This window comes from Narcine bancroftii, chromosome 9 (genome assembly GCF_036971445.1).
Source record: "Narcine bancroftii isolate sNarBan1 chromosome 9, sNarBan1.hap1, whole genome shotgun sequence".
Classification (NCBI taxonomy): domain Eukaryota; kingdom Metazoa; phylum Chordata; class Chondrichthyes; order Torpediniformes; family Narcinidae; genus Narcine; species Narcine bancroftii.
Window position 1 is genome coordinate 47806660 of NC_091477.1, and position 288358 is coordinate 48095017.

Here is a 288358-nt window from a genome sequence, read left to right on the forward strand (position 1 = left end):
CTCACACCAGGTCTTCCCCCTCTTTCTATCTCCCCTTCCCACATTAACCTCGAGATAGGGCCTGCTTCCAAATCAGAGATGGGCTGTTTCTGCCCATGGGCTGCTGAATCCCTCCACCTTCTCAAGATTCCAGCATCTTTCAGTTGTGCTTTTTCCTTCCATTTTATTCTTATCCACTGACGCACCATCAATAATCACAAAAGACTGAAGTTGTGAAATTGATCGGCTTTTATTAACTATAGACTGGAACAGCCATCAAACTCATTGACTGATTAAGGCAGAATGGAGTGGGGAGCAAAGGGTAGGATTGGTCTTGGGAGGCATGTCCAGCCGGCAGCAGCCAATAAAAGTGGTTCACCACATCCATCATCCAAGGAAATTAAGTTCAATGACGTAGAAGAGGAGCAAACATTTTGGGAATATATTTGGTTTGTCTGTCTCGGTAGGCAACATAAACCATGCCCTTGACTCGAGCATTGACTATCTCTGAATGGATCGTGATCTACTGATGATATTACTGAGAACATACAGAGTTCCTTCGTCATCTCTTTTCATGTCACTGTTGCAACTTTGCCACTTGGCAAGATAACTGAAATGGTTTGCCACTTCCTGTGAAACACCCCTTTCTCACAGTAACAGGCCATCTCCAGTGACCTAAGCAAATCTCGGCAACAACATTCCAACAGCAGTGGGACAGCAGTGGTGACCTGAGAGCCAGCAACTTCCCCAGAGTTAAGCACCAATAACACACAAAGGTAGCCAGTGAATCTTTCATTTGGACACAGATAAAAGACAGTCCTAATTTTGGTGGAGCAGTCATTAGAAAAAACTGTTTACAGAATTTTGTTAATTTCTTCCTCACTCCGCTGTGTTTGATGAAAAGTCTTTTGGCTATAAGATGAAATTCTGATTGTGACAAAGTTGTGTTTGATGTCCACAGATGTTCTTAATTTGACTGATTTTTCTCTCTCTGTATGGGGGCGGAGTGGGGGGGCACCCCTCCCAAAACCAAATAATTTTGGAATTGTCTTTTGAAGTTGTGACTTTTTAATGCATCTCATTGAAGAGAATGATACTGTCCTGGGAAAACATCATTTGCATAATTGCCGTTCACCTGAGAAATTTAAAGGGATCAGTTTGAATGACATGCATCAAAGAAATTTAAAGGACATTTACTCTGTGGATCAAAAAGATGCCAAGATATTTAAATGGCATTATCAGATTCCTGAATGAATCTCAAAATAGTAAAATGTTTTTGCTCTGTACTGTACCAACTGATCTCTCTCTCTGTAACTGCATTTCTGATACTGTGTCTTGCTTGTTGTGAGATGTTGGACTGTTCACCGGACAAACTTTATCACTGAATCTTGTTACATGTGACAATAAGCTTTAACTTAAACTTGAACCTGACATGTTTCCCTAGAGAAGAAGGGACCTCGAAAATGTGATGAGGCATTTCCTGCAGAGTCCTAACACAGACACTCTTTACCGAGTGAAGTCCACCAGGTGCCTCATGTGTTTTCTCCCAGGAACTATGTGTGTGTGTGTCGCGGGGGGGGGGGGCAGGTGGGGAGTCTCTTTCGAGGGCCACTGGATGCGTGAGTGAGAATGAAGAGAGGCGAGCGAGGAGAATAAGTTGCAGGGAAAATTAATGGCGGCAGCAGCCGGGTGGGGGTGGGGTGAGATTTCTCTACAAGGCAGAATTGACTCAGTGGGATGAAAGGTCTTCCTCCTAATGCACAAATAAAATGAAAAAAGTTCGACCAGCCGACAGCAGCCAAAGAGAAAACATGCAAAACCATTTCTGAGAGGCAAAAAAGGTGCTGATAAGAACTTTTATCAGCTTCACAAAGAATGTCTTTCAGACAGCATGAAGTAAGGCCTACATAAATGAGTTTAAATATATTCTACATTTCACAGAAAGTTCCAGAAAAATTTCATTTCACGGTGCCAAAGATTTTTTTTATATTTGAAACCAATAAAGTTTCTGCTGCACAGCTGCCAAGCTTTCTATTTAGAATAATTGCACAGCCTTCAAAACTGCATTGGCCTCCCCAATTTTAATCTGATGTGGAGCCCTTGTGGAGCATGGGCTGTAACAGAATTATAGATACTCCAAAGGGAAAATTGGCAGCAAAGGCGAGCCTTACCATGTCTTCATCATTGTGCTAGCAGGCTGTTGGCAGCTCCTGTGGTTTGCACCATGCTTCTGATTTAAAAGCTCTTTCTTTATTTTTGGGGATGTGCGTTTCCCGTTGCAAGGGTAGCAAGGCTTAGAGAATGCAGAAGATACTTTGGGGTGACACGGTTGGGGTTGGGGTAGCGGTTAGCACCACACTATTCCCGGTACCATGGCCTGGGGTTGAATCCACAAGATGCTTGTATGTTCTCCCCATGACTTCAACGGTTTCCTACGGGTGCCTTGGTTTCTTCCCACATTCCAAAGTCATACAGGGGAGAGTAAATTAATTAGTCATGCGGGTGTATTTGGGTGGCATGGCCTCATGGGCAGAAGGGCCTGTTACCGGGCTGCATCTCTATCTTAACAAGTTATGAAATTCACAAATCCTTAGTTAGCATGAGGTGTTGCAACCCCTGACATTTCAGTATTGATTAGATTGATCCTCGCTTATTGAGTTAGTACTGGTCGGTTGCCTCAATTATAATAACCACTAAGGAATATTAACCAGTATCAGACACATCTTCTGTTGTATTTCCTGGTATCATTGGGTGTTTCGGCCTTTTAAATACCTTCTGCCAAGACAGGCTCACCACAGGCTGATCAGACCTGCATGTGTGTGTCCCAAATCTGTTGCAAAGAGAAAAATAAATTATCCCTTATTATCCACTTGTGGTTCATACAAAGTTGTTAAGAAAGTATGGAATGGCAACATAGGAGACATCTAAAATCCAGAAAGCTCCAAAATCCAGCAAGTGGGGACCAGCGGCTGGGGGAGGTGGCCGAGGGACTGACGGTCAAGGGAAGGGGGAGATTGCTGAGCAGCCGTGGGACCACTGGTCAGGGGAGACAGCCGGGCAGTCAGGGGAGGTGGCCTGGTGGCCGAGGGACTGCGATTGGGTGAGGCGGCCAGGTGGATCGAAGGGGGTTGGAGTGGATACGGGAGCACAATCTGGGTGGGCTTTCCAAAATCCGGAAAAATCCAAAATTCAGAACACACTGTCCCCCAAGGGTTCTAGATAAAGGATCATGTACCTGTATTCAGACCAACAACACATATTCTGACAACCATCAACTCCTCTGAACATCTCTTTCCTTGCCCCTCTGTCTCCCTTCCTCCAGCTCCCCACCCCCTTCCCTTCCTTCTATCAGAGAGCTATCCCCTGCCCTCAGCTTCTTTCTCTTTGCCCATCCCTCCTCTTAGGATGTGCTCCTCCTTCATCCCTCCTCTCCTGCGCCCTTCCTCATCCCCCACCTTTTAATTTAAATGCCTGCTGTTTTATCTTGTACCTGACGAACAGCCCAGGCCCGATATGTTGATTACACTTTACATCCTATGGATGCTGCAGGACCTGCTAAGTTTCTCCATTGTTTGTGCATTGTTTCAGAGCACCTCTGCTCAGGAGATGTGGATGATATTGGCAAGGCCAAAATGCACAAATGGCAAAGAGGGATTGTACAAGAGGGAGATAGATCAGGAGTTTGAGTGATGTCACTTCAACTCAAAGTTAGAAAAATCAAGGAGATGATGTGGACTTCAGGAGGGGGTCAGAGGAACATGACCCAGTCCTCATCAAGGGCTCAGTAGTGGAGAGGGTCAAGAACCTCAAATTCCTGGGTGTTAACATCTGTCCTGCTGCCTCCACATTGATGCAATCATGAAGAAGGCCCCCCAACCCACCTTCTCCCCCCCCCCCCCCCCCCCACCCCAGTGGCTTTCTCTGTGAAGTGCTTGAGGAGATTTGGTTTGTCACCAAAGACTCTTGAAAACTTCTATAGGTGTACCGTGGAGAGCATTCTGGCTGGTTGCCTCATTGTCTGGTGTGGAGGAGCCAACTCTCAACGACATCACAGGCACCAGGCTTCATTCCATTGAGGACATCCACATGAGGGTGTCTTAAAAAAAAGCAGCCTCTATCCTCAAAGACCCCCACCACCCCAGACCATGCCCTCTTCACTCTGCTACCATTGGCAAGGAGGTACAGGAACCTCAAGACGAGGACTCAGCAGCACAAGGACAGCTTCTTCCCCACTGCCATCAGATTCCTGAATGATCAATGAACCAAGGACACTGCCTTACTTTTCATGCACTACTGTTTTAATTTTTTTTAATATATATCATTGTTGTAAGATGGTTCATAATGTGAATGTTTGTTCTGTGATGCTGCCTCGAAACATCGAATTTCATGACTTGTTCATGACAATAAATTCTGATTCTGATACATTGGCTCTCTCTAGTGGGTGGGAGCAGAGGCTTTCTCCTTGAACAGCCTCATTCCTTGTCATGGTGGTGCTCCCAGTGGAGAGGGAGATTCTTGGATGTGGACCCAACTATAGTGGAGGCACCACAATGCTTATCCGACAACATTTTATTCAGACGTCTACATGTTTTTTTATATATTTCTGGTGAAGGGATCAGGCCTAAAACGTTGGTTTGCTGTGTGTCCTGCTGGATCTCTCCAGCACTTTTGTGGATTGTACCAGACCCCAGCATCTTCAGATTTTCTTGTTCTACTCCGATACTCATACATCAACTTGGTTAGTCACATGGCTTCCCTTATATATGCAGATGTGCTAGGTCACTGAGCCTGCCTGTTGCTTTTTCTGTCCCTCATTATGACCCTCTGACAATTGACCATAGATGCAGAATCATTTAACAAAGGGAGCGATGGCTGAAAGTGTTTTCTCTAGGAAGGCATTGAAGAACAGGGCCTAGGAGGTGGCGCACATCGAGACGCAGGCAAGCCGGCTCCACTGTTACGGCCGTGGCAGCGGAGCAGCCGTGTCAAGATGGAGCTGCCAGGCGCATCTTCTCCTGCGTTCAAACAGGCTGTGCATGCGCACTCGGCTGAGCTGTGACATCACCGCCCGCACATGGGCAGGACTTATAAGGTGCAGAGTGGACTTTTCAAAAGTAAACCACTGGGAATGCAAGCGATTGCCAGCGTGTAGACTCCTCAGTTCACTTCTCGTCATAGCTCCCGCTACACCTTCAGCCTTTGCGACTGCACTGATCATGATGCTCAATTCAAGCTAAACATCACCTGCTTGCACTTGATACATAACCATCAATCCCCTTCACAATTATCGCAATGCTATTACAGCACCAGTGATCTGGGTTTGAATCTGCCGCTCTCTGTAATATTCTCCCTGCTTCTGTGAGGGAGATACTCTGGTTTCCCCCAGTGTTCCAAAATATACAGGGTTGCTAGGTTAATTGGGCAGTACATTTCGATGAGCCTGAAGGGCTTTCCACTGTGCTCTATCCTTGAAATTTTTAAAAAAATGAATGTGTCCGTGTAGAAGCCTCTTAAAAGGGACTGTTGTATGTCTCCATCACTAACCCTGGCAGCCTGTTCCAGGCACCCACACTCTCTGCGTGAAATACTTGCCATGAACTTCCTCCCTCCCACCTTAAACACGTCCTCTGGTGTGTGCTACCTACTTGCATGGCCATTAGCCTGCCCTTCATCTGTAGGTTTTGTTTTTCACCAGGCCTCCTTCTGTTTCACTGCCCACTAAATTTCAGGTTTTCTAGAGCTGCCATCTTCTAATTGGGAACCAATATCTGAAGGATAAGAGGAGACAAAATAACTGGAGCATTTCCTTTTATGGTTTTTTTTTAAACTTCAAAAATGTTACTATGTTATCAGGAGAAAAATGCCATGGACTGTACCCTCCTTGTAGTGTCGGTTAATGGTATGTCAGGCGATGCCACAAAGTGGAGCTTGGGTGAGGGCTAATTCAACAAAATTGTTATCTTCTGTGCAGATATATTTAGACACTATTAAAATTTCATCTATTCAGCGAGTCAAAACAAATTGAAACATTATGGTCTCTGTAATTAGTACCGTGCACTGGTTTATAATGAACACTGAGTAAGTTATTGATTTATAGGTGTTCAGAATCTGTTTGCCAGGTAGTTTCAAAAGCATGATACAGACCTTCGGGGTGCTGCAGGAGGAGAGGTGTCACTGTCAGAGAATACCGAGATGAACTGTTCTCACAAAGGTACCAAGCAACTTAGAAATTAAGTATGAAGTCATGAACTTTGAAGGGTGTATTGGGAAGGGTTGTGGCTGTCATGTGACAGCACTGCCCCCTACCGAGTTGGAGGACACGCCAGCTGCCAATCAAGGTTTGGTTCCGGCCCACCCATTAGTGCACATCTTGCTGTTGGCAATTATCTGGACTGCACTCTGCAGCCTGCCTGTACTTGGCCTTGGGCTATTGTAATTAGATTAACCCTCTTAACACTGAGCCATTGGCCCCCAAGTAAATGATGTGGGCTTGTCTCTCCAGCAGTATAAAGGTGCTATGTGATCTTCATTCTCTTTCTTTGCCAGCTTGGGACCACCCTGCTTCACTCCAGGCCTAGAAATGTGAAGGATGCTGGAGAAACTGATGGTAAGATGTGCACTGTTAAAAGGGTTGGGAGCATTTAATTAGTGTCCCTTGTAGCAAAGCGTCATGCTTGGACTTCAAGGGGGGGGTGGGGCATCATAGTGATTCTTTCCTGACCATTCTATGTACCAGTTCATTGTGTGTGTGTGTGTGTTCTGCATCAGTTACCATTTTACCACACTTGCCTTCTGTAAATAAAATCCTTCCCTACAATCAAAGTTGTGTTGAGAATCCTACAAAACCTGTTTCCTCAGTATGTGGCAGGATTTTTTTTTAACAGTGTGGAGGAACAGAGGGATCTTGGGGTTTAAGTCCAGAGATCCCTAAAGTTTGTCATGCAAGTTGATAGGGTAGTTAAAAAGGTATGTGGTGTGTTAGCTTACATTAATCAAAGAGTTCAAGAGCCATGAGGTAACTTTGCAGCTCTATAAAACCCTGGTTAGACCACACTTGGAGTATTGTGTTCAGTTCTGGTGTCTTCATTACAAGAAGGATGTAGATCACTGGTTCTCAACCTTTTTCTTTCCACTCACATACCACTTTAAGTAATCCTTAAGCCACCAGTGCTCTGTGATTAGGAAGGGATTGCTTAAGGTGGGATGTGAGTGGGAAGAGAAGGTTGACAAGCACTGCTCTAGACCCAATTGTTACTGAAATATTTTGCATGAGAAAAATTGTAATTGGTCCATTTCCTTTGGAGTTATGAAACCTGTGCACATAACGTATCAATTAGATACGATTAAAACAGTGGTTTCTAAACTTTTTCTTTCCACTCACATCCCACCTTAAGCAATCCCTTACTAATCACAGAGCACCTATGGCATAGGGAATACTTAGTAGTATATGAGTGGAAAGAAAAAGGTTGAGAACCACTGATGTAGATGCTTTGGAGAGGTTGCAGAGGAGATTTAGCAGGATGTTGCTTGGATTGGAGAAATGTCATATGAAGCAAGATTGACAGAGCTGGGGCTTTTCTCTTTGGATAAAGAAAGGATGCGAGGTCCATAAGATTAAAAGGGGCTTAAATAGAGTGGACAGCCAACACCTTTTCCCTGGGGCGACAAGAGCAAATACCAGAGGACATCTGTTTAAGGTGAGTGGAGGAAATTTTAAGTTCAGAGAGGCTGGTTTTATTATACAGAGAGTGGTGGGTGCCTGGAATGCTTTGCTGGGGTTGGTACAATAGGGATATTCAAAAGACTTAGATGAACTCATGGATTAGAGAAAAATCAAGGGTTATGTGTGTGTGAGATAGAGAAGGATTAGATAGCTGTGGAGTATGTTTACATAGGTTGGCACAACATCATGGGTTGAAGGGCCTGCAATGCTGAAATGTTCTATGTTTTTAACTCGCCCAGTATGACAGAGTGGAAACATTTGTGGTGAGTGGTTATATCTAGTTCCTTGCATCCTCTCCTTGTACTTCAGTTGGAAATCTGTTCTTCTTCATGCAGAAGTAGGTGAAGAGATTCAGTGGACTAATTAATTGGGGGTAAGGGTCTTGTCTTCCCATGCTAGTCAGCATTACCCATTCACTAGCTGAGGTCACAGAGCAACAATTCAGAAATGGATCTGTTTGCTTCACTTACACTGGGGCATTGACGCCAAGTGAAAACAATATCTCAACTACCTACTAACTGAAGTTGTTTGGTTTATTATAGGTTGTAACTACTCTTAACAGTCATACCAGAGGTCTTTTTTTATTTATTTATATAGACCCAGTACAGTAACAGAGCCTTCCGACCCCCGAGCACACGCTGTCCAAGTACACCCATGTGCCCAATTAACTTACTAACTCCATACGTCTTTGGGATATGCAAGGAAACCCATGCGTTCATGAGGAGAATGTACAAACTTCTTACTGACAGCGACAGATTGAAGCCCGGGTCACTGGCACTGTTGAAGTATTGGGCTAATGGCTAAACTAATTGTACCATCCATTTTATACAGTTGTTTCCAGAATTACTGGGGGCACTTCACCTCACATCATAATAAAACAGGCTCTTTTATGATTTGAGCATGTGAATTTCTATACTTTAAATCTAAAATCATCATTTGAATAGTATAAACCATCAACAAAACAAGAATCTGTACTGGCAATGACAACTTCACTGACTTCGTCAAACAATGGTTAATATCATGGATTGAGCATCACTAAGCTCTACCAGGTACTGACCTAACATTCCCTGTCGTCTGGATAGTGACTCTACTGCCCAGTACCTAGTTTTAGTGCAGGCAGGAGACACATAGGAAACTGCAGGTGTCCCAAACTGAAGCTTGTATGTCTCCTCAAGACATACAAGAGATGACAAAGGCTGGCATCTGGAGCTATACACAATCTTTCTTGGCCATTCTTTTTTTCCCATTGATGCTGAGTCCCTCCAGCAGACTGGTTTCTTTCCCGCACCAGATTATCTCCTATTGATTTATGTGGAGCTTACGTGTGCACGTTTAACTGGACAGAAACATCTGCACCTTTGCAATGCCTTTATCAGGGTTTTATGTGGGGAGGGGAAGTAGGGCAGCAGTTATACCTGTTGTCTCCCAACTTCAGGCCCCAGGGTTAGTCATTCAACATGGAATCAGGCCCTTCGGTCCAATGCCCATGGCAACCAAAATGTCCCACTCATCCTCGTACCACCTATCTGCACTTGACCAATTTCCCTCTAAAGCAGAGTGGACAAACTGAGGCTCGCGAGCACATGAGGCTCTTTGACCTATAATAGGTGGCTTTCGGAAATATCTTGCCTGAGTCTAAACCCATCCTATCCATGTATCTGCCCAAATATTTCTTAAACATTGCAATAGTATCTGCTTGAACTACCTCCTCCTGTTCCATATGCTCACTGCCCTTGGTATAAAAATAGTTACTCTTCAGGTTCCCTCCCCCTTTCACCTTAAATCTGTGTTCTCTGATTATCAAGTTCCCCTACACTGGGCAAAAAGAAAAATGTTCACCAGACCTTTTCTTCTCATGACTTTGATCTATCTTCTGGTACGGTCTATGTGGTGTTTGCATGTTATCTCCATGACAGTGTGGATTTCCACACCCCTCTGGGGAACTCCAATTCAGGGCACGTCCCAAGAGCTTCTTAGTGCAGGTCAATTGACCATTGCCCCACTGTGACTGTTGAGGGCAAAGGGAACTGATAGGGCTGTTTCTGGGAATGAATGTCAAGAAATAGAAAGAGGCAAAATGCTGCTAATGGGAAGACAGCCCAGTGGCCAGAATAGACCTGATGGACCAAATAGTCTCCATCTGTGTCAGGATGAATATGATAAGTGTGCAACACTGCCACCATCGGCCTTACATAAGCAAATGAGATAAATGTGCTCAACCAAGTCTTGCAAACAGCAGAAATGATAAATTATTGTTCATTGGTTTTCCATGATGCCATCAGAAGGCTGAGTATTGCGAGGCAAGACCAATTCTTTCTCAAATTGGATTGTGGAACTACCACCTTCCCCTTGACATGCAGAGGTAATGCTGGCTTGACATTCCACTTGAAATTAAAGCATTTCTGATGACAAGTCACCACTTCTCAGTTTTGTTCTGAAGTGTCCATTTAAACTGTTCACTCAAGTCTTGGACGAGGGCTTGAACCAAAATCACTGAGTGGTTCTAAATGAGCCAAGTAAATATTAGGAAAACACTGTGGGACTATGAATGCCAATTTCAAGCAGTTCCCAGCTGGATTTCAGGCAGCTTCATGCCCCGTTCTGCTGCGGCAGCTTTTACATGTTAAGCTGAAGGAATTGTGGGCTGTAATAGTTGGAAAATGAATGGAATTTTGAGGCTCGTTGGAATCCATTTTAGGATGAGAACTAGAAAGATAAAAGACTGCCGAGTGTATGCAGATGGTGAAGAAGAACGTAACCTCCACATATGTGGGGAATGGGGCAGAGTATGTGAATCAAAGGATGAAAAAGGGAAAGAAATGATTGCAAGCGTGTGGAAGGACAGGCACACAAAATAAACAGTTGTGGAAAATGTTTCGTACATCTGAGAAATCTTTAACCATTGTCAAGGACTGAAGGAGATCATAGATAGCAGAAACCTACTACTTGTGTCATGCATGGGAATTTCATCCATCTAAAGTTGCTTCCATGGCAGGAGAGTTTGCTATTTTAGAAGCATTGTTCAGACAAAAAAAAATGAAGTAATTCGATTGCAGAGAGAGTACAGCTGGATGCGAGTCTGCAGGGTTGGAACAAATGTTAAACCATTAGTGATATTATCTATCTCACAACAACAATGATTATATTTATACAACAGCTTTAGTGGAGCAAAAGAATGTATAGCGTCCTTGGGTAGAAGACTGACACCAAGGGGCATCATGAGGTATTGAGGCTAGGTGACTAGATGTTTGGTTGCAGACTGAGTGAATAGTTATTTACTTTGATTCAGGGACCAAATTCTAGAGGTCACAAGTATTCAATGAAGGGAAAGAAGATTAATGATAATGAGATCATTGACATGTACATTGTATGTTGTACATAAGCACTGAAATTCATATGGAGTTGGTTGGTTAATTGGGCAGGGTGGACTCATGGGTCGGAAGGGCCTGTCACTGTGCTGTACCTCTAAATTATTATTTTTTAAACTCCTTGATTCTACGAGCAATAAAGAAGGTGAATGAAGCAAAGGGGTTAGGGTGAGATGTTCACACCTCAGAGGCACAGGAGATGAAGAAGATGTGCACCATTGGTATCTGACAGAGGCAGAATCCCAATGTCCTGTCCCAAGATTGGGTTTCAGTATCAAACAGAGAGCAGGATTGAGACAGGTCAATCAGCTTCCCACATGGGTTCTTCAACAGGAGACTCATTTCATTCTGGGGCAACACACACTCAGCTGGAGGAACTCAATAGGTCGAGCCCATCAGTGGGAGAGAATAGTCAATGTTGCAGGCTGGAGTCTTTTATTGGGACTGACAGAGTGGAGCAGTAACACCTGGTGTTATGAGGATAGGGTGAGAATGGTAAGGACTGGGGCCTGTAAGGGAATGATGGACAAGGAGAGGTGACACTACCATGGTTGGCCTGATCAGAGGGGTGATGAGACTGCCTACAGAAGACCAAGGAGATCATTGTAGACCAGGCCTGCTGGAAGCCACACTCATATCCCTATGTACATCACTGGAGTTGTGGTGGAATGTATTTCAAGCTTTAAATTCCTTGGTGTCCACATTTCCGATAATCTTACCTGGTCCCTAAATTCTTCTGATCAAAAAGTAGCAACAGCCCCTTTATTTTCGACAAAACATGAAGTACACCTTTGCCCCAGAATATTGATGGATTTTTACCGCTGTACTATTGAGAGCACACTACCTATGGCATCTCAATGTGGTTTGGCAATTGTCTCATATCAGATTGTAAAGCACTTCAGGGGGTAGTGAAAATTGCCCAGCGGATTATTGAAATTTAATTGGCCACCATTGAGGAATGCTGTCTGGGCAAGGCAAAGAGCAACATTAAGGCTGCATCACACCCAACTGTGGACTTTTTACTCTTCTCCCACCTGGTAGGCGCTACAGAAGCCTTCGCTCTCGAACCATCAGGCTCAAGAAGAGCTTTTTTCCCCGAGTGTGTGACCCTGCTGACCCTTAAATCACAGTGGCGAGTGGTCCTGCACTCACATTGTACTGTCACTACTTTTATAATTGTTTGCTTGCTGAATGCACTTGTTTTTATTTTCACGTAGTTATTTGTATATCGCACTTTTTAAACTTCTGTTTGGATGCTGATTGTATTTCATTGGCTTTGTATTTTACTTGGCACAATGAAAATAAAGTTAAATCTATTCTAATCTAATGCACGGTTGGCACAACGCCTTTACAGCTCCAGCGATCAGGACTGGGTTCGAATCCCACACTGTCTGTAAGGAGTTTGTACGTTCTCCCCATGTCTGCGTGGCTTTTCCCCGGGGGCTCTGGTGTCCTCCCACCAATCAAAATGTACCAGGGATATAGTTTAATTGGGTGTAATTGAGCAACATGGACTTGTGGGCCAAAATGGCCTGTTACTGGGCTCTGTGTGTGTGATTTATATATTTTTCTCTCTCTCTCTCTCTCTCTTTCCCCCCCACCCCCCAACTGGTGTCTGCTGGTCAACTGCCTCTATCAATCACGTTTCACCTCTCCTTGTTCACCAGTCCCCTACAGGTCCTAATGTGTTGAAGAAGGATTCCTGACACAGTGTGTAGATTGGCTGATGAGAAGAGAGGCCAGACTGGATCTGTTTCTGGGGAATGAACCTGGTCAGGTGGCGGACATCTCTGGGGGTGCATTTTGGTGAGAGTGGCCACAACTCCCTTAACTTCAACATAGCTGTGAAAAAGAATAAAAACAGTCAAAATGGGAAAGTTCTTAACTAGGGTAGGGCTAATTATGATGGGATGAGGCAGGAACTAGCAAGAGTAAATTGGAAACAGATATTTCAGGGTGTAAGCACAGAAGTAACGTGGAGGAAGTTTAGGGACTACTTGTTCTGGGTTCAAGATAAGCTTGTTCCACTGGGACAAGGAAAAGGGAACCATGGCTGACCAATCAGGTCAGGCAATTAGTCAAGAGGAAGAAGGAAGTATACATTAGATATAGGAAGCCAGAAACCGGAAGGGCTCATGAGAAGTATGTGGTAGCCAGAAAGGATCTTAAGAAAGGAATGAGGAAAACTCAAAGTAGGCATGAGAAAGCCTTGGCATGTAGAATTAAGGATAACCCCCAAGGCATTCTATACATATGTGAAAAACAGAAGGATGACGAGAATGAAAATGGGTCAACTGAGGTAAATATTCAGAAAATCTATTCGCTAACACTTTCGTTATAATTTTATCTTTGGCTTGGCTTCGCGGACGAAGATTTATGGAGGGGGTAAAAAGTCCACGTCAGCTGCAGGCTCGTTTGTGGCTGACAAGTCCGATGCGGGACAGGCAGACACGATTGCAGCGGTTGCAAGGGAAAATTGGTTGGTTGGGGTTGGGTGTTGGGTTTTTCCTCCTTTGCCTTTTGTCAGTGAGGTGGGCTCTGCGGTCTTCTTCAAAGGAGGTTGCTGCCCGCCAAACTGTGAGGCGCCAAGATGCACGGTTTGAGGCGTTATCAGCCCACTGGCGGTGGTCAATGTAATCTACATTTAATAAAGCAATACGTTTATATGAAAATACTTTCAATGGATCCTTGTCTTTCTTTGGAATCATAGTATTTATAGCACTCAAGCAAGATTCTGGTAATAACTGATCCTCAGTTATTTGCTGCAATACATCTCCAAATGCAGAAGATAAATCTTCATAAAATACTTTATAAAATTCAGCTGAAAATCCATCATCCCCTGGCGAATTTCCATTCAGCATCTCCTGTAAAGCTTCTTTAATCTCAAAATCTGTAAATGGAGCTTCCAATTCCTTAACCTCCTCCTCCCCTAAAACAGGTAATTTCAAGGCCACTGTACAGGTTGATAGGATAGTTAAGAAGGCCTATGGGATGCTAGGCTTTATTAGTAAGAGGACTGAGTTCAAGAGTAGAGAGGTCATGTTGCAGCTTGACAAATCTCTGGTCACATCATTATAAGAAGGATGTGGAAGCTATGGAGATGGTGCAGAAGAGATTTACCAGGATGTTGCTTGGATTGGGAAACAAGTTTTATGAGGCAAGGTTAGCAGAGCTGGGACTTTTCTCTTTGGAGGGTAGAAGGATGAGAGGAGACTTGATAGAGGTCTACAAGATTATGAGAGGCATAAATAGGGTGGACAGCCAGTACCTGTTTCCCAGGTCAGGATCAGAAAAGACCAGAGGACATATGTACAGTTAATGGGGTGGGGGTGGGTGGGTTAGGGAAGACATCAGGAGTAAGGGGTTTTTTTACACAGAGAATTGTGGGTGTCTGAAATGCCTTGCCAGAGATGGTGGTGGAGGCTGGAACATTGAGGGCATTTAAGAGACTCTGACAGACACATGGATGAAAGAAAAATAAGGGAGGGTTTAGAACTTTTATTTGGAAGGAATATATGGGTTGCCACAACATCAAGGACTGAAATTTCTGTACTGAGCTGTAGTGTTCTATGTTTTATATATACATAGAGAGAATGAGGTAGAGAGAGAGAGACAGTGGAGGATTAACTACCACCTGGGTCTTCAGGCTGGGGTTTAGTAAGGACCCCACCTCCCCCAACCTTGCACCCCTGCCCCACAGCCTCCACACTTTGTTGAATGGAATAAAGTGGAATTGTTTCATTTATTAGCCCTTGGGTGCGATGCCCTCATATATTCTAAATGTATCTGCTGAGTATATGCTGGGAATACACCAGTTGGTGTTTAGTTGAAGGAGGGTAGGAAAAACATCATTCAAATCAATCAAAACTTCATGTTACAGAAGCCCCGAATAATCCACTAGCCCCGAATAATTTGAAAAGTCTGTTAGTTACAGAAGGATTTAAAAAATCAGTTCTTTAAAAAAAAAATCTCGATACGAAATAATGTGGGAGAAGGGAGAGTCATTTAAAAAAAAAAGTAAACCTCCTATGATGTTGCCTGAGCCGAGCTCTGCTGCAGGGGGCCGTCCTCAGACTCAGGTGCACATCCAAACGTGAGCATTGATTGACATGTAGCATTGGGACTGCAGAACATGAATTGATGAATGGGACAAAGACCCTGCCACGGAGAAGTGAATGTGGCATTTTAACGAGTCTTGAATGATGGGTTGATAGGCATTACCAGTAACCACAGAGACTTGATTGAGGGAACGATAGGCTTTAATAAACAGAAGAACCTTGCTGGCCTGGATCCAGGTATAGGAAGGGAGGGAAGGGAAAGTTGGCTCAACCTTTATGGCCCAGGGCCATGGGGAAGGAGTCATAGGGTATGAGTCATCAGTGGGCAGGCCAGCCCCATATATACAGTAGTCAACAATAACTATATAGAATGGAGGAAACATATCACTACATGGGTGGACCCAGAACTAACATGAGCCTATATGGACAAGTGGTTACATTGGTGTACCAGAGGTTGTGACAGGCCCCCTTAACTACTGGGGAAGGAGAAGAGGGGAATCGGGGAAGGAGAAGAGGGGAAGAGTTCAAAAGAGGAAGTAGGGCTGGAAGAGGAAAGATCTAGAGAGTAGAAGGTTTGGCACAGAGATTGTGGAGTTGGTGGTTTAGGTAACGATTGAGCCCACCCATTTCATTGCCAAGAATTAATGAATAGTGATGGATTCTTCTGTGCCACTGCCTTTCTCTCTTACAAGTGCTATGATGCCTTCCTTTGTTGGATATTGCTTAATGATAATATGAAAGCAGGTCTAATTTACAGATAAAATTAATGTTGTAGAATGATACAGCAATGAAACAGGCTCTTCATTGGAGCTGCCACCTCAAAGCGCTAGTGATCTGAGTTCAAACCTGCTCTATGGTGCTGTCTGTGTGAAGTTTGCATATTGTCCCCGTAACTCCATGTGTTTCCTCCGGGTGCTCCAGTTTCCTCCCACATTCCAAAGATGTGCTGGAAGAATAATTGGTAACTTTAAATTAGCCCTGGTGTCTCCAGTGTGGAATAGACACTGGGAGGAAGTTGATTAGAAGGTGAAAAGTATAAAAGGGATGATGTGGGATTGGTGTAACAGTAAGTGTTCATGGCCAGCGAGCTGGGGAGTGTTTATCTCTCTGTGACTCAATGAAAATTGCCTCATTAAACAAGTGAAAAACACAAGAACTGCAGATGATGGAATCCTAGGCAAACAATAAGAAACTGGAGAGACTCAACAGGACAAAACATCATTTCAGAGAAAGGGTGATGGCCTGAAATGTTGACCATCCCTCTCTCTCATGAAACGTAGAATAGTATAGCACAGGAACAGGAGGCCGGCTACAAGAGTGGATCAAAAACTTAAAACTTGCCTTCCAGCATTGCATTCCTATCGAGAGACACTCTCGTAACTCCCTCTGGATTCGACGGAGCCAGGGCGACTGGTGCCGTAGTGCCACCCATCATAAATACACAGCAGAGCAATGACTGTCTTCCCTACCCATAATCCCTCATGCAGCTGGGATGGCTCTGTGGTTCAAAGACTGGCATTGACCTGCTGCAGAGAGTGGCCCCGGAAGTCGAAGCGGCCCACTGTGGCTGTAACAGCCTGCACTGGCCGTCCCCTGACAGCCCCCACCCACTGCCCCTGCCTTGTGGGGGTCATGGAGGGAGAGGGCTGAGTGGGGATATGCAGTGGCTGCACATTCAGGTCAAGTGGCAGAGCACAGCACTCCGTTTATTATCCTTCCCCGAGAAGGGTTGGAATCAGCACTTCGGAGCCAACCAGGACACATTCAAAATGGTACTTCTTTTGACATAAGATCGAAGAACCTCCACCTTTACAGAAGGGTGTTTTCCCTGCTTGAAAGTGCCTAATGTCTGCCACAGACATATGTGCAATAAAAGCAGTGGTTCTCACCCTTTTTCTTCCTACTCACGTACCACTTTAAGTAATCCCTATGCCATCAGTGCTCTGTGATTAGTAAGGGATTACTTAAGGTGGTACGTGAGTGGGAAAGTAAAGTTGAGAATCACTGCTCTAGACCTAATTGTTACTGAAATATTTCGTTTGAGAAAAATTGTCATTAGCCCATTTCCTTTGGAGTTATGAAACCCTACACATAACGAGTCAATTAGGTACGATTAAAACAGCGGTTTTCAAAATTTTTCTTTCTACTCTCATCCCACCCTAAGCAATCCCTTACTAATTACAGAGCACTGATGGCATAGGGATTACTTAAATTGGTACATAAGTGGGAAGAAAAGGTTGAGAACCACTGAATTAAAGTAAATCTCTGCTGCTGCACTTGACCCACACTCCTCCACACGGTCCCTGCATGTTCATATGTCTATCGAAAAGCCTCTTCAATCCAACTATTGTTTCTGCTTCCACCACAGCCCCCAGCCGCCTGTTCCATTTGTCTGAAACATGTCTTTTAATATGAGACATTTTTGGAAAACAATTCTGACTGTCAAATCTATCAATGTCTCTCATAATATTATAAATTACAATCGGGTCTCCCCTCAGCTTTCGATGCTTTGAATGGAAGGTTTAATTTAATTTTCTTTAAATTTGGAGATACAGCATAACAGGCCCTTCCGACCTCCAAGTCTACACCACCCAATTACACCCGTGTGACCAATTAACCTACTAACCCTGTATATCTTTGGAATGTGGGGAGAAACTGGCGCATCCAGCGGAAACCCACGTGGACACAGGGAGAAGGTAAAAACTTCTGATAGCCAGCGGTGGATTCACCCTCGTGTTGCTGAAGCTGAAATTTTTTCTTTCTTTCTTTGGCTTGGCTTCGCGGACGAAGATTTATGGAGGGGGTAAAAAAGTCCACGTCAGCTGCAGGCTCGTTTGTGGCTGACCAGTCCGATGCGGGACAGGCAGACACGATTGCAGCGGTTGCAAGGGAAAATTGGTTGGTTGGGGTTGGGTGTTGGGTTTTTCCTCCTTTGCCTTTTGTCAGTGAGGTGGGCTCTGCGGTCTTCTTCAAAGGAGGCTGCTGCCCGCCAAACTGTGAGGCGCCAAGATGCACGGTTTGAGGCGTTATCAGCCCACTGGCGGTGGTCAATGTGGCAGGCACCAAGAGATTTCTTTAGGCAGTCCTTGTACCTTTTCTTTGGTGCACCTCTGTCACGGTGGCCAGTGGAGAGCTCGCCATATAATACGATCTTGGGAAGGCGATGGTCCTCCATTCTGGAGACGTGACCCATCCAGCGCAGCTGGATCTTCAGCAGCGTGGACTCGATGCTGTCGACCTCTGCCATCTCGAGTACCTCGACGTTAGGGGTGTGAGCGCTCCAATGGATGTTGAGGATGGAGCGGAGACAACGCTGGTGGAAGCGTTCTAGGAGCCGTAGGTGGTGCCGGTAGAGGACCCATGATTCGGAGCCGAACAGGAGTGTGGGTATGACAACTGCTCTGTATACGCTTATCTTTGTGAGGTTTTTCAGTTGGTTGTTTTTCCAGACTCTATTGTATAGTCTTCCAAAGGCGCTATTTGCCTTGGCGAGTCTGTTGTCTATCTCATTGTCGATCCTTGCATCTGATGAAATTGTGCAGCCGAGATAGGTAAACTGGTTGACCGTTTTGAGTTTTGTGTGCCCGATGGAGATGTGGGGGGGCTGGTAGTCATGGTGGGGAGCTGGCTGATGGAGGACCTCAGTTTTCTTCAGGCTGACTTCCAGGCCAAACATTTTGGCAGTTTCCGCAAAGCAGGACGTCAAGCGCTGAAGAGCTGGCTCTGAATGGGCAACTAAAGCGGCATCATCTGCAAAGAGTAGTTCACGGACAAGTTTCTCTTGTGTCTTGGTGTGAGCTTGCAGGCGCCTCAGATTGAAGAGACTGCCATCCGTGCGGTACCGGATGTAAACAGCGTCTTCATTGTTGGGGTCTTTCATGGCTTGGTTCAGCATCATGCTGAAGAAGATTGAAAAGAGGGTTGGTGCGAGAACACAGCCTTGCTTCACGCCATTGTTAATGGAGAAGGGTTCAGAGAGCTCATTGCTGTATCTGACCCGACCTTGTTGGTTTTCGTGCAGTTGGATAATCATGTTGAGGAACTTTGGGGGACATCCGATGCGCTCTAGTATTTGCCAAAGCCCTTTCCTGCTCACGGTGTCGAAGGCTTTGGTGAGGTCAACAAAGGTGATGTAGAGTCCTTTGTTTTGTTCTCTGCACTTTTCTTGGAGCTGTCTGAGGGCAAAGACCATGTCAGTGGTTCCTCTGTTTGCGCGAAAGCCGCACTGTGATTCTGGGAGAATATTCTCAGCGACACTAGGTATTATTCTATTTAGTAGAATCCTAGCGAAGATTTTGCCTGCAATGGAGAGCAACGTGATTCCCCTGTAGTTTGAGCAGTCTGATTTCTCGCCTTTGTTTTTGTACAGGGTGATGATGGTGGCATCACGAAGATCCTGAGGCAGTTTACCTTGGTCCCAACAAAGCTTGAAAAACTCATGCAGTTTGGCATGCAGAGTTTTGCCGCCAGCCTTCCAGACTTCTGGGGGGATTCCATCCATACCTGCTGCTTTGCCACTTTTCAGTTGTTCGATTGCCTTATATGTCTCATCCAGGGTGGGAACCTCATCCAGCTCTAGCCTTAGGGGCTGTTGAGGGAGCTGGAGCAGGGCGGAATCTTGGACTGAGCGGTTGGTACTGAAAAGAGATTGGAAGTGTTCTGACCATCGGTTGAGGATGGAGATCTTGTCGCTGAGGAGGACTTTGCCGTCTGAGCTGCGCAGCGGGCTTTGGACTTGGGGTGAGGGGCCGTACACAGCCTTTAGAGCCTCGTAGAAACCCCTGAAGTCGCCAATGTCCGCGCTGAGCTGTGTTCGTTTGGCGAGGCTAGTCCACCACTCATTTTGGATCTCCCGGAGTTTGCGCTGAAGATGGCTGCATGCGCGACGGAAGGCTTGTTTCTTCTCTGGACAGGACGGCTTTGTAAGGTGAGCCTGGTGGGCAGCTCGCTTCTTTGCCAGCAGCTCCTGGATTTCCTGGCTGAAATAGCATTGCGATAACTGCTAAATGAACCGAGCCACCCCTATTGGCTTCCCTTTTGTGCTCATCAGACAAGTGATGGGTCCCTGTTCACTAAACTATGACTTGATGACATTTTTTTTCTTGTTAATGTTCCCATGAATGGCAATTGGGATGTTTTAAAGAAAGTTCGGAATGCTGGATGTGGGGTTTAAAAAAATGGTATTGTCCATGACAGTGGGGAGCTGGTCTGTGGTTTATGCTGATAGACATTACTGTGGAAAGCCATCAGCCAGTGTATTTAACCAGAATGGATCTTTCTTCAGGATACTTGTGCAGACACCAAAGTGTCCGGTGTAATAGATAATGAAGATGGTTGCCAAAGATTGTGGCAGGATCTTGATTGGTTGGGTAGGTTGGCAGAGGAATGATTGATGGAACTTAATACAGAGAAATGTGAGGAGTTGCACTTTGGGAAGCATAACATGGATCGGACCTACACAGTGAATGGAAATGGTCTGGGGACTGTTGTGGAGCTGAGGGGTCTAGGAGTACAGGTGTAACAGGTAGATAAGCCGGTCAAAAAGACTTTTGTCACATTAGCCTTCACCATTCGGAGTACTGAGTATAGAAGTTAGGAGGTCATGTTGCAGTTGTACAAGACGTTGATGAGGCCCCATTTGGAGTATTGTGTTCAGTTTTGGTCACCGTGCTGTCAGAAGGATGATAGGGAGGGAGTAGAGAAGACATGAGGATGTTGCCATGACTTGGATGCTGAGTGCCAGTGAGAAGTTGAGTAGGCTAGGGCTTTATTCTTTGGAGTGCTGGAAGATGAGGGGCGATCTCAAAGAGGTGTACAAAATAATGATAGGAATTGATTCGGTGAACACATTAATTCTTTTGCCCAGAGCAGCGGAATCGGTATCCAGAGGGCAGAGGGTTAAGGTGAGGGATGAAACATTTAACAAGAACCTGAAGGGTAACGTTTCTTTTTACACAGAGGTTGGTGGGTGTATGGAACAGGTTGCTAGAGGAGGTGGTTGAGACAGGTCCTATTGCAATATTTAAGAAAAAAATTGCAGATACATAGGGCAGGATAAGTTTAGATGGATATGCGCCAAACACAGACATGTGGGTCTAGTGTGGGTGGAACATTTCGATCAGCGTGGGCCAAAGGTCCTGTTTCCACACTGTATGATTCTATGATGCTATGACTCATAGATGTGGTGGGGCGGAAATGCAAACCGTTCTCTCCCCTGGCACTGACTTCATTCACCTTGATGAGCAGGAAGAGGGAATAGTGGAAGGAAATAATGAATAAAAAAACTCCACACACAATTCTAACATTTTAAACGAGAGGGCCACGGACCTTTCTGTAATTGCACCAGTCTCGTGTTCTTTCTTTGAACCCTGTCATGTCTCCATTCGCTCCCTCGTGCCTGAGTGTGCATGCCCCTTTGCTGCCGTGATTTATGAGGCAGCACGGATACATCAGTGGTAGTAAACAGCATGCCACTGTGATTAACGATGTCCAAGGTGATCCCAGTGGATCAGGAGAACAGCATTCTTATCACCAAACAGCTGCTGCCACTGGAGCAGGCCAGGGTCCTGCACAATGAGGGTTCAGGTCTCTCTCACTATACCCCATGCGAAGCAGGCTACTAGGCTAGAACATCATTGGTCTCATTGACGATGATGAGTTTACTGTCATGCACATAAGTACAATGTACACATGCAGTGAAGTTCTTGCTTGCTACAGCCACACGGGTATACAAGATGCCTCAATTACAATAGTGTACATTAAATTACCACAACATGTCAAGAAAGAAAAAGAGATAATAAATATAAAAGGATAAATGGTTAAGTATTCACAATTGCAGTCAGAGCAAGAAAAAAAATCGATCGTAGTCCCAGAATAGTTTATGTTTAGGCTAGGACCGGGAGACTCAAGAACCTGGTTCATTCGTTCAGGTTCCTTGCTGTTTGGTGTGGGCGATCATGCCTCTCCATCCATCACGATCCCTGACCTTTCAAATTGCTGCCTCCCCTCTTTCTAACTGTGATGCTAATTGATCGATCCTTTTCATTCTCAGCCTCTACTTCTTTTTCCTTCCAGCTTTCCAGTTGTTGCACCAGAATCTGGTAACTGGTGAATCAAACTATTCTTGAACCAAGAGGTGCTCAACCTTCGGATTCTGCTCTTTCTGCCTGTTATTCAGCCAACGACAATATTCGGAATTAATGAATTGCTTTATTTTCATGTGCCACTAAATACAGTAAAAAGCCTTGTTTTACTTGCGATCCCAACAAGCCAACTTGCATAGTAGGTAGTGCAATCAAAACAAATAAACTTCACTGCAGGGAGTTGTGTTCCTATAGTCAAGTAGTACAGGGGATAGACAGAAGAAAAACCATGCAGGGATCAAAGAAAAGAATAATTATAAAGGAGTGCAAGGGCGTTATCTTTTGCCAGTGTTTTAACCATTCAAAAGCCTATTAATAGGAGTAAATCAATTGTCCTTGAATCAAGCTCACAAATGTGCCAAGTGGAACAAGGGGCGTTGTGGAGAAGAAAGTGTATCTGGGGTGGGATGGATGCTTTAATATTTCCCCCAAGACTGCAGGTGGTCTAGGCAGCATCGAGGGAGGGACCTGAGCTGCATTTACCATGCTGCAGTTTCTTGCTGCCTCAGGCAGAGTAGTTCTCGGCCCAAGCTGTGATATTCTGGGGGGATTTGAGGCAGCTGATCATGTGAATATGGGTGTTGCTAGTTGGTGTTGGCTTCCTGTTTTAGTTATGCATAGACATGTACTAACTTCCAGAAGATGTCACAGCTTGGCTGATACAGTTGTGGTTCCAACTCCATCATTTCTTTCCTATTTGCTGTAGTCAGATTTGTTCTCCCACTACCTCCATCACTCCTTTTCTAGGACTGCTAAGCCCTCGTTCTTACTCTGCACCTTTTGGCATAGCAGAGCATATCGACTATTGGAACCCTCGCTTAGCGATCCCATTCCTGTAGGAGAACCTTGAGAGAAGTGATACGATACGAGTACTGACAAACTCAGGTTAATATCAGCATCCTACCAAGCCATAGAGCAGGAAATAAAAACCTGGGCTCTGTGCATTCATGGAGAGTACTGGGAAATGCTGTAATCCACAGAGCCAACAAGGGAGATGCAGATTACACTGACACACACTGTTGAATTTTCCACTCCTCCCATCCTCGAAACCTCCCAAAATGTTTCACAGCCCCCCAAAAACATTAGTTTTGAAGTGCAGTCACTTTTAGTGGAAGCTGAAATCCACATGTCAAGGACCTGTTAAGTATTGATTAATTCAATATTTTTTGAAATTGGTTGAGTGCTTGTAAATGTTTATAATTGTTTTAAGTGCTTTTTAACTGTTTTGGAATTCTTTGGATTTTTTTTCCCAAGATTTAAAAAAAAAAATGGTAATGGTAGCTCGAGAGCATTTTCAAATGTCAGAAGCATTCAAAGCATTTGACAGATTTGACAGTTCCGGCTCAGCTGAAGATCATAATTTGACCATCTGATAAAGCCTCTTCCAATTTTTGCATGGTTGGTTGATCCTCTGCCATAATCCCACCACATCCTGGAGAACTCCCACTGTAATGGATTCAACTGATCATTGTCTCCAGTTGCATCTGGCCCAGAAGAGATAAATTTGCACATTCTGGAAGTCAGTGGCGAACTTTCTGCTGGCTCCAAATTCTAGACCAATGATGCAGATTAATATCAAACAAGGGAAACAGATAGCTCTCCTTCCCAATCTCCTCCTTGGAAATGTTAAACGCATTTGGGAATTAGCAGCGCTGAGTCTTGGGAGCTTGTAAATGACAGTGCTTGTGAATTTCTTTGCCGATGAATCAAAGGTTGAAGATGTTGTGGATAGTGTGGAAGATTGTTGGAGGTTATAACAGGATGAAATGTTGGGCAGAGACATGGCAGATGGCGTTTAATCCAGGTAAGTGTCAAGTGATGGAAGGTCAAACTTGGAGGCAGAATATATGGTTAAGGGCAGGTTTCTTCACAGTGTGGAGGAACAGAGAGACTTTAGGGTGCAGGTTCATCAATCCTTCAAGATTGCTGCTCAAATTAATAGATTAATTAAGAAAACATATGGTGTGTTGGCTTTCATTGATCCGGGAATTGAGTTCAAGACCCATGAGGTAATATTGCAGCATGAAAAAACTCTGGTGAGACAACACCTGAATTACAGGAAGGGGATAGATGCTTTGGAGAGGGTGAAGAGAAGATTTACCAGGATGTTCCCTGGTTTGGAGAACATATCATGTAAAGCAAGTTTTACAGACCTAGGGCTTTTCTCCTTTGGAGCAACAAAGGATGAGGTAGCTTAATCGAGGTATATAAGATTACGAGGGGCTTAGATAAAGTGAACAGCCAAAACCTTTTTTCCTGGTGTGACAAAAGTAAATACTAAAGGACATCTGTTTAAGGTGAATGATGAACAGAGCTAAGTTTTGGGGTGATGTCAGAGGTAATTGCTTATTCAAAGAGTGGTGGAAGCCTGGAATGCATTGCTGGGGTGATGGTGAAGGCTGGCACAATTGAAATATTCAAAAGACTCTTGGATAGGTGCATAGAAATAAGAGTATGAGATAGGGAAGGATTAGATTGTTGTGTAAGAGATTTGCATCAGTTGGCAGAACCTCATGCATGAAGAGCCCGTTCAGTGCTGCAATGTTCTATGTTCAATGTTCTAAGGCCTCATTTTAACATCTCGCCCGACAGAGGGTGTGGCATTACCTTGTTACATCATCACTGAACATTGAACTTACAACCTCCTGATTCAGAGGATCTATTGCTAGAGCTGGGCACTAATGCTAACATAGAAACAAACTGCCCAATTAGATCTCTGTCAGTTGAATGTAGAGCTTGCACCTCCACCTGAAGACTCCAAGCCAATAGCCAACAGCATCCATCTGTTCAGTTGAGTGGAGGAAGTAGAACCTTTGAAGAAATAACCTCACACGATGCTGTTTTTATCAGAAATACAGAGAGAATTATGGACAAATTCAATCTCCAGCTCTTACAGGCATGACTGACAGGGAAATTATCATTAGGAATAGTACTGTCATAACATGCAAGCAAAGAGAAATGATTGGAAAGTATCACTGGCCAACTCCCAGTAACAATAAGCAATTTGACTCATTGAATCCTTTATTCCCTCATCAAAGATCACAAAAGACATATCCCAGTCCTATTTTAGTTCTCACCCCAGTTCCTTGTGCCTCCACTATCTTATCCCTTCATTGATACAATCGATAATGAGTTTATTTTCATATATATTCTACACAAAATTCTTAATCGCTGCTGCCGAGCAGATACTCTATATAACAAAACAACTACACAAAAATAAACTTAAGTTAAAAAGAAAATAAATGGATAATAAATATTTACAGTTATCCAAGTGCAATAATGTGGTCTTGGAACAGTGCAGACAGCCCTCTTGTGGTGTCAGAGTGGTTTATGATTAGTGTAACAAGGGGAGGTTCAAAAGCCTGTTACCTGTTACAAAAAAAGTATTCTTCAGGCTTCTGCACCTTCTGACTGAAGGTAGCAGTGAGAAGAAATTGTGACCAGGGTGAAGGGGGTCCTTTATGACAGCACCTCTGCCTTTTTGAGGCAGTGCTTCACGTAGATGCCTTCAATGGATGGGAGCCTGTGATGGATTTGGGTGTGCTTGTTACATTCCGCTGCCTTCTGCATTCCTGGGCAATCGAACTCCCAAATCAGGCTGTATTGCAACCAGTCAGCGTACTTTCCACCAGGCTCCTGCAGAAGTTTGCGAGACAATCAGCCCACATACCAAATCTCCTCAGACTCCCAAGAAAGTAAAGGCTTTGGGGATCCTTTCTTCATGGTTGTTTCCCACAACTGCCATGAGGTGCTCTGCATTTCACTACCCAACCTATGCTGGGTTCAAAGTCAGCCATCTCCTGAGCAAAGGCTTTGTTCCACATCCGTGAAGTGAGCAGAGTTTGTTTGCATTCAAAATGATGCTGAAAGGCTGGCATGGCGGGTGTAGCAGTTATCGCAATCCTATTATAGCACCAGCGACCAGGGTTGGAGTACACTGCTGTCTTTAAGGAGTTTGTATGTTCTCCTCACGGCCCGTGTGGGTTTTCTCTGGATACTCCAGTTTCCTTCAACCTTCCAATAAAATGCCAAGGGAACACAGGTTAATAGTGAGTAATGGGACAGCACGGGTTTCTTGGGCCATAAGGGCCTTCTACCATGCTGTATCTTTAAAATTAAATGAAGTGCCAACAATTGAACAACCTGTTGCACACGTTCTCATTGATGCACCAATCAGGCAGGTCCAGAGTAATGCTGAACATTATAATGGGCAGCTAGTAAAAGGAAAGGCTGATCAATTCTCATCCCACCCCAGTGGTTTAGGCTGTGGAAAGAAACATTTGTAACAGCGAGCAATCCGCTCTCATCAGGATTTTTCACAGTGCTTGCAAGCTTGTTTTTGATGAGTCATTTTGAATTTAAACTCTCTAGCTGCCTGATACCACACTTCTTCAATATGGTGACAAGATTCAATATCAGTCAACGCATATCACAAAATAATCCAAGAAGCACAAGAAATACAGATGATCAAATCTTGAGGATCAGGAAGGATCCGTTGAGAGAATTGATCAGTCAGCGTTTCAAGCTGGAACCTATTATTGATCTTTTCTTGCCTTTGCCTGTTATTTGTTCCAAAAAGAATGAACTTGTAATGTGAGGAGATATTCTTCTGCCCCATGAAACCCACGCCACCCAATTACATCTAATTAATTTACCAATCCCATACGTTTTGGAGGGTGTGGGGAGAACCAGAGGACCCAGAGAACAGCGTACTCTTTGTTTTACCAGGTATGAACTACAATTTCTGCACGATTCCAAGAAAGCAACGTTGTGGGTTTAATCATCTCCTCATTCACAGCAATTGGCTTTATAATGTGTTACCTTGGTGACCAGTTAATTAACTAACAGTCCAACAAAATCTCTCTCTCTCTCTCTCTCTCTCTCTCTCTCTCTCTCTCTCTCTCTCTCGATGTTCTCTGTGCAACTTTGTTAACCACAACACAATTGCCAGATTTTCCACACCTAAAACATAAAAATTTACTTAATGTGCTGCCCTTTACAGTGTACTGGGGATTCTAAATATTTCCAAGCTTGATTTGTAACCATTGGGCCAACAACGTGAACAATGATAGGAATCTCAGAAGGGCTAACTTTGTTATTTCTTTCATGTTTCCTGCACTTTTTTTTGTTGACTTCCCCCTTTCCCCTCCCTTCCATTTGCCCACTTCATGTCCTCTTCTCCCTTCAAGCCTTGCCCACCTCTAGACACAGACCATGAAATTCCCCCTGGCCTGCTCCTCGTCAGCTGCACAAATGGGGCAGTACAATCTGCATTTGGGGGAACGGGAGCAATGCAAGGCCACTTCTGGTGATGAAGACCCTTGGCCCACTGTTTGTCATGCCATTTTGAGTCATAAAGTAGCAGATATGAGTCACATTCTACAACCGAAAGCAAAGCATATTGATCATTTGATTCTTTATATAGCTGGAGAAGAGTTGAATTATTGGAGAACAGTGATCCCTCAGAGGATATTTTGAAAAAAAGTGTTCAATGGAGGCCTTTACAGATGTGCTGGAGTAACTTGGCAGATCACACAGCATTCACAGGAAGTAAAGGGTAACCAGCAATGACCTCCCAGTGGCTAAGCATTTCAAAGAACACCATTTCCACACTGGCATGTATGATCCATGACTTCGTGCATGGCCAAGCTGAGACTAACCACACATTGGAGGAAAAATATCTTGTATTCCTTTTGGGCTCTCTCCAATCACATGGCATTAAAATCGACTCCTCCAATTTCCATGAACCCCCTCCACCAGTCTCTCTATTCCTCTTTTCCTCCAACTCCTACTCCCTTCCCTTCCCCCCTCCTATCAGAAAGCTATGCTCGACCCGCCACCCATCACTTCTCAGCTTTTTTCTCACCTCTATCCATCTATGACCTCTGACTTGTTAGCCTCTTCCCCTTCCTCCTTCCCCCCTCCCCTCCCCCCCTTCCCCCATCTTTTAATTCAGGCACCTGACTGTTTTTCCTTATATCTCACAAAAGGCCAAGCCTGAATCATTGGTCAACCTTTACTTCCTATGGACACTGCGTGACCTACTGCATGCCATCAGCATGTTTCTGTATTGTACTTGTCTCCAGTCTCTGCGGACTCTTCTCTAGATGGACATGGGAACACTGGAATGCTTTGTGGGAACTGGCCAACAAAGACTTCTCAATTGGCATCACCAAACATATCCATCCCAGGCATCATCTTATTTGTGTGGATGGAATCCTTCTAGATATGAAGTTTTCACAAGTATTCCAGCTGTGCACCTAACTTCAAGACCATGAAGATGTTTATGAGGTCCTGATGATAATATTTATGATATTAAATTTGTTGTATGAAAGCAAAATTCTTTCTATGACATTAACTGATCTCAGGAAGTAATAATTGCTCATATGTAAAAATCATACGTAAAAATATCATGGGTGCTTATTAAATCTTTGGGAGATTGATGATAAGAGTAAGGAAGTCATGTGGTAGGTCTGCATAGCTTTGCTTAGGCCACAATGTGCAATTCTGGTTGTTTCATTATGTGAAGGATGTGGAGGCTTTGGAAAGGGGCAGGAGAAATTTACTAGGATGTTGCCTGGACTAGAGGGTATGAGCTTTTGGGAGAGATTGGACAAACCTGAGTTGCTTTGTCTGGAGTGTTGAAGCTTGAATGGAGACACGATTCATAAAATTACGAGAGGTGTAAGCGGATGGACAGTCAGAATATCTTTCTCAGAGGGAAAAATAGCACATGCATTCTAACATGAGCGGCAAGGGTGTGGGGAAGTTTAAAGGATATAGAGTCAGAGGCATAAAGCATTGAAACAGGTCTTTAAACCAACTTGCCTGCCTGTGTTTGGCCCATATCCCTCCAAATCCATCCTATCTATGAATTAGTCAAATTTTCTCTTACACGTTGTATCTGTTTCAATCATCTCCTTCAACAGCTTGTTCCATGCATCCACCATTCCCTGTGGGTTTTTAAAAAAAAAGTTACCTCTCAGGTTCTTGTTAAATCTCTCCCTCCTCACCTTAAGCCATGTCCTCTGGTTACCAGTTCCCTGCTGTGGCTAAAAGACTCACCCAATCTATTCTTCTCATGCGATGCACAGGGCAAGTTTTTTAAAACAGACAGTGGTAGGTGCCTGGAATGGGGTGTGAGTGGTAGTGGTGGGATCATATATGATAGTATCATTTAAGAGGCTTCTACAGTTCTTTCCATTATGCTTGGAATAAAGACAATTTTTTTCTTTATTTGCCCCTGTCCTCCACAGATTTAAATTTATAATCAAACAATTCACATGTCATGAAAGTGCACGTTCCAGATTTTATTCAAGGTTATTTGTATACATTTTGGTTTGACCATGTCTAAATTACAGCACTTTTTATGCATAGTCCTTTCATTTCAGGGCACCATAATGTTTGGGACATTTGACTTCACATACCTGAGTAATTCCTTCATTAGTGCAGCTATAAGAGAGTTAGGATTTCTTGTAAGCTTTTGATCAACTTTGGAGCCTGTAGTTTCCATTTTTCAACATGACGACCAGAGTTGTGCTAATGAAACTAAAAGAAGCCATTATGAGGCTGTAAAACAAAAATAAGAGAGTAAGAAACATCACCCAAACCTTAGGATTACCAAAATCAACTGTTTGGAACATCATAAAGAAAGGGCGTATTGGTAAGCTCAGAAATCGCAAAAGGACTGGTATTCCAAGGAAGACCTCCATTGTTGATGACAGAAGAATTTGCATGATAATGAAGAAAAAAAATCCCCAAATGTAGTCCCGAAAGATCAGCAACGTTCTTCAGGAGGCAGGTGTGGATTTTCAATGACTACTGTCTGCAGAAGACTCCACGAATATCTTCACTGCAAGATGCAAATCGTGACAAAGATGGTATGTTTTGGATCTTGGCCAATTCCTAAATGCCTCCATACTTTGCTCTTGTCATTACTCTGATCTGTCTCATCTGTCCATAAGATCTTTCTCCAGAATTCTGCGGGCTCTTTTAAGTACTTCTTGGCAAACTGTAATCTGGCCATCCATCCTGTGGCTAACTAGTGGCTTGCATCTTGTAGTGTAGCCTCTATTTCTGTTCGTGAAGTCCTCTGTGGAGAGTAGTCAATGACATATCCACAACTGAGGAGTGTTTCTCTTCTGTCGGACATGCATTTTGGAACTTTTCTTTATTGTGATGAGAAGTCTTCTGTCATCAGTAGTGGGGGTCTTTCTTGGCCTACCAGCCCCTTTGTGATTACTGAGCTCACCGGTACACTGTTTCTTCTTAACGATGTTCCAAACAGTTGAATTTTTAATCCTGAGGTTTGGGCGATGTCTCTTACTGTTTTATTTTTGTTTTAAAGCCTCATAATGGCTTCTTTGCCTTCCATTGGTACAACTCTGGTCCTCATGTTGAAAAATGGCAATTACAGACTCCAAAGGTGATCAAAAGCTTAGAACCAAGCCTGGCTCTCTATTAACTGCACCAATGAAGCAATTTAACACACCTTAGCCCTCACAAACACCTGTGAAGCCAAATGTCCCAAACAATGTGGTGCCCTGAAATGAGGAGACTATGTATAAAAAGTCCTGTAATTTCTACAGGATCAAACCAAAATGCATACAAGTAATTTTGAATATAATCTGGAACGTGCAGTTTAATTGCATGCAAATTGACTGATTACAAATTTAAAACTCTGGAGCACAGTGGCAAATCAGGGGAAAAAAGTGTCTTTGTCCCAAAGATTATAGAGGCCACTGTTGATAGACTCATGAATAGACAGGGATTAGAGGATCATCTGGGAACAGCAGAGGTTTAGTTTAATTTGACATCATGTTCGGCACAGACATTGCGGATCGACGGGCTTGTTCCTATACTGTACTGTTCTATGTTCCGTGGAGAAAATCTAAGGATAACCCATTTCTTATCCTTATCAGGAAATGATATGCAACAGGCATTTAGTGAGAGTTGGAGGGCTTAGCTGTCATGACACACCATAATGGAATAATTGGCTTACAATGGCTGGATGCTCACATGAAAGGCAAACATTTGTGTTGGGTCTTGGGCAGCAGAGTGGTTGGTCCCACCCATAAAACCATCCCCTCACCAAGTGGTCTGAAATATTAACCTTGGGTGCCTGATCTCCTCACTTCATTACCATCCTGAAGCCAATTCCCAGAGCTGGCTCACGATTCCACAGTAACAGGGAAGTCCTTGCCTTCGAAATGCTCTAACCTCTGACTGAACCCTGGCCCTAGCTTATTGCCAGCCAGCAACATTAAAGGAATGGAAACGCCAAGTGACACTGACTTTGCCTGTTTTCAATCATTTAATAAAAATAAGAATTTGAACAGCAATTAAAGTTAATAGTAAGTTTATTGTCATGTACATTTCACCAAAATAAAAGTCTGACCATGGTATACATTAAATTAAATTAAAAAGAGAGAATAAATACAAACGATAAATAGTTAATACATATTCATATTTACCATTGTGCAAGAAAAAAAGAAGTGGGTTAAAATAGCACAGACAGTCCTTTTGTGGTGTTGGATCAATCCCTGATTCGTGTAACAAGGGGAAGTTTAAAAGCATGAAAGAGATGGTAAAATATTACAATACAAAAGCACCAGAAAAGACATGAAAATAATCAAATAGCTTTTAAGTTCATTCAATTAATTGCATGAAACCAATCTGCATCACAGCCATTGCTCACTGTTGAAGTGAATTGAAGTGGCAGAGATAAATGCTGGGAAACTGCAGGAGGCTCCGACTCTCCCTGGACCCTTTCAGAGGGACCATTATTGGAATGTTGTGAATCCGGGGCTTTTCCATGTTTACTGTGAGCACCTCTCAAGAGTGATTTGGATTGCCAAGCTGGCTCTGCCCTGCAAATAGAGCTGTCAACCTCTGACCCAGCATGTGCTAACATGCCCACACGGATGTAATTAAAAGACAACTGGTAATTCAACCTGTGACTGCTGCAGTATTGTATACAGCCTACTGAGTAAATTAAAAAAAAACATAGACAGCAAGACTAGAGTTCCCAACTCTGCTCTCTCATTTCTGATGTAAAATTATTTTCTAGAGCATAGAATATGACACCTTACTTATTCTAGGAATATTACCCATAACCCTCTTTTGCATCCATTTCTTATTTCTCTTCTATCTTTTGAACTCCTCGACTAAGACTCCCTCAGTCACTACCCCACCTCTCTAGTCTTTGCATGTGACTGAAGACCTTAAGTCTGTCGGATCTCCCCAGAACCATCTCTCCACCCGAGGTGCACTTCCTCAGGGGAGCTGGCCTCCAGATTCTATCTGCAAGCCTGCCAGAGAATTATAAGTTTTTGCTCTTCACTTTTTCTTAACGAAGCCCATTTCTTTTTAATGAAGGGCCAGGATGAGTTTTGTTTAAACAACTTCCTCCAATCCTCTGCCATCTTCAAAGACTTCAAAACATGTGACAACTTTCCCTGACTTTTAATATTCATAGGTCAAAAATAGTGAGAAGTAAACATATTCTGTTGAATAAGGGACCTCTATGTTTCTCCCAGATTGCTCACAGTTGTGCACTGGAGACCAACTGTTCATCCCACAGATTCCAGGATACTGTAAATAAAGGCCGTAAACAAGAAAATCTGCAGATGCTGGGGTCTAGTGGAGTTCACAAAAGTGCAGCAGAAACTCAGGTCACGCAGTAAAAAGCAGTCGACGTTTTGGGCTTGAGTCCTTCATCAGAAGTGTTGATTATCAGGTAGAAGCCTGAATGAAAAGCTGGGGCAAGATGGGGATGGGGAAGGGTGAGGAGCATAGACTAACAGCTTTAACATGGTCCAAGAGGGTGGGGGCAGTGAGAGACTCTCTCAAGATTGAGGTTGCACCATTGAAGTGCAACAGCAGATTGATTTGGCTCAGCAAAACTTGAACACATTCATGAACAGTATGGAAGAAGGGAAAAAGCCATCTTTTGAGAATAAGAAGGGGGAGGGAGGTAACCAAACCCTGATCAAAGTTATTCTAGTGCAGGTGAAGTATCTGCAGAAATACTTCCAGCCTTTATCTTTTTTTCTCTCTCTCTGTCATTCTCATGGAAGTTTATCTTGCAAAACTTGGGTGCAAGAACTGGTATGCCAATGAAGCCCTGGAATAAGTCCTCGACACTGCCTGTTAACAGGAATGTAAATGTGCAAAGGTAATGCTCGTCAGCTGCTGACAGGTCTTAATGGCCCTTTTTAGCTCACTGTGAGAAACTGTCATAAGGAAACATTAAAATGCAGACGCAGACAGCTGAAACTGCCATGAACATCATTATCAGTAAATGGTGTAGGAATCATAGACATGACTCCACCAGCTTAGTAAATGCATTCAATGTTTTTTTTTTCTGTTGCCAACAGCCTTGAGATGAAGTGCTGTCAAAAAAAAAACAACAGAGGATTTCTGTTGCCAGATCCCAGCTGCTTGGAGACTTTCCGCATTTGCTACTCGAGATCCTCCAGCTGTAGGAAATCATTCTGACTGATCTCTTCTTGTTTCAGTAACATGTCTTGGTTTTGAGCAGAAAGTTCAGAAGCCTGAAGATGGTTCAAGAACAGTTTCTTTCCAACAGCTATCAGGCTCCTGAACCTCCCCTTGGTACACTGACTATGGAGGCAAATGAGACAACCTGCAGATGCTGGGGTCGAGTGCAGAGCACAGAAGTGCTGGACAAGACTCAACAGGTCGCGCAGCAGTCATAGGAAGTAAAAGGCAGTGTACATTTTGGACCTGAGCCCTTCTTCAGGAGTGATGAAGGGCTCAAGCCCGAAACATCTACTGCCTTGTACTTCCCCTGGTTGCTGCGTGACCTGCTGAATTTCTCCAGCACTGATCAAAGCAGTCTGGACTATTGCCAGTCACTTTTGCACTAGAATTACTGTGAATATTTATTAGGTCCCTTATGTACTTCTTGTCCCTTTTTCTTGCTATTACAGCAGGCAGAAGTTGAAGTATTTTTATGTATATTCCATTTTTTGCATTATTTACACGTCAATAAAAAGAAACTTCTGAGCCTTTGAATTTCTTTTAATTTATTCCAATTTGTTCTCTCCTATAGTTTTTCTTTATATTCCTAGAATCGACACCATAAATGGTAGGGATCCGGAGAGTATGGTGAAGCAGAGTGATCCAGGAATACTGGTACATAGTACCATGAAGGTACCATCGTAGGTAGATAGTGTGGTCAAAAAGGCTTTCAGCACATTTGACTTCATCAGTCAGAGTATTGTGAATCGAAGTTCGGAGGTCATGTTGCAGTTGTATATACGATGTTGGTGAGGCCCCATTTGGCGTATTGTCTTCACTTTTGGTCACCGTGCTGTAGGAAAGACGTTGTCAAGCTGGAGAGGGTGCGGAGAAGATTTACAAGGATGTTGCCAGGCCTCGAGGGCCTGAGCTATAGGGAGAGGTTGAGCCCAACTTGCTCACGCCAACCAAAATGTCCCATGCACCATAGTCCCACCTGCCTACATTTGGCTCAAATCCATCTAAATCCATCCTATCCATAAATCAGTCCATTTTTTTCCTTAAGTGTTGCAGTAGTACTTGCCTCAGCCACCTCCTCTGGGATCCCATTCCATACATACCCCATACTCTGTCTAAAAAAAAATGTTACCCTCAGGTCCCTGTTAAATTTCTCCCCCTCAGCATAAACTTGCGTTCTTTAGTTCCTGATTCCTCTACTCCGGACAAAAGACTTTGTGTGCTCACCTGATCTTTTCTTCTCCTGATTTCCTCTCTAAGTTCTCCCCTTATTCTCATGCTCACCTGCTCTGGAGCTCGGCCACCTGAGTTCTGGCAGCATCCACGTTTATGTTATCTGCTCCCTCTCCAGCCTGACCACATCTTTCCTATAGTATACGGCTCTTGCTTTAACCAACACAATGCAAGTAGGTTTGTGAGTGACCTCATGCATTGAGGAAGCCTTGTCAGAGACAGCAAAGGACATTGGAGCGATGATCATGTAATGCTTGGTGCCACAGGATTTTCCAAGGTAGAAGCAGGCTTCAATTCAAGGTTTCTTAGGCAGGCAGCAGCATGAATTTTCCCCAGACGTGTTAAGCAGATAACCCTCCAAAAATGTTGTAGTGTCAAATTATCTGTTCATTACCAAACACTCTATTGCTGCATGGGAATGAGTCACTAATGTTTAATTTTTAATGTTTAATTGGCCGTATGTTGCAGTATGGAGTCCTGAGTCTGTGGAAGGTCTGAAAGAGATGAAGATTCTAGCAAAGCCTTTTGCTGTAGTAAGCGACCAGCTCACCCTGCCTTCTCACTCAGTTCCATCTCCTTGGGGATGAGTATTGGCCTCAATGGTCATCTTGCTATACCCTCCAAACTTCCCATACTGCAGTGGAGCATCGTTAGCACAGAGGTTAGCATGTCGCCATTGTGATACCTGTACCCAGGTTCAAATCCACATTTGTCTCTAAGGAGTCTGTAAATTCTCCCCATGTTTGCACAGGTTTTCTTCAAGTGCTCCAGTTTCCTTCCACATTCCAAATACTAATGGAGTTGGTAGGTTAATTAAAATCTAATACTTTCCTCTTGACTCAAGCTTAGCACAGAGTGGAGCTGTTTCAGGGACGTGGCCACCTGCAATGGTCATGTAAACATAGTGGAGTAAACGAGCACAGTGACTGGCGACATCAGCAAGTGCATTGAGGATGTCACCAAGATCAAAGGCTTCACAACCAGGGCTAACCAGAATCCATGGTTGGATGAAGAGGTCCGGGCTCTTCTCAGAGCTCGTGATGTTGCCTTCAGGACAGGGGATAAGATGGCACTAAGTTCAGCCAGGGCTGAACTCTTCCATGGAATCCACAAGGCAAAGCGAGGGAATGCACAAAAGATTCACAAACAGCCGTGTGACACCAGCGACACAAGGCGTATGTGGCATTGGATCAAGACTATAATGGATCACACATCAACCTTGCAACTTAAAGACAATGACATCTCGCTTCCGAACATACTGAATATCTATGAATGGTTAGATGAGAAGAGCAGGATGATGCTGAAGAAAGCTCTGTGTCCTCCTGATGAATGGGCTCCTTACATAGCCATGGTCGAGGTGAGGTAAACCCTACCTAATGTGAACCCACACAAGATGGCAGGACCAGACAACATACTTGTGCACAGATCAATCAATAGAGGGCTTTACAGACATCTTCAACACCTCACTGCAGCAGTCCATCATCCCCACAGGGTTTAAGACAGACACTAATCCCAAGAGGGTGACAAATCAGGTCTCAATGACTACTGCCTTGTGGCACTGACCTCCACCATTATGAAATGCTTCATGCATCTGGTGATGGAACACAACCCATTTCAATTCACCTAGAGAAAAAAACTGTTCCACAGATGATGCTACAGGCTTGTCGCTTCACTCTGTCCTGACCCACCTGGAGAACAACGTCTCATTCATCAGGCTGTTCATTGACTTCAGCTCAGCATTTAATGCGATCATTCCCCAGAGGCTGGTGGAGAACCTGTCCACACTGGGACTCACCATCCCTCTTTGTAACTTCCTTGGTAGTCCCTCTGGACTTCCTTGTGACCTATCGTGGACACACAATATCTCCTCTTTTGTCTGGAATGCGCAACAGCCACTGCACTTCCCGAGAAGACTGAAGGCGGAAAAGCTACCATCCACCACTATGTCAACCTTCTACAGGAGCTCTATTGAGAACATCCTGGCCAGCTGCATCACAGTGTGGTATGGCTCCTGCAGAGAAATGTATCAGGTCAATCCAAAGGACTATAAGAGCAGGAGAGAGGATCACTGGAGTCTCCCTCCACCCTATCATCGATGTGATCTACCGAGATTAGTGTCTGAAGTGGGTGCGTAAAATCATTAAGGACGGCTTCCACCCCGCACACAGCATCTTTCAATGGTTCCTGTTGGAAAAAAGATATAGGTGAATCAGAACCAGTACCACCAGGGTGACTAACAGTTTCTTCCTACGGGCAGTGAGAATGCTGGACGACCAAAGGAACTGGTCACATTAACCATCTGAGACTTTCATTTATACGAAACAAAATGTGTTTTTTTATTTGTATATATGAAGACTTGTCCTGCATGTATATTGTTTGTCTGAATGTGTGCTATGTCTGGTTATGAGTCTGCCTGTTTTACATCAAAGACGAAGAATGTTGTTTTGTTGGGTTGTACTTGTGCCATTAGATGGCAATAAACTTGACTTAAAACCCTTAACAATACATCATAGTATAAATCAACTCTGACCCATGAAACCCTTGCCACCAAATTATACCCCATTAACCTATCAACCCTGTACTTTTTTGAGGGCAGGGGGAAACCAGAGCACCTGGAAAGAACATAAAATTCCATACAGACAGCACTGGATTCAAGCCTGGGTCGCTGGTACTGTAATAGGGTTGTGCTAACCATTATGTTAACCATCGTTGAGTCACACAGGGTGGAAAAAGACCATTCAGCCCAACATTGATGGGTCAAATGGCCTACTTTTGTTCCTTTATCTTATGATCTTGTGAACTTAGGGTGGCATGGTTGGTGTAGGAGTTCGCGCAACACCTTTACAGCATCAGCGGTTGGGACTGGGGTTCAAATCCTGTGCTGTCTCTAAGGATGTTCTCCTCGTGTCCACGTGGGTTTTCCCCAGCGGCTCTGGTTTACTCCTACCGTTTGAAACTTACCAAGATATTGGTTAATTGGGTGTATGCATGTCTAAACTTGCCCTCACCAACCAAAGTGCCCCATCCACGCTAGTCCAACCTGTCTGCATTGGCCCAGACCCCGCTCAACACGTACCATCCATATATCTTGTCACAGGGGAAATACTACAAAGTATTCCTGATGTCTGATCAGGCATCCATTGGTTGTCAATCATCTATGTGCCCTCAGCTCTTTCTTAGCCACAATATCTACAAACGTGTCTTGTGAGGAAAAGATGATTGAGCCAAGGCTTTTCTCTTTGGAGTGACAGAGGGCACAGAATGAATTAATAGAAATATATAAGATTATGAGAGTTAGAAGTGGACAGTCAGCACCTTTTTCCCAGGATGGAAATGTAAATACCAGAGGACATCAGTTTAAGATGAGTGGAGGAAAGTTTAGGGGAGACATCAGACTTTTTTACACCGAGAAAGGTGGATGCCTGGAATGCGTTGCCTGGGATAGTGGTGGAGGTTGGTGTAATAGGAACAATAGGCACATGGATGTAAGAGAAATAGACAGTTATGTGTATGATCTTTTCCATCTGAATGCAATAACTGGAAAAACTCCCATTTTAAACCCATTAACTCCTGTCACCCTCCCATTCTCCCAATCGATGCTGTCCTACTGCTGGCCACAACCGTGGAGGAGGCAGTTACCCCTGCCGGAACTTGGATCAACAATTAAGTGGGAGATCTCACAGGTGAAGGAGTAATTATGAGATCACCCAGTTCATTGTTGCTGGAAATTCCAACATGGACAGTCTCCCCTTGCCACAGCCAACAGCAAAGCAGCATCAAACAAGGGAATGGGAGGCTGTCTGTCAGGTGGTGGAGGGAAAGATTAAATTGTTGTGAACTTGGTTTGCATACAGTATATTGGAACAATATCGTGGCCCAAAGGCTCCATTTTGTGCTTTAATGTTCTATGTTTGATATTCTAACTTCACTCAGGCATAACTTGCATAGTCTATCCCATGGTTTGGATCATGAAGGCAGTGCATGGTTCTGTTAGCAAATGAGCAACACGTACAATCTGAGGAACTTCAGAAAACTCAGGACTCGTGCCATCAATTTTCCTTTCACTCTTTCTCTCCCCACGTGGAAGAATTGCAACACACACCTAATGACCTCTGATTAAGGTGTTCCATTCCAGAGTTCGAGATTTATGCAGCACAGAAACAGGCCTTTAGACCCAACTCATCCCTGCCAACCAAAAGAAAATCCACTGGAGGAACTCAGCCAGTTAAGCAGGGTCAGTGGGAAATAAAGAGTCGTTAATATTTCGGGTAAGAACCCTTCATCTTCTACAGATCGCTTTTGCCCCAGATTCTGCTTCTTTTTCAATCTTTTTATTGGTTTTAACATATGAAAAATATATAGGTTCTAATATTTCCCAATTTCAAAATGTTTCATCTTCAAGGAAATGGGAGGGACGATATTTCGAATTTCTACCTTATTAATCTGATAAATCAAACTTTGTAATTGCAGCTGTGAGTAGCTTTAATTCATCGATAAAATGGATAAACATTTGTATAACTTCACATTGAGATTTTCATAACTGAGTAAACAAAGCATACTGTATAATGATATTCCACTTTAAACAGATATAAGAATAAATAGACAAAATAGGATGAATTAAGATGAATTCAAAGAAAAGCATCTCAAGTATCTTTCATGCTTTGTCAGAGAATGTAATGCAAGCTCTCGCTCCACTTGGATATTACCACATGATGTTATAGTCACTATGGTAACACTACAAACAATAATTTCTTAAAGGGTTTTTACAATAATTTCTTAAAGGGTTTTAACCTTTACAATGGGTACATCTGGTAATAATAATAATAATAATAACAAAGTGAATTAATATCAAGTTTCAAGTATCAAGTAATGATAAACAAGGTACATATGAACCCACGTTATTAAATGGAAAAAAAGTTAAGAAAAAAACATGAGGGTTACCGGCCAAGTTAAGGAGTCCACTTCTACTACTAATAATAACTATGGGGTCATTAAAAATGAAGAGATAATGAACCTATTAATTTAGATAGTAATTGAGAAAAGGACCTCAAAGAGAAATTGTTAAGATCCATTGCAGCCATAGTACACCTAATTTTTTCTAGAGACAGACGTGCCATCACATCTGACAGCCTTTGAGTCTGAGTGGGAGGGACAGCATTTTTCCATCTCAGTGAAAGGGCCCTCCTAGCATTGAGGGAAGCAAAAGCTACTACATGGAATTGTGAAGAAGTCAATATTAAATCCACTGGCCCCACTCACTCCAAAGATAGCAATGAAAGGGCTAGGAGTCAAATTAACAGTAAGGACTAATGATATGAATATTAAGAACTAATGATAAAGTACAAAGTACCCCTTGCCAAAAATTAAAAAGAGGACATAGCCAAAACATATGATACAACAAACCTTCCTCAGTTATGCATTTATCACATATAGAGGAAATATTAGAATAACATTTAGCTAACTTACTAACCTTAGAAAAGTTTGTTCAATGGATAGATTAATTTAAATTGAATGAATGAATGCCTAACCCAAAGAGAAGATGAGACAGATTCTAATATCTGTCGAGTCTTCTCTCTCCATTGTATCCAGTCAGTCCCAGTTGCCTGCATTTGGCCCATATCCCTCTCAAGTTTTCCTGATTGTGCATCTGTCTAAATGTCAATGTCCCCACCTCTACCACTTTTTCCCGTAGCTCATTTCACACGCCCTTCACCCTCTGTGCTTAAAAGTTACCTCTCAGGTCCCTTTTCTATCTTTATCCTTAAGCTCAAATATAGGATTGAAGACTATTAGACATAGGAGCAGAGTTAGGCCATTTGGCCCACTGAGTCTGTCGTACAATTCTATCCTTTTCAACTCTGTTCTCCTGCCTTCTCCCCTTCAACTCTTTCTTCCCTTTCTATTCAAGAACCTATCTACTTTTATCTTAAATATACCCAATGATTTGGCATCCACAGGCATTAATGAAAACAAAATTCACAGATTCATTGCCCTATGGGTAAAGAAATGCCTCCTCATCTCTGTACTAAAGGGACATTTTTGTCTTCTGAAGTTGTGCCCACTGGTCCCAGACACCCCCACCACAGGAAACATCCTCTCTACGTCCTCTCTATCAAGGCAACTTCTGGCTCCTTTTTAAAAATAAGCTATACTAGCCGTTCCCAAAATATTCTGTGTCCTTCATTCAACATGTATTAGCACAGGCACATCCAGGCTGGCAGGGAAACAAAAAAGCTGTCTTCAGTTGGGTAAGGGTGAGATCAAGAGAACATTTGCTGATTTAGATGACACACATTTCCTCAGAGGTTTGAGAGTGAATATTTTAGCCAAATTGTGACAGATGCAAATAATTCTGGAGTTCAGTTAAATTTTTAAATTTAAAAATACCAGCTCAGTAATAGGCCAGCTCACAAACACAAGCCACCCAATTCCATTCATGGACTAAACAACCCACTAACACCTGTACATCTTTGGAGTGTGAGATGAAAAGGGAGCATCCATGAAAAGGAAACCCACAGGGTCATGGGGAGGGTGAAGGGTGTGTGAAATGAGCTACGGGAGGAAGTGGTAGAGGTGGGGACATTGATATTTAAACAGATGCATAATCAGGAAAACTTGAGAGGGATATGGGCCAAATGCAGGCAACTGGGACTGACTGTACACAATGGAGAGAGAAGACTCGACAGATATTAGAATCTGTCTCATCTTCTCTTTGGGCTAGGCATTCATTCATTCAATTTAAATTAATCTATCCATCGAACACACTTTTCTAAGGTTAGTAAGTTAGCTAAATGTTATTCTAATATTTCCTCTATATATGATAAATGAAAAACTGAGGAAGGTACGTTGTATCATACGTTCTGGCTATGTCCTTCTCTTTTTAATTTTTGGCAAGGGTACTTTGTACTTTATCATTAGTTCTTAATATTAATATTAATACCCACAGGGTCACGGGGAGAATGTACAATCCCTTTACAGACGGAGGTGGATTCAAATCCAGGTTGCTCACCCTGTAAAGTTGAGGAAATTTGACTAAGTCACACAAGCAGAAATCTAACAACGATGTGGCCATCAGCTGTTCCTTAATCAATGTTCTTTACATTTAAAAGAGAGGGTGAAGGGAGCTTCAGCACAGTGTCTCAGTCAAGTGATGACACATCCTCCCTTGTGACTGTCAGATGGTTATTTTAACCTAGGAATTACACGGAAGCAAGAATGTTAAAGAATTTTGTGGCAATGTGATCTCACCTCCCATATTCATTTTCCAAATCTTTCATGTGTATTATAAACAACAAATGTTGTGGGACACCACTCCTCACAGGCATCCAATCACAAACACATCCCTCTCCCAACACTCCCTGCCTCCTATTGCCAAAACAATTTTGGAACCAGTCTGTCAATTTGCTCTGTATCCCATGGGGCCTAATATTTTGAACCAATATCAAAAGCCTTACTAAAGTAAAGTGGGGCCATAACATACAGAACATTATCTTTTGTAATCTCTATATCATGCAGAAATGTGGAGAAGGGACTGCACCATTTGGCCTTTTGATTCTTTTGCCTTAACTTCAAAGAACAGTGTTTCATAATTCACAAGAATGTATTGATACGGTTAGCTAAGGATGATTGGATGAATCTTTTCCAGATGAAGACCTAGGAGAAAATAATTTATTGGAGTCAAAGCTTAGGAGATATCCCAATCAGATCTTCATTGAAGATGGATGTCTGGCCAATAATTGTTAACTTTTGGGTAAATTGAGAGCAAACAATTTAATGGTAGGATCCAAAAATAATTCAAAAGTTATTAGTGACCATATAATGGAAGTTGTTTCTTCTTCTCAAGTTCTTGGTCTAGTTTATTGACATTCCCTTTTATAGCACTCTTTGAGGTGTTGCCATATACTTATTCTCTGTGTTCCAACACTTGGTGGACTTTAAATACAGTTTAATATTTAGATGTATTTTTAGGACCATAAAATTGGGATATTCAGCTCCTAATCCATTGTCTTGACCAATACTGCTCTGGATTTCAATCCATTTTAACCCTAGTTCTGTCTTCCTTAACAAAAACCCATCAATCTCACCTCCCCCATCCTTTACATTCTTTAAAAATTTAGACGTACGGCATGGTAACACACCATTTCGGCCCATGAGTCCATGCTGACCAATTTGCACTCAATTAACCTACAGGTCCAGCATGTTTTGAAGAGTGAGAGGAAACTGGAAACTCCAGGGAAAACACATGCAGACACAGGCAGAGCGTACAACCTCCTTACAGACAATGTGGGAGTCGATCCCCACTGTTGCTGTAAAGGCTTTGCACTAACCACTATGCCAACCATGCCACTCTTTTTTTATTCAGACATCTATCTGTTTTTCCAGATTCCCTAGGCAAGGATTGCCTTCCACTTCCTATGGATGTTGTGTGATCTGCTGAGTTTCTCCAGCACCTTTGTGTATTGCACTGGAACCTTCTTAATGAAGTCTGTCATACTCCGTTTTAGTATACTAAGTTGCACTCAAGGCTCAACAGCTCTCAGGCGAAAAAGTGGGGGATGGGGGCTGGGGTGATTCCAAACTTCAACTGCCCTTTGTGTGACCAAGTTCTTCCTGGCATCAGTCCTTTACAGCTTAGTTTTAATGTTAATGTTATGTCCCCTTGAGTTGGGCATTCCAACTAGAGGAAATCGTTTCATGCTATCTACTCCACTAAATGCTTTAATCATTTAAAACCCTTCAATTACACAAGTCCTTAATCTTCCATAGTCACGGGATTGTAAACCTAGCCCATGCGATGTCTGAGGTTTAACTCTTTAATCCCTGGTCTTTTTTTAAAATTTCTCTGCATCCATTCTCAGTCTAATATTTTACTGAGGGATAGTGCCCAGAGTGAACATTTTACCTTATGTGGGAACTGATCTTTAACATGTAAGGGTCAGAGAGTCATAGAGTTTTATGGTATGGGAACAGGTCCTTCAGCCCAACTTGTTTGTGCCAACCCAGGTGTCATCCCAAACCTGTCCCATTTGCCAAACATGGTGCTATGTTCGATGATACCTTCATTGAGTAGACGTTGCATCTCAGACTTTTTGAAGTCTCAGTCTGCTGTGTTGTACCTCCTGCTCTTGGTAGCAATACGTTTGCAGTCTGGGGACATATTCGGGAAGAGAGGTGGAAGGAGGGGGGTCGATATTCAGTGTGGAGAGGCTGCATGTGGGTTCTGATTTTAGAGGCCTTCCATTCTGAACCGTTACAGGGGGAAGGAGACCAGAATACTCCAAAGTCACACTTTTAAGGTGACACAGGAATCCAGCAAGCATCGGAGCACACAATTCATCAAGTACATACAGGTATATCTTACAAAATTCCCTCCCTCGAATCAAATGACAAATGTACTATACAACGTTTTTGAATATTTGTAGAGTGCAAATGAGATGCAAGGAATATATGATAATTGGAAGGATACATCTTTAGCTTGTACACAGTCTGTGAGTCTATGAATCTTTAAGTAGAGCCCGTGTCTATTAGACATTTAGTGGAATGTCTGTTTACCTTCACGATCACTATGGAGTTGCTGAGCTGGTGAGGTCTGTCCTGATCTAGAACCATCGAGGTGAAGACCCCGGAAACTTGATACTCCTCACTCAAGTGGACCCCACCTGGGTTGCCCACAGGTAAGATGGCGTCGACCTTGTGGCACGGCATGATGGCCACCTTCCTTCCTCTAATGATGAAGACGGCGAGTCTGAATGTGAGCCGTGGCAAGATGGCCGCCGAGCCTTTTCAGGCCATTTCCTCACAGCCACCCACCTTCGGCGTGCAGTAAGTGGGTTCAGAGCAGACGGCTTGGGGCGGAAATCAGATCTGGGAGTGGTGTAGGCTGTGGACTTCCCTGGGCTTCCCCTTGTGTGGCAAACCCTCGCCCAATGCCCTTTCTTGACACAGTTGGAGCACACTGAGTCTTTAGCCAGGCAACGAGATCAGGGGTGCTGTCTTTTGCCTCAGAAAAAGCACTCACTAACATGGGAGTGCTCCCTAGCATGGGAAGCGGCAGCCGTTAGGGCAGGGGTAATGGGAGCAGCTGGTCCTTGGAAGGGATTACCTGGTTGAGCGAGCTCACTACTTTCGAGGTCGTCATTCTTGAGCTTGGCCTGTTCCAGTGACTTGGTCAGTTCAACGTGGCTAGCCAGGTCCTTCTTACCCAACTCAAGTAGTCACTGCCTCATGTACCTCGAGCAGACTCCCGCGACTAGAGTGTCCCGGATCTGTTCTTCCTCATGAGCACAGCCCGTAGCTGCTTCATACCTGCACGGCACTTCTTAGCAAGCATCCACAGATCCAGCAGGTAATCGTGGATGGTCTCTCCTGGCCGTTGGTGATGTAGAGCGAGTCACTGCCTTGCTAGAACCTTGTTTTCCAACTTCGGGAACCAAACCCTTAAAGCCTCGATGGCAGTGTCATATGTAGTGCAGTCCCTGATGACTGCATACCCTTTTGTTCCTACCTGGAAATGAGCGCAGATCTCCTGAGTTCATCGGTCTGGAGGACATCTCTGGTCACATTCAGGTAGGCCTGGAAGTAGTCTAGCCAGTAAGCGAATCCTTAGCCATGTCGGGGGACAGAGGGTCTATCAGCAGCGTACCTGGCTTGAGCAGCGCTTCCACCTTCTAGGGCATAAGCTAATAAAATTGTAGCATGAATAAAAGCTCTTTCGACTGGAAGGAGAACAAACACTTTTATTAGCTTATAACTGAGGGTAGGGTCTTATAGTGGACTTCCGAGGGTTTACGCGGGTGACCAGGGTTATATATGGGTAGATGGGGGTGGAGCCATCAGTATAACACACCACCAGTGAATCTCAGTTCACTGCAGTCAGTATGTTTAACAATATGATCAGGCAGATGTGAGCATCTTTAGCAAACCCATGCCCAGCTAACCCTGAGAATGCACCTGTGGCCCACCTTCTGGATATGTTACATCCATTGTACCTTAATTTGGGATCTGGGCAGAGCATTGATCAAAGGGCAACTATATGATCTTCAGGAATCTGCCCCCTCTCAATAAAGGACTGGTAAGTTGTAACAACATATCTTCCAGGCTGTTATTTCCTGCTCCCATTGTACACTGGAGGTGGGGGGGGGGGGGGGGGGGGGGCGTGGGTATGGAGGGAATAGAATGTTTGACTTAAGCATCCATGTGGGCTGCTTGAATTGCACATGCCTTGACTTTGCAAATTGGAGAAGCTCTGACAGAGTGAACCACTGCCTGGAGAATATCCAGTCTCTGCAATGAGATGGCATTTCTCAGGATGAATTCCTATCCTTCTGGGGAGGGTAGTGGCACATTGAGCAATGTGACTGCTGTTGTATGTTAAGGAAAGTGGCTCTCTCTTTTGGAGGTGGCACCTATTACTTCAGCCCAAGGGAAAATGATGTTCTAAATCATGTCCTGCCTGCAACACTGTGAATGGAGTTGAACAATGTGCACCCATGTACCGATGTGCACCCATCGGTAAACAAGCTTTCTTCTGAGGTTATGATACAGGGAAGTGATTAAGTGGCTTAATGCACATGGGCAGTGTACTTTAAAATTCAGCGTGTATCAGTATTTAGAGTCGTTTATTGGCATCTGTAATGAGTAGCATCGAAGTATGGTTCAGATCATGGAATTGATCCTTCCTGGAATCTTGAGTATGATTGCCTGATACTGAACCCCAATAAAAGCTTCCTAAACTTTATTCAAGTTACCTGAGTCTCACAAAGAACACTATGTCTGTTCCACAATTTTTCTGTCTATTTTCCTGCACCAGGAACCGGTTATTGAAGGATGCTGGCGCCATCACCAGCGTTAGTAACATCTTACTCCTGAATCCACTTTCAGCTTTTTCATCTTGTGATGACCCTTTTCTGCTCGTTATATTTTCCCAATTGTTTCCCTTTTTTTGCTTGCAGAGACCCGTTAAAGCTGGTCTCATTGTACCTCATTTGTTATTGAACCACTCCCCCACTTATTGTTATATTTTTATTGCTGTATAAAAGAGCAGGTGGGCAGACCAACTCCTTTAGGTTCATTGTGCACCTTGAAGATCACGATTTAGTGAGCTGTTTATGGCAAGAGTATCATCACGTTGGATGCAATAGGAGCATTGATTTGAGACTCACCCACACACAGGGGCGTAATTTACATAGAACAATATAAATGTCTTAGGTGTGAGGGAGTAAATGCAATGAATTGGTGAACATTCATCACTCTTTCCTTCACAGTCTGAAGACAATTTATCAGCCCTCATTGAAACAGTGCTTTAGAAATTGGGTTTGCCAAAGGAAAGGAGTCATGGTGGATAATTGTCAGTCTGGAGTCCGGTGAAAGCAGTGTGCCTCAGAGATCAGTGTAGGGTCATTTACATTAATGATTTGGATGACGGTGTGGTAAATTGGGTCAGTAAATATGTGAATGATACAAAAATAGGGGGTTCTGTGGATAGTGAAGATGGTTTTCGGGGACTGCAGAATGATTTGGACTGCTTAGATGAGTGGGCTGAAAGATGGCAGATGGAATTTAATATCAATAAGTGTGAGGTGCTTCATTTTGGGAAAAATAAACCAAATAAAACAACATATGCAGTGAAGGGGAGGGCATTGAGGAATGCAGAGGGATCTTGGAATAATAGTTCATTGTTCTTTGAAAGAGGATTCTCATGTAGATAGGGAGGTAAAGAAGGCTTTTGGTATGGTGGCCTTTATAAATCAAAGCATAGAATATAGGAGCTGGGAGGTGATGTTGAGACTGTTCAAGGCATTGGTAAGGCCAAGTTTGGAATATTGTGGGCAGTTCTGGTCCCCAAATTATAGGAAGGATATCAATAAGGTAGAGAGGGTGCAGAGGAAATTTATTAAAATGTTGCCGGGATTGCAGTATCTAGAATACAAGAAAGACTGAGTAGACAGGGTCTTTATTCATTGGAGTGTAGAAGGTTGAGGGGGGATTTGATAGAGGTATATAAAATTGAGGGGGATAGACAGAGTAGATGTGAATAGGCTCTTGTCCTTGAGAGTAGGTGAGATTGGAACGTGGGGGTCATAAGTTAAGAGTTAGGAGACAAAAGTCCAGAAGTAACATGAGGGGAAACTTCTTCATGGTGGCTGAGTGGAATGACCTTCCGGAAGAGGTGGTTGAAGCAGGGTCAATTTTGTCATTTAAGAGTAGGTTGGATGAGTGCATGGATGTGAGGGATTGGAGCGTTATGGACTGGGAGCAGGGGACTAGAGGAGATCACTTAAATCTGTGCAGACTAGAGGGGCCAAGATGGCCTGTTTCCATACTGTAATTGTTATATGGTTATATGGATATTTAATTATTCACCTTTTGTATAACAAATCGAGTCCAAGTATACTGTACACTCCAATGGGCATTTTATATAGCTGGAATATGTGGATAATGGTAGTAATGCCAGCATGTTAATACCGAGTAGGTAGTAGCAAGTTGCTTTTTTTATTTGTTGCATCCCACCTGGTGAATTTAATCCCACTATACTGTTCAGTAGGGAGTCCCCAACTCCAATTAATAAATCCTAACCATCATCATAAAACTAGCCTGAGACCTCTACAAGGGCAGCACAGTTAGCATTTGTGGTTTGCGTGACCCTATTGCAGCGTCAGTGTCCCAGGTCGAATCTGCCACTGTCTGCACTGTTCTCCCCACGACCTGCATAGGTTTCCTCTTGGTGCTCCGGTTTCCTCCCACATTCCAAAGATGTAAGGGGTTGGTTAGTTAATTAAGGTTTCATGGGCCAGAATATGTTAAAACCTTAAAAATGCTTAAAAAAATTTAAAATTAAAATAGCCATTTGTATTTGCATTTGGAAACACCAATATCCCTGAGTGTAAAGCCCTCCAAAAGGTAATGGATGCAGCCCAGGACATCACAGACAAAACCCTCCCCACTACTGAGTGTATCCAGAGGGAGCGCTGCCATCGGAGGCAGCAGCAATTATTAAAGACCCTCACCACCCAGCACACGCTCTGTTCTCACTGCTGCCATCAGGAAAGAGGTATAGGTGGCATAAGACTCACACCACCAGGTTCAGGAACAGCTGCTACCCCTCCACCATCAGACTCAACGGCAAACTCAATCAGAGACGCATTTAAGAACTCCTATTTCTGCCCTTCATTGATTTTCTTTGTTCTCTCTGTTTTGCACAATCATTTTGGTTACATTCTTATCTGTTTACAGTTCTTTGTTTACATGGTTATGTTGTGTACAATTTTTTTTGCACTACCAATTAGTGGTAATTCTGCCGCACCTGCAGGTAAAAGGAATCCCAGGGCTGTATGTGATGTGTATGTATTCTGACTATAAATCTGAAATCTGAACCTTGAAACATAATTTTTCATCAAATAATTGCAATTGTAAAAATTTATGTATCTGTCATTTTGTATCTATTATTTCTTTTTCTGTCTTGGCATATGGTAGTTATTTAATGCACAATACTACAGTTGATTGTTTAGTTTCAGTAAGTAAGAATTTTGGTGCATCTGTACTTTGTACATGACAATAAACTCATTCCTTTATTACTCATTGCTCAGTGATCTATTTCCAGAGAAATGGATCTAAACACATAAATATTGGAAACCCCTCTTGTACAGTGAAAGATGAACATTTTAGAGGAGGGTTTGAATGAAATATTTGGGAAATGCTGCAATCTAACTTCCAGTTGTTGGGCATTGCAGCCATAGAGCACAAGTGGTGAAGGTGGTTAACATTTAGGGCAGTGGATGAAGGACCAGTGAATCTGCCAGCTTTTTATTTGGGTGTTGCCAAGACTTTTGGAAGTTGTTGAAAGAGAAAGTACTCCAGACGGCGTGAAGCTTTTGTTGAGTCATAAAGCAAGCGGCTGCCTGTATCCTCCTCTTGATGCTACTGCAATTATGTTGCTGGTGTGCAGATTCCTGGAAAATGCCGATGCCCCAAATGCTGGAGGTGGAAGACCTTAACAATGGAGATGGTTTGAATATGGAAGGAGATATCCATACTCTCACTCATTTCCTGGCCATTGCCACTTCTCAAATAAAGGTAAACAAGAAAGACTCCAGATTCTGGAACACCCGCATAATGCACAAAATGATGGAGGAACTCAACGGGTCAAGCAGCATCCATGGAAGGCAATGTTTCACGTCTAAACTCTTCATCAAAAAACTCATATCAGTCAGTGTTTTGCTGCTTTAAAGGACAGAACCCACCATGATTAGGACTGAAACTTGTGCCATTCCTAGTGACTGTCCTGATCTTTAAGCTTGTGGTGCTGAGAGAGGTGCCACAATCCTCTGGAGGAGGTTGATATAGAGAGACCTGACTGAAGCCTCTAGGTTTGGAGATCCAAAATGTGTCATTTATGCATCTGCATTTTGCTGCAGTCTCCTCAACCTGTCAGATGTCAATGGCAATCTTGTCAAATTGAGTCCCAGTATACAGTCAGTATATGCTCACATACGCATATCCCTAACAGACACATGATTCAATGATAGAATCACAAGAACATTGACAGGACTGGTGGGCTTGGGATCTAAGGAGAATCTTGGATAGACTGTGTGATAGTACAGATTCTATCACCAATGTGTAAATGTACATATGTACAGATGGTAGTGTAGAATGACTGTGATTGGCTGAGAGTATAGCCACACCTACTGGCAGGTCTTAAAGGATTGCTCCTAGCCAGACCAGGTCATTCTGGACTGGTCAACCTACTTGTGATGTGCTCCAGTCTTTTAGTTAATAAAAGCCTTGGTTTGGATCAACAAGTCTTTGGTTCTTTCGACGCGCACTACAGACTGGGTCAACCCGGCTTAAAAATATAGGAGGCTGAGGGTAATGTTATAGTGGTTTATAACATCATGAGAGGTATAGACAAGGCAAATAGTCATAATACATTTATACAGCATGGGAACAGGCCCTTTGGCTCAATGTGACCAAAATATCAAACCCGCACTAGCCTCATCTGCCTGTTTTTGGTCTATTTCTCTCCAAACCCATCCACATATCCATTTAAATGTTTCTTAAATGTCTTAGTAGTACCTTTACCCCTCAGGATCCTATTAAATCTCTCCCCCCTCACTTCTTTAAACTAATGGTTTTCAATCTTTTTCTTTCCACTCACAGACCACCTTAAGTAATCCCTATATCATCGGTGCTCTGTGGTTAGTAAGGGATTGCTTAAGGTGGTCTGTGAGTGGGAAGGGAAGGTTGAGAATCGCTGCTCCAGACCCAATTGTTTCTGAAATATTTTGCTTGAGCAAAATTGTCATTGGCCCATTTCCTTTGGAGTTCTGAAACCGTGGACATAACGAGCCAATTAGATATGATTAAAACAGTGGTTTTCAAACTTTTTCTTCCCACCCACATGCCACCTTAAGCAATCCCTTACTAATCACAGAGCACCCAAGTCATAGGGATTACTTAAAGTGGTATGTGAGTGGGAAGAAAAAGTTTGAAAATCACTACCTTAAACCTATGTCCTCTGGTTACCAATTCCCCTAGTCTGGGTAAAATACTCTGTATGTTCAGCGATCTGTTCCTTCCATGATCTAATGTGTAAATAGTTTACTGGGTTCAATTGGTTGCTTCCTGTGTTCATAATTTATGTTAGAGCAGCCACTGCTGATTAACAACAGGAAGAAGGGAACTGAGTCACTATGGACATTCGTCTTCCTTTCCTTTTGTAACCACCTGTGGGTGTTAACTGTGCCTTAGATGAAGAGCACCTCATACTCCACTTGGGTGGGAGGCAAGAGTGCACTGATAATTGCTAACTACTGCTGAAAACAGTGATGATCTGCCATCCGGGTGGTGCTATACCACCCATGGGTGCAAAGCTTCAACACAGTAAATGAGTGATCCCGCATGGATGCCAAGGCTCACTGCTCTGGAGCGCACATTTCAAAGGTTCGAATGCCCAAGAACTGGCTGTATTTGCCATTCCAGTTGATGCAGATTAAACCATTCTGTGAGCTGGTGCTGATGAGATGCTGGCATTCCATTTTGCTGCAGGAATACTGCAACCAAGTGAATGGTGCTTGATGGGGGTGGCATTGGAGTGAGGTGACCCTCCCCATAGATCCAGAGTCAATATACAAACATGCTGAAGAAACTCAACAGGTCACACAGCATCCACAGGAAGTAAAATGCAGGCAATGTTTTGAACCTAAGCCCTTTGTCAGGAATAATAGAAGACACAGGCCTAAAATGTTGGTTACCCTTTATTTCCCAAGGATGCTGCGTAACCTGCTGAGTTTCTCCAGCACGTTTGTGCATTTTTACTCGACCCTAGCATCTGCAGACTTTCCCATTTAACAACATATATCCTGAGTTGATAATCCTTACAAAAGAAAACAAACCACTTGCCAAAGTGACCAAACTATTATCCCACAAAATACACAAGTAAGGATTACGTAAACATTTTCTGGGACCATGAATTCCGTCTTGGGGTCCTAAAATGTAGAAAGGATGAAATTAGTTAGTACAGGAACATGCCCCGGAAGGGTCTTTTTTTTTTTTACTGTGCTGATTCTCTAAATTTAAAAACTAATGTCAGATTATAACTGGTACAATGATTTTACAGGGGATCAACAAGTTGATGGAAGGAAGGCAGATACGTGTGATGTTCTGAGCTGTGTTCACCACCTTCTGCAGCTTCTTCTGATCTTGTGCTGATCTTGGGATGAAACATCCTTTCAGATGATGCACTGAGCTTTATTTATAAGGGAGCTTCAATTATAAGGAAGAACTTAAGACACAAGGATTCTCTCCTCAGAGCAGAGTCGTCAAAGGAAAATGTAGCAGAGGTTCTTAGAAGCAAGGGGAGACCACCTCTAATAGCTGGATGGTTGGTAATAAGGTGGGCATAATTGGGAAAAGAGTACAATATATAATGATGGCCTGAATAGCTTTGCTCATTTATGTAGTCATTGAGACCTTCATTGGCATTTTTATTACCAAAAATTCTCAAGTTCCAGACAAAGCTGTGCAGACAAGTGTGTTCACTTTCTCAAAGAAACTACATGAGAGGGAGGAATTGCATGGATATGGATATGGACAAGTGGGACTAAAACAGGAGGTCACACCCAATCGGAATGCTATGACACTTGGCTGTGTGGTGCATATAATCACCCTTGAAGGGAGATATCCCACTTGGATGTGGAGCCAGGGAATTCCTTCAGGTACAGAGGAAGAAACATTTGAGAAAGGATGAAAAGACGCTCCAATCCTGCAGCCCCGGTAATCAACATCACTGTGCACTGGATAGAACACTACAGCAGAGTACAGGCCATTTGGCCCTCAATGTTGTGCCAACCCATATATTCTTTCCTTAAAAATTACTAAACTACCTCTACCCTATAACCCTATATTTTTCTTTCATTCATGTCTCTGTCCAAGAGTCCCTTAAATGCCCCTAATGTTTCAGCTTCCACCACCATCCCCGGCAAGGCATTCCAGGCTCCCACAACTCTCTGTGTTTTTAAAAAAAAAAAACAAATACTTACCTCTGATGTCTCCCCTAAACTTCCCTCCCTTCTCTTTGTACATATGTCCTCTGGTGTTTGCTGATCCTGCCCTGGGAAACAGATGCTGGCTGTCCACCCTATCTATGCCTCTCATAACCTTGTAGACCTCTATCAAGTCCCCTCTCATTCTTCTACACTCCAAAAAGAAAGTTCCAGCTCTGCTAACCTTGCCTCATAAGACTTATTTTCCATTCCAGGTAACATCCTGGTAAATCTCCTCTGCATCTTCTCCATAGCTTCCACATCCTTCCTATAATGAGGTGACCAAGAATGAATAAAATGCTCTGTGTGATCTGCTTTTATCCTTTTCCATGGGTATGCTAAAGCTCAGCGAGTTGTGGTCACTCTCACCAAAATGCTCATCCACCAAAATGCTCATTCACCGAGAGGTCCACCACCTGACGAGGTTCATTACCCAGAATTAGATCCAGTATGGTCTCTCCTCTCATCGGCTGGGCCACATACTGTGTCAGGAATCTACCTTGGACACACATGACAAATTCAACCCTAACTATCCCTCTTGCAGTAAGGAGGTGCCAGTCAATATTAGGGAAGTTGCCCATAACTACAAACCTGTATTTCCAAACTTTGCCTGCTTATCTGCTCCTTGATGTCTCAAGGGCTATTTCTGGACCTATAGGCTACTCCCAGCACAATAATTGTTCCCTTCCTATTTCTAACTTCCACTCACATGACTTGGTGGATACTCCTTCAGCAACGTCCACCCTTTCTATAGCCGTGATACTATCCCTGACCAGTAATGCTACTCCCCCCCTCCTTTTCTACCTTCCATCCTATTCCTTTCAAAACACCTAAATCCCAGTACCTACATCAGTCGATCCTGCCCTTCCTCCATCCAAGTCTCTGCATTGGCCCCATCATAGTTTCACATATTGATCCATGTTCTAATATCATCCCCTTTATTCCTAATACTCCTAGATTTGAGATAGGCACATTTCAAACCCTCTAACTGGCTACCTGTATGTTTTGTCCCCTGTGTGTCCTTCCTCACAAACTCAGAGCACATCGCATCATGCTTTTTACCTTCTGCCCTATTCTCTGCACTCATATTCTGATTCCTAACCCCCTGCCAATCAAGTTTCAACCCTCCCCAACAGCTCGAGCAAACCTGGCTGCAAGGATATTGGTCCCTTTGCAGTTCAGGTGCAGTGTGTCTTTTATGTACAGGTCAGATCTTCCCCAAAAGAGAACCCAATGATCCACAAATCTGAACTCCTGACCCCTGCACCAACTCTTCATCCACACATTCATCTGCCACAACTTCCTATTTCCACCTTCTCTGGCGCGTGGCACAGGCAGAAATCCTTTGAGGTCCTGCTTTTTAACTTCTTACCTAACCCCTATATTCCCTCTTCAGGACCTCATTGATACTCCTATTTATGTCATTGGTCCCCACATGGACCATAACATTTGGCTGCTCCCCGTCCCCCTCCAGAATGTTATGAATTTGATCAGAGATGTCCCTGACTATGGCACCTGGGAGGCAATGTACCATCCAGGAGCCTCGATCTCATTCACAGAACTTCTTATCCATTCGTCTAACCAATGAGTCCCAAATCACCATAGCTTTCCTTTCCTTCTGAGCCAAGTGGCAAGCCTCTGTGACAGATACACGACCACCACAAATTCTCCCTGGTAGGTGGTCCACACCAATAATATCCAACTAATTGTTGAGGAGAACAGCCACAGGGATGCTCTACGCTGTCTACTTATTCTCCTTCCCTCTCCTAACAGTCACCCAGTTTCCTGCCTCATGACTTTTGGGGATGACTGTTTCCTTATAACTCCTCTCTATCACTGCCTCTGCCTCCCAAATTTTTCAGAGTTCATCCAGCTCCAGTTCCCTAACTCGGTCTCCCAGGAGCTGCAGCTGGATGCACCTCTTGCAGGTTTGGTCATCACTGATAAATGTTCTGTTCTAGATTTCCAACACCCTGCAAACAGAGCATTCCACTGCCCCAGCTGTCTCAATTAAACTCTTGCTAATTTACATACAAATTAGCCTAACTTTACTGGAATCAAGCTCATCCTCAGCCCCTGCTCACCAAAGCCTTGTGAGCCAAAACTTCTAAGTCCCACTCTTACACTAGGCCACACACTGACTGCTCTCCACTCATTGTTGGACTGTTCTGTAACCATTCAACACAGTTGGACATGTGTATGTACCAACCAGTTAAAAACAACAAGGCTTTTAAGTGAAAAACAAAGCTTGGGATTTTTACTTATAGGGCTTATGGTGTTGTAATTAAGCGATGATGCTTCTCAACTAAACATGAAGAAGCAACTAAAACCTCTTCGGTGGGAAATAACATGGTCTCTAGTACAATAAAACAATGGAACTATAGAAGACTATAGCACAGAAACAAGCCCTTCAACCCATCTAGTTCATGTGAATGTCTGCCTAGTTACATTGACCTGCACCTGGACCAGAACCCACCACACCCCTCCCAAGCATGTACATATCCAAATTTTTTTTACATGTTGAAATCGAGCCTGCAGTCACTACGTCAGCTGGAAGCTCATTCCACACTCTCACATCTCTCTGCCTGTTCACCCTAATATTCCTTTTAAACATTTCACCTTTAACCCTTAACCAATGTCCTTGAGTTCTTGTCTCACCTAATGTCAGTGGAAAAAGCCTGCTTGGTCTTATTCTATTTATATCCCTCTTAATTTTGTATACCTGTACCTCTATCAAATCTCTACTCATTCTCTGACACTCCAGGGAATAAAGTCCCAACTTACTCAACCTTTGTAACTGAATTCCTCGAGTCCTCAAAGCTTAAGTGCTAAGACCTTCAGCTTCCTGGTAGGGCAGTGGCCAAGTGTACCCAGAGGGCACCCAGCCATGAGTTTGCAGAGAGCTCATGTAGAAGAGTCAGTCTGGCCCAGCTTAGTGTTGGTGTTTGGACTGCAGCCAACCTCATTATGCAAGGGGAAGGAGTGCTAAAGGTCTCAGTGCTGATTGTTATGGGAACGCAAATGTCAGATGAAGACACATTAAGCTCGGATGAAATTAGGTACCAAGACACTCCAATGGAGATGAGCAGCTTGTCTCAGGTGTCTGTCAGGCTGCTGGGAACAGTGGTAGAAGGGCCTCTACACCAGGCAGACCAGAAACAGAGCTACCTTTCGTGAAAAGAATAAAATATATTTTCTCTTACATGATCACTTTTGAAGAGAGTTGCTCTGGTTCTCAAAGAGATCAGAACAAAATGCATGGAAATGTGCAGCCACTGTATATTCACCTCTTCCTTTTAATTCTATTTTCTGCCCAGGAAACAAGGTATAAAAGATTAGATTAACCCAAAATCTACCAGTCTTTAATGCTCTCTCTCTCTCTCTCTCTCTCTCTCTCTCTCTCTCTTCTCTCTCTCTCTCTCTCTCTCTCACTCACACTGTATATTTTCTTGCAGGAAGAAGCTATTTCCCAGCCCAGCGATCGCTGACAATTCTTTGAGCCCGATTTAAGCAACATTCCTGATGAATGTGGTCAATCGAGGAAAGAGAGACAACAGTGATCTTTTTGACCATTTTGAAGATCCTCTGCATTGACTAGGTCCGTTGCTTGGCAGCTACCATACCCCACAATGAGAGAACCAGACAGGACACTCTCCATGGACCAAGATGGGGGCCAGTCAATTAAAAGTTGGTTAGACAGGGAAGTAAAATAGAGGTCAACACTTTAGATAACTCAGGATCAGCTTGTCGTCTTGTCAGCTCTAATGCTGTCCTATTCTGTCAACTTCGGCTTCTCACTTGGTTTGTCAATGTTCAGAAGGATAAAATTTTAAACAGTACTGGAAAACTCATTTTCTCCTCTCTTCATTAGCTGCCTGTGGTGGAGTTGAGCATGCATCCTTTTTTGCTGGCTTCCTGTTGTGTAACGAGCCTGATATATATTATTTACTGCTCCCAGAGTATTGTTACAGGGACACTGTCATGTGGAAAAGTGTTGTGCTGAGCTTGGGAGCAGAGGGAGAGTGCAATGAGGTGGAAGGTGATGCTATATTAAGATTGTTTTTTTAAAAATCTCCTCTAACCAAACTTCTGATGATAAATTTTAAAAGTCCTTTGCCTCTCTTCATGCACAACAAAATTCTGTGAATGATATCCACATCAGCATCATGTTATTGGGTCGGATGGTGGCACGAATCTTTTGACTCCGATCTCCTGCTTCCATTTCCCATGACCCTTCTTGTGGTCATTATTCCCTTCTTTAGGTTTTAAAAGCTCAATAACAATTATCCCAAAATGTTCCATCTTTTCCTCCTCAATGTTTGTAGTTAGGCTTTGTTGTTTCACTGATGCACAGATTGCTGGTGGCAGGGGGTGGGGGGCGGGGGGGGGGGGGGAGGCAAAATTTACTGAGGTTTATAAAATTGTGAGATCAGGTAAATGTTCCAAGGATCTTTCCCAAGATGGGCAATCGAAAACCAGAGGCCGTAGATTTAAGGTGTGTGGAAAGAACTGAAGGGATCTGGGGAGGGGGAGTGGGCTCTTTCACACTGAAGGTAGTGGATATATGGAATAAGCTGCTAGAGGAAGTGGGAGAGGCAGGGATAATTGTAACATTTGAAAAGACAGGTAAATAAATAGGAAAGATCTAAAGGGATAATGGTGGAACACCGGCAAATTGGACTAGCTTGGTCAGTATGGACAAGATGGGTTGAAGAGTCTGCTTCAGTGTTGTAGATCTCTACGATTGTAGATAAAAAGGAATCATCCACCAACTGAAATGGGAATGAGTCTGGAAGTGAATTGTTACCATTGCCACGAGAGTGTGTAAACATTGGGACTGTGGATTGGAAGCTGACAAGGTCAGTCAAGTAGTTTCTATGATGTCCATCCAATTTTAAACTATAGCAGTGTGGAAAATTATCCCTGGGTATCCTTGACTTCAAAGAGACCTTATAGCAATCTCTATTAAGCTGATTAATGACATCGAAAAAATAAGCCCAACACAGCAGTTTTAGGTAGTTTGTTGCAGCAGGGAAGTCTGTTACAAGTTCAGAGGGGGGATCATTGACATCGTGGAACTAGATTAAGCAATTTTCAGACCATTTGGCCATTGAATTAATTTAAGAAAAGCATCACTGCCAGATTGAGGCCACATGCTAATTTTAGGAACACCTTGTACTCCATCCCGCAGTCTCCAACCAGACTGCATGAATATTAACCTCCATTTTCCATAATGTCCTCCTCCAGTTCTCACTTTTACTCTCATTCCTCTATCTCCCCACCCCTTTCCCTTCTTCCCCCCTCATTACAGTGCATCATTCTTAGCCTTCTTCCTCCTCCCTGTCGCCTCTCACATCTTCCCACCTGTATCCACCTATCACCTGCTAGTCTGTGCTCCCCCCTCCCCCCCCCCACCTTTTTATTCCACTGGTTACCTGATCACTAGCACCCCCTGTAGAAAGGCTCAGGCCTGGAAGGTTGACTGCCTTTTACTTTCCATGGAAGCTGCGTGACCTACTGAGTTCCTTCAGCACTTCTGTGTATTCCATTAGTTCCTCTGCATCTGCAGGCTTCTTGGAACAAAACAGGAACATCTGCAGACACCGTAATTGAAGTAAAAACACAACACTGGTGAAACTCAGTGTATTTTATAAAGCAAAGATAAAAACACAAAACCAATGTTTTGGTCTTGAGCCCTTCATTGAGGTATGATGAAGGGCTCAAGGCCAAAATGTTGCCTATGTATCTTTATCTTTGCGATATAAGGACCACTGTTTGACCTGCTGAATTTCTCCAGCATTGTGTTTTTTTCTGTAGACTTCTTGTTTAGCATCATTGCTTGCTAGAACATGCATTTTAGAAAGAAAGCAGAGGGCTTCATCCAAACAGAAATATGATGCTTTGATTTTATGGATGGAGTGTACATTTACAATGTTCATGTGGTAGTGATCAGGCATACTTTACAGATCCTCCTGACTTTTCTATCAGACCTGGAGTTTTACACTGGACAGTGATTTTAAACAGGGAATGGGTAATTGTGGCCACGGTTCCATTGCATGGAAGCTTGAAGACTGGATGTGTCTTCAGTGGATGGGGGCACACATTCCAGGGCACTGTGGTGGCTGTTATTCTTCCCTAGGCAGAGTTTTGACAGTGAGAAGGTTCTGCAGTGGGAAGGGATTGAGGAAACCATTGTGACACAGAACACAGGGGACAACAGTGGGCAAGCATCAACACCTGCGAGTGCGCTAAAATTTGTTCAGGGTGGTATCCCAAACTGGACAGCTTCTGCAAAGGACAGTTGACACTAGGAAGCTTCTACAGTGCACTGCTCCTATCGAGGGCAGACTCAACAATGAATAAGGAACATTTTGGGCTGATAGATAGAATATGTTCAGAGAGACATGGGTCAAATATGGGCAAGTGGGCCAAGTGTTAGAGGGACATTTTGATCAGCAGGGTCAAGTAGCACTGAATGGCCTGTTTCCAGATTGTATGACTCTAGTGGGAAGGTTTTACAATGCACTGGTTCTATTGCAGGCAGACTCTACAGTGGGAAAGTACCACAGTGCATTGGTTCTGTCATGGACAGGTCTGCAATTGGCAGAGAATACAGTGCACTGGGTAGACTCCTCATTGGGGACAGTTCTACAGTTCACTGGTTCTAACATGCACAAACTCTGCAATGGGAGGGTCCTCCAATGCATTGGTTCTATCATGGGCATACTTATAATGTTGCCATGGCTTGAGGACCTGAGATTTATAGAGAGGTTGGGCAGGTAAGGGCTTTATTCCTTGGATTTTAGGATGATGAGAGGTAATTTCATAGAGGTGTTAAAGTCAGGAGAGGAATAAAGGTGGTCCCCTATTTATGACTATGCGGCTAATGACCATCTGGGCATATGTCTGAAAAAAACTGTATAAACTTTTAAAATTAAAGAAAAAATATGTAAATATAACATTTATGTGTCAGGTCCCCTTTATTTTGATGGACCAACATGGCAGTGGCCATGGGCTGGGAAGGGGCTGAGACTCCACTGTGGCTGAATGTGTTCGATTTTCGGGACACAAAGGCAGTGGCAGTCCCAGTGTTTGAGGTGGGGTAGGTGAGCATAGGCCAGGTGCCAGTGGTGGTGGACAACAGGTCTTTCCAGTGCCGAGTGGGTTGGGCTCTGGGCAAAGTGATCCAGTTTAAGAATGTGTCGGCCCACAGCAACATATGTCCGACTTGTGTCCATTTCGAGGTTGGACCGATCAGTCAGAACAGAACTCAGATGCATGTCGGGGACCATCTGTAGATCAAGTGATCACAGAGAGATTTTTGCCCAGAGTAACGTTATTAGTGACCAGAGGAAATAGGTTTAAAGTGGAGGGAGAGATTTAACAGGAACCTGAGGGGTATCTTTTTCACACAGAGGGTGGTGGGTGTATGGAACTGGTTGATGGAGGAGGCAGTTCAATCAAGCATTATTGCAACATTTAAGAAAGAATTTGGGCAGATACATGGACAGGATGACTTGAGAGGATGAAGGACAAATACATGCAGGTAGAACTAGTGTGAATGGGAAATTTTGTTTTGCATGGGTCAAAGGGCCTGTTTCCTCCCTGCATGACTCAATAACTTTATGAAAGAACCTACTCAGGTGAAAAATCTCCATTCAGAGCAACACTAGAAGGATATGTGTGGACTTGCACTTTGTTCTCCTTTAACATATTTCAAATAATCATATAAGCAAATATGTATTTTTCTGTTCAAGCCCAAAATATACCTGACAATGCAAGGTCTTTCAACTGGCAAAGTAATCAAATTGTTTACAGAACCATCCTTACAAGCATGGCATTAAGTAAACATCACAGTGATTTTACTTTATTGCTGTACTGAGTTTCATTATCAATTCCCTTGGGAAAAGCCCCCCCCCCCCCCCCCACCTCTCTCTCTCTCTCTCTCTCTCTCACTCACTTTTCCTCCAGATATCTCCCTAGCCCTATCTATTTTTTACATCTATTTCTTTTTTCTCTCTTTCACGTTCTCTCTCTCTCTCTCTCTCCCCCCTTTCTCTCATACATATGCTCTCTCTCACTTTCTCCATTGCAGAGTGAAATGTTTTTAAAATTTTATTTAAGTATTTAAATAAAACACATTCATGTATACATAATAAATAAAACTGAAAAATAAGTACAAATGTGGTGAAATATTGTTAATGAGGCCTTGTGTCAGCTGTGTTTCAGTTGGTAGCTTGGTGGTTATAGATTCAAGTCCCACTCAAGGTATTTGAGGCCAAGGTAGAACGCAGCAATGAATCAATGTAACATTTCTAGTGCGGCAACACACAAAAGTGCTGAAGGAACTCAACAGGTCATGCAGCATCCGGAGGAAGCAAAAGGCAACTGTCGTTTTGGGCTTCCGCACTCAGTCAGGAATCTGGAAAAATAAAACAGGTAGATGCCTTAATAAAAAGGTGGGGTGAGTGGGGGGTGGGGGGGGGGAGTAAGAGAGCATGCAGGAATTGGGAGGAGCGCAGGCTTACAGGTAAGAGGTAATAGGTGGATACAGGTGGGAGGAGAGAAGCGAAGTGATAGAGGGGAGCGTAGCTCTCTAATAGGAGAAGAAAGGGAAGGGAGTGAGGAGCTGGAGGAGAGAGATGAGGGAAAGAGAAAGACCAAGGAAAGTGCCAGCGGAAAGTGAAGTCACGAATGATATCATCTGACTGGAGACTGCCAAGATGGAATATAAGGTGCCAATATTGCCTTTTAGATACAATATTAAACCAAGGCCTCTTCTACCCTCTCAGATGGGCTTGGCACTGAGCAAGACAATTCTCATAATGTCCTGGCTTTTATTTATCCCTCAATTAATGGTTAAAACAGATTGTATAGTCATTTATTTTATTGCTCTTTGGGGAGTTCTAATAATATTGCTGCATTATTTTCTACCCAATATTAGTGCACAGAGAGAAGAAAGTAGTTTACTGGTTGCAAAACCTTTTGGGCAGGTTGTGTAGGATGCTGCACATATTGCTATTTGCCCTCTACTCTCCTGCTAGCAGACAATGAGGGTGGAAGGTGGCACCTCATGGGGAACTACCAAGCTGTTTCCATGTTCACCAGACAACCATGCCCCCACACTGGGACCCAGCTCCCTTTCACACCTCATCGTCCTGCTCTCTGCACTCCCCTTAAACTCACCGGGGCCCTGATTAATTTAATTGTTTAAATTTTAAATTAAAAAAAATTTTTAAATTAAATTGAGACATACAACACAGTAACAGGCTATTCCGGCCCACGAGTCTGTGCCACCCAATTAACCTACATCACCGGTATGCTTTGAAGGGTGGGAGGAAACCAGACACCCCCCCTTCAAGGAAAATCCATGCAGGCACAGGGAGAACATACAACTCCTTACAGACGGCATGGGATTCAAACCCTGGTCCCGATCGCGGGCACTGTAACGACGTTGCGCTAACTGCGATGCCAAACGTGCTGCCCTTAATTATTTATTGTGTAGCATCTAAAACAGCATGTGTATTGAAAAGTTTGTTGGATTCTTAGTCCTGCACCAAAAAAAGAACCAACCATGCCAGATGAATGCTCTTTACTGTATTTGCAGCGATAGTTTATTTTCACTCAGTGAAGCGACTGCCTGATCTGTTATTCCCTCAGTTTAGAACTGCCAAGTCTGTACCATGGGAGCACAAAAGCTAGGACTGTCTTCCTCCGTGTGCAGAATACAAGTCGGCACCCTGCCATTTCAAGCCTTCCTTCGCATAACAATATGTTTATCCAGCTACTGTCAAAATTAAATTTGACCTAACATGCATGTATATTTACCTCAGTATAAAGGAAGAAAGTAATTTGGCCATGGGTGTTTCAGGCTTGACGTTTTAACCATAAACAGGAAATATGTTTGGGTGTGTTGTGCTCCAAGCTATTGAACCATACAACCAAAGTACCTTTGAACAGGGTGTAATTGGGGTCATTTGGATATGCAAATGTAATACTAAACATAATACTGCTTACAAGCGGGAGCTATTATTAGAATTTGAATGCACTGCAGTTCTGGTGAGTGTGTTCTTTCTCAAGTAAAATGCTTTATGGCTTTCATTTCTTCCTCCTCCTCCTGTCATTTCTCATCAGCGCGCCCTTCGTTGACCTCTGCTCTTGAGCAGAACACAAAAATCTGACTGGAGCAACAGATCTGTGGTACGTCAGAGGGTCAGAACCTGGGGGTCATTGTCCTGATTGGTTGCCTTGGCTCAGGAGGTATAACCCTCTCCTCAGGGTCAAGAAGGTCAAGGGTTCACAACCAACCTCGGTTCACCTGTTGATAAAACCTTCACCTCATCCTTACCCAAAATATCTTTCAGCGGAAGCAAGTAAGAATTTTGGCGCCTTTGTACATTGTAAAATGTGTCAGATATTAAACCCGTCATCCCCTCTACTTCTGTTGTCTTCAGGCTCCAATATCCCTCTGCTCTTCCCTTCATTTGATAGATATGAGGGAAATACTTGGGTTTTACACCAGCCCCTCACAAGTGACCAGGATCGTATATCTGATACCAGCCCAACCAAGGCCAGCGGACCAATGACTTTTACATTCTGATCACCAACCCTAAGTCAAACCCATCGGATTGACAAATCACACAGAAAAAACAAGTCTGAAAGGAATTTCCTATCAAATTTCTATGTATGAGTTTTTAAATTGCTTCCTTTTTATGCTGCTTTGAAGCCAATATTCCAGGCCTAAGTTCTCCCAGAATCATTCAGGGTGCCTCATGGTGATCCTCGATCTGTTGTTGAGCCCTGTTCTCATGTGTATTGTCAATAGTTTAGTCAATGGATGGGCATATTTCTACATTTCATGAGGATCTACCTTTCTCCCACCCCCAGAAAGCCAATGGCCATTGAACACATTTGTCCTCACCGATAATACCTTCTCTCATCTGAATGTGACACATAGGACACACTGACTTCCCTTGCTGGTTCCCACGCCAATCTCCATCTCTGCAGGGATTGTACCTTGGATTCCTCCTCTGCTGGATCCCACTCCTTGCACTTCCCTATCCCCTCACACCTCTCCCTGCCCACCCTCCTTTGAGCTCTGTCTTTCTTCCCATCCTCCTGGCCTTCGGAGCCTCTCATTCCCCCTCCCCCCACCCATCTCCTCTGAACTCCCTTGCCTGCCACCACTGCCCTCTGACCTCCCCTGCCAGCCATCTCCACCTTTAGGCCTCACCAGTCTTCACCCTGCCTCCTTTCCCCATCTGGGCTCCCTAGCCCCCCAGTTTTTCCTCCCCGTCCCTCCCAACACCCCCCCCCCCCATCCCTCACATATCCACCTATGTCCTCGTGTCTGTGGACCTGTGCTCCTCCCCTCATCATTTTATTCAGGCACCTGCCTACATGCCTTGATGAAGGGCTCAAGCCAGAAATGCCCATTATGTATCTTCATTTTTACTATATAAAGTGCGCTGTGTGACCTGCTGCATTACTTCTGCAGCTCCCTTCATCATTTTACCCTTCTTTTACAATCAATATATTTTTCTTCCTTTGCTGTGTTCTAGTCAACCGCCACTCACACAATGTGGACTTGGATTGGCTGCATGAAGTGACATTGCCATTGCATTCTTACCTGGTAATGATGTGGTAATTCAAGAATTGATGCACTTAATTCATATATAAATTTCCTCCTTCCCTGCTTTTTTATCAAAAATGATTTGCTTAGACTGGGAGACAATGCTTTGGTTTTTTATCGAAATTATTTTTTTCAAGAGAATGTTACTGGGACTGGTGGGTTTAAATTATACAGAGAGACTGATAGGCTGGGACGTGTCTCCCAGGAGTATAGGAGGCTGAGGGGGTGACCTTATAGAGATTTATAAAATCAGGAGTGGGATCGAAAAGTCATTGGCTTTTTCCCAGGCTAGGGAAATATAAAGGGCATAGATTTAAGGTGAGTGGGGCAGGGGTGCGGTGCTGCCGGAGCTCACCAGAGCGCTGCCCTAGGCACCTCATGGGGCAGCTCCGGCACCTCCTTGTTGCCATTTTTGGTGAGTTCCGGCACCTAAAAAAATTAGCATTGCACCCCTGATGGGAGGGAAAGATAAATCCTGAGAGACATCTTCATCACCTAAAGGACAGGCGGTATGAGTTGCCAGAGGAAGTGGGAGAAGTGGGGACAATTGTAATGCTCCAACTTAATTTAAACAGGTACATGGACAGGGAATGTTTCAGGTGTACTGGGTCAATACAGCATGGTCTAGTTGGGCCAAAGGGCCTGTTTCCATGCCATAGAACTCTTAACTCTATGACGCTAAAGTATTTTCTGAAAGTATTCATGCTGTTACTGGTAACAATTTTCATCGATACAAAATCAGACACACTCCAAACCCCACTGAACAAACCAATACCTTATACAGTCACCAACAGTGAGTCTGTTCTTTGTTGGATGTTGTTCCAGGAGTTTCAACACAAGATTTATTACCTCACCTAATACTGACCCTACACTCCCTCAGCCAACCTACAGTCAAAATGCATTGGCTTTCTCATCCAAACCCAAAATGGAAATTAGAAATTTCTGGCCTAACCTGTCAGTGAAACAGGCTTCATCTTCAATTTCTGCTAATAATTTTAGTAATTTTTGAAATAAGGAGTTCAAAGGAAATAAATGAAATATTTTTTAAATCCCTCAATAATTCATGCTCTGCAACACAGCCAGAAGTAACGATTAGTATATTCTTCAAGCGTTGGAGATCTGGGGCTATGTGGGAAGCTGAAGTCAGTTCCTTGCATTGGTATCTTCGTGATCCTGATGTCCAGTCTGCAGGCAGACTTAATCAGGCTCCAAATCTGAGTGCCCTGTGAACAGAGCCTGCAGATGCCGGAACCTAGATCAAGCAGCAAACTGCTGGAGGAACTTAGAGGATCGAGCAGTGTCTGTGGAGTTGTTTCAGTGCAGGTCAAGGGTCTTGAGCCAAAATCTTGACAGTCGATTTCCCTCTACAGATGCTGCCTGACCTGCTGAGCTCTTGCAACAGCTTGTTTTATGAACAATGGAAAGTCTTGTTTAAGAGCACTAATGTGACATGGAGTGTGAAAGACTCCATACAGATGCAAAGCACATTTGTTTATGCTTGACAAGATAAACACAGAACAATACAGAACAGGACCTTCAGCCCATGATGTTGTACTGACCTAATTCACAACTATCTAATCCTTCACAACTTCACACACATAACCCTTCATTTTTCTATTTTTCTTGCATTCATGTTTTTTTTAATTTAAATATAACATGATAACAATTGATTCTGGCTATTGACATCCAATTTACACTTAATTAATCCACCAACCCCACACGTTTTGGAGGGCGGGAGGAAACTGGAGCACCCGGAGAAACCATGGGGAGAACGTGCAAACTCCTTGTGGACGGCGGCCAGATTCAAACTCAGGTCTCTGGTGCTAACCGTCCTGCTCCAAAAGGGCCTCTATTTTTTATTGTTCTGTAGATGAACATCATAGAGCATTCAAAATGTTTGAAATGGGGTCACAGCTGTAGTTGGCTGAAGCAACAGCTTATTTACATTCAGTAAAAATATATTTTACAAGTGTGAGGCATCACACTTTGGGAGATAAAATATAAGAGGGATGCAAAGAGGAAATGGCAGGAACCTCCGGAGCAGAGAGATGCACACCACTCTCTCTAAGTGGCAACACGTGGAGATGGGGGGGGGTGATGGGCCATTGAGTACAGAAGTCAGAAAGCTACGTTGCAGCAGTGTCAAACCTATTTAAAATATTGCATGCAGATCTTGTCACTATTTGACAAGAAGGATTTGGAGAGGGTGCAAAAGTTCACCAAAATGTTAAATGTTGGTGGGGGGGCCTCAGAATCAGTGACAGAAAAAGAACGGGCAAAGTTCATAATCTAGCATCTGCCGGCTTCTGTGCATCGCATGTTTACCAAGACTTTGTCTGGATTAGTTTCGAGGAGAACTAGTTTCTTGGATTTGTCTTCTCTGCGGGATCAGAGGTTGAGAAGCAACCTGAGAGAACTTGATATAAAATTATGAGAAGTTTAGCTGGGCTAGATAATCAATATCTTTTTCCAAGGATGAAAAGGTCAAATGCTCGAGGGCATAGATTTAAGGTGAGAGGAAAGTTTACAGGAGATTTACAGGGCAACTTAACCCATGTCTCAGCGTTGTGGGATGTACCCAGAGGAAACCCGCACTGTCGTAGGAAGGATGTGCCAACTCCACACAGACAGTACCTGAGGTCAGAATTGAACCCATGTCTCTGGAACTGTGATGTGGGGGGAAGCTCCACCAGGTGCGTCACTGAAGGCTACAAGTGTCCCACAACTGGCAGCGGATAACAATCACTTAGTATCATGAAGAAAAAGCAACGGTTTGAACCCTTCAAACATTGCTCATTAGTGGTACTGTTCACAGCCCCTCAAAACCACGCCTTCAACAAATTTAATTAATTTAATTTATTTATATTAATTCAGACATGCAGCACAGGCTTATGCCACCATTTGTAATTTACACTAATTAAACCACGTGGGAAGAAACTGGAGGACCCGGGGGAAACTCAGAGCAGATTCAAACCCGGGTCGCTGGCCCTGCAATGGCATTGCATTAAATATTATGTTAACTATGTTGCCCATAATTTTATTTTACATTTTTGTTAACGAATAGCTTTGAGTATGTTGTGAGTTGTTAAACCTGCATGGGCAGAGGTAGTTAAAGATCAGGAACACAATTGCAGGATATGGAGTTACAACGAAACAAGAGCTCAGTTTATGTAAAGCAAGGCCGGCATGAGAGCACTGTTGTGGGGTTCATCCAGGAGCCTGATGGCTGCAGGGTAGAAGAAATTGTCTTAAGCCTATGAGGTGACCTTTCACACTCGTGAACCTTGTCTCTGATGGGAGGAGAGAGAAGAGAATATGTCCAGAGTGTGATTGGTCTTTCAATGTGTCTGTTACCTTTCTGAGGCAGCAGGAAATGCAGTCCATGGAGGGGAGGGAAATTTGCGAGATGTTCTGAGTTGCATTTACGATTGTCTTCCAAACATAGGCAGAGCAGCTCCCTTACCACATTACGATGTATCCAGCAAGTGTGTTTTCAATGGTGTTCTTGTTAACTAAGTGAGCGTCCAGAATGGGTTGAAGATGATGTACGTATTCAGAAGTTGAGATAGAACTGGCTGCTGAAGTGAAGAAACATGTCGATAGCTCACAGTATCAGGACATCACACAATCATCAGACTAAGAAGTAGCTCCAGCCACACCACCCCCCCCCCCCCCAAACTTAGTCAAGAGCATCAAAATGTATGAGAGAGCTAGTTTCCAAGCTGAACTTGTCATCACTGTGTGCAACATGTCACAGAGGAACAGCGATATGAAAGATGTGTGTGTGTAACATGTCATGCGCGGTGTAATGACATCCTTGTGTGACGCAAGCACCTGTGTCAGTTGTTCTTCGCCTACCATAAAGTGGATCCTCTTGTGCTGTAGCTCTTGTTGTCTTGATTTCTTAAGCTGAGACCACCTTTCTGAGGCTTTGTTGAGAAAATCAGCTGGTCACACAGCATCCATAGGGAGTAAAGGACAGTCCATGTGTCGGACCTGAGTCCTTCCTTGGGAATGTGGAAAAACAGGTAGACATCTGAGTAAGATCAGGCAGGAGGAGCTGGAGGAAGGGGGAGGAGAACAGGCTAACAGGAAAAAGGTAACAGGTGGATACAGGTAGGAGGGTTAAAAGAAAAAGAAGGTGAGAAGTGATGGTTATGAATTAAATAAAGGTCAGCTCTCTGAAAGAAGAAGGAATGGAAGGGGTGGGGACCTGAAAGAAGAGGGGTGAGGGAAAATGAGAATCTGGGGAGGGGTTGAACAGAAATGGGAGATGTAATGCTGCCTGGTTGGAGATGGCTGAGATGGAGACATCTACCTATGTTTACACCTTCACAACAAAGGGCTCATAACGTCGACTGCCTTTTACTTCAGAAGTGGAGATGGAGCCAGCTGCTGAAGCAAAGAAACGTGTTGATTTTTCGCTTGTGGATTCTGTGTGACCTGCTGAGCTTCTCCAGCGCCTTTGTGTCTTGCCCTTTACTGCAGATTTTCTTGTTTCCTGCCTTCACTGTGGTACTTTCACCTAAGATTGTGAGCGTGGATTATTGTTTTTGCTCCACCTCCTTTATATCATTTTCTTGTGTGTTGTTTTGTCTTGTGTGTTTGATATATCTGGGAAACTGGTGCATGGAACATGATCAATGTAACTGTTCATTGCACCTCTGTCTGTGACAATAAGACTTTAAAAAAAAAGTCACTTTTTATCCAATGTTCTTTAACTTGAAGTACATTCAACCAGTCTGATCCCTGCTGTTTAATACTCCTTGTAAAATTGCAGCTTCACCCACCCAGCCATATTCCTCCGTTCCCTTCGCTCACACGTCAAGCTTACCCATAAATTTATCTCCACCACCTGCATCATTATGGAGTTCATGTCCTCTGCTAAAACACCCAAAGAATGTTCTCCTGGCTTCCTTTGACTGCTTGTTAGCTAGCTCTATTTACACTCCCTTATTTGGGGACTCATCCACATTGACAGAGTTTATTTAATTTTAAAAAATGTTAAATTTAGACCTACAGCAGGTAATAGGCCATCTCGGTCCTCGAGCCCATGCTGCCCAATTACAGCGAATTAACCTACAACCCGAATGGTGTGAGGAAACCAGAGCAACTTGGGAAACCCTCCAGACACGGGGAGAACGTGCAATCTCCTCACAGACAGTGAGGGGTTTGAACCCTGGTTCCAATCACTGGCACTCTAATGGCACTGCACTAACCTCTGCATCAACCATGCTTATATCATTTTATCCTTCTGAAGCTCTGTATAGTTTCAAATATCTCTCTCTTGTCTAATCACATTTCAGAGTGGAACCCAGCCTGCTCAATCCTCCCTGATAGATAATTTCGTTCATAATCTCTGAAGTTAAATACCGTGATCTTTTCAGAGAAAGCAGTAAATAACTTGTAACTATTTTAAATGCCCTGCCATCAGGAAATGGCCTGTATGTATACACATAAATTCTAGTCCTTCCCACAGCCTTCCGTTTCTAGTTTATTAACTCCTTCCATTCTGGCCAAAGTTGCAACAGATTAACCAACAGAAATTTATGGCTGTCTTCAGAAGATGGTTTCAAATTAAAACAGGCACTGCAGATCAATGTTATACGTAGCTCTGCTCTATCAGTACTCCCTGTAGATCTACGGCTGTGTGGCCAAACAGCTGAAATTCCATCCAGAAAATCATGGATGACACCACCATCAGAGGCAGGATGTCAAACAAGAACTAATCAGAATATAGAAGGGAGATAGAGGGATGAGTGGCTTTGTGTCTGGTCAACAGCCTTTCCTCAAGGTTAACAAGAACTAAGGAGCTGGACATATGCTTTTGAAAAGGAATGGAGCTCACTGCCCAGTTTCCATCAATGGTGCTGAGGTGGTGCTGTGAGCTTCTAGGAGCAAACATCTCCAGTGACCTGGTCCACTTACATTGACACAATGACCAAGAACGTGCTTTACTTCCTCAGAAACCTGAGGACACTTGGCATGTCACCTGCAACCCTTAACACTTCTGCGGGTGCATCATGGGAAGCATCCTATCAGGATTCATCATTGCATGGGACCGTAACTGCTCCAAGAAATTGAAGAGGATTGTGAACACAACTCAGCTCATCACACACAACCCTCCCCCCCCCCCCTTCCCTCCACTGACTCCATCTCTATTCTTGGAACAGCAGCCAAGATATTAACAGACATTGCTCCCTGATCACACTCCCTTCACCCCCATTGGGAAGAAGATTCACAACTGTGAGATCACGCCCCATGAGATTTAGAGACAGTTCTCTTCCTGCTGCTGTCAGATTGAATGATCGACACGATAACATTATGTTTGCCTTTGCAAACTGATCTTCATCTGTGATTCTGCACTTCCATACCTTAGTAGTTGTAGTAAGTGAGGATTGTCCAGTTGGACTGCTTGAAAAACAACCTTTTTGCTATGGTATGTGAAACTTGAAGTTGAACTTGATGGACAGGAGAACTGGGGCAGAATCTAGGTCTGCTTCTTGTTCAGCTATTCAAAAGGCAGTTCTGAATCTCAACATTCATTATGATGTTCCTAAAATAGGAAAGGTTAGCTCTGTCTACTACTCGGGTCATTGAACTACATATGTTGCAGGTCTAATTTCTGTAGGTCGTATAGATTATTGAAGGACACAGGTAGTAGAACAGATGGGAAAAAAAATGAAGTGATTTATATCTAACCTGTTAGCCTGTTCTCCTTCCCCTTCCTGCCCCCTCTCCTCCCTCCCCCCACCTTTTTTTCTTCTTCCTGACGAAGCACCCAGGCCCGAAATGTTGGTTGCTCGGATGCTGGATGCTTGGTGACCTGCTGGGTTTCTCCAGCACATTTGTGTTAAGTAATCAATTTGATCATCAGAGAGCCCTCCTGTATATTGTATGATGTCTCCCTCCGTAATTAGGGGAAATAAATTTCAGCCACATGTTTGATACTTGTGAGCTCTCACGTTAAACAGGTTATGAGGCAGTGGGTGATTGGGTGGGAGGGGGCGGGGGGGGGGGGGGAAATAAGAGTTATGCTCTGTTAACTGTTTGAAATGGCAAGCTGTTTTGGAGTATGGAAGGTGCAGTTGTTTTGCATCATGAGCTGTGGCCACAGGATGATTTTTCGGCCTGTAAGTGCTCTTCCATTCTGGGTACATCAAAATTCACTCTCAACTGTGACAAGAACAGCTTTTAGCTCCCTGGCAGGAGAAAAAAAATTGTTGCCAATTCTGTGGCTTTCATCATAAATGGTTAACTTAAGGTGAAATTAAATGTTTAATTCATGACCAAATTAACAGCATTTGCTGTTGTGACTTCCTCCGCTCACTAAACTTCACCTCGCTGTCTTTGGCAGGGAAAAGAACATTAAAAATATTGTATTTTCTTTGCGACTACTTTTAATTCAAATACAAGTTTGATGACATGCATTGTTTATATTCTTGTCCAACTTCTGAATGTTTACAGATCATAGTTAAGATATTACCAAGCTAATATTCCTTTCTTGCTGGCATTAAAAATTATTAAGGAGATCTACTGAAGTCAAGGCCACTAAACCATTGTACAGTTTGACTAGCATAAGTCAACTGAAATTGGACACTCGTCTTTGCACAGAAATAAATAAATTCACTCCCTGTTATTGTACCAGCAAGTTCAAAGGCTATCAAGGCTCAGTCAAATCCCACAAAGCAGGACAATTTGGCCCATCGAGTCTGCTCCACCATTCAGATCATGGCCAATGCATTTTATTTTTCTTGCTCAACCCCATTCTCCTGAATTCTCCTCATAACCTTTGACACTTCTATTTCCAGTATTCTGCACTCTGGTGCAAGCACACAACCTGCTTGAAGAATTCAGCGGGTTGAACAGCATCAGCGGGAGGAAAAGAATGGTCGCAACCCTTCATGAAGAACTTTGAAGGAGGGATGGGGAGAATTGCCCACTGTCCCTTGGTTAATGTGCAGCTGTACAATTATAAAGGGCAACTCTTCAAACCACAATCCCCCCCGTGTGACATGGAGTTTTGCATTAATTCCACAGTGAACCAACTTTAGGTGAGAGTGCGATTGAATCAAGAGTACTGTAACACATGGAACATCCCTCCCCAAAATACTTCTTAATTGATATCGGGCATTAAATAAATGTATCACATACTGAATCCGAGGCTGAAGTAAAATATGAAAGTCTGCAGACACTGTGTTTTTTACTGAGCACCTCTGGGACTTTAGGCCCATGGTTTGTTGTGGCTCAAAGCTGTTATATTTGTGGTGAACAAAGGATTTTACCTCATTGCTTTGTACCTTGAGACCTTCTTCATCTTACAAGTTCTGTCCTGTTCATAATAGCTTATGTAAAGACGACCATGATTTTGGGAATAAAGTTGAGCAAGAAAGTCTGCAGACCCTGGGGTTGAGTCCAATACACAAATGTGCTGGAAAACCCAGCAGGTCGCACAGCAACCATAGGAAGTAAAAGACATTTGGCGTTTCGGGCCTGTGGCCCTTGCCAGGAATCTAGATAAACAGTTCTGTGAGCACTGCTGTGCCAATCATTCTGACACAAATTCCACAGGCTGTACAACAGGCTTTAATTAGCTTAAACTCGTACACACCAGTCTTAGTATCTTTGCTGGCTTCACGTGTCTGGGGCAGGCACAAGTCTTTAAATAGGCTGGTGATTGACAGCTGGCAGGTGGGGCCAGCCTCTCAGGTTAGCTACCTGTAGGTACAGTGGTTGCCCCCTGCAGTATGCTGGTAGGAGTGCAGCCAGTGTAGTGGATGTCTCACCTCTAGTTCAATGCCTGAATGAAAAGGAGGGGATTGGGGAAAGAGGAGAGGAGGGAGGAATGGGAAGGCGGAGAAGAACAAGCTTGCAGGTAAGAGCTAATTGTAGATGAGAGGATAGGAGAAATAAGCTGAGAAGTGATAGCTGGAGTGGACATCGGAAGGGGTTGGGGGAGCTGGAGGAATCGAGACAGAGAAGGAACGAGATCTGAGATGTTCTCCTCCAAAAAAACACGACTTCCCCTCTACTACTATCAACTCAGCCCTCATCTGCACATCCTCCATTTCCCATACATCTCTCCTGGCACCCTCCGCCCCCTGAAGCAACAAGGACATGATTCCCCTTGACCACACCTTTCACCTCACCAGCTTCTGCATCCAAAATATCATCTGTAATTTCCACCTGTAATTTCCATCCGTAATGATCCAACCACTAGATTATCTCCTCTCCTCCCCTCTGCACCTTCGGCAGGGACCGTTCCCTCTGTGACTCCCTCATCTATATCCCTTCCCACCATTCGCCCCCTTGGCACCTATCCATGTGACCGCAGGAAATGTTTCACTTTCACCCACTTTTCCTCTCTCACTACTATTCAGGGCACCAAACAGTCCTTCAGAGTAGAACAACACTTTACTTGTGACTCTGCAGAGGTCATCTACTGTTTCCAGTACTCCCCTTGGAACTTCCTCTTTATCAGACTGGGCGATCACTTTGTTGAGCACCTTCCCTCTCTCAGCTATAATACCTGGCATCTCTCAGTGGCAAAGCATGGTGGTCTCAAAGCAGTCCTCTAGCACTGCTGTGCATCCCACTCCTCCCGGCTACGTCCTGATCTCCCTGGAGGCTGACTTTGTCTGTTTTGCCAGTGGTCTGCTGGCTGGGTTTAGTAGGACGGTTATATGATCCGAGTAACCATGTTGGGGGGGAGGGTGAGACGTAGCCTTGCACGCACCGAGGGCATTGGTGTACACTTGATCTACGTTCTTTTCTACCCTGGTGAGAAAGTGGACATGATGTTGAAACTGTGGTAGAACAGTTTTCAGGTTGGCATAAATTGAAGTCACCAGCTACAATCAGGCAACCATCAGGGGAGGACATCTTGGCATCACAGATGGCATCAAAAAGCTCCTTCATTGCTTCACCCTCATTTTCCAAAGGCAGAGTGTAAAATGTGGTGATTTAACATAAGAGGGAACATATTAAAAGGGACTTGAGGGCAACTTTTCAGAGGGCAAGCTGCCAGGGTGGGGACATTTGCCACATGGTGGAATAACTTGAACTTAAAAAAAAAATTTAAACAGATACATGAATGGGAAACATTCAGAGGGATATGGGCCACACGCAGGCAAATGGTTTAGATTGTCAATCAAGTTGGGCCAAAGGGACAGATTCCATTCTGCATGTGACTCTATGCCCCCATATAAGAAAACTCTTGGGGTATTTGGAAGTTGTGTTTGGTGTTGGCCACCATGCGATATATATGCTGAGAGGTGATCTCACTGAGGTGTATAAAATCATGAGAGGACTAGACCATGTAACTACAGAGAGTCTTTGCCAAAAGTAGGGGGATCGGTAACCAGAGGACATAGGTTTAAGGGGAAGGGGAGCAATTTAACAGGAACCTGAGGGGCAACAGATTTACACAAGGAGTGGAGGGTATATCAAGTGGCCTGCCAGAGGAGGCAGTCGAGGCAGGTACTATTTTAATGTTTAAGAAAAGAATTGGACAGCTAACTGGACAGGATGGGTTCAGAAGGATTTGGGCCAAACACAGGCAAGTGGGACTAGTGTGAATGGGATATCTTGGTTGGCGTGGGAAAGTTGGGTCAAAGGGGCTGTTCCATACCATATGTCTCAACAACTCAGCTGAAGAATCTTTTTGGAGAGTGGATGAGTCATGAATGTTGGTCAAGTCCCCATTACTTGAAGGAAGCAAGATCAGCACATGGGGAGGAAATTCATTAATGTCATGCTAATCAGCTGAGACTGAGGGAGGTGAGGGGAAGTTTGTGCAGAGAATAAAAGTGGCCTAAACATACACAGCACGTTCTCTGAATCCTTTGTATCAGGTAGCTACTTTACCTTCTTAAATAGACAAGGAGCCTATATGTTCTCAATCTGTGGCTTGGACTGGGCCTATCTCACTTCATACCCTGCTTCCAAAGTTCCCTTGGGTCTCTTTTACTTACTTTTTATGACAGAGCAAGATGCCATTCAGCCCATTTGACCAATATCCCAGCTCTCAGCAGAGCAATCCCATCAGTCTTCCTTCCCTTCTCATTTTCCTGCAAACTTTTCTTTCTCACACATTCATCCCTGATGCTCTTTCATGCATACTCATCCAAAAAAGATAACTTCCAGTGGCCAATAAACCTGCAAGCACATTTTTAGAATGTGGGAGGAAACACAGAGCACCTAGCAAGATTCCCTGATTAAGTTGCCTCTCTGAGCTCATCCTATTTACTTGCATTTTACCCACATCCCTCTCAACTTTTCCTGCCCAAATGTCTTTTAAATTTCATAGCTGCACTTACCTCTATAATTTCCACTGGCAGCTTGTTCCCTATACACACTATCTCTGCATGAAACATTCCAAGTGTTGTCTCACTAAATATCTACGTCCACAACTGTGGATTCTCCCTTGTCTGGAAACTTTATTTCTAAACATACCCGATGAATCCTTTTCAATGTCAAAAACTTCTAGTTACTCATCACCTAACAGCATTAATTAACTCACTCTGACAAATGTAAGCACTCTAGACTGATGGATCTTGAGCACAGAACACAATAGAACAATAAAGGCCCTTCGGCCTATGATATGGTGCCGAACTATGTAAACCTACTCTACGGCAATCTAACCCTTCCCTACCTCACACACGTAACCCTCTATTTTTCTTACATCCATCTGTCTTTTAAATATCCCTTTTGTACCAGCCTTCACCTCACCCCCCAGTAATGCATTTCAGACACCGACTACTCTCTGTTTAAAAGATTGACCTCTGACGCCTCCCCTAAACTTAACTCCACTGATGTCTTCAGGTATTAGACCATAGAAATAAAAATAAGGGAGGAAGTAAATAAGAAAATCCTCAGATGTTGGGGTCTAGTGCAGTATGCAAATGTGCTGGAGAAACTCAGCAGGTCACACAACCATCCATAGGAAGTACAAGCCAATTGATGTTTCGAGCCTAAGCTTTGCATCAGTGCCAGAATCAGGCAGACACCTGAATAAAACGGTGGAGGAGGGGGGAAGGGAAAGGGAGAGAAGCACTGGCCAACAGGTAAGAGGCATTAGGTGTATTCCAAACACCATAGCCACACTGACACATCTTTCTATGGCCTCATGTACTACCAGATTGAGGTCACCTGTAAATTGGAACAACACCTTATATTCTGTCTTGGCAGAGTCCATCCAGATGGCCTTGATTTTGACTTCTCCAATTTGTCTTAAATCTCTCCCCTAGCCTCACTCTTTCCATCATCCTCCATCTCCTTTTCTCCAGATCCCCATTCCCTCCTTTTTTCTCCTATCACAAAGTTCTCTTAGTCCTCTGCCCTCTCCCCTATCACTTCTTGGCTTCATTCTCCTCTACGCTCCCACCTGTACCTGTTAGCCTGTGCACCTCGTTTTCCCTTTCCACCCCTCCCTCCACTCTTCTAATTAGATGTCTGCCTGATTTTCATCACTCCTGAAGGAGGACTCAGGCTTTTTACATCCGCTGGATGCTGAGTGACCAGCTGAGTTTCCCCAGAACAGTAAAACAGAAACACTACATCAAGGCAAGTTAGCAGATCAAGGTAACACATGAACAGGCTATTGGAAACCTGGGCATTCTTGACAATGATTGAAATTTGAAATGATTGAGGGAAAAACTGGAATTATTTAAGAACAATTACATTCTCTGACTGGTAAGACTCTTCTCCATTTTTAACTTCCCATTTAATGATTACCAAAGCCATGAATTCATGAGCCATAACTTTCTGGCACATTAAAATTGCCGAGAGCGCAGTTCAAGGTTAATCACAGAATGAATATGTTTCAGTGGAGAGATGAGTTCCCTTGCCAGCACCTGGTTCATTTTGGAAGAGAGACAGTGGACCTATGCACAGAGACAGGACTTTCCTTCAGTTGCACATGCCCTAATGCATGGATTTGTTTCTGTGAATCAGTTTGAGCCATTAAGAGCCACCCACGCTTTTGTTGGTCTGTGGTCATGTATAGCCATGTTAAGGACTGCAGGTTTTCTTCCCTGAAGGGGATTAGAGGGCTAAATAGGTCCATGTGGTCATTTCATCGTCATCATCCCAGATACCAATCTCCATGGTTTTTATGGCATGTTTAGTATAGGGATTAGTACCACACCATTACAGCACCAAACAATCCAGGTTTGAATCCTGCGCTATCAGTGAGAAGTTGGAAGGTTCTCTCCATGACCACTTTGGTTTCCTCTGGGTGCTCCAGTTTCCTCCCACGTTCCAAAGACCTACGAGTTAGTAGAATAAGTGGTCACATGGATGTAATTGGGTGGCTCATGTGCCAGATGGGCCTGTTACCCTGCTGCATCTCAAAATTAAAATAATTAAAATATTCCAGTTTTGTTTAATTAATGAGTCTAAATTCTCCAGCTGATGAGATTATTAGTCCACCCTTCTGGGTAATGATTGCCACACTGTATCCCTCATGAGGTTAACTTGTAGGAAGGATTTTCATATGTTATCAGATTGCTGGTAAAATATTGCTTGAATATATTTCCCTTTAAAGCAAAACAAGTGTCAACAACAGCAGACTCAGGGACACTTTCATCGCGAATGCTCAGTATATTCATCTCTCAGCATTCTAAATTCAACTAACTAAAACACAGCTTTCACCACCTCAGTTAAGCCTTGTTGCTTCATTTCTATACACAGAGAACAGAGAAGTCTATAGCACAGTACAGGCCCTTCAGTCCACAGAGTGGTGCCGACCTCATAACCTACTCTACCAATAGCCTAGAATTTTTCGAATGCATTACTCTTCATTTTGCTCAGTTCCATGTATTTCTCTAAATGTCTCTTATAAGATACAACCATACCTGGCTCCACCACCATTACTGGCAGCGCATTCCATGCACCAATCATTTTCAGTGTGAAAAACATCCCTCTTACATCTCCCTGTACTTACTTCCAAGCACCTTCAAACTGTACATCTGCCCATCCTCACAATAAATGTCTCTTACCATCTTGTGCCCCCTTATCAGGTCATCTTCCTCCTCTCTAAGGAGAAAAGATCAAGTTTACTCAACGTATACTCATAAGGCTTGCTCTCCAATCCAGGCAACATCCTTGTAAATCTCCTCTGCACCATCTCTATAGTATTCACATCTTTCCTGCAATGAGGTGATCAGAACTGAACACGATATTCCAAGCATGGACTGACTATGGCCTTGTATGTCTGCATCATTACCTCATGGCTCTTGAATTCAATCTCATAGTTAATAAAGGCCAACACTGCTTACTCCTTCTTAACAACCATCAACCTGTCCAAAAGCTTCTAGTGTCCCATGCACATGGACTCCAGTTTGTCCACACTGCTCAGAGTCCTCCCATTAACATTGTATCTGCTTTCAAATTTGACCTACCAAAATGAACCACTTCACACTTTTCTGCATTAAACTCCATCTGCCCCTTCTCAGCCCAGCTCTGCTTTGTATCGATATCCCTTTATAATCTATGGTTACCCTCATCTGTCCAAAACACCACCCACTTTCTTGTCATCCCCGCAAACTTAATAACCTACCCTTCAACTTCCTCATCCACGTCATTTATAAAAATCACAAAAAGGTGGAGTTTCAGAACAGATCCCCACTCACAGTCTTATGGCACATAGTCTTATTCTATCATTGTAAACATTATCATCTATCTGTCTGTCTCTCTCTCTCTCTCTCTCTACCAATTAACCTACCTACCTACTTATCTATGTATCTATCTATATACCTATTTATCTATCTATCTATCTATCTATCTATCTTTATCTATCTTTCTATATATCTACCTACCTACCTACCTATCTACATTTTTGATTTAGTATCTCTTTTAAATTCAAATTTTACATAACTAATGCCATCTTTTTTAATGCTGTATCTGTTTGGCTGCACCAAGTACAAATTTTGGTGCATCTGTACACTGCACAATGCATATGACAATAAACATTCTTGTATTCACTTTCAAACATTTTTTGAAGGTTCACAAGGTTTTGAATCCTCCTTGTAGATTTGAAGGGGGCAATGCCAAATCTCTCTTATGTGATGATAAAAGAAAGAAAGAATTAATGAAGTTTATTGTCATTTGAATAAATACAATGCAGAGATGCAGTTGCTGTGGAGGTGGCATAGTCAATTTCAGACATTCCCACTCTTCCTACAGTTTCATATAAACAATTCTAAAAATAATTCACTCATCCAATCTGAAGTAAACCAAAACTAAATGTCCCAAATCAAGAATATTAAGTGAATGTAAATAGGAGCAAGAATTGACTATCCAACCTGTAAAGCCTGCTCCATCATTTAATAAGACCATGGCTGATCTAGCCATGGACTCAGCTTGATCTTTCTGCCTTTTCTCCATAACCATAATTCCCCTCCTATGCAAAAGTCTATTTAACTCTGTCTAATACATTTATTATATTACATTTAATGAGGCTGCCTCTTTTCCTTCCTTGGGAAGAGAATTCCACAGATTTACAACACTCTGGGAAATGTGGTGGTGGAAGGCAGCTAAGAGCAACACAAGCTAAACAGAAGTGATCTGAAACACCTTTGGACAATCAAAATCTAAGTCGAGTCTGTGGAAATCACTGCCCTTAAATGTCAGTGAAGACAGATGCTGAGGCCAAAATTCACCATTGCCTTCCATGTGCCCAAAGAAACAGGTGCTTGATGATCAAGGCCCTAATCTCATCACGGACTATTGGGCAACAGTCCTGCCTGCTTCTGAGGCTTTGGCTGTTTACAGCAAGCATCTCAAAACACTGATGAGATACCTCTCTACAATATCTTTCAAATCCACGTTAGAGTCCTCTGCCAAGCCCAGCTCTCCAACGCCAAGACCCTGGTTGCACTCAGTCGTCTACACGGAGCCAGTTAATTATTGGCCCTTCCAACACCAAACTCCCATAACAGGGCACTATCTGAGCACTATCGCAGGAAGAGATCACAAGGAAAACAGGGCAAAAAGTTCAAGCCTATTCTTAAAGCTTCTTTGGGGAAAAAAATGCCTCATTCCACTAAGCTCTGAGAATTGTTTGTCTATGACACTTCATAATGGAGAAGGAGCATTTTGGGTGGTATTTCAAGCAGAGTCCAATACATGAAAGAATAGGTTAAATGCCAAAAGGAGCATAAACACTTCAACTGCCCATTCCCTCAACCACCTCCCACCCCACAAACTAGGCCAATTGGCACACCACCCATCTCAGAATTTACAGAAGCAGAGTGGAAGCAAACCACCCCAAAACCACCCCAAAGCTCCCCCAAAACCCACCCCAAAACCCACCCCAAAACCACCCCAAAACCCATAGGATTACCTCAGAAAGGATTCCCACTGTTTAATTCAAACTTTGTACCCATTGCAAGTTGTGTTAATTCAGTGATACTTCAATTTCGAGCCATTGAAATAACATTACGGTAGGGAGAGGGAGGATCAGTTGTGGAGCACTGATTCACCATCTAATCGATGTTTGAGGAATGTCCATTGATTTTGAGAGTTTATTGTCATATACATAAGTATAATGTAGGAATGCACCGCAATTCAGATTTGCTGCAGTCAAAAAATACATGCATCACCTAAATATAGTATAAATTAAATCACAACATGCCAAGACAGAAAAAAGAGATAACATATCTAAAAGGATAGATGGGTAAATGTACTGTTGTAGTTGGAGCTAGTATAAAAACGTGTAATTTCATTAGTGCAGACAGATAGTTTGGTGGTCCTGGACTGATTTATGGTTCAATGAGAGTAATACGGGAGGTTCAAGAGCCTGATAGGTGTCAGATAAATATTGTTCTTGAACCTAGAAGTGCTGGACATCAGGTATCTGTAACCTTCTGCCTCCAAGCATCAATTATTGAGAGAATTTAATTCACAAGACCTCAAGTAAATGATAATAAAGTGACCTACAATTGGAGGCAGGTTATAGAGAATAGAACAGAATATAGATACTTACAGCACAGTACAGGCCCTTTGGCCCATGGTGTTGTGCTGGCCTAATAACCTCCTCTTAACAACTGCCTGGAATTTCCTTTCAGAGATGTAAACTAAAAAGCAACAATCATTTTCCTTCATTGGAAATTATTGTCTTTGAACTCACTGGTCACGTGCACAACCTTTGTCTTTCTCATTCAGGGAACAGGCCTGCTGATCACAATGTCACACACATATTGTAAAGCCTAAATTTTTCCCTCCTCATACTCTGAGGTTTTAAATTTTTTTTTATTTAGACATACAACCATTTCGGCCCATGCGTCCATTTTGCCCAATTGACACCCAATTGACCTACATTCCCCGCCCCCCCCCCCCACCCCACTGATACATTTTGAATGGTGGGAGGAAACCAGAGCCCCAGGTAAAACCCACACAGACACAGAGAGAACATACAAACTCCTTGCAGACAGGGCGGGATTCGAACCCTGGTCCTGATCACTGGCGCTGTAAAGGCATTGCACTGTCTGCTACGCCAACCGTGCTGTCCAGTTCTGTTAGTTGCAATTGTGAATTTGCACTAGCATCGCATTTTGAGATAGGGTTAGATGGAAGTGAGAGATTGGAAGGGTGGGTGCACGTTAATCAACAGAATACAGTGCTCAGGGACACTGTCTGGAGTTAGCATTGCTTCAAAGCTGGCCAACCTCTTAGAGTAAACAGGCCAGACAAAATAACCAGTAACAAAAATAAAATTAAATCCCCCCCCCCCACCCCAAGGGAAAAGGATTCATTTCAAAGAAGGGCTCTGTCCATGACTTAAAAGGCATCACTCCCCACTCTCTTTTCTCCTGTTCTATTAGTGGTGTTGCATTGACAAAAATCTGCAGGCAGCTGACTGCCTTGTCAAGTATCCTAATTTTTTTCCATCGAGCAATTCTCCTTATTGCAACTTTTCTTTTTTCGAAAAAAAAACGTACTGATTGTGAAAGGAGAACAGTCCCAATGACCTCGGGGCGAGAAGCTACACACATGCAGATTTTTTTTTAGGCTAAATTTGAGCACAGCACATCATCTTGCAATGCTTTTTTTATGCAAAGCTAACCCATAACTTATATAAAAAAGAGCTAAAGTAAGACAGGCTTTTCAAATGTTTGTTTTAAGGACATTTTTGATGAGTTTTCACTTCTCTCTCCCACATATGTGCAGATTATTTACATTCTTGCATTGCTTACTGTAGTAAGACACCTTTTTATAACCCACTCGATTTGCAACCTCAATAAGGATAATTTTTCATCATAAATTTAGATTCCGTTAATGACAAAATATTCCTGGACTACCTTTTATAACTTCACATAAAAATAAAAGCATGTTTATATCCTAATTAAAGAAAAAATAAAAAACTCAATACAAGTTTGGGGCAAAGCAATTAGCTTGCAAATTTTGACCAATGCTTAAAATATAGATCCACATCAGCACAAAGAAAATGCTTCCACTGTTACTAAAATAGATGAGTTTATTTCTGTTTCTGTTTACAAATGAAGGACTTCCAGAATGTTAAAGGGACTGCGTTGTACAGCTAAACGATACCTTCACTGAAGCTCAAGCAGAAATGCAGGTTTTTGCTCAGTGATAAATAAAATCTTCAAACCTGGAATGAAACTGCAAATACTCACCAAGTCAATCAGTGACTGAAAGATGAAAATTTATGCACAAGTCTTCCACCATCAGTAATAATAATAGTTTCCATTCATGAATGCATCCAATGGGGCATCATCAATGATGCCAAGTCATTGAATTTTACCTGGAGCCAAGTTTTAAGGTTCACTTCAATGTTAGAAAGAGGGATTGATGGAGATTTAGGAAAGATATTCCAGTGCTTTGGGTCCTGAGATCTGAAGGCTCAGGCGGCAATGGTGAAGAGATTAAAGTTGAGGATGAACAAAAAGTCAGGATTTGAGAAGGGCTCAGAGGGTTGCAGGTCTGCACTACATGGCAGAGAGAAGTGCATTGATAAGTGGAAGATTTTAAAAGGAAACTGAGAGCTTGGTTAGCAAGAGGATGGATGGTGGGGAGCAAAAGAAAGCCCACAATGGGAGGTATGGCTGACATCGACCTTTCAGAGAGTGGCATGAAGAAGTTCATCTAGGTGTGCATTTGATTGGTCCAGAAGGGGAAAATGCATGGGTAATGTCGCACCAGATAAACTGAGGCTCTGGGGAGATTGCGATCCTGAAACCTAATGAATAAAGCCTATAAGAAATAAAGGCATCAGATCACATTTTATTAAATCCTGTTATTCTTTATATAATCCAGAGATTTGGATCAAAAAACAAACTGCAGATGTTAGGAACCTGAAATAAAGTCAGACAATGCTGAAAACACTCAGCGTGCCAGGCAGCATCTGTGGAAGGAGAATCACAGATAATGTTTGTGGTCTGAGAACTGGGAAGAACTGAAAGCAAATTTGATTTCATTTGCAGCAAAGATGTTGATGAAATTAACGCTTCTGACAGGCTGGGCCTGGTTTGGTCAGGAGGTCATTGCTCGACGAGGCAGAATAGCTCTGATAGGGTGATACCAAATAATGAGGGGGCTTGGAAAAGGGAGAAGGTAGGAGAAATAGGGGAACAGAGCACACAAACCCCCTTCTACCTACTCTTCCCACCGAGTTAGTAAAGCAGCTAACACGTGAAAGACTGGTCACACTCCCTTCACCCTTCTCCCATCAGGAAGAAGATTCATAATGGTGAGATCGTGCATCACCCGATTCAAGGACCGCTTCTTTCCCACTGTCATCATACTCCTGACTGGTAAAGTAATGCTGTCTTTGCTCTCCCTGTAATTCTGCCCAATGTTTTTCATCGCTGTTCTATGCATGGTTTGACTAGCTGGATTGCAGGCAAAATGAATTTTCTCATGGTACCTCAATGCAAGTGACAAGAAACTTGAATCAAAGAGTCGGAAAGTTCAAACCCATTCATTTGACGATTGAATCAGGTGAAGCAGAGGAACAGCAGCTAGTAGGTAATGCTGCTGTCTCAACTCCAAGCCAGATCTCTGAAGCCATGTATCCAGAGTCTACACGTGGCTTTCCTCTGGGTGCTCTGGTTATTTGTAAATCAAAAGCCACACTAGTTGGTAGGTTAAATGAACTCTGGTGTAGGTAGGCAGGACGAACACCAGACATAATGCAAATATGCAAAATCCAATCTGTTGGGGGAACTCATGAGTTGAGAACCATCAGTGGGACGTTTCAGTCTGGAACTCTTCATCTAGACTGAGAGGGCATGGGGAGGGGGGATATCATTATGTGAACATGGTGAGTGGGGATATCATTATGTGAACATGGTGAGTGGGGTTGGACAGGGGCCAGGGAGGAACTGGTGAACAGGGTAGGGGTGAAAGAAGACGGGCAGAGGCAGTTGATTAAGAGGCAGAGAAGAAAGCATTGATGGATACATGCAAATAAAAATGGCACTGATGCCAGAGCTGCAGTAATGGACCCGCATAGAATGGGAAATGGAGACACAGTGCTGCTCCACAGGGTCCAACTGCCCAGTCTGACTTTCATCAGCAATAAAAGAATTTTGATCTTGATCAAAAGATTAGGTGGCAAGGATGATGAGACTGAAGACAGCAGAGACTTGATGGGGTGAATGTTACAAGAAGCAAGGAGGACAATTCTATCTTAAGAGAAGCCATATGTTCTCCCTGGTATCCTGGTTAATGCTGATCCTTGAAGAAACATCAACAAAATATTATCTGGTGCATATATCGCCTGTGTTTATAGCGATTGCAAAATGAGTGCAACATGTTTCTACTGCACTGCCCACGCTTCAGAGCTCTTCTATTAGCTGATAAGATCTCTGAGCTACCCTAAAATTATGAGAGGAAATGAAAGTTACTGCTGCTTCCTGTAAGCTGAGAATGATGCAAGTGTGTAGTGTAGAACACCTGGCAAGGTAAAGAAGTCTGAACATCTGTGATCGTTTATCTCAGGCTTGCCAATGTTGCCAGGGTTAATGCACATCTCCTCAACTAACAGACCTTTTTCAGTTTTTACTGGATGCATTCGGTTACACTCCAACTCTCGCACTGTCAGGAACTTGGAGTGTGGTTATTTGAATATAGAACATTACAGCACAATACAGACCCATCAGTCCACAATGCTTTGCTGATGTAGGTAAACATACTCCACCATAATCTAATCCTTCCCTACCTCACAGCCATAACCCTCTATTTTTCTTACATTCATCTGTCTATTGAAAAAATATTTTGTACGTTCATAATGTACCAGCATCCACCATCACCCCAACAATGCATTCCAGGCATCCACCACTCTTACCTCTGACATCTCCCTTAACTTTCCCCTGCTCAGCTTAAACAGAAGTCCTCTGTTATTTGATATTGTTCCCACAGGGAAAACAGTGCTGGTTCTTCAGACTATCAAGGTCCTTCATTACACACACACCTACACAATCTTTTTCTTTCTTTGGCTTGGCTTCGCGGACGAAGATTTATGGAGGGGGGTAAAAGTCCACGTCAGCTGCAGGCTCGTTTGTGGCTGACAAGTCCGATGCGGGACAGGCAGACACGGTTGCAGCGGCTGCAGGGGAAAAATGGTTGGTTGGGGTTGGGTGTTGGGTTTTTCCTCCTTTGCCTTTTGTCAGTGAGGTGGGCTCTGCGGTCTTCTTCAAAGGAGGTTGCTGCCCGCCAAACTGTGAGGCGCCAAGATGCACGGTTTGAGGCGATATCAGCCCACTGGCGGTGGTCAATGTGGCAGGCACCAAGAGATTTCTTTAGGCAGTCCTTGTACCTCTTCTTTGGTGCACCTCTGTCACGGTGGCCAGTGGAGAGCTCGCCATATAACACGATCTTGGGAAGGCGATGGTCCTCCATTCTGGAGACTTGACCCACCCAGCGCAGCTGGATCTTCAGCAGCGTGGACTTGATGCTGTCGATCTCTGCCATCTCGAGTACTTTGAAGTTAGGGATGAAAGCGCTCCAATGGATGTTGAGGATGGAGCGGAGACAACGCTGGTGGAAGCGTTCTAGGAGCCGTAGGTGATGCCGGTAGAGGACCCATGATTCGGAGCCGAACAGGAGTGTGGGTATGACAACGGCTCTGTATACGCTTATCTTTGTGAGGTTTTTCAGTTGGTTGTTTTTTCAGACTCTTTTGTGTAGTCTTCCAAAGGCGCTATTTGCCTTGGCGAGTCTGTGGTCTATCTCATTGTCGATCCTTGCATCTGATGATATGGTGCAGCCGAGATAGGTAAACTGGTTGACCGTTTTGAGTTTTGTGTGCCCGATGGAGATGTGGGAGGGCTGGTAGTCATGGTGGGGAGTTGGCTGATGGAGGACCTCAGTTTTCTTCAGGCTGACTTCTAGGCCAAACACTTTGGCAGTTTCCGCAAAGCAGGACGTCAAGCGCTGAAGAGCTGGCTCTGAATGGGCAACTAAAGCGGCATCGTCTGCAAAGAGTAGTTCACAGACAAGTTTCTCTTGTGTCTTGGTGTGAGCTTGCAGGCGCTTCAGATTGAAGAGACTGCCATCCGTGCGGTACCGGATGTAAATAGCATCTTCATTGTTGGGGTCTTTCATGGCTTGGTTCTGACAGCTCCAAGAAAAGTGCAGAGAACAAAACAAAGGACTCTACATCACCTTTGTTGACCTCACCAAAGCCTTCGACACCGTGAGCAGGAAAGGGTTTTGGCAAATACTAGAGCGCATCGGATGTCCCCCAAAGTTCCTCAACATGATTATCTAACTGCACGAAAACCAACAAGGTCGGGTCAGATACAGCAATGAAGTCTCTGAACCCTTCTCCTAACTACACAATCACACAGCAGGGAAATACACAGACACAGACACACACACACACACACACACACACACATGCACACACACACACACACACACACACACACAATATATACGTAAAGGAAAATATACACACCCACACACACACATACAATAGGGAAATACACACACACACACACACACACAATAGGGAAATACACTCACACACACACACACACACTCACACAATATATACGTAAAGGAAAATATACACATCCACACACACACACACACACACACACACACACACACACACACACACACACACACACACACACACAATAGGGAAATACACAGACAGACACACACACACACAATATATACATAAAGGAAAATATACACACCCACACACACACATACAATGGGGAAATACACAGACACACACACACACACACAATATATACGTAAAGGAAAATATACACACCCACACACACACACACACACAATAGGGAAATACACAGACAGACACACACACACACAATATATACATAAAGGAAAATATACACACCCACACACACACATACAATGGGGAAATACACACACACACATATAGGGAAATATACACACACACACAAAGTAGGGAAATATACACACACACATATATATATAAAGGAAAATACACACGCACACACATATAGGGAAATACACACACACACACACACACACATATATATATATATGTGGAAATATATACACACATATATATTTACATGGACATACAAGTATACACATATACTGAATATGTATGCGCGAGCGAACACAGTCCCCCCCCCCCCCCCTCACACACACACACACACACACACACACACATATTATATACCTTATATATAATTTTTTAATATCTTGTGCATTGGGGAAAGGAATTATGAACTCACTCAACTATTGGTACTGCCCAATACCTTCAGGAAGGAAAACAATTCAAATTTCAAGGACACCACACAGTTGGGAAAGTCCGATGATAAACAACTGGAAATGCAGATTTGCTCTTGTTTCATAGGATAGACACAATCTCCATGGAAAACAAACATGACCATCTCGATGTGTTTAGTTGGATGGGTGGGAGAGGAGCAAAGTAGCCGGAAGACATATCCCAGAACTTTCCTCTTTTTTTCTGGGAACAATAGCAGCATGGGCATTTGTTGTGATACATCCTGTCTGGGGCAGCACACAGTCTTCCTGTCCTCTTGTTCTCCCATTGTTCCTTCACCATGATGGACGAGTGGATGGATATTATTACAAGGTCTCCTTTCCCTGAGCAGTGAAGCATGCCGCCGGTCTTCCTTTCTGCACCCCAGGAACAAAGAAACCTGCTGGAAGGCCACCTGCACAGAGTGGCCACCTTGCTGTAAACACAATAAACCAAAAACAAGTGTCATGGATCAATATTGGCAGCTTGTGCTATATTGTCAGAAAACTTCCCAGGGTCAGCACCACATTTTGTGTGAGCGCTAGACCTCGCTAGAAGATTATGCGGTGAGCTACTCGATTGCTTCTAGAAGGAGAGGGAAGTGCTCGACACTTATTATAGTCTCCTTCCCTGTTCTCTGCTGAAGGTAGATCATTATCTTTTCAAGCTGGTCCAGGGATGGGAAATACTGGCCTTGAGAATGCTGAAGATCTTAATATAAAGGGTTTTTTTTCACCGCCAATCTGATTGGAGACCATCTGACATCGATCCTCTGGTGGAAGGGACTTGGCAATGCACCAAAATTAAACAAGAAAACCTGCAGATGTAATGCCTGAACATCCAGGAGACACTTGGTAGGTCACACGGCATACATTGGAAGAAAAGGGCCTGGGCCCTTTGTCATTTGCAAGCAAGAGCAGGCAGACACCTGACAAGAGATGTAAGGGGGAGGAGGAAGGGGAAGGAGAAGGAAGGGGAAGGAGGAGGAAGGGGAAGGAGGAGGAGCACAGGTTCATAGGTAAGACAGGTGGGAGGGTAGAAGAGCTGAAAAGTGATGGGGTGAGAGGACAAAAGGTAGCTGGCTGACAGGGAGCTGAAGGAAAGGAAAGAGAGGAGCATGGAGAGGGCATTAACAGAAATTAGAAGTCAATATTATCTCCATCCACATGGAGAGGGCCTTAACGGAAATTAGAAGTCAATATTATTTCCATCCACGTGGAGAGGGCCAAGATGGAATATAAGGTGTTGTTCCTCCAATTTTCTGAATGGCCTCAGTTTGGCAATACAAGAGGCCATGGAAAGACACGTTGGTGTGACAGTGGAGTATTAAAGTGGTTGGCCACTGGGAGGCCCCCATTGTTGCAGAGTGAAGGTAATCAATGAAACAATCCCCCAGTCTGCCTGATGTAGAGGAGTTTGCATCGGGATCACCAGACGCAGGAGATGGGCCCCTGCAAGTTCACAACTGAAGTGTTGCTTCACTTCAGTTTGGAGCCTCGATTGGTGGTGAGGAAAGAGGTGTGGGCACAAGTTGGGGATTTTTTGTGATCACAGAGGTAGGCACCGGGTCAGGCTATTTGTGAGGTGTTTTGGAACCTTTTTGGACGTAAATAGTGGCATTTCTCATTGCTCAGGGTCTACAGATGTTGTTAAAAGTGAAGTTAAAAATGTAGGCTGGAAAAATGGTAAAGAAAGTGTGTCCCTTAGTGTTAGAATCTCTTCTCTCAAGCATGTGGCGAGATATTAAATTTTAGACAGGCTGTCAAAATGTACTAGATGCCAGCATTTCACAAGGCATTCGAAACTTTAAAAACATCCCTGAGTGCATTGTTGTAATGCATTAAATATGGACATCAATTAGAAAAGTAAATAGTTTAATATTTTATTGCAACAAATTTAGAAACTCATATACGGTATACCTTGATGAAGGGCTCAAGCCCAAAATGTGGGCTATGTATCTTTATCTTTGCTATATAAAGTTACCCTATTTGGCCTGTTTCGTTTCTCCAGCATTGTGTTTTTACTTCAAATACAGTGTCTGCAGACTTTCATATTTTACTTCCAATTTTTATTGCAGTGGGGATTTGATTTTTAGGGTAAATATTGTCTAGAATATTGGGAGAACTTCCCAGCCCTTTGTGGCAGAGTTCTGTAGATCTTCCATTCCTGACAAGACAAGCATGGCTCACTTTAATTGTAGAGGTACACAAGGCACATGCTGGAATCCACGGAAAATAAAACTAGTCTTCTGGGTGAATTCAGTGGGTCCAGAGTCAGACAGCATGGAAATAGTCTCTTCTGCCCAACTTGCCTGTGCCAATTATAATGTCCCAACCACTCCAATCTTACCTGCCTGTATTTTGCCCAAATTCCTCTAAACCCAAATTATCAATGTACTTGTTCATTTCTTTTTCTTAAACATTGCAATAGAACCTGTCTCAACCACCTCCTCTGGCAACATGTTTCATGCCTCCAATCAGATTGGCAGTAAAAACTTTACACTTCAGGTTCCTGTTAAATCTTTCCCCCCCCCCCCCCTCCCCTCACCTTAAACCTGGGTTCTCTGGTTACTGATTCCACTACCTTGGGCAAACAATTCTCTTTGTACTCCATTTGGAGGCCAGCCAGTGTACATGAGGCCATGGATAGATATGGTGTCACAGAGAACCAAGGGACCGTGTTGGGCAGATAGGTTGGATCAGGCACGGAGATGGTAGGTGGATTAGTTGGAGGCACTGGTGGTGGAGGATGTCACTGGTCACTCTCAGTGATTAATATTGGCACCTGGACAGGGTGGGGAGGAGTTAGTCAGCGATCAATTAAGGTGCTCGGAGTGGGGACCTAGTTGGTTCCTGGTGGAGAATGGAACCTCTGACTGAGCCTTAGCATACTACAGAGTTGTCCAAGTTCAGGAACTAAGTAGTCATGGAAGATGGAAGATCAGCGATTTGGGGCAGGATGGAAGATCAGACATCCAAGGCATTGGGAACTCAAGGAATTGGAAAGATTAGAATCCAAAGGATAAACGTACAGATGGGGTTAACTTTGGAGGGACACTCCTCATCTAGCTCTGTGCTCTGAAAACAAAGCTATCCTGGGAATGACCAATGGCAGCCCATCTTGAGATAATCTCTCCAGCAGAACGGTGCTGATTGTGAATCCACAGTCTCACAGCTCCAGCAACCCAAGAGCTCGATTCCAATCTCCAGTGATGTCTGTGAGGAGTTTGTGCATTCTTCCTTCTCCCACCCAGACCTCCCCCTGGTTTCTTTGCTATATAAGTGAGTTGGCAGGTTGATGAATTGCTGTAAATCAGCCCCTCCTGTGTAAAGGATAGAATCGGGTGGGGGGGGGGGGGGATGGTGTGTGAAGAGGGGGTGGAATTGATGGGAATATGGGGGGAATAAAATGAATTAGCACAGGCTTACTGCAAATGATGGTCAGCAGAAAGTCTGTGGGCCATATGTGCTATATATCTATGGGACTATGTGCTTCCTGACAGGGACTTGCTGTGCAACTAATTCTAAAAGAATGCCCTTCAGAACAGGAGTGATGTGGAAAAATTAGAATATGTTGCTCATGTTTCACTCATTTCAATGTTCTTTTGGACCTTTGTCAAACCAATGTCATCAGCGTGTCCCAGTTTGGCCAAGACCTCTCTGTTATTCTTGGGTCTAAAGCCTCTATACTCTATAGAACCCCCCTGAAATGGGAATTGCACTTAAATCATCAAAGACAAAAGTGACAGAGGGTTCGAATCTGCCACTGTCTGTAGGAAGTTTGCATGTTCTTCCTGTATCTGCATGGGTTTATGTCGGATGCTCTGGTTTCCTCCCATGTTTATAAGGCGAATTGGTCAAATTGGGCAGCAAGGGCTTGTGGGCAAGAAGGGCCTGCGACTGAGCCATATCTTGATATTAAAAAAGCTTGTTAAAAACAAATCCGTGTCACGCATTGCCACATCCTGATGTTTCATGGACAGGAACAGGATCATTCCATTATAATCTCAACTAAACCAGTGTCACAGATTGCACTGCAAACAAACCTATCACCATAGTGGGAGCCTCCAAAATGGCCTTGCTTGAAACACAAGATAAACCACAGTGGCCATCACACAGCAATGTAACCTCAGCATTGAATAGTTCTCAGCTCCACCATTTTCTAATTTGCAAGAAACTCTCCCCCTCCACAGTTCTTTGCAGTAGATACCCTGAGGTGGTGAAAACTATTATAGAAAAGTGAGTTCTTTATAAATTGCTGCTGTTAAACCCCCCAAAGTGCATGAGACCTCAGGAAACATTTGTTCTGCCAACTCCACAAATTTGGAGTTGTAAGCACTTTTGCAATGCATTTAACCACCCCAGTATGGATTGTGCTCAGAGGTTTACAGCAGAAACTGGCATCACTGATATGCTTCTAAGAACAAGGCTTGTTATTAAAGGTCACAACTGCAATACACAGTGTCATTTCAGACTCTCGCCTTATCAGCCATTTTAGTTTGTTACTCTGTATAAACATCATTTGCTTCAATGTTTATTATATAATTATTACTTTATATTATACAATTAGAATGATTATTGGCTCCTTATCAAGTTCATTTATTTTTTGTGAATGCTGAGCACAGTGAGGAGAGTTCTTCTTCAAGCAGACTCGTGGGCTATCTCCAACATTCATATAGCTATGTAAAGAACACACCTTACAGAGTGTCGGATTGCAATGTAACGGAAGATCAGTTAGAACAAAGAAAGGGCAGTGTGAGAGGATGGTTGTCTGTTGCGGAGTTCCTGATAGGGAAGAACCCATCTTTAAACCTGTTAGTGTGCACTTTCATGCTCTTAAACATTACAAATGAGGGTTCCTGTGCATAAATATATTTGCTTAAAAACTAGGAAGCAATTTATTGTAGTACTTTATTAATTGGTGATTTTTTTTTTCTTATAAACCAAACTTTAATGTAGATAAGTGTGAGGTGCTTCATTTTCAGAAGAAAAATCAAAACAGGATATATGCAGTGAAAGGGAGGGTGTTGAGGAATGTAGAGGAACAGAGAGATCTTGGAATAATGGTTCATCATTCTTTGAAAGTGGATTCTCATGTGGATAGGGTGATGAAGAGGGCTTTTGGTATGTTGGTATAAGTCAAAGCATAAAACATAGGAGCTGGGAGGTGATGTTGAGACCTTTCAAGGCATTGGTGAGGCCAAGTTTGGAATATTGTGTGCAGTTCTGGTCCCCAAATTATAGGAAGGATATCAATAAGGTAGAGAGAGTGCAGAGAATGTTTACTAAAATGTTGCCGGAATTGCAGTATCTAGAATACAAAGAAAGATTGAGTAGACTGGGTCTTTATTCATTGGAGCATAGAAGGTTGAGGGGGATTTGATAGAGGTATTTAAAATTATGAGGGGTAGATGTAACCATATAACCATATAACCACTTACAGCACAGAACAGGCCAGTTCGGCCCTACTAGTCCATGCCGTAACAAATCCCCACCCTCCTAGTCCCACTGACCAGCACCCGGTCCATACCTCTCCAGTCCTCTCCTATCCATGTAACTATCCAGTCTTTCCTTAAATGTAACCAATGATCCCGCCTCGACCACGTCTGTCGGAAGCTCATTCCACATCCCTACCACCCTTTGCTTAAAGAAAATTCCCCTCATGTTCCCCTCATAATTTTCCCCCTTCAATCTTAAACCATGCCCTCTAGTTTGAATCTCCCCCACTCTTAATTGAAAAAGCCTATCCACGTTTACTCTGTCTGTCCCTTTTAAAATCTTAAACACCTCTATCAAGTCCCCTCTCAATCTTCTACGCTCCAGATAAAAAAGCCCCAGTCTGCACAACCTTTCCCCGTAACTCAAACCTTGAAATCCTGTCAACATTCTCGTGAACCTTCTCTGCACTCTCTCTATTTTGTTTATATCTTTCCTATAATTTGGTGACCGAAACTGTACGCAGTACTTCAAATTTGGCCTCACCAATGCCTTGTACAATTTCATCATAACCTCCCTACTCTTGAATTCAATACTCCGATTTATGAAGGCCAATATTCTAAATGCCTTCTTCACCACACCATCTACCTGAGTATCAGCCTTGAGGGTACTATTTACCACAACTCCTAAATCCCTTTGTTGCTCTGCACATCTCAATAGCCTACCATTTAATGCATATGACCTATTTAGATGTGAATAGGCTTTTCCCCTTGAGGGTAGGCAAGATTGGAACAAGGGGCCATAAGTTAAGGGTTAGGGGGAAAAAGTTTAGCAATAACATGAGAGGAAGCTTCTTCACTCAGTGAGTGGTGGCTGAGTGGAATGACCTTCTGGAAGAGGTGGTTGCAGCAGGGTCAATTTTGTCTTTTAAGAGAAGTTTGGATGAATGCATGGATGTGAGGGGATTGGAGGGTTATGGACAGGGAGCAGGTAGGTGGGTCTAGTGGAGTTCACTGAAATCGGTGCGGACTAGAGGGGCCGAGATGGCCTGTTTCCATACTGTAATTGTTATATGTTTATATGGAAATCTACCTGCTCACATAGTGTTTGAGTCTCCCTCAGTAGCACCTGTTTACAAAGACACCAACTGGCACTCTATAATGTAGCTCGTTAGATTGTTTTTTCAGTCCAGTGTGCATCTGAATCACACAGAACAGGGAGGCGATATTTCTCATAACCAGTTTTTGATGAGACTGCTCACTTCAACTTGGTAAGGACATGGCAAAAGTGACATGGATTCCTGGTTGGATCACCAGCCTGTCACCTTATCCCATAAGGGAAAGAGAGAAATCAATGAGCAAAAGAATTTCAGTGAAAACATTTAGTAAAAACTGGGACATCTACTTCAGCTTTCTGACACTTGAGATTTGACAATTTGCTCTTCTAAATGTTTTATTTTTTGTTCCTTAAATTCTCAATAAAAATGCAAATGCTCATTCAAGAGAGAATAAATTTAATAACATTCTCAAAAATGTTTGTGAAGAAATTTAACACGTAGGTTTGCTTTATTATTTTTCAATTGAACAGAAATAAATGACTATCCAAAATCTTCCAAAAGTGGAAGTAAAGAACATAGCTGTGTACAGCAACACGTGGTCCACTGGAATAATGCACAAAGGATAGTTTGCAGACTTCCTCTCATTCATATCTTCTGCATGTTTGAAAGCCCAGCTGAGTCAGCGATTCATTAGCGCATTTCTTTCCTGCAGTTGGTCATAGTTTGTCAGTAGCAACGGGACATATGGGATGGAAACATCATTAACAAAGCCCTAACGAACTCCATCAAAGCTTGTTGGAGATGACAAATGTTGGGAGTGCAGACACTGACGGGAGACCCGGGTAGACAGGTGAAATACATTTCTCACATTTTCTTCATTTTTACGCAGCTGTTAAAAATTGGTAGCTTCGGTCATTTCATTTTGCATAGTAATTTGTTAATGTTTTAACCCAATCGTTGCCAGCGAATGATTTGTAATCCCAAGGTACAATTTGCAGCAAGTGCAAGATCAAGTTAGGTCAATGAGTCTGACCAGTGACATCAGAATAACATAAAACAGAGATAAACAGTGACAGTGCTTGGTGACATAATAGTATACCAACATCATAATGAAAATAGGGAGATCAAAGTGAATGTGAATTAATGTTGCCATGGCAAAACCATGAAAAGTTGATGGGATTATGAAATCATACTTAACATGCTTATGTACTTAATTTGAGCATTATTATGCTGTGTTATTATTGAAAAGCTCTAAAGGTCGTCATAGCTGAAAGGTGGTAGTGGGAACGAGCTCCCACTGCTACACAAATGCTCTTCATGGCTCTCAACAGCATCTGACAACCAAGCCCAAATCCTGGCCTTCATGTGTGGCATAGTTCTTAGGCCCGGCAGAGCTGTTCTCATTGACAAGGGAAGGATCAAAGGCGGGCCACTGGCGCCTTGAAACCAGTTGCTCTGGGCAGATGGGGCATGTTAACTGTGGATGGTAACTCATGTAGGAGAGGGAAAACAACTATTTCAAACCTCCTCTGCCAGTGGCTATACCCACTCACGGGAAAGGTTTTGGGAATAAACCCCAAGGAAAAATCCAGAGTCGGAGTCCTGAAGGCGGCTGATTGCTGTACTCAGCACCCTCATGGCAACTCCTGCGATTCTGCTGGCACCAAACTGCATTGATTTTGTCGTTCCTTTGAACCTGTCATTAACATGGAGGTGGGGTTCCCCACTGCATGGGCAACATACGGATCTCCATATCCAATCTTCCCTGGCTTGCGTCCTGGGGAGGCCACTCCAGCTTCGCTTTAGGCACAGTATCCATGGTCGACCATGACTGATGGAGGTCACACAATATTATTAAAAAATATAGTTTTAATTTGCCCTTCCCAATCAAGTTAGTTTTGAAATGTCTCTCGCCTCAAGATTCAGGGGAGCAGATTTAGGCCAGAGATGAGGAGGAACTGCTTTTCCCTGAGAGTAGAGAATCTGTAGAATTCTGTGCCCAAACTGGATTTTTGCATAGTCAGAGAATTAAGGATTATGGGCAAAAGGCAGGTAAAAGGAGCTGAGTCCATGGCCAGACCAGCTGTGGAGTAGGCTTGATGGGCCAGATGGCCACTCATGCTCTTATTTCTTATGTTCTTATGAAAATATCAATCTTTTCCTTGAATACTAAGTTCAAAATATATTTCTTCTTCAAATTTTTTGGCTTTATTTTTTTCAACTGATTTACAAGACCATTATTTTATTAAATGGACTTTTGCTTTCCCAATCTACTTACCTTTTGATTTATTCAAGTAAAAACAAGATTGGAGTTCTCTATAAGAAGTTGCTTGGGCTGACAATGCCAATCTCTTGTACTCAAAGCTTCACTTGATGCTGCAGCATACTTGAGTTGGCAAATCTTTATCCGCAATGATAATTCAGCTACTTCCCACAATTTCAGCCAATTCCCCAGGCAATTTATGCTTAAGACATTACCAGTGGATATCACAGAAAGCCCCTCAAAAACAGCTTGCATTTATATAGTGTTTTTAATGCAAAACACAACGTTTCAAGTTGATTCATGAAGGTGCAATAATAAAAGAAATGGATGCCAAGCCATTGATGGAGATAATTAAGATGGATGACAAGTTTGGTTAAAGAACTGAACCTTATGTGTGCTCTGGAGGGAGAGAGACAAGTGAGGAGGGTTATTTAACAGACCACAATATATTTGTGAACAATTTGCTTGCTGCTGCTTTAAATCCACGAGCAGTGTTTCTGTTGTTTGAACCATATTGTGAATTAAAAATAGTTCTTGTTCAATGTAAAACATTTGGAAACTGCACAAAAGTCTTAAGAGTATGTTGTTCGTGGAAATATAGGTACTTGCCTCTTAGCTCAGCACTTTAAGGAAAGAATTTGAAGTACCACCTGGCTACTGATTTTAAAAAAAGTATTGGGACAGGGAATCCTCTATAGCTGTGTTTGGGCTTGGGTTAATTCTGGAGACTGAGATACAGTAGAAAACTTGGAAAATTGAAAGGGGTTAAATTAAATTAGACATATAGCACGGTAACAGGGCAGTTCAGTCCTTTGAATCCGTGCTGCCCAAATTACACCCAATTAACCTACACCCCAGAATTTTATTTTTGGAGGGTGGGGGGAAACTGAAGCACCTAGAGAAAACCTGCGCATACACGGGAGAATGTACAAACTCCTTACGGACAGTGCGGGATTCGAACCCAGGTCCGGTCCCGGTCGCTGGCGCTGTAAAGGTGTGGCGCTAACCACTAAGCCAATGTGCAGCCCAAATGTGAAGAAGTTTCTCAGGGCTATCCAAAATACTGTCCAATCTTATCAGGCTGACAGATCAGCCCCCAAACCTATCCTCTCAAATCTTTGCTCCACCTTACAGTACTTCCAGACTGTTCAACCGTCTGTAAATTCTGGTTAGCACAATACTATTACTGTGCCAGGGACCCGGCTTCCAAACTGGCACAAAGTGTATGGAGTTTGCAAGGTTGTTGTTGGGACACCCCTCAACGAGCTGATCTATTTCTGTCCTGTACGCTTCCTCATTGCCATTTGTGACCTGGATGGATTTTCCCCATTGTCATCCCATAATGGTTGTAGGTATATTGGGCATAATTGGGAGGCATGGGGCTGGAATCCGCTTCTACCATGTTGTAAATAAAATAAACAGTTCTCCTTCTATTCCCTTATTGAAGGACCACTTCCTTTTCTCCAAAACCTTTGGAAGTTTTTCTTCACCCAGGTAAGGATGAAACATGACTCAGCATATGCCCAAAAATCCATTTTGCAGTGTTGGTACTCTGGCCAGTTAATTGAGTGTTCAAGTCCCATACAAACAATAATCTAATTGATCCTGTGCAGGGGATTATGGATGAACATGTTGAATATCTCACCTCTGCAATAATGCAAGATCAAGTCCCACACTGTCTCTGCATGTGAAATAAAAAAAAGTTTTTGTAGTTATATTCAGAAAAGTTCAACTTTATGCTCAATTTTATTATCATCTCGGTATACAATATTCTGAAGTGTATAGATAGAGAAGGCATTTTTCACTGAGATTGGGTGAGATACAAACCAAAGGACATGGATTAAAGGTAAAAAGGGAAAATTTTGAGAGGAACATTAGGGGGAACTTCTTCACACAGAGAGTGGTGGTGGTATAGAACGAGCTGCCAGCTGAAGTGATGAATATGGGCTGAATTTTATATTTAAGAAAAATTTGGACAGGTACTTGGACTATCGGCCAGTAGCATTAACTTATACTTGATGAAATACTTTGAGGGGCTGGTCAAAGATCTGGATGGTCTGCAATTCGCCTATTGTCACAATCGCTCCACAGCAGATTAAATATCACTGGCTCTCCACTCAGCTCTGGATCACCTCTAAAATAGCAATTCTGCTCTACATACAACTACAGCTTGGTCTTCGGTACCATTATTCAAGAAGCTACAAACTCTAGGCCTCTGTATTCCCCTCTGCAACTGGATCCTTTACTTTCTCATCAGAAGACCACAGTCTGTATGAATTGGAAACTATGTCTCCTGCTCACTGGTTATCAACACAGACACACCCCAAGGATGTGTGCTTAGTCCACTGCTCTACTCTCTATACACCCATGACTGTGTGGCCAGGCACAATTCCAATGCCATCTACAAGTTTGCTGATGACACCACAATTGTCGGCAGAATCACAAATGGCAATAAGGAAGAGACAGATCAGCTCATTGAGTGGTGTCACATCAACAATCTTGCACTCAATGTTAGCTAAACCAAGGAGATGATTATGGACTTCAGGAGGGAGTCAAGGGAACACAACCCAGTCCTTATTGAGGGCTCAATAGTGGGGAGGGTCAAGAGCTTCAAATTCCTGGGTGTCAACTTCTCCGAGGATCTGTCGTGGAGCCTCTACGTTGATGCAATCACAAAGAAGACTCTTCAGCACCTATACTTTATGAAGTGTCACTGAAGACTCTTGTAAACTTCTACAGGTGTACTGTGGAGAATATTCTGTCTGGTTGCAACACTGGAGATGCCAAATCTCAGGACAAGAATAAACTCCAAAGGTTATTGGGATGGAAACATCACAGGCACCAGACTTCACTCCATCGAGGACACCTACATGAAATAGTGTCTTAAAAAAGCAGCCTCTATCCTCAAAGACCCCACACCACCCACTTCAGTCTGTTACCATTGGGCAAAAGGTACAATTTGATGAGCACTCAACGTCACAAGGACAGCTTCTTCCCTGCTGCCATCAGATTCCTGAATGACCAATGAGCCAAAGACACTGTCTTACTTTTCGTGCACTATTTTTTTAATCATAATGTTGTAAGACGGTTATAATATGAAGGTTTGCTCTCGGATGCTGCTGCCAAACACCAAATTTCATGGCTTGTTCATGATAGTAAATTTTGATTCTTATTCTGGGTAGGAGGGGTAGGGTAGGGGTAGTCAGACTAAGAAGAAAAATAGTTCAGCACAAACGAAGTGAGCCAAAGAGTCTGTTTTTATGCTGAAATGTTCCTAAGTTCTATATACAACCAGACTAAACAGTGTTTCTCTGGACCACAGTGCACCCACATATATGCACAATACACAATCATCGCATATATACATAAACCTGTAAAATAAATGTGTATAAATTCTTTTGGAATAATTTACCCACTTCATTTATCAGAAACCCAATTCCCTTTATACCTTAGCCAACACACCTTGTGAGTTATCTCCTTGATATTTAATGGACCTCAAATAAAACACAGAAGCTTTGAGATTCTACCCATTCCAATATCCATTGTCGTTCATTCACAGGTGTGGCATCGGTGAATCCCAGAGTTATTGTTCACTCCTAATTGTTCTTGAGAAGTAGGTGTCTTTAGAACGGTTGTGGTCCAGGTGATAAGGGTAACCCAGGACCATGGAGGAATAGTAACATGTTTCCAAGCCTGAAAACTGGCAAGTGATAATTTTCCATCTGACCGCTGCCCTGGTCCATCTACATAATTGCATGAGTGGATTTGCACGATGCTGTGAAAGAATCCTTAGCGAGTTGTTTCAGTGCTTCATTTTGATATATACGACGCAGCACTGATGTTAGAAATGAATATCTGAGGTAACAAATGTCATGACAATTCAATAAGTGGCTTTGTTCTAGTGATTGTTTAGAGTTGGAGCTGGTTTCATCAAAGTGCCTGAGATCCTCTGTATTGGAAAGGCTTTGAAGGAGGATGGGAGTTGGGTTTCCTGCTGCAAAATTCTGACTGATTTTGAATATCGTACAGCACGGCCCGGGAGCAGGCCACTCTGCTCACAGTCTGCAGAGAACATGGTGCCTCAATCAAACTAAACCTCTTCACATGATGCATATTCCTCTGCTACCTCTTTAATTGTGACTATCATATCTACTTTCAATACCTCCCCTTGCAGCCCATTCCATGCACCTACCAGTCTTTAAATAAAATATTTACCCACCCATCCATCTTGCACGGTTAGTGTAGTGGTTAGTGCCAGCAATCAGATCGGGGTTTGAATTCCTAGCTCTCTGTAAGGAGTTTGTACATTCTCCCCTTGGGTTTTCCCCAGGGGTTACAGTTTCCTCCCACTGTTCAAAATGTACCACGGTTGGGGGGTGGGGGTGCGGGGTGTAGGTTAAATGGTTGTAATTGGGTGGAACTGATTCCATGGATGATTGAAATCTGAAAACACAATGAAATGGTTTAAAGGTTTAAGGAGGATGGGTCTCAGGGTACAAGGTTAATGATGAGAGTTCACCAAACCAGATGACTCTTCAAGGGGGAGCATCCCGTGCCCAGTAGGGAGGAGGGTACTGTCTTATGATAACACTTCCTACATCTCATAGGTGATTGACATGGAAACCTTTTGGTAAAATTTCTTGTCTTCTTTTGGAGTGAGGAGGACCCAAAAAGTGGAATCTTTGAAAAAGAATCAGCAGGGTTTCCATGACAATCACCAGTGAGGTTATGAAAATTGGATTTTCTTTTAGATGTTAAAATGGTTTCAAACAATAGCTCAATTTTCTGCCCTCATACAACTAATTGGCAAAAAATAATGATTCTCTGGCTTGATGTCAGGTATTTCATTTTACTTCCAACCCCCGATCATCCCAGGGGTCGGTCTCACACTGAACCAGAGACCCTGGTTATAGTTTGCTCAGCCATCCATCAGTTGGCGAAAAGTGTGGGTAACCCTTCCTCCCTGCAATCAGAAGAGGGACGAGCTTCATCATCAAGTAAATGGAAGGACCCTGAAGAGCTTAATAAAGCAGAGAGATCTGGAGGTGCAGATGATATGGTTCCATGAAAGTGGCAACTGAGGTAGATAAGGTGCTGAAGAAGGTGTTTGAAACGTTTGCCTCCGTCGGTCAGGGCAATGAGTACAGGAGCAGGGACGTCATTTTATAGTACAAGATGTTGGTGAGAATGCACCGAATATTATGCACAGTCCTCGTCACCCAGCTATAGGAAGGATGTCATTGAGCTGGATAAGGTGCAGATATGATTCACAAACTTCATTTATGAGCAGAAGCTGCACAGGCTGGGGCTTTCTCCCTTGAGCATAGAAGGCTGAGAGGGGACCTCCAGGGATATATGGAATCATGAAGGACATAGCTGAGGGATCATTATCCCAGACAAGCCTGCAACTGGAGCACATGGATTTAAGGTGAGAAGGGAAATAATTAAAAGGGACACCACAGGGTACCTTTTACACATGAGGCTGGTGAGTATAGGGAATGAGTTCCCAGAGGAAATAGTAGAGGTGGGTGCAGTTAATTGAGATATTTACAGATAGGAATGATTTGGAGCAATCTGAGCTGAATACAGCTCAGGTTGACACCTTGACTGGTATAGCCAAGTTGGGCCAAAGGGCCAGTGGCAGGAACACTAACTGTCACACCATTGACAAATGGGTGATCCAAACATACATCTAGTAAGTTCGCACATTGTTTATGACCTTTATAACAGAAAGACCATAGATAAGGTTCAGAGTAAACAGGCGCACAACGTTTATTATAGATCAATTGGGTTCAAAGGCCTGATCCCCTGAATAAACCCCATGGAAAGATACTAAGTCATTTCTGGCTGAACTTTACCATTCGTTGAAAATCCAGAGCCATTGAACCTATTGCTCAGTCCCCGGAGTCATCTGGCAGTCCCATTTGTGCTTTGGAGTATTTTAAACGGACAAATGCCCATCAACAACAACAATTATCCTCTGATTGACCTCGGGATGTGGCCATTTAGACCAGGTCCTCAGAGGGAATGCATAAGCAGGGCAGATTTCCGCACCACTTTGAGACAAGTGGTCACCTTAAAAAGACAGACCATTTAACTGTGCCAACAAAAGCAACAACAGCAGCAGTTTTCATCTATTAAACTAATCCAATACATTTACGCGGAGCGCAGCTAAGCAAGATTCAACACAGACGTACAAGTGGTGAATGACCAAGAGCTCAGTCAAAGAGGCAGTGCATTTGAAGGGAGGAAAGGGGAAGATATAGAGACTGGGATTAGGGAAAGAATTCCTTGGCATTGGATTCGGCAGCTGAACTCACAGCTGCCAATGGTGGAACAACGATAGCCAGGAAACACATAGCTACCATAATAAATATTCACAGGGACTGGAGAAAGCTACAGAGGTGTGGGAAATGGGGGTATCTGAAATCTGAGGTGAATGCTTTAAGATAAATTGTTGTTTGTCTGGGTCTGGGGCCCAAGTAAAGAACATGTTTTAAGATAAAGTGTTGTTTGTCTGGGTCTGGGGGCCAAGTAAAGAACAGGACTTTAGTCTGTTGGGCACTATCAGTTTCCCCAATAATTACAATGACAAAGTCTTAGGGGAATGATAGGCTTTATTGTACAGAAGACTTGAGCTGGCCCGGATCCAAACTAGGGAAGTGCAGGGAAGGGAGAGGTGGCCTGACTTTTATGGCCTGGGTCCCAGGGGAGGAGTCCAGGTGAGAGTGTCATCATGAGACGGGCCAGCCCGAGCCAATTAGCACACACAATCCATACCATTACATAGTCCAAAGTTGGAGAAGGTTAGAACGCAGGCAGAGTTAGAATCATAGACGTGAATAGCACAGATATGGGCCATATTGGCCCATTTGTCCAAGTTGGCCTTCATGCCTTCCCATGTTAATCTTGTTTGATCCATATATGTCTATGCCTTTTCTGCAGGTTCAAATCCATTTGAAACTTTGCAATTATAGCTGCCTCCACTCCCTTACTCTGACCACTTATTCTAGATATTCACCAGCCTCTGTACAATACCTCCCAGATATCCTTTACATTTCTCCCCTTCATCTTACAATATGTGCCCTCTCATTTTTCTTCCCCTGCCCTGGGGAAGAAAAGAGACTGATTAATTATCAATCGCATTTATCCCCTCATAATTTTATAAACCTCCACAAGCTCATGACTCAGCCTCTCGTGTTTCAGTGAGAATAAACCCAGCTTATCCTGTGCAATACACTGAAGTGCTGGAGAAGCTTAGCAGAACACGATGTGCCTCTAGGAAGCAAAGGTGTGCAATGAACACCTCTGCAGGTATGAAGCTCAGGGCTCAGGCCTGGACCATTGGTTATATTCCCTTACTTCCTACAGATGTTGCATGACCTGCAGAATTTCTCCAGCACTTTCATGTACTGCACTGCAATCACAGCATCAGCAGACACTCTACAGCCCTCCATTCTAAGTATCATCCTGGAAAGTCTAGTGAATCTGTGGGTTTCTTTGCCCAAAGAAGCAGTAGAGGCTGCCTCTTTAAATATATTTTAAGACAAAAGAAACTAAACTAAAATTAATCGATTTTTTTGGGGGGGGAGATTTTTTTTCAATGAATCAAGACAAAATTTGCCCTTTTTCGATCGGGAACCCCAAACTTTTTAGACCATTGACCCCTTCAGGGAGTTTCCTCGCCGATTCCCAGTCGTGGAATCCTGGAATTCTGGATAGAGGGTGCTGGAACAGAGAGAGGGGCTAGATGGGGGGGCTGGATGGGAGGGGCTGGATGGGAGAGAGATGATGGTGGTGGCACTATTTTAAATGGACCCCTCCATGTTATTGACCCCCCTCCCTTCCCCCCCCCCCCCCCGGTGTTATCAACTCTCTTTTGACCCCCCTGGCATTTATTGACTCCCTGCATGGTCCCTTTGACCCCTGGAGGTTGATATTGACCACTTTGGGGATCCCTAGTTTAGATCAAAGATGGTTAATTCAGTATCATTTATTTATATTCAATATTTTTATCTGATTATATTATGAGAAAGAGATAAATTATTATTACCATATTGATAGAATTTGATGTTTTAAATAAATATAATTAAATAAATAACTATGGATAGGTTTTTGCTTTACAATATTTGATTTATGATATGACCTGTTGTATTCTAATTGACAACTTGTATGTTGGATCTATATGTTAAGCTCAATAAAAATAAAATTAAAGGTTATGGAGACAAGGCAGGTAGGTGGAGCTGTGTCCACGGCCAGATTGGTTGTGATCTTATTGAATAGCAAAGTAGACATGATAGAACAAATGGCTGACTCCTGTTCCAATTTATTGTATACTTCTGCTTTAATGTCTACTGTGCTCTCTTTATTGCTTCCAAATCCTTGCAGTGTTGAGGTCAGAACTATAACCCAATATTCCAAGTACAGTCTAACCAATGCTTTGCATTGTTGCAACGTGAGGACCCAAGATAGTTGGAAAAAGTTGCTGTCAAACAGCCTGGTATTGAGTGTTTGGAGCTTACAAACTGAAGAGGGTGATGTGATTTTACACAAAGCTAGCGAGAAGCGGCACGTTGATGAGAAATAGAAGGGGACCAAGTTTAATGTCTGGGAAATCCTTGATGTGTGAGTTCACCCAATAGCAAGAGAAGCCTCAGAAGGAGACAGGTGAGTTCCAAGAGGTTGGATGGGGGTGTGGTGGTCTATCAAAGGCCGAGGATAGGCCGAGAAGAACATGAAGGGATAGATCACCTCTCCCACTTAGTTGCATGTGGCTTCCATACCATGTAATTATCAGAACTCAAAGATTGCAGAGAAAACTGGACACAAATGCAGGAGACAGCAAGGAGGAGATGGCTGTGGAGGCCAAGTCATTGAGTTTATTTAGATAAGAAATCCATATGTTCTTGATTAAGAAGAGAATCATGGGTTGCAGAGAGAAGGCAGGAGAATGGGTGAAATTCAGCCAAGGTGAAATTTGAAAAAATAATTTTAATTTAAATTTAGCCATACAGAATGGTAACAGGCCACTTCAGGCCACAAGCCCCTGCCACCCACTTACACCCAATTGCCCTACAACCCCTGGTATGTTTTGAAATGTGGGAGGAAACCAGAGCCCCCAGAGGAAATCCACGCAGATGGGGGGGTGGGGTGGGGAAGAACGTACAAAATGCTTACAGGCAGCGTGGGATTTGAACCCCTGTCCCAATTGCTGGTGCTATAACACTGTTGCACTTAACGCTATGCTAATTGTGCCGCCCTATGGTGGCACTTACTGATGGGCTGAATGGCCTAATTCTATTCCTGTGTCTTATGTTGGAGATGGGGAGCACATTTACAAGGTTGAATGTTGGTCACTTTAATGGAAATAGAGTCCAATCAATTGGAGATGGGTCTTCAGGGCAACATAAATCCAAGGACGGGCTTGTGGAGCACACCCTCATCAAACTCATCGCATGCAACTTTGCTGATCATAAAAGAAGTAGATTGGGTGATAGCATGGGATGGGAAGACTGAGCAAAAGGAAATATTTGCGCACCCTTGATTAATTAACGGTGGAGTTGAAGTGCCTGTTTTTGTATGATCAGTGAACATTCCAGTGCCGACAATTCCCAACAGCTATTCCCAACATTTTAGTGATTGTGTATATCAGTGTTGCAACTTACTGTGCTAGACCTGGAAATTTCAGAAAAACATTGATCACCTCTGGAGACTTCAAGTTTCCTCGATGTAGATTTTAAATTGCACTATCCAAAATGCCATTTAATGTAAAGTCGTCATCAGAAAACAGAATGCTATTAACCCCCTAAAGATTGCATTAGAATCTTGGACCATTTAATACCCCCACTAATGCCCACATGAAATGCTGCATTTACATTAAAAAAAACTGCTGAAGTATTCTGTAGTTCCCTTCACTCCTTAGTGTTCACCATTAGAGTCTTTTCCTGGGTCCCAAGGACTTTCAGTTCCTGTCTGGTCATTCTCTGACTACCACCAGTTCCTTGAAAGTATTCCTGTCGTTTTTATGGCACATACATATTAATTTGCAATATGCTGTTTGCTGAGAGAGAGAGAGAGTTGCCACCCCTGTGGAGATGACATCATCAGCATTTACTGGTTGGCTCTTGCTAAACTACATTTTTTGGGAGTGAGCCAGACTGTGCATTAAAGCAAGACCCATATTAAAAGAACAAACCAATTAACCACCATTAGGAATGCTCTGTGCAAACCTCCATTTGGAAAACACTTATTCCTTAATTTCCATAGCACTGACCTAAGTGGAGAAAGAGTAGATGACTTCTGCTCTATTTATTTCTATTTTACTCTATTTATTTCTCCCAGTCTTCCCTGTACTATATCCAGTGGCTCTGCGGTTCCTAATGCTCTAAAAGCATGCCTACAGAAACTTGACTCCCAATGATTAACTTTCCAGACAAGTGTGTGTTGGGTTATTCATTGGGAAAGGCACAACATTCATAACCAATCTAATACCCACTTTCCTTTAGGGGATAAAGGAATGAAATCAACATCAATAAACTGGGATGATATACCCTTTTTTATTCAAAGACGTCGGAGGCAGTCGTACTTGCCTGCTCCAGCAGTTGAAAAGTACAGGACAGGAATAAGGCCCACTGAGCTTCTTTAGTACGGCTGAACCAGTGAAAGGGCTGGGCCACTCAAGCACCAATCTCCCGCAGGACTACAGAGTGAGAAAGCTGAAACATGTGCTGTGGTGACACTTAGAGCCCTGAAAGTAACGCACCGGCAATATGAAGTGTTGAACATTGCCTGCAGTGCCCAGGTGAAAGTCTTTAATTCCCTTTGCAAGTCTGACATCTGTAAAAGGAATGAAGTAAAAAGCACTCAGGCATTCTCAGCCCATTCCCTAATAGGCACAAATCCATATAACTGCCCATAACTCAATATTAATTGGCACTAAATTGGCAGCATTATCCAATGAGCCTGCAAGAATGGTAGGTGTGGGACATAGAAATGTCATTGAGGTACATTAAAAGGTTGCTGATCTAAGACCATGGTTTGCCCACGTTATTTTATGTCCCAACCCTGGCAATCTCACCTGATAAGAAAAAAAATTTATGAGAGATTAAGAGAAAAAGTGCATTCATATTTAATTTCTGTGCATTAAGTCCCAGTCTGCCTCTTTGGAAATGTGAGCATTAAAAACTGCTTTGGCAGAGTCCATCTAAATATATAAATGGAAAGTATTGTTAACAAAGTTGTGAAGTAATAACCTGCCAAGTACACAGATATTGGAAACCATAGTTACAACGGATAACAGATATGAGATCAAGGAAATTGGCGGCATTGTTGAGATTGAGAAAGATATCTTTAGACGTCTCAAAACTGTCAATGGATTGGTTACCTGCTGAGAATGTAGTGGATGGATTTCAGTCCAGAGACACAGGAGACTGTAAATGCTAGAGTCTGGATCCGGTCAACATTTTAGGCTGGAAGCCTTCATCAAGACTGATGCTGTTCGACCTGCTGAGTTCCTCCAGCAGATTATTGGTTGCTTCATTCCAGAGACTTGTGAGGTGATATATTTGGGGAGGGCAAACAAGGGTGTATGTGACAAACAGTAAGATGCTGAGAAATGTAATGAAGCAGAGTAAGTGCCCATAGATCACTAAGGTAACAGGGAAGATAAATGTGGTGGTGAAGGAGTCATACGTGAGGCTTTCCCCTATTAATCATAGTACTGAATGCAAGAACAGGGCGGTCACTCCAGAGTTAGTTGGTCAGGCAGCATCCTTAGAGAGAAACAATCTGTCAATATTTTGGGTTGGGACCACTTATTGAGAATGATGTTTCTTTTTCCTCAGGCCACGCTATAAGTCTATAAAACACTTGGAACATAGAACACTACCGCACAGAATAGCCCCTTCAGCCCACAATGCTGCGCTGACCTTCTTTGTCCATAGCTTGATGAGAGAATGCAAGAGAGTTCAGAGGAATGAACGCCATGTTGCCAGGGATGGAGAGGTTTGGCTCTGAGGGTGAGACTGGTGGAAGACTCAGCCTCTTAACCTTGGAAGAAGTCCATGATAGAGCTACCAGACTAATACAGAGAGGGAATGATGCACGAGCAGCTCAAAGTATGTCTGGCTTGTTGAAAGATTCTGCTCCTGTTCATCATAATATGCCTGAGTTATCATGATGTCACAGATGTTCACATATACTAAACCACTGCCATTTAAAAAAAATGTTCATAAACCAATTTATTTACAAATTGAACTGTAATATCCTACTCTTCGTGGTCTTCACAGCAGTACTGATGCATTGAACTGGCAAATTGAGCAGCTGTTGTGAGAGCATCATCATTTGAATTTAATAATTATCTTAACTCTTAACAGAGATATTATGTGTTGGCTTTTCTTGAACAAGCATTGCACATCTTCAAACCGGCTGTCTTCTTCAAGGATTTCCACATGGACCTATCTGAATCTTTCAACGATCACCAAGAAATCATTTTTAGAACTAATTTGCCTCGACTATCTTTTACTTTCTTACCAATGAGTTGCCAGGACATTGCAGCGCATGTAAATTTTATTTGGCCAAACACAATCTGCTGGAGGAAGTCAGTGGTTGGAGCAGCATCAATGGGAGAAAAAGAATGGTAAATGTTTCAAGCCAGAAGTCTTCAAGACTGGGGGAAGTCAGTACTAGACTAGTGTAAAAAAGGCAGGGCGGGAGGAGTGAGCCAAGGGCCCCACACGGGTTTGGCCGACAAGGCACAAGTGTTATGAGCCAGACTCAACCCTTTCTCCCCAAGGCTTTGCACTCAGGTTAAACTGCCTCTCCTTCACCTTTTCCTTACACAATTTAGGTTGAAATGGTGATGTGCGGTCAAATTTCCATGACCATTTTTGTTCCGCGCTTCCTTCATTGAGTACATTGGCCTTCCTGCTCCCCTGAATGGACCTGGATGGTAAGAAGTAAAATAGTTCCCTAACCCAAAACATTGGTTACCCTTTATTTCCTATGGATGCCAAGTAACCTGCTGTTTCCCCAGCACTTTTGTGTACTGCACTAAACCCCAGCATCTGCATATTTTCTTGTTTAATTAAAATAATGCTCTGTCCCTACACGTATCATATCAAGATATACCAATACAGCTCTATGAAACACCTGATGAAGGACCAAGGCCCGAAATGTTGATTACCCTTTGCTTCCAAGAGATGCTGCATTGCCGGTTGGATTTCTCCAGCACATTTGCGCATAGTGTTCTATCCCATCGGTCTTCATAAATTGCTCAAGCGATCTAAGAATCTTACAATGACTTCTTTCAGAAGACTGCATTTGGTAAAGCCAGATCTTAATTCCTCAATCATAGCTCTGTAATGGTGCATGACCCCATCTGCTTTCTTTCTAACTATTTTGAATCAATGCCAAATAATATTAAAACCTGGTTAAAAAAATAAACGGGAAGAACTCTGAAATGACGGCCTTCATATTAGCAGAAGTGATGTTTTTTTTCCCTGATGATTGCATAATGTTCAGTTCTATTTGTAACTCCTCAGCCAGTGACGCAGCCCACATTTGGCTGCTCTAATGTCCATGCTCAGAGACACGTTGAGACAACAGATTGGCCACCTCCCAGTTCTTGGTTCCTCCACCATGAGAATAACAGACTAAATCCCAGAAAGGGTAATGGCAGCTAACAATAACAGGAGTAAAAGTTCTTCATGACAAGAATTGGTGACATCTTTTAACTCCATGCATCATTTTTCAGACCTCCTTCACCGAGCTTTTTCCTGTCAGGTAAGCAAAGGACCTGATGTGACAACTCATGGCTTCAGCTCCTAATTAAAGCTTTACATGCAGGTTTTCAGCAAGCAACACATCAAAAAGCATAGGACAGGTTCCTATTGCTGGACTTCCCCCCCCCCCCCCCCCTCAGCCACTGGAGTCCATCTATCTGAATAGTTGATGAAATGGAGTCAAAACTGCAGCAGGCTCAGGTTGAACCCAAGGGTTAAATCACCCCTGGGATGGTTGGAGATCAGGAATGCTTTCAGGTTTCCTGGCTCTGGTGGTGACCTTGACTTTTCCTTTCACTGGTTGTTCCCATTTTTATCCACTAGTTGACCTAAGTAAATCATTTCCTTCTGTATAAAGGTAATTCTACAAAGGCACATTCGTTTTCATTTTAAGCTCAGTATTAAGCTGATAACTGTTTCCTCAAGTATTCAAAGATTTTCTTCATTCCTGGTGATTACAATTAGGATAACACTTGTACCCTTGTGGGTGTTAATTGTCAAGTAATATTGACTCTCTCTGTCTACACTAACCTGGGCATAGGTTCACTGAAGACCTCCCTTGCCAAGTCAATGTTCTAACCTTCAGGCAAAGTTAAATGTTCATCATCCATTGATCTATTAAGGGTCTGTTTATAATTTGCATGGAGCCAGCCAGTCTTATCTGCCTTAGGCATCACCGTATGGATGTTGGCCAGTAATGCCACAATACTTTCACCAGTACCTTGTGTCAGTCCTGTTTGTTTGGGTCTTCGATCAACTTTAGTGCATATGGCAACAGTTTAGGTTTACAATAGATCGGTCTGGTATGTGTGAGCTTGGTGCACTTTAATGCCCATGTGAGGTTCCTTAAATGTACTCAGCAAGGTGAAAGAATAAAAGGGAAATGGAGAAGCCATTTTACATGAAACGCAGAATGCAAGTAACTGCAAACTCTAGGATTCGAAGATCAGCATTCACTTAGTTTTCTGTGAAATTCTCTGTCTAATGGAGCGGCCATGGCTACTTTGTTAAATAACACAGTTAGGTAGATTTTTGCTGTGAAGGGGAATTCAGGGTTCTAGGGAAAAGATGGGGATGAGTCCATGGTCAAATAAACCATGATTGCCTTGAATAGTGGAGCAGACAAGATGGACCAGATGGACCAGATGGCCAGCTCCTTCTCCTATTTCTTACATCCTTCTTATAATGGAATGCTGCCCTTCATTTTTTAAATAATTTAATTTAGAGATATAGAACCATAACAGGCCCTTCTGGCCCAAGAGCATCTATGTGACCAATTAATCCACTAAACCTGAGCTAACAATCAGTCAACCCTTCGCACCTGACTTCAAGAGGGAAATGCCAACTGGAGTCTCAGCTAGAAAAGCCGCAGGTTCAACTGCCGCAGAAACGATGCCTACCATCCCCGCTTTCCCTCCACCCCCCCCCCCCCCACCAAGGTTTGTCAGAGAGTGGGATCTGGTCATCTGGGACAGCAGGGAATTGTCTTGAAGCCTCAGGGAGGCCATGACTTAGAATTATAAGTTGAACCTGTGGACTATTGTTCCCCCACCTGATCAGCAAGGGATAGTACATTCAGGAATATAGGAGGAAAAGTCGCAAACCTGAAACTAAAACACCATTTATTTATTCCTAGAATAATGTTGCTGAAAGCAACATATGAACTTGACATTAATGAAAGAGGTTTTTGAGCTCTGTAATGAAGAAGATCAAGCTGTATACATTGCCTGCTAGAAGCTGAATTCTTCCATCTCTACAAAAATGTCCAGCTAACACATGAGCTATTTCCAAATGCTTGACAAGCCAGTTATGTTTGGATGCTTTTGCTGTTTGCTGCTGGTCCAAATGCAACACACGTGCAAAATAAAAACATTTCTCAGCACATTTTGAAACTGGCTCCTGGATATCTTGCAGCACACAGGACTACATTCATTCCAAGCTCGCATGCACAAGATTTGGAACCATCAAACATTTCCATAATGTCAGCCTTATTTATATGAAGTCAACTTTGTTGGCGACTGTGTAAAATATGGCCAGTGACACAAGAGAGACAGTGTTAGTGAACCCAATCAACTGCAAGACAATGTGCTTACCGAACCAAACAGAACAAGGGCTTCAAGGTTTCAATTCTGTTCTGTTCAAGGACAGCTGAGGCAGAACTGCAGGCCGTGCAATTAAGCTCAGTGCTCGAGCCACCTACTCCATTTGATTTGCCTCTTAGACCCTTCAATTTGACCCTGAGCCGAACACTTCATTCTCTTCTCCTCCATCCTTTCATCATCTGCCTCTAAAACATTTCCCCATGTTTCTCCATAGGTGGCATTCCATCCCATTCCCATTTACACTCTCTAGGTTAAAAAAAAATGACCTCTGATGTCTCCCCTAAACTTTCTTCACTCACCTTAAGCAGATTACCTCTGGTATTGTCCGTTGTCACCCTGGAAAAAGGGGCTGGTTGTCCACCCAGTCAGTGGTCCTCATAATCTGTTTTTTTCTTGAAGGGAGAGATGGAATTAATGTTCCAAGGCAATAATCTTTCATCAGGTAATTCCTTCTGTTCGCCCCCCCAAAGATGCTGCCTGAATCTTTAAGTATTCCCCAGCATTTTCTGGCCTTGTTTCAGACTTCCGGCTTCTGCTGTCTTTCACTTTGTGACCAGATCCCCTTATATGGTCCGGTTCAACAAATGCACCAAAGCAGCTAGGAAACTAAACATTGGTATTATTGTTGGATTCAGGAAGGCTTTGTCATGGCATACAGGGAGAAGAAGTAAATGGAAAAACTGCACAACATCTTGACATAGAAATAGGACAGACAGTGATGGAGAGGAAGGACTTGGCATTGAATGAAATGGTCCAGGTCTCAGGTATCTCCAAAGAAACAGAGCTTGATGGTGAAGCATAACCCGAAGGGGGAATTTCAAACTTCGAGGGCTGAAAGGTCAACTGTCTATTGCTTTCTATGATTTCTCCCTGACCTTCTGAGTTCCTCCAGCATTTTGTGTGTTGCTGCAAGACGTCTTTATGGCAAGGTGAGTACATTTGCTGTGGACTTGATCATATATGCTGTGGTGGACAGTGAAGGAGGGTACCTGGGTTTGCAAGGCCATCTAGAACAGATGGGGAACTGGGCCAAGGAATGGCAGGTGCAGTTCAACTCGGAAAAGTGCCAAGTGCTGCATTTGCTCTGTTAACAGCAGTGCCCCTACAGAATGTTCTGAAGCAGCAGGGCCTAGGGGTGCATTAAAGACAGCAGCTCAGGTAGACAGGGTAGTGAGGAGAATGTTTGGGATACTTCATCGTTTGAGACATTGAATACAAGTGTTGGGGTGTCATTCGAAGTATACATGACATCAGTGAGGCTATACCAGGAATACTGTGTGCAGTTTTGGTGGTCTAGCTGTAGGAAGGCTATTATAAAGTTGGAAAGAGTGCAAAGGAGCTTAATGAAGTTGTTGCCAGGATTAGGGAAGTAGAGTTATCGTAAAAGACTGAAAAAGCTTGGCCTGTTTGCTTGGGATGTAAGAGGAAATCCTATTGATGTCTTTTAAATCATAAGGGGGGATTATTATGATTTATGTTAAAAGTCTGTTTCCTAGAGTGTGAGAACCTAAGGCAAGAGGTGGGGGGGGGGGGGGTCAGGATTTAGAAGGGACGTGAGTGAACATTTCTTCATTCAGGCTGTGATGGACATAAGGAATGAGAAACCACATGGATGAGAAGGGATTTGAGGGGTATAGGGGGACTAAAACAAGAGGGCATACTATTTGGCATAGACAGTTGGGGCCCGTGGGCCTGTTTTCATGATGTAGGACACTATAACAGCTTTAAATTGTGGTCCGACACTCAGCCCAAGAACCTCATAAAGCATCAAGTTATTGTGATGGTTTTTTTTATTGTAATAAAGAAACTTGGGTTCTTTCAAAACAGCCATATTTATTAGCTAGTATACATACAGACAAGACATTCTGGAGGTATCCATTTTGAATCTACCCAAGATTCAACAGCTCATCTCCTGATTCCCTCTAGTGGTCAGGATTAGAACTAGCACTCTATCACTACATCCCCTTTCCTTGAGATGCTTAATCTAAAAACATGACACACTAATACACTATTCATTTCAATTGAAAGTTCAGCAATAACATAAGCACAACATCAACATCACAAACTTTTTAAGTATGCAGCTCCTTTTATTTTTAGAAATTCAGTCTATCAGATGCTTTTTAATGCCTGTGGATATTCTTAACACAGGTGCTTGTGTCGGCTCTGCTGGTCCACTACTGTCTAGCATTGGTGGTTTTTCCTCTGTTGCTATGCAGGCTGGATCTTCTGCATTTGTCAGTTCCTACAGTGTCTCTTGCATTTTCAGCAGGCTCTTTTGATTCCTCCTCAGTATTTCACCCTCCTCTGTTCTGACTGTGTAGGATCTTGGATTTACTTCCACCAGAACAGGAGCCTTTTTGTCCCAAGTATTGGAATCTCTGAGTCTCACTGGGTCATTTTGTTCCAGTGGCCCTAAGCTTCTGCTGACTTGCCATAGTTTGCTTTTTGTCTCCACTGCAAATGCTTTTGTTTCCATTCGACACCTTCGACATCTCTGTTCCTCTTTGGGTCTGCAGAGTAGGGAAGTGTGGTGCATGGTCTATGTTCCAACAGAAGCTCAGTGGGTGACATGCCATGTTCTTTCTCTGCTTCAGCGTTTGACTGTGGCTGTAGAGGACTTGAATTCACATGTCAAAAATCATACACTTCTGCAAAGTTCTGGAATTCTCTACATATGTAGCATGGTCCATTGTCACTGTAGATGATTTAAGGAATTCCGTGTCTTGCAAAGATCGATTTCATATATTGATCACACAAACTGCAGGTATTCTCGGAAGCAGCACACTCTCTGGATAGTTTGATAGAGAGTCAATAACCAGGAAATAATTATTTCCATTCAAGTGGAATAGATCAGTCCCAACTTTCTGCTGGTACATCAGTTATTATTGTGAGTTCCTGTGTCTGCTTGTATGATGTTTCCATATTACTGTTTACAGCGCGAAAACAGGCCATGTCGGCCCTTTGAGTCCACACCGGTTCACTTGAATCACTAGCTCAACCCTCCCACTCTCCACCCATAATTCTCCAACCCCCTCACCTCCATGTACACATCCAACCTTCTCTTAAATGGCAGGGCTCACAGCTGGAAACCATCCTGCCAATCTCACCATTTATTGCTGGCAGTCTGGCCCTCCTCTTGCATTTTTCCATTCCAAAACGTCCCTCATGCATTCTTTTCAGCATCTCATTGCAGTGATTGTGGAATGATAAATCTGCTCTGTCTGAGTAGAAGCCCATTGACAACACTCAGCTCAGCCCTGATGTTGTAGTATGGCTGACATTCACATCTAGGCCACCTTTCATTCACATTCTTGATCACCTTCTGTAGAACTGTCCTTTTCTGTTTCAGCTTTGATCTGCTTGGATTTCATGTCAAATACGGGAAGAGATTCTGTGATAAGATTCACGTGGAGTTTCACATGTCTCTATGGAACTCTCATTGTGTGCTTCACTCTGCATCGTTGCCCTATATAACGCATCAGCCAACACAATAAGTTTCCCTGGCATGTTGACCAATTCAAAGTCATAATGTTGTAGCTTCGACATAAGACTTTGGATTCTCAGTGACATTTCACTGAGATTTTTCTTGATTATTGCTAATATTGGCTTGTGGTCTGTCTCTGCCATGAATTTTGGTCGACCATACATATAACTGTGGAATTTCTCAAGTCCATAGACCAGACCTAGACACTGTTTATCAATCTGTACATATACATATCGACATTCAGATGTTGTCATCGTCCTTGATGCATATGCTACTGGCCTCCAATCTTCTCCCACAGCCTGAAATGTTTGAAGCATCCCAAAGGACAAGAATATCTACAAAGAACATCAAAAGATTGGTTCTGTAGTTAGAATGATCTTCAGTCATCTTCCTCATGGTTGTCTGTCCACTTGAATTCATATTTGTCCTGTAACCTGGAAGACAGGTTTGTTATGAATTTACCAATGTAATTGATCATTCCCTGCACTCTCAATATGTTGTCAGTGGGACTGCACATCTCTAGAATTGCTTTCACTTTGCTCTTGTCTGGGTCCACACATACCTCTGACAGTTTATCTCCCAGAAAGGTGATTTCCTTCACACCAAACTGACATTTTTCACTATTTCACTATTTATCCATGCTTATGGATGCATTGTAACACTTTGTGCTTTTGTGTGGTTCCCACTAGGATCATAGGATCACTAGGATCATATCATCCATGTGCACACGTACCCCATTAATGCCTTCTATGATGTGCTCCATTGTTCTGTGGAACACTTCCAGAGCTGAGGACATTCCAAACGGCATCCTCAGACAGGAGTATTGGCCAAATGATGTATTGAATGTACAGTATTTTGTGCTATCATCATTTAGTTTTAATTGCCAGAAGCCTTGGGATGCATCCAATTTAGTGAAAAACTTTGCACAAGTCATCTCGCTTGTAATTTCATCCCTAGTTGGAATCTGACAATGCTTCCTCTTTATACTGGCCTTCAAGTCTTTTGGCTTCATGCACGCACGTAGGTCACCATTCTTCTTTTTGACACACACCATTCCATTCACCCATTCTGTGGGCTCCTCCACATTTTTTGTGAACCCGAGTGATGTCATTCAGTTGAGTTCCTGCTTGAGCTTTTCTTTTAGTGGTGCTGGAACCAACTTTGGGGCATGCATTACTGGCTGTTCATCCTCCTTTAACTCTATCTTATAAGTGAATGGTATAATTCCAAACCCCTTGAAGATGTCTGGAAATTGATCCAGTATTTCCTTTACAGTGTTCCATGCATTGACGCTGTAAATGTGGAACGCCCTCTTGACTAGGCTTAAGTTTTCACATTGTTCTTTGTCACCAAGCAGTGACTCTTGTCCATCTGGCACTATTGCGAACCCGTGGTGGTCCTCTTTATCTTTAACATTCACCTTGAATTTACATGAATTTCATGTTGATACTCCATCCATTGTCGGCTTTTAAGTTGTACCAGATTTGTATGGATACATAGCTTTATCTTCATTGCCCTGATGTCATGCTCATAGATCAATTTGACCTTTTACCCAGTGTCCAACTTGAAAGGAATATTTGTTCCATTTGCATGCAATAACACAGTCCATTTGTCCTGTTTGACTCTGTTGATGCTTGGCTGTTCAGTGTCTGTTGGTTTATAATCTTCCTGCACTGCCATGCCAACGAAAAGTGTACTACTGAGAGCAGTTTATAGTGTATACAGTTTTCACTGCTGTTTCATGTCCCTTTGGAAAAACATTGCTTTCTATAATGATTCTGCCTTTTGCAATAATTACAGACTTTTCCATCGGCTGGGCATTATTTTAGTAAATATTTAGTGCCACATCGTTTGCAATTGAATCTTTCTCCATCTTTTTGTTGGTCCCTTTTTATGTGTGAGGCAATGACTACACTCATTTTCACTGGCTTTTGCACTCTCACCAAATTTTTTTATATGCTGCAGAGCTAAATCACTGCCATGGCAATATCTTCATAACTCCAGCTAAGGCCAGCTCTGTCTCTCACAGCAACCTCTCTCTCTCAATTTCTTCTAAATAATTCTGAACAATTTGATCATGGATCATTGAATCTTGCAGCAATTCCAAATTGCATTTTCTTGCTTTTAATTTCAAATCCATTAAAATAACATCAAAGCTCTCTCCCTGCAGCTGCATGTGCGAGCAAAACACATACCTTTCATTTTTCTTTAGTGGTTACAGTGTTTAGCAAACATCTTGATAACCATGTCAAGCTTGCCATTGTAAACCTCTAGGGCTTGGGGTCCCACTATGGTAAGCAGCACTGCAATCTTCTGTACCTCAGGTTTGCTATTGACTTCGATTGCTTTCAGGTACAGCATGAATCTTTGTTTGAACAACCTCTACTCATGGTTGACATTTCCAGTCCAATTTACAGCATCATGAATCTTTATACTTTCTCTATTTTCTGTTGCTATTGACTGATTTTCACCCTGCACACTCCTGGTGTTTCTTCCACTCCTGGTACCATATGATGTTTATTTTATTGTTATTGTTATAAAGAAATTTGGATTCTTTTAAAACAATTATATTTATTAGCTAGAACACTGACCAGAACTCAAGGAGGCATCCATTTTGAATCTACCCAAAATGCAACAGCTTATCTCCTGAAAATCCCTTGTGGTCAGGATTGGCACTAGCACTCTATCAGTATAATTATTCTGCTGCAACAATAACATGGAGCATTGAAACAAGATCAGTGAGTGTGAATTATGGGTTCTACATTCTTTAAAAACCTGATTCCACCTTCAATTCCCCCCAGTACCATCTGCTTTTGCGTTGCCTGCTTCCGCTTATCACTCTCTCCTCTCTTCCAGCTCCACTCCTCTTGCTCTCCTCACCCAGCTCCATCTGTCCATCATCCTTCAACCCTCCTCAGCCCTCCAATCATCTACTGACCCCCTTCCCTTCTCCTCTTTCATACTGCCTGCCTTCACACCCCTATCTCTGTCTGGAAGCAGGGTTTCAATCCGAAAGAGTGACCGTTTGTTTCACTACCCCCCTCCCACAACCACCCTTCCCCCACCTCTACAGATACTGCCTGACCCGTTAATTTCCTCCAACAGTTTGATTTTTTTGCTCAGTAACCGTGCAACTTAATTTTTGTGGTTTCTAAGGAGGTTCACACTGATGATTTAACTTTGTTCCTTAGGCTACTTGGGGTGATGTGAACACTTCATCTAACGCTGATCAAAACAAGTAATTATGATTCACGGTTGCCAAAACATGGGAATAAAGCAGAATTTCCAGCAATTAATTCAATTCTGTAACAGCTGGCTCTGCAAACCAGATGAAAGTTTTAATTTTTCCATTCATTTTAAAATGTATGTGTTGTCAAGTGATGACAATAAATAACTACGGTGGCGATGAATTTGGCAAGGGTTTTATTTTATGCTCTCTCAGATTCGATGCACTCAGCCAAGTTCAATTCATTTGGAACCTTATGGAGCAGGACTAGGTCTTTAGCCCAGTGATCAGGAGCAGGTGGAGGTCAGATAGTTACACAGGAGCAGGTGTGAGGCATTTCACATCTGTTCCACTGTTCAGAGCTTCTTCTAAATTCACATGGGTTGACAAAAATGTATCAATCTCAGACTCAAACAAACAACTAACCCAATGTCAATTCTCACTGGTGGAGCACAGTTTTAAATTTCTTTCTTCCTGCACAGCTGTTTCCCAAACTCAAGCCTCAAACACCAGGTTGCCATTTTCAGACCATGCCCTTCACCCTACCTTGGCTACCTTATTAGTCTGGTGAAGTTCAATCAAGGTACCCTTTAACCAACTAAATTTAAGGGAGTCAAATGTAAGACAAATATTAATTCTTTGAATGCTAACACCTGGAATTGAGGGTTTGTTTCAGTTCATCTTTTCTGTGTTTTCTTCAGAGGTGACGCATATTTCATGAAGTCTGCTGTTGGTGTGCTAATCTTGTTTCATTACTTCCTACTTTTCTCCTCCTTATATATAACTGTATAACAATTACAGTATGGAAACAGGCCATCTCGGCTCTTCTAGTCTGCACCGATTTAAGTGAAACTCCTCTAGTTCGACCTACCTGCTCCCTGACCACAACCCTCCAACCCCCTCACATCCATGCACTCATCCAACCTCCTTTTAAATGAAAAAAATGACCCTGCTGCAACTTACCTCTTCTGGAAGGTCATTCCACTCAGCCACCCCTCTCTGAGTGAAGAAGCTTCCTCTCATGTTACTTCTAAGTTTTGCCCCCTAACCCTTAACTTATGACTCCAAATTTAATCTCTCCTACCCTCAAGTGGAAGAGCCTATTCACATCTACTCTATCTATTCCCCTCATAATTTTATATACCTCTATCAAATTCCCCCCTCAACCCCTTCTACGCTCCAATGAAAAAATGCCCAGTCTTCACAGTCTTTCTCCGTATTCTAGATACTGCAATTCAGGCAACATTTTAGTAAATTTTCCCTGCACCCTCCCTACCTTATTGATATCCTTCCTATATGTCAGCCTTTGTAGCGGCAGCTACCCTGCTCCTGAAAGAACACACACAACCAGACGGGTTGAGCTCAGTGAGCAGACTAGTTTATTGCAGGTTGCTGGGCTGTATTTATACTCCCAGCCCAGACCTGGCTGAAAACCGCAATGGAGGGCGCTGACTTCACCTGGGCGTCACATGGTCCCCCAGCGTGGGCTTCTGAGCCCCGTGCTGGGAGGAAGGGAACACGCCCGATGGCGCTATTTTGGCCAGCTGCTCCACCGTGTGGCTTACAAGCGAGGCCTGTTTACCTGCCTAGTGGTGAGCCGTCACACATTCATAAATCATAGCATAGAATATAGGAGCTGGGAAGTGATGCTGCGACTGTGAGGCCAGGTTTGGAGTATTTTCAGTTCTGGTCTCCAAATTATAGGAAGGATATAGATATAGATAAGGGGAGAGGGTGCAGAGAAGATTTACAAGGATGTTCCTGGTTTAAAATACCTAGAGTACAGGGAAAGATTGAAGAGGTTAGGACTTTATTCATTGGAACATAGATGGTTGAGAGGGGATTTGATAGAGGTGTTTAAAATTATGAAAGGAATAGATAGACTAGATGCAAGTAGACTCTTCCCCCTGAGAGCAGGGGAGGTTGAAACAAGAGGACACAAGTTGAGGGTAAGGCGGCAAAATTTTAGGAGAAACATTAGAGGTTGCTTCTTCACTCAGAGAGTGGTGGCTGAATGGAATAATCTTCCGGAGGAAATAGTTGAGGCAGAGTCAATTCTTTCATTTAAGAGGAGGCTGGATATATACATGGATAAGAGGGGGTTAGAGGGTTATGGGCGGAGAATAGGCGGAGGGAACTAGCGGAGTTGTTTGAGTGAACTGGTGTGAACTTGTAGAGCCGAAATGGTCTATTTCCATGCCATAAACTGTTATATGGTTATATGATTTGGAGACCAGAACTGCACACAGTATTCCAAATTTGGCTTCGCCAATGCCTTGATGAGTCTCAACATCACCAACTTTCCCATACATCAACATTCTAATCCTGAGTACTTTTAGCTGATTAGCATCATGCAGTCATAGTGCAGTCTGGGCATGGATCTGGGCCCTTCGGCCAAATTCATCCATGCCAAACCTGATGTCAATCTATGCAGATTTCATTTGCATTAGGCCTTTCCTATCCAGGTGCTGTTTAAAAACTCTTCCACTTCTAGCACCATATTCCATTTATCCACCACCGTCGGACCTCACTTTCAAACAATGCCCTCTAGTTTTAGACTTCCTTTCTTTAGGGAAAAGATGCAGGTAATCTACCCTATTTATACCCTCATAATCTTATAAACACTCACACAGTCATCCCTCAGCCTCTTGCACTCCAGTGAGAATCCAGTCTCTCTTTTAGATTAAAGCTCTCTTTTCCAGGTAACAGAGCTGTGCACAACACTTCAGGTCTAAACCAACCAATGCTTTGTAAAGTTGCTCTATTAAAGCCCTTTCTTCTATCATGAGGGCATGAAATTAGAAGGTTTGTGGTTCAATGTATTAATTCTATTTGCACATCCTTACCAAAAGAAACATCAAGACTCAGTCAACATTCAGGCATGGGCCAAACACTACTTGAGCAAAGAAAATGCCACACAATGACCACCTGCAACAAGAATGATCTAACCACCTACCCTCAGGGTTCACAAGCATTTTGCCATACCCAAGTTCCTCACCATCAACATCCTGAAACTCACTGGCCCAGTGTTCGGATCGCCGCTGTCTGTAAGGCGTTTGTACATTCTCCTGAGTGACCACATGGGTTTTCTCCAGGTGCACCAGTTTCCTCTCACATCCCAAAGACACAGGGGGTTGCAGGTTAATTGGTCACATGCGTGTATTTGGGCGGCACAGGCTTGTGGGCCAGAAGGACCTGTTATAATGCTGTATCTCAAAGTTCAAATGACTTTTTATTCTTTTTTAGATTAACTTGTTAAATATGGGTTTAATATGGTTGTCATAGATCAGATCATTAAATTAGACAGAACTTAACCTTTGTTTAGATCAAAGGATGTAGTTTTACCTATTTTCTATCCATATGTACATGATATGACCTGTTATTTGTTTTATTACAAGACTTTGTATGTAGAGTTTATATGTTACACTCGATAAAAATATTTTTTAAATAATTAAAATTAAAATCACTGGGTCTAAATCTTAGTTCATCCAAGTCCTAGGGTGGCGCAGTTACGCAGCTGACAGAACTCCTGCCACTCAGCTCTGCTTCAACCGTGACCTCCATGTCTCTCTGCAGGGCTTTCCCATTTTTGTTGTGTGTGGGTTTCATCTGGGTGCTCCAGTTTTCCCTACCTCTGAAGAGGCGCAAGTCGCTTGGCTAATTGAGCATTTTAAGTTCCCCCTAGAGGTAGGTGAGGGTTAAAACTTGGGGCAGATGCTGGGAATGTGGCGTGATTAAACTGAGATTGGTGCTGCTGCATTGGTTAACAGCCAGTGTGGATTCAGTGGGCTAAAACAGTTTTTGCACTATATTCCTCCTTAACTAATCCTTCACAAACCTGAGGTGGTTTGTGACCACCTCAGGGTTAGTCCTATAATTATCCTTGACATTTCAGATCCTCCACATGTAACTTCCATTAATGAACTCTCTCCCAATCTTTCAATCTCCCTTCCAAACTTTCAATCTCCCTTCTGTAGTTCCAATTGGCATGAAGTCTCAGTGGAGCATCTCATCTCCTCTCCTCTGGCTGTTCCTTAATGTTTTGGCTGTTTGTTTATTTTTCCAAGCTTGATGCATACCTCCATTTATTTTCTCAAAACAACAATATTTTTTTCTGTATCGTAACAGTGCATAGCAAGTTTTGTTTCAAAAGTACCCTTGGTTATGTCATTTGTAAACCCATCACGTTGATCATTCTAGATCCAGTGAAGAGTTGTTTCCCCAACACAGATCTTTGTGTGACACCAGTCACCACATTCTGCTAACAAATGCATGTGTTTGTTTTCACTGTTCTCTAGTTCTTGTCATTTAGGCCACTTCCACATCAATTTCATGAGTTAGTCACTGTCCTGCACTTACCTTTGTCGGGAGCAGTGCAGCCACTGCCCAATGACGTAAGCGATGCGATGCGCAAGGGTGTTAAGCATCAGTATATGGGTGAAGGATGAGGGGAGTGAGAGTGTCAGGATCACCCATGTGGCGGTGAGCTAATGATAAGGTCAGAGGAGTTTAGCTGGGTGGTGTTTGTGGAGTTGAAGAATGAAATGTCTAGAGAATAATAAATGAAAGTAGACTTCTCGGTGGGCTGAAAGAAACGAGTGAGTGTATTTTTTACTTGTTTGTAATCTGTGGGAAATCAGTGCTGTTACGAGTTTCAATTTTAGACTATAAAGGGACTTATCATTTGCCATAAGTCTATATAATAGAATTCCTTACTTCAGCCCTCTCTGCTATACGTGTCATCAGGTTTATTGGGTATGATCTAATCTTTGTAAATCCACACCACCTCTCCCTGATCAGTGTAAACTTTCACTTCTATTATCTACTACTCCTAGAATTCAGGCTCCTAGAATTTCCAAACAGATCTACAATTCCTGAGTGTCCCCTCTTTCATATATTAAAAAAAAACTGTAATAACATGTGTAATATCCTGATGTGAAGGAATACCTCTGCAACTGAACAAAGTTTGGAACAATGATTAATTCACCTGAAACATTAGGATATACTTGTGTTATTTCTGGGCTGCAAACCACCAGGTGCGAAGGATTTGGCATACTTGATTCCCGATCTTCTTCAATCCTATTGTTTTATTGATGTTTAGTACTTCCCTATCCCTGATTTTTTCTCTCCTGGAATGTCCAAGATTCCCACCAATTTTTTAAATTTCATCTGGATTTCTCAACATACTATGAGTCACTTGGCTCAGGGCATCCTCTTTGACACATTAGAGTTGAATAAAGAGGAATCTTTTTGATATTTTGAGGTTTTAATTTGTAGCTCCTTGTATGTCCAAGAGTCATTGAGTCATGGATAACTTGGAAACAGGCCCTTCAGCCCATGGAGTCTGTGCTGACTGTCAACTGTTTTCTAGTCTATTTTGTCAAATGTTATTGTTTTTCAAATTGTTTCAATTTAAAATTTATTCACATTTAATAGGATATAGTTTATTTTTCGAGCAGACCATTTAGATATCTCATACTTGATCATGATCAAGTGTTTATTGTGCTGCAATGTATATTTGCACCCACATTGTGACTTCTACAGATACTTTGAAAAAAAACAACAAAACAGCCACAACAATATAACCATATTACAATTACAGTACGGAAACAGGCCATCTTGGCCCCTCTAGTCTAAACCAATTTAAGTGAACTCCACTAGTCCCACCTACCTGCTCCTGTCCATAACCCTCCAATCCACTCACATCCATGCACTCATCCAACCTTCTCTTAAATGACTAAAATGACCCTGCTGCAACCACCTCATCCGGAAGGTCATTCCACTCAGCCACCCCTCTCTGAGAGAAGAAGCTTCCACGTACGTTACTTTTAAAGTTTTTCCCTAACCCTTATCTTATGACCCCTCATTCCAATCACACCTACCCTCAAGGGGAAAAAGCCTATTCACATCTACTCTATCTATCCCCCTCATAATTTTATACACCTCTATCAAATCCCCCCTCAACCTTCTACACTTCAATGAATAAAGACCCAGTCTACTCAATCTTGAGTATTGAATTAAAAAGAGACATTAATCATAAAAAAAATTCACAGAGCAAAAAGTGGCATTTCAGTAGTGCAGTCAATCATTTTGTTGTATTGGAACAGTCCTTGATTCATGTAACAAGTGGAATTTCAAGAGTCTGACAGCCGTTAGAAATAAATTAATCTAAAGACACTGGCCTTCAGGCTTCTGTACCTTTTGCTCAAAGGAAACTGTAAGAAGAGCCCATATGTATTCTACATATTACAATCAACAAGGCACAGTCCAGATGTACAGAGCTACGGAGAGAGATCAGATGGCATGGAGAAAAGGCAGGAGACTTGAACTATTTTGATGTTCATTCAGGAGTCTAATAAAGGCAGGTAACTGTCCTTGAATCCTGAGGCGTCTGATCTCATATTCCAGATGAGTTCCAGGCAAGTTGTGAAGCCCCAGCAGAGGCCATTCATGCACTCCAAGATTGCTTTGAGTGCACTGACTGCAGCATGTTCAAGGAAGCAGCAACCAATGGCGACTGCATCGATCTGGAGGAGTATACAGCATCAGCGTCCAGCTACGTTAATAAGTGTACTGATGACATCACTGTGCCCAAAACCATCATTATTTACTCTAACCAGAAGCCATGGATGACTGCCGAAGATCGTGTACACCTCAGGAACTGTGACGCTGCCTTCAGAGTGGACGGCAAGTTAGCCTCAGCTATTGTAAGAGCCGGGCTGTCTAAGCCATCAGGGAAACAAAGTGTGCATGTTCCCAGCGCTTTCATAGTCACTTCCTGAACTGCAAGGACATACGATGCATGTGGAAGGGCATCCAAGACATTGCCAATCTCAAGGCTACACCATCTGCATGTGCTGGTGATGCCTCCCTCCGTAGATGCACTGAACAACTTCTACGTGCGATTTGAGGTGCAAAACGATGTGGCAGCAAAGAATTCCACCTCTCCTCCAAATGATCACATTTTGTGTCTTACAGTGGCCGATGTGAAGAGAGAATTAGACAAGGTAAACCCACGGAAAGCTGCTGGACTGGATAACATTCCCAGCAGAGTGCTCAGGGGATGTGTGGCTCAGCAAGCAGATGTTCTCACCGGTATTTTTAACAGCTCTCTGAGAGGCGCCATGGTCCCAATGGGCTTCAAAGTCGCCACCATTGTCCCCGTGCCAAAGAAGTTGTCTGTGTCCTGTTTCAATGACAATAAAGCCCTGTCGCACTTATGACCTCCTTCTGCAATTTCTTTCAGGGAGACCTCAAGCAGTCCAGATCAGTAACAGCACCTCCAAGGCCATTACACTGAGCTTGGGGACCCCCCCCCCCCCCCCCCCAGGGCTGTGTCCTTAGTCCACTGCTCTTGAATTCCCAGAACATTTGTAGATAATGTACTGTGGACCTTTACTGTATATGTCTCAATATTTTAATATTTCAATGTGTTTAATTGTATTCTAACTTATATTTATGTAAATATGCTCCATGGTCCTGGAGAAATGCTGTCTCGTCTTTACCGTGCGAACATGGTATGAATGACAAATGAAGATGACCTGACTTGATTAATCTTCTTACTGTTGTAGGTCAATGAAATGAGTGTGATTGCGGTGGGATGCTTTGTCAGTTGCTTTTCCAAGGCAGTGGGAGGTATAACTTAATTTGATGCAGGGGACAGGGATGGTGATGGCCTAAGCCAAGTTCACAATCTTCTGCAGCTTCATGCCGTCTTGAACATGAAGTTCCCATCCGATGCAGTGATTTACCTGACCAGGTGCTAATGCTGCACCTGTTTATCTCTGAATCTCTTCCAGTAGACTGGAACTGCACCATTTTTTTAAAGTTTAATTTTGTCTCATAGATCTTTGGTTACCCATCGCTGTTGTTTCTGACTGATCAATGATATCTTCCACAAAAGGGTCCACATTACAATTCAAAATTTCTCCCATACCTTCTGCTGTTACATCCGTCAGCAACTTTTCCCAAATTAACAGCAACGTCACTTTGTGACAGTTGCATTGCATGGAAATCCACTTTGCTGAAATCACCGCCTTAGTTGTTTTTCTACAGAGCTCCTTTTCCAATATGAAGGTAGATTCTAAATATCTTGCTCATCCAACTAACTTGTAAACTCAATTTGCCTTCTTTTTCATTCTACATTTAATATTGACAGCTCTTCTGTTAGAAGCAGGACGTGTTGCTACAGAAAAAGAATCCTGAACACATTCCCAAAATGTATTTCTTTACATTCATCAGCTTACTTGTTTATTCCAAGTTCATGAAAGATAAAAGTAAAATATAAACTGGTGGAGGGTCTCAAAGGATCAGTCAGCGTCCATGGAGGGGAGAGAAATAGTTATATTTTCAGGTCAAGGCCTTGCATTAAGGACCTAGGGTCTCAACCCAAAATGTTGACTCTCTCTTTCCCTCCACAGATGCTACCTGACCCAAGAATTCAAAACGAAACACTTTTATACTCAAACTATTATTAATTTAAATTTATTATCTAAGCTGTGGGTGCTCTTATAATCAGCTCAAATATAATCAGGTCAAAGTTGGAATATTTAACAGGATTTTGACACTTTCATTTGGTGCAGTAGAGTAATGGCTGTTACTGGGCTTATAGAGACCTGGGATAATGATGCAGGAAAAGGACTTCAAATCCCACATCAGCGGTTGTGGAAGTATAATTTCAGTTCATTCAATACATTAGGGATTTTTTAAAAAAACCTAGCATTAGCAATGAACCAGATTATCGTAAAATCCCATTTTGTTCATTTGTCTTTACAACACAGGAGGCCATTTGGCCCAAAACAAAATTGGAGGTGCTGCTTGAGCTGCTGTGATCTCGCTGGAGTGGTCCTGAGAGAGCAGAGAATGCAGACACAGTTCAACTGCCCAGTCCTAATGGCGGTGGTTCTTTGCAGGTGTTTAAATAGTCTGTTAGAGGTGCCAATGGTGCTTTTAAACTAAAATGCTGCAACCATGGGTCTGTGGCCAAGATGGCGGTGCCTGTGCTCAGCAGTGGCCATGAGAGGTTGTAGACTTCTAGGAGCACTGAACTGGTGCAGGGCCAGGGGAGAACCCCTTCCATTGAGAAGGAGAAGCAGAGTGGATGAGCCTACAGGACGATGATCACAGCTGCAGACCAGCGAGGGGATCAGCGGCTGAGGACCCACACAGGTTGCAATTGGCTTACGGTTGGGCAACCCGCACATGCTGCAAGCTGCTGGAAACCGGCTCATGGAAACCAGGTATCAGAGCCGGGATTTGAGAGGGTGCTGAGAGCAAGAAGGGCTTCAGGCACAGAAGGCTTCTTGATCGTGTTGGAAGGTTGGAACTGCAGCTCGGGATGCCAATGAATCAAACAGGAGTCTTTGTGGGAGCAAAGGCTATGGGAACACTAGAGATAAATTCACGACACTCAGTGTCTCTGAAGGGACTGTTTTGCTGCCACATTTTTGCAAATTTCATGACTTGTTCTTGACAATAAATTCTGATTCTGATTCTTTGCTTCTCTTCCTCTCATGCTGTAAGGGGCACCGGGTGACACTAATCCCGACCCTTTGTCTGCCTTACCGGGGTGGGGGGGAGGCAGTAGGCAATTTCATGTAATATTTCTGGACCAGTTAGGAGCGCTCATCTGAACTGCAGCCAAACAGGTTCCCCCAAGAGTGCGCAGCACAACTCACCCTTGACGCATCCCAAGACCAACAGTACCAGTTCTGGGGTGGGGGGGGGGGGGGGTGACACATATATTTGCAATGGCGAACCGGCCCCGCTTGTCACGTGTGGTTGGTGGGGCAGCCGCAGCAAGGATGGCGTCATGGGACCGTCTCTTCCAGTCCAGACCAGAAGGTCACGTATGCATTTGCGGCAAGCACCGGGACATTAGGGGCTGAAAGTCTGCAGCGCGGAATTCAAAATAAAGCAGTTGTGATACCCGAGCTCTCAGCCTGTTGTCTCAGTTTCTTCACTGCGCTCGCGCTGCACAACATGCTACATCATGACAATAAAGGAATCTTCAATCTTCAATCTCTGCACACTCACAGAGAAACCCTATTCCTACCAATTCATCCTGTGGCTTGCTCTCAGACTTTATTCCCTCTGCTGAGCCAACTCCCCATGGTTCTCAACTCCCCGCTATTTCAATAAATTACTTCCTTCCTCATTTCAGTGATTAACCTTCACAACTCATCTCCTTAAAAGTCTCAACTCAAAATGCTGATTGTCCATTTCTCTGTTTGGATGCTGCTTGATCCGTTGAGCCCATTTAGTTCCACTTTGTTTGCTCAGAACTCCAGCATCTGCAGTTCCTCGAGTCTCTAAGCCATTGTGCCAGCAATACAAAGAAATATTAGGTGGCCCAGGTTGGGTGAATGGATCTCCATCAGTTAAAACTTGGCCACTCTTAGGTTGGTTGGGCTCAAGGGTAAAACAAAGTAATCAAAAGTTTTTATCATGAAAAGGACTTAATCTGTTTGTGTTCTGCATGCCGAGGGGAGAAAAAGGAATTGGAAGACTGTGATGTCCTCTTATTAGCCTGACATTAATTAGCAACCAAGGCAATTTGTACAAAAAGCCCAAGCACTGTATAAAGAAGAGAAAACTTCAATTAGCTGAATAATTTTCAACACTTCCTTTGTGATGAATTATCTACAAGGACTAGTGACTAAATGATTCTGCTGACTGATTGGCTATCGGCATTGTAACTGAGATAAGGATTTGGGTAATGAACTTCAATGGGAGTGAGAGTGTAAAACATGCTCTTCCAAATGGCGAATTTTCATTTATAAATGGCTCATTAGCACAATGGTTTCAGATACAACGTCCTCAGTGTTGGCTGATTTGAGTTTACAAGTTATTGTTTATTGTCATCTACATTATACAATGTGCATATATATTGAAATTCTTTCATGCTAGTTCAAGTCCTATTGTACAAGTACAACCTGATGAAACAGCGTTCTCGGGTCCCTGGTGCAAATCATGCAAACACACATTTGATAGTACAGATTCTATCACCAATGTGTCTATGTACAGATGGTAGTGTAGGGTGACTGTGATTGGCTGAGAGTGTAGCCACACCTACTGGCAGGTCTTAAAGGATTGCTCCAAGCCAGGCCAGGTCATTCTGGACTGGTCGACCTACTTGTGATATGCTCCAGTCTTTTAGTTAATAAAAGCCTTGGTTTGGATCAACAAGTCTTTGGTTCTTTCATCGCGCTCTTCACGGACATGACAAACGATGCATACATAATACATCTAGAAACATATGTAAATAAATGAATGCTGTTTTGTAGCGGGCCGAGCGATCGCACGGATGGACAAGCCGAATCGCTGCCCCAGTCTGTTGGCACAATATGGCGCGGGCCCCCCTTCCATTCTCAGGAGAAACCTGTGTTTGACCCCATGCGTTGAGCTGAGCAGGCAGTGACTCCACAATATGCTGACCTCGCTTGCAGAGACCAATGCATTCCAGACAGGAAGTTGCTCACACCCTTAAAGCAGTGTGTGAAATTGAAATAAAGTCAGTTTCTGGTTCCCTCCTCATACATGCCTGGACATATTTGATTCCAGTAGCACTGCCATTAGCAGTTTAATAAATAGTAGAGTCTTGGAAGGTTAGTAGGAGCAGTTTCTTCAGTCATTCAGCAATCTCACTGCCCATGGGAAGATGCTGTTGCTCACCCTGGGGTCTGATACTTCTGCATCTCTTTCTCAATGTAAGTAGGTGAAAGATACCGTGTGTGGGTTGATAGAAGTCCTTAACAATCTTGCACAGCCTCTGCAGAGAACTATCCCTGTAGATCACATCAATGTGGGGGGGGGGGGGGGAGGGAGACCCCAGTGATCCTCTCTGCTGATCTTAGGGTCATGTGGATTGATCTCTGATCTAATTCTCTACAGAAACCGTATCTCACTTGCCAGGAAGGCGTAAAAGCGTTTGAACTTCCTGAAAAGTCAAAGGTGGGCAAAGCTATCAGCCACCATCGTCAACTTTCTACAGGAGCTTTATTAATAGTGTCCTGGCCGGTTGCATCACAGTGTGGTACGATTGCTGTAGAGAATTGGATTGGAGGTCAAATCACAGGACCAGAGGAGTGGCAGGGAGGATCATTAGGGTCTCCCTCCCCTCCCCATCAATGTGAACTTCTGGGTTCATTCTCTGAAGAGGGCTTGCAAAATTGTTGAGGACCCCTTCCACCCTGCACCCAGCTTCTTTCAGCTACTCCCGTTGGGAAAGAGATACAGGGGTATCAGAGCCAAGCTGAGGAACAGCTGAGAACATCAAATTTTACCAACGAGAGGTCTTTTCAAATAAAACTATCCTTGAATGTGGAGGTGTGCATTTTCAAACAGGTACAGGTGCTCTGTAAGTTTCAATGGGGTTATGTTCTGGCAAGCCCATCGCAAGTCAAAGAAATCATGGCAAAAGGGATACGGAACCTACCTTTTTTTATAATTTCATTTTGAATACCTTTATTCCACAGTGAAAATACAATTAATGTGCATAGCTAAAGAGACACTGGGCATGAAGAATGTTTGAATCATTGAAGTAAATTTAATTGCTGGATGATGAAGATGGTAGGGCTGCTAAAGCGACAGGGTCATCAATTTTACTCTCATATCCGCATATCGCAAGCACAAGTCATTGGGAGTATGGATTCAAACCATCGTAACTTCAAAAAATTGTAAGTTGGGCCATTGTAAGAAAGGGAGCACCTGTGTCTTCTCAAGCCTGACAGAAGAGAATGAGACCTGAACGGGATGGGCCTTTAATATATCAGGTGCTGTCCTGAGACAGCAGGAGGTGAAGATGAAGTTTATGGAAGGGGGGGGTGGTAAGTGTGATGGTCTGAGCTGCAATCTCAGCTCTCTGTGGTTTATTCTTATCTTAGACAAAGCAGTTTCCATACCAAGTTGTGATGCATCAGGACAGGGTACTTTCTATGATGTACCTATAAAAATTGGTAAGAGACACTGGGGATATTCAAATAAGATAGAGCAAAAGGATCCATCACTGGGTGTTCAGTTTGCTTCCAAGCTGAACTACTCCAAATTATTATAGCTTGACTCTTCATGGGCTTGTCAATGGTTGAATCTTAAATCTGAAGTGCGCGATTCATGTTTATAGCCATTTCCTTCCCACGTTTTAAGAACTGAATCCATTTTTCAGTGCGAAAGCTAACCATGACTTTAACAACCATAAGCTTTCAAAATGTGAGTTCACTTGTTGCATTGTATAGCATAAAATATAAGAGGACCTAAACTATTCACTCTCGAAGATGTGGGTTTGGACACTCCACTGATATTCAGGGAAACCCAGATTTACGTGATTAATTTGTCCTAATTTTTACTTGCATAAGACAAATTCACGTTAAGTGATTAATGGAATCAATGGGACATAATTACAATGAATCCCTGTCCTTTCAGATCGAACATCAAGACTGATAAAAATGTGTTTAAAAACAATTTTTAGCTCCATATAATGCCAACACTGTTGAGGTTAATAAAAATAATGATGGTATTTTTCATTTACTTCATAGTTACATCATAACTAAACTATTCTTTAGAAATATATTTGTCCAAATTTGACTGCACAGATTCTGATTATTTTCTCATTATACAATTACCTATACCTAGTGATCACTTTTTATAAATTGCTGTGGACTTCCATGCTTCTCACCACATTAGGACCGGCATAGAGATAAAAATCCTTTGCGGCTTCAACAAGTTCAAATCCTTTTTGAATATTTTCTGGAAATTTTGTAGCAGTATTTGTGTGATCCTGTTCAATGTGTAAAACAGTCAAACCAACCAAAACTTGCAGCAAAAGTTTTCATGTCCCTTGTAATTTATTTTTTTTAACCATTGAAAAGATGTTTAAAGCTTTGGTTTTAATGTGTTTTTGTACAAAGTGGTATTCACTTTTGGTTACAATCTTCAATCCAAAGATGAAGTAGCCATTCCAGTTCAATCACTAATAGGCTTCTGTTTCAAGTAATTTGTGCTTAGAGAAAATGATGCAACTTGACCTTGTTCTTTATATTCGTGCTTCTTACTTAGAATTGTTCAAACCGTTAACTCATTGTAGCCCAGATCGTGTCTGATTTTCACATTGCTGGCACTATCTTCTTGTCGTTTAATAACTTCAGGTTTGTCTTCTGAAGTTTAATTGCTTTTCTTTTCCTTTTAATATCACTGTCAGATTCTTTTCCACATTTTCTTTTATCCAAATTTAGTAGAGGCTGCACACTGAGTCATTTGCACATATTTTATTTAGGGCCATTCACATGATCTACTTGTAACTTGGGTTTTTCAGAAATTTCCAGAAAGATCTCATGGTAACAGGATAAATACACGCGTAAAAAAGGAAATGGTCGCAGTTTTCCAAACCTCGGTAACTGAATTTCGCGTTGATTGAAGTAGCATATAGTGGGGGTTTGCCTGTATTTTAGGAAACGTCTCAAAGGCCTTTTGCAGAAATTAATACTGAATTGAAATTTCCCACACCCACTTCTAAATTTCGGTTTTAAATTTAAACACACAGCATGTTAACAGGCCTTCCTGTCCCACAAGACTGTGCCCTCAAAATATACTAATTAACCTACAACCCCAGAACATTTTTGAAGGGTGGGAGAATACTGGGGCATTCGGAGGAAATCCACACAGACACAAGAAAAGGATACTAACTCTTTACAGACAGCGCCAGATCCGGCACTGTCTCTGGCGCTGTAATAATGTTGTGCTAACTGCTACACCAACCATAGTTACGATATCAACAGGCAAGCTATTGCTCACAATAACAGATTGGGAAGTGAGATTGGATTCAACTGGAATTTTCCTTGCTAAATGTTCCATTGGGGCAGCTCCTTCTTATGCTACAGAAGAGGCTGGTTGGAATACTGAATCTCCAGGTTTACTCTCGAGTTTCTAGGCCTCTCGTCCAGTCCACTCAAGAGAATGATCAGACTGTCAATTTAAAATATGATGTTTGAAATGCTTTCAATTACTGGAGATAAAAATATTGGAGATGAGAAGAATTGTTGGATTAACAATAAAAGTGGTGAATTTTTTAATGTTGTAAGGCATGAGATGTGCTGCATCAGCCGATAGTAAGCAAAGAGATCATGTCATAAACCTCCAGGGATACATCCCATCAGTGTTATTAATCGAAGGGACGGACTGAACGGCACTGTTGGTGCCATGCTGTTGCAGCACCAGCGACCAAGGATCAGATCCACTACTATCTGTAAGGTGTTTGTACTTTCTCCCCATTTTCTCTGGATGCTCCTGTCTTCTCCCACATTCCAAAGACATATATTGTCAGTGGGTGAAAATTCTATAGGTCTGCAGAGTTATGGACAGGGTGCAGGTGGATGGAATTAGCGGAATAATGTTTCAGCACAGACTAGAAGGGCTGAGTGGCCTGTTTTCTGTGGTGTAGTGTTCTATGGCTGTATGGTTCTAGGTTAATAAGTCGCATGGGTAGCAAGGGCTCATGGACAGGAAGTTCTCGTTATTGTGCTGTGTCTTTATATTAACAGAAAATTAAATTAAATTATCCCTTAGCAATGATATAAAAGCTCCTCTAATGTGAATCATTTAAACTGAAATGACCAATGTCAAACTAACTGTTGATAAATGGTGTGGGACCATCTACATATGGTCTGTGTCTAGGGCTGGGCAGGGCGGAGTCAAAGAGGGCTTCCTCTACCATAGAACCACAGAACCATAGAACACTATAGCACAGAGAGAGGCCATTCATCCCTTCCATTTCTTCCCAAAATTATATTTTGCTCAGTCCCACTGACTTGCACCTGGTCCATAGCCCTCCATACCCCTTCCATCCTTACACCTATCCAAATTTTTCTTAACTGTCAATCATTTAGTCTATATTCAACCTTTCAGTTGGCAGCTCATTCCACACCCCCACCACTCTTTGCGAGAAGAGGTTCCCCCTAATATTCCCTTTAAACATCTCCCTTTAAACTTTTCCCCCTAACTCACACCCTCTAGTTTTTAATCTCATCTAACCTCAGTAGAAAAAGCCTGCTTGCATTTACTCTATATACACCCATCATAATTTTATATACCTCTATCAAATCTCCCCTCATTCAAAGTTCAAAGTTCAGATTTATTGTCAGACTACATACAACCCTGAGATTCTATTTCCCGTGGGCCAGGCAGAATTTCTACTTATCAGTACTGCAAAAAAAAATTGTACTCAAGAGAAGATGAGTTTACAAAAAGAGGAATGTAAAGAAAAAGAAATGGAAACAAATTGACCATGCAATGCAGAGGGAAAAAGACAGTAATAAATACTTTTGTGTTCCAGGGAATAAAGTCCTAACCTGCCCAGCCTTACCCTGAAATCCATTTCTTCAAGTCCTGGCAACATACTTGTAAATATCCTCTGCACTCGTTCAATCTTATTGATGTTTTTCCTGTAGTTAGGTGACCAAAGCTGCACACAATATTCCAAAATTAGCCTCTCTAATGTCTAATACAACTTCACTATAATATCCAACTCCTATACTCAATATTTTTATTTATGAATGCTAGCGAGCCACAAGCTCTCTTTTTGATCCTATCTACCTGTGACGCCACTTTCAGGGAATTGTGTATCTGTATTCCCAGATCCTTCCTTTACTGTATTCCTTAGTGGCCTACCATTTAAGTCAAATAAAGTCAAGTTTATTGTCATCTGATTGCACAGTACAACCGGACGAAACAGCGTTCTCCAGTCCTCGGTGCAAAACATGCAGACAAATAATACATATCCAGGACAAGCATTACATCTATGAAAATAAATTCATAAATATTGTTTTGTACAAAAGTGTGAGCAGTTCCTTTGGTCATTCAGCAGTCTCACTGCCCACTCAGCCTGGTGGTGCTGGCTCTGATACTCCTGACAGGAGCAGCTAGAAGATGCCATGTTCAGGTGGAAGGGGTCCTCAATGATTCTCTGCGTAATTTTTCAGACAACAATCCCAGTGGATCATGTCGATGGGTTAGGGATAGGGAGACTCCAGTGATCTCCTCTGCACTCTTATCGTCCTGTGGATTGACCTTCAATCCATTTCTCTATAGCAACCGTGCCATAGAGAAATTTACCATGTCCCATTTGCTCTCCATTCAGTTTAACTCAGTTGTCTGTTTTGGGGAAGTGACATCATTTATACCAGACTCTCAAAGAGACACACTAACCTCTGTCATTGGAAGAAATAACCAGGTAAACTGAAAAAAAGATTCAAGGATGCGCTCAAACATTCTTTGGCATAGCAGATAGCGAAACGCTATGTCAGAGGTAGTGATCCGGGTTCAAATCCTCTGCTGTCAATAACGAATTTGTACACTCTCCCTGCATCCTCATGGGATTTTTTTGGGTGCTCTGGATTTCTCCCACATTGGTGGATTTGGGCAGTGAGGACTCATGAACCAGAAAGGACAGTAACTGTGCTGTATCCCTAAGTTAAAAATTAGGTATCCCCACTGACTCCTGGGAGCCTTTGACCCATGACCCTCAAAGCAAAGAAGGAGCATTTGGGATCACGATAAGAACCTAAGGCCATGCATGAGGAGTGTTCAGGAGCCACCGGGAAGATACTTTCGCATTGCAACACTAACCAAGCTCATTACCCAATCACCTCACCTGTTACCTCCTGCCCCATCCTTGGCAGAGTCTGCAGCTCCCGTACCCAGCCACCTCAGAATGAGTCTTCCTTGATCCACAGAGACTGTTTAAATTGACATCTGGTGGAAGATGTTTTCTGTGTATTTTGAAACCGGAATTTTAGATTAAGCGCTCGCAAAGCGAAAAAGGCTTCAGATGCTGCGATTGCAGTAAATGCACAGAAAGTGCTGGTGAAACTCAGCAGGTCCTGCAGCATTCCGGAGGAGGCAACGATGCATAACTAATGTTTCCAGCTGTGTTGATGGCAGTGGAGGGGAAGTCACGTTCTTTTGAAGGAGGAGAGGAGGAGGCCAGCACCCCCCTCATCTACCATTAACTCAGTCCTCACCCGCATATCCTCCATTTCCCACACAATATGCCCTGGCTCCCCCTGCCCCCGGACGCAACAAGGACAGGATTGCCCTTGTCCTCACCTACCACGCCACCAGCCTCCAAATCCAACACATCCTCCGCAATTTCCGCCGCATGAAATGCGATCCGACCTCCATATTTATCTTCCCCTCTCCTGGGACTGTTTCCTTCATGACCTCATCGACCATTCATCTCTTCCCACCTACCCCCCCCCCTCCTCAGTACATACCCTTGTCTCTGCAGGAAATGGTTCACTTGCACCCACATCTCCTCCCTCACCACCATTTGGGGCCCTAACCAGTCCTTCCACGTGAAGCAACTCTTCACTTGTGAATCTGCCAGGGACCTCTACTGCATCCAGTGCTTCCGTTGTGGTCTCCTCTACTACAGAAAGACTAGATGCAGACTGGAGGATTCGCTTCATTGAGCACCTTCACTCTGTCTGCTGTAATAGCAGAGTTCTCCCCGTGGCCACCCATTTCAATTCCCTGTATTATTTCATGGTTTCAAGCACTGCCAAGCTGAGACCACCCGCAAAGTGGAGGACCAATAGCTCATATTCCATCCAGGCCCTCTAACCAGATGGCATTAACATCCACCTCTAGTTTCTGTTTCCCGTCCCTTCCCTCTCTCTCTTGTTCCTTATCCCTCTGTCTCCTTTCCTCCAATTTTGCACAGCTTGTCTCTCTCTTCTCTTCCTTTTCCTATCCCTTTGTCTCCTTTCCTCCAGCCATGTGTTCACAGAGCCACCCTTCTCCTGCCCCAATCAACTCCCAGCTTTTCTCTCTTGCCTTCCCATCCAGGACCACCTATGGCCTCTTGGCCCCCTGCCCCTTCTTCACTCCTCCCCCCCCCACCTTTTTATTCAGATGCCTGCTTTTTGCTCAAACCTTGACAAAGGGCTCAAGCTCAAAACGTTCGTTTCTACCCCCCTCCCACCCACACCATTCAGGCCATGCCCTCTTCACTCTGCTACCATCAGGAAAAAAACTACAGGAGCCGGAAGATGAGCACCCAGAGGCACCTTCTTCCCCTCTGCCATCAGATTTCTGAATGGACAATGAACCACAGTCACCCTCTCACTTTCTCCTACCCTAACGACAAATTTTGTGACATGTTTATGACAGTGAATTCTGGTTCAAATTCTTATATCTTTCCATCCTATGGGAACTGCTGAGGTTCTCCAGCACTTTTATGTACTTATACATCACAACCCAGCCAATTCAAAATATTCATCAGTGTATTGGCTTCCACTGACTGGCTGTAAAATCCATGGAATACCAGCACCACTAGGGTTCAGTGAGAATGTTCTAATGGTTACCCCACCCCATCAACTCCGTAACACCTACTAAACCATCGTCCTCAGCATTTGAGGCCTGTTATGATGGAGGTATCTGGTAGTGAGCCAATCACCAAATAACTGAAAACAGCTGAATGCCAACAGAGATGGAGTTCTGGAGTCATGTGACTTGGCAATGATAGAGAAGCTGTCTGCCAATATGCAAGGAACCAATTAAATGAATCTCGAGTTTAATCTCAGAATCCACAGCAGGGTCTAATGAGAGTCATTTAATGCTATTTAAAGTCTTTAGTTTATGGCTTTTCCATTTGAACTGGAAGGTGAAGAGTAAACACCAGCATCCACAATGGCTATGTGGCTCGAGGTTCTGCGGGAGAAATATTCCACACCCTTTCCCCTGCCAGATACTCCTCCACCACCCCTTCCTAGCAGTATGCCTTGACCACCCCTCCCTTAACCAGCCACACCTCTATCCCATCTTCCCCCCACCAGCTACACATGCACCCCTCTCCCAACCTCAAAGGTGCAATCGAGATTGCAATGAGAACCTAAAGGCATCCATGAGGAGTTTACAGGATGCACTAGGAGTGATTCAGGCAGCATTTGTGGGGAGGGTAAAGGAACAGTCAGTGTTTCAGTTGAGAGCCTGAATCAGGATTTGTACATTTAAATATGCAATCAAGTCATGGCACTGGATAGTTTACAGTTTGCTTATCAATGAGTGTAGACCAATAGCTTAAAGCTCGAATTCGCATCTCCTTGAAATTATTATAACAATGCTTTCTAACACTCCAAGTCTGGCCCAAGATCTCTCTCCAAATCCACTGCAATCAGGGATGATATTAACTGAGAATGTACCAACTCCAGAGAAACATGGACTTTTGTAGAAATGCTTCATATCATCTGCATTGCCCGCAAGACCTCATCACTGGAGGGAGAGAAAGTGACTCAGGCAATGGAGCCTTGCTGGGAATTCGATGAGATGGTAACTCAATCCAGACAGCTGTGAGGAGAGACGGACAACAATAGTTTGCATCACAAAGTGAAAAGGCCCAAACATGCCAGACACCCCATGTCCCCTGACCTCCATCAATAACCCCTGTTGCTTGATCACTGGCTCGGATGGAGGTGGATAACTGCAACTTAAAAGCCTGCTCAGCCGAGACTGTAATCTCCCTTCCTCACCTCACCCCATCCCAATCCAGACAACACCTTGCCTCTGTGGGCTGGATTGATTCTCCCCCTTCCCCACAACACTGAGCAGTCCTGATCTCACCCCTGTCCAAGCATCACTGAGGCGTTAACCATTGAACAGACAATGCTGCCTCTGCCATTACCCAAAGATGCCTTTTGTTCCCTCCTTTGTTCAGGTTGAAAGCCCAGGACCAGAGAGAGTGGGTTAAGCCATGTCCCTGTGTAGCAGAGTCTGCAGATATCCCTCGTGGCCCTCTGATATACCAATTTATTTTTATTTAGACAAACAGCAAAGTAACAGGCCCTTCAGCCCAAGCACCTATGCTGCCCAATTACCCTCAATTGACCTACGACCCTTGGTACATTTTGAACAGTGGGAGCGAAACCAGAGCATCTTGAGGAAACTGCAGATGAGGGGACAATGTACAAACTCTTTACAGACAGCACCAGATTCGAACCCAGGTCAGTGGTGTTGTAACTGCTCTGCTAACCGTGCCACCTTGGCCAATCTTGCCCTTGGCCCCTCAGTTTTATTTTCCAGAGGCTGCACGTTGGGTAATAGGATATGAGGGCAACGGACCCTCTGTGCACTCTTGCAGAACAACTTCTGAAACATCTGTGAGGTGTCCAACCATTGTGTTTAATGTTCATTCTGAGATTATTTTTATACACATGAATCCAATGTATAGATCCAGTGAAATACTTGCTGCAGAAAAACGAGTTACAGCTACAACAGTAAAAATTGAACAGGAACCTGACGGGTAATGTTTTTATAAACAGGGTGGTAGGTACATGGAGAGAGCCGCTGGAAGAAGTGGGTGAGGCAAGAAATATTTAATTATTTAAAATTTAGACATACAGCCTGGTAACAGGCCATTTTGGCCCACAAATCCATACACCCCATTAATCTACATCCCTGGTATATTTTGAACAGTGGGAGGAAACCAGAGCCCCTGGAGAAAACCTATGCAGAGACAGGGAGAACATCCAAACTCCTTACAGACAGTATGGGATTTGAACCCTGGTCTGGTCCTGATCACCGGCACTGTAAAGGCATTTCCCCAACCGTGCCGCCATTCAAATGTTAAGAAACATGGATAGGATGGCATGGAGGGATATGGCCAAATGCAGGTAAGTGGGACTTAATATGCATAGGTTATTTTGGTGAGCATGGGTAAATTTGGCTGAAGGGCTGTTTCCATACTGTATGACACTATGACTCTAAGTGAGATGTAAAGTTGTCTCTACCTGCATGTAAATGAGCACCAAAGATCCTTGTCAATTGTGAAAGGGGTTGAAATGTCCCCCAGTGGCCTGGCTTGCAATATCCAATGTTCAGTACCAGTCTAATGGTTTGGCTTAGTTTAGACACTGGGATATGAAAACACCGCATGAATTAGAATAGCACCTAATACTTTTAAGTGCCAGGCTAACAAATATTCTGAGAGCCTACTATTGCAAAATTCTGCTTGCATAAGTTTTGAGGCATTCTGTTTTATGCACTTTGTTTGCTGGTAGACATTTTTTTGCATAAAATTGCAGGGTCAGGTCACTAAGAGGGGATGCACAAGGTATCATGGTGATGTTAAGGGTGGGTTCTGGCAGACCCTAGTATCTGCAGGGAATGATCAGGCTTTGAGGGTGAGATAGACTAAGGTAATGTGTCCAGGTCATTGCTGGAGTTGTGTTATAATTGGAGTGCAATTACTTAAAGATCAGAAAAAGGGGAATGTTCCATAAGTGCTGAGAGTGGAACACTTCAACTACATTTTCCCTTGGCTGTCCAGTATAGGCAATATTTGCAGACAAGAGGGTGGGAAGAAATTGAAGAGAAAAAAAAGATTACAACTGGGAACAAAGCCCAGTGTTTTTGCTTTTCCTGCTCTGGGATAAATCATTTGATAAGAACCTATGGCCAAGTTTTGTCTTCATGTGCCTGCAAGTCATCTGTTGGCCTTTCACGCCGAGATTTTCAACAAGATGAATTGAGGATGAAATTGAAAGAAATAAAACAGGGCCAAGTGGTAAGAGAATGACGGGGCCGAGTTGCCTGGAAGGAACACCAAGACTGAGAATGAGTCAGGAGATAGCAAGGGTACCCATTAGTCAGCAGCATGAAGAGAATTGCATGGTCATGGAAGGTACAGGAGTGATATGATATACGATATCAGAGTTTATTGTCATAAGGTACATATGCAATGAAATTCCTACTTGCTGCATCCACACATAAGGGAACACAATAAAATGCATTAAATTAACAATGTGGCGAAACTGAAAAGGCGATAATAAAAATCAATCGATAAATAAATAAATATTCACAGTTGCAGTTAATGCAAAGAAGGTGATGTTCCTGTAGTGCAGACAGATCTTTTGATAGTTCTGTGGTAGTTTATGATATGGTTGAGTGTAGTACAAGGAGGTTCAAGAGCTGGATAGATGTTGGATAAAATTTGTTCTTAAACCGAAAGCTTCTTTGTGTGCCTTCTGTCTTAAGATAGAAGTGAGAAAAGGTTGTGACAAGAGAAGAGGCAAAGGTTTCACATACAGATAACTATAAGGAGATATTAACTAATTTACACTCTATAAATAAAATATTGATCAATAATTGAATGGGAAACCAAGATTTCTGTCATTCAACTCCAATCCTACTCCCAGAGCAGATCCACCCGGAATATCTTTCCATGAATGAGCAATGTTGCTAACCATACTGTTTCCATTCACAACATCAGGACTTCATTACGCCATTTCAGGAGGAGCACAGCTTGACTCGAATGGTTGCCCAAGGCGGCCATTTACCTAACAGTTGTAAAGCATTAACGAGGATAATCACTGAGGATTAAGGAGCCGTACAATTTATTCTTCCTCTCACTGCACATATATCATGGAAAGAAAACAGACTGTTCCCTTCAGTGCCAGTTTTACAAATTTGTGGTTGTACCCGAGGTGTTCCCATCAGCAGATTTCCAATACATGAGATCCCAATGGAAGAGGCACTGTGTTGGGAGAAAACATTTGTGAACTTGGTCCTAGTTTGCTTCATGGAATAAAGCCATCCAAGTGCCACATAAGTAAACAGGAACAATGAGTTATTAAAAGAAAGCAGCAAATCTCACCTCCATTGCATGCATCCCATGCTACCGACTGTGCCAGACAAAGCCTCATTATTAGTCAAGGGGGTGTTGCCTGTTGTCAGTGGTGCCATTTGGAGCATAGCTGGTGTGGTGACACACCTGTTGTACCAGTACATTGCAACAGAAGAAGGTTGGGTTACTTTTTCTCTTCCTCAAACGCAATGGGATGTTTGTCACATGCGGAATTAAACAACAGCATAATACAAGGTTATTATGTGGAAAATGTAGATGAATTCTCCAATTTAACTGAAGCATATCAGATGCTCCACGTCTGTTCCTGATGGTAAAAAGGCAGCAGATGGATGGACTTAAAGGCCTCGTGATTTCAAAAAAGTGCCCATTGATAATGAAGTCCTCATGGTATGTCAAGAAGGAAAGATGGCAGTCAAGTTCAGGTTCAAGTTTAGTATCATCTGACAGTGCAAATAGAACCAGACAAAACAGTGTTTCTCCAGACCATGGTGAATGCACATATACACAGAATACACAGCACCTAATAATCAGATGTATGCATAAGCATAATTTAGAATAAATATACTGTATATAAATATTTGGAAAGATTTACTCAATCTCACAGCCTGCAGGAAGAAGTTATTTCCCAGCCTGGGAGCCCTGATTTTGATGAGGTGATGCAGTTTGATATGATATGAAATGATCTGATATGATATGCAATGAAATTCTTACTTGTGGCAGCCACACAGGTACATAAGATACTCCAACTACAATAATATACACAAAATTGCCACAATATGCCAAGACAGAACAGGAGATAATAATTATCAAAGGATAGATAACTAAATATTTGCAGTTATATTTATCTCTTTTGATGGTCCCGAGATAGATTATGGTCAGGGTTAGGATTGTATGGGGAGGTTCAAAAGCCTGATAGCTTTTAAATAAAAACTGTCCTTGAACTGAAAGGTGCTGGTCTTCAGGTTTCTATACCCTCTGTCTGAAAGTAGCAAAGAAAAGAAGTTGTACCTCTATCTTGATGGTAGGAGGTCAAGAAAGTGGCTCTGATAGCTCACTGGTTCGAGCACTGGTCTAGCAAACCAGGGATTTCACTGGGGCCTCATTTCTGTGACATTTTGTCTTCCTTACAGAAGTCAAAAGTTAAAGAACTTTATGTCTGTTGCATTCTAAATGTAGACAATAACAGATGATGAATACAGAGAGAACAAAAAAAAGTGATGATCCTCCATATATTGCAGCTACCAGACCACACAGTGAATGTAAAAGGCAGGGCTCTCTCAATTGTGCTTGTGTAAAATGGTGTCAAGATGGAGGCCAGTACCCTTCCCCTCCTCAACCTTCTTAGGAAGCATAAATGCTGCTGCGCTGTCTTGATGAGTCCCGATAGGTTTTCAACTTCTTTTTAGCGATCTCCCAAAAGCATTAACTTAATAATGATGAGATCATGGGCTCCAGAAAGGCCAGCTACAGGGCAAGTATTAGTGGCCACTCCCTCGGTGCTGTGTGAAATCATCAGTTGACCTTTAGCATCAGGAGCGGTGCTCTAGTGTGCAAGCGTGTGAAGCTGATGACACAATTTGGTGACCCTGTAGGATGCGGTCGCTGGGTTTTTGTTTACATCAAAGAATACGGAGGTCTGCACAAGATGATGGCAGCCATGCTTCCGGGAACCAGGTATCAGGAGTGGGATCCATGAGAATGCCGATGGCCAGCAGGGCTCCCAAAGGGGCTCGAGTGCTGATGGCTTCCTGATCGTATTGGGGATTCAGAACCAGAGACCAAGGAGGGTGACTCAGATGCCTGGATGCTCGGGTTCACCACTGGACCAGACAGGAGGCCGTGTGGCTACCAAGGTTACAGAGCACAGAGATGGCAGCATCGTAAGAGGTGGCGGAATCCATGGTCACTCAATATTTCTGAAGGGACTCTCTTTCGCTTCTTTTGATCCTGGTGTTGGACTGGTAGTGTCTCATTGTGTGTATTTATAGAGCACACAAAAGAAAATACATATAACATAGAACAACCCATGATGTTGTGCTGACCTATGTATACTGACTCCATGACAATCTGATCCCTCCCTACCTTACACCCATATCATTATATCTATATGCCTAGCTAAAAGTCTTCTGAATGTCCCTCCAAATTGTATTAACCTCCAACAGCATTCCCAACACACATCTCCCCTAAACTTTCCTCTAAATCAGTATCAGAATTGGAATCAAAATTTATTGTCATGAATAAATCAAAAAATTAATTGGCAGCATCACAGAGCAATTTATCAGTATATAAACCATGTTACAAAATAAATAAAATAGTGCAAGAAAATGTCAAAGTCTGTTGTTCATTGTCTATTCAGGAATCTGATGGCAGTGGGGAAGACGCTGTCCTTGTGGCGCTGAGTGCTCGTCTTCAAGCTCCTGTACATTTTTCCCAATGGTTGCAGAGTGAAGGGGGCCTAGCCATGGTGGTGGGGGTCCTTGAGGATAGATGTCCTCGATGGAGTGAAGTCTGGTACCCATGATGTCGCAGGCTGGGTTAACAACCCTCTGGAGTTTTTCTTGTTCTGAGTGTTGGCGCCTCCATACCAGACAGTGATTCAACCAACCAGAATGCTCTCCATGGTATACCTGTAAAAGCTTTTGCGAGTCTTCAGTGACATACCTGAATCTCCTCAAATTCCTCGCAAAGTGAATCTGCTGGTGAGCCTTTTTCGTAATTGCATCAACATGGAGGCTCCAGGGCAAATCTTCAGAAATTTAAAGTTCTTGACCCTCTCCACTGCTGAGCCCTCAATGAAGACTGGGTCATGTTCTCTTGACTTCCCCCTGAAATCCACAATCACCTCCTTGGTTTGCTAACATTGAGTGCAAGGTTGTTGCTGTGACACCACTCAACTCCACTCGCTTTAAACAAATTTCCTCTGGAATTTGCTATTGTCACCCAGGAAAAAGATGCTGGCTGTATTTCCTATCTAAACCCCTCATAAACGTATACACCCCTTCATCCTTTGTTGTCCAAAGAGCAAAGTCCTAGGTCTCTCAACCTTGCTTCATATGATGTTCTCCAATACATTTCATGTATTTTATGTCTATAACAATAAAGGATCCATAACCTTCAACATGATCTAGCTTGGGTTACCATCTCAGTTCCTGTATCTTTTCACTCACACTGTTAAGGCAGAACTTATGCCCTTTCCATAGTTATCTGATCCGTTACTTCATTTGGTTATTTGTCATTCAGTTTTATGACACTTAAGATATGACGAGAGTTGGCAAGTGATTACTCTCACATGCCACCGGACAGACAGAGGCAAAAATTGGGCATTAAAATCTACCCAAACAGCACAATGGCCCAAATAATTTTCACGACACCGATTAATGGTAATGACTTTCCACTAAATCTTCGTGGATTTCGGAGAAGCAAGTTACACTCCTCAGGAATGAGCTGGAAACACTCAACGGGCCCAGCAGCTTCTGTTGAAAAACAATCAGACTTAAATGTCCTTCATGAGAATGGAATGGAGACAAAACAAGGTGGTCTGTAGGGGATGGATGGGAAAGATGATCCCTGGAGGGATGATTTCCAATCACCAGATATTCCAGTCTTAACAGTAATATTTGTTTAACCAGATTTAACAAATTAAACAGTGTATATCACGAGAGAGAGTGAAGGGAGGGAGAGAGAGAGAGAGAGAGAGAGAGAGAGAGTGAGAGAGAGAGAGAAGCAACAGAGACTGTGCCGGTCAAGCTGTTGCTGAATCCGAAATTCAGAGGAGGTTGCAGGATGTGACCAGTAGAACAGGCAGTTTAATTGAATTGATTGAATTGATTGACATTTGTACTGAGATACAGTAAAAAGCTATGCTTTACCTGCTATCTTGGCAGGACAACTCATTCAGCTGGTAGTCCAATAATAACATATAATCAATCTGAGGCGCCTGCAAGCTCACACCAAGACACAAGAGAAACTTGTCTGTGAACTACTCTTTGCAGACGATGCCGCTTTAGTTGCCCATTCAGAGCCAGCTCTTCAGCGCTTGACGTCCTGCTTTGCGGAAACTGCCAAAATGTTTGGCCTGGAATTCAGCCTGAAGAAAACTGAGGTCCTCCATCAGCCAGCTCCCCACCATGATTACCAGCCCCCCCACATCTCCATCGGGCACACAAAACTCAAAACGGTCAACCAGTTTACCTATCTCGGCTGCACCATTTCATCAGATGCAAGGATCGACAATGAGATAGACAACAGACTCGCCAAGGCAAATAGCGCCTTTGGAAGACTACACAAAAGAGTCTGGAAAAACAACCAACTGAAAAACCTCACAAAGATAAGCGTATACAGAGCCGTTGTCATACCCACACTCCTGTTCGGCTCCGAATCATGGGTCCTCTACCGGCACCACCTACGGCTCCTAGAACGCTTCCACCAGCGTTGTCTCCGCTCCATCCTCAACATCCATTGGAGCACTTACATCCCTAACGTCGAAGTACTCGAGATGGCAGAGGTCGACAGCATCGAGTCCACGCTGCTGAAGATCCAGCTGCGCTGGATGGGTCACGTCTCCAGAATGGAGGACCATCGCCTTCCCAAGATCGTGTTATATGGCGAGCTCTCCACTGGCCACCGTGACAGAGGTGCACCAAAGAAAAGGTACAAGGACTGCCTAAAGAAATCTCTTGGTGCCTGCCACATTGACCACCGCCAGTGGGCTGATATCGCCTCAAACCGTGCATCTTGGCGCCTCACAGTTTGGCGGGCAGCAACCTCCTTTGAAGAAGACTGCAGAGCCTACCTCACTGACAAAAGGCAAAGGAGGAAAAACCCAACACCCAACCCCAACCCACCAATTTTCCCCTGCAACCGCTGCAATCGTGTCTGCCTGTCCCGCATCGGACTTGTCAGCCACAAACGAGCCTGCAGCTGACGTGGACTTTTTACCCCCTCCATAAATCTTCGTCCGCGAAGCCAAGCCAAAGAAAGACATATAACAAATAAATAAATGACAGTGTAAGGAGTAGGTTTGCAATAAGTTAAATATTCCAGGTGAAAGATAAAAATACAGTTGACAACAGTTCAAGGGTGACATTTTTTTGCTAGTGAGAGGCCCATTTAAGAGTCTGAATAGAGCTGGGCCGTTGAATCTGGAGGTTTATGTTTTTAAGTTCACGTATCTTCATTCTGTCAGGAGGGAGGAAAAGAGAACTTGTGAATGTGACATTCAGGTGCTGTGAGGATTCTGAACAAGCACGGTGTGCTGATGTGCATATACTACTGTGTATGAGGGGCTGGCCCGCCCACTGATGACTCGCTCCCCGGTAGCTCCTCCTCTTGTGACCTGGCCATAAAGGTTTAACTCCCTACCCCCGCCCCCATCCCTTCATTCGAGCACATGAAGTCGGGCCAGCAACAATCTAAGGTGTATTAAAGCCTATCATCTCCCTCTCAGTCTTTGGAGTCATTGATAGAGTGTATTACATGGTAAGTCCAGGTTGCTGGATTACCAGTGTGTGGTAACAACCATTTTCACTGTAGTACCTTGCTATTGTCAAAGCAGTCTCATCAAAGAGGCTTTCAAGAATTGTAACTTAAAATTTAGGCTTTGATTTCAATTGCCCAGGCACACTGAGCTATATGTACATCTACTGAGGTCATGGATTGCTTGTGACTTATAACAATTTAACTAGCTTCGAGGTGTTAGAGAAGTGTGAACAGACTGTTATGACAGGCGTATCCTGTATTATTGATTTACATTATGAATTTATTCATATTTCACAACATACACAGACTTAAAACAATATCCCAGTCTCGTCTTGAGTGCCATTTGTTACCTTTTACTAAAAAGGAGACATTTAACTCTTTAACCTTGAAAGAGCCAAATATCTCTCTCTGTTAATCAGTAAATCTCTGAAACATGGAGAGTTAGGAAGCTACAAAACAGTAAACATGTGGAGTCTATCTGTCCATACCATGCGGTTTAATGCAATGGCATTAACAAAGATCCACTTCTGTGGCAGCTGACGGGTGCACTGCGTAAAATATATTACAACTTGCACACAAAACATGACCAACCATTAAAAGACTGGCGCTTAAAAATACCACAATGTCCAACCTGTCAACACTCAGCAAAGTGCCAAACATCCAATGATTGAAAGGGTAAGTTCACCTGACTCGGGCAAAACCCTTTTTCAGGTCACCCTATGAATTTGGTTTTTTCTTCTTGTTTATTTCATTGATTTTTGAGCAAAGGAATGGCCATGGGGTAAAACTAGTTCAGTGTACTGGAGGCATATGGGAGGCTGCAGATGCTGGAATCTGAAGCCAAACACAACCTGCTGGAGGAACACAGTGGGTCGAGCAACATCAGTGGGAATAGAATGGTCAATGTTTTGAGCTGAAGCTCTTCCTGATAAAGAATTCAAGCTGAAACCATCGACCATTCTTTCTCCCCACTAATGCTGGTCAACCCACAGAATTCCTCCAGCAGGTTGTGCTTGACCTTGTTTTAAGGGGTGTGGAGAAGGCACAAATGAACATCAGTCTGATGAATCATCCTTTAAAGCTCTTGCCTTTATTAGAGAAAAAGACCATTCTCATCCTCGGTGGCTTTCAGATGAGTCTGTATCTTACCTGTGTTACGAGCCCAGAGGGCCCCAAAACTCAGCAGCAATAAATATTCACAAAGACAAATGATTACTTAAACAAAAGTTGCTTTTAATTATCATTAAACATGAAAATAGAATCAAACTTATCACTATTGACTTAATTAACCTAACTTAACCCCCTCCTAATTCTAAGCACCTGTGTATGTAATGTGTATGTAAGTTCAAAAAAGTTCAATCTCACCTCATTCCTCCAAGTTCACTGGTTGCAGGCAATTCTTATACTGTGCACAGAATTTAAAATTTATAAAGTTTCCCAGGCTTTGGTGCTTAAAAGGTAAATGGTTACCGCTCAGAAAGGTTCGTGTCAGTTTTCAGAGAGGGATTAGTTGTTCCAGGACATCCACAACTGATGTAGTTCCATCAGCTACTCCAGTGTCTTGCTGACAAAACTTGCCCCTTCACGGTTCTCCGGATGATAACCTCTTTCTTTCAGATCACCAACAAATGACTTTTTGTTTCTCTTATTCCAAGTGAAACATTAGACAGCCAGTCCTCTCCTCTTGCATGAACCACAAGGGTTTTGACCAAAATTGGGGCTTTCACAAGCTGGCAAGTCCCAGCTTCTGTTACTGGCTGTTACACTGTACAAGTGATCTCTCTCTCTCTCTCTCTCTCTCCCTCTCCCTCCCTCTCTGAGAGAAAGCCTGTTTGACTCCCTCTGCTTGCAAAACCACATGACCCTCTTAGAACAACAAGTTCTCTTCCAGACAATCTGCAGCTCCAACAAGATCTTTCATCTGTTTCCTTTTGTAAACAAAAATCCATTAGTGAAGTCTCTTGAGCACTCTCCAAAGCTCTTGCAAAAGCTGTGGAGCCAATATGTCTAGCATGGGGCAGAGCTCCAGTATTTTAAATATGATCTGTTTTAAAGTGTTTGTATATAATAAACTTTTCCCACTTTATCTCCCAAAATCATAACTATATACTCTGTCACACCTGTTAGCCCCCAACTTCCATGTTCTCCCCTCTCCGCTCCTCCTCCACCTCCCTCGCCCACCATTTTACTCAGACATCTACCTGTTTACATTTCTAACAAAGGGCTCAGGCCTGAAGTGTCAACTGCCTTTTACTTCCCAGGCTGCTGTGGGACCAACCGAGTTTCTCTCAACGCTTTTGTTTTGCACTTGACCCCAGCAGCTGCAAGTATTCTTTCTTAACTAACTTTGAGGTGCATCTTCCTCTAACTGTCCAGATTGATAAAATGCGGGATTACTCCCCATAAAGAGAAGACCATTAAACTAGAGACTGTACAGCAATCTCATTATAGTGGCAAAGGAATTTAAATTTAAACCAGTCATTGCTAATTTTAATGTATATTACCTGCTTGAACTTGGGTGCGTAGATACAGTTTCTAACATGGAGCAAAAAGGAAGACATTGCTCAGCTGTCTGAATCAGCAGATGAAATGTAATACAGCAACACACCAAATGCTTAGCGGGTCAGAGAGCATCTGAGAGAGAAAGAGTGTGGTCGATGCTTCATGATAAAAGGCTCCGACCCAAAACATTGATGATTCCTTTTCTCCCATGGATGCTGATCGGATGCTGAGTCTCTCCATGTTGTTCTTAAATCCCGCCCCTCTCATCTTAAACTTGTACCTGCTAGATCTAGAATGATATATCTCGGGAAATATCCTGAGCCCTTCATGATTGTCTAGACCTCCATAAAATCACGTCTGACCATGCTACAGAGGAGTTGAGCCTCCACACTTTACTGAAAGGATATTTAGCAATCATCTCTGCTATAATTTCGGGCTCAGTCAACTGGTAAAACTGAAATATTTCTGGATGTCATTGACATTTAGGATATTCAAATCTATGAAGAGTTATTCAGACTCATAGGACAGAGATCACTGGAAACACTCAGCAGGTCAGGCACCATTTGTAGAAGAGAAACAGAGTCAAGAATCTCTAAATAGTTTTCGGCCTCTCTCCAAGAGAATTTCTATTTATCTTGTTTATCAGCTATTCAAATCCCAGCATCTGCAATTTTTGGATGATCTATATTTTTTAATGATTAATGTTAAAAAAATGCAGAGTGGTAGGGTTGGTGTAGGGGTTAGCGCAACGCTGCTACAGTGCCAGTGATCGGGACTGGGGTTCAAATCCCGCCCTGTCTGTAAGGAGTTTGTATGTTCTCCCCGTGTCTTCATGGGTTTTCCCGGGGGGCTCTGGTCTCCTCCCACCGTTCAAAACGTACTGGGAGTTCTAGGTTAATTAGGTGTAAATTTGGTGGCAAGGACTTGTGGGCTGAAATGGCTTGTTGCCGCACTGTATCTAGGTCTAAACTGGAGACGAAGATTCTGTGGGAAGATGTCCTCACTTAAGAGTGGGGTGTTGTAAGGAATTGGTACCCCACCACTGGACGTCGGGCAGTCAGTGGAATCCCAACAAGCACCTCTCAACAGGTTCGACTCCTGTGTTCCCGCAGGCATGCAGAATGCCTGGAGTTCCCTGTAGCACAGCTGGAGTTCCTCGGGAAATCCACCTCCTTATGAACAGTCTTTTTTTGAGTCACACGTTCTCACCACTGCCTACAACTGTAACCACTGCATTAATCTGTCAGTGTCTTTTTGCAAACAATGGCAAACAAGTACATCATATTCAGTGTTTATTCTGCACAGTATGACTTCAACATGTAATGATTTAACATTTCTGCCAGAATTAATATTTTGTAAGCAGAACAAATAGAAAATCAGAGGGCTTTTCTTTGCTTCTTCTTTTTGAAAATCTGTTCAATGTATAAATGTCAAAACAAAACTAACCTTTGTTCATTTTCTTTCTCTGTTATCCTTATCCATCTTCGTGCAATTATTTGACTATCATTGGATTCACACTGCATTTACTCTCTTTCCCTCTCTCAAGGCTATGTGATCATCAGAAAAACATCTTTTCACTTTGCAGTGCACATCCGGATAGATTGAGACTTCATTTTTTTTTTAAAAACCCTCTGGCTTATCCACTTTTAAATAGTTGCAATAGCTGCATACTAAGGAACTTTGTTATGAATATATTAACCAGTCCTTCCTGAAGAAACTGAATTCACTAGTTTTTTTTACGGATGATATGACAGAATTTAACAAAATAATGTTAGAGAACATTTTTCCTTTCTTTGATCATTATCTCAACTAATTGGCCAATGTCCTAACAACTTTTTCTCTTATGGAAGCCCTGTGCCGGCAGCCCTTGACATTGTGTTAAGATTAATTGGTTCACATCTCTTAAATCAAATACATAGGGTAGATTTGGTGACGTATAAGAGTCTTGCAGAAATGAAGAAGAATTAACAGAGTAACTCCTGAGATTGGTGTTTGAGTGGACATACTACTCAGGGGGGGGTCATGTGATATGTACAAATATTTGTGTTCATGTATAATATGCCCACTGTGGTGCCTATTAAGGCAGAGCTGCAAAGGAAAACACTGACTCACGATGTAACCAATGAAGAAAAGTTTTAATCTCTCTTTAGGCCACTTTTTAAAGTCACTTCTGGTTCGGCCGTTCAGAAACCGGAAATGGCATCATAACACTCCTGTGGCGTTTCTCAGCCCCCGGGCTTCATCCTCGAGGTGGAGGGCATCTCAGCGCAGACCCCCAGGACTCGTGGTCAGCTGGCATTTTGAACATGAAACCCCCCCCCCCCGCCCGGCTGCCTCTACACCCACTATATATGGTGAAGTAGATGTGGAAATGCAGAGTTAGTGGGGTTCTACAAAAAAGTGGTGGCCAAATGGACGGGCAAGGCTGAAAGGGGTATGGGTCGAATACAGGCAAATGGGTTGAGATTGGGGAGACAACTGGGTCAGCATAACCAAGTAGGGCTGGTCCCTGTTTCCAAGCTGTAAAATTCGATGATGAGGAGTAGAATAAGTGCACTAATGGGTCACTAATTTGCAGCTGCAGGGACTAAAAAAAAAAGAACTATGTATGGTGCGGCCTCTTCTACATCTGGGAGACTGGATGCAGATTGTGGAATCCTTTGCTAAATACCTTCGCTACTCCATTGTCTCACTGACATTGCTGTCCATGGCCTCATGTACTATCAAATTGAGGCCACCCGCAAATTGGACGAACAACATCTTATATTTCATCGTAGTTGTCTCCAACCAGATGGCATTAATATTGAGTTCTCCAATTTCAGTTCAACCCCTTCCCTCCAGGCTTTATCTGGAAGCCTCTTAAATAGTAATTTTTAAGTGGCTTCCACATAAACACATGAAAATGCCGGGATATGGATCATGTGCAAGAAAGCAGAATTTTAGTTTAATTTGGACTTGGGGCTGAAGGGCCGGTTCTATGTTCTGTCCCCTTTGTCCTGGTGAATGTTCATGCTTTGATCACTACCATTGACATAGACTCTTGTGATGGCTTGTGGGACTTCAGGTGACCATTTCCTGTCTTACAACAGAGACGGAGCTCATGATTGTGAAGGCTTTGGGGAAAGGTGCTAGACAAATTCAGGTTCACCCCTTCTATGGATTCTACCCAAACTTCCAGGCAGAATCAACACTTGTAATATCCATGAACAGAAGTTTTGGAGTTTAAAATATTATTGGCTGTTAGCAGCAAGCCATAAGAAGTTTAACAGCTGAGGTATTACAGGGAAAAAATGTCATCCTTGATTGCCAGCACTAAATGTTTGTATGAATATAGAGGCCAGAGAGTGTTAGAGATCAGAATCAGGCCCAACGTCCCTCTGTGTCTGCACCAACCATCAGGCGCCCACTCACACTCGTCCCACGTTACTCTCCCCATGTCCTCATCAAATCCCCAACCCCCAGAGTTGTACCATTCACCTCTACACCAGAAGCAATTTGTAACAGCTAACTCGCCTACCAGCTTGCACATCTTTGGGGTGTGGAAGGAAACAGGAGGAGCTGGAGGAAGCCTTTCCATTCAAGGGCCTCTGTAACTGTGAGGCACCATCACTGATGCATCACCCTTCTCTGCTATTGGTATTCACCCCCAGACAATCTGTGCCCAAACAGTAAGTTTTAAATTTATTTTTTCTTGTTTTAATCTTTTTAATTGGATTTTATAAGTGTAGAGCACTAGCAGTAACCACAAAGACTAGGCAGAGGGAATGGTAGGCTTTAAAATACAGAAGAACCTTGTTGGCCCGGATCCAGGTATAGGAATGGCGAGAAGGGAGAGGTGGCTCGACCTTTATGGCCCAAGACCACGGGGGAGGAGTCTTAGGGTATGAGTCATCAGTGGGCGTGCCAGCCCCATATATACAGTAGTCAACAATAACTATATACAATGGAGGAAACATATCACCACAATAAGAAATGCAATACAATGAAGAAAAGTGAACAAAACTGAAAATACAATAACAGTATAAACTTGGTCCCCCCTCAACTGCAATGGGTGAATAAAAACACTAAAATGATATTAAGTTAATGTTTATTGACACATTATACCGAGTACAGACAGAAGAGTTCTTCTGTAAGCAGTCTTCCAGATACACTCTAACATTCATGCTGCCTTAGAAAGTAGAGAACACATGCACAATTATGGAGTATGGAGGTAGAAAGCAAGGGAAGCATAATAGCACTGTTATGAGGTTCATTCAAGAGCCTGATGCTGTGGGGAAAGAACTGTCTTTTTGGATGTTGATACTTAATTTCACTCTTCTTATCTTTATGAGAGGAGGGAGAAGAGAGTATGTTTGGGTGGTGGTGTGGGGTGGCGGGGTGGTGGTGATATGTCATTCAGATGTTGGCTGCCTTTCTGAGACAGCGGGAGATGTAGTTCAAAGTCCATGGCAGGGGAGTGAAGTTTGCATGATATTCTGAGCTGCATTCACCACCTTCTGCAGTTTTCTCTGAGCAGAGCAATCCCCGTCCCACACTGTGATACGTCCAGCGTCTGCTTCCAACTATGTGTAAGTTGTCGAGGGACAGGGGAGACTTTGAATTTCCTCAGTCTTTGAAGAAACGAGAGAAATTTTCAATTTCTTTCAATATTAAAAACATTCAATGGCTTCCTTTATGTTTTACATAAATATGAATATACCTATGCATCTAATTAAATATAATTACATGCTTAGCTTTATTTGACACTTAAAGAAAATGCACAACGTTTAAGCAAAATCACATGAATTACTGAGGCAGTAGTTAAAGACTGTGAATACTTACCTCTCCCTTTATCCTTTTACATTTATTATCTTTTTTTCTCGTAATAATTTAATTCATACAATTGATTTTTTTGGTGCATTTCATGTGCAGTGAACTAGGATTTCAGTGCATTTGAATGTTTTGTACATTTGTATGGCATCGTGAAGAAAGCACGCCAGCATCTCTACTTCCTCAGGTGCTAGCGGAGGTGTGGTATGACCCTGGCAAATTATTACGGATGTGAAGTAGAAAATGTGCTGACAGGCTGCATCGTGGTCTGGTATGGGGATACCGAAACCCCGGAGTGTAAAGCTCTCCAAAAGGTAGTGTACACAGCCCAGGACATCACGGGCAAAACCCTCCTCAATATTGAGGATATTGACAGGGAACACTGCTGTCAGAGAGCAGCAGCAATCATCGAGGATCCACACCACCCAGTACACGCACTGTTCTCCCTGCTACCATCAGGAAAGAGGTCTAGGTTCCACCAGGTTCAGGAATAGCTGCTACCCCTCCACCGTCAGACTCCTCAATGACAAACTCAATCAGGGACTCATTTAAGGAGTCTTAATTTTGCATTTTATTGTTTTTTTTTCCTCTGCATTGAATAGTAAGTTTGTTTACATTTTCTTATTTGTTTACATGTGTACATTGTGAACAGTTTTGTTTTGCTCTATCAGTAAGTGGTCATTATGCCTTGCCCACAGGAAAAAGAATCTCAGGGTTATATGCAATGTCATGTAAGTACTCTGACAATAAATCTGAACTGAAATTTGTATTTGTGTCTATGACAATAAACTCTCAGCTCATCTGCATGACTCCTTGACACTTGGAATTTAATAGAAGCAAAGAGATGCACAGGTGTAGAACTATAGAACAATTCCGGACAGAAACAGGCCCTTCAGCCCATCCAGTCTTTGCTGAAACATCATTCTACCTGGATCATAGCCCTCCATACCACTCTTGTCCATTTGAAAATCAAACCCACATTCACTACTTCAACTGGCAGCTCATTCTACACTCTCACTACTCTCTGTGTGAAGAAGTTGCCCCAAAACATCTCACCTTTCACCCTCAACCCTACCCTCTAATTGAGTTCCTCAGGTCCTGACAACTTCCTTGTAAATCTTCTCTGCACTCTTCCAATCTCATTTGAAAGTTCCTGAAATAGCAACAAAGTTTACAAATTTTAATAGGCTCTGGGTCAACTCAGTGGAGTGCCTCTGCCAATATCTGTCAGGAAATTCATCTTGAGAGTATGTAGCTCTTTGTGTGAGATATCAAAAGGAAGAAGAAAAGGTCCATGAGATCAAAAGGTCAGCATTCCCACCACACATTGATGGTTTCTCGAGCTATGTCAGTAGTGAGCAAGTGGAAGGGGAAGACATGGACAGAATTAGGCTTGGCTACTACTACCTCGCCATGGGGAGCTCACTCACCAGCTTACAAATGAAGAGGCTCACTCCTAAACAACTTGAGGATTATGAAGTAAGTGGGGAGGGCCTTTGGAACCAGACCTCCCCACCCCAAGTTGTAAAATTATAGCTGCGAAACAATACTAGAGGGGGGAAAAGTTGATGCTTAAAACAACAAGGTGCAGTTGACAATAACCTGAGCAAAATTGGAGCCTGATGAAGAATATCCGTCCTTGGCAAAACCTGCTGAGTATCGATGTTTTTCGTTTTGATTTACGTAAAACTCGCAAATTCTTTGTGTTCATTATCAGGATGAATATGTTTGTGGTTTACAAATGCAAGTGGCTTTACAGCAAGACCCCAATTTTAAAACATTCAGACATTTAAACAAAATTGCTGATAAAAACTAATTAAAGATTAACAATCCAAAAAATAATCAAATGTATAGGTTGATATTCCTGCTGACCTGATGTGTGCATATGTACATGTTTATTATATTATATCGGATCGGATGTCCCCCAAAGTTCCTCAACATGATTATCCAACTGCACGAAAACCAACAAGGTCGGGTCAGATACAGCAATGAGCTCTCTGAACCCTTCTCCATTAACAATGGCGTGAAGCAAGGCTGTGTTCTCGCACCAACCCTCTTTTCAATCTTCTTCAGCATGATGCTGAACCAAGCCATGAAAGACCCCAACAATGAAGACGCTGTTTACATCCGGTACCGCACGGATGGCAGTCTCTTCAATCTGAGGCGCCTGCAAGCTCACACCAAGACACAAGAGAAACTTGTCCGTGAACTACTCTTTGCAGATGATGCCGCTTTAGTTGCCCATTCAGAGCCAGCTCTTCAGCGCCTGACGTCCTGCTTTGCGGAAACTGCCAAAATGTTTGGCCTGGAAGTCAGCCTGAAGAAAACTGAGGTCCTCCATCAGCCAGCTCCCCACCATGACTACCAGCCCCCCCACATCTCCATCGGGCACACAAAACTCAAAACGGTCAACCAGTTTACCTATCTCGGCTGCACCATTTCATCAGATGCAAGGATCGACAATGAGATAGACAACAGACTCGCCAAGGCAAATAGCGCCTTTGGAAGACTACACAAAAGAGTCTGGAAAAACAACCAACTGAAAAACCTCACAAAGATAAGCGTATACAGAGCCGTTGTCATACCCACACTCCTGTTCGGCTCCGAATCATGGGTCCTCTACCGGCACCACCTACGGCTCCTAGAACGCTTCCACCAGCGTTGTCTCCGCTCCATCCTCAACATCCATTGGAGCGCTCACACCCCTAACGTCGAGGTACTCGAGATGGCAGAGGTCGACAGCATCGAGTCCACGCTGCTGAAGATCCAGCTGCGCTGGATGGGTCACGTCTCCAGAATGGAGGACCATCGCCTTCCCAAGATCGTATTATATGGCGAGCTCTCCACTGGCCACCGTGACAGAGGTGCACCAAAGAAAAGGTACAAGGACTGCCTAAAGAAATCTCTTGGTGCCTGCCACATTGACCACCGCCAGTGGGCTGATAACGCCTCAAACCGTGCATCTTGGCGCCTCACAGTTTGGCGGGCAGCAGCCTCCTTTGAAGAAGACCGCAGAGCCCACCTCACTGACAAAAGGCAAAGGAGGAAAAACCCAACACCCAACCCCAACTAACCAATTTTCCCTTGCAACCGCTGCAATCGTGTCTGCCTGTCCCGCATCGGACTGGTCAGCCACAAACGAGCCTGCAGCTGACGTGGACTTTTTACCCCCTCCATAAATCTTCGTCCGCGAAGCCAAGCCAAAGAAAAGATTATATTATATCTATTGCTTTTGAATATTGTACATCGTATATACTGTATGTTTACAAATACGCGCATACACACTTATTTTTTTTCTATATGTGTGTCTGTGTGTGTGTGTGTGTGTGTGTGTGTGTGTGTGTGTGCATACGTGTGTTAGAGTTTTATATATACGGTTAGTGTTATGGTTAGTGCAATGCTAAGACAGCACCAGTTGACTGGGTTCGAACACGGCCCTGTCTCCCCATGACCTGTGTGGGTTTTCTCCGGGTGCTCCGATTTCTACTAACCCTCCAAAACGTATATGGGTTGGAAGATTAATTGTGTTTAATTAGGCAGGATGAGCTTCCTGGGCTGGAAGGGACTTCTACCTCATTAAAGTTCAAATTGACCATGTCAGAAAACTCTATAATAGCAAACATTTGTGACATTGATTCAGAAAGAATAAAGCAGCAAAGTACAAGAGTTCTGAAGTATTAAAAAAAAGTCTTAAGGATAGGGTTGTGGTATTTTTCTTGTGAATGAACAATGAAAATTAGGAGTTAGAATATCAGCATGTTCACATTTTAGATTGTAGCCCTGGGCCGTTAATGTGGGTTATAGTCTAAACATTGGAGTGCTAGTCTACAACTGCCAGCCACCCACCAGAGAACACCATAAACAGCTGTGACTATGTTCTAACATCCAAAGATACCGTCTGGTACATTCTACAGCATACCCCAAGATCACAACCATAGCCTAAAGGGCAACAATTCAACATGTAGTTGAAATATATTGTCAATATTTTTTTAATTACATTCTTGAGATTAATCTATGTGTCTGTTTAGAGACATGGGCAATGAGACTGTCAGAGGGAGATAGGAGAGTGAGGGGCGGCATGGTTGGCTTAACAGTTAGCACAATGACTTTACAGCGCCAGCGATTGGGACCGGGATTCGGATCCCGCGCTGGCTGTAAGGAGTCTCTAAATTCTCTCCGGCCTGCGTTGGTTTTTCTTGGAGGCTCTAATTTCCTCCCACCATTCAAAATGTACTAGTGGGGAGGGAAAATTGAGTGTAAATTGGGTGGGACAGACTCGTGGGTCGAAATAGCCTGTTGCCATGCTGCATGTCTAAATTTAAAATTTAAGTTTAAGAAAGTCATAGATTAGGCACAGCTTACACAAGAATGGACAGAAAGATACTCGTGAACCATATCGCAGAAGCTATTTTTCTGTGAATTTTATTCATATAGTTCAAGGCTTCCCAAACTTTTTTAACTCAGAACCCTTTTGGGGATCACTTGAGAATCACAGAACCCCCAATCGTCAATTACAGTTTAAAAGACCTAGTAAATACTCAAGCAGGGTAAGAAAGTTAAAAAAAAACTTACCATTCTCCATGATGAAATCACTAATTTACATTTAGTGGGATGAATGGGATTGTTTCTTGTCCTCACAGATCCTCTTAATGTTGGGCACAGTATTAAATAACTGTATCCTTACATCAGGAGTGGCATCAAGTCAGCTTCTGTATTTTGTTTTAGTTACTGTATAATACAAAAATCCAGTCTCGCACATGCAAGTCGTGGAAAATGGTAATAGGCAACACTCAGCAGGTTTTGCCAAGGACAGATATTCTTCATCAGGCTCCATCTGTGCACACGTGCAAACACTTTTTCCATGGAATGGAATTCTTCATCCTGTAGCTGTTGATGCAGTTAAAAATTTCATCAGTTGTGGGTCCTTTGCAAAGTTTCACAAAGAAGCACATCTTCCTCAATATCCTTCTCATACTCTACCTCATGAAGACGAGTAGCCCTGGAAGACCTGCTACATCTGTTTCTTTACACTTGATTTTTCAGATAAAGGCATCATGTAAGAATCATCATGAAAAAAAAACAGTGGCCCCTCAGTACTTGTCAGATGAATTATTCTGTCTCCTAAGTTCTTTTTTAAGCCATGGTTCTTAATACAGTACTGCACATGTGGAATATCTTTCAGTTTAAATTTAAAAATGTGACCAGCATCGTGCCAAAAATACATCCGCGTCTCAGTGGTTTAAAATGGCGTCTTGAGGCCTAATGTCAGGCCTCAAGATGCCATTTTTTTTGTTAGCATCAAGGCAACTGTTTTCTGCCATCACAGAAAGACAGTGACACAGGTTAAAAAGTAAGTTAAATCAAAACAGTTATTACAACTTGTACTTATTACTACCCATTTCTTCTACGAAACCCCTGCACCATTCCACAGAACACAGTTTGGGAAATGCTAATGTAGCTGAATAAAGAGTTCTTTAATTTATATACTCCTAGTGGTGACACTGGAACTTGCTGTGTGCTCAGCTCAAATCTCAAAGCAATGACTACCACTGACGAGTATCATTTCCAAAAACTTCATTCAGTATTATTACCAAGAGCCACCTGGTGTAGCATTAGAGGTAGTTCTGTGCAAGGCTCCAATGTATAGTAGTATCTGGACCGAAACTGCCACATCTTTCTCACAGAAGACCACGCAGTCAATAGACGTAGAGAACCTGATTCTCTCAAGGCCTGGGGTTAAAGGTCAAAGCCTTGTCCAGTTTCTAATTCTATTGCTCACAGCTGTTTCTTGCTGACTGCTAATACTAATGAAGACTCAGTATCCACTTTACCACACAAGATGCTCCTGAGGTCAATCACTTCTCCATTGAGATGAACTAGAATGAGCAGCTTGTGAGGTCAAGACTATGCAAGCACAATCACCACCATTCCTGCCATTGATTAGCCAATGGAGTGGGTGACCAAGACAGAAGATCCATCACAGAATCAATGCGAAATATTTGTTTTACCAATGAAAGCAGAAACAAGGACTTGTACTTATATAACATCTTTACTATCGTAAGGAATTCAGTAGAGTGAGAAAGTTGGCACTGGGACAAAAAATAAAAGATGTTCGGGCGAATGGCCAAAATCCTCTTCCACAGAGTAGTGTTCAGTTCTGTTCACCCCATGAAAGGAAGAATGCATAAGCTTTACAGAGGGTGCAGAGGAGATTTAATGGGATGCTGCCTGGATGTGCCTTATGAGGAAAGATGGACCGTGCTCAGACTCTTTAGAGCAATGGAGGATGAGAGGCAACTTAATCAAGGTGTAAAAGATTGTGAGAGACATAGATAGAGTGGACAGCCAGCATCATTTTTCAGGGTGGCGGTGGTCAATACCAGAGGGCATGTGTTTAAGATTTAGAAGTGTTGTCAGCGGCAGGTTTTTAAACACAGAAAGTGGTGGGTGCTCGAAGGCCTTGCTGAGGGCGATGGTGGATGGTGGAGTATTCAGAAGACTCCAAGATAGGGTCATCAAGTCAAATCAGGTTTATTGTCATCTGATTGCATAAGTGCAAACTGATGAAACACTTTTCTCCAGACCTCAGTGGAATACACGCAGACATCCAACCAGACATGACGCGCATACAGACAAAAAATACATATGCAGGGCAAGTATTTAATCTATACAAATAAATAAACAAGTATTGTTTCATGAATATGATGGTTAATGTAAGCAGTTCCTTTGATCATCCAGCATTCTCACTGCCCATGGGAAGAAGCTGTTCCTCAACCTGGTGGTGCTGGCTCTTATCCTCCTGTATGATAGAAGCATGGATGTAAGAAAAATAGATCTCATGAGCTGTGAGTGAGGGAAGGGTTAGACTGAACATGGAGTAGGTCTATAGATCGGCAAAACATTGTGGGCCGAAGAGCCCATACTCTACGGTAATGTTCTATGTTTGGTGATTTAGGAAGGGATTTCTAGAATTATGGCTCTGGGAAAGCTAGGCCACTGAAAGAAACATGGGACCGGGTCAGACAGTTGGAGGCAATCAATATTGGGATTCAGCAAGAGACTAGTAATACTGATCAGGCCTTACAAGCAATGGGGAAAATCAGGCAAGTACATTCTCCATTCACTGTTCAATCTCATAATCCCACTGTTTACATTTATCCAGCTCCCTGCTGTTTATCTGGCTGTGAACATGTATACATCTATCTGGTTGCATCCAATGATATATTCAATCTGTTGCAAAAGGAATATGTAGACCATTTGTTAACCCACAGTCAGCATTGCCCTCTGTTGATTAATATTGTCTTGTGTGTGTCAAGGTCAAAAGGGCCAAGATGGATAGATAGTTATCAATAGAAATTTCTCATCCTTTGAGGGAACAAAATCACTATTCAATATCTCCTAAATACTGATGATGTTTTAGTAGGAAGCAAGTAAGTAGTACTTCAAATAATGGTTTGAGTAGTTGTCTTGTGGCCACATGGCTCCCGGATGGGTGAAGGAAAATGTCCTTAAAATAGATGGGTGGTATGGCGTGCTTGTCTTCATTGATCAGTGTAGTGAGATGGAGTGTATGGCATCTGGGGAATGTTGCATCTTGGGCAGATTCAAGATGGATGACTGCACGTGAGGAACTGCTTGTGTGTGTTCTGTTCTTAGTGCTGTTTGCTTAGGTAATAAATCTAACTGTTTAAAAAGAACCCACTTCTTTATTGTAATAAATGAAACATCACAATTAGGGCCTTATGTATAAGAGTAAAGAAGCCATGTCAGGGTTTTCCTATATAAAACATTGTTCATGCGACTTTGGAGTATTTTGTGCAATTCTGGTCGCCGGTTATAGGTGGGGAGTGGAGGCTTTAGATAGGATAGAGAGATTTATCAGGATGTTGCCTAGATCAGAGAGTCTGAGAGTCAAATTCAGGATGATATCTCCAGAAGGCTGGAGGATGAGAGGAGACCTGATAGTATTTTTTGAAATTATGAGAAGCATAGATATGGTAGACAGTTAGAATCTTTACTCTAGGGATTAAAATGTCACATACTGTACTAGATGTGTGTGTGTGTGTGTGTGTGTGTGTGTGTGTGTGTGTGTGTGTGTGTGCGTGTGTGTGTGTGTGTGTGTGGGGGGGGTGTATGTGTGTGTGTGAGTGTGTGTCTGCATGTGAGTATGCATGTGTGTGGGTGTGTATGTGTGTGTAGGTGTGTGTGTGGCTGTGTGTGGGTGTTGGTGTGGGTGTGTCTGTTGTGTGTGTATGCGAGTGTGTGTGTGTTTGTGTAGGTGTGTGTGTGTGTGTGAATGTGGGTACACACTCACACCCACAGCCACACACAGAGCCACACACAGAGCCACACCCACACACACACACTCACACCCACACACACACACTCACACCCACAGCCACACACACACACAAACACACTCACACCCACGTACACACATACAAACACACTCACAGCCACAAACACACACCAACATACACACCCACACAAGCACACACCCACACCCACAAACCCATACACTCACACTCACACACCAACACTCATACCCACACACCTACACCCATACCCACACACCAACACACACACCTACACACATACACACCCACACCCACACACCAACACACATCTACACACACACCCACACACCAACACACACACACACACACATACACACCCACACACCAACACACACACACACACACACACAGACACACAGACACACACACAGACACACACAGACACACACGTGTGTGTCTGTGTGTGTGAGAGTTTAAAGTAAAAATGTGAGGTAAATTTTGTTCTTTTTTGCACCTCAGGTGCCTGGAACGGACAACCATGAGTAGTGATGGAAGCAGATACAATGGTAGTGTTTCAGAGCCTTCTGGTTGGACACATGGATATATAGGAATATGTACCATATCCAAGCAGCAGACTCTTCATTTATTTTTGCATCGTTTTCATTGTAGACAAATAGGCTGAGGGGGCATTTGTTCTGTTGCACCCCTGACAATTAGTTGTCAGCTTATTGTACAGGTTTATTAAGTGCCCACTTTTGGTGGTGCATTTATCTCTGCTGTCGGGGATATTTGACAGTAAAACTCCAGACATATTGTAATTCTTTACCTGACTGCAGATGTGATGACTTGAAGAACATAAGGCCCAAAGAAGTAGGTGGATGGTGGAGAATCTAATTGAAACCTACCCAAACTGAAATGGTGCAGACCCGAGAGAGTGGAAAACAGAGACGCAGCGCTGCTCCAAAGGTTTTAACCACATTATCCTAATGCCAGCAGCTCCATTCAGGCTTTAAATGGCCGATAAAAGGTTTGTAAGTGAAACCCTGCAATCACAAGGACTGTGGCCATGATGGTGGGACCTGTGGTTGGCAGTGGCCATGAGGGGGTGCATACTCTGGGGTTCCAGTGGACCGGTGCATGGTACCAGAAATGGGGAGAAATTTCCCCCCCCCCCCACATTGAGAGAGAGAGAAGCATGGGAGAAGACCCGATAGGATGGCAAGCACAGCAGCAGACTCAGCAGCAGAAGGGCCCTCAGGTCGTGGGCGACTTGCAGACAGAGGACCCACAGGAGCTGTGAGCTGCTTTGGATCTGGAGCTCGGGTTTGCTGATGAATTGAACAGGAGTTTGTGCAGTTGCAGAGGCTGTGGGAGCCCTGGAGGCAAAGCCGCGAACACTCGGTGACTCTGGAAGGACTCTCCTTTGCTTCTCTTAGTCTCATACCGTAAGGGGCGATGGCCAATACCAATAGTGACTCTTTGTCTGCCTTATGGTAAGCAAAATTTAAAGTATATCATATTTATTACATTCTTAATATATTATTATGAGACAATAAAAGGAGCCTCAAACCTTTATGAGACAATAAAAGGAACCTTGAACCTTGATCCATGAAAGGTCCAGATATAGTAGTGGGAGAGTCTAGGACAAGTGGGCACAGCCTCAGAATAAATGCGCATTCCTTTAGAACAGAGACAAGGAGTAATTTCTTCAACCAGAAGCAGTGAATTTGGAATTTGTTGCCACAGACAGCTATGGAGGCCAAGTTATTGGGTAGATATAAAGTTGAGGTGGATAGGTTTTTGAGAAGTAAAGATGTCAAAGGTTATGGGGAGAAGGCAGGAGAATGGAGCTGAGAGGAAAAATACATCAGCCATGATTCAATCAGAGGCTCATTTAAGGACTCTTAGTTTGCTTATTATTTATTATTGAATATTTATTTTCCTGTATTTGTATAGTCAGTTTGTTTACATTTCATTCTTTGATTCCATCACCTTGGTCCAAGTGTACATTCTGCGGCATACTAATATCAGGGTGGCACTAGAGGGACTGAGCACTGTGATTAACAGCCAGAGGACATCACATCCTAATGCCTTCCCGATCATTGTGGGAGACTTCAATCAGGCCAACCTGAAGAAGACTTTGACAAACTACCACCAACATGCCACATGTAACCATCATTCATTCAGGTGCCTTGCCATTGTGGCATGGGCGATGATGTCTCTTCATCCATCTGACTCTCCAAATTGTAGTTGTTGCCTCCCCTGTTCTCTTTTGGTGAAGGCTCCATCCTTGAGTTGAGACCACAGTCAATGTTGAGTTCATGGTTATAAAAGGGAAAAATACTGAAATGTTTACTCATTGTCTTCTTCAGTTGCAGGGTCCATACTGGACGGATCACCCTGGCCATTGATCAGCAGATTAATCTGCCCAGCATTTTTAGTTTTACAACCATAAATTCCAATTTATAGAAACTACTTGTAAAAACAATCCCCCATCTGCAATCCATGGCTTCACGTGATTCTGAGTGGAAGGCTAAACAGGTCCTACACCTTGCCCAAGGGGGACCTATGGGCTATTGGACAGAAGGAGCATCTTACTCCTCCTTTTGCTGAACAATTGTGCAGCACTGATACTGACATTGTAATCCTATCTAACAGAGTAAAAAAATTGTTTTAATAATTTCTATATTTGTGAATTTTATCTCAATGAGTTACTTGTTATTACTGTCATTTTAATAATGTTTCTGGTGGGAATGAGTTTGGTGGTGCACATCTCTTGTGCATTTCCTAAGCCCTCCCTTCCTGTCTCTCGCACTAATGTAACTTTGCTAAGGGTAAATGGGGGAAAAGATTGCTACTGGGCCTGTTTAAATGTTTTCCTTGGGAAATTAATTGATTATGTCATCAACCTTTATGTCTATTGTTCATTACCAATATTATTATGCTCTATAGTTTGTTTTATATTGTTGTAACCATTAATATAAGTTTTATGGATGTTTTAATCTTACTGGTGTTTTGATCCCATTACCATGTGCTGGTCATGTGATCAATGTAGCTTTGCTGAGATTTCCCAGCGTAAATTCTGTTATTTTGCATGCTTAGGAGCAAAGGGGGATAAAAAGGAAAAAAGCCCAGAAGACAATGATGGTTGTATTATTTTTTCTTCTAAAGGTACAGAATTTCATTGTTAAATGTATGATTCTAGCAAGTTAATTTTTCCATGCAGTTTTTAACTCGCCCACCAGGTGCCACTATTTTCACCTTGTGAATATAGTTTTTTTTAAATAGTTTGAAAATATTTTAAAATACAAAATGTTTTCTTGGGCAAATCTTAAAAGCTCTCAGCTAATACCATGTACACTGAGTTGAGTAGACATTGAAATGTTAAAATAAAGTATATGTGTGTAGCTGAGGAAAAGGATGAATAAGATGTAGACTCTAGTTACCGTGCGAAGGGAGCAAAGGGGAAAAGAAAACACAGAAGACAATGATGGTTGTATTATTTTGACTTCAAAAGGTAGTGAATAAATGCTGGAAAACAAATCCATGACGCATCTCTTCTACACCCTATGAAAGCCCATTACACCTACACTTTGTAATTGTGCTCTTTCCACAGCTGAATGTTGGAAATAACCTCTTCAACTGTTTGCACTGTACTTGATATTTTGTGACAAATGAACTTAAACTACCCCAACATTAAATCTAGACACAAACTACTCCAGGACCATTGAAGATCTGTCTGCATGATTGAAACATCACCTTTTTCTTGCACTAACTGCAATTTGAATATTTTTTATTCTATCCTTTTATATTTGCTCTTTTTCTATTTTGGAATATTGTAGTAATTTAATTTATACCATTGTTTTGGGTGTATTTTACACACCTGTGTGGCTGCCAAAAAGTGAAGAATTTTGGTGCATCTTTACATTGTACTTATGTACCTGACAATAAACTTTCATCTCATCTTCATCGCATGGTGGAGAATAATATGGGACAAATTTAGCTTCAACAATGGTCATGTGGAGTAAATCTGTATTATTTACCCTCTGCTGACAGCTCCCTTTGTGATGTTCTGCACTTGGATCATTCTTCGATGAAGAAATGGAGAATAGAGCGCTGCCTTTTTTTGACACATTGATGTGCTCAAAGGACAATAATGGGAACACACTGCATTAATTGCCCACGTTTCACTACAAGTTGGGGGTGATCTGTTTGCTGTCATGCAGAGTATGTCACCTGGCTCATAACAACATACATCTTACTAATGACATAATCATAAAGGAATTGTAATGGTCTCACAAAGAATTTCAAACAGAGGCAAAGATGAAAGCTCCCACAAGGCTTGGAGGAAAACATCAAACTCAGCAGGATCCTCCAGCAGTTCGTGTGTTGCTCCATTGTTCAAGAATCTGCAGCCTTCTTGATTCCTTAGCAAAGCTTGGAGTTTCTTCTGTAGGTGAGTGAGGTAGAAATCCACTGACCAATAGCTTAGAGCTTCTTGCAATGTTTCAAAGCTGCAATGTTGCCCATGGAGTTTGAGAGAGTGGGAGCAAAGGATAGGAGGAACACCTCTCATGATGTCATGGCTGCAAAGGTTGGTTTCATTTTGACAGGTGATGTCACCAGTTAGTAAGCACATATTAAATCCTTGGAATAAAAGGCAAACATTTATATTCAATTTGAAAGTGCACAACTTAGTCAAACACCAAAGTTTTGAACATAAATAAGCCCAGTTCTATGGGCAAGAGAGTTTGTGAAATTAGGTTAAATCCTTTCCAGTTTTAAAACAGTGGAAAACAAGGGAAAAAAAATCACTCTCAAAGAATGACATTTCATCAGGACTTAAAATTGGGGTAAGTAAATGTGACATATAAGAGACATTTGGAATGACACATGGAGAAGGAAGGTTTAGAAAAGTAAAGAAGTGGCGGTCTTGCTAGCTTGAGGCAAATAAAAGTAGATGTCCCCAGGGCCTGACAAGATATTCCATCAGACTTTGAGGGAGGCTAGTGTAGAAATTGCAGAGGCCCCAGCAGAGATATTCAAAACATATTTAGCCACACATAAGGTGATTAAAAGATAGCTAATGTTGCTCTTTTGTTTAAGAAAGGCTCTAAAAATAATCCAGGACATCAGTAGTGGGTAAGTTATTGGAAGGTATTCTGAGAGATCAGATATACAAGTATTTGGATATAGAGAGAATGATTTTGGATAGTCAACATGACTTTGTGCATGGTCGGCTGTGTTTAACAAATCTTGTAGAACTTTTCAAGGTTGCCAGGAAAGTTGATGAAGGAAAGGCCTTTGATATTGTCTACTTGGACATTAGTAAAGCCCTTAACAAGATCCCACATGGGAGGTTGGCCAAGAAGTTTCAGTCGCTTGGAAATCAGGATGAGGTGCTAAATTGGATTAAACATTCGCTTTGCAGGAGAAGCCAAATCATGGGAATAGAAAACTGCTGGCCTGTGAATAGCCATGTGCATCAAGAGTCAGTGCTCAGTCCATTGTTGTTTGTCATCTATATCAATGATCTAGATGATAATGTGGTAAATTGGGGAGTGTGATGGAAAGTGGACACCCCACCAGGCCAGAGACACCAACGGAAATCAAGAGCTGGGTACAGGGATTATGATGGAGAGTGGACATCCCACCAGGGCTAGACTGACAGTTTCCAACATCTTCAGGGATTTTGGATCCGGCATCGAGGACATGCGATGGAGACCAGGCAGTCATACATGGGTCTCAAACTAAGTGTGCACAAGGGACCACATCAGGCGGAACGATGTGAACCTCAGCTACTTGGCAACTCTACAGGGAATTTCTTTCCTTTACCTCCTTTCCTTTTGAGCAGGATGGTGCCAGAGTGTGGTGACTCTTTACCAGCCTTTGAATGGCACACAAAGAAAAGCTCTTCACTCTATCCGAGTGCATGTGACAATAACAAATGGGTCAAAATCTAGCAGGCGGAATTACATTCTACAAATTAGTTTGTGAGGGCCAGAGTTTTGCCCTTCAGTAGTGGAGACTAGGAATTTGGACAGGGCAAGTCAATAGTTTTAGCATAATGAAAATAGCACAGGCCAATCTGGCCTCTGTGTCCTCGTTCCCAACATGCAATCCCATTGCCCGAAACTCTGCTCTCAAAGGAGCAAAAACCGGGTACAATGACAATTTGTGATTTTCTAATATGGTTCATGCATAGTGAGTTATCATTCCCTTCTTTTGCATGCTCCCACCACAAAAAGGACTGCCAGTTGCCTGACAGTTGAACACCACATGAAGTTGACAAAGATTTGATCAGACCTAAAGCTTTATTCCTGGACTTTCCAGAACAGAATGGATCAGGGATTGAATATGGATCTCATGTAAGCAGAGATGAGTGAAATATAACACAGAAGGCAAGATCAAAGGACCAGAAATGTTTGCAAAATAAATGGAATAATGGCGTTTTCTTTGCTGTTTTACCAGATGCCAGAGCAATCACTGTACTTCCAGCAAATTTCTTAATCCTTTTGTGACAAAGGGCTATTTATTCATGTTATTACAGAAAGAGAATCACAAACTCTCAGAGAAAATATAAGAAGTGGGGTGAGGGGTGGTGGTGAGACACATCCAGTTTGCAGGAAGATTGCACTGGAATTGGCACAGGCAACCAACTGACAAACATAACAATCTGGAAGGCTTTTAAGAAAATACAGCACATCAAATCAGTGTCAAGGCTTCATGTCTTACTAGCACGCAAACTCTTTCAGTGTTTGTTTACCCAAGTGCTGCTGTTACTGTTGCATTGAACTGAGGTTAATTATTCACAATTGGGTGTCACATTTGCAGTGAGTTGTTGGGTTAAGGCAGATTACATCAAGAGCTGATCTCTGAAATGACAGCTCATTACGTTGTAAGCCTCCCAACGTGTTCTGCAGACTCCACTCTCACAAGGTTTTGTGCGAGGGAAGGACTCAGATTGCACAAGTGTTTGTTTTTAACATCGGAACCTTCAGAGGCTGACCTGCCTTTACAATGTTAGCAGTATGGACTTCAGAAAAACTTGTACCTGATGCAGGCACATGGCTAATGCAAGAATAAACTCTTATTGCACCATCTTCCCTCCTGACACCGAATCCCCGAGCCAGCTCCAAAATGTTCAATAAACATTTCTGATATAGCTTGAAATTAGACTTTGGCTCCTCAATGTTTGTTGTGAATCATTTGCAGCATTGAAATGGATGTATTTAAATTAATTGCACTATTTACTTTTTTAATTTCATGTTGGAGATACAGCATGGTGACAGGCCCTCCTGACCCATGAGCCCATGCTGCTCAAATATACCCATGTGACCAATTAACCTGCTAACCTCATACAACTTGGAACATGGGAGGAAACCAGAGCATCTGGAGGAAACTCCTGCAGTCAAGAGGAGAACGTACAAACTTATTATAATCAACAGCTGGTTCTGAACCAGCTTTATGCTAACTGCTATCCTAATCTTGCCATAGATTAAATCCCATTTAAATCCCATCCATAGGCTCTATATGCCCCAGAATCTGTCATCTCTTATCCGGTTTTATTCAAAGTTCCTGGAGTTCTTGACTCTTCTGATAATTGACATCAAAACAGAAGTCTTTTCACACACGATTGGAGATAGTACACTAGGGCCTTAAGAAAATTCACCATGGAAAGAGGCCATTCAGCCCATTTTAGCTTTGATTTGATACAGCAGTCACTCCCCTGCTCTTTGACCAAGTCACTGCAACCTTTATTGAAATTCGTCTCCAGTTTTGGAACTCACTTTTGCATCCCCTTCCTTTCCCCTTCAGAGAGTGCATTCCAGGTCTTGCAAATTCTATGTTAAAAGAAAATTTTCCTCTTGGGGGATGTCTTGATTTTAACAAGCTCGGCTGCATTTGCAATGATTCCCAATGGTATTTAGGTGTCTTCTCACTCTCCTGTGTGAACCGTCAAAACATCAATGAAAAATAAATCAATTAATGAATTTTCCTGTCATATTCAAGTTCAATGTGCAGAGAATAAGTGAATCGATGAATGAATGGAGTTTATGGTCATATGCATAAGTGAATACAGTGAACAATGATTACTGAATCAACCAATGAATGAAGTTTATTATCAGATATGCAGAGAATAAACAAAACAATGAATGAATGGTTTAATGTCATATACATAGGTACAATGTAAAAATGCGTGAAAATCTTGCAGTGGATCAGAAACGCATTTCCATTCAATAGATCTGGATTTTTCTAAGATGCAGAATGCAGTGCAAGAATAGAGCCAGAATAAGATTCTAACCAGAGTCAGAAGGCTACGGGATTTGACTGCCATTTTTCTGAGTCCAACATCGGAGACAGGTTGTTTGAGGATTGAGCTAACTCACACTGTCATAATGCCATTTATTTTCCATTTGCCAATTTCCCACTGCTTTGTCCCTTACAAAAGACGCTGCCACCATTGTGGAATATGGCTCCGCAGATATCTGGAATTGCTGAAATAAATCACTCGCTCCCAGCGCGAGTGCTGTTATCCCATTCATCTCCTCGAAGCTTGGCTTTCACCTGACTTCTGCATGTGTGCTCTTTGTTAAGCGTGAAGGGATAGAGATCAGGAGCACTGAATGATTTATTCCTCCTTTGTGCCTGAAGGGGGGACCAAATCCTATTGTGGCTGTCCTGGCTCTGAAATCAGCTGATTCAGCACGGAGCCTGAGTTGTGACTGGTGAGTTGGTGGGGCTGTGTAGTTTATTTTCACTGGAGATGTGGGAAGCATGTCGTTCTGCTGAAACTGCATGTAAGTCAAATACCTCAGAATAATGCATCTTCCACCTCTACCTGCTCCATTATGCAGTTAAACAGAAATAGCCCGAGGGCAAATATTGAGGGAGAGTTCCACTATTGTTGTTAATCTCTGATTTAAAACATTTAATTAGTTCTTTTTTTAATCTTAACATGAATTTCATTTCCAGACTTTTACCCTGTGGGGTCTTGAATCCATCTGTGCATTTTCTTTATTTTAGGAAATTTACAATTGTGATATGATATGGGTCCACAAAGGAGAATGAGAAGTCACCTAAACTAAATTAGGAATCAGCGCAAACTCAGCAAAGCTTGTTAAAACAAAAACCTGGCCTAAAAAGAGATTTTTAAAGAACTTATTGAATTTGCAAGGCCCAGACTGCACCATCTGAAGGGGAAAGGAAGGAGATTTCGCAGGAATTTCAACGAACGCTGCAGTGATTCAGGAAAAGAGGAGGGGAGTGGAACTGATTGGCTGTTGGATCAAAGCAGATGGGCTGAATGGCCTTCCCTTTCCCCCCTCAAATGGATATTCTGAAGCTATACTATCCCACCTGAAAACTGGGCTGACCTGCTAAACCAGTGATGCTGCCGCAGAAGTTTTCATTAAAATGGAACTAAGTGCCAGGCAAGGATCCATCCACTTTACCTCCTACAAATTAGGCTGGGGGAATGGGGTGGGAGTGAAGGGTCAAGGCCAGTACATAACAGATTCAAGGCTAGAAAACAGTATAATTGGAATCTGAAGTTTGAGAAGGTTAGAGATTTAAAGAGTCCCCAGATACCCCCGCTGCTCCTTCCTGAGGAATGATTCTCGTAGCAGTGCTGAGTTTTTTTTCTCTATCCGCTGGGTGAAGTTTTGTTGAGTGCTATGCTTTGAGGACTGTGGCTTTACAGTCCTCAGTCCCACTTTATCACAGTGTCAGTTTATTGCCTAATTTAACCTCCGGTCCCATACAGCTAATTCTTTGTTTTAGAGAACTTCTGTCACATTCATTTCACCCCATCCATCATTCTCTTTATAGAGGGAGTTGGAAACATAATTTTTTTTTGTAATGTAATTTAGGCACATTGCATTCCTTGTGTGTTACTTTTCTTTTGACATTGCCTTGATTTATGCCTTGCAACAACTTAACCCAAAGGGTGGTGTGTGAAAGAGATTGAGTGGTTTTAATTTGAATATTTGTTCAAAAGCGGTAAGGGTGCAGATCGGCTCCAGTTATCTGGGATGGAACTCTGAATCTTAAAAAAAGCAAGTTCTTTGTTGCCAGCTCAAGCCAGGTATCATTATTTCATGTCTCTTGCATGTCTATCCATCGTTTTACTCTTGATACCTTGCTTCATGCACTGAACCTTTCTGGGCTCCCTGGATTTTAGCAAAGCTATTATGCTGACAAGGGCAATTTCTACATCTCTCGCACAAATCTATCCAAACTTTCATTCCTGACAGCTCTCAGTTTTGCTCTATCTTCCTTCACTCTCTTACTTTTTCACATTTTCCTCTGCTCTCTCTCATTTTCTCACCCTCTGTCTCACTCTGTATCCTAATTTCCTTTCACTCGGTCTAACTTTGTATTCCCTCACTCTCTCTCTTTCTCTCATCTCCCTTGCTCCCGCTCTGCATCTCTCTTACACCCTGGCTACCTCTCTATTCCCTTCCTCTCTCTTCTGTGCAAAGTGAAGCAAATGAGTGATGGATTCTCTAGCCCTATCCAATTTTATATTCCCTTCCCTCCCTCTCTCTCATTCACTCTCTTTCTCTAATTGTTTTCTCCAGATATCTCCCTAGCCCTATATTTTACACGAATCTCTTTTTTCTCTCTTTCACGCTGTCTGTCTCTCTCTCTCACTTTCTTTCGGGATATCTCCAGCCCTGTTCCCCCACCCCCAACACACACACACACACACACACACACACACACACACACACACACACACACACACACACACACACACACACACACACACACACACACACACACACACACAGAAAAAAAATCTCCTAAATTGAGCCCATATTCTCAACCTATTTCTCATTATCAGATTATGTGTCAATTTAGAAAAGGAAAATGGTAAAAAGGAACCTCAAATTAGTAATTACAATTACAAAAAGTTATGAAAGTTATAAAAATTTATTGAAAGAAACTTTCTTAGTATTAATTCATCAGATTAAAATGTTATTATTGGGATGGTCACCATTCTCTATAACAATGTCTGAATGATTTGTGACGTATCACTGAGAGTGATGTATCAATCTGATTGAAATGAACATTTTACCTCAATTTCTGTACTTTTTTCAAGCCTTACTAATTTTCATTCCCAAATCTTTCTTTAACTCATTAGATTCCGTTATGTCCTCATATATGGCAGGGAAAACACCCACATATAAATAAAGCCCATCCTCAAAAAACTAGAAGGAACAGGGGATTATCACTTCCTGATTTCTGATTTTTATTATTGGGCGATTAATACACATAATCTACTTTTATTATTACATTTTGATAAATTAGTGAAATTGCATTTCTTGGGTGGAAAAGGAAGTCAAGTTTACTAAGAAATCATCTTTGTTGGCAATTTTAGGCTCTGCAACACCTTCCTCATTCATTGGAAAGCTAAGCAATGTCAATGTCCCCTCCCAGCCACTGTCCCCTCTACTGCAGCACTGGTTACATTCATTTGACTCTGTTGGGCAGGTTACTTCACTGCCATGCCCAGCATCGGACCCTCAAACCAGACACCCTGTTCTCAACTCCAACCCCTGAAGATTGCAATATATTGTTTGAGTCTCCTTGAAGAAGTGTAATATCTCCCGAGAACGCCAGGAATCCCGGGCCCATGACCATTCAATGAAAGGGTGGTACGCTGTTAGACAGAATCAGACACACACAAGGTAAAGACTGAACAACAGACTTATATCCACAAAAACCTCCACAGAGCCAGGCTGGCTGTGGCTGCAGCAACTCAGTGTAAGGCCTCGGGAGGCTGGTGTAGGCTTATATCCCGGAGGGTGATTGACATCCAACTGGGTGGGTCTTGATCCATTAAGGCCGACTGATTGACAGCCAGCCAGGTGTTGTCCTGTCCCCTTATACTCCTGCAGGTACAGAGGTTGCCCCCTGCAGTAGGCCGGTGGTGTACCACCACAGAAAGGGTAATCAGAATGGGGTCAAAAACCTTGAGTTGTGAGAGCATAGAACCTGAATCATGGATGGAGTGTATGCCCCATCTGGGGAAGAGTCTGCAATTCCCACCGTAGAAGCTACAGAACTGCAGTGGAGGTTAGACACTCTCGTTCCTGAGGGACTACTGAAGGGGATGTAGCAGCAAAGGTTTTTTTTTACTGGAGGTAAACAGTGGGTTGAGAAGCATCAGTGGGAAATAAAGAATGGTCAACGTTTCGAGTTGGAACCCTTTGTCAGGACTGAGACTGCAGATGATTGGTTTAATGAGTGGGAGGTATTGGGTAGGGACCAATGAGGGACTGGTGAACTGGGGAGGGGGGAAATGATGATTGCCAGAGGGAGGTAATTGGCAGGTGCCAGAGAGAGGGAAGGGGACAAAAGTGGTTTCAGGTAGAGGAAGATGCATGGAGTGGGTTGGGTAATACTCACAGGTGCTGGAATCTGTTAAGATATGGTGACAACATTAGTACAATAAAAGATGTTAGGGGAGAATTGAAGGTCAGGTGGGACCAGATGAAACCAAAGTGGCGGGGGGGGGGGGGCGGTGAACAGAAGCATCTTGGAAGAAGAGGGAGGGGGTTCATTCCTTGAATTTGGAAAATTCAATGTTCATATCACTGGCCTGTGCCTGGACTGCCCAGGGGGAATATGAGGTGTTGTTCCTCTAGTTTATGTTGGGCCTCACTCTGGCAGTGGAGAAGGCCCAGGATAGACAGGTAGGTGTGGGAATGGGAAGGGGATTGAAATGGCAGCACCAGGAGCTCAGGATAGTCAATGTGAACAGTCCCCAAGTGATGTAGAGTAGAAGACATCAGGAGCACCAAATGTAGTAGGCGAGGATGGAGGTGGTGCACATGAATCTTTGCCTCACCTGGAAGGGCTGTTTAAGTTCCATAGTGGAGGTGTAGGAGCAGGTGTGACAGTCTTTGTCACTAATTATCATCTGTTCCACCTGTATGATTCACCTTTCTGTACCAAACCTCATCTATTTCTCAGCTCTCTTGATCTCCCTGCCAATCAACTAGTTCTGCCCATTATCTTTAAGCCCTCCTAGTTTCACCAATTTCCACATGGCCCCTCACTAACCCTTCCCACCCTGTTTCCATTGCACTGGCCATATCTCCTCTGCATCCGTCTTCATGAAGGATTCTGACCCGAAACGTCAACCATTCGACTCTGAGTCTGAGAATGTGTGAAAAATAATGTACAATTGTGCACTGCATATTTGTGTGTGTATGTGTGGGTGTGTGTCTGTCTGGCTGCCTGCCTGTCTGCATGGTGTGTGTGTAGCATGAATAAAGGCTCTCACGACTGGAGGGAAAACAAATGCATTTATTAGGTTATGGGTAGGATCTCACAGAAGTCTTCAGAAGTGTTCTGGGTTTAGGTGGGAAACCAGATTATAAGTGAGCAGATGGGGTGGAGCTGGGAGGTGAGGCCAGCCATCAGCACAACACCCTAGCAGTGAATCCCAGTTAACTGCATTTTGTGTATGTTTGTGTATCTGTCTGCCTGCATGATGTTTGTGTGTGTGTGTGTGTGTGTGTGTGTGCGTGTGTGTGTGTGTGCGTGTGTGTGTCTGTATGTCTGTGTGTGTGCGCGTGTCTGTGTGTTTGTGTGTGGTGCACGTCTGTGTGTGTGTCTGTGTGTTTGTGTGTGGTGCATGTCTGTGTGTGTGTGTGTGTGTGTGTGTGTGTTTGTGTGTGTGTGTGTGTGTGTGTGTGTGTGTGTGTGTGTGTGTGTGTGCGTGTGTGTGTCTGTATGTCTGTGTGTGTGTGCGCGTGTCTGTGTGTTTGTGTGTGGTGCACGTCTGTGTGTGTGTCTGTGTGTTTGTGTGTGGTGCATGTCTGTGTGTGTGTGTGTGTGTGTGTGTGTTTGTGTGTGTGTGTGTGTGTGTGTGTGTGTGTGTGTGTGTGTGTGTGTGTGTGTGTGTGTGTGAGTAACCCAATGAGTAAATGTAAGCAAGGGATACGAGTCACCATGAAAAAGGCATTGCAGCCCACTAGGCACTTCTGAACAACTTCCTGCTTCCAGGATTCCTGTCTCTGGTGAATGGAGGGAGAGATTCAAGGATGTCTACAAACATTCCACAAAGAAATGTGACAACTCCAATGGCCCATGGGAATTGCTGCCCCACGGCCCCCTCAGAGTGGAGAAGGAGCATTCGGAACGGTGGTAAGAATCTTGTCTATGCACTGGGAGCACACGAGTGCATGCAGTGGAAGAAGCAGATCACCTCAAACCATCAGTCTGTCACCCACCTCCTGCCTCTTTTGTTGACAAGTTTACACCCCCTAGATTGGCCTCATCGGATTCCCCAAAACACAGAGTGGAAGCAAAAGCCAAGGCCCTTCCTGAGAGGAAGATATCAGAGCGTGGGTTAAGTCAGGCATCTGGGATGCCGCAATCCTTGGGTGCCAGACAGGGGATGCTGCTGGTACAAAGCAGGGGCTGCTGATCTTGAGAAAGAGAATTTGTTAAAAAATACTATCAGCCAGAATGAATATTTTATTTGCAACATTCTGCTAATTTCAGTTTACAAAATGCAAATGACAGCCTGCTTATTATGACTGCCATCTGTGTTTTTAGTGAGAGGGGAGGGAGTTATTACAGCACCTACATTAATTATTTAAACCAGTCATTTTGCACCTTCTTTGCCTGATATTGTGAAATAAATACATTTTGAGTGAAACTGGTGTCACCAAAACATTGAGACAACAGTGGATAAACAGATCATTTACATATTCTGTTCCATTATTTTTTAAAGTAGTGAAAACTCAACCCAATTATCTCCTGCTTGTCGTTTTGCTAAAAAATAAAATGGCAGTTTTTGATTCAAGGGAAGATTTACTCCAGTGTTAAAATCTCAATTATCTTTCACGCTCTGGATAATGAATTTCCATTTAGTTTTCTGCGATGAAATTACTGCTCTTCCACTGAATCAGAGAAACACAAACCTTGGAGTAAATTGCCACACGTCGAGTGGTTCTGGGCTTATTTTGGAGTTCAAGCTTCCCTAATTAAACTGCTCTTTGGAACAAGGGGCTGAATGACCTCCTGCAGAACTTCGTTCCACTGAACCATAGAACACTACAGCACAGAAACAGGCCTTGTGGCCTATGTCGAACTATTATTCTGCCAAGTCCCATGGACCTGAACCCGGACCATAGCCCTCCATTTCCCTCCCAGCCACGTACCTATCCAAATGCCAAAATTGAGCCTACATTCCTCTCTTCAGCTGGAAGCGCATTCCACCTTATCACCCTTCTCTACGTGAAGGAGTTCCCCATAATGTTCTCTTCAAACATTTCCCCTTTCATCCTTAACCCGTGTCCTCTAGTTTTTGTCTCCCCTCAACTCAGTGGGAAAAAACCCTGATTTCATTTACTCTATCGATACCCCTCGTCATTTTTATATGCCTGTCTTATTATTACATTCCTCCACTTTGCTGGATTCAAAGAATATGTTCCTTAAGGGCCTAAGAGTTAGCTCAGTTTTTTGCCTGGATAACAGGGAATGCATTCTGGGTAGACGTTGGACTAATTGGACCATTAGAGGCTGAGGGGAGAACTGAGAGAGGTTTATAAAATTATGAGAGGCACTGATAGGATAGACAGTCAGAATTCCCCATAACCACCCAGGTCAAAATGTCAGATAGAGACAGGACACACTTCAGCTAAGAGAAAGAAAGGTTTTTTTTTAATGCAGAGTGTGGTAGTTGCCTGGAATGGGTGAGTGGCAGTAGCAGATGGCATAACAGTATTTAAGACAGTAGTTCTCAACCTTTTTCTTTCTACTCTCAATCCACTTTAAGTTATCCCTATGTCATCAGTGCTCTGTGATTAGTAAAGGATTGCTTAAGGTGATATGTGGGTGGGAAGGGAAGGTTGAGAATCACTGCTCTAGACCCAATTGAAATTGAAATATCTGACTTGAGAAAAAATGTCATTGGCCCATTTCCTTTGGAGTTATGAAACCATGCACATAATGAGTCAATTAGGTACTGTGATTTTCAAACTTTTTCTTTCCACCCACATACCACCTTAAGTAATCCCTTAGTAATCACAGAGCACCTGTGGCATAGGGATTACTTAAAGTGGTATGTGAATGTAAAATAAAAAAGGTTGAGAACCAGTGATTTAAGAGACTGTTAGTAATATAAATATATAGCGAACAGAGGAATATGGATTGATGCGATAGCTGAAGAGGTTTAGTTATTTAATTATTAAATACAATCTGGCAAGATGCAGCAGGTATTGTTTGTTCCATCATTTCCGGCTTCTGCTACTATTGTAAGTAGGGCCCTGCTGGTTTCCTTTGGGGCTCTATCCCCTCTCAAGTTGTGCAGATTAATAAGTCAAGTTGCCCCCTGACATGTTGGCAATTGGTCAAATTGATGGGAATATGGTGAGAATTAATGGGATCTAATGGAAGTTGAAAGGTTAGTTTACAAAGCAATGCAATTGCTCTGTGAGATGGCATTGACTCAATGACCCAAACAGCCTCCTTTTACGTTGTATGGAAATAGAGTACTCTACTTTCTCACACATGGATATTTTCCATATTGGTTCTGTGGAAGGGATCGAAAATCCCGAATGGTATGTTGCCTCCCCAGTGTCCACGCTGCTGAAGATCCAGCTGCGCTGGATGGGTCACGTCTCCAGAATGGAGGACCATCGCCTTCCCAAGATCGTATTATATGGCGAGCTCTCCACTGGCCACCGTGACAGAGGTGCACCAAAGAAAAGGTACAAGGACTGCCTAAAGAAATCTCTTGGTGCCTGCCACATTGACCACCGCCAGTGGGCTGATAACGCCTCAAACCGTGCATCTTGGCGCCTCACAGTTTGGCGGGCAGCAGCCTCCTTTGAAGAAGACCGCAGAGCCCACCTCACTGACAAAAGGCAAAGGAGGAAAAACCCAACACCCAACCCCAACCAACCAATTTTCCCTTGCAACCGCTGCAATCGTGTCTGCCTGTCCCGCATCGGACTGGTCAGCCACAAACGAGCCTGCAGCTGACATGGACTTTTTTACCCCCTCCATAAATCTTCGTCCGCGAAGCCAAGCCAAAGAGACCAGAGTGCGGGAGGTCTCAGATCAAATTCATAGCATTCTCAAGAGAGAGGGTGAGCCAGATATCGTGGTTCATGTCAGAACCAATGACGTTCTGCAAAAAGAGTTAATGGAATTAGCTGTGAAGTTGAAGGACGGGACCTCCAGGGTTATGATCTCAAGATGGCTGTCTATTCCCCGTGCTTGTGAGACTAGAAATAGGAGGTTAAAGAAATGGTGCAGAAGGGAGGGCTTCAGATTTCTGGATCATTTTGCACTCTTCCAGGGAAGGTAGGACCTGTTCCGATGGGATGGTTTGTATCTGAACTTGAGGGGGAACTAATATCCTTGCAGGAAGGTTTGCCAGTGCTGCTTGTGGAGGCTTTAAATTAGATTTTCAGGGGGGAATGAGAGCCAGTGTGCCAGAGCAGATAGTGGAGTGGAGGATGGAAAAGATAATGTTAAGACTGCAAATTAAACTCAGAAATCAAAGGGTTGTGCATGGTGGAAATAATATTAAATTCTTAAATTTAATTATTTTTAATTTTTAAATTTAGACATATAACTCGATAACAGGCCATTTCAGCCCACGAGTCCGTGCCATTAAATTTACACCAAATTAACCTCCAACCCCCGACTGGGAGTCTTCTCAGGCATATGTATTTCAATGTAAGAAAGGCAGGTGTGCTTCGAGCATGGACCAGCACATGGAATTATGACCTGTGAAACTCGATTGTAGGAGTGACAGAACTGGCAGTTCAATTTTCCAGGGTTCCATTGTTTCAGACGAGATAGAGAGGGAGGGATGAAAGGGGTGGAGTAGACAAGACAGAATAGAGGGCTCGCATGCTCAGGCCATATGGCTGGAGCAGAGGAATGAAAAAGGCGTGACCACATGAATGGGGTTGTATTATGGACTGCCCAATAGTCAGCGAGAATTGGCAGAGCAAATCTGCAGGTAGATAGCAGAGCTGCAGGTAACATAGTTGGGAAAGTAGGTGATTTTAACTTTCCACATATTGACTGAGACATCCATACTGTAAAAGGGCTGGATGGCTTGGAGGTTGTAAAATGTGCTCAGGAAAGTTTTCTAAATTAATATATTGAGGTACCAACTAGAGAGTGCAATACTATACCTCCTGAGAGGGATAAAGACAGGAGAGGTGGCAAAAGTATGTGTGAGGGAACACTGGATCCAGTGATCATAATGTCATTAGTTTCAAAATAATTATGGTTAAGAATCAGTCTGGGCCTCGGGTTGAGATTTGTAATTGAAGAAAGACCAATTTTGTGGAAATGAGAAAGGATCTAGAAAGGACAGATTAGGCCATACTGTTTTCTGGCAAGAATGAGCTCTGTAAGTGGAAGGTCTTCAAAGATGAAATGTTGAGAGGACAATGTGTTCCTGTAAGGATTAAAAGTAGAGTTAACAGGCAACAAACAGCGAAGGAGTATTTGAAGAGTATAAAAATGCAGGAGAAAACTTAAGAGGGAAATCAGAGAGCTAAAAGAAGACAGAAGGTTGATTTGGCAGGCAAGGTGAAGGAATTTTTTAAGAACTTGTACAGGTATATTAAGAGGAAAAGGACAGTAAGGGACAAAGTTGGTCCTCTTGAAGATCAGAGTGGTCAGCTATGTATGGAACCAGAGGAGATGGGGGAGAACTTAAATGGATTTTTTGCATGAGTATTTACTCAAGAAACTGGCACGTTGCCTAGAAAAGTGAGACAAGCAAGTACTGGAACCTATATAAATTAAAGAGGAAGAGGTATTTGCTGTCTTAAAGCTAATAAAGGTGGATAAATCCCCAGGCCTGTTAAGGTATTCCCTCTGACCTTGAGGGAGGTGCCAGGGGTTTGGAGGGTAGTTCACATTGTTCTGTTGTTTAATAAGGCTCCAAAAATAACCAAAGAAATTATAGGCTAGTGAGTCTGACACCAGTAATTCATAGGAAGGTGTTCTAAGAGATCAGATATACAAGTATTTAGATAGTCAAGGACCGATTATTGATAGCCAACGTGGCTTTGTGTGTGGTAGGCCACGTCAAACAAATCTTGTAGTGTTTTTCAAGGAGGTTAGCAGGAAAGTTGATGAAGGAAAGGCTGTGGATGTTGTCTACATGAACTTTAGTAAGGCCTTTCACAAGGTCCCACATGGGAGGTTAGTCAGGAAAGTTTAGGTGGTAAACTGGATTTGACAATGGCTTTATTGGAGAAGCCAGAGAGTGGGAGTGGGTGATTGCTTCTCTGACTGGAGGCATGTGACTAGTGGTGTGCCTCAAGGATTGGTGCGAGGCCAACTTTTTTTTAAATCATCTGTATCAATGATCTAGATCAGGGGTGTCAAACTCAAATTCACAGAGGGCTAAAATTAAAAACTTGAACTAAGTCGAGGGCCGAACTAAATATTTATTGAAAATTTTCAACAACATCTGCATGTTTTCTCTTCTTTCAACATATGTAATGTTAAACTTTAGGATATAACTTTAGGAGGATAATGTTACAGGTCAGGAGTAGGTAGCTCAAGTTCACCCTTTGCTTGACCTGAGGGAAACCTATTTGGTCCCTGTGGAGATGTAGTCAGCATTCACAGGCTGTGTCCATTTTGGCCTGCATCAGGACTCAGCATTTCTTGCTCACTCCTCAGGCTCTAGGCCTCTATTCACCCTCGACCCACCATCCCTCTACCTGACCAGTCCTTTACCCAACCTCTACTCACCCCTCACTCCACTCTCTCTGCCTCTACCCACCCCATCCTATACACGCCCCTCTACTGCCTCTCCCCTCAACCTGTTCCTCCCTCTACCCGTCTCTCACCCTCTAATCACCCCTCCCCTACTCGCCCTGCCCCTCCCCTTTTACCTCTTCCCTATCCACCCCTCCTTCTACTCATCCCTCCCTCTAACTGCCCCTCGCACCACCATAACTTCCCCTGCCCATTACTCCTCACCTACACCCTCTGCCCACCCCTGCTTACCCACCCACTCAGGCCCAGCGCTCTGCCGATCAGCCTTTGCGGAACAGCGGGGGCCGTGCGCAGCCTGCCATGTCCGTCACGCCGACAGGAAATCACAGGCGCTCGCCAATCCGCCGCACCGCTCGACAGGTGGGAGAAGTGACTGGTTGTGCGGGGAGCCTTCCAACTGGCTTGCTGGCTGATGACATCGACAGACTTCTCGTGTTACAATTTTGTTTTCCCCGTTCTCAAAGTTTGCACGGTCAACCTGCAACACTCTTGCTCCCTCCGTGTCCCGTGGATCTGATGCCCGGGTGTTGTTAGGATTCCCAGCAGAAGGTTCGTGGAACTTTACCATTCTGGATTCCTTTTTGAGAATATTCTGGCCATCTTTTAAGGGGGGTGGTTTTAGGGGGGAGGGGATAGTTAGGGGGTGGGGAAGGATGTGCAATGAAGGGGGAGGATGGTGGGGGTGACATGACCAAAAAACAGCATCGGCTCTCGCTGCAGGGCGGGCCACCTCTAATACTTTTTTGAAATGATCTTGCAGGCCAAATATAATTATATCGGCCCGCGGGCCAGAGTTTGACATGTGTGATCTAGATGATAATGTTGTAAATTGGATCAGCAAGTTTGTAGATGACACAAAGATTGGAGGTGTATTGAACAGTTAGGAAGGCTTTCAAAGCTTGCAGAGGGATCTGGACCAGCTGGAAAAATGGGCTGAAAAATGGCAGATGGTGTTTAATGCAGTCAAGTGTGAGGAGTTGCATTTGGAAGGACAAACCAACAAAGGACATATACGATAAATGGTAGGGCACTGAGGAGTAGGGTAAAACAGATGGATCTGGGAATACAGATACATAGTTCCCTGAATTACAGGTATATAAGATTGTAAAGAGAGTTTTGGCACATTGGTCTTCATAAATCAAAGTATTGTGTGTAAGAGCTGGGATGTTATAGTTACTGGTAAAATTTATAAGATGCTGATGAGGCCAAATTTGTTTTGTCTGCAGTTCTGATCACCTAACTATGTGAATGATATCAGTAAGTAGAAAGAGCACAGACAAGATTTACTGGGATGTTGCTAGGACTTAAGGAACTAAATTACAGGGAAAGATTAAACAGGTTAGGACTTCATTCCCTGGAAAATAGAAGAATGAAGGGAGATTTGATATACAGTAGGTATCCAAAATTATGAAGGGTATAGATAGAATAAATGCAAGTAGCTTTTCTTTCTGAGGTTAGGTAAGGTACAAACTAGAGGAGAGGGAATAAGGGTGAAAGTGGAGAAGATTTGGGGGAATATTAGGGGAAATTACTTCACAGAGAATGGTGGGATTATAAAATGAGCTGCCATCTTAATTGGTGAATACGGGCTCAATTTTAACATATATGAATATTTGGACAGGTACATGGTTGGGAGAGGTATGTAGGATATGGACTGGATGAAGATCAGGTGGACTAGGGGAGAGGGAGGGGAAGGGGAGGGGGTGGGGAGGGTTAAGGGGAGGAGAGGGGGGGTGGAGGCCAGAACAGAGGGGAAAGAAGGGGGAGAGGTCAGAACAGAAGGGTGGCAGGACAGAGGGAGGGAACAGAGGGGAGGGAATGCCAGAACAGAGGGAAGGGGATGCCAGAACAGAGGGAAGGGGATGCCAGAACAGGAGTGGGGGGGGGGGAAGGTGGTCCAGTTAGCATGGGCCTATGATTTGGAGGGGTCTACTTACACTGCTAGAGGCAAAGGGGGGATCCTTTTTTTTGGTAAAAAATATTGATATTGTAAAGAGAGTTGGCAGGGGTGGGGAGGATCCTTTGGCACAAAATATTATTATTTTAAAGAAAATTCATGATTAATACTGATAAAATATAGATAAATGCAGGTAACTGAAACCAACTTATGTTTGATTTATTTTATGTATCTTGTGGTGATCACACACACATATAAAATTATGTAGTATCTTTTCCCACTCTTCTCAGGACTACCACAATGCTCACATTGCACACTCCCAATGAGTGATCGTGCATGCCTTGCTATCGAGCAGTAGCACGATAGAGGCTGTCTTCCCCATCAGTTTCTTCATGCTCATATATTCATTGTGTTTTTAATTGGTTTATAAATAGATATCTGCGTTGAGCCTTCCCAGCACCCACAGACACTCATCACACAACACATCTCTTTATTAAATTTCAGGAAACTTGACTTTGACAGCAGATAAATGCTATCACTTTGAGTAGCCAGGCCTGTGAGCAGTTTCAATGCCTGTTGATAAAAAATATATTATTATATTTTAAATCAATTGTTTCATTATTAACTTTGCTGTTTAGTGCATTTTATAGACTTTTAAAAAATCTTTTGTTAACTGTGAATGTAAAAAACTTTTTATGCTAATATATTTTATAATAGAGCTGCAAAGTCTGTGAAAAATTTCCAGCTCAGTAATTTTGCCTTTTTCTTTTTTGAAATTTAAAGCAAATTTACCAATTTCAAGTTATGTCCTTTTCATTTTTTCTGCAAAACCTGTTTTTGAAAATCAAAGTTGGCATTTTTTTTGTGGGGGTCACAGAGGGTGCAAGTAGTTGGCCTTGCCTCGGGTGAAAAAGAATCTGGCACCAGCCCTGATTGCAGCAGTGTCTGATCCCTTGCATCTCAGGTACACATGACTAAGTTTTTCTTGGAAATTCTACAAATGATCACTTTTCCATTGAGGTCTATTTTAAAGTGTGCTCTCCTGAGAAGGAAATTGTGTTTAAGTGCCTCAAGGGTGAGGCAGAGATACTGTATATTTCGGCATATATGTGGAATTGTGAAACTGCAGAAAATGGGGGTCAATTTATACGTCGGATATACTTTAGAGACCTTAAATTCAGCTCAAAATCCAATCTGTGCCGATCCAACATACAAGTCAACCTTTGAAACCCCACACCACCAAAAAAAAGAGACTGCAACAGATTTTCATTGAGATTTTTATTGAAAACAACAACATAATTAGCACTCTTCAAAATCGCTATCATTGTCTGAAAACAGCAACACATTTAGAACCCTTCAAAATCATCGTTGTCTGAGGCAAAGATGGCGGTAAGCACATTCATACTCTCATTGTTTATACAGTCATCATACGGATCCCAGTCTGTATCTGATGAGGCGGTTTCAGCTTCGTTGTTAGTGTCCCACAATAAATCACCTTCCATGTCATCAATTGCACAAGAGATACTGCACTTTTTGAACAATTTTATCACAGTCTCTACTTTAACTTTTTCCCATGCCTTGAGCAAAAAGTTGCACAGCATATCGAGTGATGTAGCACACACTGTCCCATCTTTTGTAAACAACATTTCTGGGCTGGGCATCCATGTCTTCCATTCCTTGTGCACATGGCCTTTGAATGGCTTGTTCAAGCACACATCGAGAGGTTGCAGTATAGATGTCAAACTACCCGGGATCACCACCATGTCAGTATTATGTAGTACTAATCTACTTTCAATGTTCTCAATTAATGGCTACAAAACATATCCCAGACCTGCAAACTCCATTCAATGCTTTTCATCCATCCATCCTTTTTCATGAAAATGTACAAAAATGCCTGCAGGGAATTTCATTTTTGATTTAATTTTGCATTTGAAGATTACCATAGGACTTAACTTTATCCCGTCAGCATGATAACACGATGGTAAACCTGATCCTTTCATGGCTTGTACTTCTGGTTTGCACAGTTTTAACACCTTTCCATTCCACTGTTGCCTATCATGTCAAAATGTTCATCCATGCAATGCAAACTGGTGTTTCTGCCGGTTACAAATAATAAACTGGTGAAAACTTCCAACTTTATGATCAAGATGTTTTGGTAGTTTCTGTGCAATTTTTGTTTTTTTGATTTAATACCAGATTTTTCCTGTTCATGAAATGTTTGCACCACCCTCAAAGTCATCACTGAGATCTGGGTGCGACTTAGCACACCTGCAGTGCAAATGTTTGTATTTTATTTCGGGTAGCAATCACATACCCATTCTGCAACATGATTTTCCAACTCTGGCCAACAAGTGATTCGTTTTCTCAATGAACATTGCCTTTTGCGTATGTTTCTTAAATTCTCTTTTATCTTCTTCACCAACATGTCTTGCAGCAGCGCATTTGTTGGTTTTCTTGGCCAGTTCTATTGCTTCCATCTTAAAACTCACTTCATATTTTTATCGCATGCTGCATGGTGTCGAGGGACCCTCCATGATAGCAATCACCTGCAGCCAATGACCATCCACCGGATCATTGGGGGTTGACGTGTATGTCGGTCAACAGCCCATCGCGAGCTTTGGGGGTCGACTTGCATGCCAGTCAGTGGGGCACCTCAGGCAGCCAGAAAATTGGGGTTGGCTTATATGCCAGATATGCCATAAAACCCTTGAAATTAGGCTGAAAAAGGGGTTGGCATATGTCAGTCGAGTTGTACGCTGAAATATACGGTACTTTAAAAGCTGTGAGTGTACTTAAAAACTACAATCGGTGCCATTATCACATTCCTCCACTTTGCTGGATTCAAATAATGAGTTCCTTAATTTTTTCTAAATCAACTTAAAATAGCAGTGTCCTCAGGAGGAAGAGCAGCATATGGAAATGACATTTAAGAAGCATACTGCTTTCCTTTACACTCGCCAAGTAACACAAAACTCATTTGTTTCTAATAGTAACTGTATCTGGTGATGTTTCAATTCAACCCTGGAGGACCACAAGGAAGTAATTTGGTCCTCCAACGCAATAAATTAAATAGAGACTTAATCTCAACTAAAAGCTGAAACTGCTCCAATTTAAGCAAGTTTCATATATTTATGTTTTGGCTTATTCTACATAATGTTTATTTTTCAATTATCTTTCTATTTGCTTTCCTCTGAACTATATCTCCAGTACTGAAAGGCATTTGGTTTGTATGGACATTATCCCAGATGAATGTGGAATATTCTATTTAGTCTAGGAAAATTAACCCTTGGCCCTTCATCTTGCAAATTTCTGCTGTTAAATGCAACACATCAAGGTAAACAGTGAGTGGAGCTGCTGGTAAGGGTCTCCGTAGTTCATTGGTTTGCAAGTCATTTTTTTTTATAAGTCCTGCTTCATCATACTGGGTCAGTTCTACCGTAACACACCAGGGTTTTACAACAGAAGTAGGTAGCCAACATCATAAGGGACCCCCACAGCATCTTCTCACTGCTACCTTGAAGCAGAGGTACAGAAGCCTGATGTTCAACACCTCTAGGTTCAAGAACATTTTTATTTTACAGGGTCTTGAACCTCCCCGTACTACCTTAACCATATAATCTGGGACACCACAAAAATGTTCTGTCTGCACCATTGAAACACCAATTTTATATTCATGCACTAACTGTAACTTCAAATATTTATTTATCTATCCTTTATTAGTGGATGGAACAGATAGTGTCATGGTTCGCACAATGCTTCCACAGTACCCACGAATCCGCCGCTGTCTAAAAGGAGCCTGTTTGTTCTCCCTGTGAGCGCATTGATTTCCTTTGGGTGATCCACTTTCCTCCCACATTCCAAAAATATACAGGGTCAGTAGGTTATTTGGTCATGTGGGTGTATGTGGATGGCATGGGCTCATGGGACAGAAGGGCCATGTTTTGTGACAGAAGTATTTTAAAATGTATTCTCTTTCCTTACTAGGGTAATTTAATGTATACCATTGCAGTTGGTGTTCTTCATGTGCCTGTGTGGCTACAAGTAAGAATTTTGGTGCATCTGTACATTGTACTGATTTACTGTGTATGGCAATAAACTCATCATCATTATCAAATAGCAGGAATGCAATAGGCAAGGGGAGAGCAGCAGAAGCAGTATCTACTAGTGACTCGCTCCACCTGTGTTCGCTCCTCATAAACTTCCTCAAAGCTCAGAGTAGGTCTGTACCAGTTAGCCAGGGGGAAGGCGGGTTAAAAGAATGGCTGAGGGGAGCTCAGTCCTCCTGCAGAGATGGCCGTTGCAATGGCCACCACCAGTTCAATGCATTTTTCAACATGACCCAGTGTTGCAGCAAAATCGTTCGAGCCCGGAGGAAGGGTCAGTCTGATAAAGGGCCCTAGACCTGAGACCTGCTTCTCCTTTCACAGATGCTGCTGAAACGGCTGAGTGTTTCCAAAATCTGTCACTTCCCTTTCATATTTCCATCCTCAGCGCTTTTGATTCCCAATCCTATGGGAGATTGTGGCATCTTGTTCTGTACATCTCTTCTTCCCCTCCAGTGGTCCCTTGGTGAGGCTCATGTGGGATGGGACAGGAGGTGGTTCTATATTTACCATTTCCCTTTCCAACTGCTCTGTTTCCTGATTATAGTCCTTCTTCATCTTGGTTACATAACTTATTATTTGCCCTCTAATGAATGCTTTCATTGCATCCCATAGTATAAACTTATCTTCCACTGATTCTGTATTTATTTCAAAATACATTTTTATTTGTTTTTCAATAAATTCTCTAAAATCCTGCCTTTTAAGTAACATGGGGTTTAATCTCCATCTATACATTCTTGGAGGGATGTCCTCTAGCTTTACTGTCAATATTAAGGGTGAATGGTCTGATAGTATTCTAGCTTTATATTCTGTTTTTCTTACTCTATCTTGCATACTAGATGATAACAAAAATAGGTCTATTCTTGAGTATGTTTTATGTCTAGCCGAGTAATATGAATATTCCTTTTCTTTTGGGTGTTGTTTCCTCCATATATCCAAAAGTTGCATTTCTTCCATTGATTTAATTATAAATTTGGTTACTTTGTTCTTTCTGTTAATTTTTTTCCCAGTTTTATCCATATTTGAATCCAAATTCAGGTTGAAATCCCCTCCTATTAATATGTTCCCTTGCGTATTTGCTACCTTCAAAAAGATATCTTGCATAAACTTTTGATCTTCTTCGTTAGGTGAATATACATTGAGTAGATTCCAAAACTCCGAATATATCTGACATTTTATCATTACATATCTCCCTGCTGGATCTATTATTTCCTCTTCTATTTTAAATGGCACATTTTTACTAATTAATATAGCCACTCCTCTTGCTTTTGAATTATACGATGCTGCAGTTACCCAATCTCTCTTTAATTTCTTGTGCTCCAATTCAGTTAAGTGTGTTTCTTGCACAAATGCTATATCAATTTTTTCTTTTTTCAGTAAATTTAGCAGTTTCTTCCTTTTAATTTGGTTATGTATTCCATTAATATTTAAAGTCATATAGTTCAACGTAGCCATTTTATACTTTGTTTATCTTCCCTTTCCGTTTTTATTATCATTACCTTTCCTCCTTTTCCATTTCTGTTTTCTTATTTTAAACCCTTTATAAGACAACATTCCTAAAACATCAAACATTTTCCTTGCTCTCCTATTTAAAACTTCTTTAGCCCCAATCTCCCCTTCCCCTCCTGAGTTGTCCTTTATCCCTTGTCGGACAACCACATCTCCCCTCTCCATTTGGGTTTGCGAATTCACTCGCAAGCGTCAGCTGATTTTGCAGTGACCGCAACTCCTCCCCACCCAGCCCCCCCCAGAAAAGATTTCACTTTTCATATGTAACAAAGGTCACTCTTTTAGTTCCCTTCTTATTCCCTCTATTCCATTTCCTTCCCTTATTAATTCTTGTCTATACTATCTATATTTTCCTCTAAATACGGATACATTATACATATACACACTTATACCTCTTTACCCACATACATATAAATCGTGGTCATTTTTACTCTCATTACACGTCTTCATCCCTCAGTCTATTTTGTAATTGTTCTGCAAATTTTCGTGCTTCTTCTGGATCCGAGAATAGTCTGTTTTGTTGTCCTGGAATAAATATTTTCAATACCGCTGGATGCTTTAGTATAAATTTATACCCTTTTTTCCATAAAATCGCCTTTGCTATATTGAACTCCTTTCTCTTCTTTAGGAGTTCAAAACTTATATCTGGATAAATGAAGATTTTTTGCCCTTTGTACTCCAGTGGCTTGTTGCCCTCTCTTACTTTTTCCATTGTCTTCTCCAGTACCTTTTCTCTTGTAGTATATCTTAGGAATTTTACTAAAATAGATCTTGGTTTTTGTTGTGGTTGAGGTTTAAAGGCCAATGCTCTATGTGCCCTTTCTATTTCCATTTCTTGCTGTGGTTCTGGACATCCTAGGATCCTAGGGATCCAATCTTTTATAAACTCTCTCATATTCTTGTCTTCTTCATCTTCCTTAAGGCCCACTATCTTTATGTTATTTCTTCTGTTATAATTTTCCATTATATCTATTTTCTGAACTCACAGTTCTTGTGTCTCTATAACTTTTTTATTAGATTCCTCTAATTTCTTTTTTAAGTCCTCTACCTCCATTTCTACTGCTGCTTCTCGTTCTTCCATCTTGTCCATTTTCTTTCCCATTTCTGTTAAGGTCATATCTATTTTATTCATTTTCTCTTCTGTGTTGTTTATTCTTCTTCTTAAATCATTAAATTCCTGTGTTTGCCATTCTTTAAATGACTCCATGTATCCTTTAATAAGAGAAAGTAAATCCTTTATCTTGCCTTTCCCTTCTTCTTCTATTTCACTGTACTCTTCCTCTGGGTTGGCCATCTGTTGTTTCTTTGTTGCCCTTTTCTTCTCTTCTTTCTTGTTTTCATTGTCTTCTGTGTTCTCTTCTTGCTGCAGGTGTTCTGCAGCTGTCGTTGCCGGCTGTGGAGATCGACTCCCCAGCTGGTCCCCCCTCCCGTCGGTGTGTTTTTTTTCATGCGCAGTTGCGCACTTTTACTCGGCTCAGCGAGCCATTTTTGTAGTCCACTTTCTACCGACCTGAGGTAGCGGGTTTCTCTCTCCACCGCGGGCCTCTTCGAACAGGTAAGGCCTTCTCCTTCTTCCTCCGTTGTCTTCTCTTCCTCTCTTCTTACCGTTGATTTCGATTTTCCTTTTTTTGTCGCCATCTTCTTTCCACCTTTATACTCACTTTTCTTTAACTTTTATTTCTGTGCCTTTGTGTTTTCCTTTGTTTTTTCTGACTTTTCTGGAGAGGGCTGGAGTTCACCGTCCGGCCTCCATCACATGACTCCGCCCGGACAGGAGGTGGTTGACATCATGACCTAGTGTTTGATCTGGTGCCCTCCTTCCACCACTTATGCTGCGGTTCCATGTGGCTTCCAAGAAATGGGTCCGAGGTTCTCACCACTCATCCTGAATGTTTCTTCTCAAGCACTGATGAGCTGAAGATTCTTACAAGTCAGTGGGGATGTTTCATTTGTCATGGGGGGCCTCTAAAATTGTTTTCTATGACCACATGCCATGACAGCAGAGAGTAATGAACTTGCCACAGATCATCACATCTATCCCCCCCTCCCCCTGCCCTCCCCCCCAACGTCTCCATCAGTGTCTCCCACTGCCTTGGAAAAGCAGCCAACATATTAAAATACTCATCCAACCCCGGCCATACACTCCCTACACCCACCTCCCTATTCTGTCAAAAAGAAAATTAATGAATGTGAGATCACACTCCATAAGATTCGACATAACATAACATATAACATAACAATTACAGCACAGAAACAGGCCATTAGGCCCTTCTAGTCCGCACCGAACCAAACACCCCTTTCTAGTCCCACCTCCCTGCACAATGCCCATAACCCTCCATCTTCTTCTCATCCATATACCTGTCCAACCTTTTCTTAAATAATACAATTGACTTCGCCGCCACTATTTCTCCCGGAAGCTCATTCCACACAGCTACCACTCTCTGAGTAAAGAAGTTCCCCCTCATGTTACCTCTAAACCTCTGCCCCTTAACTCTTAACTCATGTCCTCTTGTTTTAATCTTTCCTCCTCTTAACAGAAATAGTCTATCCACATCCACTCTGTCTATCCCTTTCATAATCTTAAATACCTCTATCAAATCCCCTCTCAACCTTCTATGCTCCAAAGAATAAAGACCTAATCTGTCCAATCTCTCCCTATACTCTAGATGCTTTAACCCAGGTAACATTCTGGTAAACCTTCTCTGCACTCTCTCCACTCTGTTTATATCCTTCCTATAATTAGGCGACCAGAACTGCACACAGAAGTCTAAATTAGGCCGCACCAACGTCTTATACAATCTCAACATCACCTCCCAACTCCTATATTCCATGCAATGATTGATAAAGGCCAGCATACTAAAAGCCTTCTTCACCACCCTATTCACGTGAGTTTCTACCTTCAGGGAATGATGTACCGTTACTCCTAAATCTTTCTGCTCTTCTGTATTCATCAATGCTCTCCCATTTACCACATATGTCCTATTCTGATTCTTCTTACCAAAATGAAGCACCTCACACTTATCAGCGTTAAATTCCATCTGCCATTTTTCAGCCCACTTTTCTAAGCAGCCCAAATCCCTCTGCAATCCTTGAAAACCTTCTTCATTATCCACTATTCCACCTATCTTAGTATCGTCTGCATATTTACTAATCCAATTCACCACCCCATCATCTAGATCATTAATGTAAATAACGAACAACAATGGGCCCAATACAGTTCCTTGAGGCACACCACTGGTCACCGGCCTCCAACCTGACAGACAATTATCCACTACCACTCTCCCTTTCAGCCAATGTTCAATCCATTTGACTATCTCAAAATTTATACCTAAAGACTGCACCTTCCTAACTAACCTTCCATGTGGTACCTTATCGAAGGCCTTACTGAAGTCCATATAGACAACATCCACTGCGCTACCCTCATCCACATTCCTAGTCACCTCTTCAAAAAATTCAATCAGATTGGTCAAACATGACCTTCCTCCCACAAATCCATGTTGAGTGTTCCTGATCAGACCCTGTCTATCCAGATGTTTATAAGTACTATCTCTAAGAATTTTCTCCATTAATTTACCTACCACAGACGTCAAACTTACAGGCCGATAGTTGCCTGGCTTCCTCCTTGAACCCTTTTTAAATAACGGAACCACATGCGCAATGGGCCAATCCTCCGGCACTATCCCCATATCTAATGACATTTGGAAAATTACCGCCAGAGCCTCTGCTATTTCCTCCTTCACTTCTCTCAATGTCCTGGGGAAGATCCCGTCTGGTCCCGGAGACTTATCCACCTTTATATTCTTCAAAAGCCTTAAAACTACACCTTTTGTAATCTCTATATTCCCCATATTTACCCAATTTGCTTTTTTTATCTCACATCTCCCAATATCCTTCTCCTTAGTGAATACCGAAGAAAAGAAACTGTTCAATATCTCCCCCATTTCTCTAGGCTCCACACACAGTTTTCCGCTCTGATTTTCTAAGGGACCAATTTTGTCTCTAGCTTTCCTCTTACCATTAACATATTTGTAGAACTCTTTTGGATTAGTTTTCACCCTGCTTGCCATAGTTTCCTCGTACCTTCTTTTAGCTTTCCTAATTCCTCTCTTAAGATTCCTCTTACATTCAATTTATCTTTCAAACAACTCCTTAACTCCATGCATCTTATATCTAATGTACGCCTCCCTTTTTCTTCGAACCAAGTTTCCAATATTCCTTGAAAACCACGGCTCTCTCAAACCTTTTGCCCCTCCTTTTAACCTAACAGGAACATAAAGCTTTTGCACTCTCAAAATCTGATCTTTAAAAGACTTCCATCTCTCTACTACATCCTGCCCATAAAACAAATTGTCCCAATGCACACCCTGCAAGTCCTTTCGCATCTCCTCAAATCTAGCTTTTCCCCAATCAAAAACCTCAACCCTTGGCCCTGACTTCTCTCTTTCCATAATGACATTGAAGCTGATGGCATTATGATCACTGGACCCGAAGTGCTCGCCAACACTAACCTCCGTCACTTGACCCATCCCATTTTCCAACAGTAGATCTAACACTGCTCCTTCTCTGGTCGGCACCTCTACATATTGTTATAAAAAACTATCTTGCACACATTTCACAAACTCTAACCCATCCAGTCCTTTCACAGAATGTGTTTTCCAATCTATATGTGGAAAATTAAAATCTCCCATAATTACAACCCTGTGCTTATCACAAATATCTACTATCTCCCTACAGATTTGTTCCTCTAGGTCTCGGTCCCCTCCGGGTGGTCTATAATACACCCCTACAAGTGTAACCTCTCCTTTCCTACTCCTCAGTTCCACCCAAATAGCCTCCGTGGATGTGCCCTCTAATCTATCCTTCCTAGGCACTGCTGTAATATTTTCCCTGACAAGCAATGCAACCCCACCTCCTCTTGCCCCTCCGACTCTATCACACCTAAAACAACGAAACCCAGGGATATTCAGTTGCCAATCACATCCCTCCTGCAACCATGTCTCACTAATCGCTTCCACATCATACTTCCAAGTATCAATCCACACCTTCAGCTCATCCACCTTTTTTACAATACTCCTGGCATTAAAATATATGAATTTCAGAGATTTCCCAATTTTTAATCCCTGTTTTCCCTCATCTTTAATAACAACATTATTTACTTTTCCTGCCAATTGCCCTTAATCTTCTTCCAGAGCATTTCCCTTCTCTATCACCTGCCCATCCATATTCAAATACTTACTACAAACTTTCTTTGTTTGCATTCTAACCTTCTCCTTACTGCTCTGTACTATTTTGTTCCCTCCCCCCAACCATTCTAGTTTAAAGGATCCTGAGTAGCCCTAGCAAATACCTCTGCCAGGATTCTGGTCCCCCTGGGATTTAAGTGTAACCCGTCCTTACTGTACAGGTCACATCTCCTCCAAAAAAGGTCCCAGTTATCCAGAAACTTAAAACCCTGCCCCTTACTCCACCCCTTCAGCCACGTGTTAATCCTCCACCTCATTCTATTTCTATTCACACTGTCACGTGGCACAGGGAGTAATCCAGAGATTACCCCCTTTGCGGTCCTTCTTTTTAACTCCCTACCTAACTGCCTGTACTCACTTTTTAGGACCTCTTCTCTATTCCTCCCTATGTCATTGGTACCTACATGTACCACGACCTCTGGCTCCTGTCCCTCCCACTTTAGGATATCTGGGACACGAGCAGCAACATCCCGGACCCTGGCACCAGGGAGGCAAACCACCATCCGGTTCTCCTTGCTGCGTCCGCAGAATCCCCTATCCGTCCTCTTAACTATGGAGTCTCCTACCACAATTGCCCTCCTCTTCCTTTCCCTCCCTTTCTGAGCTACAGGGGCCGACGTCATGCCAGAGGCACAGCCACTGTCGCTCCCCCCAACCTTGATGTCCCCCTCATCAGTGCTCAAAGAGGTTTCAGACTTCTGAATAAACCCCAAATGATGTTGCCTTTACTCCGTACTAACTGTTCTCCCTCCCTCTGTAACCCTGTACCATTGTACTTTAGCACTGTCTTACCTGTATAACATATGAGATGTCTAGCTGTGGTCTGCTTGCAAAATAACATCTACTTTGGCATTGAGGTACATGTGACAATAAACCTGAACATGAATAGAATGTCTGTTTCAGGAGGCTAGAGTTGGGTATGTAAACAGCTTGGCTTGCCTTTGGAAGTGGGTTAATATTTTAGGTCCTGAGTTCTGGAATGTTGGACTGGGAGAAGATGCTAATATTGTCTCACATCCTATGAATCATCATACTATTGCCTATATTGCCTTAATCATAATTAGTTAATCAATGAATTCAAACAATTGGTCCAGCATAGACAACTTTCACACATTTACATTCCTTCTTACTTGTTAACCCATAAGCTTCAAAGCCCCAGTTAATGTCTCTGAAGTTGTCAGACTGGCTGGCCTGTGGTTACTTGGGTATTTACGCTGCCATTTGTCCAATGAGTGTGGAAACAGTTGAAATCATCTAATCCCCTGGCTGCACTTCCCTAATAAAGGAGCCAGGGAACAATGGGGTCGTAATGCTGGCATTTAGTGCTGATGCCTGCCTCACAGCCCTGGGGAATAAATTCCCTGATTTGGGATGAGCAAGATGGGCCAAAGGGTCTGTTTCCACCCTGTATGACTCTAATAGCTGTGTCCAAAAACATACTGGGTTGTAAATCAATTGGGTGTCATTGGGTGGCACAGCCTTGAGGACCAAAAGGACCAGTTACCATGCTCTATGTCTAAAATTTTAAAAAGTTAAAATGTAATTGGAAAGCTGGATTTTTCCTTGTGAAATAAAAAGAAAATGGTTGTCTCAGTTTGCAAGAAGGTGTCACATAAACAAGGGGGCTCCCATAGTTTAATGTATGTAATACCTTCCAAATGATATGTAGCTGTGAGATAGCTGACAACTTCTTCAGGGAAGCTGCAATGAGGAAGCCCATCTCCTTCAGGAACATTGTTGAGTAATTTGGCAGTGATAACTAAAATACTGGATTTTTGTAACCATTATCAGTAGACCTGGAAGTTTGACAATTTAGTCCCTCGATAAGTGAACCGGGTAGACTTTCAAGTTCAAACTGAAATTCAATACCCAAGTAATTCTCTGATAACACAAGAAATAGATAATAGATAAAAATTCATAAAGAAGATTGTGTATTTTTAAAAATGTGGAAAATCTTTGCTCAAAAACCAAAATTATTGGTTGTTTATCCAGTGAGTTAAATTAATTAGTTGTGTAATTATGAATATTTGTCTATTAGTAGCAATGGAAAATGTTGTATGTTTATTTCCATAAAAATTAATAAATCCCATCAAATCCAAAGCTTTTATTGAATTTAAAGTTGAGCAGCATCAGTGGGAGAAAAAGAATGGTTGATGTATCGGGCCAAAACCCTTCATCATGTGGGGACGAGAAGCTAGTGTAAAGTTGGCAGGGTGGGAGGGGAGAGACAGGAGCCTGGTGTGGAATTGGTCAACCAGAGAGAGGTGAAACATGACGGACAGAGGCCAGCTGATGATTTTGCTGAATTAGTGTTAAACTTGTAAAAGCATTTATTCCCCAACAAGCAAACTTCATCCTGTAATTTGTGGTTCATTAAGTTCTTGCTCCTGAATGACTACAGGCTCGTAATGTGCACTTGCGTGACGAAGCCATTCCAAGAGAGGCTGCAACTGTTGAAAAACTGGAGCAACACACAAGATGCTGGAAGATCTCAGTGGGGTCAGGCAGCATCCATGGAAGGCCATAGATAGTCAACGGTTGGAGCTGAAGCAATTTATCAAGAACTTCCTGCTCATTTCTGTGCATGGGCCCAGATCAGAAAGATGGGGATTAGGTCATTGGGCCAGTTGGCTTGAGTCCTTGGGTTTCTCTGGGGGTGATTTGCTATCTGCCCAACTGAATATGCTCCTTTCGGTGATTTTATTCCACACTCCGGAGCCTTGTGCTATTTCCAGTCTTTTTTAAAATCTTTCCTGTTTTCTCATGACTTAGGCCAATGTTTCTCAACCTCTTATTCACTCACAAACTACCCTAAGTATTCCTTAATTTACTGCAGACTGGATTTGAAAAGGTGTACCGTCGGGATGGGGAAGAGGGGAGAGGTTTGGAGGGAGGGGGTGGAATAACATGAACTTCTCTTCGAATCAGCAATTGGGTTTTATTTTGTTTTGATGAGGACAATTTTGAGAATTTAAATTTTTTCACTCATCAAATTTGTGCCCTTGCTTTACAGACTAATTGTTTTTTTGATCAGTGATGAATGCTTTTGTCTCATTGCAGCGGATGGCCTATAGCAAACCCATGCACTGCTAATGGTCTGCGGACTGGAGCTTAAGTTAAATTCAGCCCATCAAATTGATGCAGGCTCTCAAAACATTCCAATTCATCCCATCGCCATAGCCAGCCGTATTCTCATCAATGCTCCCTGATGACACTAAGGCATAATATTAAAGGGGAAAATTAACCTTTTAGGATGGGGGATTAAACTGGAACACTTGGTGGGGTGGTAGGGAGGAACTGCACAGTTTCAATGTGCAAACTCCACTCAGATAGCATTGGAAGTCAGGATTGAACCTGGAATCAAAGAGCTGTGAGGCAGAAACATGTTGAGACAACCTGTTGATAATGATTATGCCTAGGGTTCGTTATATACATTAATGATCTAGATCAGGGGTGTCAAACTCAAATTCACGGAGGGCCAAAATTAAAAACTTGGACTAAGTCGAGGGCCGAACTAAATATTTATTGAAAATTTTCAACAACATCTGCATGTTTTCTCTTCTTTCAACATATGTAATGTTAAACTTTTTCTTATTAAAATAAATGTTTAATAATAGTTTTGGATAAACTCTTTCCAGAAGCATTAACAAATGAGAAATAAAATATTCAATAAATAATATATAAATCCTATAGAGGATTTGTCAAATGTTGCTAGTGTGCTGTCGAATAGTAAAATCTGAGGGCTATTGATAATGTGGGAGAATAACATGATTCCTGAAAAAATCAAATGCGTGACCGATTGTGGGCATGAACTCTTGCAGGGTTATTTGCCATGCCCTTTTTCCATTGGTACAGATATCCTTTGATTTACACACTTTTCAAGTTTTATGCCTAATGAGCTTGTATCCAGGTGCAGGACCATTTTTAACCAGGAATATATTTATCACTGTGACATGAAACTATTGGAAGATCGTTTTATCCTGAGATTAAAGTTCATAATACTTACTCAGGCCTGTGTGCGGGAGGGCGGGGTTTGCGGGCGATCGGGTTGGACATCGACAGTGTGGGGGCATCGGCTCTCGCTGCAGGGCGGCATCTCGGCGGATCAGCGGCCCCGTCACCGTGAGTCGCGGATCGGCCTGCGGCAGGGAGGGGGAGTGGGCAACGGTCCTGGCGAGGTCAGGCCCGAGGCCTCCGGTTCCGGGTGCTGGGAAGCGGCCTTGGCTTCCCCTGACACCAGTCAGGCCGCAAAACCAGAGTCCACGGTGAGACCCTGCAACGTAAACAGAGGAGGTGGGGGCGATTAGCAGGCTGACACCAATGCATTCTGGGATTTGTTGTATTACTGTGCATGCGCTATACTGGCGCGGCGGCCAGCGGGCCACCTCTAATACATTTTTGAAATTATCTTGCGGGCCAAATATAATTATATCGTGGGCCAAATATGGCCCGCGGGCCAGAGTTTGACATGTGTGATCTAGATGATGGGGTGGTGAATTGGATTAGTAAATATGCAGACGATACTAAGATAGGTGGAATAGTGGATAATGAAGAAGGTTTTCAAGGATTGCAGAGGGATTTGGGCTGCTTAGAAAAGTGGGCTGATAAGTGTGAGGTGCTTCATTTTGGTAAGAAGAATCAGAATAGGACATACGTGGTAAATGGGAGAGCATTGATGAATACAGAAGAGCAGAAAGATTTAGGAGTAACGGTACATCGTTCCCTGAAGGTAGAAACTCACGTGAATAGGGTGGTGAAGAAGGCTTTTAGTATGCTGGCCTTTATCAATCATTGCATGGAATATAGGAGTTGGGAAGTGATGTTGAGATTGTATAAGGCGTTGGTGTGGCCTAATTTAGAGTTCTGTGTGCAGTTCTGGTCGCCTAATTATAGGAAGGATATAAACAGAGTGGAGAGAGTGCAGAGAAGATTTACCAGAATGTTACCTGGGTTTAAGCATCTAGAGTACAGGGAGAGATTGGGCAGATTAGGTCTTTATTCTTTGGAGCGTAGAAGGTTGAGAGGGGATTTGATAGAGGTATTTAAGATTATGAAAGGGATAGACAGAGTGGATGTGGATAGACTATTTCCGTTAAGAGGAGGAAAGATTAAAACAAGAGGACATGAGTTAAGAGTTAAGGGGCAGAGGTTTAGAGGTAACATGAGGGGGAACTTCTTTACTCAGAGAGTGGTAGCTGTGTGGAATGAGCTTCCGGGAGAAATAGTGGCGGCAGAGTCATTTTTATTATTTAAGAAAAAGTTCGACAGGTATATGGATGAGAAGAAGGTGGAGGGTTATGGGCATTGTGCAGGTAGGTGGGACTAGAGAGGAATGTTTGGTTCGGTGCGGACTAGAAGGGCCTAATGGCCTGTTTCCGTGCTGTAATTGTTATATATGTTATATATATATGTTACATACACATTGTCCAGTGCACTGAAATTCTTATTTGCTGCAGCCAAATAGGTACTTCGTTAAAAATATAATAACAGAAACTAACAATTGAAATAAAAGAGATTAAAAATACAAATAAATAGATAATAAATAATGACAATTATCCTCGTGCATTGTACTTTTGTGCTGTTGGAATAATTGCTAATGAGTGTAATAAGGGAAAGCTCAAGAGTCTGATGGCTGTTGAAAAAGAACTGTTCTTGAACCTAGAGGTGCTGGGCTTCAGTACCTTTTGCCTGAAGTAGCAGTGAGAAGAGGTTGTGACCAGAGAGGTGATGAGGGTCCTTTATGATGTCCACTGCCTCCTCTACCTCACATAGATACAGTCAATAGATACCTTCAACCTTTCTGTGCCGTCAAATTTCCAAACTGGGCTCTGATGCATCCAGTCAATATACTGTCCAAAGTGCCCCAGAAGAAGTTTGATAGAGTGGTTGACGACATGCCAAGTCTCCGCAGACATCTTACAAATTAGAGGCATTGGTGTGCCTCCTTCACTGTTGCCTCATTATGTTGACTCCAAGAGAGATCTTCCTAAATATGGACTCCCAGGAGCTTGAAGTTTCTGACCAACTCCAACTCCATGCTACAAGTTGTGGTCCCGTGGCTTCTCCTCCTGAAAATCGACAATCAGCTCCTTGGTCTTGGTGAAGTTGAGAGCAAGATTATTGTTCTGGCACCACCCAACCAGGATCTCCATCTCCATCCTGCATTCTGACTATTCATTTCCAGTTCAGCCAACAATGGCAGTGTCATCAAAGATTTATTTAGAGCTGAACTTGGCTACACAGTCATTGGTGTGCAGGGAGTGGAGGAAGGGGCTAAACACTCAGCCTGGGGTGCCTCTACCTTGATGGTCAATGAAGAGGAGGTGATGTTGCCAATCTGCACTGATTGGGGACTGTCGATGGGGAAGTCAGGGATCCAGTTGCAATGGGATGAACAGAGTCTCAGATCCTTTGGCTTGGACACGAGTCTCGCTGGTGTGGTGGTGATGAATTAAACACAGTTGGAGCTGGAGTTAACATAGCTGTTCCTGTGGTCCAGGTAATCAAACGTAAAGTAGAGGACCATTGAGGTGGGGTCTGCAGTTGACCTTGTATTTTAATAATACTGGCACACCAACAGCATTTATTCAAAAGTAAAGTTTGGGTGGAAAGTAATAAGTTCTCTATGCAACACATTCATCATGTTGCAATGGTTCAATGCCATTTTTTCTATAATTTAAGAAATAATTGTAGTTAATAAATTTACTTATAATAAAATTCAGTAAAATTTTTATTTAACATTGAGTACATGAGGGCCATTCTGCCCTCTGTGTCTGCTCACCCATCCTAAGATCCTGGCTGATCCTAAAGTCTTTCTTCACCATCCTCTGGTTGAAGAAATTTCTTTGCAGTGCTGAAAAGCAGACCCCCGACCTAAAATGCTAACTCTCTTTCTCCTTCCTGAAGATTTCTGGCATGTTCTGTTTTTAATTCTCCTGAACTGTGTGTTGAATGGCCAACCTCTTATTTTGAGATAGTGACCCCTAGTTCACAGTACCCTGTATCAGGAAGTCTCACTTGTTCATTTCATCTGAAACCCCATTTTGTGCATCTCAGTGAGATCATCTCTCATTCTTCTAACCTCCAGATACTCCAGACCCTACAGATATGTAGCCCAGTTTTACCTCACATGGTAAAAAAAATCTTTAACTCTTGGAAATCAGACAATTAAGTGATGCATTTCCATGAATTCAGTAAACTTGGACCATTTGAATTGCAAGAATGTGTAGAGGGTTGTGAATGTGATTTAGGCCATCAAAAATATCCTCCTTCCCTTCATCCAATCATTCTTTAACTACACGAGCCACTGAAGCATGAACTGGTGTTCAGACTTTTACCTGAATAAAGCCTGTTGTACAGTGTTTTGAGTTTTGCACTTGCTTGCTGTTACCTCAGCGCACCACAATTTATTCAGGTAAAAGTCTGAACACCATTTCATGCTTCAGTGGCTCCCATGTGAATGGCTCAGGAAGGGACGGCTCAGGTCTATATTCGGGTCAGCTGATTGACAGCCAGCCAGGTGGAATCAGCCCCCTAGGGGGTCTATTCAGGTCACCTGATTGACAGCCGGCCAGGTGGAGTCAGCCCTTAGGTGGTCTTCCTGCAGGTACAGAGATCGCCTCCTGCAGTAGGCTGGTGATCATATCACCACACCTTGGAAAAGAAGTCAACATACTAAAAGGCTCGTTCCGCGCTGGCCACACTCCCCTCCAGTCAAGAAGATTCATGGGTGTGAGATCACGCACCTCTCAGATTCAAGGACAGTTTCTTTCATGCTATTTTCAGACTCCTGAATGAACCTCACATCAGTAAAGCTATGCTGCCTTTGCTCCATGCCAATTTCTGTAGCTCTGCACTCCTGTATTTCTGTGTCTTATTTGTCCTATGTTTGAGATGTCTAACTTGAGGCAAAACAACCTCTATCGCTGCATGTTGGATATGTGATGGTAGAACGTGACTTGAACTGTGAAAAAAAGATACATCATTACAAAGCATGCACTATCTTAAGGACACTCTGCTATGTGCCTGAGGCTGGGACTGAAGCAACCTGCAGGATGACAGCAGCTGGATGAATGAGCAGTTTGCTAATTTGCTGGATTTTTTTCCTAGTATGGAGTTGTGGAATTACTTTGCAGAGAAGACTAATGGTTCACTCAGTGTAAGTGGGTTTTACAGGCAGTGATGGTAGATGCTACGCTATTTCAATGCCAGCAACATGGGTTCAAATCTTCCGATAGCTCAGAAGTTAGAGCCCGGGTCTTGTAAACCAGGGTTTCCAAGTTCAATCCTTGCTGGGGCCTCATTTCTGTGAGGGGCACTTGACAAAGTTAAAGAATTTCATGCATGTTATATTCTAATGTTATGTGACAATAATGGAACTGTCATCTTTAAATCTGGCACTGCCTTTAAGATACATGTACGTTCTCCCCCAGTCTGCATGGGTTTCCTTTGGGTGCTCCAGTCTCTTCCCACTCTTCAAAAATGTACAGAGATTGTAGGTTAATTGGTGCATGGGGTGGTGGCATGGGTTCGTGTGCCAGAAGGGCCGGTTACCATGCTGCATGTGTAAATTAAAGTAAAAGCACAATGCTGGAGAAACTCAGCATTGTCCTTTATACAGCAAAGGTAAAAATACATAACCGATGTCTCGGGCTTAAGCCCTTCATCAAGGTTTGGAAAAATCTTGGCAGGCATCTGATCAAGAGAGTAAGGGTGGTCTCAAAGGCAGGAGGAGATAGGTGGAGGAGGGGAGGGAGGGGACAGCAGTGATCGAGGGGAGGAAGGATGGCTAGGTGAAGGGACGGAGGAGAACCATAAAGGGGAAGGGGAGACGGGGAAGATGAGAACAGATTAGCAGAAACTGGAAAAGTTGGCGTTAATGCCACCTGGAGTATGCCACAGAATTGAAATGGTTGGCTTCTGGCAGGTCTCTGTCACTGGTGCAGATGGAAAAAAGTTGCTAACGAAATGGTCTCCCAATCTGCACCCAGTCACTCTGGTGTCGAGAAGACCAAAAAGGGATGCAGTGCATCAGTCCTGCAGATTAAATTCAAAGTAAATTAAATGTCTTTTTTTTGAAAGAGAAGGAATTGATAGGCATGCCAGGAAGATTGTGAAATGGATTTGAAATTAATCAAGAGAATATCCTTCTCTTGATTTATAAATATGACTGTTCCTTGAAAAATTATTTCATATTTCCTTCATCAGAAATGTTTCCAATTCTTTAAGTCTCCTGTGGGAAAAAGAACTCATGTAATTTCCCTCTCCCCTCAATAAACTGACCCAAAAATTCCATATTATGCCACCTTGTGTTTTACATCAGGAATCTTTGGATTGATGATGTCATGTTTGGTGTTATTCACCCCAGCATACAACTATCTATTAATCCCTGCTCCTTTCCCAAGAGAAATTCATCCAGTTCTTAAAGGTAATAATTAGCAATTTTAATTAATATCCCAAAATGTGTGTTCAGAAAAAAAATGTCTCTAATTCCAGATCTTGTCCAACATTTTCCAATTCCATCTGCAGGCTTGCTGATACAGTGCCAACAATTTTAATGAACAATTATCTTGCATACTATATGCTTGTGATAAATCTCAGGCTCATATTTCAATTGAGTACAAAAGTTAAAACATAAAATACAGAAAGAAACCTGAAAATACATATAATCATCTGAGTTTAAATTGGTGAGCAGCAGGCGAAGGTAACTTATAAATCCATGTATATAAAAGTATAGTGGAAATTTATATTTTATTACAGCAGAGCCAATTAGGAATTAAGCACAGTGGTTTGTTTTCTTTGTCACATGTACTGAATTATGGTGAGAAAATTCATTTTACGAACAGAGCAGCAAGTCAACTGGTAAAACACAAGACAGAACTATAGAGTTAGAGAGAGCAATTCATTCGTACGGAGTAGAGGCAACATTATTTTTTGAGTGTGAGGTTCGTTCAGGAGTCTGATTAGAGGCGGAAAGAAGCTGTACTTGAATCTGGTGGCTGTGTTCTCACATTCGTTGAGCTTCTTCCTGATGGGAGGAGGGTGAAGAGAGTGCAGCCAGAGTAGGATGAGGCTTTTGACACCTGCTTAGGAAGGGCTGAGGCCTGAAATGTTGGTTTCTCTTTACTTCCCATGCTGAGTCTCTCCAGCACTTTTGTGTACTGCACAACCCCATCATCTGCAGACCATGTTTTAATTCTTTTAATGCATTGCCTGCATTTCCCAGACAGCAGGAGGGAGTCGATGGAAGGGAGGGGGTGTTGTATTATGGCCTGAAGTACGTGCAAAATATCTACTCACGGAGTGAAAGATTATGAGGTAGCAACTGAGGATTTTGTATCTGTAATCTGAAAACGGATGATGATTCCAGAGTTAGAATACAGTAAAGGGAGAGGTAATTGTGAAATCAAATGCAATAAAAAAAGGTGTACAAAAAAATGATTAATGCCTAACATAGAAAACTAACCAATGGCTGATGGGCCTGTCCATGGCCTCGTGTACAGCCAAACCGAGGTCACCTGCAGATTGGAGGAAAAGCACCTTTTATTCTCTCTTGGCACTCAGACAGCCTCAATATTGATTTTGCCAATTTCTGTTAACCCTCTCCCCAGTCTCTCTCTTTCACTACCTCTCCTCTCCACCAGCTCCCCAACCACTTCCCTTCCTACTCCTATCAGCGACACCCTTCTTAGCCCTTTACACTCTCCCCATCACTTTTCAGTCAATCTTCTCTTCTACCTTCCTGCCTGTTACCTCTAGGCTGTTAGCCTGTGCTCCTTCCTCTCCCCTCTCATCTCCTCTCTTCCTTTCTCCCCTACCTCCATTTAGGCATCAACCTGTTTTTTCCAGATCCCTGAAGATGGGCTTAGGGACTAGACGCTGATCACTTTTTACTTCCTGTGGACATTGCATGATCGACTGAGTTTCTCCAGCAGATTTGTGTACTGCAATACCCACAGGACACATCCAAATTCGTTCAGAAAGTTAGGTTGAAAATTGTGCAGCCTCACTTAGCTCAGAGCTGTCCCACTCCCCTTGGCCTTCTTCCTCATTATTCCTGCTGCCTAATTTGTCTCTTAACCAGAGGTACTGTGCTGCTGGAGCTCACGGGAGCGCTGCTCCAACACCTCAGGGTCTGCTCTGGTACTTCATAGGGCAGCTCTGGCACCTCTTTGTCATGTTTTTAGTGAGCTCCAGCACCTAGAAAATCAGCACTGCACCCCTGCACCTAACCCCATCAACAAATTCTTTACATTCTCTTGTCACTTGGCTGCACTCAGGGTTGATTTGCCTACTAACTACCTTGCACAACTTCGACCTGTGTTTGGTGGGGGGGGGGGGGGTACCTGAAGCATGCTGGGAAACCCACATGGTCACATGAAACCTCATACGAAAATGTCCCACGCTCACTATTCCCAATTGTGTGTGGTCCATATCCCTCTAGACCAATGGTTCTCCTATGCCTGCCTGTGCTCTGCCCACTGGGCTGCCCTATGAGGTCAGAGTGCCCATTTCAGGAAATCTGATGGTGGGTAGCCTGATAAAATATAACAGGGGTCAGAATGTTTGGGATATCAGCCTGGGAAAGTGTTTCCCTCAGTGAAAAACCTGATGTGGGACTCAGCCATTTTTAGAATAGTTATTGATAAGTCAGAATGTTCAGTATGAAAATAAATCGCAAGAGTTAAAAACAATAGAGATATGGATGGAGGTACTCCCTGGAAGAATGAACATCTTTGAGTTATGCCAAAAGAAAATAACTGAAGATTATTTCTTGCCAGGGAAGATGCATTAAACCAGCCAACACATGGTGGTTCATGCATGTTTTGCGCCTGTGTCCACCTGCACATTGGCACATTTTGGATTGTGATTATATGAACCTGCTGTGGTGACAGAACTAAATGAATTTGATTGTAACTCTTTGGCTAAGCACGTGGTGAAACAAAAGAATGTTAAGGCATTTTATCCTCTGCTATTCACTTGGTCTGCCACTGGAGAAATTAAAGTACACTTAAAACAAAAGTATTCAGTTCAGGTCATAAGTGCATATTGCTATTACATTCTCAGGTTACACTATTGTATGGGTAGACAAAGGGCACTGTAGGTCAATTCCCATAAAAATTACTTACATGAACTTCCTGTGGAGTGACTCAGGGCACTGAAACAGATAGGACACCTGTAATAGATCCAAATTCAAAATGGAGTCATTGGAGAAACCTTCAGTGAGTTTCAATTTAGTTTTAGTTTAATTTACTGCGATGGTTTTCAAACTTTTTCTTTCCACTAAGTAATCCCTAAACTGTAGGTGCTCTGTGATTAATAAGGGATTACTTAAGGTGGGATGTGGATGCAAAGGGAAGGTTGAGAATTACTGCTCTAGGCCCAATTGTCACTGAAATATTTTGCTTGAGAAAAATTATCATTGGCCCATTTCCTTTGGAGTTATGAAACCATGCACATAATGAGTCAATTAGGGACAATTAAAACGGTGGCTTTCAAACTTTTTCTTTCCACCCACATACCAACTTACTAATCACAGAGCACCAATGGCATAGGGCTTAAGAGACATAACACAATAACAGTCCCTTCTAGTCCACGAGGTTACACTGCCTAAGTACATCCATGTGATCAATTAACCTACCAACCCCGTACATCTTACGAACATGGGAGGAAACTGGAGCACCCAGCAGAAATGCACACAGTCACAGGGAGAACGTACGAATCCTTACGGCAGGCAGATTCAGAACCCCAGTCACTGGTGCTGTAATTGCATTGCACCAATTGTGCTGCCCTTCTTTTCTTCAACATACTAAATTTAAATATAAATTTTAAAGCTTATTGGAGACTCTGTAAGTTTCTGGAATTACAAAGCAACACAGAATGGTAATGGGAACCATTCCAGATCCTTGCAGTATTGGCATCCTTTGCCCTGTACTGATGCAAAGAAAATTAACCCATCATAGAAGTAGGGAAAATGAATGGTGTCTGTATTAGCAGTCAATACACAACACTTCTTCACTTTATTCTTATGAGTCATTGCCAAAGGGAGCAATTACCTTCTGTATTTTCTTAAAGCACGATAGGAGATCCCATAACCTAAAAAGATATGTACCTTGTAAGGACAGAGATATCTGATTTTAATGCTCCTGTACTGTTGTGATGCTCGTGGGTTGACAAACTGTGTGCTGGATGGAGCCCTCTTTTGACAGCACTCTAAATAAATGCCATCTATAGAGGAAAGGGAGACACCAGTGATCCTCTGCTGTTTTAATGATTCTCTGGATAGACTTCCCGTCTGTTGCCTTGCCGCATCCATACCGCACAGCTGGACAGGACACTTTCAATGGTGCTCCTTGTGGCATGATCGCTTCTGGAAGGACCTCTTGCCACCGGGAGGTGGGCATCCCTTTTGACTTGAGGGCCAAAAGGACTGCCTTCCAGATCATGCCATTCTCCCTCTCCACCTGCCTGTTCCCGCGGGGCTTGTAGCTGGTGGTTCTACTCGTGGCTATGCCCTCGGAAAGGAAGTATTGTCGCAACTCCTCACTCGTGAATGAGGATCCCTGATCACTGTGATTGGAACTGGGGTATCCGAACCGGGTGAAGATGGTGCAGTGTGCTTTAATGACTGTGGATGTGGTCATGTCGGGGCAGGGGATGACGAATGGGAAACGTGAGTACTAATCCATGATATTCAGGAAATAGATGTTCCGACTCATGGACGGGAGGGGCCCCTTGAAGTCTATTCTGAGACATTCAAAGGGGCAATAACAGGCTAAAGTGAGGGAAAATCAACCAGTGACATATAGCAAGCATTGTACTCAGATGCCCAGAATCAAATATAGAAAATACAAGGGACAACCATAACTGAATTCTTATAAAGTTTGAGATCAATGTCCATAAATGGATCCAATTTGCATTCCCCAGTTCCCCACCTGCTGCAGCTTCTCCTCCCAATAACTGTCTGCATAGCTCAGGTCCAAATGGCAAATTGCGGAGGAGCTAGTGGAGTTGTTCAAGTGAACCGGTACGGACTTGAAGGGCCGACATGGCCTGTTTCCGTTCTGTAAACGGTTATATGATTATATGATTATTATATACAACTTAACAAACGAACAGTGCAGGAAAACTTGTGACTGCCATCCACATTGGCATTTTGTTATTTAAAAGAGGGGACAATGCTACAAGATGAGAGGCCAGTCAGTAAAACTGAAGGTCTGCCAAAACTTCTTCTTGTAGAGGATGGTGAATCCCAGGAATGCTGTGGAGGCTCGGACACTGGAGGCACTTAAAGAAGAAGTAGATATGTTTCTGAAAGATCGGGGAACTATGAGGAACTGATGAGGCCTGAGGCAGATCAGCCTTAACCGTATTGAATAGCGGGGCAGGCTTGAGGGACCAAGAAGCCTGTCAGTGATTTTTCAGTGATCACTGGAGGAGGGTGTGGTGCCATGGGATTGGAAGATTGCTAATGTAGTTCCATTGTTTAAAAAAGGCATGAGGTGTCGGCCTTATAATTATAGGCCTGTAAGCTTGACTTCAGTGGTAGGGAAAGTTATGGAGGGTATTCTTAGAGATGGTGTGTATAAATATCTAGGTAAGCAGGGATTGATCAGGAGCACCAGCATGGGTTTGTGAAGGGGAAGTCATGTTTGACAAACCTAGTTGAGTTTTTCGAAGAGGTGACAAGAAAGATGGATGAAGGTAGGGCAGTTGATGTAGTCTATTCAGATTTTAGCCAAGCTTTTGATAAGGTTCCACATGAAAGGTTAGCAAGGAAGGTTCAGTCACTAGGGATTAATAGAGAAATAGTAAGATGGGTTCAGAGGTGGCTGGAGGATAGACAGGAGGGTCATAGTGGACAACTGTCTGAAGGGAGGAAGCCTGTGACGAGCGGGGTGCCTCAAGGATCATTGCTAGGTCTCCTGTTGTTCCTGATTTATATTAATGATTGGGATGATGGGCTGGTTAACTGGGTAAGTAACTATGCAGATGATATGAAAATAGGGGGAGTGATGGATAGTGAGGAAGGTTTTCATGGATTACAGAGGGATTTGGTTTGTCTGGAAAATTGAGCTGAAAGATGGCAGATGGAATTTAATGTAGAGAAGTGTGAGGTGCTTCATTTCAGAAAAAAATTATCAAAGTAGGACATATGTAGTAAAGGGGACATTGGGGAATGCACAAGAACAAAGAGATCTTGGAGTTATGGTGCAGCATTCCTTGAGGGTGGATTCCCATGTTGACAGGGTGGTTAAGAAGGCATTTGGTATGTTAGCCTTCATAAATCATAGCATAGAGTATAGGAGCTGGGAAGTGATGCTACAACTGTTTAAGGTGTTGGTGAGGCCAGGTTTGGAGTATTGTGTTTAGTTCTGGTCTCCAAATTATAGGAAGGATACAGATAAGGTGGAGAAGATGCAGAGAAGATTTACCAGGATGTTGCCTGGCTTAAAATACCTAGAGTACAGAGAAAGATTGAAGAGGTTAGGACTTTATTCACTGGAATGTAGATGATTGAGAGGGGATTTGATAGAGGTGTTTAAAATTATGAAGGGAATAGATAGACTAGATGCAAGTAGACTCTTCCCCCTGAGAGCAGGGGAGATTGAAACAAGAGGACACAAGTTGAGGGTAAGGTGGCAAAATTTTAGGAGAAACATTAGAGGTTGATTCTTCACTCAGAGAGTGGTGGCTGAATGGAATAATCTTCTGGAGGAAATAGTTAAGGCAGAGTCAATTGTTTCATTTAAGAGGAGGCTGGATATATATATATATAAATATACATGGATTAGAGGGGGTTGGAGGGTTATGGGCAGAGAATAGGCGGGGGGGATCCAGCGGAGTTGCTTGAGTAAACCGGCGTGGACTTGAAGGGCCGAGATGACCTGTTTCCATGCCACAAACTGTTATATGGTTTTATGGTTTATATAAACGTTGAGTAATCTGCAGATACTAAAAAGGTTTTTAAAATCATCAGATGCCAATCATAAAAATCCACGTCAATTAACTATTTTCCTAGGTTAATGAAAGTTGACCACAAATCATCTTGTAAATACTAGTTTAACGCATTATAGAAAGTTTCTTAATGTGGCCAAAGAACACAAAGGCAAGGAATTTTCATCATCAACTTCAGTTTTCATTAGTGATTGTTAGACAGGAATGTTAGAAAAATCTTGGAAACATTTAACATCAGTTAACATAATTATTCACCTCGTGGTCATTTGTACTGCACGCCTTAAGTTCATGTGGGTCATAGTCCCAGTGCTTTTATAACCATATAACCATATACAGCCCAGAACAGGCCAGTTTGGGCCCTACTAGTCCATGCCGGAACAAATCCCCACCCTCTTAGTCCCACTGACCAGCAGCTGGTCCATACCCCTCCAATCCTTTCCCCTCCATGTAAATATCCAGTCTTACCTTAAAAGTAAATAACATTCCTGCTTCAATCACCTCCCCCGGAAGCTTATTCCACATCCTTTGCATGAAGAAATTTCCCCTCATGTTCCCTTTATAATTTTCCCCCTGCAATCTCAAACCATGGCCTCTGGTTTGAATATCCCCCACTCTTAATTGAAAAAGCCCATCCACGTTGACTCTCTCTGTCCCTTTTAACATCTTAAATACCTCCATCAAATCCCCCCTCAATCTTCTACACTCCAAAGAAAAAAGCCCCAGGCTGCTCAACCTTTCTCTGTAACTCATGACATCCTGTCAACATTCTCGTGAACCTTCTCTGCACTCTCACTATTTTGCTTATATCCTTCCTATAATTTGGTGACCAAAACTGCACACAGTATTCCAAATTTGGCCTCACCAATGCTTTGTACAATTTCATCATAACATCCCAACTCTTGAATTCAATACTCTGATTTATGAAGGCCAACATTCTAATAGCCTTCTTTACCACTCTATCTACCTGAGTATCAACTTTGAGGGTACTGTTTTCCATAACTCCTAAATCCCTTTGTTTCTCTGCACTCCTCAATTGTCTACCATTCAATCTATATGACCTATTTAAATTTGCCTTTCCAAAATGCAACACTTCACATTTATCTGTATTAAATTCCACCAGCCATTTCTCAGCTCACTCCTCTAGCTTTCCTATATCTCTTTTTAAGCTATGATAATCTTCCTCACTGTCCACAATACCACCAATCTTTGTATCATCTGCAAACTTACTTATCCAATTCACCACCCCTTCTTCCAGATCGTTTATATATACAAACAATAGTGGACCCAGGACCGATCCCTGAGGAACTCCATTAGTCACCGGCCTCCAATTTGACAAACAATTTTCTACCACTATGCTCTGACACCTCCCATCCAACCATTGCTGAATCCATTTCACTACTTCCTTATTTATACCTAATGACTACCTTTTTACCTAACCTCCTGTGGGGAACTTTGTCAAAAGCTTTACTAAAGTCTAAATAGATAACATCCAGTAATGGAAGATTTAAACCGTGTTTTTTTTTAACTTTTGCAGCCTTTGCTTCAGCAAGGCTGAGAACCTGCTTGTTGTTTTAGAATCAGCAGACATAAGCTAAATTCCACTGAGGAGCCAGAGATGAAGTTATCTGATGAGAGGACATCTGTGTACCAAGAACATTTAATCTTCCTGCTTGTTTTGGTCGCAGACTGTCAGAGGCCTAGCCTTGATGCAAAATAAACCATTGTATTCAAAGTGATAAGCTGAAAATTATGTTATTCAATAGAAGCCTAGCATGCTAGCTTGCTCGCTTATCTTTCTTGCTGTGCTGGGAAAAGGTGCTTGGGTAAGCAGTTTTTGGGTAATATAAGCCTTGGTCCCGCTGCTGAAGTTTGAGACTCTCCGAGAGTTGGCAGCATCTCTCAGCAAGAAGAACTTCTAGAATCCAGCCAACGTCCTGGTCGGGGGAAGTGGAGAAGCTGCTACTGGCGCCCCAACAACCTACTACAAGTGTGCAGTCGTTGCCTCGCTTCGGCAGTTGGGACCAGTCCAAGCGTTGATAAGTATAGTTTGGAAGGGCTAGCATATTGTAGTTTGAAATCAGCTTTTGAATTTGTAATAAACATTTGCATAAACTGAACTGCTCTCGGTGTGTGTGTCTATTTTCTTTCGGTAGCTCAAACACTGTGACCAATCTAAAATGAACAAAGTGAGAGGTACAAGTTTACCCAAGACACATCCACAGCCTTCCCTTCATCAATCTTTTTTGTAACCCCCTCGAAAAACTCTATAAGGTTTGTTAAGCATGATCTACCCCTGACAAAACCATGCTGACTATTACCTATCAATCCCTGTTCATCCAAATATTTGTAAATGCCATCCCTCAGAACACTTTCCATCAACTTACCCACCACAGACGTCAGACTCACAGGTCTATAATTTCCAGGCTTACATTTGGACCCTTTCTTAAACAGCGGAACAACATGAGCCACCCTCCAATGCTCTGGCACTACCCCCGTGTAATGGAGGATTTAGACTAGCTTATGAAAGAAGGGATGCAGTTGCATCAAAAGACATTATCTCAATTCCACTATGGGGCCCAGGATGCAGTTGAATAGGAAGACATTATCTAAATTTACACTATGGGGCCCAGGGATGCATATGAATCAGTAGACATTACCTAACTTCCACCATGAGGCCCAGAGATGCAGTTGTCTTTTGTTGGTCGCAGACTGTCAGGAGACCTTGAAGATAATTAAATCATTTGTTCAAAGAGATAAGATCTGATTTTGGGTAATATAAGCCATGGTCCCACTACTGATTTTGAGACTCTCCAAGAGGTGGCAACATCTCTCAGCAAGAAGAACTTCAAGATTCCAAATCGACGTTCCGGTCCGGGGATGTGGAGAAGCTGCTACCGGCGCCCAGACAACCTACTACAAGTGTGCAGTCTTCGCCTCGCTTTGGCAGTTGGGACCAGTCCAGGCATTGATAAGTATAATTGGGAAGGGCTTGCATATTGTAGTGTGAATTCAGCTTTAGATTTAGTAATAAAGACTTGTATAAACTGAACTGCTGTCGGTGTGTGCGTCTCTTTTCTTTCGGTAGCTTGAACACTGTGACCAATCTAAAATGAACAAAGTGAGTGGTACAAGTTTACCCAAGACACCCTGTGACCAGTGACATCCTAAATATCTTTGTTAATGGCCCCACTATCTGTACACTAGCCTCCCTGAGTGTTCTTGGGAATACTTTGTCTGAACCCAGAGATATGTCCACCTTTATCTTTTTTAACACTGCCATCACTACCTCCTCGGTTATCCTTAAATGATTCATGACCTCCCCACTATTTTCCTTTACTTCAAATGGCACAATATTTTTTTCCCTAGTGAATAGCAAGGAAAAAACATCATTTAAAATTTCCCCCATCTCCTCTGACTTCTCACTCAGCCTACCCTCTCTATCTACAAGGGGTCCATTTTATCCATCACTAATTTTTTACTTTTAATGTACCTATAGAAACCCTTTGGATTTATTCTTACTCTGCCTGCCAAAGCCTATTCGTGCCTCTTTTTGGCTTTTCTAATTTCTTAAGATTTTTTCTACACTCCTTGTAGTCTTCTTTCAATTTCTCAGCACCCTGCTGTTTATACCTCTTGTACACCTCCCTCTTTCTCCTAACCAAATTTCTAATATTCCTCGAAAACCAAGGCTCCCTATGACTTCCAGCCTTTCCTTTGATCCTTCACTGGGACATATCTATTCTGTACTCTCAAAATTTCTTCTTTGAATATTCTCCATTTTTCCTTTACATCCTTTCCTGAAAAAATCATGTCCCACTCAATAATCCCCAAATCCATTCTTATTCCTTTGAAATTTGCTTTTCTCCAATCCAGAACCTCAACTTTAGGCTCTTCTTTGATCTTCCCTAAAACTAATAGAGTTGTGATCACTAGACCCAATTTGTTCTCCAACATTAACCTCAGACACCTGACCTATCTCGTTTCCTTACAGGAGATCCAGTATTACACCGTCCTGAGTCGGTTCCTCTACGTATTGATTAAGAAAACTATCTTGTACACATTTGACAAACTCTAGCCCATCCAGCCCTCTTACTGTATGAGTATCCCAATCAATGTGAGGGAAGTTAAAATCTCCCATGATCACTACCTTATGTTTATTACACATATATGCTATCTCCTTACAAATTTGTTCTTCCAATTTTCTTGGCCCATTTGGTGGTCTATAATACACTCCTGATGCCATGCTTGCCCAGGATTCCTGGCCAGATTTCTGAGTCTTTGCCGACGCGAGCGTTGAAATCGCCAAGGATGACAACCTTGTCGGCTGTAGGGGTGCATTCGATGAGGTTGCGCAGGTCAGTGTAGAACTTGTCCTTTTCTGCTGGTTCCGCCTGGAGGGTTGGAGCATAGACACTGATGAGGGTGATGCAACGCTTGTTTTGAAGGGGGAGTCGCATGGACATGATTCGGTCCGAGTGGCCTGTCGGAAGGTTTTCGAGTTTGGAGGCAATGAAGTTCTTGACCATGAAGCCTACACCAGATAGGCGTCGTTCATCCGAAGGCTTGCCAGACCAGTAGAGTGTGTAGCCTGCGCCTCGTTCTTGGAGGCTGCCTACATCTGCCAGGCGGACTTCACTGAGAGCGGCTATGTCGATGTCAAGTCTGAGGAGTTCATGTGCAATGAGGGCAGACCGACGTTCAGGTCGGTGGCTGTCAGCCTTGTCTAGCATGGTTCTGATGTTCCAGCATGCTAGCTTGAGTTTGTGAGCATCTTTTGAGGGGGAGGACGTGGAGCGTTGTCTCCGCTCCATCCTCAACATTCATTGGAGCGCTTTCATCCCTAACGTCGAAGTACTCGAGATGGCAGAGGTCGACAGCATCGAGTCCACGCTGTTGAAGATCCAGCTGCTCTGGGTGGGTCACGTCTCCAGAATGGAGGACCATCGCCTTCCTAAGATTGTGTTATATGGCGAGCTCTCCACTGGCCACCGTGACAGAGGTGCACCAAAGAAAAGGTACAAGGACTGCCTAAAGAAATCTCTTGGTGCCTGCCACATTGACCACCGCCAGTGGGCTGATATCGCCTCAAACCGTGCATCTTGGCGCCTCACAGTTTGGCGGGCAGCAACCTCCTTTGAAGAAGACCGCAGAGCCCACCTCACTGACAAAAGGCAAAGGAGGAAAAACCCAACACCCAACCCCAACCCACCAATTTTCCCCTGCAACCGCTGCAATTGTATCTGCCTGTCCCGCATCGGACTTTGTCAGCCACAAACGAGCCTGCAGCTGACGTGGACTTTTACCCCCTCCATAAATCTTCATCCGCGAAGCCAAGCCAAAGAAGAGAATACACTCCTATTAGTGCCCTCATGCCTCCTCCACCCCTCAATTCCACAGCTTCACAGGACGATCCCTCCAAACCATCCTGCCACCTCACAGCAGTAATGTCCTCCTTCACAAGCAGAGCAACTCCTCCCCCTTTTTTTTAACCCCCTGTTCTATCACATCTAAAACATTTGTATTCTGGAATATTTAGTTGCCAGTCCTGTCCCTCCTTTAACCAGGTCTCACTAATTGCCACAACATCATGATTCCAAGTGCCAATCCATGCTCTAAGCTCATCTACCTTGTTCACTATGCTTCTTGCATTAAAGTACATGCATTTCAGAGAATGACTCTCACATATATTCCCTTTTCTACCTTTTACCTTAACCTCCATCCTTTCTTTGTTATCTTTATCATTCTTAACTAGGTGGCCATGCACCCTAGACACTGCTCGCAAACTCTGCTCCCCACCCCCCTGCCAAACTAGATTAAACCCTGCCCCATAGCTCTAGCAAATTTGCTTGCCAGGATATTGGACCCACTCCAGTTCAAGTGGAGTCCATCCCTTTTCTACAGGTCTGACCTTCCCCAGAAGAGATCCCAATGATCCAAAAATCTTATCCGCTGCCCCCTGCACCAACTCTTTAGCCCCCTGCACCAACTCTTGAGCCATGTAGAGCAATGTGGCCTTAGTCATCAGCTGGATGTCAAATTCATGAGGTGAGTTTTGTGATGTGATTTAAACTGCAGGCTTCCCCCAAAAAGTAGTAGGGGTCCTGCAGGATAAAACGTGGTGCAGGAATTGACTGAAAATTCCTGCACTTTCCTTTTCAGACTGCCCGTGTAACCACAAATGTTATTGATTTTGCCGCTTTATGCCTGCAGTCTAAGACCATAATTGATATCTTGACCATAATTGATATTTTGATTCCTGCTTTTTCAATCCTTACAGCAAACCTGGGATTACATTGCCCTGGGATTTTCTCTTCCAACTACAGTAAGACTACAGCCCAGGACCTTCTGATGCAAGCAGGAGTGATACTTACTGATGCCTGGGAGCAAGTGCAGCAGATTTATAAAACAATTGTCAGTGCTGGAATGTTTTTTGTAAAATGCCAGCTAATTTTTTCAATAGTTCAAATTCAATACTGACCTTTTATTAAAGTAATACATTTCAGAACTTTCAGGAAATTCATTCAATTTTCTAAAAAAAATAACATATTCAGTTGTCCTTTTAAATATCTAAGCACTGAAATGTGAAAGATCGTGCCCATGTTTGTAATTAGTATCCCTTGGCCAACCACCTTGGAAATACAGTGGAAGAAATGAAATTGTTTAGACAGCCTCCATTCTCTCTGAGACTTTACAAGTTTAATATAATTACAGAGCATTCTGCCTCACAGCAAGATTAATCTGTTCTTTTTGGTTGTCACCAGTAAGAAAAGGCTTAATTTGTTTTGCCGTTTTCCCAAAATGGAAGGACATTTGTAGAAGGGAATATTTGTGAACCACTGTCGAAGATGCACACATATATGGGGAAACAAAAATGTAAGGCAAATGAAAACATATCAGGTTAGCAAAGGAACCCTGGGCTGAATGGAGACTCAACCACTCTTCCAGGCTCCAAAACCCTGAAGCAGCTCATTTTAATTTAAAATGGCACACAATGTATTTTTTTTATTTTCGATAATTGCACACAATGTTAACAGTAAAGATTTGATAAGAATGTGCTGTGTGATGTTCTAATTGACCTTCACGTGTCAATTTTCTTAAATGCCACTTTATCTTCTAATTAATTACATGAAGAAAATTCAATGAAACACAATGTTCATGGAATATGAAATTTATCCCAATCAACATCTGTTTTCATTTGTGCACTCTGTACATGATTCAATTATAGAGCCATGCAGTCTAAGAGCATGGAAACAGGTCCTTCGGCCCAACTTGCCCATGCCGACCAAAATGTCCCATGCACACTCGTTCTATCTGCCTGTGATTGGCCTTTATTCCTCTAAACCTATCCTATCCCTGCATCTATTTGATTTTTTTTCTTAAACATTGTAGAAGTACTGTATCTGCTTCAACCACTTCCTCTAACAACTCATTCCATATACTCACTACCCTCAGTGTAAAAAAAGCTATCCCTCAGGTACCTGTTAAATCTCTCCTCCCCTCTCCTACTCCAGGCAAAATACCCTCTGCATTCACTTAATCTACTCCTCATGACTTTGTACACCCCGATGAGGTCATCACTCATGCACTTGTTTTCAAAGGATAAATTATTCAAACATTTGCTTTTACATCCATTGATTTTAACTATGTTTTACCTGCAATCCAGTTGCTGGAATTAATTAATTAAAATGTCACTTCCCCTTGTGAGGAGCAGGAACTCATAGAACAGACAACATCAAAATCTGGACATAGACTGGGACCTCCCAGTAGCCAGCCCTTTTAATTCCGGGCACCATTCCCACACTGACATGTCAATCCATGGCCTCATGCACTGCTAGACCAAGGCTAAACATAAATTGGAGGAAGAACACCTTATATTCCCTCTGGGCACTCTCCAACCAAATGACCTTCATATCAACTTTTCAAATTTTTATTAAATCCTTCCCCTCACTCTCTCTCCCTCTCTCTCTCCCCCCCTCTCTCTCTCTCTCTCTCTCTCTCTCTCTTTCCCTATCCATCTCTCCTTTCCTGCAGAACCCCATCCATTTCCTCTCCTATCACCAGCTCTTTTATCTTCCACCCTCCCACCTGTATCCAGCTATGACTTCTTATTTGTTCACCTATTTTCCTCTCCTTGCCCCTTTCTCTCTCCTCTTCCCACCCTCCCTCTCCACCACCACCTCACCTTTTTATTCAGGAACCTGCTTTTTGCTCATAACTTGACAAAGGTCTCAGGCCCTGAGTGTTGGTTATCCTTTACTTCCCATAGATGGTGCATGGCCTGCTACACTTTCTCCAGCACCTTTGTGTATTGGATTTGACCCAGCGTCTGCAGACTTTCTTATTTAATATGAAACTAATCAAAATCCACTATCTCTGTCATTCACATTCGCACTGATATTAGAACATTACAGGTGAGGAACAACACAATAATTAACACTCTTCTTTCTAATGAATCACTGCTGTAATAGATCTGCTGGAAGTAGCTGGCCAGCTTGTTTGGTGAGGTAAGGATTCCCCTTTGTTAACAGTGGTGAAACTTTCTTCTCTCCCTAATGCAAATACAACGTAAAAACAACACAGTGTGAACAACACAGACTACAGAGCTAATGAATAAAAAGTATAATACCTGCTCCCAGATTAGAAATACATCACTGGCAAAACCCAATCCCTGGGTTCTTGAAAAGTTTTATCTTTCTCACCAGTTAAAAAGGAAGTTAGTTCCAGCTAAGATTCTGCTGTATTATTAACTGACTTCTCAGTTGGGATTTTCCCTGAATTCAGTTACAGTTCCTTACTTCAGTAAGCAGTGCTTGAAACATGGCAGATCCCATTAATTACATTCTCTTACCCCCCCCCCCCCCCCACCCCCAACACCATCACCGCACCTGCAATCGGTACCCATGGACTGCCCGAACTGTGGTTTAGGCATTGAGGGTCTAATCAGTGTCCTATCTGCATGAACTCTATGGGCTGAAAGGTCTCGATCTTTATACAGTCAGGTGACATTAGCCATCAAACATGAACTATTACAGATTAGAGTGACAACCATTTTGTTGGTCACCAGCATTCCTCACCTTACATTTCCAAAAATGAGTGGGAATACTAGTGACAGAGATGTTGTATTTTGGGGCAGGCATAGAGGTGCTGAGTTCTCACCCCAGTTCCTCTCTCGAACAGAAACTCGAGTTTAGCTTTATCTTCTGTCAGACATTTTTGACAAGTTCCAATGTTTCTACATCTCTCACATTCAGGGACATTTAAGAACTCTTAAAATTGACGTAACTGATTTTAAAAATCAGATTATAATATAAAAATGAACCTAAAGCACGTAAGAGAAACACTTGGTAATAATTCATAAAGTTAAAGCAAAGTAAGTCACTTCCAATTGTGAGAGATAATAGAATATAGGAAGTAAAGCTAGTATGAATGAAATAAGGAATACTAGACTAGAGAAAGTTAAGTAAGTGCTGAGTAGGGATGAATTCCGATAAGAGTGTGAGGAAGGGTTACGCAAGTATAATAGAATAAGGGTCTTATAGTGATAGAAATAATTAGCAAGTTCTGCATAGAAGTAAGTCCTGGGGGTTGAGATGTGTGAATAAGGACAAAGGCAAATTCATGAATAAGGACAATGACATGATGGGACCCAGACAGGATACCCCATGGTCTTTCAAGTTTACAGAAACTGCACATAGGCAGACAGAATTACCAAATGCCAAACCAATCCAGGAGGCAGAAGAATGTTAGGGGGAGGGTACCTCTACACTGAAATGAACTGTATAAAAGTTGGGTGAGCCCCAGTATGTGTGTGTATTCGCAGGGTAAGGGGAAGCACCCAACTTTGCATTGTTGTACAATAAATGTTCTTTGTTCTCAATTTTTGTCTCGAGCAAAATCTGTGAATGTACTTCTGTTTCTCACAACTGGGGACTCGTCCGGGATCCCACTCCCTCCGCTGACAGAGTGCCCGATGATGGGGGTAGGTGCACCCCGGCTGATTCAGCTGGACTCCCGGACGACGGGTGTCTGGTCAGTGGACGAAGTGAGTGATATCCGAGAAGAAGCATTGAGAACAAACGACGGGAAAACGTTAAGGAAGCGTGCTAGGAATAGCTAGGAATAGCTACTGGATCCCGGTAAGAGGAATTTTATTTACCTGGTAGAGGAGTAAGTAGCAAGGGAAACAGTCCTAAAGAAGGACGAGAAGATCAGATACCTAAACATAGTCCGTTAGGATTAATGTTATCTGATTGGGATGCGGGGAAAACCTGTGGGAAAGATAAACAGACCATGGTCAGGTATTACTGTCAGGAATGGGTTAAGAATCCGATAAAACGGAGTTCGGTATATTGGCCAAAGTTTGGATCTGACGAGGACTGGATGTGTCAGGCATTGAACATCTGGCTCTACCAAAATCAAGGAGGTAATACCGAGAGCAGAGAATATGCAGCCTATTGGCCCAGTGGATTGTTTGATCAAATGATTTTGAGCAAAAAGGAATGTAAGAACAAGAAGGACGAGGAACCTTCTGCCCCTGAAATACAAGGATGCGATATGTTACATTCCCATCCTCCAGCTTATGTTCCCCCTATGCCGGCTCCTATCTCCCCCCCTCTCACCTATGCTTTACCCTTCTTTACCTTCCCCTCCTCCTCCACAGTTGGAGAAAGAAGAAGAAAGTAGGGGTGGTATGATGACCCGGTCACAGAGTACAAGATTACTGCCTCAATTGACACGAGAGGGAGGAGACTTTGATTATGAGGGTCTTCCAGAATAGTGTGAGACCCTTCTGGAGGGAAGCGCAGAACCCTTTGATTTGTCTCCCGGAGGGCAGGAACCTAAACATCATAGAGGAGGGGATAAGCCAGAAATTAACTGGATGAGACCTTTACGAGAGGTTCCCATGGGAGGGGATGTGGGGGGTCTCGGGTTAATAAATGTGCCTCTGACTGGTACGGAGGTGCGCAATTTTAAGAAGGAAATGACCTCCCGGAAACACCAAGGGGGACCAGAGGCGATACCTGGGGAACTTAAATTCCCCCTGGTAAACCCGAATTGGGATAAGAATAATAATGATGGTTGCACACGAATGGAGGAGTATAGGATTAATCTAATAAAAGGAATGAAGGAGTCTGTTCCAAAAGGACAGAACTTTTGAGGTTCCCCAAGGTCCCGAGGAGACACCCTCTGCATTTCTGAATAGATTGCGTGCGGCCATACAGCAATATGGGGGGTTGGATATAGAATCCCCAGCAGGTGAACAGTTGGTATTGACGGGCTTTGTTATTAATTCAGCCCCAGATATCAGGAAGAAATTACAAAAGACAGAGAATTGACATGAACAGGGAATAACACAGCTTTTACAGATCGCACAAAGGGCATACGTCCAGAGGTCTGAAGATAAACATAAAGGAAAGGCTAAGATTTTGATGCAGGGAGTCAAGGAAGTTGTGGAGGGACAGCAGGGAAATGTTAGGAGCTGTGTGCCAGCTCCTGGACGTTGGGAGGAGCGCCGGAGTGGGTAAGTAGAGACCAGAGCAGATTCTGGGTAGAGGAGAATTCCGGGGATGACGACCATTCCCGGGACCCCGTGGAGACCCTGGTAGAAATTGGGAAACAGGAGCATTAGTTTAATATTATTGTAAAAAGGAGGGACACTTTAAGAGAGAATGCCCAATGCGAGCCAGGGAGATGCGATCTTACGCATTGATGGAGGCAGATTATGAATAGGGGGGTCACAGTTCTCAGTCAATACACACCGTGGGGCTGCACGGAGAACCATTGGTAAATTTAAGCATAGGACCCCACAGTGACAAGATGACTTTTCTAGTAGATTCTGGGGCAGCCCGGTCTAGTATTTTACAATGGCCCGAGGGTGTTAAAACAGAAGGGACAGTGATGATTTCGGGAGTGGGAGGAAGAGATTTTACGGTCCCTATACTAAAGAATGTAAGGATACAAATGGGAGAAAAGATAATAACAGAGGATATTTTACTAGTTCCCCATGCTGGAGTTTGCTTGTTGGGACGGGATTTACAGGACCAATTGGCTATCGGTACCAGACCACAGGGATCAGGTATCGGGGTTCAATTGTATGTATTAACCAAGGAGGATCGGGAACTAATAAATCCTGGAGTATGGGCAAAAAGAGGCAATAGAGGAGGGTTAGATGTTCCTCCCCTGCAAGTTACTTTAAAAGACCCTGACTAAGTAATTAGATGAAAACAGTATCCAATTCCTATGGCTGGCCGAAAGGGACTGCAGCCAGTAATTGACCAATTGGTGAAAGATGGTATACTCGAACCTTGTATGTCACCTTTTAATACCCCAATTTTACCTGTCCAAAAACCAGACGGTACCTATCGATTAGTGCAGGATTTGAGGGAGTTAAATAAAATTATTCTCACCCGTTATCCAGTTGTACCTAACCCCTATACGTTAATGGGTAAAATTGATCCCCATAGTAAGTGGTTTAGTGTAATTGACCTCAAAGATGCCTTCTGGACCTGTCCGTTGTCAATAGACAGTAGGGACATGTTTACATTTGAGTGGGAGAATCCTTTTACAGGATGGTAAAATCAATACCGGTGGATGGTCCTTCCTCAGGGTTTTACAGAATCACCAAATTTGTTTGGCTATGTTTTAGAACAGGTACTAGATGAGGCCCCTCGGAGAGAGGATTGTCAATTAATACAATATGTTAATGATTTATTAATCATGGGAAAAACGTATGATGTGGTTAAACAATACACTGTTGAATTTTTGAATTTTCTAGGGAATAAGGGTCTTAGAGTGAGCGAATCAAAGTTACAATTTGTTCAATCTGAAGTTAAATACTTAGGTCATCTGGTTAGTCAAGGAATTAGGAAGAAAAGTCCAGAGAGAACATGTGGTATTCTGCAGATCCCGCCTCCAAAGAGTGCTCAAGAACTTAGGAAATTCCTTGGTTTAGTGGGATACTGTAGAATTTGGATTGAGAATTATTCTAGCCTGGTCAAATTTCTTTATGATAAACTTGCGACTCTAGCGGGCAAAACTGTTGTCTGGACGGAGGAGGAGATTAAAGATTTTACCTTGGTGAAACAGCGTCTTATTAGTGCCCCAGTTTTGGCTTTACCCGACCTAAATAAGCCATTTGACCTATGTACCAATGCGAAAGACGGTGTGGCCATGGGAGTATTAACGCAAGAGAGGGCAGGCTTTAGACAACCAGTTACCTTTCTGTCAAAAATTTTAGATCCTGTTTGTCGTGGTTGGCCAGAATGTGTGCAAGCAATTGCAGCCACTGCTGTTTTAGTCGAGGAAGGACGAAAGATTACGGTTGGTGCCCCGATGATAGTTCACACCCCTCACACAGTCCGCACCATTTTCTTACAACGTGCCGGAAGGTGGCTTACTGATTCTAGAATTTTAAAGTATGAAGCGATTCTTATGGATAGAGATGATTTGACACTGATTATAAACAAAGAACAGAATCCAGCCGCCTTCTTGGTTTCTCCAGATTCTGATACTGTCCCCAATAATTTAGAGCATGTATGTTTAGAAGTGATAGATTTACAGACAAAAATTAGAGATGATTTAAGTGATGAACCTTTACGGGAGGGTGAAAGATGGTTTATTGATGGTTCTTCCCGCTGCATTGATGGCATTCAGTATAGCGGGTATAGTGTAGTGGATGGGAATGAAGGAGTTGTGATTGAAGCCGGTCGTCTTCCCGGTCATTGGTCGGCACAATCCTGTGAATTATATGCCCTCTGTAGAGCTCTCCAGGGTTTAGAGGGAAAGGTGGGCACAATCTATACCAACTCAAAGTATGCTTTTGGTGTAGTGCACACCTTTGGAAAGATTTGGAAAGAGCGGGGAATGATAACTGGGAAAGGACAAAAGCTGATCCATGAAAACTTAATTGTTCAATCCTTAGATGCTCTTATGTTACCTGAGTAGATAGCTGTAGTTCATGTACGGGGCCATCAAATTATTGACAGTCCTGAAGCACAGGGGAACAGACAGGCAGATGAAGCTGCCAAACAGGCTGCACTCACAGAAAAAATAGACATGCAGCTGTTACTCCCCACCCCACATGAGGTTCAAAAGACTCCCATCTTTTCACGGGAAGAGGAGATTTATATGAAAACCAGGGAATGCGTCAAACTGCCGATGGGTTGTGGTGGACGGCAGAGGGACGCCAAGAATTGAACAAAGCCTTGGCTCGTCAGATTATTGATCAGCTCCACCAGCAGACACTTTGGGGAACACAGGCACTTGTTGATGCTTTTGTACGGTCCTTTAATTGCTCGGGAATATACACCATAGCTAAGCAAAGTACTCGGGGGTGCCCAATCTGTCAGCGAGTGAATAAGAAAGTCATGCGGCAGGTAATGCCTGGCGGTTGCGATATAGCCGTACGCCCATTTCAACGAATACAGATTGACTTCACGGAATTACCTAAGATAGGGGTTTATAAATGCCTCCTGGTGATGGTGGATCATTTTACTCGATGGGTTGAGGCTTTCCCAACCCCTAATGATCGTGCTAGCACCGTTATCCGATATTACTAGAGTCTGTTATTCCACGTTATGGCATTATTCAAACCATTGACTCAGATCGAGGTACACATTTTACCTCTCAGGTACTCCAGGGTGTGTGTAAAATCCTGGAAATTGATTGGCTGTAAAAAAAACCCCATGGCACCCCCAGAGTTCAGGCCGTGTTGAACGGATGAATCAGACCCTGAAAAATCAACTCACTCGACTTCATGAGGAAGGTGGCCTCTCCTAGATTAAATATTTACCCTTAGCTTTAATCAGGACTCGCACAGCTCCTCATAAGGACCTTGCTGTCTCACCATATGAAATGATTTTTGGTCTTCCTTACATGGGATTCCACACTGATACCCCTACCCCTGAGGCTAATGACCAGTGCATATCTAAATATTTACAGGGACTTTCTACTTCTCTATATGACTTAAGACAGAAGGGTTTATTAGCTCAAAACCCACCCCTGGACTATCCTATTCATTCTATTAAACCTGGTGATTGGGTATATGTAAAAGCGTGGCAAGACCATAAACTAAAACCGATATGGGACGGCCCTTATTGTGTACTTCTGATTACAGACATTGCAGTGCGAACAAAAGAAAAGGGGTGGACTCACATACAATGCATTAAACAAGCTAATCCATGGACTAAAGACGTTGATAATATTCCCTCCACCTGGCGTGCAGTCTCACGGTGGTCTGAAAGTTACGCTACGCCGGGAAAAAGTGCTGTAATGTTATTTTTTATTATTTGCTGTATTGTTTTTCTGCTGGTTCCCAATTTTTGGGAAACCACCCAATTGTACACAATGTATTAAGTCCTCCTGGAATAGGGGCAGCAGAGGTGATAATTACTTTGAGGAATGGACAAGTTTACCTTTAGAATGCAGACAGGACACAGGTATAGTGTGTATTCATAGTGGGGTACCTTATTTAGTATGGTTTAATTTAGGATCCCAACGTGGACCAGGGAAACAGAACTGCCCTAGGGGAGTGGATTGGGTTTGTGTCCCGGTCTCTACCGATATTAAAAAGATGAGTGCTAAAAATATGGTACAAAGGGGGTATATATGCTCATGCTCGCAGACAAGCTGCTACTCACAGGTTAGGTAACAATAAACGCCCCCCCCCCCCCAACTTGGCATCTTGTAAATCATCCTTTGGGTCACGAATACATTCGGAAGGCTAAAGGCCATCACTATAAGGGGGATTCCAGTTGTAAATGGCTCAAGCTGCTCCAGACTACCACAGCTGTTTGGCATTTAAACCGTTTAAGCAAACTTCAGGCAGTTTTGGAGATTATCACCAAACAGACAGCGACGGCCTTGGATTTATTGGCTGAAGAACAACAACAGATACGAGCTACAGCTTATCAAAACCGCCTGGCTCTCGATTACTTGTTGGCTGCTGAGGGCGGCGTTTGTGGAAGATCGATTGATGGCAATGGTCACAGTGGTCAGGTTGAACATTTTACTGGTGACTGGAGGTGGATACACACAGCCCTTATAGCAATTGGACTCATTATTTTAGCCATCATGATACTTCCCTGCTTAATGACTTGTGTGTAGTGTTTAATTCAATGGACCCTTCATCAGATCACTACAACCCAAAGGATGTATGTTTCCCAAACTCCGTCTGATGATGCTGAGATTGCAGTTCGTTTGCTGACTTGCTGGGAAAAAGACCAAGCTTCCAGTTGAGAATTTACTAAGCGTAGCTAAAGAAAAAGTGTGGATTGTGAGAGATAATAGAATATAGGAAGTAAAGCTAGTATGAATGAAATAAGGAATACTAGACTAGAGGAAGTTAAGTAAGTGCTGAGTAGGGATGAATTCCGTTAAGAGTGTGAGGAAGGGTTACGCAAGTATAATAGAATAAGGGTCTTATAGTGATAGAAAGAATTAGCAAGTTCTGCATAGAATTAGTAAGTCCTGGGGGTTGAGATGTGTGAATAAGGACAAAGGCAGATTCATGAATAAGGATGGGACCCAGACAGGATACCCCATGGTCTTTCAAGTTTTCAAGAAAAACTGCACCGTAGGCAGACAGAATTACCAAATGCCAAACCAATCCAGGAGGCAGAAGAATGTTAAGGGGGAGGGTACCTCTACACTGAAATGAACTGTATAAAAGTTGGGTGAGCCCCAGTATGTGTGTGTATTCCCAGGGTAAGGGGAAGCACCCAACTTTGCATTGTTGTACAATAAATGTTCTTTGTTCCTAACTTTTGTCTCGAGCGAAATCTGTGAAGGTACTTCTGTTTCTCACACAATGGTTATGGGTTTTATATCCATATAAAGTCAGTACAAGATCTGACAGCAAACACCAGAGTAATCCTGCTAAATCAGGGTTCTACGCTTACGTTTATCAGGTAACCCATCCATTGCCCTTTTCAGGATCTTTGTCATCATTTATTTCAAAGAGCTGGGTGTCTCTGGTGAGGACAGCATTTATTGGCCATCCCTAATTGCCCATGAGAAGCTGCAGCTGAGCTGCCTTCCTGGACCTCCTGGTGAAGGTGCTCCAGCAATGTTGTGGGGGAGATGTTCCTGGATTCAACCCCAGTGACAACGAAAGATCAGTGACATAATTCCAGATGAGGATTTTGCGTGACCAGAAGAGGAACCTGAAGGTGGTTGTATGCCCACAGGTCTGCTACACTTGTCCATCTCATGGTGAAGGTCACAGGTTAGACAGGTCACATCTGAGTAGTTCAGGTCAGGAATTTACTTTGTTGATAACAAACATACAGCTACCTTTTCTATTCATTTTGTAACTGCTCATTCAAATTGTCTGTCGTAATGTGGCTTCTTTGCAGTGAATACTTCCCTCAAGGTAAGATGATAGCTGCAGTTAGGAACCCATCATATCAGCTCTGGGATTTCCCTATAGGATGTCTCCTTTCTTTCATTCCCCTTACCTATGATCAAATTCACTAGGATACTCGCTGGATGTTGCCGGGTTTGGGGGGACTTTTAATTAATTATGGGTGTGGGGGAAGATTGATTAGACTGGACTGGTCAGTAATGTTGACTGATCTTTCTACCCTTGGATGCTCTCTGATCTACTGAGTTCCTCCAGCAGAGCAGTTGTGTTTCTCCAGGTCATAGAAGGATAGGGACATACTGTAGGTAAATCAGATTAGTGTAGATGGACAGAAAAGGGCAGCACGGACACTATAAGGCAAAGGAGCTTTTTCTGTTCTGTACAACTCAGTGACTCTATAGCTCAAAGGCAACTAACTGTCCACAGCCAAAATGGGACCCAGAGAGGAGAAAATAGTGGTTTTGTCAATAATAACAACAGGATTCATTCAGACATCACCTTTAGCCAAGCAAAAACTTACAACTTCCAGGAAGATCTAACAAGTGGAAAGTTGGATATCTAGCCACACAAGGAGACATTAGGTCAAGTGTTTGGCCAATGGAACATCTTAAAGAAGGAAAGAGAAAAAAAAGGGAGATTGGAGTTTTCAGAGAAAGGATTCCAGAGCTACATTCCTTAGCCAATGAAACACTAATGATGGATCAAATACATTAGAGGATTAGCAATAGGGTTGGTCAGAGAACTCCAGGTACCCAGAGATTATGGGGGCTGGTGGAAATCAAACAATGTAATAGGCTAGAACATGGAGAGATTGGAATAATAGTTATAAATATGCATGTAGCTGCTCTCAGTGGATATACACCTTCGGGGTTGCAGCTGGAAGGAGGGAAGGAAATGGTGAGTGGAGCAAACTGAAAATTAGAAAGTGTGGTTCCAAACACAGAAAAGCAGATGAATGTGAGGGAGCAAAAGGCTGTGAAAGAAGGGTATGGAAACCAAACCAGAAAACCGTGTTCCCTTAGAGTTAGCAGGAAAGGCATTAATACTCTGCTCAGCAGTTACCGATGATTAACCGACTGGGAATCCAAGAGTTATGGGAGCATGGCGTCATCTCTACATTTGTAGTCCTGTCATTTTTAAAGCAAGTGGAATTTGAAAAGTGACTCCAATCAAAATCAACAGCCAGAGTAGTTCAAAAAGGAGGATGAAGTTTTGACATCCATTTTATTTTGGAAGGCTTAATGTTTGATGGCTAATGTCATCTGACAATATAAAATAAAAAAAACCCCTGCACTTAGTTCCCATTAAGACCTCCTTCTAAACTCATTTTCGAAGTGCGTTGCCTCTCATTACTTTCAGGCAAGCATTTTAGATGCCACTTCTTCTTGAAAAGGCATATAAATCTGTATACATTTAAGTTCCTCATATGTATTTTCCAGTTTTATGCATATTAAATTCCATCTGATATCCATCTATAAGTGGCACAGCACTGAAGGGGCTCCATCATTAAATGTTGTGAGATGCTCCAAGAAGGCAGCCAACATCATAAAGGACCCTCCACCCCCCCCTCCCCACAATCCCTCTAGGCATAACCTTTTCTCACTCTTCCTTAAGTCATAAGGTACAGAATCCTGAAGTCCACCTCCTCTTCGTTCAAGAACACTTTTGATCCAACAGCTATCAGGCTATTAAACCTCCCAAACAACCCTAATGCAACTCATAAATGACTCCAGGGCTACCAAAACAATCGTCTGCAACATGCCCTAACTGCAATTGTTAATATTTATTCATCTATTCTTTTAAAGGAAAGGAAAGGATAAGCCAGAAATTAACTGGATGAGACCTTTACGGGAAGTTACCATGGGAGGGGGTCTCGGTTTCGTAAATGTGCCCCTGACTAGTACGGAGGTGAGTAACTTTAAGAGAGAAATGACCTCCCTGATAGAGGATCCTCAGGGATGTGCCAAACAATTAGATCAATTTTTGGGACCAAATATATATACATGGGATGAGTTAACATCGATCTTTAGGGCTCTGTTCACTTTAGATGAACGTGGAATGATTCACCAGGCAGGGATTAGAGTCTGGGATATGGAACACCAAGGGGGACCAGAGGCGATACCTGGCGAACTTAAATTCCCCCTGGCAAAACCAAATTGGGATAAGAATACTAATGATGGTCACACATTAATGGAGGAATATAGGGTTAATCTGATAAAAGGAATCAAGGAATCTGTTCCATAGGGACAGAATTTTAAGAAAGCATTTGAGGTTTCCCAAGGTCCCGAGGAGACCCCCTTTGCATTTCTGAATAGATTGCGTACGGCCATACAGCAATATGGGGGTCTGGATATAGAATCCCCAGCGGGTGAACAATTGGTATTAATGGGCTTCGTTACAAATTCAACCCCAGACATTAGAAGGAAATTGCAGAAGACTGAGAATTGGCATGAACAGGGAATAACACAGGTTTTACAGATTGCACAAAGGGCAAACGTCCAGAGGTCTGAGGATAAACAGAAAGGAAAGGCTAAGATTTTGATGCAGGCAGTCAAGGAAGTTGTGGAGGGACAGCAAGGAAAGGGTAGGGGCTGTGTGCCAGCTCCTGGACATTGGGAGGAGTTCTGGGAGTGGGAGAGTAGAGACCAGAGCAGGGGCAAGGGTAGAGGGGAATTCCGGGGACGACGACCGTTCCCGGGATCTCGTGGTAATCCCGGTAGGAATTGGGAAACAGGAGCATTAGTTTGCTACCATTGTAAAAAGGAGGGACATTTTAAGAGAGAATGCCCAATGCGAGCCAGGGAAACATGATCTTATGCACTGATGGAAGCAGATTATGAATAGGGGGGTCACGGTTCTCAGTCAATACACACCGTGGGGCTGCACGGAGAACCATTGGTAAATTTAAGCATAGGACCCCACAGTGACAAGATGACCTTTTTAGTAGATTCTGGGGCAGCCCGGTCTAGTATTTTACAACCACCCGAGGGTGTTAAGATAGAGGACACAGTGATGATTTCGGGAGTAGAAGGAAGAGATTTTACGGTCCCTGTATTAAAGGATGTAAGAATACAAATGAGAGAGAAGATAGTAACGGAGGACATTCTACTAGTTCTCCAAGCTGGAGTTTGTTTGTTAGGTCGAGATTTACAGGACCAATTCGCTATCGGCACCAGACCACAGGAATCAGGTATCGGGGTTCAATTGTATGTATTAACCAAGGAGGATCGGGAACTAATAAATCCTGGAGTATGGGCAAAAAGAGGCAATAGAGGAGTGTTAGATATTTCTCCCCTGCAAGTTACTTTAAAAGATCCTGAGCAAGTAATTAAACGAAAGCAGTATCCAATTCCGATGGCTGGCCAAAAGGGGCTGCAGCCAGTAATTGACCAGTTGGTGAAAGATGGTATACTCGAACCTTGTATGTCACCTTTTAATACCCCTACCCCTGAGGCTAACGACCAGTACATATCCAAATATTTAAAGGGACTTTCTGCCTCTCTATACGAATTAAAACGGAAGGGTTTATTAGCTCAAAACCCACCCCTGGAGCATCCTATTCATTTATTAAATCTGGTGATTGGGTATATGTAAAAGCAAGGCAATATCACCAACTAAAACTTGTCTGGGAGAGCCCCTATTGTGTACTTTTGATTACAGACACTTCAGTGCGAACGAGAGAAAAGGGGTGGACTCACATAGAACGAATTAAACAAGCTGCTGATCCACAGACTAAAGACATTGATAATCTACCCTCCACCTGGCATGCAGTCCTTCATCCTTCTGATCTGAAAGTTACACTACGCCGGGAAAAAGTGTTGTAATGTTGTTTTTACCATTTGCTGTTTTGTTTACTTGTTGGTTCATAATTTTTGGGAAATCACCAAATTGCTCACAATGTATTAAGTCCTCCTGGAATAGGGGCAGCAGAGGTGACAATTATTTACCTTTAGAATGCAGACAGGGCGCAGATATAGAGTGTAGTCATAGTGGGGTACCTTATTTAGTATGGGTTAATATAGGATCCCAACATGCACCAGGGTAACTGAACGGCCCTAGGGGAGTAGACTTGGTTTGTATTCCGGCCTCTACAGATATTAAAAAGAGGAGTTTTAAAGAGATAGCACAAAGAAGATGGTGAGACAATGACAGACAGAATGTTAGTCAGGATTGTACATGTAGCAGAGATAGAGTGAATACATATGCTAATGTTCCCAGACAAGCTGCAACTCACAGGTTAAGTGACAAGAAACACCCCTCCCCAACTTGGTCTCCTGTAAACCATCCTTTGGGTCACACAGACATTCGGAATGTTAAGAACCACCACTGTAAGGGGAGTTCCAGTTTTAAACGACGTAAGCTGCTCCAGAACACCACAGCTGCTTGGCATTTAAATCGTTTAATCAGGCTCCAGGCAGCCTTGGAGTTCATCACCGAACAGACAGTGATGGCCCTGAATTTATGGGCTGAAGAAAGATGACAGATACGAGCCACAGTTCAACAAAACCGCCTGGCTCTCGATTACTCATTGGCTGCTGAAGGCAGCGTTTGTGAAAGACTGGTTAATGACAATGCTCACAACGGTCAGGCAGTTAAAGACACTTCTTCAGGAGTTCGAAAATCTTCCCATGCCCAGGTTCAGACTTGGCAACCTTGGTCCGGTGTGGGATGGACTAGACTTTTTATTGGTAACTGGAGTCTGATACCCACAGCCCTTATAGCAGCTGGACTTGCTATTCTGGCCATTATGGTGCTCCCCTGCCTAAAGACGTGTGCAGTATTAAATTCAACGGATCTGTCATCAGATCACTATAACCCAAAGGATGTATGTTTCCCAAATTCTGTCTGATGATGCTGAGATTGCAGTTCATTTACTGACTCGCTGGGAAAAAGACCAAGTTTACAAGTAATACATTCCAGTTGAGAATTCACGAAGCGTAGCTAAAAGAAAAGTGAGGATTGTGAGAGATGAGTAAAACTAATATGAAAATATGAGAGATGAAGAATGCTAGTATGGATATGTATAATGAATAAAGCCAGTATGAATAGGATAAGGGTAGATAATAGAATGTAGGAAGTAATTAGTCTGAATAAGATAAGGGTGTTCTAGCCTTAGAGAGAGTCAGCAAGTTCCACATATGTAATTAGTAAGCCTTTAGACAGAATTAGCAAGTTCTGCATATAAGAGTTAGTAAACCCTGAGGGTTGGGAAGGTGTGAATAAGGACAAAGGCAGGTGAATAAGGACAATGACATGATGGGACACAGACAGGATACCCCCTGGTCCTCCAAGTTCACAGAAACAGCATGTAGGCAGACAGGATTTGCCTAATGCCAAACTTATCCAGGAGACAGAAGAATTTTAGGTGGGGGGGAGGGTACCTCTACACTGAAATGAACTGTATAAAAGTTGGGTGAGCCCCAGTATGTGTGTGTATTCCCAGGGTAAGGGGAAACACCCAACATTGGATTGTTGTATAATAAATGTTCTTTGTTCTCAATTTTTGTCTTGAGCAAATTCTGTGAAGGTACTTCTGTTTCTCACAAGTTGAATATGTACAATCCCCTCCAATGCAGAAAACAATCTGCCTTTAAATTATGATGAAATTATGCTCCTTAGTAAACATTAGAATCAGTATTTTAGATCCTATGGTATCCATGAAGAAATTCATGGGAAATCTCCCAGCTAATCCCAAATTACAACACATTTCTTTCACAATAGACTTTTGTCCACAAGGAGCCGAACTGAGATTGTTTCCAACACCTTCCGCTGAGGACTCAGGGAGAAAATTGTTGGGCGTGCAATGTGACTGGTAACTGGAACAGGTTCGCGTTAAGCAAAACGATGCTGCTACACTGGGGCTCGTGAATTGTAAGGAGGGCCCAGAGATAAAGAGAAAGACGCAGAATGAGGAAAAGGGAGAAAGAATGTCAGAGGAAGAGAGAGAGTTGGAAAAGGGTGTATTAGAGAAAGTTTGTTGAAGAATTAGGTAAAAATATGGAGGGTGATGATTATACAAGGTAGCGAGAAAATGGATGCACAGCAATACTTTCTGACTTGCCTCAGGAAGCAAACAAGAGAGCAATCATCTCTTCTGTTACGCTGCACAAAGTTTTAAACACTGATATGATAAATTGGTCACAAATTAAAATCAAACACAAAAACATATGAGCTGTGAACCAGCCGTCAAACAAATACTTGCAACATTTTTTGAGCTCATCGTTGTCTAATGTTAAACTTCATTCCAAGATGTGGATCTATTCTCATTTCTTTCTCTTGCACACCTAGTCAAGCACAGTCTTAGTTGAAACCTTTGATGCAAACTGTTAAAGAAAATCCCCATGAGAAGACTAATTTGATTGAATTTCCCATGCTCTCAGCAAGGAGACTTTGAGTGTGACAGGCCTGTCAACCCAGGCATTGTATTCTAATTGCTCTTGATGTATTTTGTGCTAATTACCATTGTGGGACAAAATAAACAGCGATCACAACAGATTATGGCAGCTTTACAACCAGTAATCAACTGATTATGTGTCCTGTTTTGACAGAGGTGCCCCCCCCCCCCACATCTCCCCACAATTCCCCATCAGCTTCTCACCAACATGGCACTTGTCACAAATACCAATAGTGCCCCCTTTTTGCCTCATTCAATGAAGATTCTATTGGGCAACATCATGTGGGTTAATTTACATAGCCTTGCAAGATTTGCTATTTTGTCCAACACGAAGGACATGGAAAGCCTAAACCAGTCAGAGGAAATCCATTTTGATTAATTCTGCCACTTATCTTTGTGTGATTTGTAAAGGAAATGGGTCATGGCAGTGCACAAAAGATAAATCTTCTGAGCAAACTTCTTCCATTGACAGCAGTAACTTAGCGATACCAATTACAGGCGCAAGCTTCACTTTTATCCAGATATGTCTTGCAGTGACTAAATGCTTAACCTGCAAAGGCTGTACCTTTTGAGCACAGTGGATGCGGACAATACCTGGGGTACTTGGTTGCACTGACTGGGAAGATCTGGAATTTGACACTGCATTTGCTGTGAGTTGACTGATCTCAGCAGAACAAGTAGTAATTATCCAGAGTTATGGAGAATAAAGGAAAGAAGTTAATCAGCAGGTATCCTCATTGCAATCCTGGAATATCCACTTAAGCAGAGAGAGGATAACTTCAGTGGTAAATTTGAGGATTGCCTGAATAGCCAACTCATTGCCAGGGTCAAAGCTTTGGAATATTGAGACTAACAGGTGGACAAAGTGCAAAGGCTTTATGGAGAGTCACCTACTGGGAGAGATCTCACCAGACCCATTATGCAAGCCAGCGTCTTATTATTGAAATGGAGTTTCCCTCCTATAAGCAACTGGAAATAAAAATTGAATTGTCACATGTACCATGATACAGTAAAATGCTTTGTCTCGCAAGCTATCCAGGTAAGTCAACTCAAACAGCAGGAAGTGCCATAACAACAAATAAATAAATCTACTGTGTAGGGAGTGGTGTTGCAATTGTCAAGTAGTGGAAGGTAAAGAGAAAAGTCCATTAGAGATGGGGAGGGCAATACCTTTTGGCAGTGAGAGGTCCATTTAAGAGACTGATAACAGTAGCAAAGACACTGTCCTTGAACCTGGAGTTGAACTGAGGCTGAAAGGGTTGGCAGAGCAGTTATAGTAATACTATTACAGCACTAACGACATGGGTTTGAATCCGATGCTGTCTGTAAGGAGCTTGTACCTTCTCTTGGTGCCTGCGTGGCTTTCCTCCAGGTGCTCTGGTCTCCTCGCACCCTATAAAATGTACAGGATTTGGAGGTTAATTGGTATATTTGGGCAGCATGGGCTCATGAGCCAGAAGGGCATGTTACTGTGCTATATCTCTAAATTTAAAAAAAATAAAAACATCAGTGGGATTCCTCAATCAATCTTTTCCTTTAGAACTGCTGGTTTGAAGGAAATTCAGAACAGTCATCTTTTTATTATCACTGGAGTTCAACCCTGGAACTAGTAGCGAGAGCATTATAGAGTGAAGAACTCAGCAGGCTTCCCTACCTTACCACTTTGCAACCTGCTTGTCCGAAAGGTTTAGCTTCAACTCCTAGTCTGGGGCATCAATCCGTTTGGGGAGAGAGCTCATTTTTTGAATGAATTGCCAAACCGTGATCCTGTAGAGATAAACTATTCCACTGCACTATTTCAAAGAACTGTGGAAGAGTGTTCCCCAGTGACCTGGTCATCATTTAAACTTGGACTGACATCACTAAGTAGACCATCTGGTCATTTTTCTGCCCAGATATCAAGCACCATGCTTTCTAAATCCTTCTTCAGGATGTGCCCCCTGATTGTAAAGCATCCTGGGGATCTGAAGGTCGTGAAAAGCAATACATTCATCGAAGATTTCTTTTCTCTCTTCTTTCAAATCTCTCTATAAATATTCAACATTGTCTTGCTTTCGCTTAAAGAAAAATCAAATGAAACCTTCCTATTGCATACTCAACAGTTCTTTGAAATGCAATGAGCTCGAGTTGGAACTTCTGGGTGTTCTGCTCACTTTCTTTGATCAGGTGACTGTGTGCCTGTCTCCTGCAGCAAGAGTTGTTAAGCATCAGGGGGAAAATGAGTTTTCATTCACCATGGGATTTCACTCTGCCGTGTGCCTGATTCATTAATGGGCTGGGTTAGTGGAAAGTACCAGCACTGTCTCATCTCATGAATAAATTGTTGATATCTCTGAAGGAAGCTGGACCTGACATTAATATGAGAGTCCGTCATACCCTTCCAATGAGTTTGGATAAAATGAGTTGGCATTTTCTTTAAAGATTACAATGCACTTCTATTGTTAGCACACACACCACACTCACACACACCACATACATACACCAAACTCTCACACACCACACACTCACACACCACCCCCTCACACACCACACACACACACACACACACCACACTCACACACCACACTCTCACACACCCCACACTCACACACACCGCACATACACGCACCACACATACATGCGTCACATTCACACACGCACTACACTCACACACAACACATTCACACACACACCACACTCACACACACCACACTCACACACACCACACTCACACACAGGCCCACACTACACAAACACACACACACACACACACACACACACACACACACACACACACACACACACACACACACACACACACACACACAGAAAGTGGAAAAACCATCAGATGTCATTTGGATTAATGGTGAATTGGAGAGGAGTGATACTCCAAATCACCTCGCTACCCCGCTTGGTTGAAGTAAATTTGTCATGAGTCTTGTCCTGTTGACTGGCTCACACTGGAACCAATACAATAGTCTTCAATTTCTTCAAGTTGGAAACACCAACATTATCAAAGATTCTACCTTTCATTACTCAATTTGCCAGTGGCTTCAGTAACTAAATGGATGGTAGTCTGGTAAAGATTGGTTTGTGTTTGACCATGATGAATCTTGTTGAATAGACCTGTGTTCAAACCTTGCAAATACAGACAGGGCACTCGAGAGAGGAAACAAAGTGGTGCTTTATTCGAATAAGGATCAATCCACTGAGAATGACATGGGTTCAAGCACCACTCCAGGATACAATTGAGCTGCCACTTCAGTGCAGTTTTGAGAGATTGCGGCTCCATCAGGGATGTTGGCTGGGAAATTCTTTTCTACATATTTATGGTACTAAAGAACAGTGTAGTCACCTACAGTTGTGGGATTTTCCTGAGTAAAGCTGTGTTACATCTACTTCAGCACAGCACATGCCACTGATCCTTTCCAAAATTCTTGCAGCTGCCAGATCTAGTCTACAGGCATGATCACAATAGCCAGTTCTTAAATGGATTGGCCACAATAAAAGGCGTAGTGTAGAATTGGTGCTTAGCCAATGGATGCTGCGATAGCAAAGGGTATGGGTGGGTGCTCAAAGGGAAACAGAGGGTCATAGGTACTCAATCATGATGAATATTGTCAGCAATCAGCCCTATGTTTATATCTTGCAAATTCAGTGAGGTCAGTTAAAGGAAGAAATGAAATACCCAACTTTGTGCCAACTTCTGGGCCACTCAGAGCATATTATGATATTTTTAAAAATTAACTTTAGACATGCAACACGGTAACAGACCCATTTCAGCCCATGAGCCAATTATACCCGATTGACCTACACCCGTGGTATGTTTTGAAGGGTGGGAAGAAACCAGAGTCCCTGGAAAAAACTTGCACAGACACAGGGAGAACATATAAACTCCTTACAGACAGCGCGTAATGAACCCTGGTCCCGATCGCCGGCGCTGTAAGAGCGTTGCACTAACCGCTACCCATCCATGCCACCCAAACTGGAAATTGAATGATTGCTTTTTTTCTGGTAGGCTTTTGGTTAATGGTGTCTCATTCTTTACCTGTGCAAATCTCCACTCATTGATGCTATCAGTAGTGTAAAATTCATCCCAGTATGATTTTCAATCTCCACAGACAGAAATACAGTTGTTATCACTTCCTGACAGAGCAACCGGGTTTTATTGAACTCTTTTGCCCCAGGATCATTCCTGGTGAAAAGTTTCATCCAGAAATGTTGACAAACATTTGCCTTCCAAGGACGCTGCCTGACCTGCTGAGTTCATTCAGCCTTTTCTGTTGTCCCACAAAATTTCTTAAATTTTAAATTTGTTTAAATTTAGACATATAGCACAATAACAGGCCATTTTGCCCCGTGTGTCTGTATTGCCCAAATTACACCCAATTAACCTACACCCTGGGTACATTTTGAATAGAGGACGGAAACTGGAGCCCCCCCCCCCCCCCCCCCCACATTCCCGGGAAAACCCAAGCAGACACAGAGAGAATGCACAAACTCTTTTCAGACAGGGTGGGATTCGAATTCTAGTACCGATCACTAGCACTGTAAAGGCGATACGCTAATCGCTACGCCAAACGTGCTGCCCGAATTGAGTTCTTATAAAGGTTGACACTGAGGCTGCTTCAGTGTACTCACTGAGATCTGTGACCTCCTGGGTGCTCAGAAGGTCGAATATTCATTAACACCACAGCAGATAACAGATCTCCGTGAGGTCACAGATTTCTGACAGGACACAGATCTCAGTGAGGACACAGGACCTCACTGCTCTCAATGAAGCCACAGGAGGACAACAGATCTCAGTAAGGAACTAGCACATCACATAGCTCAGTGTGGACACAGATCTCAGTGAAGTCATAAGAGGTCACAGATCTTGGTGAGGTCACAGGTGGTCATAGCTCTCAAAGGGGTCACAGAATGTCACAGATCTTAGTAAGATCACAGATCTCAGTGAGGACACAGGCTTTGATGTGAAAACAGATCTGTGCCCTCCTGTAACCTCACTGAGATCTCTGACTTGTTGTGACCTCACTGAGAGATCTATGTCCTTCTGTGTCCTCACTGAGAGCTTGTGATCTTCTATGAGCTCACTGAGAGCTGTGCCCTCCTGTGACCACACTGAGAACTGTGACCTCATTAACATCTGTAACCTTATGTGTTACAGATCTGAGAGCTGTGCCCTTCTATCTCATCAGCAAGGTCTATGACCTTCTGTGAACTCACTGAGATCTGTGACCTTCTAAGTACACAGGTCACAGACTTCATTAAGGACACTGAAGGTCCTAGATAAGAACACGGTTTTGTGGGGCAACCACAAGAAGCTTGAGCAATTCAGCAGGTCAGCAGCATCCAAGGAAGGGAATTGTTTGTCAACGTTTCTGGACAAAATTGTTCATCAGGAATGATCCTGTGGGAAAAAGATTTCACTAAAACCCGGATGCTCTGTCAGTAAACAATCGTATTTCAAACTGGTGAGGTTGAAAATCACGCATGAATGAATTTCTAATGTCACACTGATGCTGACATCATTTAGGGGAGATTGGAACAGGCAATGTATATGTCACAGTGTGAAATGAAGAACAGGAAAATGATCAGGTGTGGTCGAGTCGAAGTTCATTAAAAGTCATTTACTCAAACAGGCATCTGCAGCTTTTTGAAAACCCCACACGTTCCAAATGACGTGATCGCATTGTGATGTCATGACGTCACCCAGAACCTCCTGAGCAGGTTCAATGAAGCCTCCAGTGAGCTGCTACAGTAGCAGTGTTTAATCTAAACACTGGGAAAAAAGATGGGCATCCAATAGCATAACATGCTCTAAACAGCCCAGCAGTGGGCATAAAGTTGCTTTAAACTAAGATTCAATCTCACAATTTCTTTTGAGATGTGTAGAGACGTGCAAAGCAGCTCGGGCCACTGATGGTTTGGACTGGACTCTGTGTGTGTGACTGCAGGAGCTGCAGGAGTGTTGGAGCTGAATCCATGGACACACGGAGACTCTGAGAACAATCTTTTGCTCCTCTTTCTCTGACTGTAAGAGGCGCTTGAGGCAATTTCTGCCGATGGTGAATGTGTCCTCCTTACGCCAGATGAAAACATACTTCATGTAATTACAGAACAATAAATTGATTTGTAACAATACCCTGAGTCACCAGTTCATGGTGGAAGAATAAAGGAGAGCCAATGGCTGTAAAGGGGATACAATTCCTCAGAGCTCCTGTGTGACACTCATTGTTTACTTCAGGAGACAGAAAAGCTACTTATTTACCTCAATATTGGTATCCGAGAGGGTTTGGGGTGTGGGGGGGGGGGCGGGTGGGGAGTAGGGTAGGGGTGAACACAGTCTGGATTTGACACCTGCCTACGCACCTCAGAAGTAATTCATCAGCCTAAAGCTCTTCAGAACATCCCAAGCATTTTAAAGACTTTCTGACAATAGATTTGTTCCTTCTGTTTAAAAGCAGAAAGGGGATTAATCGTGAGGAAATCATCATTATTTGCACTCTCACGTTTCTTAAATCTTATCAGCAAGGTACCAAGTTTCTTATGGTCTATTATCCTTGAAACGAGATACAGCGACATTCAAGACCATAGCCTAAAATAATATACTTTGTGGTTCCACCAAGAGTTTAAAACACTCCTATCAAATTTCTCAGTCTGCTGCTGCTACATCAACGAGAGTGCTCATTCCTGTATTAATGCTTCTGTTAAGGGAGCGGACAGAGCAATTTGATTTGAATGTGTCAGCTTCTTACACAACGTTGTATACTATAATTTCCCCACTCATTTTTGTTGGTTTTAAAAACAAGGTAATTACTTGATTCCCTTATTTGAATTCACATTGTTTTTAGTATGCATTTCTGATGACAGCTGATAAATTAATTGTGGCTGTTGCATCACAACATATCATTATCTTAGTCACTTTTGGCAACAGATGCTCAAGAGTATTCTTCACATCTGGTGTCTGCTCAAGACAACTAAGAGAGAATGATGGCAGTTCCCTAATGAGTAGTTGATAAGTGTACGCTGCGAATGTGGTTTCACTGGGTCTTTGGATTGTAACCAGGAGCGGGATCCCATCACTTTGCCCTTCTCGAAATGGAATATGGTAGCTTATTGTGGCAGTTTTGGCTGGGTGAAAGAAGACAACAAGGATCATCCCTTCATCCTTCTCATCTATACATTCAAGGAGGTGAGATTATTCAAGAGGGGATGGTGGTGGGGAGTGGCTGCGTTCACTTTGAATCATCCATCTTAACTTGCGGCCTAACTGATCCTGAATTGGTAAATTGCTTGACCAATCTATTTAAGTGAAAAGATGGGTTACGGTAGTTTTGGCACACAGTGATTCAACTGTTTTAATGAAAAGAGAGAGAGGTGGTTGTGGTGGCATGGGGTATTACACCACTGTAATAGCTGTATGTATTGGCATGTCCCATTGATCGCTACATCTCCTTGGCAGAAAAGTCCCACGCCACTCACATTAAAAGTTACTGTTTGGTGACCCTTAAGGTCCAGGGAGTAAAATATAAATGTTTTAAATTATTAGTGATATTCCACCTCTGTGCAACAAAATAATACTGGGTCTGGATTTTCAGTGCCAGATAAAGAGCCCGGTGATGCAATTCGATGGGCCCCTCCCTTTGCTAACAGTGCAAAACATTTTAAAGAAGTCTCACCCACGGACTGTCCACTTTGTGCATTTCCCATCCCCTTCTGTTTGAAAACCTCACAGAGGATTGCAAACCTGTGGCTTCTAAAAGCCGGAGATACAGCTCAGGGGACAGAGCATACATTAAAGCTGAAGTGCAGCGTCTGCTGGCTGAACAAGTGATAGACCCGTGACCTTGGAGGGCACGGGGTGGTGGTGGTGAACAATCGGGAAAAGCAAAGGATGGCGATAGATTACAGCCAAATAATCAACCAGTTCAACTTGTTACACGCCTACCCCCTACCCCATAGAGCTGACATAGAGATCACCTGCTACCGGGGCTTCTCCACTATTGACCTGAAGTCAGCGTATCATCAGATCCCTATCCACCTAGGGAATACATGGCCTTTGAGACCAACAGCTGCCTCCACCAGTTCCTCCGGGTACCATTCGGCTTAACCAATGGCATATCTGTGTTTCAGAGGGATGACCACAAAATGAAGGCCATTTTTCCCTATTTGGATAATGTCGCCATCTTCGGTCGAAACCAGAAGGAGGATGATGCCAACCTCAATTGATTCCTTCCCACTGCTTCTTCTTTCTTTTTTTTTCTTTTTCTTTTTTTTCCTTTGGCTTGGCTTCGCAGACGAAGATTTATGGAGGGGTAATGTCCACGTCAGCTGCAGGCTCGTTTGTGGCTGACAAGTCCGATGCGGGACAGGCAGACACGGTTGCAGCGGTTGCTGGGGAAAATTGGTTGGTTGGGGTTGGGTGTTGGGTTTTTCCTCCTTTGTCTTTTGTCAGTGCGGTGGGCTCTGCGGTCTTCTTCAAAGGAGGTTGCTGCCCGCCAAACTGTGAGGCGCCAAGATGCACGGTTTGAGACGATATCAGCCCACTGGCGGTAGTCAATGTTGCAGGCATCAAGAGATTTCTTTAGGCAGTCCTTGTACCTCTTCTTTGGTGCACCTCTGTCTCGATGGCCAATGGAGAGCTCGCCATATAACACGATCTTGGGAAGGCGATGGTCCTCCATTCTGGAGTCGTGACCCACCCAGCGCAGCTGGATCTTCAGCAGCGTGGATTCGATGCTGTCGGCCTCTGCCATCTCGAGTACTTCGATGTTAGGGATGAAGTGCTCCAATGAATGTTGAGGATGGAGCGGAGACAACGCTGGTGGAAGCATTTTAGGAGCTGTAGGTGATGCCGGTAGAGGACCCATGATTCGGAGCCGAACAAGAGTGCTAAAGCCCTGAATTTGACATACAGCCAGGAAAAGTGTGTCTTCTGCACTACTAAATTGGCGATATTAGGGTATGTGGTGGTGGAGGAGGGTGTCATTGCCCCAGACCCTCAGTGGATGGGCCCACTACTGAAACTCCAATGAGGCAGACCCTTAAGGCATTAAAGCGTTGTTTGGGATTTTTCTCATACTATGCACAGTGGGTATGACACCAACACTACTTACAAATTTACTGGCAATTCCACTTAGTGGGTTGCATAAAAAGTGATGGTGAGTAGGCTTAAAGGAGGGAGATTGAAAATATGGCTGAATGGTGTACTAGCTACAACCCTGCATCCAACGTTGCCAAGACCAAGGAGCTGATTGTCATATTTAGGAGGGAAAAAACAGAAGTGTCTGATCCAGTGATTATTGAGGGATCAGAGATGGAGAGGATGAGGAAATTTAAATTCCTGGGAGTCACAATCTCAGAGAACCTTGACTGGATCGATCACACTAATGTCATCATGAAGAAAGGACACCTCTACTTCCTCGGGAGTTTGCGGAGTTCAGTATGTCAGTGGAAACTTGGCAACCTTCTGCAGATGTCCGATGGAAAATGTGCTGGCCAGCTGAATCATGGCCTTGTATAGAGGCACCAATACCTCTGAACGGAAAGCCCTGCAAAAGGTAGCAGATGCAGGCCAGTACATCACAGGCAAAACCCTCCCCACCATCGAGGTCATCGGCATGGAATGCTACAGTTGGACAGTAGCAGCAAACACTAAAGATCCACACCACCCAGAACATGTCTGTTCTCACTGCTGCCATCAGGAAAGAGGTATAAGTGATTTGGGACTTGTCCAACTTGATTCAGCAACAGTTGCTACTCCTCAAACATCAGACCCCAAAATACAGACTCAACCAGAGCCTCATTTAAGGATTTTTACTTTGCACAAAACTTATTATTGAATTTTTTTCTGTATTTACAGTCAGTTTGCATACATTTATTTCTCTGTTTACCTTACTCTCTTTTATATACATATCTTTCTCCTTGGCTCACAAGAAAAAGAATCTCAGGTTGAATGTGATGTCATGGATGTTCTCTGACAATAAATTCAAACTTTGTATTTTGCATTTGTATTAAATGTGAAAGCTCTATGATCTGAGCTGGGCACGATGGTAAGGTCTCGGCCTGATGTCCCGCTCACCCAGAGAAAATGCACGCATAATACATCACTTCTCCTTTCTCAGTGATCGCCGCGTGGCTGCTGTCTGTCTGGCTTGCCAGCAGGAGGTCACTACAAATGGCCTCACCTACATTATTGCATCCATAACAATGGTGTCCCCATTTTCACTGAGTTTGCTATGTCATGAATGTCGAGTGTCCAGAGATATAACTGGATGGCTAGGCTAGGCTCATTAGCCTTGGTTGGCAGCCAGCATAAGAGGAGAAAGACTCTGATATCAAACCCAGGCAGGCCATCCATCTAGGAGAATGACACTCTGACATAATACCTACGACCTGAGTACCTGGCATGCTGGGCTATGGCAGATAAACCCCAGGTGTAAAGGGTGGGGCCAGTATTGATCAAACTGCACATCACCTAAAAAATTAATTGCACGTGCTCAAAGGACATGCCAAGTCTGCGATCCTTCCTGAATCTTCATCCTTGAAGCCAAGCCATGATGACCTGAGCAGCTCACCACCCACATCAAGGCTGTGAAACATACAAATAGTGTCACTGACAAACACAGAGGGAGTTAAGTGATTCAAAGTCAAAGTGGCTTCAGTTTAAAGCAAATTCATGCAGTTGCAATTGTAAAGATTTCCTCCTTCCTGTAGGATCTTTTAAACTGTAGCACCTGGGTCGCCCTCCTGGGACCCGGGTTTGATTACTGGGGCAAAGGTGCTGGAAGCACCTTTTAAATTGCAGGGGGATCTACCCATTAAATCACCAACCTGGCGATTTAAGGGGGTTCCTGCCCCCGCAATGATGCATCACGTACTCACTGGAAGTACCGTCGGATGTTCGGATGTTGGCTGCACGGTGATGCATGCACTCAAGCGCTGACATCAGCAAAATAAGTGGGTCAGCCATTTTCATTTTCAAATCACCTGTGGATGTGACCTAAGTAAGATTAACTAGATTCCCTGACTACCTCTCACATAGATCAGGGACCCGGTTGGATTCTGACGGAGTTCAGACCTTTTGTTACTGCTGGATAACTAGGGTGCTAACCCCATTTTACATGGCAGTTTGAAAGAATCTGGTGACTCAGTCAGTCACTTCACTCTATGGCGTGAAACAGGCATTTTGGCCAGCAATCTCCAGAATGGACCTCTTGCTCCATGCTGCTTTAAATGATCGAAGTCTGGACTGAGCTGCTCTAACTAGTCTGGCCATAAGTGAGGAGAGGGAAGTATAAACTCGGCCAGGCTACCACAGCTGATCACTGGCCCCGTGACCGTGGTGTGAGGATGTTCCAGGTGGCATGTGCAGTGCCAGTGGAGGAACTCCCAGCCCAGGGCCTGAAGAGTGGCCAAGGTCATCTCCCACAGCAGAGATTTAATGGCACAGAGGGAAAGAACAGGGTCACTCCTTCAAAAAATCTAAAAAAAATATCCCACTTCGAAATATAATGCAAGTGGTTTAGCTGTTAAGTAGCTCTCTGGAACAGAAGGTTTTTTTGTCTGCAATGGAGAAAAACTTTATTGGATCAGGAGTAAAATAAAACCAGATCTTTATTCAGAAGATGAAATATGAATGCTTTATGCAGAAAAATACATCCAATTGTTCAACAACAATGGAATGGTCCATGGTAAATAGGAACAGAATACACCTAATGGTTCAAGCATCACACTGCACTAAAGCACAGTGCTTCAAGTGGGATTTTAAAATAAGCCTTATGAAAACACTGTATTCAGTTTCCTCTATATAATTATGCTATAAATATGATTACAACCTACCAACATCACATTTTCTTGCAAAGAAATAAAAAGGAGAGCTAAGGAGAGCTTACGTTCAGCATCTCATGATTAATTAATTATCAAACATGGTTGGGTTATGATTAATTGCTGGGCTTTTGTGGCTGCTTGCTTTACTATTTGACTAATAGATTATACCCTTTTGTTAATAGCTTACAAATAACCAATACCATTAATAATTATGAGAACATAGCATGCCCCCTCCATGATTAATCATTGATTAATTGATTGACTCACTTTTGGCCCATACACACCAACTTTAACAAAGTTTCCAAACTTTAAGTGGAAGATAGTCTCCTAAATTTTAGACCAAGCAAAAGCCCATGAATATGTGCAGATTACGAGTTACCAATAATTGGTTCACCGATGCGTGAAACAGGAAACATTAGCAGCTTTTGCCTTTCCTGATCGATAAGATTGTTAGTCATGATATTATTTGATGGCAGCAAAGAAAGGAATACTCTTACCCTGTCAATATCAACATGGCTGAGATGAAGATGGTAGAGAGCTGCAAGTTAAATGGGCATAAATATTACGAACAATTTGTCCTGACCCACCCACATAGGAACAATAGCCAAGAAAGTGCCCCCTCACCTCAACATCCTCAGAAGCCCATGGGTTCCTTGTAGGGTTGACAGAGGGGGCTTTTGCCTTTGGAGCAATGAAAGAGGAGAGATGATAATAAAGGTATATAAGATCCTGAGGGGCTTAGATAGGGTGAAAAGCTGGTACCTTTTATCCCTAGGGTGGCAGTAGGTCATTTGTTTAACGTGAGTGGATGAAAGTTTAGAGGAAATGGCAGAGGTTTACTCGAGGTTTTTATGCATAAAAGCTGCATTATTGCCTGCTCACATTTCAAAAAAAGCAGATTTACTGTTAATGCTAAGGACTGAAAAGGTGGATCATGCGGCCCTTTTATGTAGCCCAGAGCAGTGTGCCAGCTTCTCTTAGCAAAAGGGAGTGGGATGTGAAGCCCAGCAGTGGGTGCCCTGTGACAGACCAATCGCCCTGCCGCCTGACAGCCCCATCGCCCTGCCACCTGACAGCCCCATCGCCCTGCCACCTGACAGCCCCATGCCCGTTGCCTGACAGCCCCATCACCCTGCCGGGACAGCCCCATCGCCCTGCCACCTGACAGCCCCATCGCCCTGCCACCTGACAGCCCCATGCCCGTTGCCTGACAGCCCCATCGCCCTGCCGGCTGACAGCCCCATCGCCCTGCCACCTGATAGCCCCATCGGCCTGCCACCTGACAGCCCCTATGCCAATCGCCTGACAGCCCCATCACCCTGCCACCTGACAGCCCCATCGTCCTGCCGCCTGACAGCCCCATCGCCCTGCTGTTTGACAGTCCCATTGCCCTGCTGCCTGACAGTCCCTTCGCCTTGCTGTCTGACAGCCCCATCGCTCTGCTGTTTGACAATCCCATCACCCTGCTGCCTGACAGCCCCATCGCCCTGCTGCTTAACAGCCCCATCTCCCTGCCACCTGACAGCCCCATCGCCATTCCACCTGACAGCCCCACTGTCTGACAGCCCTGCCACTCCATTCCCTTCCTCCTCCATTCCCCTCCCTCCCCACCCCTCCTTCTCTCTCCCATTTCCTGTTCCTCTCACTCCATCTCCCCTGCCCCCAACAGCCCCACACTGATCCCATCCCCCTGCTTCTTGACAGCCCTGTCCCCCAGCTGTCTGACTGCCCCATCAGGAGTGGGGTGGCACGAGGGAGTGGGGTGGTGTGAGGGAGCCGGCAGCATGAGGGAGTGGGGCAGTGGAGCAGTGTGAGGGAGTGGGACGGCGTGAGCAAGTAGGGCAATTTGAGCAAGCCAGTTGTATAAAGGAGCAGGGTGGTGTTAAGAAGGGGGGCAGAGGGAGTGAACGTGACCTGACAGCTCCACCAGCCGCTCTGTGACAGTTTAGCAGGGCAATGGGGCTGTCAGCGCAACGTCAGTCATCTTATCTTCCTGTTTGGAGCCGCTTTCAGTGGCAATCCTTCTATGCAGAAGGTGGAGTGACTTCACCGTTGGTGGAGGGAACCCGGATCGCGTTGGACCTACCAATCCACCTTTGGACCTTTTATGAAGGTAAGTGGACCGCCTTAAAGGCAGAGGAAACCTGTCTTTACAAATCGCTAATTTTCATCATAAAAGAGCCTAAAGAGTGGTGGGTGCCTGGAATTCATTGCTGGAGGTGATGGTGGAGGCTGGAACTATGGTTACATTCAAAATAATCGAAGGAAGACACGTGGATGTGGTGTTATGAGTGAAGGAGGTAAGGATTAGATTGTCGTGGAGCCGGTTTACATTGGTCAGCACAATATCATGGGCTTCAAGGACTGTACTGTGCCGTTATGTTCTTTTTTATGGAACTTCAGCATGTCCCCAGTCTCTCCTATTTTTATATACTGCCTGCAGCATCAAAGGTATCCTGTCCGGATACATCATAGCTTGGGACGGGAGCTGCTCTGCCCAAGACTGCAAGAAACTCCAGAGAGTTGTGAACGTGGCTTAAACCTTCATGCAAACAAGCCTCCACTCCGTCGACTACAGGTATACTTCCTGTGGCTTCGAGATATTAGCCCACAAATTCTCTTCTCCCTAACCCCTCCAGTCAGATAAAAGATACACGAGTTTGAAGGCAACCAGATTCAAGGACAGTTCCTTTCCCACTGTTGTCAGACTCCTGAACGGACCTCTCATAAGAAAAAGATGATGGCTTGATCTCAAAAAAACCCTTTCTCATGGTGACCTTTGCACTATTTTGCAGCTGTACTTTTCTCAATGACACTAGATTTTACAATTCTGATCTATTCTTTGCACTTACCTGCTGCACTTAAATGTGGGTTGACTTGTCAGGCCAAAGGGTTTGCAATTATGTCTTGGGATGTGTGACAATAAATGTCAACTCACGATAGAAGATTCCAGCCAACTCGGAAACTGGTTCAAGATATAAGATAGAGTGTTTTACCAGGAGGGAATAATCCACAAGTAAGAGATTGACTAATTGAATCCTTTCTTTCCTCCTCTCCTGAATGTATTGACATTTTAACATCAGCTCTCATGCAAATAGCTATTTTTCATCCATGACAGCGATTCAATAAGTCCTCGCAAGTATTTTCCTAAAAGCACACTGTCTTCAGAATCATGAGTTTCCAAAAGCGATGTTTGCAGAAGGAAACCCAAGGTCATTTTCTCCGTGCCTTAATACAATGCTTCTGACAACTGAAGTACTTGGCCTCCAGCTACTCGGCATCCCCAAAACCTTTGGTCCATACATGTCCCAATTCTGCTTGCCCCAATCTTCACATTGTGACAGACCACTTTAAGTTAAGGGATAGGAACCATCCTTGATCGAACATATTGATTGCTCAATTAGTTACTGATGTGACTGGAGGTGAACAGGTAAACTATCTACTGCAGATGCTAGAAAACTGAAGCTACTCAATAAAGCCATATATTTATGTATATAATATATTATATATATATATATATATATATATATATGGCTTTATTGTATAAGCATTTATTCTATCTGTACCCCTTGTAGTTTTGTACACCTCTGTCAAATCCTCCTTCATTCTTTTACGATCCAAGGAATATCAGGCCAAGGGCAAGGAAAACAGTCAGGGTTCCAAATCTTCCTCTGCTTATACATCACAGTATTCAAACAAATTTGGGAACCGTACCTGGAACACAACAGAGAGGGCCTACCGCGGACCTCCACCCCCTCAAATGACAGAATGAGAAGAAGACGAAATGAACTGACCCAGTGTGTAAAAGTAGATGACACAATTTTCTTGTTTATTTTCATTGTGTGATGACATTGTTTAATGGGTTTAATGTATTGCATATGTTGAATGTTTAGTGGGTGGGGATTGGGGTGGGAAAGAGGGAGGGAAGGGAGGGGGAAAAAGGGAGAAAACAACACTGTGTATATTCAAGAGGGAAATGTTTGTGTGTATTTTGGTCAATATGGTTCATAGTGTGAAAAATAAAAAAAAATTAAAAATTCAGTGGCCTGAAAAGGCTCAGTGACTCCCTCCTGTGGTTTGTTCAGCAAACTTTCATGCAGGAATTCTATGCACACCGCAGAAATATCAGAGCCACCCGTGTTCTGAGCTGCCCACTGACTCTGACTTGCGTGTGGTATCAGTGGGAGATGCACAGCGCACTGCCAACTTATCCTGAGGGAAGGACAAAGGTGTGGATGCAAAAATGCATTTGAAGGTTCAAATTAAGATATGGGTAAACCCACTGCAAATTTCACTCAAATGAGAGCAGAATAAGTATATTTTGTAAATGGAAAATGGAAACACGCTGATCCTTTTCAGCAAAAACACACAGTGATTTACTGTGTTTTATTTTTCTTTTAGTTGAGTTTTTAAGTGCAATTTTAAGTGCATATTTCAAAACAAACACTTGGGGAGAGAAAAACGGTGCAATTATCCTGTTTCACAGAACAAATCACAACCAGTTCCTCCTTTCACTGGGTGGGTTGAACTCAACCTGGAACTTTAGCTATTTTTGCAGCAGTAAGACTCCGACTGAACCTGAGAATTAGGAATTAGAGAGAAGACATGGTGCCGGATTTCCTTATCCCAATCTAGAATGGGGCCTCCTCCATAGTTACTGAGAAGAAAAAGCAACAGGCTGTACAACTGCAGTTAGAACAGAGATAAATTTAACCATGTGGCCTCCAGCTGCTATCAGGCTCTTGAACTTCCCCTTGTTCCACTAATCAGGGGCAGCTTAGACTCCACAAAAGGACTTTCTGGACTATTGCAAAGTCACTATTATTTGCACTAGGAGAACAGTGATTTTCTTAGAAACCATTGAGAGAGACAGGTCCTTCAGCCCATCTAGTCTGTGGTAATCTATTATTCAGCCTTCTCCCATTGACCTGCATCCGGACCATAGCCCTCCCAACCATCTACCTATCCAAACTTTTCTTAAATGTCATAATTGATCCCACGCTCACCACTTCAGCTGACCGCTCGTTCCACACTGTCACCACTCTCTGTGTGAAGTTCCCTTTAAACATTCCACCTTTCACCTTTCTCCTATGACTTCTAGTTCTTGTCTCACTGAGCCTCCATGGAAAAATGATTCCCCTCATACTTTTGTATATTTTTTGTACATTTATACATTCATTATCAGTTTACAGTTCTTTTGCTTGCTTACAGGTTCACGCTGCGTGCAGTTTATTTTTTGCACGACCAGTAATTCTGCTGCTCCCACAGGAAAAAGGACTCTCAGGGTTGAATGTGATGCCTTGTGTGTACTTGGACAAGAAATCCAAAATCTGAAGTACGTGCGAGTTCAGTTCTGACCCACCGGTTGCATCTCAAAAATGGATGCAAGTCAAAAGTATCTTAGCAGGACATAAATCAAGACTTTAAGCATATTTTCCAATCCCAAATCGAGCATATTCCTCAGCTTCTTGCCACATCCATCAGCAGGTTTTTCCTCTCCTGACTGCGCTTCCTGAACGGCAACCGAGAGTCGGTCACTACCGTGTGCACACAGCCATTTTTTTTCCAGCTGTATGTATGTCGAACTGTATCTTTTCGATTCAATATATTGTAGTTGTTTTTTAAGCTGTTTGTCGAAGTCTTAAAAAAAATACAAAGGACCTGTTTGCTGCAGGAATTTTGATGCATTGTACAATGTGTATGACAACAGAGAATAAACATGATCCCGTAGGTGCAGATGACTACTTTGTAATAAACTTTGGTTTGGTTTGGAAAGGGGAACCTTAGCTTCCAGTTGTCTTTCAGTTTAATTGTCCTTCTTACTTCCACTCTGATCATTATCTGTAGCTTCTAAACTGTTCCATTTGAGGCCCTACATAAGTTTGAGAAACATCATTGTCATAAACATGCACTGAAATTATTAATTGCTGCAGTCAAAACAACGATGTAAAATACACCAACAATAATAAAGATTTAAATTTAGCCGTGCAGCACGATAACAGGCCATTTTGGCCCAGGTGCCCATGCTGCCCCAAATGCACCCAATTGACTTACCACCCCCAGGACGTTTTGAAGAGTGAGAGGAAACTGAAGCATTCAGAGGAAACCCACGCAGACATGGGGATAAGGTGCAAACTCCTTACTTACAGACAGCACAGAATTCGAACCCTGCCACCATCACTGGCACTGGAACAGCGTTACACTAACCATTAAGCCAACCATGGCATCAAATGACTCCAAGTGCAAGGTTCGAAAGAGGATAATAAATATAAAATGATAGATAAAATTCACAGTTGCAGTTCATGCAAGAAAAAAAGTGGTATTTCACTAGTACAGACGGATATTCTTGGTTTATGGTTCAAGTTGGGGTTTGCAGGGATAGGTTCAAGGGCATATGGTAGCTGTTCGATAAAAGTTGTTATTGAACCTGGAGGTCCTGGACTTCTGTTTTCTGCACCTACTTTCCAAAGGTAGCAGGCGAAGAGGTTGTGACCAAGGGTGATGGGGGTCCTTTATGGCGTGGGCCCACTTAGATGTCTGCAGTGGATGGGAGGTCAGACCCCATGTTGGACCTGGCCAGGTTTGCCATTTTCTGCAGCTTTCTATGTTCCTGGGCAGTGGACTTTTGAAACCAGGCCATGATGCAACCAGTCAATATACAAACGTGGAGCAAATCACATTGGAAGCAGCCCTTCATTTCCCCAGCAGTCTCACAAATCCGGGTTCCGTGAGTCCTTAGACCACAAGTCGCTGAAACTAGCAGAGAGAGAGAGAGAGAGAGAATGCATTTAATTCCCTCTCATTCGAGACTAGCAAAGAGAAAGAGAGTGAGAGAGAGAGAGAGAGAGAGAGAGAGAGAGAGAGAGAGAGAGAGAGAGAGAGAGAGAGAGAGAGAATAAATGGCTTTGCTGCATCTGTGGACTTCTTCATGGTGAAGGTTGCTGACTAGCCCATGCACATCGCTTTAGAGTTGGCGCGTTCCCCTTGGCTCTGCACTGTAAACAAAAAGGGTGATGAAGAAGGCATTTGGCTCACATGTCCTCATTGGTCAGGGCATTGAGTACAGGAGCAGGGACACCAGGTTACAGCTATACAAAGCATTGATGAAACCAGATTTATTGTCAGAGTACATATGTGACCATCATCATCGTCATGGCCCATCCCTTTCTGATCGAAATGAACACAGTGCCTTGTAGCTTTTCTCCCCTCACAGAACTTTTTGTAGTTGTTGGCACATTGTGATGTGCCACTGCGAATCGCGGAACGCCATGCAGTGCGATTTTTTTTGCGAGTCCCTCCTGGTCAGTATGGTTGACATGGAATGAATGGAGATCGCACTTGATCACCCTGAGATTCCTGTTTCTTGTGGGTGCAGCAGAATTACTACTAATTGGTGGGGCAAAAATAAACTGTACCCACTGTAAACATATAAGCAACAAAATAACTGTAAACAGATAATGAATGTAAACAAATTGACTGTGCAATTCAGAGAAAATAAAATGAAAATCAATAAAGCGCACAAGTAAGAGTCCTTAAATAAATCTCTGATGAAACTGGTGGTGCGAGTTTTGTGCCCCAATACCTCTTTCCTGATGGTAGCAATGAGAACAGAGCGTGTGCTGGGTGGTGAGGGTCTTTAATGATTGATTCTGCCCTCCGACAGCAGTATTCCCTGTAGATGTACTCAATAGTGGGAAGGGTTTGCTTGTGATATCCTGGGCTGTGTCCACTACCTTTTGGAGGGCTTCACACTCAGGGGTGTTGGTGTTCCCTTTTCTTCCAGTGTTGTGCACAGTTTGGGTCATCCAGCTGCAGGTGAGATGGGACACATTTAACAGGGACTTGAGACATAACTTCTTCAAACCAAGGGTGGGTGTTTGGTAAGAGCTGCCAGAGGAAATGGTGGAAATTAGAACAATTACCACATTTAAAACACATTTGGATGGGTATATGGATAGGAAAGGTTTAGAGGGACAGTTTTCTAGAGGATTATCCAACAGGTCAGACAGGAAACTCGTCCGAACAAATGAATTTACATACAGGAGGGTCACCTGACCAGTCAGGCAGGAGGCAGGTTGAAAGTCATTTCTCCATGTCAATCAAGATTAGATACACCCACAGGTGAGGCTACCATGCAGCAACTGGTTCTCCTAGGTCATGTGAATGCACTTGGACTGACTCCTCCAGACGTCAGTGGACCTCACAGATCACGTACCAAGACCTGGCCCAGCCCCTTCCACCTGCAGCATAAAGCCCACCACATAGAGCAAACCACACTTTTTATTCCTGGAAGACCGTCTGAGAAGAGACCAATCCAATTTGTAAGCCGTGTATGATACTGGAGACCAGTTGTGGTGTATGCCAGTACAGGGTGGGGCCTATAGAGTGCATACACCCATTAATGTTGCAATTTGAATACTGCTTATTTGTCGATTAGCGCCTTGTGCTTGTGTATTGTTACATAACCCTAGCATTCTATCGGGAGCTACAAGTATCTTTATCTGACTAGCATCCGATGCATTTGATTTGCATGCTTCTGTTGTGTGAATGTGTTTCCTGTTGCCAATTCCCCCCATTTGTAAATAAAGATCACCATTTTCTACTAACTCGTATCCAGGACCTATTACAACTTGTGTGGGTCCTTTAACCACAAGTCACCAGCAGCCTGTAGCCTGTGCAAATCACTGACCACCTGAAATCTGTATAGATTCTTCAGACTTTGATTCCCTTACTGGTCTGTGGCTGTGGTTACCATCCTGTAGGATTGTCTCCTCTGGTTCCCCCTTCTGAACTGTGGGGGGAGGCCGCGGGGGCACGGAAGGTGTTTTATCCGCTTTTGTTGCGCTGCACCGGTCTGGTGCTTCCCCTTCAGCAATCCTTCGTGGCTGCTGCCAAGCATAGGCAACACTATCTTGGGCAGGGCGGGCTGCAGGAGTCTGGGTCATAACAGTTGCCAATGGATCGAGGAGTGGCTGCAGAGGCTGCAGGAGTGCTGGAGACAAACCCACAGACACTCAGTGACTGAAGGGACTCTTCTGCTACTCTTTGTCTCTTAACCTGAGGGTCTGATACACTGATGGCAACTCTTTGTCTCCCTTATGGGAGGCAAAAGGGAATTTCATGTAATATTCCATTAACTATTATTATATGACAATAAAGGAATCCTGAATTTACCACAATCTACTGGTACAGTGTTCAATATTTCCAATGTCTAGATTTAGAACAAAATAATTTCTAATTATTAACTGAATTAAACTTTAACCAATTTGAATTTGGGATTGTTAATTCAGCCACTAGAGTGCAAATAGATTACAGGTAAAGTTCCATTATTGTCATTTAATATGATAGTTAGAATGTAACATATGTGATATTCTTTAACTTTGTCAAACGTCTCTCACAGAAATGAAGCCCCAGCGAGAACTTACGACAAATCCATCATAAATCGCAAAAGAGTACAGGTATACCTTGTGTAACACTGACAGCGCTGGATCAGTCCCCCCATTGATCCCACTACCCAGCTCTCTCCCAACAGTACTGTATCAGTCCCCATTGAGCCCACTGCCCTGCTCTCTCCTGACAGCATTGAATCAGTCCCCCCACTGATCCCACTACCCAGCTCTCTCCCAACAGTACTGTATCAGTCCCCACTGAGCCCACTGCCCTGCTCTCTCTCAACAGTACTGTATCAGTTCCCCCACTGATCCCACTACCCCGCTCTCTCCCAACAGTACTGTATCAGTCCCCACACTGATCCCGCTGCCCTGCTCTCTCTCTCAACACCACTGTCTTAGTCCCCACACTGATTCTGCTGCCCTGCTCTCTCCCTACAACGCTGTATCAGTCTCCACACTGATCCCACTGTCCCGCTCTCTCCTAACAGCACTGTATCATCCCTGCAAGCTTTCTGACTGAACTAAAAGAAGTGATTGACCAAAGAGTCTGCAAAGAATTCACCTTAGAGGAATTATCACCGTTTATTGGAAAAATCAACGATACTTATGATCCCCTTACTTTAAAGTATTACGCATGAAAGTAAATAACTACAGTCACCTATTGTACCATCATAACTTTGAAGAATCTTGTGGACCATCATAAGTAGGGGAGCACCTGTAATACAATGTGGAAGCAGGCCCTTCAATACAACTTGTCCTCGCTGACCAAAATGTCCCAGGCATACCAGCCCCACCTGCCTGCATTTTTCCCATATCCCTTTCAAACTACCTTATCTATGCATCTGTCCATTTTTTTCTGAAACATTGCAATAGTACTTGCTCACCCGTCTCCTCTAGCTGCCCATTCCATACACCTACCACACTCTGGGAAAAAAGTTGCCCCTCAGGTCCGTGTTAAATCTTTCACCCCTCACCTTAAACCCATGTCCTCTGATTACTGATTCTCCTTCTCTGAAGAAATAAACTCTTGACATTCATGAATTGTCCACCTCTGTGAGTTCACCCCTCATCCTCCTGCATTTCAAACATTTTAACCCTTGCACCACCAATCTACCAGGCACAGGCTCAGCCTAGTTCATTGTTGAATCAGCTGCTTAATATCCCAAGGAAGGATATGGATCATTAATGCCCTTGACCGACTCACTCATGATGGCTGGTTACTTTTCAAGGATGATGTGACTTCTTCTCACCCTTCACAATAAGAGAGCCTGGTGATGTTGTTTATTATTTGCTCTCGCTTAACTTCTCCTCTCAAACCTGACTTCTTTTCTCCAAGTATTTAACTTATTAAAACTTTTCTTTTGTTGATACATTAGGAAAAAAAAAGCAAAAGGACGGTAACTGGTGAAATATGGTGACCAGCTACCGTCCTTTTGCTTTACAAACTCTGGGCTGTACGCAACTTTTTGGATAGAAATGGACTTCTCCTTAGTTTTGCCAATTTCATTTCTAAACTGAGTTTAAGTTTTGTCAAGAGGTTTACAGCATCATAAAGACGAAGTGCATTGAAACAAGCCCATCGTTCTCTTGCTGACCACGAAGCCCTATCTCAAAGATATCTTCATTGATTTTATGTGGCATCCAATTCACAAAATGAGGAGGGCTTGATTTGACCATCTCTCACAAGGCTGGCCAAATATCCAACTTAGAACAGGTTATTTCATTTGATTTGACCAATGACCATCTCTCACAAGGCTGGCCAAATATCCCACTTAGAACAGGTAATTTCATTTGAGGTTAAAGAAAACCCAAAACTCAAAACCCGAATGTGCTCCTTGGACTAGATGCTGTTTGTAATCCAGACTCTTTCCATTCAACAGCACAGCTGAAGTTAACATGGTGGGACCAGAAAATATACCTTGAAACCATACGGAGAATGAGAGCCTTCAAAGAGGAGCTGATGGGTAGCTCAATGCACATTCCAGATTTGCACCTCAGTGTGAATATGATGATGAGTGATGTCAGACAACACCCAGAACTGTCAAAGCTGGGGTCAGCTTTAAGGTTCTAGTGATTGCTTCAGAGCCATATAAATCAATTCTGAACAACTCATCAACCAAACCAGAACGCGCTTTTCAATGATCACCAACTACATACACAATGTTTGAAAGCAGTTTTAAAAAGCCCCAACACTGGCGAAAGAGTTATTTTAACAATATTAAAGGTTACATATAAATGTAGATCACAGTTGTAGAAAAGGAATATGTATTTGAAAATTCAGAGACTTTGATTTTCACATCATTGCTACAAGCAGTGGAAAATACAAGGAGGAAAATATTGATGGAAAATTTCCACAGGGAAATTGAAATACAAAGGCTACAGACCAATATTTCTCTCTGCTAAATAATTGTCTATTCAAACTTCAATTAGGGGGGTTTAATTTCGCATTCAGAACCCTTTAGTTGAAGAAGCTGTTATTACTTATGTCCAATTATAGTAATTTTTTAGCCCTGAATTGGGCTGCAGGTCAATGCAGTAAACCTCAATTAAATGTCCTCATCCCATTATAATATAATGCTCCTCGTGAATCCTGAGATAAAAAGGTTTTGGCTTTACTGTTGTCTCTTGTAAATCAGTCAGCAGTTTGACAAAATGCAGTATGTTTTAATATATATAATGAAGGGATTTTACTCGTTCAAAAAATGTGGCAGTTTCTTGTATCAATACAGGAAGCTTTGCATGTTGAATACTTCAACTTTGAAAGCTGAGACTGATTTTTGGAAAGGGTTCGTCAAAATAGTAGGTTTTGTGTTAAAATGGGAAGGGTAGGAGCTGCAAATTTTTAGGGAAGAGATTTTTTGATCCTTTAAGACAAGTACTTGCTTGTAATCTATAGAGAGAAATTCTCATCATACTTCTATATTAACCTTGAACTGGTCACGATGAAGGGTTCCAGCCGGATTCTTTTTCTCCCACTGATGCAGCTTGATTTCGGAGTTCCTCCAGCAGATTGGGTTTTGCTCCAGATTCCAGCATCTGTAGTCTTTCGTGTTCCACAATACATCTATATTACTCCCACTACTACTGGAATGTTAAGAGGTAACCTGTTTAAAACCAACACATTAATACAATTGTTTAAAGAAGTGAAATGGGGTATCCAATGTCTCTCAAACAGGACAACATCCAACTTCACGTAGCACTACAATATCTAACCAGAGTAAATCTACGACATCAAATGTCCTGTAACAGAGGCACCTCAGCAAAGACAGACACTTACTTTCCTTACCCAAAAATCTAAATCTGGCATAAATCTGGCATATCATTGTGTACCTTGCTCTTTGCAACTGGCTTGGTGGGAGTTATTGCCACACACACTGATGCATGCGTTTCACTTTCTGACAGCACAGTGTTCTGGTCTTGGATTTGGACCCAGTTTAGATCCATCTGTGACATCTCTCGAGTAAAAGACTGCATTATAATGCCTTGAAGTGATTTGTTATTCTCTGCAAACCATCTGGTGCCATTGTTCATGCCTCCTATCACTAATGGGTATTCTACATTTTAGTTCTCATATGTGCAAGCCACTTGTAAGACATTTGTTGTCTGTTTTTTTTCCCCCCACAACTAAGGTCATAGGCTCATAGAGCACAAAACAGGCCCTAAGGCCCAAATCATTCATGCTGACCAAATTGACATTCTGGGCTTATCCCATTTGACTGTATTTGGCCCATATCCTTCTATCTAAACTCTTCCTATCCATCTATCTGTCTAAACTGTCCTGTGAATGTTACAATTGTAGCCCCTTCTACTGCCATCTCTAGCAGCTCAGCCCAGATACGGACCCTTTGAAGGAAGGTTGTCCCTTGAGACCCTCTTACATTGTTCCCTTCTTATTTTAAACCCATGTCCTCTCGTTCTAGAATTCCCCCATGTCAATCCCCCCTCCCCCATCTTAAATATATGGCCTCCAGTTCTTGAATCTATGCCCTCTCATCTCCTTCATTCAGTGCCCTGCAGTTCTCACCTTGAACCATTCAGTTTAATTCTAAGCTATCTGACATGATGGATCATAATACACAAAAGCGCTGGAGGGACACAGCAGGTCGCACAGTATCCATGGAAAGCAGTAGGCAGTTGACTTTTCAAGCCTGAGCCCATTGATCATAGTTACAAGTCTTACATCAGTTTCATGGTTTGAATTTTTACTGCTTCCCAATCCATAAATTAGCAGGTTCAGCTACATTATTACCTTCACATTTTCTTTTATTTACCACTTGCTTCAGAAAACAACCTGAACTCACGCAGTACCTTTCCACATCACCTGCATCAGGTGCTGTGGTTACACCGAGTGATTTGTTAGCAGAGAAGGCTGAGACCAATGCCCATTTGTCAGGGAGAAGGATTCACTGGAGGGGAATTCAGCAACAGGAAACTCACTTTGTTTGCTCTGTTTTCCCCAAGGTCATGAACATCAAATAAATCATGATAAGAGATCAAGATCGACAGACTTCATTTCTCTGCCTTTTAGAGGAATGTCCCCAATGACACGCACAAAATGTTTATTGTCATACATTGTACAATGTACATGGGTGGCACTGTGGGCATAGTGGTGGGTGCAGTGCCTTTACAGCGCCCGCAATCAGGACCAGGGTTCAAAACCTGCGCTGTCTGTAAGGAGTTTGTACATTCTCCCCATGTCTGTGTGGATTTTTCCTGGGTGGGGGGGGCTCCCGTTTCCTCCAACTGTTCAAAACGTACCAGGGTTGTAGGTCAATTGGGTGTAATTGGGTGGTACAGGCTCATGGGTCAAAAGGACTTGTTCCTGTGCTGTATGTCTAAAAATATATGCACCAAAATTTTACTTGCTACAACTTAACTGCTACATTGTGGAAAAAATCGACTGCAACTACAGCTAATAAAGACAACTGAATTGAAAAGAGGCAAAAAGTACAAAAATAGATAAATAATAAGTTATTCCTGTGCAAAAAAAAAGTGACTTTGAAAGTTGGGCAAAATGTGGAGTCCCTATTTAGTGTAACAAGGGGATTTCAAGACCCTGTTAGCTGTTAAATAGAAACTGCTCTGGAACCCTGAGGTACTGGTCTTCAGGCTTCTGCGCCTTCTGCTCAAAGGTGGCAGTGAAAAGTGGTTGGGACCAGGGTGATGGGGGACCTTTACGATGTCAGCTGCCTCCTTGATGCAGCACCTCATATGGATGCATTCAATAGATTTAAAGTTTATACGGGACACCTCAAAAGAAAAAGGATTCTAAATGACATGAGGTCAAATTTCTTCACTTAGGGGATGACATATCTTTGGAATTTCTGTTCTGAAGACTATGGAGCCTCAGACATCAAATGGAATAGCCCAGGGAAGTCTGTAGCCACTGTGATGGTAGCTAATAGACAAAATTGACAGAGAAACTCACAGCATCCTTAGGAGGCAAAGATATATAACCAACGTTTAAGGCCTGAACCCTTGGTCAAGGTATGAGCAAAAAGAGGCAGGCGCCTTAATAAAAAGGTGGGAGCACGAGGGAAGATGAGACAGAGCTGGAAGAAAGAAGACAGAAGGATAGGATTAGAGAAAGAGAGAGACAGGGGTTGTGGAGCTGGAAAAAAGGAGTCAAAAGCCGCTTTCAGGAGGCCAGAATACCTGAATGTAAAGCCGCCTAAGATACCTGAATGCGGCTGTTGGCAGGCCATCTAAAAGCGGAAAGCCCGTCCCGGAGGAGTACTTACTCAACCCACCTTGGGTATGTACATTCTCCGCTTCTGAGTGCTCCCCCTAGGCACCTGAAAGCAGCAGCCTGAGAGTGGCTAGCAGCTTTCAGGTGCCTTGCAGGGGATGGATGATGATAATCAGCTGGCGACCCAACTCCCTGCACCTGACAGCCCCCCTCCCTTCTGCCTGACAGCCTCCTTCCACACGCCTGACAGCCCCCCTCCCCATTGCCGACAGTCCCCCTTACTGCGCCCGACAGCCTCCTCCCCATGCCTGACAGCCCCGCTCCCTGCTGCTTGACAGTCCCCCTCCCCGTTGCCTGACATCCCCTCTCCTTGCTGCCTGACAGCCGCCCGGTGTGTCAGGGCAGGGGCAGCTAGTGTGGGACTATGGGGCAGAGTGGCCAGCACAGGACATCGGGGCTGGAGCAGCCATTGCAGGACTTCAGGGCAGGGGCAGCTGCACTGGCTGCCCCAGCCCTGTAGTCTCACATCAGCTGCCCCTGCCCTGATGGCCCCTGCCCCGACTCAGGTGCCGGCATTTGCTCCGCAGCACTTCTCCCCGCTGCGGACCTTTCAGGTGGCAGAACACCGCCTTCAGCCCTGCCACCTGAACGTTGCTTCGCAGACAGCCGCAGCCAGTTCCGGAGCCGCATTCTCTCAGCGATTCCACCTGAAAGTGCCGAAAATAGTGATAAAGAAGGAGAGAGACAGAGGGGAGGATTAATGAAAAATGAAGAAGTTGATGTTAATGCCATTTGGTTGGAGGGTGCCTAGATGCAGTATGATGTGTTGTTCCACTAATTTACTTGTGGTCTCAGTTTGGGAATGCATGAGACCATGGACAAGCACGTTGACATGGAAATGAGGTGGGGAATTGAGGTCCCTCATTACAGAGGGAAGATGCTCAACAAAGTGATCACCCAGTCTCTCCAACGTAGAGGAGGCCACAGCAGGAGAACCAAATGCAGTAGATGACCCCTGCAGATTCACAGGTGAAGTGTTGCTGTTTGGGGCCGTGAATAGTGATGAGGGAGGAGATATGGGAGAGAACGGTATATTGGTGCTGATGTTGACAATCAGACGTGGCTCTTGTTGAATGGCAGAGCTGCCTCAATGGGCTGAATAGCTAGTCCTGGTTCTGTTTCATTCATTCTTTTAGTGTCAGCTCATCCTGTCCATATGTGACTCCAGACCCACAAAGCTGGTGACCCAGCAAGTCCTTCAGTTCAAGGTTAACAAGGTGCGGGCAATAAATGTTGTCCTTGTCAGTTACAGCGACATTGTGAAAAATGAAAAAAAAAAACATAATAGAGAATTGATGTCAATGGTGAGCACACAGATCCTGCTAACTACTGCTAACTACTGTACAGGCTTCTCTTGGGCAAGGCAAGAAGTGGCATTAATATACAAGAGCTCTATTATATTAATTATTCACTTCAGTGCTTGAGCTTTTCGCAACGTTTCAGTGCTGAGAACCTCACTAATAAAGATGGGAGAATCTCTTGTTAATTCATTGGATCCCAAGATTTTTTTTAAAATATGCTCCGGTGTCTTTCCACTCTTCCAAATAAAATTGTTAACAAGTTAAAAGAAATATATTTTGATCACATGTTCAGGAGCAGACATCTTCTTCTTGGTTAAAAAGGAACTTAGTAGACAAAACTGCCTTGCCTTCCTTAAGTAATTGTGATAAACAGCCCATACATAAAGCCAGGACACATGGAAAATGTCAATTGAAGGTTCAATTTCCCAATAACTGTTGGAGAAGAGTTACTTTGAATAACATAGCAGCCTTGATAACATCATAGCCTTGATAACACCACCACATCTTCATAAAATAGACCTCTTGAAATTTCAACACTGCTCCTGTTACATTAAACCTACTTTCCATATATAACCATATAACAATTACAGTATGGAAACAGGCCATCTCGGCCCCTCTAGTCCATACAAATTTAAGAGAACTCCACTAGTTCCATCTACCCGCTTCCTATCCATAACCATCCAATCCCCTCACATCCATGCACTCATCCAACCTTCTCTTAAATGACAAAATTGACCCAGCTGCAACCACCTCTTCCGGAAGGTCATTCCACTTAGCCACCACTCTCTGAGTGAAGAAGCTTTTTCCCCAAACCCTTAATTTATGACCCCTTGTTCCAATCTCACCTCCCATCACGGGGAAGAGCCTATTCACATCTACTCTGTCTATCCCCCTCATAATCCCCCTCAACCTTCTACGCTCCAATGAATAAAGACCCAATCAACTCAATCTTTCAAAGTTTCCAAAAGAGATGGGAGCAGAATTTGGCCATCTGACCCATCAAGACTCCTCTGCCTTTTGAATCATGGTTGATGTATTTTCCTCTGAACCTTATTCTCTTGCCTTCTCCCTGCCATCTTTCACATCCTTACTAATCAAGAACATATCAACCTCAATTTTAAATATACCCAAAGACTTGGCCCCTGCAGCCCAGTCTGTGGCAACAACTTCGACAGATTCACCCTCTTGTGATGTAATATTTGTAGATGTATTTGGGAGACAAATTGTTAAAATTAGAGTAGGTTACATACACACACACACACACACACACACTTTAAAACAAATCTTATTTTAAATACTTAAGAATTCATATTCAGTGACTTTATAGAAACTATGGAGAATGCAATGCACATTCCACAAGTAGGTGCTAATTGAAATAATGTCATGAAATTAATGGACTGGAGACAGGTCGTCTGTGTTGAACATTTTTCCAAGACTTCTGACCTTTCCACAAAGTGCTCACTCAAAGGTCACTCCTTGGTTCTTGTTTACCTAAAAACAACAGATGGGAGTAGAAGACTAACTCCTTGCTGGAGAAGGAGGGGTTTTTTGCAAGTGTGAGAAAAAGGACATATGGATAGCAGTTGGAATGAGAGAGAGAGAGAGAGAGAGAGAGAGAGAGAGAGAGAGAGAGAGAGAGAGAGAGAGAGAGAGAGTGTGTGTGTGTGTGTGAGAGAGAGAGAGAGAGAGAGAGAGAGAGATAGAGTGACTAATGGTGGTACCTCAGTTGTGGAAATCCTGGAACAACAAATTTCTCTCTCTGCAAACCCTACGAGAACCTTCCTAAGTGGTAAACATTTACCTTTTAAGCACCAAAGCCTGGTGAACTTTATACATGTTAAATTCTGTCCACAGTATAAGAATTGCCTGCAACCAGTGAATTTGGAAGAATGAGAAGTGAGATTGAACTGTGAACCAGAGAACTTTTCTTAAACTTACACACACATTATATACACGTGAATTAGAAAGGGTTAAGTTGGGTTAGTTAAGTTAATAGAGATGTTAAAGCTTGATTCTATTTTCATGTTTAAAGATATTTGAGAGCAACTTTTGTTTAAGTAACTACTTGTCTTGGTGAATGTCTATTGCTGCTGGATTTTGGTGTCCTTTGGGCTCATAACACTCTGAATTAAGAAATTTCTCCTCATCTCTGTTCTAGAGGGACATCCTTTTTGTCTGATGCTGTGCCCTTTGGTCCTAGACTTTCACCCAACTAGAAACATCCTCTCCATGTCTACTCAATATTCGGTCCGCTTTCATCCCCCCATCATTCTTCTAAACACTTGTGAGTACAGGCCCAGAGCCATCAAAAACTCCTCATATGTGAACCCCCTCATCCCCAGGACCTTTCTTGTTAACCTCCTCTGGGCCAGCACATTCTTCCTCAGATTTGGAACCCAAAACTACTCACAATAATCCAAATAGATAAAAATCAAATAGATTCAGCAAAAGAGCACACCAAGAAAACCCAGAAGTGAAGTGCCATTTCAAATATACAAAAGGAATGGAGATATTTAGTCCAATATGTGTACACACACACACACACGCGCACACACACACACACACACACACACACACACACACACACACACACACACACACACACACACACACACCTCCATCGACTCCATCTATAACTGCCACTACCTTGAAAAAAAAACAGCCAATATTTATAAAATACTCATCCTAATCCAGCCACACTCTTTTCACTTCCCCCTCCCTTCAGAAGGAAATTTCACAGGTGTGAAATCATGAACCACCAGATTCAACGACAATATATTTCCTTCCTATCAGACTCTTGGATGAACCTCACAATAATATTATATCACCTTTGCTCTGTACCAACTGATCTCTCCCTATAACTCTGTACTTTTGTACCTGTGTACAGTGTCTTACTCCTTGTACTATGTATGTGATGTCAACTGGTCTGCTCACAAAATAACCACTATTACTGCATTCTTACACGTGTGGCATTAAACAACTAATAATCCAATCAGCTCGAGAAACTCAGTGGGTCAAGCAGCATCAGTGGGAGAAAAAAATGATTGTTTGTCCTTTTGAGAGAAAACTCTTCATTAATCTGTCCTGCATCAGTTCTGAAGAAAACCTTTTTGAAGCATATTTTAAATAATGTCATAAGCACACTTGGTCCCCTCTTCACACCCTGTAGTAACACAGAAAATACATCAATTAAGATTTACTCAGGTACTTCTGGTTTAATTAAAAATTTTAAAACCACAACCTTGCTTTGCCAGTAATATGTCCTTCAGGAATCTGTCGAATTTTATATTTGGGGATTGAAAAGCTGAGTGGTCTTTGCTTAGATAAATTTTTTGATATTTTAATTTATAAGGTACTCAAAATCATGTGAGGAATACACTAGATGAATGCAGAGTAGGGGAACTGGTAACCAGTGGACATGAAAATATAACAGCAACCTGAGGAGTAACTTTTTGTTTTACACACAGAATCAGAATTTATTGTCATGAACAAGTCATGAAATTCAATATTCAATGGCAAAATCATAGTGAAAATATTCCTATTATAACCATCCTACAACATTACTGAAAAAAATAAATACAATAGTGCCCGAAAAGTCAGGCCGTGTCTTTGGTTTATTGATCATTCAGGAATTTAATGGCAGTGGGGAAGAAGCTGTCCTTGTGCCACTGAGTGCTCATCTTTACGCTCCTGTACCTTTGCCCTGATGGTAGCAGAGGGAAGAGGGCATGGCCTGGGTGGTGGGGGTCTTTGAGGATAGAGGCTGCTTTTTTAAGACACCACCTAATGTAATTGTCCTCGATGGGGTAAAGTCTGGTGCCTGTGATGTCGCAGGTCGAGTTAACAACCCTCTGGAGTTTATTCTTGTCATGAGAGTTGGTGCCTCCAACCAGCAAGAATGCTCTCCATGGTACACCTGTAGAAATTTGAGAGTCTTCTGTGACATATCAAATTTCCTCAGACACCTCATAAAGTAGAGCCGCTGGGAGTATGGAATGGGCTGCTAAGGAAGTGGTTGAGGCAGGTTCTATTGCAACTTTTATGAAAAATTTGGATGGATACATGAGAGGATAGGCTTAGAGGGATATGGGCCAAAAAAGAAACAATGGCGGCGCTGCTGGAGTTGCTGTAACGGCAGCACTGCCGCTGGTACCGACCTGCGGAGAGAGGGAAGCGGGGATACAGCTCACCCTGCAGTGTCTAATCACCCTGTTCATCTGCCATTGGCTCTGTACATTCTTTAAATGGCACATTAAAGGAACAGATGGTGGTTTCTTTTCCAATCTTGTGACTGCGGGGTCTGGATCCAAATATGATTGGCAGTGGCCACGAGAGGTTGCAAACTTCAGGGAAGCAGAGGACTGGAGCAGGGAAAAAAACTCCTCCATTTGTGGAGGAGAAGCAGAGGAGATGATCCATGGGATGGTGACCTGGTGGCAGGCTGTCAGTGACGCGAGGCAAGGGATCCGTACCAGGCTCTGGACTGCTGCCGATTGGCTGAAGAGATACCAGGTGATGGAACCGGGATACGAGAGGGTCCTGTGGCTGCTGGAGGCTTTCTGATTGTGTCAGTGATTTGCATCTAGAGTTCGGGACACTGATGGTTTGGACTGAAGCCTATGTGGCTGCAGGAGCACTGGAAGCGAATCCATGGACACTCAGTGATTGTGGGCGACTCTCTTTTACTTCTCTTTCTTTGACTGAAGGGGCATTAGGCAATTTCTCCTGATGGCAAATCTTTATCTGCCTTATGGTAGAGTAAAGGAAATTTCATGTAATATCACATTTTCTGTTTTATTATATGACAAAGAAAATCTTAAATCTTAAAAGCGTAGGCAAGTGGGACGAGTGTGGGTGGAGCATTTTGGTTGTCCCGAGCACTGGGCCTGTTCCCACACTGTATGACTCTGGGAATAGCTCCAAAAGTTTCCACTCCTCCAGCATTATTGGGCTTAATGGTTTGGGGGAGCGGTGATTGTGGCCCAGTGGGAAGAGAGTTAGGAAAAAGCAAGGGTACATGGGGAGAAGCCTTGAAAAGGCAAGGGAGAGAGATGATAAGGGTGGAAATGTATCAGGGAAAGTCTCCAGACCCCGTGGCTGAAGTAAAAACTGTGCTTGAAAAACTCAGCAGGTCCAACAATGTCCGTTATGTAGCAAAGATAATGATACAAACCCAACATTCAGGCTTGAGTCCTTCATCAAGGTATCAAGGGAAAGCTACATGGCAGATCAAAGGTATACCATGAGAGAGTGTTACAGAAAGGCGGGGAATCAAAAGGCAATAACTAATAAAGGCAAAATGATGGAGATTGACATGGTGGAGAGAGAGAGCAAGAAGGGATTTTTAGCTGCAAGGAACATAAACAAAAGTGCAATGGGAACGATTGGGAAAATGGGAGGACAGAGGAGAGGACGTGGAAGAAGAGGCAGGCCAGCAACACAACAAGGTAGGAGAAGGAAGGAGGAAATTATTTAAAGAGAACTAGCTGGAGAGATGTTTAGAAGTCCATTGTTTCATAGGAGAAAGAGGGAAGCCATGGCCAACTGGACAATGAGCTGCCCTTCTCACAGTTCTGCTGAACAGCTCGTAGAATTTCACACAAGAGAAACAGCAGAAAATTTGACAAACCGAAGAAAGACCCTTGCTCTATATTTCCACAACCCTTCACCCTTCCAAATGGTCTCTCCCTCTACTTATCTCTCCACCTCTCACCCTCCTGTCCTATCACCTGTTGGTCCCTCCCCCAGCTCCTTTCCCCTCTTTATATATATAAGTTTACTCCCTTCTCTCCAAACTCAATAAAGGGCCCTGACCCAAAACGTCAACAGACCATTTCAACCCACGGATGTTGTCTGACCTACTGAGTCCCTCCAACAAATGTTTGCACAGCCAATAAAGACATCCCTGATATGGACATAGAACCATACAGCAGAAGAATAGCCCCTTTGCCATGTTAAACTAAAATTACTGCTTGCACATGATGCATACCCTTCTATTCCCTCATTCCATCTATCTTCTTCCTTCAGCTGCTGTCTCCAACTTTATCCTCCCATCCCCATCCTTTCTTCCTATGTTTGGGCTGTTGTTTGCTTCAGTCACCTTTCACTCTTCCTTTATGCATTCAATTATATTAAATATTCAATCAGCATTCAATTTATTGTGTGAAACAAGGAAGTCTGTGGACACTGTGATTGTAGTTAAATTGCTGGAGAAAGAACGCAGCGGGTCCTGCAGCCTCCATAGGAGCCAAAGATATATTTCTGATGTTTTGGCCCTGAGCCCTTTGTCAGGTATGGTTTATTGACATGCACACAAGATACATTGAAAAGATTACCTTTGCTTGTCCTGCAAAGGCAAACAAAGAGTCACCAAGTTCCGATACCATTTTTGAGACAAGAAAAACAGAAGAGAAAAAGAATCCCTTCAGAGAAAGGCCTCAAGAGATCGTCAATCTCACTGTCTCCTCAGATTTAGCCTGCTCCAACACTCCCAGTTACTCACCTGGTCAACTTCAACAATTCCCAAGTCCACAACATCCATCCACAAGGAGAAGGGTGACAGGCACAAGGGGACACCATTGCTTGCTGCTTCCTTTCCAAATGGCACACCATGCTGACATAAAAATATCTCCTCTCTCCTTCACTTTCATGGCATCCAAAGATCAGAACTCACTCCCCGACAGCTGGATTGCAGATCAAGAACATGCCTGACCATCACCTTCTCAAGGGCAATTAAGGATGGGTAATGCATGCTCACCAGGGTAATGATGTCCAGATCCTGAGAAATGGACAAATAAAAAAGAAACCTGATGGTACCTTGCCACAGTTTGATATTCTCATCATTCCAACATTCAGGGAAATATCTTATACTAATCTATTAAGTCCCATTCATGTTTATAACCTTCGAAGCTATTTTTCATTGATATGTTTACTGGCCTTGTCTTCCCCCATTCAATATCTATCACTCTCCAAGGACACAATGAGCACTCCAGTGGTTGTCCAGAGATGTGGCTTTTTGGAGAATGAAGGTGATGATAAACATTTGGAATCGTTTCCAGCTCAATGCTCAATTTTTGCCAACACATTCCAGACCCCCATCTAAATGTACAGTCCTATCAAGAGTAAGAACCATGCCTCATTTATCCAGTTTACAATCCCACAGGCATTGGAATAGATTTCAGCAAACAGCCCGCCAACGTCTTGACAGAATGGAGCTGAGAGCAAATTTGGGGGAGTTTATTGATCTACGTGACCCAGCAGTGCAAATCACCCAACCATCAAGCATCTGTAACATCCACTTCACAAATTATGCAGAGTTAAAAGCCACCATTAACTGCTTCTGTTATGCAGGCTGAAGCCTCTTCTATTGCAAGATATACTTTGTATGCATTTGGTTGTACAAACAAGGATGGGAAGGTCCCTTAGAGATTGCGATACAGAAACGAATAATACGCTTCAAATTACTCATAAGTGAGTAAAATTATGTAGGAATCAAGTTGTGAACAAAACAGGGATGGGATGCATTGCTGAACTCGAATGAGCAAGTTTGTATTTTCCAATATTCAGTGAGGTTTAAAGCTTGTGAAAGGTTTGATTCTGCGGTCCCCAAGCTCAGCTGCAATTGGCACATATGTTCCTTTAAATATTTAAACACCTAATTTGTGGAATATTTTTATGCATTACTTTTTTTTTGCTTTTAAATTATTTCTGTTGTTACATTTTATGAGACATTCTGGAACAATAAAATAAAGACCTAAGAGCCACAGACTGCTGGGAGAAAAAGTAGCGACAAGACGGCTTCCAGATAGAAAGGTAGTTAAAGCATTGGCAGTATTGTTTGCTATTCTGCATGTGATGTCAGTAACAAATGATTTTAAAATGTCTTGGAATTAAATTCCTCTGGTTGCTATTTAAGTGAACCCATTTAAAATAAATGTGGAATGAACCTTCAGTAAAAAGCCTCTGTGTCAATGGGCAAATGTTATAAATAGGGTGGACAGCTTATCCCCGTGGTAACACTAGCAATCACCAGAGAACATCGTTTTAAGGTGAGTGGAGGAAACTTTAGGGGAGATATCAGAGGAAGGTTTGTTACACAGATGATGGGTCCCTGGCATGCACTACATGGGCTGGTGGTGGAGGCTGGTACAATAGGAATATTCAAAAGGCTGATGGATTGGCATGTGAATGCAAGAAAAATGAAGGGTGATGGGTGTGAGGTAGGGAAGGATTAGATTGCTCTGGAGTAGATTTATATAGTGATGCACCATCAATAACTCCAAAAGACTGATGTAAAACTTTTATCCACAATGGAACAGAGGCACGTCCATGTTGGTCGAGTGCCCTGAACTAGAGAGGGGGCTGTAGAACAGTTGCCTTTTGTCAGGAGTCTGTGGGGGGAGCCACAGGTAGATTCAGCCAATGGCCGTGCCCAGCCAGTGGTTTATCACATTCACCCCTTGCCTTTAAAATGAGTTCAGCAGGGTATGATGTTATCATAAATTAACTCTTTCAGAAGGTCTGATCTGCCGCTCCGACTGGCGCAGTATTAAATGCGGCTGCATCGCAGCAATGGGGTTCTGGACAGTCTGGGGCACATGTAAGCAGTGGTCGGTGTTGGTTTGGTGGATGTGTGGTGATGAGTCTGGCATTCCAAGGCCCTGGTGCATCATGGGTGACGATAGGTGAAGGGGTATGGTCTCAGGAACCCCTGAGGGTGCCAGGTCTCTAACAGAGACTGTGTGCTCGTGCTTATCAGGGTATGCCATATAGGCATATTGGGGAATGGGGTGGAGGAGGTGGACCTTTCGACCAATGGGTTGGACTTATGACTCCTCAAATGATTCCAGAGTAGGACCAGCCCTGGGGATGCCAGCCAGGCCAACAGTGTGGTCCCTGTTGCAGACTTCCTGGAGAAAGAATGCATTCTTTTATGTGGAATGGCACTGGTGGCTGTACATAGGAGTGATCTGATTGAGAGGAGTGTCAGCAGGAGACCTCTAGACTGCAGGGCTAGAAGGGTGGCCTTCCAGACAGTTCTCCCTTTCCACCTACCCATTCCCTTGAGATTGTAGCTGCTGGCTCTGCTCGTGGTGATGCCTCTGGCCAGCAGGTATTGGCGCAACTCGTCACTCATAATGGAGGAGGCCCCCAGTGGCTATGGGTACAGCAGGGGAGCCTTGATGACCATGGCAGCTGTCATGTCTGGGCAGCGGATGGCGAATGGAAAATATGAATACTCACCAATGATCAGAGGAGGGGAGGAGTCCTTTGAAATCGATGCTCAAGGGCACAAAGGGGCCAGTTATCAGCTGCGCTCGGTCTGGTTGATAGAAGTGTGGTTTGCACTCTGGTCATAGTACTGATCTCCTCAATGAAGTAAGGCAGATTGTGGGCTTTGATAAAGTGGAAGAACCTGGTGACTCCAGGGTGGCAGAGGTCATTGTGGAGGGCTTGCAATCGGTCTATTTGTGCACTAGCACCTGTTCTGAGGGATAGATCATATGGGGACTCATTGAGTTTCCCAGGCCAGGACAAGATATCATAATTGTAGGTGGAAAGTTTGATTCTCCACCTCAATATCTTGTTATTTTTCATTTTACCTTACAGCTGAGTTGAATATGAAAACCACCGCCTGTTGGTCAGTCAGCAAAGTAAATCGTTTGCCGATGAGGTAGTGTCTCCAGGGCCTTACCATATCAACAATGGCTCGGGCCTCCTTCTCGACAGAGGAGTGTTGAATTTCGGGGCTGCGGAGGGTGTTGGAAAAGAAGGCGATGGGACAGCCTGCCTGGATAAGTCAGATGCATCGCTCTCCACCTGGTGTGGGACAGATTCATCCATGGCATGTTTCGTAGCTTTGGCAATGTCTGCCTTGATGCAACTGAAAGCTGAATGGAGCTCTGGTGCCAGGGGAAAGGAAGTAAATTTAATGAGGGGGTGGGCCTTGTCCACATAATTGGAGACTCACTGGACATTGTAGGCAAAGAATCCCAGGCACCTTTTCAGAGCTTTGAGGCTGTGGGAAAGGGGGAGTTCCAAAAGCAGGCACATCCGATCAGGGTTGGGGCCGGACTCCGTTCTCCATGATGCAGCCAAGCATGGCAAGGCAGGTGGTGCGAAATACACATTTAGCCTTATTTTATGTGAGGTTAAGGAGTTTGACGCACTGGAAAATATTTTGGAGTTTGGCGTCATGGTCCTGCAGGTCATGGCCGCAAATGGTGATGTTGTCCAGATACAGGAATGTGGGCTGCAGCTCATACTGGTCTACTATTCGGTCCATTCTCCTGCTGGAAGACCAAGACCCCATTGGTGATGCTGAAGGGACCCCTCAGGAAATGGTAGAGGTGGCCATCTGCCCCAAAGCCAGTATATTGGCAGTCCTGCGTGAGGATGGGGACCTAGTGGTGTGCTGACTTTAGGTCGATGGTGGAGAAAACCCAATATTGCACAATTTTGTTTACCCTATTGAATATGCAGATGTGGTGAAAGCATTATTGTATATATTTGGAATATGTAAATGTATTGTCCTTTCCTGGTTGAACCCTCCTCTTACTTCTCCCCCTTTCTTCCTCATAAAGACTGCTGTGCCACAAGCCTGCCTCCAGTTTGAGTCTAGGTCAGTGTGAGCGGCCAATGCAGGGATGATTTCTACCTTGTAAGTAAAAGCTTTCAATCTGGGCAACTTCAGTCTTTGTGTAATTGATAGTGTTTCAGCAGGGAAGAGGGTACATGTCCAGCTGCGTGTATCCGTTAATGGTCTGTCTGTAGTCAATGACCATCCTCTTTTTCTCCCTATTTTCCCCGCTTGGCCTCTCCAGGGGCTGGTGCTGGCTTCAATGATCCCTCATTGAGTAGCTGCTGCACCTCCGACCTAATAAAGGCCCTGTTCCTGGCACTGTACCGCCTACTTTTGGTGGCAATGGGTTTACAGTTGGGGTGAAGTTAGCGAACAGTGGTGGAGGGGTGATCTTGAGGTTTGAGAGTCCATGGTCATGTGCCGTGGGCAATCTTTGGGTTGCTGGATAGAAATGATGGGGGAAGAGGCCAGGGTTCTTTGATGGTGGAGCACAGTGGGCAGTTTAAGAACTACTGGTTACAGACAATGAGGGAGGTATGGGCCCATTGTGCTTTATTGTTACACTTTTAAGGTGGCATTAAAAAACCAGACCCAGGAGCATGGCAGTGCATAGCTGTGACATCACCAGGAATTTAAAGTCTTTGTGGTCCATGCCCCACATGGTCAGGGTCACTACACAATATCCCTGGTCATTAGCAATTATGGAACGTCGAGGCCAAGGAGACTTTGTGACCTATTGGCCTAACCACAAGGGAGTAGTACTGCACTGTGTCAGAGTAGATGAACCTCTCCATGCTCCCACTATTGAACATCAGCTCGTCATGTGGCCATTTACTTGGATGTCCATCATCGGTCTGGCAAGTTGGTGAGGCCTACCTTGATCCAACGTGATGGAGGCCATTGTCAGGTCACTGTCTACAGCTGTGGTGGAAAGTTCGTGTGTTCGTTCGCAAGATGGTGGCATCCAAAATGGGTCTAGAAGATGGTAGTGTCCAAGTGGGGCATCCGTAGGCATTGCCCCCAAATTGAGTTGCTCTGCCCCCCCCCCCCATATGGCTATGGAAGGATCACCCCCATCTCCTACATCATAGGGACAGAATGAGTTAATGACAGGTAGATCCTGCAATCCAATAGCACACCCCCATCGAAAAGTCGATACCAACTAGCACCCCTCCCCCACCTAGTAAACCTTCCCCCTTAACACGCTAATGCCCCCTCTAAAATTCATTCTGGTGCTGACCCTGGGGCAGTGTTTCCTTGGGTGCTTGCTCAGGCCGTAGAAGTAGCACTTCAGGTGCTCATGGAGTACAGTGGTGGCAGTATATGGCGATGATGGTGCGTCCCAAGATGGCAGCACTCGAATGCAACCACGAGGCAGCCGCTTTGTAGGCAGAATAGGCTTCCATATTCTCAAGAGATAACTCTAGCCTGCCTGCCAATTCAACCACCCTCTGAAAATTGAGTTCCAGCAGTCTCTGACAGATGTAGTTGCATCTGATGCCTGCAACATATGCATCTCTAATCAGGTCCTCCGTGTTCTCCGCGGCCATCACAGCCTTGCAGTTGCAAACCTGTCCAAGAGTTCATAGGTTCCGGAGTTACTCTGCGCTATTTTTGGTTGGCCAGGAGGTGTCTCATGTAGAACTCATTTATCTTCCTCATTTACTGGCCTTTCAGAATGTTCCTCTGGGTACAACGTGGCATCCCTGATCATTGAGTACACCAGGGGCCCAACCCTGGGGTGTAGAACCTGAAGCTTGTCATTCTTGGATCAAGTGATGGCAGATGATGCCTGCGGGAACACTTCGAGGCAACACAGCCAAAGTTCAAAGTTGGTGGAGGCTTCAGGTGATTGGGGGTTGATTTCCAACTTCTCCGGCTTCAGGATCTGCTCCATTGTCAAAATTTATTGTGAATAAAATTGATGCACCATAAATAATTCCAAAAGTCTGGAAGTTACGCAAAACTGACAGGCTTTTATTCACAATAGAATGGAAGCATGTCCATGTTGGTCGACTGTCCTGATCTGGGGAGGGGTCTGTGGAACAGTCACCTTTATTCTGAAGTCTGTGGGAGGAGCCACAGGTATAATCAGCCAATGGACATATCCAAACAGATAAATATACAAAGAGTGATTTACCACACATAGGACAGCCCAACATTGTGGGCCAAAGGGCCTGTACTGTACTGTTCCATGTTCTATGTGGCAGTCAGGAAAGGGGAATGGGCATCACTGTCATATAAACAGCCTTGTTTGATTCACATTTCAATCGTTTTTCAGGCCAAAAGAATGAAGGTTGTAGGGGTTGAATTTTTTGTAAACGGAGGTTTCAACCTTACATTGCTTTCTTTCAATTATACTCAGACCTACTTTCTAAGGAGCCTCACAAGATTTGGCATGTTGTCAAATGCTCTATCAAATTTCTTCAGGTGTACAGTGGAAAGTAAACTGACTGGTTGCCTTACTGCCTGGTTTGGAAATTTGACTGACCAGAGCACAGAAGGTTCCAAACTTAGCCAGGTCTGTTGCAGACTCTGGCCTCCCATCTGCTGAATGTCAAGTGTTGTCTCAAAAAGGTGGGCAACATCATAAAGATCCCTAATCACCCTGGTCTCAAAAAGGCAGGCAACATCATAAAGGTCCCTAATTTCCCTGGTCACAACCTCTTCTCACTGCTACCTTGGAGCAGAAAACCAACACCTCAAGGTTCATTCTAATGGCTATCAGGCTCTAGCCCCTTGTTACATTATTCAGAGACTACTCAGACATCAACAAAAGGACAGTCAGCACTCTAGCTAAGCCCATTTTTAATGCATTTGAAGAACTGAATATTTTTATCTGTATTTATTGTCTCTTTTTAATTCAATTAAACAGACTGCAATTTTTCAGCAGTTTGTGTTTTTTTTCAAAGTACCTGGTCAGCTGCAGTAAGAATTTCAGTGTATATGTCCATTGTACAATGTAAATGACAATAAACTCATTGTTGCTGCCATTATTTATGCCATCTACAAGTAGTCCATTGATTTCAGACGCAGTAATTTAAACATGTGCATACGAAAGTTCTACCCCATGTTCATGCAGATACATGCAGCATTCTGACCTCAGTAAAATCTTAAATTACTGCAGTTCAGTTCTCAATAAATGCTCAGTAATGGACTTGTAAATAACTAGGAAAAGGTCTCCGTGACCCACCAATTGGACGGCCCTCAGCAGAACTAAGTTCCTTCGGCTTTAAATCCAGCCCAGATAGAAGGGAAGTTGGCTGACTGAGCGTGTTAACTTGGCCCAGCTTGGAGCAAGCATGTGCTGAAACTGACAGCCTTCATCAAATGGACCACAGCAAGCAGAGCTGAGGAGCAGAAACTTTGCTGGCAGCAGTGAAGAGGCTTTTCTGAGGCTAGTTTTACTCTGGAGATGATGAGATGATAATGAGTTTATTGTCAGTGTCTTTTCTTTGGCTTGGCTTCGCGGACGAAGATTTATGGAGGGGGTAAAAAGTCCACGTCAGCTGCAGGCTCGATTGTGGCTGACAAGTCCGATGCGGGACAGGCAGACATGGTTGCAGGGGAAAATTGGTTGCTTGGGGTTGGGTGTTGGGTTTTTCCTCCTTTGCCTTTTGTCAGTGAGGTGGGCTCTGCGGTCTTCTTCAAAGGAGGTTGCTGCCCGCCGAACTGTGAGGCGCCAAGATGCACGGTTTGAGGCGAGATCACCCCACTGGCGGTGGTCAATGTGGCAGGCACCAAGAGATTTCTTTAGGCAGTCCTTGTACCTCTTCTTTGGTGCACCTCTGTCACGGTGGCCAGTGGAGAGCTTGCCATATAACACGATCTTGGGAAGGCGATGGTCTTCCATTCTGGAGACGTGACCCAGCCAGCGCAGCTGGATCTTCAGCAGCGTCATGTGTCAGTGTACACATGCTCCAAAACACTTAATTGCTGCAAATGAACAAATTCTTTGTTACAATAAGCAACTACAATAGTATACATTCAATTATATTAAAAAAGAGATAACAAATACAAAAGATAATGAATATTCACAGTTACCATCATGTATTGAAAATAAGTAATGTTACAATAATGCTGTCTTTCTTGGTCACAGTTGAACAGACAGGCCTTTTTGGGGTGTGTTGGTGTAGTTTATTGATTAGTGCAGCAAGGGGAGGTTCAAGACCCTGATAGCCATTGGGGAAAAAAAGAATCTGTTCTTAAACCTAGAGGTGCTGGCCTCCTGGTTTCTGCACCTTCTGTCCGAAGCGAGCAGCAATAAGAAGTTGTGACCAGGGTGATGCAACTCATTTATGGCTGACTCAGGATTGTACTGAACACGTGTGGTTCAAAGCAAAGAACTATGACACCTCCCCCAGTATTTTTCTCTGTGCCTCCAAAAGCATAAATGTTCTTCCAAAAATACCCCCAAATCCTATGTAAAATTGATGATGCTTCTTTGGTTCAAATGTTCTGGACTTGCCCCAGTTTAGAAAAATTTTGGAATGATCTCTTTCAAACATTTATCGGTGATTCTCAAATTCAACTTGGAACCTTGCCCTTTAATTGCTCTATTCGGATCATTTCAAAGGGATGATGTTTTACTGACTCCAACTCAACACCGAATTTTATCTTTCACTTCATTGTTGCTGCCATGGACTATCTGACACCTGATAGTCAGACATGCAACTTTGATTAAATGGAAAGACAATACTCCACCCACCCATACACAATGGTTAAGTGATATCATGTCTTGTTTAAGTTTAGAAAAAATTAGATATGCTTTTAAAGAGTCAAATATTAACTTCCAAAAGATGAGGGAGCCCATTTATGACCTAAAAAATTCAGGTTGTTCTGAAGCTTCGGTGTTGTGTTGTCCATCTCCAGATGGTTGCCACTAGATTCCTACGTATTAGCTTTTAACCTTGGTTAGTGGTAGGGGTTCTGAATTATAATTTTTTTTCTTATCTTTTGAATTGTACATTACACTATCTAACTCTACTGTTCAAATTTGCATAATGTAAATGTCAATAAAAATATTTTAAAATGAGTGTGAATGCTATCTTGCATCAAGGAAATTGTGTGGACTGATAGCCAATGTGCATACTGTCAACTAATACACAAAGACTAATTAAAGCCCCTAGATTTGTTTAAATTAGTGAAAATTTAAAAAAGCCAATACCCAGAAATGAAAACCAGGATGGATACTAATTGTAGTGTGCCCATTGACAGTTATAGCCTGCATGAGTTTAGCTTGCAGTGTGCAATTTCATGGAACACCTTAATTAGATTACTATGTTGTAATCATTACTAGAGGTGGACTGTCCAGCAATAAATAAATATAAATTGTACATGAGAGAGATAATGAGAGATACTCATACACAATACTTACAAGAATCACTTTAAATTCAGGATGCCAGTTGGCAGAACAGTGACATCATTGCAATAAAGCCACTTAGCCTGGATTTTTTTTAATTAATGGAAGAAAAATTCCTAGAGAAAAAAATAATCCTTTATTAAAACTATAAATAAAGGATTATTCTTCTTTGAAAGTTTCTCAACTGATAATTAAGAAAATGCAAGTTAAGCAACAACATTGCACTGGTAAACATCTGAAAAATAACTAGAAATCGTTTTACTTGCATGCAAATCCCTGTTCAGGAAATGTTGCTGGTATATCAGAATAAGCCTTTTACTTTTACAGTATATCACCTTTCAGGAGTGCAGCATCCTGGAAGATAAGTCCTTCAGAAATATTTCTATTATAAAGCACAAATATAACATAATAAACTAAACACAATCTGCTGGAGAAACTCAATGGGCCAAGCAGCATCCGTAGGAGAAAAAGAATGGTCGACCTTTTGAGCTTAAACCTGAATCCTTTCATCTTGAGACTTAATGAGAGGTTTCGGTTTGAAATGTCATAAGTTTTGTTTTCTTCCATTGATGCTGCTCAATCCATTGAGACCCCTCTCCATATTGTGTTTAGCATCAAATTCCAGCAGTTGTAGTCTCCTGTACGCCTCGAAGTCAAAGTATTTGCTTTGAAACTCATCACCTGGCAGTAATTAAACACACCATCATGCAGTGTTAGCCCCTACTCCACACTTGCACTCCTTTTCATTTGGACGCCTGCCAATATTTTTCCATACTTGGAGGAAGGGCTCAAGCCCGAAAAATCAGTTATGTATTTTTATCCTTGCTATATAAAGGACATGGTTTGACCTGCTGAAATGAATTTCAGAGACAATGTTAACTCTACCATTTTAACGTTCAGGGTTATTTCTCAGGATGTAAGGTTTGAATTACAATTAATTTATCAGTATTTTCTTTCGGCATTGTGCAAAACTGATATGAGTTTCTGTCACCGATGCATGTGCAGTTCAATAAAGATACACGAACAATGTTCTCAGTGACACTTTCCTCCTCGAGGGAGAATGACAGAATCTTTTACAGATGCAGTCAACATAAAAAAACAATCACATGACTGAAATGTCAACATTTCAACACTTTTTTTAACAATACAACTTGATAGAAGCCCATACTGCCCATTGGAATCCAGGATGCCGAATTACACCCAATGAACCTACCAACCCTATATATTTTGGAGGGTCCACGTCTCATCATTTGCTCTCTCTAAGAATACCTCAAACTGCTTGACTGCTCAAGCTTTTGAGGACTGCTCCGATGTCACATTGATGGCTCCAGATTAAAAGTCAATTCCCTTTAAAAAAAGTTCATCTTACATTTTAATATTACAACATATTCATTATAAATGATCTAAATAAAGTAATCTCTTCTACTTAAAATGAAAAAAGAAAGAGAAGAAAATGAAAGATAAAAAGGAAAAAGAAAACAAACATACTATTGCTACCCCTCCCACTAAACACGATTGCCATCAAATAATGTGTAAAGAATTGAGTCTCAGCTCCCAGACAATGGACAGGAAATCCCAGAGGATCCAAACTATCACGATAGTCCATGAATGGGCCCCATATCTTGTCAAATTCAATCTTGACCTCTTTGATGTTATATCTAACTTTCTCCAAGCTCAAGTAAGACATAATGTCCTGTACCTATTGTATATGAGTTGGTGCGTAAACTAACTTTCCACTACATAAAAATTGCTCATCTGGCTATCAATGAAGTAAAGGCTACAATTCCTTTTTTGAATTAAATTCAAGGAAATATTTTCCTGTTGAGAATAACCAAACAAAGCAATGCAAAGGTTCCACTTTGATCCTAAGACTCTCTGATAGAATTTGGAAAATTTGTTCCCAAAAATCTTTTAGTTTTGGACAATCCCAAAACACATGAATCAATAAGGTCTCAAAGATTTTCCATTTATCACAGTACATCAACATCAGTATAAAAACTAGATAGTTTAACTTTGGTCATATGTATTCTCTATACCACTTTAAATTGTTACAAACAATGTTGTGCACAGAATGAAGAATTATTAATCAGATCAGGCCTTATATCCCAGTCTTCGACTGAATTTGATATATTCAGATCTTGTTCCCATTAGGTTATCATAAATGATTGCTATAAATCCACCATGAAAAAACTTTACATCACAAATAAATCAAGGATATTGGTTTCAGAAACTTGAGGAAAATTAAGAAGTTTGGACTGATCAAAATATCTAATTTGTAGGTATCTAAAAAAAAATGCCTATCAGGAAGATTAAATTTAACTGTTAATTGTTCAAATGAAGTGAATTTACCTCAAATGTACAGATCCCTCATTGAAACCTACATCCAAAATAGAGGGTTGAAAAAGAAGATTCTTAATAATAGGGCTAATAATGGCGCCCATATTCTTAATCTATGTCTCATTATCGGATTATCTGTCAATTTTGAAAATGAAAAGGTGAAGAACTTAAAACTGCCAACATAACTACATTTAAAAAAAAACTCAATTCCATTTCTACCCAAGAGTGTCAAAATATCATAATGTGGCAGATCACTCCACCTAGTTCGGGCTCTTGCAAGAGCGGGTGCCCAGCGCGCGATGGAGTCGAAGCACCGGACTGGCAGCGTGAGGCTGGGCGGTTTCTTTTCCTCTCTCTGAGTCGGCAGGTCGGCTTGCATTCTTGACTGTGGATAACGATATTTGAACTGAGCTGTTGAATTATTAAACTTAATGTTTGAACCTCCTTGTTGAACAATTAAACTCAGTGTTTGTACAACTCACAACTTTCGACAATAGCAACAATAAATGTGGTATATGTAAAATTTGGAAGAGATAAGCCCCCATTCCTTATGGTCCTTTGAAGATAGGCCTTGCGATACAACAAAGTAATAACTGAATCTAATGAATCAAAATAAGTTTTAGGGAAAGATTTGATCATATTTAACAATTTTGGTAAAATTTTCATTCTAATTGCCCTAGGACATCTGTGAATATTTAATACCCATTTTCTTCTATATTTATTATCTCTATTTAATTCATTTAACAATAATATTGAGGTTGTTCTTGCAGTTCTTACAGAGCATCTGCTTAGTTGCAGCAAGTATGGATTTTCCTGTATGCGTATATTTTACAATGTATATTACAATAAATTAATTCTTGCAGGGCTCGTCACACCATTGACTACATGCACATGAATTCACACAATAACTGTGAGGGATTAAAGTTCCCTGGCATACAGGTGAAGGTGAAATATCTAGCAAGGTGCCACAATATGACTCTAGATTTTATTAATATCAATAAGGTGGAGTCTTTGGAGGGGGGGGGTGGATTGAATAACTTCACTGAAAAGCTAAATGAAAACGGTTCACAAGAATCACAAACAGGAAATGCAGACTGGTTTATAAATGAAGCAAGATAAACTCAATGAGGTGTGGAATGCAGATGGGGATGGAAATCACGCACCCCCAGGTTCAAGGACAGCTGCTTTCCCACAATTATCAGACTCCTGAATGAACTTCACACCAATAAAATTATGTTGCCTTTGCTCTGTTCTACCTCATCTATCCCTGCATTACTCTGCGTGTTTTGCTTGTTGTTCTATGCATGTGATCTCTCGCTGGACTTCTCACAGAACAAACTTTCCCACTGCGCCTTCTGCACGTGACAATAATCTTGAACCTGAACTTGGGGTGCATAAGGGGTCAGAAAAAGATGATGGCTTGGTCCCAATCATCTTGGCAATGTGATCAGTATAGTTTTGCTCCTTGCCTTGCATTCTTCAAAGATAGCAAGCCACTAACTTCTCAAATCGGCCTACTGAAATTATCCTTTAAAAAGGTGGGTTGGATTTATAGCAGATAATTGTATGCAATTAGTTGGTCTTGCTCTACAGCACTGCAGTAGATTTCCACCCTGCTTCTCTATGGGTGGTCCTTCGTCCGTCAATTTATAAATAAGTAATTTCAAATAAGTTCCTGGGGGAAAAATTTTTCTCTTTCTCTTGAACAGACTGTGCTCATCATTATTCAGGTTCTCAAGGTACTCTTTATTCTAAGTTACAATGGCCAGAGGTACTGCACTCCTTTTAATCCCAGATCTTCAGATGGATAATGCCAATTATATACATTCATGCACAACACACAGAATGTTCCACATAAATAGTGTATGAGAGCCTCTCCAATTCAATTGAGAATGTGGCAAGAATAATACTGTCAAAGCTTAATATGGACTGAGGGTCACGGCAAAACAGTACTGACGTCTTTCTGAGTTTAATAAAAGTCCATTATGATTTCCGTCCTCCGTACAGGTATGACTTCGCAGTATTGCTGAATGTTGACATAATTCATTTCATATGGCTACCTGCCCTCTTCATAACTCATTCCTGAAAGTTTCACCTGGTCCAAAATCAGCAAATCAGCATCGTTCTGGGTTCTCCATCGAACACCTAGTGAATCCAAGATCCTCCAAGCAAACATTTCAACATTAAACCAAAATAGAAATTAGAAATAATAGAAATCTTTCTATTCAACAACAATCTTATAATGTTATATCTACACACATATATACTCCTTTCTGGGCTACCGGTTGTATCTCAAAATGGACGCATGTCAGAATTGCACTGTATCATCGTTCGTTAAATGCAATATGGCGGCTACCAAGGGCAGCTCTCAGAAGAGGTTGGCCACCACTAACGAACTCTCATGAGAGGTGCTATTTTCCATAGATAGGCCCAGCTTTCACCTGTGAACATGCAAGCTTTATATTTTTTCATTACTTTAAAAATAAATTCTGTCATATGTATGGATGGCTGTATGTTGCATGAGTGGTAAGTAAGGTAATACATGCATGTGTGTGTGAGAGAGAGAGAGAGAGAGATAAGCATATATAATTATACATATACATTTTATATACTGCTAACTTTCAGGAAGTTAATGACAACTAATTAATTTCAGACATCACTAAGACCTAATTTTGCTATTATATGATGGGCCTCACACAACCTAGGCCTGTATAACTGCTGTTCACGTTACTGAGAGAATCTGTGTCTATGGTCTTGAATGTCCATCTGTAAATAGGCCTGCAAGTAGAGGAGGGATATCCAGATCATAGACTGGGTGAAGTGACCATGAGAGCCCAAATTATAAACATGAAGTTAATCCAAGGGAAACATCAGACCCATCACTGAAGTATCTGTTTAAACTGTTGTGAACATAGTACATTAACACAGTCCACAGAATTTGATAGTTGCTCAGCAAATGTTAAACCAGCACAAGTACTGTCTAAATATATTAACCAAATACAACCTGAGATAGTCTTAGTTTAGTAATCAGTCACCAGGTGCCATAAGATGCCAGAAAAATTAGAGGCAAATTCCCTTTAACATGCTTGAATTCTATTTTTAGCCTAATATGCCATCAACTTTGGTTAGCTTGCTGAAAGATTTGAGAAAGAGACAATAGAATGGTTCACTTCAGATCCACAAATGATTGAGTTTATTAAACTCTAACCAGCAATTGTTTAACCAAGTTGCTCTTTTCAAATCATATATATATCTATATATATATAGATATATATATCTATATATATATATATATAGATATATATATCTATATATATAGATATATATATCTATATATATATAGATATATATATATCTATATCTATAGATATATAGATATATATATATTAAGTCAATGGAATATTAAATTGGTTGAGAGATTGCAAGCATTAGTCATTTTTCTGACGGGCTGCATAGCTTAGCTTTTATTAGAAATATCAGATTAGTTTATGTACCTTCAAAGTAATATTGCTAAACAGTCTGCAATCTTCTGTTGGTTCTCATGGACGTGATAGATCCAACAGATGTATCAGGCAATTTGATTTGCATAGCTGTGTGTAATCTTGAGCTGCAAGCACCAACCTTTCTGGATAAATAGAGCCGAGTTAAGTCATTCTGGGAGTGCACATGGCTTGGAATCACCTGGTAAATTTAAAAAATATACTGCCCAGGATTTTAGAAAAAGCTTCCTACTGTTGTGCCTTACTTTTCTTCAGCTATGCTGTCTTTAGTTTAAAACCATATCTGCCTTAAAGAAAGATCTCCAGCACTTTACAAGACCAGCTAACAAGAGTTCTTTTATGACCTAGAATTGTCCGCATTTGGGGAAAATGCTTGAGTCTTCTGTACTCAAACAGCTGCAGTGGGACTCCAGCTTCACACACTGGACTTTCAATGGCATGGCTTCAAATTCCATTGAAACAATATTGAAAGGCTAAATCCTTTAACTCTCTCAGATTGGAAGGAGACTGAAGGAAGAGAGGGTTGGAGACAGAATGGATTCATTAAGATAACAATATTCTTCTGATGCTCAAAGTTGTCAAGCTATCCTGAGAGAGACACCCACAGATGGTAAATCTTCAGAAAGGTAACATTCCAAGAAATCACTCCTGAACTTGAAAGGTGAGAATTCCCCCTCGCCCCCGTCCCGCAGTGATCTATCTTAATTCAATCTTACATCATACTGAAACTCCATGATATTCACTGTTATAAATGATCTTGTGCCTGATCAAATACTTCACAGTTATCTTCAAAACCTAGCAAGGATAGAAGAATTAACACATGAGGAATATAAAGAATGCAAAAACAAATCTTTAGAAATAAATTAGAAAGGCTAAAAAGGAGATATGAGGCTGCTTTGGCAGACAAGGTAAAAATAAGTCCAAAGGGTTTCTGGAGGTGCATTAAAAGAAAAAGAATAATGTGGGATAAAATTAGGCCCTTTGAGGATCAGAGAGGTAGGCTATGAGAGGAGTCAGAAGAGATGGGGGAAATTTTAAATGTTTTATTTCTTCACGCTTCACTAAGGAAAGAAATATTAAGTCAGGTGAAATAAA

At 42.9% G+C, this 288358-nt stretch overlaps 1 protein-coding gene and 1 long non-coding RNA gene across 2 annotated transcripts; one reads left to right on the forward strand and one right to left on the reverse strand.

The window, feature by feature from the left end:
• Nucleotides 1-38753: 38753 nt before the first annotated feature.
• Nucleotides 38754-168661, forward strand: LOC138742910 (uncharacterized). Its single transcript, XR_011344518.1, has 4 exons — nt 38754-39273; nt 44262-44355; nt 84871-84951; nt 167349-168661. It is a non-coding gene; the product is annotated as an uncharacterized lncRNA (long non-coding RNA).
• An 18245-nt stretch (nt 168662-186906) lies between these two features.
• On the reverse strand, nt 186907-243360 carry LOC138742912 (uncharacterized). The gene is made up of 5 exons (XM_069897796.1): nt 243083-243360; nt 238570-238622; nt 209645-209691; nt 201523-201789; nt 186907-187234 (listed from the first exon to the last, which is right to left on the reverse strand). The coding sequence occupies exons 1-5, from the start codon at nt 243308-243310 to the stop codon at nt 187197-187199; spliced, it is 633 nt and encodes a 210-aa protein (XP_069753897.1). The 5' UTR covers nt 243311-243360; the 3' UTR covers nt 186907-187196.
• Nucleotides 243361-288358: the final 44998 nt, after the last annotated feature.

What these genes read in the sequence shown, in the direction of transcription:
- LOC138742912 (XM_069897796.1), bottom strand. Translation starts at nt 243,310, where the DNA reads ATGTTTTCATCTGGCGTAAGGAGGACACATTCACCATCGGCAGAAATT. An exon ending in TACACATCTCAAAAGAAATT is followed by an intron (nt 238,623 to 243,082) that starts GTGAGATTGAAT and finishes TACATTTTATAG; the next exon opens with GGTGCGAGGAGACCAGAGCA. An exon ending in CCTCCCGCACACAGGCCTGA is followed by an intron (nt 187,235 to 201,522) that starts GTAAGTATTATG and finishes TTTTATCAACAG; the next exon opens with GCATTGAAACTGCTCACAGG.